Below are 260,835 nucleotides of genomic sequence, written 5' to 3'. Positions count from 1 at the left end.
ATCATAGATTCAAATCGCTATTATTGGTTTGTATTACAAGGGGGTAAGCACAGTAGATGGAACAGTGAAACAAACGCATGTGCGGTACGTGATGAGCGTTAACTTAAACCAACACTACTAGTTATCGGTGTTTCATTTAAAGTGCATGTACTGACATGTATACCGCCTTCCATATGATGTTTGTGGGCAACTCTCATCTTTGGTCCAACACTTGGTCTTAACATGTCATGATTCTCTACACTTTTAAAAGAGTTGTGGAGTAGCCTAGTGTTTCATCTGTTCACTCATCACGCCGAAGACCTAGGTTCCATTCCCCACATGGGTACAATGTGTGAAGCCCATTTCTGGTGTCCCCGCCGTGACATTGCTGGAATATTGCTAAAAGCGGCGTAGCATTAAATCACATTCTAAACTGCATTGTGTATTCATATCGTACGAAACCATCGGCATCAAACAGTTTTGAAGACAGTGGTTTGAGAAAGAACATACATTTGAGCAGTAATTATTTCTTCATAGGATAAGACACGAGGCCAAACTAAATACATGTTGATTATTTACTTTGGCAACTACATAAAGGCACACTTGCACGACCTTGCAACCGCATTATAAATTATGAACTTCGACAAATGTGCACGTGAATGTTCCAGCGTTCGAAACTAATGTCGGTCCTTAGTCCCGAATTCGACTGAAAACCACTCGGACCCACGGCTTTCATTTTCTGCAGGTCCTTATTGTGGACAGCTTTTTCATCCCCATTGCCATATTAAAATATAGGGCCTACATATTCTGATCAGGACCCACAACTTTTTATGGTTCTGGGTACTTAAGGCCTGCAGCTTTTCAGATACTGTTCCGTACATTTTCGTCCCCGCCTCTTGCTGTACATATTAGTTGATATGCGTACAACTGTTATAACGTTATGCAATTAGTGGCCCCTTTGTGTTCGTTATAACCGTAGTTTACTAGTGCTGTATTTACTCTTGATTCGATTTACGGTTCGATCCATAACCAGTATGATATATAGATACCGAAAACTAGTACATGTATTACCGTAGATAAGCCAAGGCCTTGATCCATAAAATCAGTATCAAAATGATATGTTTCGTGGACAAGCTCACCCGCCAACCTTCGTTCATGTTCTCGTCCTGATCAGTAATCTGAGTGAGTTAAAATTTATAGGCACACTGGCAATATTTCAGCAATATCGTGACTTCAAAAGTTATAAATTCATAATAAACGCAATTACATAATAAAAATCAATCAACGAAGGGCAGTAAAAACTAGATTATCACAGACAGAGAATTAAAAATAGAATGTGAACAAAATTTGATGGACAATATAATATAAAAAAAACGGGCTGGAGATCACCAGCAACTAGGGGGTAGGTCACCATATTAGGGCCCATAGGGACTTAAACTACCTTTGCTACCTGCATGGACCCTAGCTGGTTTTGCACCATCCCTTCGGCCAGCCATAGGTTAAAAACACGTACACATATTCTACGTTTTCAGTCATCGGAAATAGAGGCACTTATCCATAGTGAATTACGCTGGTTAATATTCTAAATATCTGCACATTTGTTTGCAATCTAGTTTACTAATTGTACTCAAAGTGTCATTCAAGAATGTTTATATTAACTGCGGTTATACCGTGTATCCCACTGGCACTTATAAATAACTTCGGTCCACATTAATCACAGCAATCAGTGTTTCACAATCATATTGTGTCATATTATGTCGTGGAATTCATTGCCCGATGGAGCTGTTAACGCTATTTCCGTGAGGCAGTTTAAAACCATGATAAATCCAACAGAAACTGACAACTACTTTGATTTAAATTTTGGGACTACATTTTGTCAAATCATCCATTGTCGCCTCAAGCTCGGCTGTAGTGATCTGAACGCAGACAGATATAATCGACATATATCAGAAACAGCTAAGTGTTCATGTGGTCATTATAACGAAGACGTCATTCACTACCTTTTTACATGTCGGAACTATCAAAATTTAAGAACAACGGTGTATTTTTATATTCAAGGATACGATGTGAAAACTACCTTATACGGTAACGGCGCACTGGATAACTCAACAAATTGTGACATTCTCAGCTCATTACACCAGTTCATTTCTAAAAGTAAGCGCTTCGAGTGATTATCACCTCTACACATAAATGTATATTCAATGCAAGACAAGATTAATATAACTTGATTTTCTGCGGCAGCTCTTTTCGTTGCTAGGCACAACCAACACCATAACCAAATATTTATTATTCAATCATTTTTCTGAGTGTAATTTTGTCTCAGTATTATTCTTTTCTTGTCGGACTATTTGAATTATGTATCCAGCTATATTGGAACCGTGTACTGGAGCGGCGTTTATATAAGCCACTTGGCTTGTTCGCCTATCCAGGTTTCTGCATTGACGGAATAAAAATATGTTTAAACCATATTGTGTCTACTCGCGCCTCGAAATTAAATGAAGTGTAGTTGATAGAAAATGGATACGTATATAAATTTTGTTTCGCTAAAAGTCATATCTGTTGCAGCTTGACGACAAACTGTTTACGCAGTGGAAATAGCGAGATCGCACGAAACCTCATCTGTGACAGGTAAAATTATTCCATGCATAAAAACTATCCGGCATAACCTCAAAGTGCTGCCGCATAACCTTAGTTATTGTTATAAATATTTGACATTTATAGAGCAATACCTGTAATTAAAATGACACAATGCTAGAGTTTATTTCTCTTTGCAAAATAATAGTTTTAGATACTACATTTTCCCGATCACTGCATTAGAATTTGTCTCGTTATATTATTGGGTATGTTTTAACTTAATCACCGGTAGATGGACGGGAAACGTGCGCACAACTAATTGCTACATATGTTATATAGTTGGGATTACACTTTCTCAGTAAAGTACAAATTCTAGTACTTTTTGGGGTTAGTCCCATCCGGGAATCGAACCCATACCCTCAGAGTCAGGCATCAAATCGCCAGCACGATTTGAGTCTTCAGGCCTTGCAGTCAGACGAGAACATCTACATGGATGGAATATTTACTGCCTGCCCTGCACTGTGGAATCAAGTCTACATCATACATTCGAGACGTGGAACCACAACATATCCTCTCATCTCGCCTTACTTCAATCAGCTGTTTTTGTGTTCACTTTGTACAGATAAATCTTACCGACTTTCACTGCTATATTTCAGCTATTTTATGCATTGAGTGGTTTTCACACTCAACTTAAACATAATTAATCATCTTAATAGCAGTTTTAAGCTTGTCAGAATATGTTTCACTGATTTTAAAAATCCAGTCGAGAGGCAGACGCCATTTTGTTTACATGTCATATAGTCGGTGGCGATCTTAAACATAAAATAAAATGATGTTTTTTACATTTAACATGGCGGTAAGATAAATACGTTGTATGCTTCTCCCTCGGGTAATATGGTCTGACGTACGCCTTTTTGTAGCATCGTCATCCCTCGCCTACCGGCTCGGGTGACACTGCTTACAAAGAGGCGTACATCAGACCGTATTACCCTCGAGAGAAGCATACAACTTATATTATTCCTACCTTCATGTAAAATACTTTAATTTCATTGGCCAATGACGCTTTATGCAACTTATAATATACAATGTGTGTGCACGTCTTTCAGTCCCCAATGTGTGTGTGTCTTTATATTTTTATTCTTATGGTATTTTTATTACTTTGAGTGTGTGTATGTATGTGTTTCAGCGTGAGTGACAATATTTACCGTGTCACTATAATGACAACCCTTCAACCCTTTGAATATCCAGTTTAGAAATCATCTACATGTCGACTAACATGATCGTGTGTGTGTGTGTGAGTGTGTGTGTGTGTATGTGTGTGAGAGGCTCACTGACTTGATTGACTTATGTCATTGTAATCGTCAAGATCGATGTTCATGATGTCAATCATTAGATTTTTCAGTCCAGATTCGATTATTTACAGTCCACTGTCACATGGCTGCAATAGTGATGAGTGTGGCGTTAAACACACAAACAACCAAACTGTGAACGCACGCCCACCATTACTTCAAATGAGGGACACATTATCGTGGACATGAAGCAATGGTGCTACGTCCTCTCTTGATCGAGTTAACGTATGAGCCATTACCTGCCAGTCTCAAATGTCCCGGCAACAGCCATATGCATCAAGCGATAACCACAACTTAAAACAACGCTTCATGGTTTTATTATCTTCAGGTGATCAGGGAGATCGCTTTGTCTCAGGTCTACTGGAGTAAATCCTGAAAAGTAATACGTCTAAAATTAATCTTCAACTTAATACACAAAATTCTAGGTTCAATTCATATAACTGTGATATGATTACCCGGTCAACCTTGAATGTAAGATAAGTTGCACAAACTGCTACAGTTCCAATATTTTAGGTGCAGTCGTACAAGCGAATATAAAACCTGTGTATTACTTACAGAGAGTTGCCCATAATCCGTTACTCGGTTGGCTGTCGAATACTATGAATACTGTTGTCTGGAAACAAAACAAAAGGTTCCATACTTGTGATGTTTTTAATTGCCACTACAACATTTCAAAATATTAACTCCATTTGTGAACTCCTGTAATGTTATTAACGCCATATAACTTCGTCTTGCTCCTTTGCTACGATTGTGTTTATTGGATCGTTTGGGTGTGACCTATCGTCATGGGCTTCCTACTACATGGAGCAGAAACGCGATGAAATAACAGTAATACAGTTAAAAGAAGCATCAAACCAAAGACAGTCACAGTAATTGTTTGTGGGGACAGCCACATGTAGCTTCTTCAAAGCAATGGAAAGGTGTACATTCTCAAGGCCAATATCGTGTAGGGACGATCCATGAATGTCAGCGTTCATAATGTACATAATATAGCACAGTATTACCTGCTTTGTCAACTGCATCAACAGCCTCATAGACATCTCTTGCGCTAACAAGGTCTTCGTTCTCTAACTGGTCATCGTCCCCCTCTTTATCCTCTACGGCTGCAATATGGTATGTCCAAAAGATTACAACTGTTATTACATCATCGATTAAGCCAATTGCCACTCTTCCAGTTGTTTCTATTCATCCTGCCTTCAGTCTTTCTGTCAGAAATATGATTGTGGATTCGAATCCCCGTTCGCCCCGAGTTTTGTTTCATGTTTGTCAGCAGCATGTCTGTGCCCGGCTGAGGTTAATGGGGCTGTTGTGTTATGGTAGTGTAAGGTCGTGTCATAAAGGATCATCTGAGGTGTTTTGACATAATGCCTAATGGTTTTAACTGTATTCATAAATGACTGGATTTAAAACCTGCCCAGGTTTGAAAACCTATTGTTTCCTAGTGACTGCTAGTATTGTTCTCTATCAGTAAGCTGACAATGACAGTATATCTCATTACGACCATAGATCCTGACCACCAGTTCAAGGTTCTTTCAAACACTTGAAAGTTCAAGTATTGTCTCCTTACATGGATTATTTTATCACAAAGTGACACAATGAGGCCTTCGTACTAATTACCCACAATTTAGAAAACATATAATCCGCCCCACCCTATAACCGTTGAACTTTGTTTTTATCCTTTTCCTCTTTTATAACATAAAACTATCGAGCCATCAAGACAAGAGTTGTCTTTCTCCTAACTAATACATATCAGCAGATTACCTCTCTTGCCTAGAGGATCCCAGTTATGTTGAAAGTTCGTTTGCACTCCAGGACATTTAGACAAGTGCCCCGCTGCACTCTTGATGCACAATGTCGTACTTCTCCAGAACATCCAGTAGAACGGGCTGGAGCGGGTGTGGAGCTTATCAGAATTGATCGCCAGAAGGCAGACCAGCAAAGCCGCAACCAGTATCAGCTTCATTACGTCTCACAACAGAATCTATTGACGAGACGATTTATGCAACTATGTATCTGTGATTGGGTGTAGCTGCAGTTAAAGCATGTCCTAACAAAACCCAAATGATTCCACTTTGGTTGCCTTTGTCACTCTTATGTGTCTATTTGTGACATATGTCCAGTTTTTTGCCGCTACTTTAATTACACGGTCGTATTTTCATTTATCTTCTCAATATTTTCAAGTTTTCTGTAAACTCACGATCTCGACTTCTTCTTCTACATAGATGTAAGTATGCTTTACGTAGATGATAATTGCTACACAATGGCACTGATAGACTTCCATAGATAACACAATGGGACTCGCAGTAGCTCAGTTAGTACTCAGTGGAAACAGTCTATAGGTTTCTATACCGTCAATTCTGCCATACATAACTACTCAATAACACACGGGTTCATCGACAACTTACTTTACACCTGCTGGCCAACACATGGACGTCCACATTAAATGAAAGTAATAAGTTGTAAAGTACAAACACCCCGAGAATAAAAGACTACGTTCTGACGTGTTCCTTGTTCGTCTGATAGTTAGTGATCTGATATAAGACATAGATATACCACTGTTGACAACATGTTTATATTACAAAGTATGATACAAAGATATTTGAATTCAAAAGGAGGAGATTCTAGGCCCTGTTTGGAGATTTTGCGAAAGCGTTTCATTCTGTTCAACAAAACAAACTTTGAGTAAACTTTTGTCTAATATGTATGAGAATATGAAGGCATGTGTTAAAATAACCAAGAATACGAGTTACAACTTGGTATAAGGCAATTATGTATACTTAGTCCACTCATGTTTTCATTATTCATCAATGAGCTTGCTGTTCAAATCGAAACTAATTTTTCTTGGACAATGGATAAACAAGCTGTCTCCCTGTCCAACCCATGCATATCCAAGACCAAGTTGGAACAATGCATTTTTAATTAACATAGCCCAGTTGTGTTTATTTCTAGCCTCACGTGCATTTTCAACCAAATACAGTAAAATTTTATAGGATTTTAAGGGATAGCGGTGAGGACGCATTGAGATGACTTTCAACCAATATAAAATAGAACGTTTCAGTGCCAAGATATAGATTGGGTATCTTCCGCATTCACCTAATACAATATCACTAGTTGTTTATCTGCGGATGCCCAGAAAACGTTTATATGCTTGCAACTGTAATGCTTTCAATGCTTTTTATACCTTTGAATACCCCATACTCAGAACCATACAATAGAATTGGCAGTATTTTAGTGTCAAAGATTTTAAAATATAGTTCATATGAGAGAATTTCAAACTTAGACAAACTACGCTGAACAGTTATGAGAGCCTTCTTAGCTTTAAGAGTCAGACTGTTTATGGATGCCTGCCAAGTGAGACTTTTAGTAGATAGCATACCAAGGTAATTGTATAATGATGAATTGCTTTAATTGGAGCAAGTTTGTAGATCCAATTTTCCTTTCTAGAAAGTCTGACTCCATGTTTAAATACAACAATACTTGTCTTGTTTAAATTTACTTGGAGACAACATGTTTCGTAGGAATTCTCTAACATATCAATTTGCTTTTGGAGTCAAATTACCGTATCAGAAAACAGAACAACGTCATCAGCAAATTAAAGAAGGAACAGCTCGAGTAAGCCCGGGAATAACTGAACGCTGAAGTGGACGTGATTTTATTGACCAATTCATTAATGAAAAATGAGAACAGAAAAGGACTGATAACACAACCTTGCCGTACTTCTAGGGGACATTCAAATACTTCTGCGTTTACGTTATTCGATGAACGTACACATGCTTTCACGTTTTCATACACAGACAACACTTCATCCATTTTTGAACCAAGTCCGTTCCTTTTAAATAGATACCAGAGCTTTGTCTATTGACAGATTCGAAGGCTTTAGAAAAATCAATAAAACAAGCATAGACTTTTCCACCCTTTTTGAGATGTATTTACTGATAAGGGCCTGTAAGGTAAAGATATTACCAATGGTAGAGTATCCTGATCTGAAACCAGCTTGTTCCTCTTTGATTGTATTGCAGCACTCAGCCCAGGATACAAGTCTATTGTTTAAGATATTAGTATATAGTTTGCCAAATACACCGAGAAGTGATATGGAACGGTAATTTGCAGGTATAGGTTTATCTCCATTTTTATAAAATGGGATAATAATAGCTTTGGACCAGGACAAAGGGAACTCTCCTTTATCATAAAGAGAATTGAATAAAATTTCCAGAAAAGGTAGGAGAAAATTTGCTGAAAATTGAAACATTTCGCCAATTATGTAATCATCCCCAGACGCTTTATTTGCCTTGAGCTTGGTAATACTGGCGTATATTTCACCTATACTAATTGGTGAATCAAACATTTCATCAGTCGCTTGCAAGTCACATTGACTCAGCATGATGTAATCCTCGAACGGTGGATCATTGATGGGGTGGGTCATTCTGGATTTCAGCAAAAAGGTCCCGAAAATAGCTAAACCAAGTCTCTGGACATGTTATTCGATGATGAAACCTTACCGGTTAAGCGTTTCAATGTTTGCAAGAACGATTTAGGTTCACCATTCAATTCAATTGACTGCTTATGGTTGCACTTGGCCGTCTTACAGGCTGATTTGTATGCATGTCTACAGAATATCGTCTGTGTAATTTATGCAACTCTCATGCTGTGGGAGATGGACTCAAATGCGAAGCTTTATTACTGTATAGACAAACATATTTACCTTCTTACCTGAACCCAATAACCTTGTGGTAAGTCGTCAAACTGTTCTCGTCTAAACAAACGCGCAATCTTAAAAATCTTGCTACCTACATTAATGTAATATTTAAGTCTACAAAGATACATTAACCTTTGGTTCTTTTTCGCTTTTATCTGACATCTTGTCATGAATATATTTATATCACTATAGTAATATTGTATTCTCATGTACCACCATTGGTGGTGTTTTGAGTAATAAATTGAATTGAATTGAATTGTTCATAAGTGGCTAGAGACGCCTCATCTTTGCGTTTACGAAATATGTTCAAGAAATAACAGCGCTGCTGTTTAAAAGATTGACACATTTTGTATCAAACTGGAAAATGTTCATATTCGTATTCTTTGTTTAAACAACATTTTATGTGTGAAAAATATTTAACAGTTGTAAATATAAGGAAATTAAGAGGGTCGTTATCGCAGTTAGAGAGAGACATATAGCACACACATCCGAAGCGTCTTAATTGGATGGGGATCATTCAATTCTCATCATTCCAGAATCATCGAATCCAGGAACTGCTCCGAATATTATTCTTGATTTGTCAGCACCATATATGTACTCACTGGGTTTGCCAAGGTAGTGAATGTCAAAGACTCCGGGACATTTAGACAAGTTGCTCGCTTCACTCTTGATGCAAACTGTCGTACTTCTCCAGAACATCCAGTAAAACGGGCTGGAGCGGGTGTGGAGCCCATCATCGTTGATCGCCAGAAGGCAGACAAGCAAAGCCACAACCAGTATCAGCTTCATTACGTCTCACAACAGAATCTATTGACGAGACGATTTGTGCATCTATGTATCTGTGATTGGGTGTAGCTGCAGTGAGTGAGTTAAAATTTTACATCGCATCGGCAATATTACAGCCATATAGCGATGAAAACAAGGTAATCAATTTAAATAGCTGTCGACAAAGGACAGTAAAACCAACTAGACCATCACAGGTGTATACTTAAAACTAGTGATTAAATCTAAAATAACTATAGAGGACTATACAATATAAAAACAGGCTATTGATCGCCAACAACTGGAGGTAGATCACCATACTAGGGTCCAACGGGACCTGCAGTGCCTTTCTTTTGCTACTTATTACATGTATAAAATAAGTATATGTTTGTTCACCACGTTTATTTACAGATGCCCCATGGATGAAGAATAAAGTTGAAACATAGTTGAAATATCAAATGTTTTGACGGAACTAACCTCGGTCCGTTTCTGATCTTGTAAGATTTCAATTAAATCCTTTGTGTTTTTGAGAACCCACACACTATTGATTCCGCACATCTCATACACCTTCTGTGAATATAGAGAAAGTCCTTCCTTGTGTTGCTGGACCCAGCAACTTATCTCTCTTTGTGCGGTTTTTGTATGCAGCTTTGGAATCCAGTCATGGTCATGTCTTCAGGTTTCAGAGTCAAACCTTGATTTGGCAGATTTCTTCATAACTTATACATTGTATTTTGCATTATTTGATATGTCACGTATACCAAACTCTTTCATCAAACAGTCTATGTAATGGTTATGATGGTTGTGTTACTTAAGGTTTGGTAAGTGGGTGCAACTACAAACATTTCTTGCAGGGAAGTCGGAATGCAGGAATAACAGCTGGCTGGGACACACAGGGTTTATTCTAATTCTGTTTCCTCATTTTTCAGTCAGTGCATTCTACATTTGACAGCATCAACCCACTCTGAAAGACATTCTGCAGGTTCCTATTCTCTTTTGGCCCAAATTTGGCATATGCTTCAACAGCATCAATAATGATTTTAAAATGGGTAGAAGGCAGTTTACGATATTTAGGTCCGAACAACACTTGAGAAATCACCTTTGACGTCCTACAGGTTCGTAGCAAAACAATGTGTTTGGGCAACACCCATTTACAATAATCGATGTATTTGTTTTTGTAAATAAACATAAAATATGGGGAAAATATTCAAAATATAAACTTGTCTACATGGAACTTAATTAAGCGCCCCCAATATATTTCACCATAGTAATGTAGCTTTCGGTCGTTGATATTTTACTGATGCTTATGTTTAGATTTCAGCTAATAGGAAAGATGGTTTCAGTTTGACAAGATTTGACAAAACGCAACCCACATGTACGTGAAGTACGCTACCCACTCATATCATGAGGTGTAAACGTTGCGAATATACCATCCGTTTTGTCGACACACGTTACCATGGCGTGAGAAAGACCAAAGACTGAGCTGGCAGATAATGGGTATGGATGCAGCGTTATCAGTAATACATTATATTTTTAACCAAGCAATTTAATAGCTGTCATACCATACATCTGGTCCATGGTAGGAGGAGCTTTAAGCTTATTTCAATCACACAACACCTCCGGGAACACCTCACTCTCCTATCAGAGTTTGCATCGATACCGCACCTGATATTTACTGGTTTCAATTTTTCTAAAAACGACACCACTGCACAAAGTGCCAAAATCCATTTGTGTTTAAACACAATGCCTAGGCCTGCAAAAGGTGTTTGATGTTTACCATATGGTATTAAAAGGATGTGTCCGTTTTCAAACGTATGGAATACTACTGCGTCGTAATAGAGATATGTTCGATATATGGAGATTATTACACGAGCAAGTGTATCATACTACTTATACGAAACGAGTGTGAAATTTTGTATTGCCCGAGCGAGAGCGATGTGTGTGTGTGTGTGTGTGTGTGTGTGTGTGTGTGTGTGTGTGTGTGTGTGTGTGTGTGTGTCAGAATAGTTCCTTCGTTAGCTTATAGCAAACACCTGGTGTTATCAGCGAGTTTCAGTGATCCATTCGTGTAATATACATAACTATTTTGTTTCTACACCCTGTGCATTATTCCGTCGGATAATCGAAAATGATTAATTTCTGATTTTGACGTTATTGGTTTTATAAATGTTAGATGCTTGTTGTGAGTCTCCATATTATAAACCCGTGAAGATCCGGGTTAGAATTGGTCTTCAGCATCCCATGCTTGTAGATCTGTGGTCGGATGGTCAGGCTCGCTGACTTGGTTGACACAAGTCGTCATAGCCCGATTGAGTAGATCGATGCTCATGATGTTGATCACTTGGTTATCTGATTCAGAGTCATATATAGCTGTCATATAGCTGGAATATTGCTCAGTGTGGCGTTAGACAACAAAGAAACGTTAACCTTGCTTGTAAAAGAGAATGTTTATAGTGAAAAGATATTAGATAAACAACATTCTCCTTCAAGATCATATGGTCATGCTAAAACTATAAGACAAAAAGCCATGAGTAGAGTCAACTCCTCGTATAACAAGTTTATAAAAACCGTTGTTGTGGAATCAAGTGAAACTGATAAATTACACAACATACGTGTCTCGTCGTGTTGTGTCAAGGCGGGCTGCAACAATATCGAAGAGAGCATAAACTATGACTGCGCACACACGACATAAGTCAATTAGTGTGTGCTTTGTAATCTTATGATCAAAATTCAAAATTTATACTAAAGTGGAATCTGTCAAATCCGGAATTTGTAATCCGATTTTCTCCATAGTCCGGACTACTCTGAGTCCCTGAAAAATTGTTCTTAATTTATCCTTAAAGCTTGCTTTATAATCGTTAATAATTGTTTTAATCTCAGCATTTTGCCAATGAAAGTTTTGCCAGTCTTGTAAACGCCTAACACTAGCTTTCCTCTCACACTAGTCGACCTGTTATAACTTAGAAAGTGTTCAAAGCAATACTTAACCAAACCATAAACTTAATTTTGAAATAAATATACCAAGTGAAAAGCCGACGTGGTATGGCACGATAGCGATGAGTCGATAAATACTATCCTATACAGAATCTTGTACGTAGCCACGGTTGCGAGGCACAGCTTGCGTCTCCTGGTTCCGCCATGACAGCATCGTGTTATAAGTATGGCCATTTATATATCTTCATCAAACAATAACGGTTGTACTTCAATTTCAGATGAAATGGAAACTGAAAGCTTGAAACATTAATTAAAGGCACAATGTCACACCACACTTCTCTAGTGAGTGAATGAGTAATATATATTCAGTGTAAGACAAATTTATATAACGTGATTTTCTGCGGCAGCCCATTTCGATGCTAGGCATAACCAACACGACAACGAACATATTTGTTACTCAAACATATATCTGTTATTGTATTTTCTATTGTTGTCAAATTATTTCATTTATGTATCCAGCTATTTGAACAATGTACTGGAGCGGCGGTTATATATGCCAATATGCTTGTTCGCCTATCCTGCAGGTTTCTGCTTTGGCGAAATATAAATATGTATACACCACGTTCATTATTGAGCGTTTCTAATATTGAAATAGCACTTTAGTTATCCTTGATGTCATAGGTCAAGCTGATGTAACGCACTTTGTACAGATAATTAAAGCTATTGTTTCATGCACCGGTAAATTTACTTAATGACCATTGTATAGGCAGCCAGACTGTAATAACACAATTACCATTGTGTCACGGTTTTGTGACACCAGCTCTTAATGACTAATACGACATCCGGACTAGAGCTGTAAAAACAAAGTGAAATAAACTAAGTAATAATAAAGTAAAAGTTGTTAAGCGGATCTCATAATCGTGTCACGTGTCTACCCCTCCAAAAACTCATTTCGGTTTGTCCAAACAGTTACAGTTGGTAACAAAACCTCTTCTAAGACAAAGTATATGTTTTGGCCAATCGCAAAAGAATTCCAGCATTGATCATTGATGTTTCGACTTTAGTTAGACTATAAATAGAGGTCAGTGAATTCCAATCAACACAATGTCGAAACATTTCTTTGACAGATCATTTGACTGTCGGAATTCTCCATTCTATTTTAGGTAAGCTCTCTTGTACAACTCTATTCATTATAGATAATGTCATGACTGAAGTGTATTATATATGAATCGAAAGTGGCAATATCATGCATATAGTGTAATTGCATGCACATTGTCATGCATAATATATAAAGGATATTTATATAGCGCACATATCCATGCAACTAGTGCATCCTCAAGGCGCTGGTTTTTGTTCCCTCGATCATTGGATGTCAATCTCAACGGCACATCTTATTATCAATCTCAACTCCTTTGGGAACATACAACTCTTGCAGCCACTAGGCGCACCGAGTTATTGCGGCTTCATCCTTACGAGGTACCCATTCACAGCTGGGTGGACTGGAACACATAGTCACAGTACTTTGTCCAAGTTTACTGCACGTTGCCGTACCCGCAACTGGATGTTTGCAAGCATTCATGTGGCCACCATCTGGTCACATACCAACGGATTTGTGGACTCTTTTAAGTTCACAGGGTTGTGTACTGTACACTAGGGGTTGTGACAACACTGAAAGAGTCTGCACACAAAGTTGACTCCAAGGTTTTTACACCCTGTCACAGGTGGGCTCGATCCCGGCACCTCAACCTCGCTGGATCAGTAGCTTGGCGTTATCTCAGTCGTTGTTGAATATGTAAGTGAATTAGATGTGCTGTTATGGTTAGTTGTGCCTATATTGGACCCAGGTATGGACACATTAAATGTACAGTACATCATTAATATGCTGATAGTGAACTAATATATATAATTGGTTCAATGGCAAATATCGTTTAATCGATATATATTACGACAGCTGAGATGAGCAAATATAATCTATATATGATTTATATAAGAACTGCTGGGGTATAATTGAGATATGTGTTAAAATGATTATTATGCGATGTTAGGTTGAAAGAAGGAATATGATTACTGCTGTGCTTACAAGCTCTACCGTTTGAGATGCTGATTCCCCATCGACATATGTACATAAGCTTATTGTTTGAAGATCGTTCATGCATAGGTATGCTTGTATAACACACTTGATCCCACAATAGATATTTAAACATCTCTGAGAATGATCATTGACTTACGGTATTCTCCCTTCTATTTTAAGGATTATAACTTGTTATCCCATAACAAGCCGGGTAACAAAGTGACAAATGTTATATTCCGAGTACACTTTCTCATAACTTCTTTGAGTGGCATGTTTAGAATCCGATTAAGGACAAACTTTATGGATGAACAACTTCTTTATTCGCATCATACGAAGGAAGAAGTTGTTCATCCATAATGTTCGTCCTTATCTGCACTTTCTCGGTACAGTAAATGTTCTAGTACTGTTGTTAGGCTGAGTTCCATCCGGATTTCGGACCCTCACACTCAGAATCAGGCACCTGATCGCCAGTACACAAAGTCAGCGATCTAACCCACTCAGCCAGCGCTCGTTAAATCGCTGACTTGAACTTTTAATTGCTGAGGGCATGTGGGGGTCTATGGGAAGACTCTTTTTCTCATTTTGTCTACAATTGTCTGTTTCGGCCCGAATAGGCTACTGGGGTCATTTACGCAGAAACTGATTTTCAAATTCAGCATGTAGGGGTGGTGATCGCATAGTGGTCAAACACAGCTAAATGCGTATATATATATATATATATATCAGCAATCGAAATGAAATCAGTTTTGTTCATAAACATTTTAATAAATATCATTGTTCAATACATATATTAGCCACATAAAGAAACTGTGCATTGTCAAAATATTATCCCAGTTGATAAGTACGATAACAATGTCAAAGGTACATATAAACTTTAATGGAGGGATCATGAGACCATAACAAGTCGGGGAATTTCAATTGAAAAGTCAATCACAATGACGTCACGAGTCCACAAGCGAGACAGGGGTCAAACGACCATGTCACAAGCTCAATAACGGGTATGCACACCATCGGCATTGAGAACAGCAGTGCATAGACGACGCATAGAGCCTATCAAACGTGCTAGGAAGGCCTGTGGGGTGTCACGCCAGATTCTCTCAAGTTCTGTTGCAAGGTCAAGGACGTTATCTGGCGGATGAGGAAGACGGCGTAGACGTCGATCCATCTCGTCCCAAACATGCTCTATCGGGGAGAGATCCGGTGAATCAAGGCAGTAAGTCAATGTTGTGGTGTTGCAATAAATCCATAGCAACCCTTGCAGTATGAGGGCGGGCATTGTCCTGTTGGAATGTTAATCCAGGGCCATGACGTTGCAGAAAAGGAAATGCCACAGGTCGAAGAATCTGATCCCTGTAGCCCACAGCAGTTAAGTTGCCCTGAACAATCACCAAAGGAGTTCTTTGGCGTGCTGTTATTCCACCCGAAATCATCACGGAACCACCACCAAAGCGATTCCTCTCCAAGACACAGGCCTGTGCATAACGTTCTCCTACGCGTCTTATAGGCACGTTGACGTCCATCACTATGGGAAATGTTAAACCTGGACTCATCTGTAAAAACAACATTTCTCCACCAAAACAAGGATCTGCGGACATGATTTCGGCACAACATTCGGCGAGCTTGTCGATGACGTTGTGTCAGGATAGGCCGTATGGTGGGACGTCGTGGTCTGATCCCGTGATGACGTAAACGTTGTCGAACTGTGTTGGGGTGGATACGGCGAAGTCCTGGGATGGTTCGGGCAGTCATCACTGCAGTCTGAAACCTGTGGCGAAGATGGGTCACCCTTATCCATATGTCCTGTCTTGGCGTTGTTACACGTGGACGTCCAGAACATAGCCGATCGATGACGTCATTTGTGTTCTGGTAGCGTCTCACCAGTGCAGAAATGGTGTTCCGGTGGCAGTGGAAATGTGCAGCCACTTGTCGTTGAGACATTCCCCCACGGACCATCCCAATGGCCTCATGACGTTGTGCAGACGTGAGCCTTGGCATGCTATGCGTTTCAATAGCCGTTTAATTTTTGAACGATCGCAAGGCAGGGGTTGAGCTTTCCAAAGTGACAGTATTGTGTGGCATTCATTTGCTCTGTTTCTCTTTCCCGGAATGCACGTGCAACAACGTATTGCACGTCTCAAGGACGAACCCACTGACGTCACGGAACGTGGCACGTGCATGCATGTTGGATACATGTCACTAATCTCTGAGTTTAAATCCTTATGTGTCTACACAGGTTTGATAAATTTAGATTTTAAATTTTTGTATGCACAGTTTCTTTATGTGCCTAGTATATTTTACTATTAATATAATTTGACAAAGTGGTTGTAGTTTCTGTGGAACTATTATTGTATTTATATATTTCTTCCGTATACACTGAAGTTGTGGTTGCATTTAGGTGTAAATATGACCCACTTATTTAGTCATGAAGATCGCAAAGTTGTAAGTACTACATGTATCATCGTATGTTGTATAACTGTTCCAGATGTGACTCATAATCCTCACTTGGTGGTACGTTTATATGTACCCAACCTACTGTTTTATTAATTAAGAAAACTTGGACTCACCCCTGAAATCCCACTCTTCTCAGTTCCATTACAAATATGGATCCCTTGGGCCAGATGAGTAGACTTATCTGGTCAAACCATATTCTCTTAATCAACCGCGTGTTGACGACGTCGACGTCGTCGTATACATCTGCAACACTGCATGTTTACAATAGTGCACGCTTCCACCAAGTCATTAGCTCTGAATTCATGCTGTTGTTTAAACAACCAACACATACCTTCTAATCAAATATCACAATCCCATTTGTTATGCAACTTTAACGATATCTCGTATTTGTTTAGTCGATAATCGACCACATCAAGTCAGTTAGTCTGTCATACCAACCAAGAAAGCCCATACCTAGAAAATGTGGCAAGTCTAGATTTCCACAGTTTCTGAAAATGAAGAAATTCTCTGGGCTCCTTTTTATTCTGTTTATAATTGTAATTTAAGAACTTTTATTTTCTGTAAAATATGTTAATTTCAGAGTCTAGCTGTCAGTCTTCAAGTCAGTAAACTGCTTCACAAATGTGATATGCTTGTTATAAATTTATCAGAATGTTTGAGAGCTGTAACAAACGGAAGAAATAAGTTCAGATTCATTAGCGCTTGTAAGAACATGCGTGAACATGCAATGAGGCTGTACTTACTTGATTATTTCATTTTCCGATTTTGTTTTCAATTTTCAGGTTCAGAATTGCCAGCCTTGGACCAAAGGAGTGTCATAGAATGCACGTGTATAACTAATTCGAAATTAGTTTCTCGGACTCAGTACATTGAATGGTTTGAAGTCTTGATGAAAACCGGATGATCAAAACACAGTAATATCTTCCGATGTCGTCGTAGAAGAAGGTCCCGAACCTGATACAGAGTACTGGACAGTGATCGAACGCTTAAAGGTCATGTAACAGCATTTATGTTGTTACCTGTTTTGACATAGCCGGGTTTAATTTTTTCTCCAATATTCAGTTTGTCAAATTCAACTTTTCCGATATTAGAGTGAAATTCATGATTAGCCATGTGGCTGGGGGATTGTTTTGTGAGATGTTGTGGAGCCTTGAATGGCATCCCAGCTCGGATCCTTTGCATTCTGCTTCTACTCACACAAGGAGGGATTCTGGATTATTTCCTGGCCAAACATCAGACCCAAGCCAGCTGGGCATGGATAGCGTTCGACCTTGTCAACGTCGGCCTCTTCATCGCCTCCTTCGTCATATCACGACGACACCTTGCACTACAGAAAGCCGGTGACGAGCAAAGTAAAGCGGTCACAATTGGTTGGTTGGCATGGCTTGTGTACTCGGTAAGCCTAGTAGCAAGGATGGCCATAGCTTTCAACAAATTCTCCTTTAAGTTAAGCGAAGACACATTCTTTGGCCCCAATACATTAAAGACGTCCCTAGCCTTGGCATCGTGTGTATTCGTCTTGCTGTTGACGTCTCACCATGACGCTCCTCCTGCTAGCGAACGCAGGCGATTGATTGAAGAACTAACTGGAACCGTTGTCTTCGACGTCTTGGACACCGTGGATGTCTTAGAGGTGATGTTCGACAAGTCATCAAGGGACATGTTCCTCCCGGGACTTCAGGAAGCTGTTTTAGTGGTGGCAGGTCTCAATCTCATTATTCCAACAGTGCCCCTGATCACACTCAGCCTCACCAACTTTGGGCACAAGAAGATGCCGAAACGTCTTGTGGCGCTACACAAGCTGCTTGTAGTGCTGGTGGTAAATGTTCCCAATCTGATTGTTCGGTTAGTTCTCTGGCATGGCTTCAGTGTTGGAATCTCCCCCTTTATGCTCAAAAACCTCATCCTCATCTGCATTGTCATGTTCGAGTTTTACGAGCACAAGAAGATGAAATATGATGAACACGCCGAGGCGATTGAAATGAGAAAGAAAGATTTGCTGCTCACTGCCAATCCAGCTGCGGTCAATGGACAAAGTGATATAACAGAATTCTCGATGCAAGAACGAATATAAATCTAATATGGCATAACACATGACTGTATGAAATCGACGTGAAGAATCCTTTCCAATACCAGTGCCATTATGTCCTTCGTACATCGAATGACACAAGACGCTGGCAGCCACAATCGTGAACATCTCGTGCTAGTCCGTGTCAAGCCGAATGTAGGTTACGGAACAAGGCGAGTAGTGACGAATGTCACAGTCAGTCAAGTATTAGTGATGTAATCTGCTTGTCATATGACTTAGTGGCTATAGGGGTCCAGGGTTTTTTATCGCAACAGTATTTAGATATAACTGACCATGTATAGATTTAGGTTTTATATTTGTTTTCAGAGGTAGATTTACAATGGCTTCGATCTTTACGCATTTCCGGTGATTAGTCTGATTTGCATATATGCTTCACAACTATCTGGTGCAATCACTGCATATGTACAGGGTTGTACTTATATGGCAGTGAGAAATATCATACAATTCATAAACCATAAATTCTACATGTTTTGTTTGTTTCATTTATTGGACAAAGTATGACCACCACATTAAACCGTATTACCTTCCACCATTACTTCCGTGTTACACCTGTGCCAATTATAAGATGCTTTTTCATGTGTTTTGTTGTTGTTGTTTCGTGGGTTTGTTTTAGCTTACGAATTGTAGCCCTACAAAAGCAGGCCAACAATCATCCTTTCATTCTTCTTTTTATTATATCACGAAAAGCGTGGAATATATAGTGGAGGACCAATATTTACACTTTCTACAACGTTTACATTTCGAAACAAATTGTATCAATTGTATACATTTAAGAGCAATTGAAAGCATTTTCACTTTCTGAAGTACAATCGCACGAATAGATGTCACGGAAACTAACCGAAGCATTATCTGATTTTTACATGAAATCGATCTGATTTTAACTCGAAAATGGTCTGATCTTCACATAAAACGATCTGATTTCAGCGAGGTAGATCCTGAAGCCTAGTATGAAGAATATTTTTCCGTCACCTTTTCTTGGCCGAGACGTCACGCAGATATTTATGTAACATGCGTATGTTATGTTATGTTATACAGTGGAAACTCGATTTAATTTTAAGTGACTCGTCAAAATTGTTTACTTATCAGGTATTTTACTTATCCAAACTTATCGAAACCTGCAAATGACAACCATTTGCATGTATATGTATACAGCAGAATAACAGACAACATTTGTAAGTAATATGGCATGTCTTATTCCATAAAATGTCATTGAGTTAAGTAATACATTTATAATACAAAGTAATAAAACTGAAACAGAATGAAACAAAATATTTCCAATAGATTTCCAAAATATGTTATATTTAGAAACATGTATATTTCAGATATATTTTTATTCACAAGGAAATAGATTTAGCTTTTGACAATCTATGTATATGTAGAGAGAGGTGTAGACTGAAACTCTGAATAAACTTCAGGTTGTAGTATGGATTGTGTTTATTGTCTTTACGTGACTGCATGTGACGTCTCACTCAACACACACACACACACACACACACACACACACACACACACACACACACACACACACACACACACACACACACACACACACACACACACACACACACACACACACACCACATACACACACACAGAGAAAGAGAAGTACATTCAAACACTTTTCTTGGTGTGACGCGGCACTCGTCAATATTCCAGCTATATGACGGCTGTCTGTATATAAACGAGTCTGGACCAGACAATCTAGTGATCAACATCATGAGCATCTATATACGCAGCTGAGATTCGATGGCATGTGTGAGCGAAGCCAGTTGGCCTAACCATCCACTCCTGTTAGTCACCTGGGTTGCTGAAGACACTTTCGTGTTCTGCGTGTTCAACAAGTGACGGATAGACAGAATGAACAGTCAGACAGGTCACACAATGTCATCATTGCAACCATCTGTTTTATTTCATCACCTTTGGGCGGTGGGGGTAGCCTTGTGGTTCGATACAGGTACAATGTGTGAAACCTATTTCTGGTGTCCACCGCCATGATAATGCTGGGATATTGCTAAAAGCGTATTCACGCACCTGTTAGTCATCATCAGTGAGAATCATGGATTCGAACGCATGTTTAACGCGGAGTTTCATCCAACAAAGTGCAGAGCATAGTCTGCATGACTTTGATTGTACAGTGGGTTATGTTCTTCACGTTTATATCTCGATACGTCAAAATAACTGTTGTACATAATGATGTTGTACATAAATTTCACTTGAAAAATCTCATTTATAGCTTGTCCAGGGAAGGAGACTATTTGTCCAAGCTTACATGAAAAAGGGTAATGTCATTACTATTAAAATCAGTAATGATAAACGGCTTATCACAAGCAGGCTATTCTTGACGTCACAGACGTTACATGTACAGATGGTGTATCCAAAGTATTTGACTTGATGCCCACGAACAACATACGAATGGGTAAGACAAACAAAATATGTATCACAATCATCAAGACGGTGCACGCTGCGTTTAAAAGAAGCAATGATAAGGTACATCGAAATAATACCAAATATAAAAAACCCACAACTGTACAAGAAGAACATCTTACCAACCCAAAGGTGATAAAGATAAATAGGCTTCATATATACCACCAGTGTACATGTGTGTACGGTGTCAAACTTGTACTTTCACATACTAGTATATAGAAACTGTTCCACATTTGGAGGACAAGGATTGCTTGACGAACCGGTGAATATAGACGATAATGTCATACTTCATATATCATTATCTGAATCAAAATTGGGTAATACCTAAATTCTCCCTGAAATAAATAAATAAAGAGTCTAGAAATATATGGCAATTTGGAGCATTGGATATTTTTGTCCATCAGGTGTGTCGGTTTGTTCACGCTACCTGAACAGCACATCACGGAATCAACTATATGGTTTCTAATTCCTTCAATGACACTGGATGTAAGTGCCAATTCGATAAACTGCGCTTTAATTATCCTACAGGCCGGTAGCACTATTTGTGAAAGATCCTGCACTCAAAGAACGTAATAACCCACCACCCACCCCCGAGTCACATACATTACCTCTAATGAAGAACTGTCAATTCGAACTGACGATATCATTACATTTCAAACAAAACAAAGGCGGTATGTTGGATTGATGTCATAAAGTGATTGACTCTTTCCTAAACACACCGCCAATCAATATAAACGTTGCAATAACGCCTGAGTAAGAGCTCTTTTCCTTTTAACGTTTAATCATTTGAGACATTTCCCTCACATCACTTCCTCGTTGACAAATAGATTTGCAGTCAGGTATCACATTACATTATCGATAGACGCTGTAGGACGAGAGAGAGGCGAAATCTCCCAGCTGTAAGCAGCCATAATTGACAGAGTTAACATCAGTAGAAATCGAGCTCAAACCATGCTCTCTCCCTGTTGCAGTGAAAACGATGGTGTTATCTAAAAACGACCGTAGAGCAAGAGCGATGCGATATATTTTACTATAAAGGTACGGTGGAGCCTTACTTTACTTACTCTGTTCATTAATGTTCATTAACTATTATGCACGTGACACACGTAGTAAAGGTGGGTCTCGACAATGATCGGTGACCGTCAGAATGGAGCTAGTATACGAAAACGAACAATCCTGTATAACAACACGAGTTGTCCCTCGGCGGTCTTCTGAACAGCTTATGGAAGAGTTTGGTTCCTGACCTTGCAGTTGTGTGATATGTGATCCGTATCAGTTTTTGGGAAGCATTCCTGCTGTGTCACCTATCCAATGTTATGAATACACAATGCCATTTAGAAAGTGGTCAAATGGTGACAGTTCACAGTTTATGACTAAATATTATATATTTGTATATATTTCTGTGTCTGTATAGTTTGTATATACTTGCTACACATTTCACTTTCATTGTCCTTTCTTTTTGATTGGTGCTGTCATATATGGAATAATTGTACGATTAAACAGGCGATTTTACTGGACAATTTACATTTAGACGCCTTAAGAACTATAAGCGGTGCGGTTCGTGGCACCAGTCACGATAAAATATACAGGGAAACTAATTATAGCACACTGAAAGAAAGACGACATCGCTCTAAACTCATAACTTTCTATAAAATGTATCATCGTCTGACTCCTGATTATCTGAACGATCTTAGCTTGTACCAGGTAGAGTATTTCAACAAAGTAACTATAATCTTAGAGATAGTACTTCCATTCAAACGATTAATTGTAGAACGCAAAGATATTCTCAATCATTTCTACCGAGCGCGATTATGTCGTGGAATTTATTGCTCGATGAAGCTGTTAACGCTAATTCCCTGAATCAATTTAAAACCATGATAACACAACAGAAACTCACAACTACTTTGATTTGAATTTTGGAACTAGATTTTGTCAAATCATTCATTGTCGCCTCAAACTCGGCTGTAGTGATCTAAACGCAGACATATATAATCGACATATATCGGACACACGCAGGTGCTCATGTGGTTATTATAACGAAGACGTTATTCACTACCTTTTTACATGTCGGAACTATCAAAATTTAAGAACAAGTGTGCATTTTTATATTCAAGGATACGATGTTACGATTACTGTATACGTTAACGGCGCATTGAATAACTCAACTAATAGTGATATTTTTAACTCATTACACTAGTTCATTGGTAAAAGTAACCACTTCCAGTGATTATCGATCCCCTCAACATATATATTCAGTGTAAGACAAATTTTTTATAACGTGATTTTCTGCGGCAGCCCATTTCGTTGCTAGGCATAACCAACACGACAACGAACATATTTGTTACTCAATCATATATCTGTTATTGTATTTTTCTTTTGTTGTCAAATTATTTCATTTATGTATCCAGCTATTTGAACAATGTACTGGAGCGGCGGTTATATATGCCAATAGGCTTGTTCGCCTATCCAGGTTTCTGCTTTGGCGAAATATAAATATGTTTAAACCACGTTCATTATTGAGAGTTTCTAATATTGAAATAGCACTTTAGTTATCCTTCATGTCATGGGTCAAGCTGATGTAACGCACTTTGTACAGATAATTAACATCAACCATATACTTCAAACTCAAGCTATTGTTTCATGCACCAGTAAATTACTTAATGACCATTGTATAGGCAGCCAGACTGTAATAACACAATTACCATTGTGTCACGGTTTTATGACACCAGCTCTTAAAACTAATATGACATCCGGACTAGAGCTGTAAAAACAAAGTGAAATAAACTAAGTAATAATAAATTAAAAGTAGTTAAGCGGATCTAATAATCGTGTCACGTGTCTACCCCTCCAAAAACTCATTTCGGTTTGTCCAAACAGTTACAGTTGGTAACAATACCTCTTCTAAGACAAAGTATATGTTTTGGCCAATTCCAGCATTGATCATTGATGTTTCGACTTTAGTTAGACTATAAAAAGAGGTCAGTGAATTCCTATCAACTCACTTGACCTCACAATAAATATCGGAACATTTCTTTGACAGATCATTTGACTGACGGAATTCTCCATTCTATTTTAGGTAAGCTCTCTTGTACAACTCTATTCATTATACCAGATAATGTCATGACTGAAGTGTATTATATATGAATCGAAATCGGCAATATCATGCATACAGTGTAATTGCATGCACATTGTCATGCATAATATATATAGGATATTTACATAGCGCACATATCCACGCAACTAGTGCATGCTCAAGGCGCTGGTATTTTTTCCCTCGATCACTGGATGTCAATCTCAATGGCACATCGTATTATCAATCTCAACTCCCTGAGGAGTATACAACTCTTGCTGCTACTAGGCGCACCGAGTTATTGTGTCTTTCTCATCCCAACGAGGTATCTATTCACAACTGGGTGGACTGGGACACATAGTCACAGTATTTTGTCCAAGTTCACTGCACGTTGCTGTACCCACAACTAGGTGTTTGCACGTTTTCATGTGGCCACCATCTGGTCATCTAACAACGGATTTGTGGATTCTTTAATTGCACAGGGTTGTGTACTGTACACTAGGGGTTGTGACAACACGGAAAGAGTCTGCACACAAAGTTGACTCCAAGGTTTTTTATACCCGGTCACAGATGGGCTCGATCCCGGCACCTCAACCTCGCTAGATCAGTAGCTTGGCGTTATCTCAGTCGTTGTTGAATATGTAAGTGAATTAGATGTGCTGTCATGGTTAGTTGTGCCTATATTGGACCCATGCATGGACACATTAAATGTACAGTACATCATTAATATGCTGATAGTGAACTAATATATATAATTGGTTCAATGGCAAATATCGTTTAATCGATATATATTACGACAGCTGAGATGAGCAAATATAATCTATATATGATTTATATAAGAACTGCTGGGGTATAATTGCGATATGTGTTAAAATGATTATTATGCGATGTTAGGTTGAAAGAAGAAATATGATTATTGCTGTGCTTACAAGCTCTACCGTTTGAGATGCTGATTCCATATCGACATATGTACATAAGCTTATTGTTTGAAGATCTTTTATGAATAGGTATGCATGTATAACACACTTGATCCCACAATAGATATTTAAACATCTCTGTGAATGATCATTGACTTACGGAATTCTCCCTTCTATTTTAAGGATTATAACTTGTTATCCCATAACAAGCCGGGTAACAAATGTGACAAATGTTATATTTGGAGTACACTTTCTTTGAGTGGCATGTTTAGAATCAGATAAGGACAAACTTTATGGATGAACAACTTCTTTATTCGCATCATACGAAGGAAGAAGTTGTTCATCCATTATGTTTGTCCTTATCTACACTTTCTCGGTAAGACCGCCTCCGTGGTGTAGTGGTTAGAGCGTCCGCCCGGAGAGCGGAAGGTCGCGGGTTCGATCCCCGACCGCGTCAAACCAAAATACGTTAAAATATGATACTTGTTGGTCCCTACCTGGCGCTCAGCATTAATGGGTACAACAAAGACTGGTCGGCTCGGAGTCAGTATAATGTGTCTGAGTGGGGTATTCATGCTTCACTGCGGCATGGTATCTCAGTGGGCTAGAACTATAAAACCCGCTTGAGTCTGGACTAATACAAGCAGCCGCACATAAACATACACACGCACGCACGTCATCATATGAGCGAAATATTCTCAAGCACGACGTTAAACCCAATTTCACCTCACCTCACCTCACTTTCTCGGTACAGCACATATTCTAGTACTGTTGTTAGGCTGAGTTCCATCCGGGTTTCGGACCCTCACACTCAGAATCAGGCACCTGATCGCCAGCACACAAAGTCAGCGATCTAACCCACTCAGCCACAGGGCGTTAAATCGCTGACTTGAACTTTTTAATTGCTGAGGGCATGTGGGGATCTATGAGAAGAATCTTTTTCTCATTTTGTCTACAATTGTCTGTTTCGGCCCGAATAGGCTACTGGGGTCATTTACGTCGAAACTGTCACGCCGATGTCACGCCAGATTATCTCAAGTTCTGTTGCAAGGTCAAGGACGTTATCTGGCGGATGAGGAAGACGGCGTAGATGTCGATCCATCTCGTCCCAAACATGCTCTATCGGGGAGAGATCCGGTGAATTTGCAGGCCAAAGCAGTTAGTCAACGTTGTGGTGTTGCAAGAAATCCATAGCAACCCTTGCCGTATGAGGGCGGGCATTGTCCTGTTGGAATGTTAACCCAGGGCCATGACGTTGCAGAAAAGGAATTGCCACAGGTCGAAGAATCTGATCCCTGTAGCCCACAGCAGTTAAGTTGCCCTGAACAATCACCAAAGGAGTTCTTTGGCGTGCTGTTATTCCACCCCAAATCATCAAGGAACCACCACCAAAGCGATTCCTCTCCAAGACACAGGCCTGTGCATAACGTTCTCCCACGCGTCTATAGGCACGTTGACGTCCATCACTATGGGAAATGTTAAACCTGGACTCATCTGTAAAAACAACATTTCTCCACCAAAGCAAGGATCTGCGGACATGATTTCGGCACAACATTCGGCGAGCTTGTCGATGACGTTGTGTCAGGATAGGCCGTATGGCGGGACGTCGTGGTCTGATCCCGTGATGACGTAAACGTTGTCGAACTGTGTTGGGGTGGATACGGCGAAGTCCTGGGATGGTTCGGACAGTCATCACTGCAGTCTGAAACCTGTTGCGAAGATGGGTCACCCTTATCCATATGTCCTGTCTTGGCGTTGTTACACGTGGACGTCCAGAACGTAGCCGATCGATGACGTCATTTGTGTTCTGGTAGCGTCTCACCAGTGCAGAAATGGTTTTCCGGTGGCAGTGGAAATATGCAGCCACTTGTCGTTGAGACATACCCCCACGGACCATCCCAATGGCCTCATGACGTTTTGCAGACGTGAGCCTTGGCATGCTATGCGGTTCAATAGACGTTTAATTTTTTGAACGATCGCAAAGCAGGGGTTGAGCTTTCCAAAGTGACAGTATTGTGTGGCATTCATTTGCTCTGTTTCTCTTTCCTGGAATGCACGTGCAACAACGTATTGCACGTTTCAAGGACGAACCCACTGACGTCACGGAACGTGGCACGTGCATGCATGTTGGATACATGTCACTAATCTCTGAGTTTAAATCCTTATGTGTCTACACAGGTTTGATAAATTTAGATTTTAAATTTTTGTATGCACAGTTCCTTTATGTGCCTAGTATATTTTACTATTAATGTAATTTGACAAAGTAGTTGTAGTTTCTGTCGAACTATTATTGTATTTATATATTTCTTCCGTATACACTGAAGTTGTGGTTGCATTTAGGTGTAAATATGACCCACTTATTTATTCATGAAGATCACGAAGTTGTAAGTACTACATGTATCATCGTATGTTGTATAACTGTTCCAGATGTGACTCATAATCCTCACTTGGTGGTACGTTTATATGTACCCAACCTACTGTTTTATTAATAAAGAAAACTTGGACTCACCCCTGAAATCCCACTCTTCTCAGTTCCATTACAAATATGGATCCCTTGGCCAGATGAGTAGACTTATCTGGTCAAACCATATTCTCTTAATCAACCACGTGTTGACGACGTCGACGTCGTCGTATACATCTGCAACACTGCATGTTTACAATAGTGCACGCTTCCACCAAGTCATTAGCTCTGAATTCATGCTGTTGTTTAAACAACCAACACATACCTTCTAATCAAATATCACAATCCCATTTGTTATGCAACTTTAACGATATCTCGTATTTGTTTAGTCGATAATCGACCACATCAAGTCAGTTAGTCTGTCATACCAACTAAGAAAGCCCATGCAAGTCTAGAAAATGTGGCAAGTCTAGATTTCCACAGTTTCTGTAAATGAAGAAAGTCTGTGGGCTCCTTTTTATTCTGTTTATAATTGTAATTTAAGAGCTTTTATTTTCTGTAAAATATGTTAATTTCAGAGTCTAGCTGTCAGTCTACAAGTCAGTAAACCGCTTCACAAATGTGATATGCTTGTTATAAATTTATCAGAATGTTTGAGAGCTGTAACAAACGGAAGAAATAAGTTCAGATTCATTAGAGCTTGTAAGAACATGCGTGAACATGCAATGAGGATGTTCTTACTTGATTATTTCATTTCTCTTCATCGCCTCCTTCGTCATATCACGACGACACCTTGCACTACAGAAAGCCGGTGACGAGCAAAGTAAAGCGGTCACAATTGGTTGGTTGGCATGGCTTGTGTACTCGGTAAGCCTAGTAGCAAGGATGGCCATAGCTTTCAACAAATTCTCCTTTAAGTTAAGCGAAGACACATTCTTTGGCCCCAGTACATTAAAGACGTCTCTAGCCTTGGCGTCGTGTGTATTCGTTTTGCTGTTGACGTCTCACCATGACGCTCCTCCTGCTAGCGAACGCAGGCGATTGATTGAAGAACTAACTGGAACCGTTGTCTTCGACGTGTTGGACACTGTGGATGTCTTAGAGGTGATGTTCGACAAGTCATCAAGGGACATGTTCCTCCCAGGACTTCAGGAAGCTGTTTTAGTGGTGGCGGGTCTCAATCTCATTATTCCAACAGTGCCCTTGATCACGCTCAGCCTCACCAACTTTGGATACAAGAAGATGCCGAAACGTCTTGTAGCGCTACATAAGTTACTTGTGGTGCTGGTGGTGAATGTTCCCAATCTGCTTGTTCGGTTAGTTCTCTGGCATGGCTTCAGTGTAGGAATCTCCCCCTTTATGCTCAAAAACCTCATCCTCATATGCATTGTCATGTTCGAGTTTTACGAGCACAAGAAGATGAAATATGACGAACACGCTGGAGCGATTGAAATGAGAAAGAAAGATTCGCTGCTCACTGCCAATCCTTCTGCGGTCAATGGACAAAGTGATATAACAGAATTCTCGATGCAAGAACGAATATAAATCTAATATGGCATAACACATGAATGTACGAAGTCGCCGTGAAGAATCCTATCCAATACCAGTGCCATTATGTATTTCGTACACCGAATGACACAAGACTCTGGCAGCCACATTCGTGAACATCTCGTGCTAGTCCGTGTCAAGCCGAATGTAGGTTACGGAACAAGGCGAGTAGTGACGAATGTCACAGTCAGTCAAGTATTAGTGATGTAATCTGCTTGTCATATGACTTAGTAACTATTTCTAGGGGTCCAGGGTATTTATCGCAACAGTATTTAGATATAACTTACCATGTATAGATTTAGGTTTTATATTTGTTTTCAGAGGTAGATTTACAATGGCTTCGATCTTTACGCATTTCCGGTGATTAGTCTGATTTGCATATCTGCTTCACAACAATCTGGTGCAATCACTGCATATGTACAAGTGTACTTTTATGGCAGTTAGAAATATCATACAATTCATAAACCATACATTCTACATGTTTTGTTTGTTTCATTTATGGGACAAAGTATGACCACCACATTAAACCGTATTACCTTCCACCATTACTTCCGTGTTACACGTGTGCCAATTATAAGATGCTCTTTCATGCGTTTTGTTGTTGTTGTTTTGTGGGTTTGTTTTAGCTTAAGAATTGTAGCCCTACAAAAGCAGGCCAACAATCATCCTTTCATTCTTCTTTTTATTATATCACGAAAAGCGTGGAATATATAGTGGAGGGCCAATATTTACACTTTCTACAACGTTTACATTTCGAAACAAATTGTATCAATTGTATACATTTAAGAGCAATTGAAAGCATTTTCACTTTCTGAAGTACAGTCGCATGAATGGATGTCACGGAAACTAACCAAAGCATTATCTGATTTTTACATGAAATCGATCTGAAACTCGAAAATGGTCTGATCTTCACATAAAACGATCTGATTTCAGCGAGGTAGATCCTGAAGCCTAGTATGAAGAATATTTTTCCGTCACCTTTTCTTGGCCGAGACGTCACGTAGATATTTATGCAACATGCGTATGTTATGTTATGTTGTACAGTGGAAACTCGATTTAATTTTAAGTGACTCGTCAAAATTGTTTACTTATCAGGTATTTTACTTATCCAAACTTATCGAAACCTGCAAATGACAACCATTTGCATGTATAGGTATACAGCAGAATAACAGACAACATTTGTAAGTAATATAACATGTCTTATTCCATAAAATTTCATTGAGTTAAGTAATACATTTATAATACAAAGTAATAAAAATGAAACGGAATCAAACAAAATATTTCGAATAGATTTCCAAAATATGTTATATTTAGAAACATGTATATTGCAGATATATTTTTATTCACAAGGAAATAGATTTAGCTTTTGCCAATCTATGTATATGTAGAGAGAGGTGTAGACTGAAACTCTGAATAAACTTCAGGTTGCAGTATGGATTGTGTTTATTGTCTTTACGTGACTGCATGTGACGTCTCACTCAACACACACGCACACACACACACACCATACACACAGAGAAAGAGAAGAGAAGTACATTCAAACACTTTTCTTTGTGTGACGCGGCATTCATCAATATTCCAGCTATATGGCGGCTGTCTGTATATAAACGAGTCTGGACCAGACAATCTAGTGATCAACATCATGAGCATCTATATACGCAGCTGAGATTCCATGGTATGTGTGAGCGAAGCCAGTTGGCCTAACCATCCACTCCTGTTAGTCACCTGGGTTGCTGAAGACCAATTCTAACCCATATCTTCATGGGTACACACTTTCGTGTTCTGCGTGTTCAACAAGTGACGGATAGACAGAACGAACAGTCAGACAGGTCACACAATGTCATCATTGCAACCATCTGTTTTATTTCATCGACTTTGGGCGGTGGGGGTAGCCTTGTGGTTCGATACAGGTACAATGTGTGAAACCTATTTCTGGTGTCCACCGCCATGATAATGCTGGGATATTGCTAAAAGCGTATTCACGCACCTGTTAGTCATCATCAGTGAGAATCATGGATTCGAACCCACGTTTAACGCAGAGTTTCATCCAGTAAAGTGCAGAGCATAGTCCGCATGACTTTGACTGTACAGTGGGTTATGTTCTTCACGTTTATATCTTGATACGTCAAAATAACTGTTGTACATAATGATGTTGTACATATATTTTCACTTGAAAAATCTCATTTATAGCTTGTCCAGGGAAGGAGACTATTTGTCCAAGCTTACATGAAAAAGGGTAATGTCATTACTATTAAAATCAGTAATGATAAACGGATTATCACAAGCAGGCTATTCTTGACGTCACAGACGTTACATGTACAGATGGTGTATCCAAAGTATTTGACTTGATGCCCACGAACAACATACGAATGGGTAAGACAAACAAAATATGTATCACAATCATCAAGACGGTGCTCGCTGCGTTTAAAAGAAGGTACATCAAAATAATACCAAATATAAAAAAACCCACAACTGTACAAGAAGAACATCTTACCAACCCAAAGGTGATAAAGATAAATAGGCTTCATATATACCACCAGTGTACATGTGTGTACGGTGTCAAACTTGTACTTTCACATACTAGTATATAGAAACTGTTCCACATTTGGAGGACAAGGATTGCTTGACGAACCGGTGAATATAGACGATAATGTCATACCTTATATATCATTATCTGAATCAAAATTGGGTAATACCTAAATTCTCCCTGAAATAAATAAATCAAAAGTCTAGAAATATATGGCAATTTGGAGCACTGGCTATTTGTCCATCAGGTGTGTCGGTTTGTTCACGCTACCTGAACAGCACATCACGGAATCAACTATATGGTTTTTCTAATTCCTTCAATGACACTGGATGTAAGTGCCAATTCGATAAACTGCGTTTTAATTATCCTACAGGGCGGTAGCACTATTTGTGAAAGATCCTGCACTCAAAGAACGTAATAACCCACCACCCACCCCCGAGCCACATACATTACCTCTAATGAAGAACTTTCACAATTGACAGAGTTAACATCAGTAGAAATCGAGCTCAAACCTTGCTCTCTCCCTGTTGCAGTGCCAACGATGGTGTTATCTGAAAACGACCGTGTAACAAGGGCTATGCAATATATTTTACTATAAAGGTACTGTGGAGCCTTACTTTACTTACTCTGTAATGAATGTTCATTAACTATTACGCACGTGAAACGTGAAACACTTAGTAAAGGTGGGTCTCGACAATGATCGGTGACCGTCAGAATGGAGCTAGTATACGAAAACGAACAATCCTGTATAACAAGACGAGTTGTCCCTCGGCGGTCTTCTGAACAGCTTATGGAAGAGTTTGGTTCCTGACCTTGCAGTTGTATGATATATGATCCGTATCAGTTTTTGGGAAGCATTCCTGCTGTGTCACCTATCCAATGTTATGAATACACAATGCCATTTAGAAAGTGGTCAAATTGTGACAATTCACAGTTTGTGACTAAATATTATATATTTGTATATATTTCTGTATCTGTATAGTTTGTATATACTTGCCACACATTTCACTTTCATTGTCATATCTTTTTGATTACTGCTGTCATATATGGGATAATTGTACGATTGAACAGGCGATTTTACTGGAAAATTTACATTTAGACGCCTTAAGAACTATAAGCGGTGCGGTTCGTGGCACCAGTCACGATAAAATATACAGGGAAACTAATTATAGCACACTGAAAGAAAGACGACATCGCTCTAAACTCATAACTTTCTACAAAATGTATCATCGTCTGCCTCCTGATTATCTGAACGATCTTGTACCAGGTAGAGAATTTCAACAAAGTAACTATAATCTTAGAGATAGTACTTCCATTCAAACGATTAATTGTAGAACGCAAAGATATTCTCAATCATTTTTACCGAGCGCGATTATGTCGTGGAATGTATTACCCGATGATGCTGTTAACGCTAATTCCCTGAATCAATTTAAAACCATGATAAACACAACAGAAACTCACAATTACTTTGATTTGAATTTTGGAACTAGATTTTGTCAAATCATTCATTGTCGCCTCAAGCTCGGCTGCAGTGATCTAAACGCAGACAGATATAATAGACATATATCGGACACACGCAGGTGGTCATGTGGTTATTATAACGAAGACGTCATTTACTACCTTTTTACATGTCGTAACTATCAAAATTTAAGAACAAGTGTGCATTTTTATATTCAAGGATACGATGTTACAACTACTGTATACGGTAACAGCCTATTGAATAACTCAACTAATAGTGGCATTCTTAACTCATTACACCATTTCATTTGTAAAAGTAACCGCTTCCAATGATTATCCCCTCAACATATATATTCAGTGTAAGACAAATTTTATATAACGTGACTTTCTGCGGCAGCCCATTTCGTTGCTAGGCATAACCAACACGACAACGAACATATTTGTTACTCAAACATATATCTGTTATTGTATTTTTCTTTTGTTGTCAAATTATTTCATTTATGTATCCAGCTATTTGAACAATGTACTGGAGCGGCGGTTATATATGCCACTAGGCTTGTTCGCCTATCCAGGTTTCTGCTTTGGCGAAATAAAAATATGTTTACACCACGTTCATTATTGAGCGTTTCTAATATTGAAATAGCACTTTAGTTATCCTGTATTACTGTAACAGCATCCTTTCGGGCCTCAGTTCTGAAGTTGATAAGCTTCAGAAGATCCAAAATACTTCCGCCCGCATCATCAGCAAGACTTCTAAACGTTCCCATATAACACCAGTGTTGAAAGAACTGCATTGGCTACCAGTTAGGGCCAGAATTGACTTTAAGATCCTCTGTCTGACGTACAAGTGCCTCCATGGTTTGGCTCCCTCCTACTTGTCTGAACTCCTACATCCGTATGTCCCCGCACGCAACTTGCGCTCAAACACACAAAACCGACTGGTCATCCCATCCTACAAACTGAAATCCTTCGGACACCGATCATTCTCTTACTCCGCGCCTGTGCTCTGGAACTCTCTCCCATGTGCCCTTAAAAGCTCTGCCACAATTGACATTTTTAAGTCCAGACTTAAAACCCACCTTTTCTCAGTATATTATGTATAACTTCATCTGTAAATACTCCAGTGTAAATATTCTGTAGCGCTTTGAGCATGCCTTAGGGTGTGGAAGGGGCGCATTATAAATATGCATTTATTATTATTATTATTATTATTATCCTTGATGTCATAGGTCAAGCTGATGTAACGCACTTTGTACAGATAATTAACATCAACCATATACTTCAAACTCAAGCTATTGTTTCATGGACCAGTAAATTACTTAATGACCATTGTATAGGCAGCCAGACTGTAATAACACAATTACCATTGTGTCACGGTTTTGTGACACCAGCTCATAAAAATAATTTGACATCCGGACTAGAGCTGTAAAAACAAAGTGAAATAAACTAAGTAATAATAAATTAAAAGTAGTTAAGCGGATCTCATAATCGTGTCACGTGTCTACCCCTCCAAAAAACTCATTTCGGTTTGTCCAAACAGTTACAGTTGGTAACAAAACCTCTTCTAAGACAAAGTATATGTTTTGGCCAATCGCAAAAGAATTCCAGCATTGATCATTGATGTTTCGACTTTAGTTAGACTATAAAAAGAGGTCAGTGATTTCCTATCAACACACTTGACCTCACGATAAATGTCGAAACATTTCTTTGACATGCTCAAGGCGCTGGTATTTTTTCCCTCGATCATTGGATGTCAATCTCAACGGCACATCGTATTATCAATCTCAACTCCCTGAGGAGTATACAACTCTTGCTGCCACTAGGCGCACCGAGTTATTGTGGCTTTCTCATCCTAACGAGGTACCCATTCACAGCTGGGTGGACACATAGTCACAGTACTTTGTCCAACTTCACTGCACGTTGCTGTACCCGCAACTGGGTGTTTGCACGTATTCATGTGACCACCATCTGGTCATATATCAACGGTTTCGAGTGCACAGGATTGGGTACTGTACACTAGGGGTTGTGACAACACGGAAAGAGTCTGCACACAAAGTTGACTCCAAGGTTTTTACACCCGGTCACAGACGGGATCGATCCCGGCACCTCAACCTCGCTAGATCAGTAGCTTGGCGTTATCTCAGTCGTTATTGAATATGTAAGAGAATTAGATGTGCTGTCATGGTTAGTTGTGCCTATGTTGCACCCATGCATGGACACATTAAATGTACAGTACATCATTAATATGCTGATAGTGAACTAATATATATATATAATTGGTTCAATGGCAAATATCGTTTTATCGATTTACATTACGACAGCCGAGGTGAGCAAATATAATCTATATTTGATTTATATGAGACAGCTTGGGTATAATATCGATATTTTTTACAATGATTATTATGCGAAGTTAGGTTGAAAGAAGAAATATGATTATTGCTGTGCTTACAAGCTCTACCGTTTGAGATACTGATTCACCATCAACACATGTACATAAGCTTATTGTTTGAAGATCTTTTATGCATAGGTATATATAACACACTTGATCCCACAATAGATATTTAAACCTCTCTGTGGATGATCATTGACTTACGGAATTCTCCCTTCTATTTTAAGGATTATAACTTGTTATCCCATAACAAGCCAGGTAACAAATGTTACAAATGTTATATTTCGAGTACACTTTCTCATAACTTCTTTGAGTGGCATGTTTAGAATCCGATTAAGGACAAACTTTATGGATGAACAACTTCTTTATTCGCATCATACGAAGGAAGAAGTTGTTCATCCATAATGTTCGTCCTTATCTGCACTTTCTCGGTACAGTAAATGTTCTAGTACTGTTGTTAGGCTGAGTTCCATCCGGGTTTCGGACCCTCACACTCAGAATCAGGCACCTGATCGCCAGTACACAAAGTCAGCGATCCAACCCACTCAGCCAGCGCTCGTTAAATCGCTGACTTGAACTTTTTAATTGCTGAGGGCATGTGGGGGTCTATGGGAAGACTCTTTTTCTCATTTTGTCTACAATTGTCTGTTTCGGCCCGAATAGGCTACTGGGGTCATTTACGCAGAAACTGATTTTCAAATTCAGCATGTAGGGGTGGTGATCGCATAGTGGTCAAAAACAGCTAAATGATTATATATATATATGCGTATATATATATATCAGCAATCGAAATGAAATCAGTTTTGTTCATAAACATTTTAATAAATATCATTGTTCAATACATATATTAGCCACATAAAGAAACTGTGCATTGTCAAAATATTATCCCAGTTGATAAGTACGATAACAATGTCAAAGGTACATATAAACTTTAATGGAGGGATCATGAGACCATAACAAGTCGGGGAATTTCAATTGAAAAGTCAATCACAATGACGTCACGAGTCCACAAGCGAGACAGGGGTCAAACGACCATGTCACAAGCTCAATAACGGGTATGCACACCATCGGCATTGAGAACAGCAGTGCATCGACGACGCATAGAGCCTATCAAACGTGCTAGGAAGGCCTGTGGGATGTCACGCCAGATTCTCTTGTTCTGTTGCAAGGTCAAGGACGTTATCTGGCGGATGAGGAAGACTGCGTTGACGTCGATCCATCTCGTCCCAAACATGCTCTATCGGGGAGAGATCCGGTGAATCAAGGCAGTAAGTCAACGTTGTGGTGTTGCAAGAAATCCATAGCAACCCTTGCAGTATGAGGGCTGGCATTGTCCTGTTGGAATGTTAATCCAGGGCCATGACGTTGCAGAAAAGGAAATGCCACAGGTCGAAGAATCTGATCCCTGTAGCCCACAGCAGTTAAGTTGCCCTGAACAATCACCAAAGGAGTTCTTTGGTGTGGTGTTATTCCACCCCAAATCATCACGGAACCACCACCAAAGCGATTCCTCTCCAAGACACAGGCCTGTGCATAACGTTCTCCTACGCGTCTTATAGGCACGTTGACGTCCATCACTATGGGAAATGTTAAACCTGGACTCATCTGTAAAAACAACATTTCTCCACCAAGACAAGGATCTGCGGACATAATTTCGGCACCACATTCGGCGAGCTTGTCGATGACGTTGTGTCAGGATAGGCCGTATGGCGGGACGTCGTGGTCTGATCCCGTGATGACGTAAACGTTGTCGAACTGTGTTGGGGTGGATACGGCGAAGTCCTGGGATGGTTCGGACAGTCATCACTGCAGTCTGAAACCTGTTGCGAAGATGGGTCACCCTTATCCATATGTCCTGTCTTGGCGTTGTTACACGTGGACGTCCAGAACATAGCCGATCGATGACGTCATTTGTGTTCTGGTAGCGTCTCACCAGTGCAGAAATGGTTTTCCAGTGGCAGTGGAAATATGCAGACATTCCCCCAATGGCCTCATGACGTTGTGCAGACGTAAGCCTTGGCATGCTATGCGTTTCAATAGCCGTTTAATTTTTTGAACGATCGCAAGGCAGGGGTTGAGCTTTCCAAAGTGACAGTATTGTGTGGCATTCATTTGCTCTGTTTCTCTTTCCTGGAATGCACGTGCAACAACGTATTGTACGTCTCAAGGACGAACCCACTGACGTCACGGAACGTGGCACGTGCATGCATGTTGGATACATGTCACTAATCTCTGAGTTTAAATCCTTATGTGTCTACACAGGTTTGATCAATTTAGATTTTAAATTTTTGTATGCACAGTTCCTTTATGTGCCTAGTATATTTTACTATTAATGTAATTTGACAAAGTAGTTGTAGTTTCTGTCGAACTATTATTGTATTTATATATTTCTTCCGTATACACTGAAGTTGTGGTTGCATTTAGGTGTAAATATGACCCACTTATTTATCATGAAGATCACGAAGTTGTAAGTACTACATGTATCATCGTATGTTGTATAATTGTTCCCTTGGTGGTACGTTTATATGTACCCAACCTACTGTTTTATTAATTAAGAAAACTTGGACTCACCCCTGAAATCCCACTCTCTCAGTTCCATTACAAATATGGATCCCCTGGCCAGATGAGTAGACTTATCTGGTCAAAACATATTCTCTTAATCAACCACGTGTTGACGACGTCGACGTCGTCGTATACATCTGCAACACTGCATGTTTACAATAGTGCACGCTTCCACCAAGTCATTAGCTCTGAATTCATGCTGTTGTTTAAACAACCAACACATACCTTCTAATCAAATATCACAATCCCATTTGTTATGCAACTTTAACGATATCTCGTATTTGTTTAGTCGATAATCGACCACATGAAGTCAGTTAGTCTGTCATACCAACCAAGAAAGCCCATGCCTAGAAAATGTGGCAAGTCTAGATTTCCACAGTTTCTGAAAATGAAGAAAGTCTGTGGGCTCCTTTTTTATTCTGTTTATAATTGTAATTTAAGAACTGTAAAATATGTTAATTTCAGAGTCTAGCTGTCAGTCTACAAGTCAGTAAACTGCTTCACAAATGTGATATGCTTGTTATAAATTTATCAGAATGTTTGAGAGCTGTAACAAACGGAAGAAATAAGTTCAGATTCATTAGAGCTTGTAAGAACATGCGTGAACATGCAATGAGGATGTACTTACTTGATTATTTCATTTTCCGATTTTGTTTTCAATTTTCAGGTTCAGAATTGCCAGCCTTGGACCAAAGGAGTGTCATAGAATGCACGTGTATAACTAATTCGAAATTAGTTTCTCGGACTCAGTACATTGAATGGTTTGAAGTCTTGATGAAAACCGGATGATCAAAACACAGTACTATCTTCCGATGTCTTCGTAGAAGAAGGTCCCGAACCTGATACAGAGTACTGGAAAGCGATCGAACGCTTAAAGGTCATGTAACAGCATTTATGTTGTTATCTGTTTTGACATAGCCCGTGTTTAATTTTTCCTCCAATATTCAGTTTGTCAAATTCAACTTTTCCGATATTAGAGTGAAATTCATGATTAGCCATGTGGCTGGGGGATTGTTTTGCGAGATGTTGTGGAGCCTTGAATGGCATCCCAGCTCGGATCCTTTGCATTCTGCTTCTACTCACACAAGGAGGTATTCTGGATTATTTCCTGGCCAAGCATCAGACACAAGCCAGCTGGGCATGGATAGCGTTCGACCTTGTCAACGTCGGCCTCTTCATCGCCTCCTTCGTCATATCACGACGACACCTTGCACTACAGAAAGCCGGTGACGAGCAAAGTAAAGCGGTCACAATTGGTTGGTTGGCATGGCTTGTGTACTCGGTAAGCCTAGTAGCAAGGATGGCCATAGCTTTCAACAAATTCTCCTTTAAGTTAAGCGAAGACACATTCTTTGGCCCCAATACATTAAAGACGTCTCTAGCCTTGGCATCGTGTGTATTCGTTTTGCTGTTGACGTCTCACCATGACGCTCCTCCTGCTAGTGAACGCAGGCGATTGATTGAAGAACTAACTGGAACCGTTGTCTTCGACGTGTTGGACACCGTGGATGTGTTAGAGGTGATGTTCGACAAGTCATCAAGGGACATGTTCCTCCCGGGACTTCAGGAAGCTGTTTTAGCGGTGGCAGGTCTCAATCTCTTTATTCCAACAGTGCCCCTGATCACACTCAGCCTCACCAACTTTGGGCACAAGAAGATGCCGAAACGTCTTGTGGCGCTACACAAGTTACTTGTGGTGCTTGTGGTGAATGTTCCCAATCTGATTGTTCGGTTAGTTCTCTGGCATGGCTTCAGTGTTGGAATCTCTCCCTTTATACTCAAAAACCTCATCCTCATCTGCATTGTCATGTACGAGTTTTACGAACACAAGAAGATGAAATATGATGAACACGCCGAGGCGATTGAAATGAGAAAGAAAGATTTGCTGCTCACTGCCAATCCAGCTGCGGTCAATGGACAAAGTGATATAACAGAATTCTCGATGCAAGAACGAATATAAATCTAATATGGCATAACACATGACTGTTTGAAGTCGCCGTGAAGAATCCTATCCAATACCAGTGCCATTATGTATTTCGTACACCGAATGACACAAGACTCTGGCAGCCACATTCGTGAACATCTCGTGCTAGTCCGTGTCAAGCCGAATGTAGGTTACGGAACAAGGCGAGTAGTGACGAATGTCACAGTCAGTCAAGTATTAGTGATGTAATCTGCTTGTCATATGGCTTAGTGGCTATTTCTAGGGGTCCAGGGTATTTATCGCAACAGTATTTAGATATAACTTACCATGTGTAGATTTAGGTTTTATATTTGTTTTCAGAGGTAGATTTACAATGGCTTCGATCTTTACGCATTTCCGGTGATTAGTCTGATTTGCATATCTGCTTCACAACTATCTGGTGCAATCACTGCATATGTACAAGTGTACTTTTATGGCAGTTAGAAATATCATACAATTCATAAACCATAAATTCTACATGTTTTGTTTGTTTCATTTATGAGACAAAGTATGATCACCACATTAAACCAGTATTACCTTCCACCATTACTTCCGTGTTACATGTGTGCCAGTTATAAAATGCTTTTTCATGTGTATTGTTGTTGTTGTTTGGTGGGTTTGTTTTAGCTTACGAATTGTAGCCCTACAAAAGCAGGCCAACAATCATCCTTTCATTCTTCTTTTTATTATATCACGAAAAGCGTGGAATATATAGTGGAGGACCAATATTTACACTTTCTACATTTCGAAACAAATTGTATCAATTGTATACATTTAAGAGCAATTGAAAGCATTTTCACTTTCTGAACTACAATCGCATGAATGGATGTCACGGAAACTAACCGAAGCATTATCTGATCTTTACATGAAATCGATCTGATTTTAACTCGAAAATGGTCTGATCTTCACATAAAACGATCTGATTTCAGCGAGGTAGATCCTGAAGCCTAGTATGAAGAATATTTTTCCGTCACCTTTTCTTGGCCGTGACGTCACATAGATATTTATGTAACATGCGTATGTTATGTTATGTTATACAGTGGAAACTCGATTTAATTTGAAGTGACTCGTCAAAATTGTTTACTTATCAGGTATTTTACTTATCCAAACTTATCAAAACCTGCAAATGACAACCATATGCATGTATATGTATACAACAGAATAACAGACAACATTTGTAAGTAATATGACATGTTTTATTCCATAAAATTTCATTGAGTTAAGTAATACATTTATAATACAAAGTAATAAAAAATGAATCAGAATCAAACAAAATATTTCCAATAGATTTCCAAAATATGTTATATTTAGAAACATGTATCTTTCAGATATATGTTTTTTTACAAGGAAATAGATGTAGCTTTTGCCAATCTATGTATATGTAGAGAGAGGTGTAGACTGAAACTGTTGTAGTATGGATTGTGTTTATTGTCTTTACGTGACTGCATGTGACGTCTCACTCAACACACACGCACACACACACACACAGAAAGAGAAGTACATTCAAACACTTTTCTTTGTGTGACGCAGCACTGATCAATATTCCAGCTATATGACGGCTGTCTGTATATAAACGAGTCTGGACCAGACAATCCAGTGATCAACATCATGAGCATCTATATACGCAGTTGAGATTCCACGGCATGTGTGAGCGAAGCCAGTTGGCCTAACCATTCACTCCTGTTAGTCACCTGGGTTGCTGAAGACCAATTCTGACCAATATATTCACGGGTACGCACTTTCGTGTTCTGCGTGTTCAACAAGTGACGGGTGGACAGAATGAACAGTCAGACAGGTCACACAATGTCATCATTGCAACCATCTGTTTTATTTCATCCCCATTGGGCGGTGGGGTAGCCTTGTGGTTTGATCCAGGTACAATGTGTGAGACCTATTTCTGGTGTCCACCGCCATGATAATACTGGGATATTGCTAAAAGCGTATTCACGCACCTGTTAGTCATCATCAATGAGAATCATGGATTCGAACCCACGTTTAACACGGAGTTTCATCCAACAAAGTGTAGAGCATAGTCCGCATCGCTTTGATTGTACAGTGGGTTATGTTCTTCACGTTTATATCTCGATACGTCAATATAACGGTTCTACATAATGATGTACATAAATTATCACTTGAAAAATCTCATTTATAGCTTGTCCAGGGAAGGAGATTATTTGTCCAAGCTTACATGAAAAAGGGTAATGTCCTTACTATCAAAATCAGTAATGATACACGACTTATCACAAGCAGGCTATTATTGACGTCACAGACGTTACATGTACAGATGGTGTATCCAAAGTATTTGACTTGATGCCCACGAATAACATACGAATGGGTAAGACAAACAAAATATGTATCACAATCATCAAGACGGTGCACGCTGCGTTTAAACAATGCTTCAGCGTGGAAAAACAGCTGATTGAGAGAGTATTCATTTCGAGTGTTCCTCGGACTATTTAAAAACATCACTTGAAAAGGGTTTTGCAGAATAACTGAAACTTAAATAATGGTAACAAGAAGAATTCTGTCATATTTCATTGTATCTCCGATATAATGTCGTGATATTTACCTTTCCAATGAAACAGTTCTCTCGCCTAAAACAAAAATTCCACTTCCGATTATTTCATTTGCATACCTATGTCATTGAGGTGTGACAAACGTGTTTTTATTATTAACTGAAGTCACATATAAAAGCTTAAGTAAAATGATAGACCACAATGGCAGTCCCCAGTAAAGCTGAAGCCGTCGGATCCTCGTAGCTACCACGACTATGACATTGAAACTTCATGTCCCATATAATCACGCCGCGGTTGATAAAGAGTGAGTGAGAGAGTTTAGTTTGACGCCGCTTTTAGCAATATTCCAGCAATACCACAGCGGGGGACACCAGAAATAAAGAGAAGAGTATGCATTTAAGCCGCCTTTGGCAGTATTTCAACAATATAACGGCGTGGAAAACTGGAAATCCCCGCCCTGATATTGCTGGAATATTGCTAAAAGCTGCCTAAACCCACTCACTCACACTGGCGCTGTACAAATGTGTTTCCCTTCGGTTTGGTTATCCTGCTAATCGAAAATACTCTGTTTTGTTAAATATACTCATGCCAATAATGGTTGTCACCCCCCTCCCCACCCCAACCCCACAAACACCTCACACACACACCCCACACACCCTCTCCAATTAAAAAAAATGAAGGGGGTGACAACCATTATTGGCATGAGTATATGTTGGGATAGTCAATGTTATAATGATGTAAATCGGAAACGTAGTTTTATGATTATATATGGATATAGAAAATGATTATTCACTCAGAGCGTGTTATGAATTTCGTGCAAACACGCATTTCATGCTGGCGTATGTTATAATGTCCAGGTGAACATGGTCGGGGTACAATTCCACATTTACAGTCAGAGTGTCTGTATGTTTCAGTACATTTCAGTGACAAGAACCAGGCTGGAATTTGTTCTGATTGTTTTAATCCCTTTTGCAGGTGTGTTTTTTCTTCTTTGCTTTTTTTTATTTATCTTTAACATGTTTGTCACATCAGAAAAGGCTACGTGCAAATGGCATGATGGAAGTTCGAACAAAACAGAGCATTGTTCCGCGAGCTCTTATTGTTCCACAGTCAGTAATAGTTGCAATAGTTGCAACACCTTTTTATTGAATATCCCTTATTTTGTTTCATAGTATGTGTTGTTAAACTGAAAGGCCGTATTTATTTTTATATGCAGTTTATAAGCCTCTCGTTTTCTCTCGTTAATTTCGTCTATTGAGTGCATAGTAAGACAACTGGACCAACACAGACTGTAATTAAGTTTGCATACGCTGATAATGTCATTGTGTTACCTACCGTTTTGTTTATTCGTTTTGTTTGTTTGGCCCAACAAGGAACTCACCGTTATCCTTCATTCTCCGGCGTTTTAATGTCGCTTTGCAAATGATAAATGTGTCAACCTGCCCCAATCTGCCATACAGACGCCTCTCTAAGCACGGCTCCAGCTAGGCTCCATGCAGGTAGCAAACGTAATGTAAGTCTCCATGGTCCTAGTATGGTGATCTTCCTTCAGATGCTGGCGATCTATAGCTGTGTTTTATTTTGTATTGTCTTCTATAATTACACTGTCTTACTTTTACATGCTAGTTTTATGTTCATATCTGTGATGCACTAGTATTTTTACTGTCTATCGTCGACAGGTTTAACTCTTCACAATGTTTTCACTTTTGTATTGTATAAATTGTTTTTGTCACGATATGGCTGAGATATTGCCGATGTGACGTTTAATATTAACTCACTCACTCACTCTAAGCACGGCACTCGCCATGCGCTTCAGTTTCCTACTTTTTAATAGCTCCGCTTTGTTTTTGGTGAACGAGATATCTCAAATTTATCCATCAAAGAAATAAGCAGTGGGCAAATGGCATGGTATCCAAAATAATACTAAAACAATAAGCTTCAATATCGGTTAGACCCGCAAAAATCCGGGTTAGAATTGATCTTCAGTAACCCATACTTGTCCGAAAAGGCGATCGGGTGGTCAGGCTCTCTGACTTGGCAGACACATCATCGTATCCCAATTGCGTAGATCGATGTTCATGCTGTTGATCACTGGATTGTCTCGTCTAGACTCGATTATTTACAGACCGCTGCCATATAGCTGGAATATTGCTGAGTGCGGCGTAAAACAACAAACGAAAAACCTAAACTTTCACGGCAGCTAATGAGTCCTAGGTGGCACTGTTGCAGCCACGTTGAAGCCATAGACAAGTGCCCCCCCTTCTTAATGCTGAACATAACCCTTCCTCCTCAAAACAAGTTCATTTAATAGGGCATTTATTAGAAGTTTTTTCAACAAAAAAACTACTTATACTCGAGTTAATGCTTGATTTATAAAGCAAAAACAAAAACAAAATCATCAAGTTTGATTAAGCTTTAATAAAAACTTTTAATCCTCACAAAATAAAAATGTAAATAATATTTGGCATGAATGAAACAAGGCAATATCCGAAGATTTCCGAGTGTATGTCAAGATACCGGTTTTCGATCAGCGTATCGCAATACGTATCGTTTTCATGTCTGAACCGGTAAATACCGGTAAACCGGTTATATTGCGCAGCCCTAGCATTTATGATGCTTAACGTACGTCGTGGACACCTTTGTGGACCCCAGAACTAATGTCATTCGTGACCAACTATTGTTATTCCGTGACGCCGTGTACGGAAATGATCTTTAGTCCGGTGCACGGTTGCACAAAACGATCTTAGCGCTACGTCTGTTGCAGTGGGAGTTAAGATCCTTTTGGCATTACCATCACAAACATCAGTGGACGGTACAGGCGCCACATGCCAGCCTGCAAGTTGATAGAGGCGCCCTGTCAATGTAAATCGCGTGGATGCTGCGAGGCTTCCTGGCTTCAGTTTCAGGCTGCTACTGTGGTGCATCATTTAACTTGAGCATTTATCCGCCACATCAGCTTATAACATAGATGACATGTATGTCATACCCAATAGCCCGAGTATGCAAATTAGATAATCGGAAGTGGAATCAGTTTGTGAGAGCACTGTTTGATTCGAAAGATAAATCAATGAAACCATATCGGAGACATAGAATCGTTGTTGTTGTTACCGTTGTTAAAGTTTCAGCTATTCTTTAAAACTCTGATCAACTATCGTTTTTAAGTAATCCGAGGAACGTTTTCTTCCACAGCGATTGAATATGTTAATATGGTGTTAACAGCTTGTACATTTTGGTTCACACGGCAATGGGGGCGGTGGGGTAGCCTAATGGTTAAAGCGTCGGCTCGTCACGCTGACGACTCGGGTTCGAATTCCTACATGGGCACAATGTGTGAAGACCATTTATGGTGTCCCCCGCCGTGGTATTGCTGGAATATTGCTAAAAGCGGCGTAAAACTAAACTCACTCACTCACTCACTCACACGGCAATGTCTACGTACGATATATAAGTAAGATTTCATGAAGTTTCTGCTGTTAATGGTGATGCATTAATTTCTTAAAAAGGATTCATTAATGGGAAAATGATCAGTAGAATTCATCACGAGTGTTTTTGTGTGGGATATCAAATATTAGTTGCAACTGGGCTGATCTTCTCTATTAATACAGCTTTCTACCCACGGATTATGTTCTTTATGAAAGCAAACTTTATATCCTGTCCATCAGTGTAGCTTCCTTGTTCGTTAAAGTATGAACATGTATGTCCATTAATTTAGCTACGCTGTCTGAACCGTATGAACTTGTATGATACTGTGTACTGGTGTACTGAAATAAAAAATAGATTATTATTTTTAAAAATCGGAAATACTGATAAACTTTAGCCTCTCTTGATTTTTCCCATATTACAAACAGTCTAACGTATTCAACCTTAATCAGCTGCCTTTCCACACCTAAGCATTGTTTATATACCAAGCTTGCACTATCTTGATTAGTATATGTATTATGTTTTGTATTACCAGGTCCAGGTGTATGATGTTTAAATTTCAGTAAATATACATAATCCCTGACGGAACCAGAAAATATACATATTTACTGATTATACATATTTACTGATGATACATATTTACTGATTATACATATTTACTGATGATACATATTTACTGATTATACATATTATTTACTGATTATACATATTTACTGATTATACATATTTACTGATTATACATATTATTTACTGATTATACATATTTACTGATTATACATATTTACTGATTATACATATTAACTGATTGTACATATTTACTGTAACATATATACGTCAAGCAATCGGTATACCGTTACATAAACCTGAGTGATGTAGTGTACAATCAGACGTCATGCGGTCTATAGCATCTCACTTTGCTGGATGAAACTCCGTGTTAGATGTGGGTTCGAATCCATGATTATCATTGATGATGACTAACAGGTGAGTGCGTTTTAGCAATATCCCCTCAATATCATGGCGGTGGATACCAGAAATAGGTCTCACACATTGTACCTGGATCGAACCACAAGGCAACCCCACCGCCCAAAGGTGATGAAATAAAACAGATGGTTGCAATGATGACATTGTGTGACCTGTCTGACTGCAGGAACCTTGCCGTGAGGATGTGTAACGCTGTTCCACTAAACTCTCTGTGTGTGTGTGTGTGTGTGTGTGTGTGTGTGTGTGTGTGTGTGTGTGTGTGTGTGTGTGTGTGTGTGTGTGTGTGTGTGTGTGTGTGTGTGTGTGTGTGTGTGTGTGTGTGTGTGTGTGTGTGTGTGTGTGTGTGTATGTATGTATGCTGCCTCGAGACAGTCTGAATATTACTGAGTGAGGCTTGAAAAAATAGTCACCCACTATTTTATCAGATTCAGTATGTGATCCAGCCACTTAAAGACAACAAACACAATCAATACGACAACCTGTATTTGGTCATAACACCGACATGGCCCTGGTATTGAATTGGATTCTTCATGGCGATTTCATACAGTAACGTGTTATGCCATTTTAGAATCTAATTCGTTCTTGCATCGAGAATTCTGTTATATCACTTTGTTCATTGACCGCAGCAGGATTGGTAGTGAGCAGCAAATTTTTGTTTCTCATTTCAATCGCCTCGGCATGTTTCTCATATTTCATCTCCTTGTGCTCGTAAAACTCGTACAGGACGATGCTGATGAGGATGAGGTTTTTGAGTATAAAGGGGGAGATTCCAACACTGAAGCCATGCCAGAGAACTAACCGAACGATCAGATTGGGAACATTCACCACAAGCACCACAAGTAACTTGTGTAGCGCCACAAGACGTTTCGGCATCTTCTTGTATCCAAAGTTGGTTAGGCTGAGTGTGATAAGGGGCACTGTTGGAATAATGAGATTTAGACCCGCTACCGCTAAAACAGCTTCCTGAAGTCCTGGGAGGAGCATGTCCCTTGATGACTTGTCGAACATCACCTCTAAGACATCCACGGTGTCCAACACGTCGAAGACAACGGTTCCAGTAAGCTGTTCAATATATCGCTTGCGTTCGCTACTAGGAGGAGCGTCATGGTGAGACGTCAACAGCAAGACGAATACACATGATGCCAAGGCTAGAGACGTATTTAATGTATTGGGGCCAAAGAATGTGTCTTCGCTTAACCTAAAGGAGAATTTGTTGAAAGCTATGGTCATCCTTGCTACTAGGCTTACCGAGTACACAAGCCATGCAAACCAACCAATTGTGACCGCTTTAGTTTGCTCGTTCCCGGCTTTTTGTAGAGCACGGTGTCGTCGTGATATGATGAAGGAGGCAATGAAGATACCGACGTTGACAAGGTCGAACGCTATCCATGCCCAGCTGGCTTGTGTCTGATATTTGGCCAGGTAATAATCCAGAATACCTCCTTGGGCGAGTAGGAGCAGAATGCACATGATCCGAGCTGGGATGCCATTCAAGGCTCCACAACATCTCACAAAACAATCCCCCAGCCACATGGCAAATCCTGAATTTCACACGAATATCGGGAAAGTTGAGTTTGACAAACTGAATATGGAAAAAAAAATTAAACACGGGCTATGTCAAAACAAATAACAACATAAATCCTGTTACATGACCTTTTCAGTACTCTGTATCAAGCTCTGCGTTCTGGACCCTCTTGTACTAAGGCATCGGAAGATTTGACAGTGTTTTGATCATCCGGTTTTCATCAAGATTTCAAACCATTCACTGTATTGAGTCCTAGAAACTAATTTCGAATTAGTTATGCACTTTAGTTATATCCGTGCGAATTGTTGTTACATTTTTTTTTTAAAAACCTAGAACTTTTGGCGGCCGTCCATCAGAGACTGTGCATTCTAGGACATTCCTGTGGTTCAATCTAGCCGAATGGATACAGGTCACAGGCTGGTAATTCTAAACCTGATAAAACGAAATACAATGGTAAAATGAATCAAGTAAATACATTCCCAATGCATGTTCACGCCATCTTTACACTCACTAATCAATCGTTCAGTTAATTCAGAGCTAGTTACTTGGTGGAAGCATGCACTGTTGTAAACATGCAATGTTACAGATGTATACGACCGACGTCGTCAGCATCCTGCTGCTTGGTGTCGATGGATCACGTGGACGATTAAGAGAATATTGATTGACCAGGTAAGTCTACCTATCTGGCCCAAGGGATCCCTATTTTAGTCGAACACGTAGCACCAAGTGAGGATTAGGAGTCACATCTAGAACATTTCTACAAAATACGACGATGAGTGTAATACGTACAGCAATCGTAATGAATAGACAAGTGGGTCATCTCTAAACAAACATGCAGCCACACCTTCAGTGTATACGGAAGACATCTATAAGTGCGGTAATGATTATACGGAAACTTTGAACATCACCACGACTTCGTTCGTCAAATTATATTGATAGTAAAATATGTATTTTGTTAAGAACAAAATTGGTTTCAATTTGATTGCTGATTTACAGCTTTAAACGTTTGTGACTGCTATGCGATCACCGCCCCAATTGCGCAGATCGCTGCTCATGCTGTTGATCACTGGATTGTGTTGTCCAGACTCGAATATTTAGAGACCGCCGCCATATAGCTGGAATATTGCTTAGTGCGGCGAAAAACTAAACTCACTCACTCACTCAGTAAACCTGCTGACTAATGTCATGCATTTATAAAACTAGAACCACTTATCAAATCTATTAAATGTCAAGAACTACAACAACAAATGTGACATCTTATGAGCCTTTGTTGAATAAACAATACATGTACCTTGTACAATTACCCATACTGTGTGACTGAGTTTTGGTTTTACGCCGCTTTTAGCAATATTCCAGCAACATAATGGCGGGGGACACCAGAAATGGGCTTCACACATTGTACCCATGTGGGGGTTCGAACCCGGGTCTTCAGCGTGACGAGCCAACGCTTTAACCACTAGGCTACCGCACCGCCCCACAATTACCCATAAGTCCCACAGACGTATCAGAAGTAATATAAGTAGAAAACTGTAATTTAGAGAGCTACTCATACTTGGAAGACAAAGACAGTACTTGTTTGAATGCATTTATCACTCAGTAATTCAAGTATTACATGTTTCACTATTGTTTTGCCTCGTGTGCTGTATTCTTCTGTTTTCACAGAAATATATAAAACGGAACCCGTAAAATAAGCACCGTAGACTATTGTGCTTTGGGACTCTCTTTTATTATTGTGACATATTTTTTAAAGCATTTGATGAATTTAAGAGTTCCATTACAAATACATATTAACAACAACCAAATAACGGGAATGTGCAAAACACATTTACCAGAACCTAAGTGTCACAGACAATTGAAGACAAAATGAGAATATGAATGAACCTCCCATAAACCCAACACGATCTCAGTCGTTATTTAAAAGTCCAAGTCAGAGATCTAACCAACGGTGGCTGAGTGGGTTAGATCGCTGATTTGTGTGCTGACTGAACATATTCTCAGCGTGAGGGGTTCGAATCCCGGATGGGGTTCAACCTAACAAAAGTACTAGAATCTGTACTGTACTGAGAAGGTGTAATAGACAATACAACTAATGTTACATTTGACTTTCTGGATGACATTGTGTATTTATAACATTGGATAAGTCTCACAGCAGGAATGCGTCCTCCAAACAGGTAAGAATTATATATCAAACAACCGCAAAGACCACCGAATACAACACATGCTGTTTCACATGCTTGTTCTTTTTTCATATTGGCGCCGTACAGACGGTCACCGCTCAATGTCGAGATCCACGTTTACTAAGCGTTTCACATTCATGTGCTTAATATGTAATGAAAATTAATCACACAGTAAGTAAGGCTGCACCTTACCTTCATGGTAAAATATATCACATAGCCCTTGATACACGGTCGTTTTCAGTTGACACCAGGGTTGGCAATGCACCGAGGAGACTGCAATGTTTGAGCACGATTTCTACTGCTGTTAACTCTGTCAGTTGTGGCTGCTTACAGCAGGGAGATTTCGCGTCCACCGTTTATGGAGAATGTAACGTGATACCTGGCTGCTATGGGATGGCGTGGTTGGTATTTGTTTTTATGGTTTGTTTTTGTATGTTTTTATAATGTTAGCACTAGTTGGTCACGTGGGATTATAAGCGACCTAAAAGGCCAGTTTTGATAAATAAAAATATACCTAAGGCTTTGAAGGTTCGAGCGTTATTTAGTAAGTGTTTGTAATGTTAGGTGCGTGTTTGTGTCCAGTGAACTCTGGTCGTTTGTGCAGTGTTCTGGGACGTGATCGGGCGTTTCTCTTTCGCTGCAGTGTGTGCCTTTGTCTGTTTGGCGTCTTAGGTAGATCTGTTTGTAATTTGGTTAGCGCCCTGTCTATATATATATCATGGTAGTTTTGTAGTGTTTAGTTAGTAGATTTTGAGTGTTGTTACTATGCCCCATTAATTCTGCAGATTGTCTGTCTGGGAGTTGGTATGATTTAGTTTGTCTTAAGGGTTGTGATGTGTGGGTGCCGAAACCTGTGCGTTTTGTACCCGGGTCAAAGGATCCATCTGTGTAAATGTGGCACCAATTCATTTGCTCAACACGAAAGAGTTTACCCGTGAAGATCCCTGGTACAATTAGGCTTCACCAACCCAGGCGACTAAGGGGATTGGATGGTCAGGCCCACTGCTTTGGCTCACACATGTCATGTCGAATACCAACTGCGTAGATCGATGGTCATGATATTGATCACTGGGCTGTCTGGTCCAGACTCGATTAATTACAGACCGCCGCAAATAGCTGAAATATTACTGAGTACGGCGTTAAACAACAAACAAACGTGTGTGTCTCTGTGTGAATGCTCGTATGTGTGTCCGTGTGTGGGAGGCGCGTAAAACAACCTTCACCCACTATCATATCGAATTCAGCAGACACATCAAGTGAGTGAGTGAGTTACAATTTACCGTCACATCGGCAATATTGCAGCCATATCGTGACGAGGATTTGAATAATAAACAAAGTCGCAATAATTTAAGTCAAATTTTAAAACCCTGTCAACGACGGACAGTAAAACAACTAGAGGATCACATATATAGATATAAAACTAGTATGAAAAACTGAAAACTTTAAACGATATAAGACAATACAATATAAAAACAGGCTATATATTGCCAACAACCAAAGGTAGATCACCATACTAGGGACCATGGGGAACAATACATTTGCTTCCTGCATGGACCCTAGCTGGATTTACAGCATCCCTTCAGCCGTTAGCAATTCAGTCAAAAGACACATAAAGACAATAACCACGATCGTTATTGTACTTTATTAATGACACCGCCATGTACAAGTCTCAGTCCATCTCTCTCTACACTCGAATAGACTGGGGAAAGCTTAATTTATTTCCTTGTGAGTAAAAATATATGTAAAACACGTGTTTCTAAATATAATATAACGTAACATAACATACGCATGGTCAACAAGCAAATGTGGGCAATATCTTGAACATTTTGTGTCTTTCGTAAGACAGAATTAAAGCCAACGTTACTATATGGCTGAAATATTGCCGAGGTGACGTTAAATTTGAACTCACTCACTCACTGTAAATGAAATGAAAAATGAACAGGATCATTGTTTCCACCATGCTTTTGTTGTGCTAAAATCCATAATACAAAACAAACCCACAACACGAAAAAACAAACATATATATGTTGGACTCAGGGGCCGTATTTATCAAACAACTAAGTTTTGACTTAAGAAAAAACTTAAGTTTCTTAAAACTGACTTAGCCCAGTCAAAAACATAAGTTGGTATTCACAAGCGGGCTAAGTCTGTAACTTCGCTAAGTCCGCCGACAAAAACTAAGTCAATTTCGCCGAACGCGATCACGTGATCACTAGGGACTATCCCGGTTATTTTTAGCCTGCCAGTGGAACTCTTTTTACTGAGACTCGAGGATGTTTTTCTGTCTCTCAGTGAGAGACAGAAAAACATCCTCGTGGGAAATTCCCGGACAGCGCAGACAGACGATACACGAACAGCATCCGACATAACCCGCTTGTTGTCAAGATACGAGAGTCGTGTGTTGAGCCAGGCCAACGTGTTACGATGTGGATGATCCGGTCGTCGCTGTCAATCACTATCTGTGTATTAATACTGTGGTAGTGATGCCTGTTCATTCTCATTAACTGATTAATTCATTATCATTAACTAATACCCAACAGCTTTCTGATATTTGAAAATTTTCCGGACTCCATCAAAAAAGTTCTTTAAGAAACTATCATTAAAATATCGACACAGTTCACTATTTGTTAGGAGGGAGGAGTGCAGAGAAAGGGACAGCCAGGTGTGCGAGAAAGGATGGAGACGGCACAGCACAGGCTAATGAATCAATAACTTGGTGGGCACTCGTGCACATGCTTCTCTAACACTCGTCCCGTTCCGTAACCTACATTCGGCTTGACCCGGAATATCTCGAGTTGTTCACGAATGTGACTGCGAGCGTCTTGTGTCATTCGGAGATTTCCCCCTCGTTTCAATATGCAAGACAAATTCTTTCTATTCGACATTTTTTCAAGCATGTCATAGATGGTTTTACGGCGCCTTTAGCAATATTCCAGCAATATCACGGCGGGAACAACAAAAATTGGCTTCACATATTGTGCCCATGTGGGGATTCGAACATACTGTGCCCATGTGGGGATTCGAACATACTGTGCCCATGTGGGGATTCGAACCCGGGTTTTCGGCGTGACGAGCGGACGCTTTAACCACTAAGCTACCCCACCGTCCCACACATCTCTAAAAATACATACATTAGACTAAGTGCATTTCTCTCAATAACACTAACTATTAGCCCTCAGGAAAGCTACCTTATAATTCATTCCCCAGAAATTGCGTATTCAAGTTGCAATATTACATTGGAAAGTTCAAATGAATTAATGGAACGTTGCATTAAATCGACTCTCTCGTCCTCTACCGGCCGAGCATTATTTCAAGCGAAACCCATAGAGTTGTGTCCCTTGGATCTCTCTTTACGAATTCCTACGCACTCCGCGTGATTGAAACCAGTTCGGCAAACACCGACAACACCGCGTGCGACAGTTTTCGATGTACGAAGCAATTGTTTACATTCCATATATGGCAAGTATTATCTGTTTGGAAGTTGTTCGCCTCGAAGTTTCAAGTATCGATTTCAGGCAAGCCGTAAGGGATAATAAGTCTTTTATTGCATCAACAGGAAGCCAGGGAGACTCTATATGTTGTAGAGTATCCCTGAGGAAGCTAAAGAGAGTGCATATGCCCCCAATATATAAAATATAGGTCAAAATATTGTCGAAAATGTGTGACATAGTGCCTTTAATTACCAAACATATGTCACATGCTTACGTAGCCAAGTATTTGTTTCCATCAGTTTTCTAACCATAACTTTCATCAGAGGATAGATTGCCAGGTCAAGTAAGCTTATGTTAAGTTCCACTTGTTACTCGGAGTGAGTGAGTGAGTATGATTTTACGCCGCTTTTAGAAATATTCCGGAAATATCAAGGCGGGCGACACCAGATATGGGCTCCACACATTGACATATAACTTGGGGGTTTGGGTTCAACATGTAAAACTTCCAACACAATACCTAAACATGTTCAAACCTAAACATTTTAAAAGTATGGGACACAGGAAGTGTTGTGATATGTAGTGAAAATGAAAAAACTACGGACACAGTCCTTTACATTTTCAGACATGTCGACATTATGGGACACAAAAGGTGTTGCGATTTGGGATGAACTCGAAAATCTTCGGACATAATCCAATCATACTCAGACCTAAACATCTTAAGAGTATGGACACGGAAAGTGTTGGGGTTTCGGGTGAACATAATAATAATAATTTCTTAATTAATTAATGATTAATTAATTAATATATTCATTTATATAGCGCCATGTGACTAGTTTCTAAATGGACGCTGTAATCAGAATCTGATTATTATTACCCCGGATAACTCAAGGGGCAGGGCAGAAGTCCTAGAAACTGTCAGGAGTCAATCTGCCAAACACGGTCACCCATGCAAGGACTTTCCAAGGTCGACGTTGCTTAACTTCAACTGAATCGTGGCCTGAGCTCTACGCACAGGACCACACGCCGCCATAACCTGTAAACCCTCGCACACAGTCCTATACATTTTCAGACCTAGACATAAAAGTATGGGACACAGAGAGCCTTGTAAATTCTGATGAAAATGTAAACAGTCTCAAACATGTTGAAACCTAAACATGTCGAAAAATATTGGACACGGAAAGTGCTGGGGTTTGGGTTGAAAAATATACAACCTCGAACGCAATCTTAAACATATTCAGAGCTAAACATGTCGATTTTATGGAAAACCTTAAAGACAATCCTAAAAATGTCAATAGTATGGGGCATAGAAAGTGTTGGGGTTTTGTTGAACATGTAAAATTTCGAACACAATCCTACTGAACACGGAAAGGGCTGAAGCCTTTGTCTACACACATTTTTCACATTGTTAGTTTGGCAAAATCAGTATTGTTGTGGACTAGTACAAGCAATCACACACTATATCGCACACACATACGCGCGCACGTGCACACACACATGCACACACAGAACAAAAAACACCCCTGAAAATCTGGTTTGGAATTCGATTCGAATAGAATTCTGCTGAAAGCCAAACACCGTGACAAACACATTGTCTCCATCTTGGAAATAAAGACAACGTTAAGTTAAATACAACAATAGAAAACACCTCAGTGGTATAACTGTTTGTAAAACGCGACTGACTGACTTACTGAGTTTGGTTTTACGCCGCTATTAGCAGTATTCCAGCAACATTACGGTGGGGGACACCAGAAATGGGCTTCACACATTGTACCCATGTCGGGAATCGAACCTGGGTCTTCGGCGTGACAGGCCAACGCTTTAACCACAGGGCTACCCCACCGCCCTGTAAAACGCGGAGTTGAGCGAACATTTTTTACACTGCTTTAAGCAATATTCCAGCAATATCACGGCTGGGGACACAAGAAATGGGCTTCACGCGTTGTGCCCATGTGGGGAATCGAACCCGGGCTTTCAGCGTGACCAGCGGACGCTTTAACCACTAGGTTATCCCAACGCCCCAACGCGAAGACGAACATAATCAAAAGGGCACCGATCGATTAATGTTTCCAGCCAACAGCCAAATTACGAAACCTAGCTGCAAACTGGTCAGCCCCTGCTCCCTCGACCGTGATGGACACGGGGACTTGGCTACTGTCCACCTTGGCAGAATTTCTTCAACCTAAACAGTGGGACATTAGGAAGGATGGATCATCAGATGCCGTCATTTGAAAATATCCCCGGTAGTTCTTGTCTGATTGTAATAAAATATCCCAGCACTGTTGGCTTTTTCAGATTTTCAAATGTTTGGATCTGATCCAATTTGATCCTATTTTTGTGGGGATTTTTACCTCAATACTTATATCATGTAAAAATAGTATGTCTATTATCTGTGCTAAGATGTCAAAAACACAAATTTGATGTATTTGAATCCGTAAACTAAACAACCCCACTGCTAAAAATATCTAATATATTACTTAGGTACACAGGTATATACAGTTTTTAACTAAGTACAGAGCAAATGCTTATACGTAGTTCTTATGCAACAATGAAGTCCCGTTCGTATCCTCAAAACGGTGTCGTGCCGGGAAGGCTAAAATGTATGTTTCGGATTTCCCGGGAGAGCTAATTTCCAAAGGGGTAGGGGAGTACCGCCAAAGCTAAAGATACGGTGCCGGGAAGCATAATCCATGTCGGGAGTAGAAACATTAAATTTCTTTTCAAAACATGGTTATAGTATTCGATTCGTATAGCAAGCAAAGCTTCTGATGTTTTGTTTCGTTTAAGAAAATGTTTCAACAGAGTTTGGCATACTTATTTAACTGACATGATGTAACGGGACATGATTATTTTTTGCCCTGAATAATTGCAAATTAAGACATACTTGTGTTTTCTAAAAAAAAAATGAATGATGACATATCGTGTTTGTTCTTTGACAAGAACATACCTAGAATATATAATGTGACGTGCAATGATTGTTTGTTCTTTTGTACTTACCGGGTATTTATACAGACCGCTGGAATAGGGTTGATGGCGGAGATTAACACCAAACAAATGATGTATGCAGCCCGATTACTACAGCAAACACGATCTAAGGGAGATAACCAATGTCATTTCACCCATCAGTAAATCGTCGCCCTAAAACTATAAAACCAACCAACCCTTCAGTAAACATTAACAGTACAGGGGGAGATGGTGTCACATCAAGATTGTTATGTTCATATGGGACGCAATGATGACACGATTATGAGGGTATTCCTTTTTCTAACTGATTAGTTTTTGATAAATGTGCAGGCCTATTTGCTTTTCAAAAATGAAATGTCACCACATGACTGAAATATTGTTGAGGTGACGCTAATTTTTAAATTTTCACCCACTCGCTCAGACATGAAACACTGTTTTAATTAAGCTTCAAGCAAAAAGTATACTTCTATGTTTGATGGTGCTTAAAAGAAATCAAACAAGAATTGGTGATGCAAAGGGAATTATAAAAATCAAGGATTAAAATCTATTTCAAATGTAATTACGTAGTCACAATGCTTGTTTCCTCAAGGATATATATAGCTGTCGCCAGGTCGCAGAACATACAATAGCAATAAATGTGAGAGAGAAGTGTTTAACGCTCCTTTCAGCATTATTCAAGTCATCACGGCTCGGATTACCAAGTAGATGCTCATGATGCTGATCACCGGATTGTCTGTTCTAAATCCAATTATTTACAGACTGCCGCCATATAGCTGGAATACAGCTGGGGTTGATGTTAAACAAAAGGCAAACACAAAAACCAAACCTCAGAAAACTGGTTACAGTCTGATAATAATTCCTAACTGTAAAATATGCAAGTAGGTATTCTTCCTACCTCTTCAATGTTATACTCCAACGAAAATCAAGTGGCCTAATGCTATAAATGTGTGCGACGTTACACAACCAACCAATCAATTAAATATGGGCTTTACACACTGCAATCATAATGACCCGTGAAGTTCCGGGTTAGAATGAATCCTCAGTAAACCATGCTTGTCGTAATAGGCGACTAATGGGATCGGGTGGTCAGGCTCACTGGCTTGGTTGACATATGTCATCGGTTCCCAATTGCGCAGATCGATGCTCATGCTGTTGATAACTGGATTGTCTGGTCCAGACTGATTATTTACAGACCGCTACTACATAACTGTATATTGCTGAGTGCAAGCGTAAAACTGAACTCACTCACTCACTGCAATCATATAGCAGGAAAATTGGTCCCTTATATCTCTCCAAACAAATTAGGCTACCACTGAAGCATCCTGATGCCCCAGTTCCTTCACCAGAAATGGACTTCACACAGTGTACCCATGTGGGAATTGAACCCGGGTCTTCGGCGTGACGAGCGAACGCTTAAACCACAAGGCTACCCCACCGCCAGCTGATTATATAAACAAATGTCTTATCAGATTTGAACTGTTGTATATTTCACGCAGGTGTTCGCCAGCATTGTCACGTGATGTCATAGTAACGCTTTAAACCAATCGGAACACACTTCCGGTGCACGAGTTTTTAATGCGCGTTAATTCATACTCAAGGAAGCAGACGTGTACAAAACAACAAGGTGACGCATATTCTACAACACGGGTGGATTAATTCAACAAACGGGTAAGATTTCATTTATAACATAGACGAATATTTTCTTTGACAGTCTATGCTTATACTGTTTACACGTTACAATGAACCTCTCACTAATTGAGGAAATATTCATTTGGAAACACTTTCAGCGTGATTCTTGCCCTGTTGACGGGACATTGGAAACAACGATAAGTTTAAGAATATGTCAATTATCAATTTGCGGCCGTGACGTGTACAATAACCATGATGTATGGTAATATTGTATGTGTAAATGAGAGTTATACGTCGCTTTAAACAATACGAAAGAGATGTAACAAATGTTATATTTGGGATTACAGTTTCTCAGTAAAGTACAGATTCTAGTGCTTTTTGGGGGTGAGTCCCATCAGGGATTCGAACCTACAACCTCAGAGTCAGGCACAGGGGCTTGTATCGCTGAAAATAATACGTCCTGGGTCCTACAAGCGTACACTGATATCCATATACATATAAAGAGTGAGTGAGAGAGTGAGTTTCGTTTTACGCCGCTTTTAGCAATATTCCATATCAGTGTACGGGCTTCACACATTGTACGTATTATCGAACCCAGCAATACAACGAGCCAACGCTTTAACCAATAGGCTACCCCACCGCACCTAATCGGACCTTCTTTATATGTATATGGAAGTTAGCTTGTAGGACGTATTATTTTCAACCCAAGCTCAGCCACCGCTGAGAACGTGTAATCCCAAATATAACAGATGTTACATTAGACCACTTTCTAAATGGCATTGTGTATTCATACAAATCAGCTGTTTTCATTAACAATCATATCATCGCGATACTAATGTAAATACAAACAGCACATGCGTACACGTGAAGAACATTGTTGTATATCGTAACAAACACTGGTAAATCTACTGACATCCCTTTGATAATGGGGTGTGTGAGTAAGTTTAGTTTTGCGCTGCACTCAGCAATATTCCAGCAAAATGGCGACTGTAAATAATCGAGTCTGGACCAGACAATCCAGTGATCAACATCATGAGCATCGATCTGCGCAATTGGGAACCGATGACATGTGTCAACCAAGCCAGCGAGCCTGACCACCCGATCCCGTTAGTCGCCTCTTACGACAAGTATGGGTTGCTGAAGATTCATTCAAACCCGGACCTTCACGGGTTCTTTGATAATGGAACAGAGTTACACGTGGGGTGGAAGTGGTGGGGTGGAGGTGGTCGGGTAAACTAGTGGTTAAGGCATTCGCTCATCACGCCCCCCGGTTCGATTCCCCACATGGTACAATGTGTGAAACCCATTTATGGTGTCCCCCGCAGTGATATTGCTTTAATATTGTAAATGCGGCGTAAAACCAAACTCACTCACTCCACGTGTAGTTAGTATTATCACACATCGTGTCGCATCACTGCCTTGTCCACATAAAGTGTTCCTAAAACGCAACAACAGAACAGCAGTGTAGTTAATACGTTCGCTAATGCTGTGTTTGATTTCGATATTATGTGGGTTCTTCGTGTGAAATCCGTATGGACAACTACGGAAGATGTACTTATATTAAAAGCGAATTCACTCCATGATACAAAAAAGTTCAATATTACGAACCGCGCCGATACGATGTGCAGTTTGTCAGAGCTTGTTATAGGTACTGATCCGTTGGAAAGGTCTGTAGAAACAGGAAAAGGGTCTTTTTGTCAGTTTGGCAATGGAGAATGTAAAGGTGTGACAAGTATCCTAATTTAAACTATCAAATAGCATTTTATAAATGATTCCCATAATTACTGACCCGTGAATATCCGGGCTAGGATTGATCTTCAGTGACCCATGCTTGTCGTAAGAGGCGACTAACGGGATTTGGTTGACACATGTCATCGTATTCCATTTGCGTAGATCAATGCTCATGATGTTGATCACTGGATTGTCTGGTCTAGACTCGATTATTTACAGACCGCCGCCATATAGCTGAAATGTTGCTGAGTGCGGCGTAAAACTAAACTCACTCACATAATAACTGCCTCACGGTTAGGCTTATATGTCCCTGAGATACACATGTGAGGGTTGGCCTGGTGTCGCTTTTCCCCTTCATAGTCATGAGACAGTAGAACTTCCTACACATACGGTCATACCATATGACAATTTATTGTAGTCTCAGAGCCCGAATCCCTAAAAAATACATAATTTGACATGCAAGGATCACAAAACACATAACGACAATAAAAACGTTGTAAACAAATTATACATGTACATGCATTGGGAGAATTAATATTAATTAATTAATACCGAATCGAATTATTACCCCTTGTACATATTATTTCACTTTTGTTTGTTTGTTGTTTAACGCGGAACTCAACAACATTCCATCTATCTGGCGCTCTGTAAATTATTGAGTCTGGACCAGACAATCCAGAGACCACCATGAGAAAGCATGAGCATCGATCTATGCAGTTGGGATACGATGACTTGTGTCAACCATATCACCGAGCCTGACCACCCGATCCCGTTAGTCGCCTCTTACGACTAGCATGGGTTGCTGAAGACTAACCCGGTAGTGAGTGCAGAAATGAGACAGTTCTCTTAAAATAACTATGCCTTCTTCAGTTTTCAGTTTGATGTGTGCTTTTGTTGTGCAAGATGAGAATGTAATTCATGCAGACAATTTCGTAAATACTCTCCCCTGTGAAATTCGTAGATTTTCATTCACAACGCTCTATGATATAGTTTTGGATTAATTCATAGAAATCGATATCACTGACTATCAAATTATAACCTTTCTATAATTGGTTTTGGCAATGCAGTCAGATAATATTATGAAGCTATTTTCACTTTTATTCGGTTGTGATGAGTATAAACCAGACACCATGCTTTCGCAACATTGTTACAGTGTGAAATGTCCTGTCAGGGCCCAAAGGCGACAATACTGTGAATATCAGAGTGTGGATACGCTTTTCGTTTATTGACAAAAGTTTATAATCAATCCATTTATTTCTTAAGAGGAGTTGCAAGTGCACCTAGATGACCGAGGTGCCTGGACATGGGTTACACACTGAAAATGTCCGTGGTCACGTGGGCTCCATTCCGAGAAAGCCATGTTATGTTGGACTTTCCCTCTGAAGAACGTGGTCAGTAGATATAGGGGGTGTATTTTGCTGGTTAGAATATTCCGAGTAGCTGAGAAAGTATAACCCTCCGCATGCATGGTGAAGTGTTGGAAAGAGTTGCAGGTGCTGTCCACACCCAATGATACCCCAGTTACCGTAGAAAGGCAGTTGTAGTGTCAGCTGAGGTCGTCTGTAAGACTGATTGGATGTTTTCATATAATAGCTCGTGCCTGTTAGCTCAACAGTCATGTAGTGACAGTGAAACATCGTCTACTTCAGCTCTGTGACCTGCAGTATCGTGTTTGACGCAGAACTTCAGTCTCTGCACAGATCTTACTGGTTGGTCGGCAAAAATGCATGGAACTCATCTGGTGGTTTATCCCCATCTTGGCAGACAAGCATGGGTCTCATTTGGTGGTTTATCACCATCTTGGCAGACAAGCATGGGTCTCATCTGGTGGTTTATCCCCATCTTGGCAGACAAGCATAGTTCTCATCTGGTGGTTTATCACCATCTTGGCAGACAAGCATAGTTCTCATCTGGTGGTTTATCACCATCTTGGCAGACAAGCATGGGTTTCCTGGCGGTTTATCCCCTTCTTCGCAGACAAGCATGGGTCTCATCTGGTGGTTTATCCCTATCTTGGCAGACAAGCATGGTCTGGTGGTTTATCACCATCTTGGCAGACAAGCATAGTTCTCATCTGGTGGTTTATCACCATCTTGGCAGACAAGCATGGGTTTCCTGGCGGTTTATCCCCTTCTTCGCAGACAAGCATGGGTCTCATCTGGTGGTTTATCCCTATCTTGGCAGACAAGCATAGTTCTCATCTGGTGGTTTATCACCATCTTGGCAGACAAGCATGGGTCTCATCTGGCGGTTTATCCCCTTCTTCGCAGACAAGCATGGGTCTCATCTGGTGGTTTATCCCTATCTTGGCAGACAAGCACGGGTCTCATCTGGTGGTTTATCCCCATCTTGGCAGACATGCATGGGTCTCATCTAGTGGTTTCTCCCCATCTTTGCAGACAAGCATGGGTCTCATCCCATCTAGGTGGTTTATGTATTGGTTTATCCCCATCTTGGCAGACAAGCATAGGGTCTCATCTGGTGGTTTATCCCCATCTTGGCAGACAAGCATGGGTCTCATCTGGTGGTTTATCCTATCTTGGCAGACAAGCATGGGTCTCATCTGGTGGTTTATCCCCATCTTGGCAGACAAGCATGGGTCTCATCTGGTGGTTCATCCCCATCTTGGCAGACAAGCATGGGTCTCATCTGGTGGTTTATCCCAATCTTGGCAGAGACAAGCCTTGGCAGACAAGCATGGGTCTCTTCTGAGTGGTGGTTCATCCCCAATCTTGGCAGACAAGCATGGGTCTCATCTGGTGGTTTCTGGTGGTTTATCCCCATCTTGGCAGACAAGCATGGGTCTCATCTGGTGGTTTATCCCCATCTTGGCAGACAAGCATGGGTCTCATCTGGTGGTTTATCCCCATCTTGGCAGACAAGCATGGGTCTCATCTGGTGGTTTATCCCCATCTTGGCAGACAAGCATGTGGTTTATCCCTCTCATCTGGTGGTTTTATCCCCATCTTGGCAGACATGCATGGGTCTCAGCTAGTGGTTTATCTCCATCTTGGCAGAGAAGCATGGGTCTCATCTGGTGGTTTATCCCCATCTTGGCAGACAAGCATGGGTCTCATCTGCTGGTTTATCCCCATCTTGGACAGACGGTCTCATCTTCTGGTGCATGGATCTCATCTGGTGGTTTTTCCCCATCTTGGCAGACAAGCATGGGTCTCATCTGGTGGTTTTATCCCCATCTTGGGAGACAAGCATGGGTCTCATCTGGTGGTGTTTATCCATCTTGGCATACATACACGGGTCTCATGTAGTGGTTCATGCCGATCTTGGCAGACATACACAGATCTCACATGGTGGTTTATCCCCATCTTGTTTGATGCAACATATATCAACAGAACCTGGACAAGACACTCCACTGATCGGTACTGTGAGAAACAATAACATACAATCAAGCAAGTCACCATGCCTGACATCGATTTGTCATTCAGCTCGATAAAATTCATGTGTGATGAGGTAAGATGGTTGCGTCAAGATTCACTTACACAGTGACCTTAAGGCATGTGTGAGACTGAACAAGACCTGAGATAGATTTATAGAGCAGGCCAGGCGAGACACTGTCGTACATCGATATCCCATTCAGCCACAGAATACCCACTCTGAGCCGACCAGTAACTGTTAAAAGCTCATAACAAGAATTACCATCTTTTAACTTGCAGGGGATTGAACCACAAACCTTTCGTTCTCCAGGCAGGTGCTCTATCAGCAACACCAGGGGAGTGGTGACAATTAGATAGACATGTGACCAGGAACTATACTTGTCCACTGTTCTAAACTAGCTTTTTGCAAAATATTCCATACTGTTTAAAGGTACTGTTTAGTTATGAACTGGTGTATTGTAAAACATATGCATAACATTGAAAAGATTATTGTCATTAGTTCAGTAAATGATTAAAATCTGTGAAAATTGGCGAATTCTTAACAAAACTTTACACCAAAACGAATCTGTTCACATGCACGACATTTGCTCATGCCTTTCGCAATTTGAAGCATCATCCTTGTGCAATTCATCTGCATAAGGTTTTCAGTTGGTTCCCCCAAGTTGGTGGAGAAATTCATCTTCGATGTCACCACATACATATACATAACATATAGTGAGTGCTTTAAGTGAGTCTAAACTTTTGATGGGTAGTATAGATTAGTCCAAGTCTCAGGTAACCTAACAACAATCACTTACTCGCCCATGTCCCAAGAGGCAAATAACACAATTTGATGGTCAGGCCCGCTGCCTCGGTTGATGCATGTCATCACATCCCAATTGGGTAGATCTAAACCAATAACTGGTCCAGACTGTTTTGGGAATTGGTTATTATCTCATAATTGATGATTGCTTCATTACAACCGATCAATCATCGAAAATAATTGGTTAGCGTCATTTATCACATTTTCCTGGTTATGTTTGTTAATGCACAGAAATAGAGAAACAAACGTACTTCTTTCTTCTTTTTTTTTCAAATTTCACATCCTTAAATGATGGTTAGTATGTTCTATAAGATAAATTCAATCATGACTTGGAACGAGCTAGCTTGTAGTGCTTATGAAATGTAACAGACATAACCAACCTTGTGAAAAATATTGTAAATGCAAACATGTGTTCCATAACTTCCAAAGTTGTTTGTGTTCGATTATGAGAAAACATGATCGATTGCTTGGTTGTTTAGTCATTGCGACCAATCTTCGATCATTTCAATTAATCGGACCACCACTAGTCCAGACTGTATAATTTTCCGACCACTGTCCCAGTGCTGAAGCACTGTAGAGTGCAGTGTTAAAAAGAAACACAAAACAAAACATTAGCTGGCTCACCTCATTCTAATACAATGACAAAGAACACAAAATGGATTTCAGTCATATATTTTGCACATAATGTAAATCTGTGTAAATACAAGTATGGAGTTTACACACAGCGAAATTCAACCTGACAGTGTTGGGATGACCTGAGAAACAACCAGATATTCCTGTGCATAGATACTCACTGAAGTGACAGTCGGCTGGGACTCCACTAGAGAGGCTGTCAAGACATGACGATAGACTCACCTTACACATACTTCAAATATTACAACACTGGAGTCAAAGGGAAAAGCATCAAAGAACTGAGATCAAAATTAAGATTAAAATGGTTTTAGTTAGACTACATTTCATAGTCATTCAAGAGGTGTTGACAAAAGAGGGCATAAATATGGGCAGTTGAGTAGCTAAGTCATTTCAAGTTCACAATAAGTCCTCATCATCCTTGATTATCATATAATCAAATCTCCATCCCATTGTGATATACTAAAGAACCCAAGGCATAATCAGATATGTCATTACAATTATTATTGTTATTATTATAGGATATTTATATAGGGCACATATCCAGGCAACTAGTGCATGCTCAAGGCGCTGGCATTTTTCCCCTCGATGTCAATCTCAACGGCACATCGTATTATCAATCTCAACTCCCTGGGGAGTATACAACTCTTGCAGCCACTAGGCGCACCGAGTTATTGAAGCTTTCTCATTCTAACAAGGTAAAAAAAATTAGAACAATATTAATCAGATTTATGTATCATGATAAGAAATATGACATCCCCAATCAAAAGAGTGAGTTTAGTTTTACGACGCTTTTAGCAATATTCCAGCAATATCATGGTGGGGGACACCAGAAATGGGCTTCACACATTGTACCCATGTGGTGAATGTAACTCGGGTCTTCAGCGTGACAAACGAACGCTACTATAGGCAGACAAGTGTGACGTCACGGCAGAGGTAGCATAATTTGTGAACAAATTCTCACTGCCACTGTATCCTCCATCATCCATCATCCTCCATTATATTATCATAAATATCCTGAACCCATTTGCTGCAATAGTTGTATTTGGGGTCTAATTAGAATAGAGTAAAAGTCAACCAATCAAATTACAATCATGTGCCAGAAAGTGGAATCGGAATAACATGGTCACCCAATCAAAATGCAATCATGTGCCAGAAAGTGGAATTACAATAACATGGTCGACCAATCAAAAACCAATCGTGCCAGAAAGTGGAAATAGAATAACATGATCAACCAATCAGTGAGTGAGTATGGTTTTACGCCGCTTTTAGCAATATTCCAGCAATATCATGGTGGGGGACACCAGAAATGGGCTTCACACATTGTACCCATGTGGGGAATCGAACCCTGGTCAACCAATCAAAATGCAATCATGTGACAGAAAGTAAAGTAAGCTGGGGTTAATGCTGTTTAGCACTATTCAAGCAACCTCAAGGCAGGGGACACCAGAAATGGACTTCACACACTGTAACCATGTTGGAAATTAAACTGGTGCCTTTGGCATGAAAAGCGAAATGCTTTAACCACTGAGCTACCTTGCCACCCCTCATGTGCCAGAGAACTTGTGTGTTAAGTTAACATCAAAATGGAGACATGACTTCCAAAATGGATCAATGTTATGGAATAGGTCCAGATCTTATTTACTGACAGAGAATACAGGGATAATAACTGTATAATCCTCTGTGTGCCACAATAATGCCCTGCGTGGTTAGACAAATTTTAAATTATCCAATATCATGCTTGATAGTTTGCTTTTACAAATCTCTTTAGCTTGCTTTGTAGCTTTGTATGGATATAAAATACACAAGAAACTGGAGGAGGGAAATGGAACCATTTTACAAAATGAGCAGGATGTGAGGACTGTAAAATAGATTGTTGGTATCAGGAGTATACACATGGATCACCCACCCATGGATCACCCACCCTCGGCCACCCACCATGGATCACACACCATGGGCCCACCCACCCCTGGTGTTTGTGAGGTACACAAGAAATGGGCTTCACACATTATACCCATGTGGGGAATTGAACCTGGGTCTTTGGTGAGATGAGGGAATGCTTTAATCACACTAGGCTACCCCACTGCCCCCGTAAGCATCAGACTACATCCAGACAACACACGGCTCCATTTAAGGAAATGAAACCCACCGACACATGGTGCAACCTTAGGCAACACTAACTTCCTGTTAAACCTGAGTGTGATGCTTTTTCCAGCATGTCAGAAGCAGATATGTTTTAAATCCATTTTGTGGCATCAATATTAGCAACTAAGTAATGTGGAACACACAGATGCTTTGAGTTTGATCATTCATTGATCAATATTCAATAAACAAACAAAAAAACTGTGGTAGCCCAACATCATTAACAGAAACCATCAGAACAAAGAACGTACAGACAATAATGGGAAGAAATATACCTAAAAAACCACTCAATTTTTTCAGATTCCTACAGTTAATCTGTCTTTACACAAGTAGTATACAGTTGATAATCAGACGGGGATTTTACCTTGAGTCCTGTTTTTGAGGGTCCCTGGGACTCTTAAATTTCAGGGGTTGGACAACAAAATGGGGCACCAGACAATTAAATATTATTATTATTAATAGTGTTATTGTCTTGTGTATCATGATCATCACATTATTTGTTACAGGAATTGAATAGCAAATGACACCATACAGACTAATAACCCAGCTAGTAGCAAACTCTTTGGTAACTTTTTGTTACTTGATTGGAATTTGTACAAAAAGTATTTGGACTTGTGCGTCCCTGTGGATGTGCTAATAAATTTTGTTGCATCCATTGTCAATTTTATGTGTATAGGATGCAGGAATTCGCATCCTGTAAATCCCTGTTAAGATTAATGACATTTTGTTTTAGTTCTATAGGATCAACACACACCTTTCCATTTGCCAGTTGTCTTAAATGACAAAGGTCCATGATTAAACAGTGCACATACTTTGTATCTTCCAATTGTCAACCAGTTTCACGTTTCTGTGGGTTTAGGGTGTTTTTTTGTTTGACCTGAAATGACATGATTATTTTTTAAAAACATATTTTGTCAAACATATTAGGAGATTAAAAATCTCTAGTTTAAAATGTGGTGGGCCCCGTGACCAAGTTGGAAAATTAAAGTTACTTGCCCTTGGTCTAACATCCACAAAGAACAGAAGATGTAGTGAGGTGAAAATAAATTTTTTAAACTAATTTGTCAGGGGCCATAGTAAATCTCCATCCATTAATCAACATCCTAAGCTATTTCAACTTAGAAAAAAATATGTAATACTGTTTCCATCATCCTACACAAAATAGGGAGGTTATTGCAATACAATATTGTTCAACTTGTGTGACAAAAACAATGATTGTTTATATGCTGCTATAAAGAGACATCAAATTTAAGAAATATTCCAACACCACAATAATAATCAAAACAGTATTAATATTTGGAAGCTGAAAATACACAATATTAAAAACAAATAATTATGAAGGAAGTGCCCATAAATGCAACCGTTTATCAATACTTTCACCGTCTTGACAATCCTGATTAGGAATTGATATGTGCCAATATTTCTCCATGTTCTATTTCACACAGGTACTATCAACTAACATATTCAGAACAAATGGAGCGTTGAAAGTAAAGTATTCGTAAGTTTACACACAAATATCTATAAAGCAACTTTGGTGACTTGTTTCTCTTGTGCAGCAACCATACATAATGGAGCCAATATGATACATTATGTGCCACTGAGCTTCAATATGACACGTGTGATATATAGTTGCAACATATCACAAAAAAGGACACATACTGACAGTATATCATGTAGACACAATGTGATACAAAGTCACAGAAAATGTTTGTGATACTAAGACACATCTGATACACAATGTGCCACTAAGCCTCAATATCATATACATGTATGTGATACTTAGTTACAGTATAACACATTGTGTGGTTCAGTCACATATCATATACATGGTGATAACAAATCACATGATTCATAGTCACATGACACTAAATGTGATATTAAGTCACATATCATTGAAAAATGTGATCAAATGAAACAATGTGATAATAAGTCACACAAGTTACATAATGTTACGCTGCATCACATATGATACATACAGTCACTTAAGATACATATAGTGATACTGAGTCTAAAAATAATGAATCATGTGAGAAGTCACAATACTAAATGAGATTGGGCTCAATATGTGATACTTTGTTGATTTATAACACATAGGTGCAATATGACACATTGTCACACGAGACAGGATATAAGACATTTCTATGTCAAGTTGATACATAATTTGGTGCTAATTAGGTCACATGGTCTGTTTCCTAGACACAAAGTAAAGTAAAAAAATGAAGCACAACATGAAACAATTTCACAAAAGACTCCATACAGCAATCTTAAGTTTTGAGCCATTCATTTCAGGGCAAATTTGGTTGGATATGAGCAAACAGTGACGTATTCTACATTCTTTATTTTCCACATAAATAAATACATCTTTGTACAAGCCATGTAAATCACTATCATGTCATTATCATTTTGTTGTGCGTACCATTAACATGGATTGCACGAGTGGTCTCACTAAAATGACAATAAACTGTTTTGATACTGTTTAAGGTCTAAGAGTATAAAACAACTGGTTGTCATGTTGTCAGTTGCAAGAGCAGATAGCCACAGTTGTTTAAAAGGAACAAAGAGTGTCTCTTCAAATGACCTGAAACATCAATACAGGAACACAAGTTAATGTGGCCATTGCCAAGGCCTTGGTATTTTATATCTTAAGCAGCCTACACCAATTTTAAAACTTGAATTTCATAATTTTATCAAGCATGATTTTTTATCAAAAGTTAGTTCATGACTCCAATGCTAAGTAAAAAGGGAACACAAAAATAATCCTACTTTTGATTCAACCCACAGATGAGTTAACGATTCAGCACAAATAATGATGCACACAATACCTTTGACTGCGAGATAAACAAGTCAGGCTTCATAAACACTTCAAACAGGTCAAAATTTGAAACCATCTCTTCAAGGACAAATATGAAATCTAAATTCTCATATAATTACTGCTTTACATTTTACTTCAAAATATGGTGTCCGACTGACCAGTTGCATGCATCTTTTCCGAAAAACTAAATTGAAACCAAATCAGAACTGATCAAATTAAACAAGGAAAATTAGTTACTTTACAGCCAATAAAATATTTAAATTCAGTGAGTGAGTGAGTGGTTATGGTATTACCCATGTGGGGAATTTAACTCGGGCCTTCAGCAAGATGAGCGCATGCTTTAACCATTAAGCTACCCCACCACCCTATTTATATTCAGAGGGACACAGGACCTCTTTAGCAAATAAGAGAAAATCAAGTTGCAGATTGACACAAAAAGTTATGAAATTAGTCTAAACTCATAGGATCTTCATATAATCACAGGTTACTAGAGTGTATCACAGAACGGTTCAGTTGGGACAAACGTAACATAACAAAACAGCACTATCAACAGGTAGGGGATCCTGATAAGACCGAGTGAGCACATCGCACTATGGAGGTGAATGTGGACATTGGAAGTAACACATAACCCTGCAGTAAGTCTGAGAAAAAAACATTAGACAACAGGGGAGCTTGAAAAACAAAGTAGAACTATTAACATGGAAAATGTTGTCTGACTTATTTCACACCTTTAACAAAAACTGGGAAAATGTCTGAATATACGCTTGCTGAAAGTGTAGTGAGTGAGTGAGTGAGTATGGTTGGTTGGTTTGTTTGTTGTTTAACGCCGCCCTCACCAATATTCCAGCTATATGGCGGTGATCTGTACATAATCGGGTCTGGACCAGACAATCCAGTGATCAACAGCATCAGCATCGACCTACACAATTAGGATATGATGACATATGTCAACCAGGTCAGTTGGCCTGACCACCTTTCCTGTTCGTCGCCTCTTATGACAAGCATAGGTTACTAAAAACACTAAATTTTGACATGGATTTTCATGGGTCAGTGAGTATGATTTTAGCAATAATCCAGCAATATCCTATTGGGTGATACCAGAAACGCATTTCACATGCAGGAGTGGAAGAATACAACATCCTCAAAAAACTTTGTGATTATTCACTTTCAGCTATCATCTCTCATATACAAGTGAGTATCCTCTTAACATACTAGTTGCCATGGTAACCCAGACAAAAGGGACATAACAGAAGTTTACTCACATTTTGTCTTGTAGGCATAACAACACGAACATGAGAGACTTAGTGGGGAACTTAGTGGGGGAGTTAGTGGGCTCTTCTTGTAGTCATATTAACCATACCCAGCATTTGTTACTTACATGATGTCCTTCAAAGTTAACTTTGTTGTCATGGTAACCAGGCATCAGGATGTGATGATGACTTAACTCACAGACCAGGCCCCGATTTCTCGAAACAAACTTAAGTCTGGGTTTTGACTTAAGTTCGAGTTTTTACTCAAATTTGAGAAAATGCAGGAACATGCATTTCACAGAATGAACTGAAATCGGTATTAAACTCAAACTATAGAAGATAATTTGAGTTTGGTGGATAGATTAGTTTAGTTGTTTGGGCTTTTATAATTAAAAAATGCAGTTGAGTTAAAAATTCAGCTGTTCCAAATTGTGAACTCAGTTTGAGATTTGAGTAAAAACTTAAGTTTGTTTCGAGAAATGGGGGCCTGGCCTTTGTTGGACTGTACTTGCAACAAACACTCACTCTATATTTCTATGACTAGCTGTTTGAGTCTCCTGATCAGGTATCGCGTTACTATATCTGGAAACTATGTCTTAAAGTTGGTCTACTTCAAAATACATCTTTATACTACAAAATCTAATTCTGTTCACAAGTTTAATATATGATTCATGTCAGTCTAGTACTAAAAATAATTCTGTAGCAAGTCTTAAAAATGGAAATACAAGTCCATGATCAGATCCTAAATAACAAAAGAAAAGAAACCGTTACACAAGTTCAGACTTAATGCCAAGTTACATCTCTGAACATGTCCAGATACAAATGGAATCGTTCTCTATCACATGGGCTAGCACCTGCATGTTCACTGTCAACATTCCAAGCACCCTGCTCACTTCATGTCAGTGAGGTAGCTGACAAACTGTGTAGGGATAAGGTTCAGTGGTATCCATGCAACAGATGGTATTCTGCTTACAATGTGTGACCCACAATCCTTTGCAACAGACCTATCCAATACCTGAAAAACTACACCATTTGATACAGGCCTTTATTACACATTGATGGATGACAAAGTAGACAAAAGTTTATGGAAAATAACTTACACTGAAAAGAAAGTGTTATCCATTTGATAGAAAAACTGAGTGAAGGCTGGTGTTAATTATCAACAGGATGAGCGGCGGCAAACTGGGGTTTAACAAGTAGAGAAAAGCTCTTGTGAAACAATTTCTTTATCACATTGAAAGGTTCCCTCTCAAAACTTCTCCATGCCAAAACTTCTTCATCCCAAAATTTCAGCAGAAAGTTCAGGGAGAAAAATGAGATTACCTGTTTATCACAATGAAAAGAGGTTGTTACTCATAAAACTATCATCTACATTGAGTTAACAAACAGAAAATCCTGATACGAACTATTGTCGGGATGGGAGATGCAGTTCAGCAAAGATGCAGTTCAGCACTGCTTTAAACAACAGTATACGGAGCTTTGGAAAGTACAACCATTTATCCACATCCAAGCCAATACCTGAAATGGTCTTCACACATTGTACCCATGTGGGGAATCAAACCTAGGTCTTTGGCATGATAAGCGAACACTCTAACCATTAGGATACCCCACCGCCCCTACACAGCATGAAGTGAATTGTATGAATATTGACAATGTAACACATCAGGTTGCCAGTACATTATTGAGCATATGCATATATTCCTAGTTAACAAAGTCGGTAAACAGTGGAAGACTGGCACTTTCGAGCTGTGCAGGAACCTATACAGGGTTCTGTCTCTTGATACCACAAGTCCAACGGGTACAGAATGTCTGCTCACAAAGTTTCACTTGACAGGGGCATCTCAAAACCTGTTGGATCAATAACAGACAACCAAACATCAAACAAAACAACAATCAAACTGTATTCAAAACTAAGGCGGTACTTGGGCTCTATTATGTTGGCTATTAGAATCCAGGGTCTGCTTAAACTTTTGACATTAAGACTAAGACTTCTTGACATCCATGCTTGATTTTCAAAACTGCAACGAGTTGATGGCCAGTTGATACTAAACACCAAATACATATTTGGGTTGCTTTTTGTTCGTTGAAACACGTTCAGGTTAAAAATGTGTGACAAGACAAAGCCTATACAGACAACTTTTTAAGAAAATCAGTGATTGGGAAACGTAACAAAAACATTAAAAACAGAAACATTGATTTGGTCTTACAAGCTAAACTCATTTCAACTCGTTTGTTTTTGTGCAAAACAAAAACAATTTATTATAACAAAAACAAAAGAATGCTAAAATATTTTACAAACACCCTGATAGAATATTATCTCGGAAGTCACAAACAGTGAAACTAATTACTCTACCTTCCACAACTGATTTCATTGTTTGTTTGATTAATATAGCAGTGTGAACCAGATAATCCAATGATTGACATCATCAAGATCAATGTACACAACTGATATAGGATGTCAGGTATCAAACACATCAGTGAGTCTTTCTATCCTATCCATTTTGTCAGCATGGTTTGCAGTAGATCGATCTATTCTTACCCAGATCTTCACAAGGTCTTATTTCTGAGGAAATCGTTACCATGGAAATCAGTCAAGTAAGGAAACAAAACAATTCATGGCAGTAAAGTGGCACAAATATAAATATGTTGTATGATTCAGAGGGCATAATAAAAATATCACATCACTATGAACTGTAAGTACACAGACGTTCCTGTACAAAACGGGTTTATTTGGTTATTGAAGGTTTATAGCAGTGTATTGTTGGGTCTGAATATTATCCTACCATTATCCAGAGTCAACCCAGTAGCAGATTAGCAGAATCAATTTCTTCTAATACCAAACAAATCCTTGACTCTCCTATAAATCAATCACTCTGCCCTGAACAAAGGCCAAGCTCACTCCCTGCAAGTTTAGTCAGAATAAATTAGCCAATAAGAACACGACATGCCAGTCCCTGACCAATCAAATGCTACCACGCGTCATCAGAATCACTACTTGAATCACTATCTAACATAATATCTAACAGGAGGTGTGACAAGAACTCCTCTTCTAGGATCCATAAATTGTGCCTCATGTCCCTCTCCTCGAAGAAGTCCCACAAGCTGATCCGCCTAACAATGTCCGTCTCGCCATCTGCGTTCCTCCGCCTCCGGACCTTCCGGGGCTGGGGTTCCGCTATCCGCCCGTCTGGATATGCATGAAGGTAAAAGCACTTTTCATTGAAGGGACACTCGCCTCTTCCCTGATCGAAATACCGACATGGTTTTGAACTGAAAGGAAACAGCTTTGTTTAGTACTGGTTCATCATCTTGGATAATAGTGCATTGGTATTCCTAACATTAGCTTTGAGTGTGGTTAGATTGGTCTCAGGATTTCATCATATGTTTTTCCATCCCCAAGTTGTTCATGCCTTTCACACACTGTCTGAATACTTTTATGAATCTGGAAAATGGACAACTAAAAAAGAAAATGAAAAGTGGAAGGTGACTGAATGTGCTTGATTCCCCAAATGATGTGCCTGAATGCAACTGGTTATTCAGCACATTTACATGCAATACAAGACAAGTAACAGTCAATTTGGGTATAAAAGGATTCATTCCAGAGCAAATGAACTACACTCTTGAAGTTGAAAATGCAATGACTTTTCAATACATTTATCTATAATTGCTATTGACCTGGTCCCTGTCCCACAAAGTGATCGTAACTCCCATACTTTAACATAAACTTACGACAGTGGCAGCGCTAATGATGCTGCATACAAATGATCGCAATGTTACAAAAATCTATGGAATTCCTTGAACAATGTCATTGGGAAACCCCCAGTTATTTTCCTTCCATCCAAAAGAGTTCACTGCTTTAACTAAGATTTGTGTGGAAAGATAACATTGGGATAGTTTTATGACATACTCAGGAAAAGCACAATCTTTGGTTTTTTCTCATAAGTCGCCAAGCACAGACAGCTTCAGTAACAGGTCATCTGGTTATTACTGTTTTACAAAGTGACAACTTTCATAGACCCATGTTGATACCTATGATAAACACTTGATTCTCTCAAGATTCCCTGACTCTCAAGATTCCCTGACTCTCAAGATACTCTGACTCTCAAGATTCTCTGACTCACAGGATTCTCTGACTCTCAAGATTCTGTCAAGATTCTCTGTCTCTCAAGATTCCCTGACTCTCAAGATTCTCTGACTCACAAGATACTCTGACTCTCAAGATTCCCTGACTCTCAAGATACTCTGACTCTCAAGATTCTCTGACTCACAGGATTCTCTGACCCTCAAGATTCCCTGACTCTCAATATACTCTGACTCTCAAGATTCTCTGACTCACAGGATTCTCTGTCAAGATTCTCTGTCTCTCAAGATTCCCTGACTCTCAAGATACTCTGACTCTCAAGATTTTCTGACTCACAGGATTCTCTGACTCTCAAGATTCCCTGACTCTCAAGATACTCTGACTCTCAAGATTCTCTGACTCACAGGATTCTGTCAAGATTCTCTGTCTCTCAAGATACTCTGACTCTCAAGATTCTCTGACTCTCAAGATTCTCTGACTCACAGGATACTCTGACTCTCAAGATTCTCTGACTCACAGGATACTCTGACTCTCAAGATTCTCTGACTCACAGGATTCCCTGACTCTCAAGATACTCTGACTCTCAAGATACTCTGACTCTCAAGATTCTCTGACTCACAAGATACTCTGACTCTCAAGATTCTCTGACTCTCAAGATTCCCTGACTCGCAAGATTCTCTGACTCTCAAGATTCTGACTCACAGGATACTCTGACTCTCAAGATTCTCTGACTCACAGGATTCTCTGACTCTCAAGATTCCCTGACTCTCAAGATACTCTGACTCTCAAGATTCCCTGACTCACAGGATTCTGTCAAGATTCTCTGTCTCTCAAGATTCTGACTCTCAAGATTCTCTGACTCTCAAGATTCTGACTCACAGGATACTCTGACTTTCAAGATTCTCTGACTCACAAGATACTCTGACTCTCAAGATTCTCTGACTCACAAGATACTCTGACTCTCAAGATTCCCTGACTCTCAAGATACTCTGACTCTCAAGATTCTCTGACTCAAGATTCTCTGACTCACAGGATTCTCTGTCAAGATTCTGACTCTCAAGATTCTCTGACTCTCAAGATTCTCTTACTCTCAAGATTCTGTTAAGATTCTCTGACTCTCAAGATTCTCTGACTCAAGATTCTCTGTCTCTCAAGATTCTCTGACTCAAGATACTCTGTCTCTCAAGATTCTCTGACTCAAGATTCTCTGTCTCTCAAGATATTCTGACTCTCAAGATACTCTCACTCTCAAGATTCTCTGTCTCTCAAGATTCCCTGACTCTCAAGATACTCTGACTCTCAAGATTCTCTGTCAAGATACTCTGTCTCTCAAGATTCTCTGACTCAAGATTCTCTGTCTCTCAAGATACTCTGACTCTCAAGATTTTCTGTCTCTCAAGATTCTCTTGGAGAAAAGGTCAAAGAAAAAGCACCAGACAAGCGATGATCCACGCAGTTGGTGCATGATGACATCCAGGCTGTCATCCAATCAGAACCACCCTTTCCACCTTTCGTCAACTTTTACAACAAGCATTACATACAGGGGAGAATAATTCAACGGCCAACATAGCAAGATGTTTGATGGGTCAGTGATTAACATGGCAGCAATAAACACTTACAGTAAACTACAGTTACTCAATGTGAACTCAAAGTGTCCCTGATTTAAGTTTGTCATAACTGCAGTTCGGTAAACGCATAAACATATACAGCAAGTGACACGACCAAACAGTTTGTTATATCAACATGTTCATCAATAAACATAGTTTGCTGTATTCAAAATCATTAAGGCCATGGACATGTTCCAAGAAGACTAAAATTTCTACAACCATTTTCATGCCTACAGCACATACTTTGTGCTAAATTCAAAATATCAAGCTCTCGTTAAACAAGGTCTCTTAATAAATGCAAGGGCTACTGTCGTCCTACAGTACCTTAATGCTCCCTTATAACCTTCAATTAGTTTCTCTTTGTCTTCTTTGGTCTCGTACCAGTACTGGCTGGGTGTCACAAAGTCGGACTGAAGCCGACACTCAGGACATGCTCTGAAACACAACAAATGTACCACGTTTTACACCATCGACTGTCACAACAAACTCTGCTGAATCCGGCCGTACTGTGGAAGATTCAGAATATACACTGATGGAAGCGAATATGGGAACACATGAAAGTACAAGTGTTGGTATATCCTCTTTCTTTGCATACTTTGATATATACTGTGAGTGAAAATCTGTGCATAATTAAGGAGCACTTGTGCTTTCATGACTTTCCTTATATGTTTCCATCAGTACATTTAGTATAACTTAAAGAAACACTCACTGTACAGGCATACAGTGTGTGCAATAAATGTGCACATGAAAACTTTGTCTTCGTGATTGAAAAGCTAAGTCACAGAAGTAACTTCTTTGATTGGCATTCTAGAAGTTGGGTAGATGAAGAATGAGGACTATTTTTATGGATATACAACTTCTTTATTCTATATAGGCGATGTTTCGACATAGATTCTGACCAAGACATTAGAATCTATGTGGAAACGTCGCCTATATGGAATAAAGAAGTTGTATATCCATTAAAAATAGTCCTCATTCTTCACAAAAGTAACTGTCTAGTTGTGAAGCTCCAGATTCCACACACTGTTTTGTTGTTGTTTTTATAATGCCACACTCATCAATATTCCAGCTATTTAACGGCATTCTGTAAATAATCGAGTCTGGGCCAGGCATTCCAGGGAAAGACATCATGAACATTGATATAACTGGGATACAATGACATGTGTCAAGCAAGCTAGTGTGTCTGTCCACACAATCCTGTTAGTTGCCTTTTGTGACAAGCATGGGTTGTTCAATATCATTTCTAACTAAGGTCTTCATGTGTATCATCCCCACTATGTACACAAATGACTAAAAAATACTAGAATCTGTGAGTGAGTTTAGTTTTATGCCGCACTCAGCAATATTCCAGCTATATGGCAACAGTCTGTAAATAATCCAGTCTGCACCAGACAATCCAGTGATCAACAGCTTGAGCATCGATCTACACAATTGCAATACGATGACATATGTCAACCAAGTCAGCGAGCCTGACGACCCGATCCTGTTAATCGCCTCTTACGACAAACATGTGTTACTGAAGACAAATTCTAACCCAAATCTTCACAGATACTAGAATCTGTAAAAATTATTCCTACCTGATTATTTTATTTTCAAATTGCTTGGCACACCTCCACTTGCGTATACAGGAGAGACAGAAGCAGTGGTTGCAGCCGGGCAGAATCCCGAAGCGCCGCTCGCTGACTGGATTCTTCTCCACCACCACATCCATACATATACCGCAGGCCTTGTCTTTACTGCGAGCAATAGCGAAGGACAACTCCATGTCCTTTTCATGGCGCGCGCTCTATACATTCCTGTAAAATGAGACACCATCTTAGTGGATCAACATCTTTAACTACCAAAATCAGTATTTACAACATAGGCACACTAATCCTGATGCAACATACTGGAAGCGACTTTTTCAGTTGATCAGTTGTCAACTACAACCCAAAATGTGCCTCTTCATCAGGGTGCCTATTATTTTGTTATATCATAACAATGAATGAGATCTAACGCCTCTCTAAGCAGTATTCCAGTTATATCCAAGCATATCAGCCTACGGGTGAGGTGAGGTGAAATGGGGTTTAACGTCGCACTTAAGAATATTTCGGTCATATGTGTATGTGTGGCTGCTTGTACCAGCCCAGACTTCAGCTGGTTTCACAGTGCTAGCTCACTGAGATACCATGCCACAGTTAAGCATGAATACCCCACTCAGACACATTATACTGACTTTGAGCCGACCAATCCTTGTTGTACCCATCTACTATGGGAAGAACGCCCCCACTTCATCCACCCCACCCCCACCCCATAGGTCTCAGACACTTTGGTGTAGTGTGAGTGAGTGAGTGTTAGTTTTATGCTGCTTTCGCAATATTCAGTCAATATCACAATAGAGGACACCAGAAATGGGAACGCTTTAACCACTAAGCTAACCCACTGCCCCAACTTTGCTGTTACCCACAGACTTTGGGCTGACAAACCTAGAAACATACTCTGGGCTGACAAACCCATGATCATGGGGTCTTGACATGAGTTTGGGCCATACCCAAAGGACTGAACTGTGCACAACAAATTACTGCGTCTTGGCAAGCCTTGCCCTTCTCATATCATCATAGTATGGGCTAGGGCTGTTAAGATTCACTCAAATATTCGATGAATCCAATGCTATCCCTTCATGAATTCAATTCGTTATTTGCAGTCACAAGAAACGAATATTACTGATTTGTGTAAAAAGGAGTGTTTGTATTGTCCTTGATAGGCATTTAGAAGTTTGACGAACATGAATACATAACCAGTTTATGGATAACTACGTACTTTCTATTTTACCGGAGAAATGTCGTATAAAGAATACAAAAGAAGTTGTGATCCATAAAACGTCATGTATTCAGAAGTGTTTTTACTTGAATTTAGGTGTGTGTTTTTTTATTAAAGCAAGATACGCAAAATGGAATATATGGATAAGTGAGTCTGTTAGTGGGCGGCCTGCACCACCATGTCAAGCAGCACTCCCCAGGGCCTTACCTTCCTGTGCTGTTCCTGCTGGTCGGGTTCGTCAGGGTGAAGGACAGCAAGGCCACAAAGGTCACAGATATTGCCATGGAGGTACTCGCAGTTGTCACCATACCAACACTCTCCGTGGGCAGCAAATGGGCACAGCATCTTCGAGTTATCTGTTGCTTCATACGCACCATCATCATCTGCAGCTGGGGTCTCTTCTTCCTCGGGCTTGCCGACCTTGGCTGCTTTGGCATAGGAGCTTGGAACTGGAACAAGGTGGCATTTGCGATCTGTTTATAATGTACACTTGCGTGGTGCGGATGCATGTTTTGTGTCGATAATTGCTTAGTGGAGCCTTTACCGGCTGTGAAGAGATTATGCCCTTTTACTTTTAGCATAGTTTGATTGGTTGGTTTGTTGTTTAATGCCACACTCAGCAATATTCCAGCTATATGGGGGTGGTCTGTAAATAATCAAGTCTGGACCAGACAATCCAGTGATTATCAGTATGGGCATCAATCTACGCAATTGGAATACGAAGACGATGTGTAAACCAAGGTAGCGAGCCTGACAACCCAATCCTGTTAGTCGCCTCTTACGACAAGGGTTGTCGTAAGCAAGGGTTGTTGAAGACCAATTCTAAATCTGATCTTTATGGGTCCCTTTTTTCATAGCCTACGCTTGCATTGTCAAGCCTGTGCTAGTCTGTTCTTGGACTGTGTAGCATGACTGCTACCATTTGCCAGTGTATGTTTTGTGTATCCTGTAACATACCTGCTAGGTGTAATTATGATGTACTAGCTTTGTGAAATCTACACTTATTTAGTCTATAACTTGCAGTTTTGCATAGCCAATGCATGCTTTGTGTAGCCTATGCTTGTCTTATGTGGCATGGCGTACTCTGTGTAGCTTACAATATGTGAAGTCATTGCTTGCTTAGCCCTTGCTTAGCCCATGCTCTGCATGCTTTGCCTATGTGAAGGGTTTGCTTGCTTAGTGTAGCCCATAAAATGCTTCCTTTCAGCAGCTTTTTGTAAGCATAGGGTAGCAACTATTGTTTATGGTCAAGGGGAGATAACTATGACAGCGGAAGTGATAATGAATGTAATGGTGCGGTCCCAGTGGCGACCTCGCAAACTACTCAACCTGTCTCGACCTGGGGGGTATCTCGACCTCACAACGACCTCACGACTTCAAAACGACGTCGTAAGGACCTTTAAGACCTTAGTTCGATTTTACTTCGACTTCTGTCGACCTATATCGACTCAGGTCGGCCAAGTTGAGAAGACATGTACTCCACCAGCTAGATCTTTATATCGACCTAATTTCAAATTAATTTCGCCCTAAGTCGACCGGCCCGACCTCTACGCGACCTGTGTTCAACCGGAGAGTGACTGGTTCTAGAGGGAAATTACATTTTTCTGCCAAGTAGACCCTTGGTTTCCAAACTGTATAAATTACAGGGTGCATTTTCACCAGGTACCCATTCAATTAGAGGAGTGCAAAGTAGTAACATCACCATCAGGAACCTTTACGTAAACATGGTGAGCCCCAAGAAGCGAAGACTGCTTACCATTTGGGTGCAGATAGCCTAGCACCTGCTTACACTGGTGGATGACCTGGAGAATGCCAACCCTCCTCCAAAGCCAAAGCCTCAGCCGTAGGCACATCAATCCCATCCTTGACGCCTTCAAAGCTGAGTATCGGTCAGATGAGTGGGATCAGAGCAGATGGAATACTGTCGCCCATGCTTTCAAGGAAAGGTGGCAATTTCTATATTGCACCGGTGCTTTTGACGGCAAGCACATACCCATCAAGAAGCCTCCCAAAAGCATGTCCCTCTTCTACTACTACAAGTACTTCTTCTCTATTGTCTTGCTGGCACTCGCGGATGCCGATTACAAGTTCCCATGGGTCAACGTCAGGGCCAAGGGATCAGCATCAGACGCTGATGGTCTTCAACCATTCACGAAATCGGATGGAGGGCGATGGTCTTGTATTCCCTGTATGGTGTGCCATACTTCATCATCGGCGACGATTCCTTTCCACTCCGCCCCCTGGATGATGAAGTCATTTTCCATGCATCAGATAGACCCCGATCAGCAGATCTTCAACTGCAGGTAATTATTCTTTTCCATAAATACCTAAATCAAATTATAACTTAGTATCTTTTGGTGTATGCAATATTATATCAAAGGTTTTGAATTTTTAATGCATTTGACCTAAAAATGTTTAATTTGTGACTTTTGCAGACTGTTTCGGGCCATACGAGTGGTGGAGAATACCTTCGGGATTCTGGCTATGAGGTTCCAGATCCTCCTCGGCTCCCTAAATAGCACTGCAGACAGAGCTGAACAGATAACCCTGGACTGCGTCACTTTACACAACATGCTGAGAACGAGGAACCGGAACAGTCAGATGAACCTCATAGACAAGGGGAATGAGGACTGTTCACTCACCCCAGGCGAGTGGCGCACCTGCACACAGCTGCTTGATGGGGATAACCGGTGTGCGAGGAACGTTACCGCACTACCACTAGATGGCGCCAACCAAAGGAAATATTTGAAGGACTATTTCATGGGCACAGGAGCTGTTCGTTGGCAAGAGAAGATGATATCCAAATGACTTTAAAGTGTACTCTTTTATTTAGGACTACTTCATTTACAAAGGAACTTTTGTTTGTTTTTTATTTACACTATTTACAATTGGTAAATGCGTGAAAAAATAAAATGAAAACTAACTATATACATGATGAACAAAACAAATTGTATTACAATCGTACAAGATGTATTTACATTAACACTTAGCAATGGATGGAAAATACCAAAAAAAATCAGATGAAAAAAGCTGTTAAATCTTTTATTGGAAACTCATTTACATAATCTGAAGGTAACATTTCACGTCAGTATAAAGGGCTCATGACAATATATGAGTATCAAGTTCTACTTCTCAGTTTCACTGTCTTTGCTGAGAGTCCTGAACATGTGACTGATCCTCTGAGGTGCGTGTAGAGTCCAAGAGACCGCTTGGCAGGTACAGAAATATACCTGCTGCAGCACTGGAGTCTAAGCTGGGGAAGATACCAGCCTGTTCCGCTGCTTTGTTGGAGAGAGTGGTGTGCTCAGAGTGGACCTCTGGGTGGCAGCAGGTTGGTGTGGAGATGATGTGCTACCACTGGCTGCCGTTTGGCTTTTATGAAGCAATTTGGAAGATGGCGACCATTTATGCGGTCGGCGCGGACTCGATTAGTTTGAGTTGAGGTCGAGATAGGTTGACTTCAGGTCGAGTCCAGTCCAGTTCGAGTAGGTCGACTCAAGGTCAAGTCGAGGCCGAGTACAGATCGACTCTAAGACGAACACAGATCGGCATGTCAGGCCAGCTCGACCTTCAACTCAACCTTTTTTCGACCTACCTAGACCTATTCTCGACCCCATCTCGCACCGAAGGTAGAGGAGGAAGTCGGGGACATTTTTTGACATGTCAAAATATTTTCAAAAACTTGTTGACCTGACTCGATCTGATTCAACCTTACTCGTTCTTCAACTCAACCAGGTCGACCCCCAACTTGACCTTCAGGTCGAGAAGGTCGAGTAGCGTAAGGTCGGCACTGGGACTGCACCATAAGGGACCATTCATAATTTGTGGCTAGGGTTTTTATGTAGAAGCATGTACAATATGAATGACCCTCCCAAAATTTATGTACAAAATCAATGACCCCCCCCTCCTCTTCCCATAATTTCTAAGCATACTTTTAAACATATTTTTATGTACAAAATTGCTGACCCCCCTCTAGTATGTGTGTACAAAATTGCTGACACCCCCTCCCCCCAACAAAATGTAACCCCCTAACCATAAATTATGAACGTTCCCTAAACGCTATCAGTGGGGGGGAATTCTAATATTGTTATCTCCTTCATGCAGCAACGTGAACAGAACTTAAGTTGGTTTTATAGTGTTAGCCTACCTGAGAAGATCTGGATTAGAATTGGTCTTCAGCAACCTATGCTTGTTCTAAGAGGCGACTAACATGATCGGGTGGTCAGGAAAGCACACTTGATGGACACATGTCATCGTATCCCAATTGTGTAGATTGATGCTCATGCTGTTAATCACTGGATTATCTGGTCCAGATCTGATTATTTACAGACCGAGTGAGTGAGTGAGTTTAGTTTTACGCTGCTTTAGCAATATTCCAGCAATATCACAGCTGGAGACACCAGAAATGGGATTCACACATTGTGCCCATGTGGGCAATCAAACCCGGGTCATTGGTGTGACAATCGATGTTTCAACCACTAGGCCACCCCCATTTTCAACATGCGCAGCCAACTCCGACACAGGACACTGACTCTGACCCAACGGGTCCTTATTTCATCCCCTATATTTCAAGTGCGAAGTATTTTGGTTCGACCCAGATGATGATTAAACCACTGACTTCCCAATATCCTGGCAAAGCCTCTATCAACCAAACCAAGGTGAGAGTCTCGTAAATCTAGGATAGGCAAACAGACTATCGGTCAGTTGCCCTAGATGAATTCAGCTGGGGTTGAACCTCACCTGCACCCTCATAGGGCTGTCCTGGGACAAATTCTTTAGCCTTGACCCACTCCTCTGCTGGCTTCCCCAGGGAGGATAAGGTCACCTGAGGCTGAGGACTTGGCGCCACGCCCTTCTTTAGGGACACCATGTTACTCTTGAAGTCGGCGTTACAACAGCTGCTGAATGGCGGGGGCTTGTGTGACTGTGAGTTGCTTACAGCTGACTTGGGATTTACGTCATTTGATGAGATCTTGTTGGAAGGTTGGTGTTTTGAGACATCTTTTTGTGGTTTTACGTGGTCATATCTGAAAAAGTCATACGTCGTTTCAAGTACAAACTACAAACTATGATTACCATAGCAACACATGCCTGGTATCACATGATTTGAAATACTAATGAATACACACCACAATAGATTGCAGCTTCACAATGTTGGTACATTTTTTTCAAACATTTTCATCAAAGTTTACATGAGTGACATTTCTGGTGTTGAAACATAAGCAACTACTTACTGACTGACTGAGTGTGGTTTTACGCCGCTTTTTTATAAACCGCTTTTAGCAATATTCCTGCAACATCACGGCGGGGGTAAACTTAAGATAAACATACTGTACTGCCAAAGTAGAGCTGCTTTTAACAGATAGTTTGTTCAAAGTAATTCTGATAAATCATCTACTCTTTGCTACTTAGGTGTGGCCAAGAGCTGTATCGTCATAACAACGGCAAATCTGGGGTCCTGGTGATTTTAAGGGACACAACTGAGTGAGTGAGCAATTTTAGTTTTACACTGCACTCAGCAATATTCCAGCTATGTGGCAGCAATCTGTAAATAATGGAGTCTGGACCAGACAAACCAGTGATCAACAGCATGAGCATCGATCTATGCAATTGATGACACTTAATTGATGTCTACTTAATCAGCGAGCCTGACCACCCGATCCCGTTAGTCACCTTTTGTGACAGGCATGGGTTGCTAAAGACCAGTTCTAACCTGGATCTTCAAGGGTTGGCTAGCACTATAAAATCAGCTTATGTGCAGCCACAGAGACCTGAATGCACATCACATGTGTCAACCAAATCAGCGAGTCGGACCACCAGATCCCGTTAGTCGCCTCTCATGACACAACTCAGCATAGCAAAGCTGAATAAGGTTGATAAAGACCAAGTGAAGATTAAACAACCAACATAAAACCCAGTTTGTTTTAAGGCTCATACAAAACATGAGGAACTCAAAATAGCCATCCAATCTAATTTCACCACTGAGAATGAAACATTTGGGGAGAAGTTACCTATAAAAGAGATGGCAGTCTGAAAGAAGCTAAAGGAAGCAAACAGAACCAGGATATTTACCACACCTGCATGGAGATATAATACACTGGTTTATACAGGATATTCCTCATTGTAGTTTGTTATATGGTTTTCTGCTCACCTGCATTTGTCTCCATATGTGCAGTTGCCCTTGAGATAGAAGCGGCATACCATGGAGGCTTGGGCGGAACGGTCATGGGAGTAGCGGCAACTATCGCCTTCACGACACACACCATGGAGATAGTACCTAGTCAAAACAAACATCTCAATCACTGCCAATCACATAGATGCATGCACACTGTCATGAACAAAAATTCAAATTTTGATGATTGGTTCTGACATTTTCTGCAGACATGGGCTCAATATTGGCCTCTGAGTATATCCTTCTATGTGCTCGACTAATGTGGATTATTATGAAACCTATGTTAACATAATACAATAAGATATAGTTATAGTTATAACAAATTCAAAGTGAACACTAGTTTTAGTTTTATGTAACCAAGTTTTGTTAAAACTAAGCATTTTGACAAAATGTACAGCCAGTGGTTAGGATCAAACACAGAAATGTTTGTTATATCCATCAGTTTGTTATAAACTAGTTCATTATAAACATAGTTTACTGTATTTGTAATGATACCCATGACAACACCCCCCAAATAATCTAAAAATAAAAGCTGAATGCAAAGTAAAATATTATTAAACAGCTACTCATGAAAATGTCCCAGTTCTATTGTTCATAAAGATAGGAAAAAGAATATTTTGAAACATGGATTTTACAAGCCCTTGTATCATAGAAGAAATATGTTGAATAAATAAAAACAATTAATTCTCTTCATCATGCTTATGATGAATATTTCTTCAGTATGCGTAACACGCTATGTATTACAATACATGTTTCCCCTAACAATCATACAAGGTCTATTATTCTGATGAAGGAGTAAGAATACACGCTGAAATGTCATGTTCCTCATATCATAGAGGCTGACATCCATAAATTTTCATCCTTTATATTGGGGCTGTGACGATGCATCGAACTATCGATGGATTGCAATTGTTGAGTCTCAGATAGCAATTTATAGATGGTAGAAAAAAAACACTATCAACGCATCGATAGTATTTGTGACTATTGATAATTTAGTGATTGTCTTCCATTGAGAAATGCACAGCACAAAATACAGGATGTACCAGATTCGTTCACATTGTTTTTTTAGTTTTCCACCCGTTACCTCTTAAACAAACATGACTGTTTACTTGATCTGGGTTTCAAGTGTCTTGTCAGTTATTTAAAGGGACAGAAACTACTTCAGCCTGTTTTTATTTCATACAAACTATACATTCATTGGGGAAATGACTTCAAATGAGACAATTCAAGGAGAAAAACCTTTTTCAATAGTATTGCAATATAATTTGGTTGCAATAGACTATCACTATCACAATAGTTAAAAATGTTTCCCCCTCAATAGTTACCCCTACTTTATATGTACCACTTTATCATCGATCTCACCTCACTTAGTCACACATATAGTTCTATATGTAAGACTACTAAGAGGCATTGCATTTCTTCCAAATTTGTATTGGTCTGGAAAGGGTGCAAATTAACACCTTTTGATTTATATCAGTAACTATATTGATTATCTCTATTACACTGAGACAATATCTAGATTTCATACAGGGCTTTAGTTTATTCATCAAATCCTAGGTTCAAACTGTAACGGATCTCCAGATCATTGGAAATCTCCCTTTAATGGTTTTCACTTTCAATAACATGACTGAGATCCTGGCAATTCTGTAAAACTATTTGTCAATTGGGGTTGACAATTCATAGAAATTAATAAAAAAATATCAACACAATCAATTTCCAAAGTAAAGTATAAAAAAAATAACTTGTCTGCAAAAATAATATGTGCATGTCAACATACACAACCAAAAATTAATATTAGTGAATCGCAATAGTATATGAATGGAGACTTGGTACTTGTGTTTAGCTGGCTCGGATGCTATACTGGCAATCGTATCCCACAAAGTACTCAACGGATATGAACAAATACAGTTTCCCTACCTATCTTTAGCTAATCAGCTGATCGGGCAGTTGTCCCGGACTCGCGGCTTTTCGCGAGTTCATTGCAAACAAATGTGAACCATTTCTTTCAGTGCGTGACTTCAAAATAGTATGGTCTTATTATAATATCTCTGATAAATGCAATATGCCTATGGTGTTGCCACATTCATTGCACCCTGGTGATGAAAACATGAAATTATTTTTAGACCAGATCCAATGGTTCAAGCAAAGGGCACGCGGCTCAATAACAATTTCTCAGTGAAAGAAAGCCCTTTCCCTGAATTAACACAAAAAGTCGTGTTCTATATATGAACATGACATTGGCACATGATTGCCTTCCCCTTCAAAAGTTTCACCTGCAAAATATGTCTTTGCTCCAGACGGGTGTTTCAGGCTGGCTATCGCAACCTTCCGCCATGTTTTCAACTCGATTATCCATACATGCACCTGCTATGTATCTTTCATGTCTAGGTTGTCTGTATATCTGAGCTTGCGATGACACAATATTAGGTAATTGCGCATATATCTGCAAATCGTATACAGCATGATAACACTACATTAATGCATTATATTTATTTTCAGGTTTATGTTGATCCTTCAGCCTAATTAACACCTTCTATGTGTACGAAACTGCAATAGGTTAAGATACTATTGCATGAAAACTAATAAACGCAGATTGCATCAACTAGACACTCAGGCGAACTCTTCTTCAGACAGGGTTTTCGTGTATCGCCCAGAATCGAATATGTTTGACAGTAGTGAAACTCTAAGAATATTTATTCGGTGAGTATATGAAAAGCAACATTTTAATTTTGTTAATCATTTTTATGTCTGACGCTCTTGTTTTATTGTAAAGCATTCAAGTGTAAATGAAATTACGTCTTTATGTAACTGAAAGAATTCGATCGTTTCTGTTTGATAGTCACTCATTCTTGCATCAGTTTGTAAAAGATAATCTGTTGCTGGGTAATTTTAAAGAAAACTATTTTGGTTCATTAAAGGCTGGGATAAGGAATGAAGTTACAATCACAAGTGATAAATCATGACTGACATGTAGTAAATTTGTGCCTATGGAAGAACATTAATTGATTTTCAAAGATTTCTAAGATAGCTTTCAGCAGCTGGGTATAATGCAAGAATTAGATTTTAAAGATTTAAATCAAACAACATGTTGAACGATTCAACCATTTTGAAGTATTCTTGGAGTGCTGTACTGTTCATGTTTGGATACATTATTTCCTACATAAGATGTTTTCAGTTAGAAATTAAACATATGATAAAATCAACTCACAGTGAAAAAGGTACATAGTATGGGCAGTTATAACTATCACTTCATGCATGTTGTTAAAACGTCCTTCAAACTTTTTATTCGTGACAAGAATTAAACAAATGATCTCCCAGCATTGAATTACAGAAAATATTTGCAAGCAATACTTGCTGTATCTAAATCTCCAATTAATCTGTACCTTTAATTTAATAACCTGTATTAGAGATGAAACGATCTTAAAACTCGTTATTCAGTTCTTTTTCTTTAATACATTTAGGAACAAACTTAGATTGTTCAAAACAATTGTACTAATGTTTATATCAACCAACAGATACATATCTCCTAGGTAATATTTTGATAAAATTGTATTTTTATATCTGTTTCGACCACGAATCTAATACGGTACGGGGGCGGTGGGGTAGCTTAGTGGTTAAGGCGTTTGCTGGTCGCGCTGAAGACCCGGGTTCGATTCCCCACATTGGTACAATGTGTGAAGCCCATTTCTGGTTTCCCCCGCCGTGATATTGCTGGAATATTGCTAAAAGCGGCGTAAAACCCAACTCACTCAATAATACGATACAACGGATAAAAGATAACTTAGATTGCATACTTTTTCACAACGTAAGGCAAATAGTATGTGACAAAAATGAATAGGAACATAGAAACATATCATTATGTGTGAGTGAGTGAGTTTAGTTTTACGCCGCTTTTAGCAGTATTCTAGCAATATCACGGCGGGGACACCAGAAATGGGCTTCACACATTGTACCCATGTGGGGAATCGAACCCGGGTTTTCGGCGTGACGAGCAAATGCTTTAACCACTAGGCTACCCCACCGCCCCCATTATGTAAGAAATATATTTTCAAGTACTATTCTAACAATGTATTTATAATACCTACCAGCAAAATTATCCCAATGTATCAATTTTATGAATCATTCACTCATTTGTTATCAATACATGTTTCCATATAATTCCAATATTACACAAAACATGGATTCTTGTTCTTTTCATTTATAACCCGCATATATGTTGGTGGTACATTGTTCCTTGGGTTGTGATATTTAGCATACATGTCTCGTTATCACTGAACGTTTATTAATTGTCACTTGAGGCTCAACTAAAATTTGTAATTTTGACACTGAATACATTTTCTGCCCCAGGGGCGAGTGTTCTTTTCTTCATCGTCTTATAACCACATGTGTGCTAATGGCTAACATGAACATATTTAGTAATAAATCAAGTAAAGGTTGGTGAAAGAGTGCACTTCAATTTCAACACGTCGGATTTCTAGGATGTGTACCATAATATTGTACTCGGGTTTGAGTCAAATGACTTTCACTCGTCACTAGGTCCATTATATATACTCTTTGGACCAGTCCAGCTAAGACAGTGTTATATTTCTAATTTTCGCGACAGTTAAGAAAACGACGAAAGATTGTGGTGTATGTACAACAGACTCCCCTAAAACTGAATAGCAACAGAGCTAGTCGGCAAGATAATATTACTTCCAAAAACATGTTATTTTTAGCGCGGAAACTCAAAACAATGTTATCTAATATTAGCAAACAATCTCTCCAACATGCGTTCAAGGTCGCTATGGAATAACAGGAAGCCATCTGTGGAAACGTAAGTATTATGTTGTAATGGTGTTATGATTTGGTGTCTTTTTTCAGCTTATTCACGGTTTGATAGGTCAACAGCTGGTCATTTACAAATTACATCGGTCATCATCTGGAAATAAATCGACAAAGAGCGGATATGTGTTCTGATTTGGCCATGGGTAATTTTTGTGATTATGATTAGGTCACTCAGCGAAACTTGAACATCCCCTCGTTATAATACATAAATGATATGCCATATGACAACACAGGGATTGAATAAGTAGAACCCATAGCCATGAAGATTCGTGAAAGAATTGGTCTTCAGCATTCCGTCAGCAGTGCTGACAAGAGGAGTGGTCAAGCTCGTTGACTTGGTTGATCGTATCTCAGTTAAATAGACTGATGCTCAATTTCAATCACTAGATTGTCTTATCCAGAGTCAGTTCAGTTATTTACAGAATGCTGTCATTAAGCTATCTAGAAGATTGTTCAGGCTTGAACAACAAGCAAACCAAGTTGAAGCCAATTACTGAATCAGTGCTTCGTATCAGTGTGATCTAGTATTTACATTTTGCATCGTATTATGGGTCAAATATCAAGGGCCGGTTTGGGTCAAATATCAGTGGCCGGTTCGGGGTTAATCACGTCATATGTAAGATACAGAAGAAAACTCTTTTCCTTAATTAACAAATAATATTGTCTTAGGTGAGACTATTTCTGTATCATCAACATGGCACTAGGAGAAATGAATACTACAAGAAGCTACAAAATTCAGACAGAATAATGTTTGAAATATAAAGTTTATGATCTTGTATTACAAGGGAGTATGCATATCAAATGAAACACCGAGAACGACAAGGGTTGTTCTAAGTTAACACTCTTCATGTACCGCACATGTGTTTGTTTCACTGTTCCAACTACAGCGCTTACCCCCTTGTAATACAAACCAGTAATATCGATTTGAATCTATGATCGTTTGTTAAACAACTTTTATCCTAAGTTGAATAAAATTCTGAGATTTAAATGTTCAATTGGCAAGGTAAAATTATGAGGATTCGCAATCTTAATTTCACTTTATTTGATTTACTTTTTTGCTTAAAGGGGAAGTGTACACGAATAAATCACATTTATTCTTATGTGAATCAAAGTGAACTGTTTTAATTAGTTAATACCAATGTTTGAAAATATACACTCATTTTTCTTACAATGTAAGTATAACCCTCAAAATAAGTGCTGAAATGTTATGCCAATATGAGGTATTTGTTTGCCGAGCTAAACAGGCCAGAGTTACCGCCCTTTGATTATGACGTAATTGGTGCCACTTGATTTTAAACTGGTCTCCTGTCTAGTCCCAAATCAAAAGATAACAATACTGATATTAATCACGTAAAAAAAAAGTTTGTGAAAATACTGAAGAAGCATAAGAACAGAAAATGTAAGCAGCAGGACGGATTGATCGTGGTGTATTTTCATTCATAAACTTCGCCTCAATGAAAATACCAAATATGTATAACAATGTTGACGTCCGTATGACATCACTATCGGGAAGCGACTTTTTCAAAATGGCGTGTTCACTGACATGAGTACGCCGGAGTTTTCGAGGAAATTTTCGTTGTTTCAAGCAAACGTGACATGTAAGTAGTCCAAAATTCTGTCAGTCTGCTGTTTGTTATTTTCTTTTGTTTTATTGTGACCAAGGGAAACAGTCATAAATTAAGAGAAGTACCGTCATCGTTGTGCGTGAGTTTGCGTCAGTTATGGCGTCATGCTTTCAAAAACTATAATATGTTGTGACGAATCTAGAAAATCATTGGAATACACCTATTTTATTTAACTATCGCTTGCTACGATACCTTTCCCACGCATGTTCTAAAACTAATGAGCAATTGTATGCAACAAGTAGGCGAACGGATACACAGTGTAAAATCTGAGACTGGCTTTGTATACATTTCAAACAAGTATTCTTTCACAGCGCGGCATCTTATATCCTCGATATATTTCGTTAGATTTCACTGAAACACTTCGTCTTTGTATTGGTGACAGAGTCACTTTGGGAGTTTATTTTGAACTGTATGAGGAATTCAGGGATTCATGTAAGGAAGATGGTGTTGAATTATACAATTGATTTTATGGACGAAACATAACCGACATAGACATGTGACGTGATTTTATAAACACTATGTAATATAGGTGAAAATTCACTTTGACGTTTGCGTATTTTCCAAAACATTCTCAGCGATTCTCGGTTCATCGATAATGTTTCAGAACGAGCATTGGTGATTCGATCATACAACAACAAAACTATCGCTGATCACAATGATCACGCTCTTTCTCCCAGTAAAATTTGACATTTGAATTAAGACATACCATAAATTACGCAAAAACGCAGTGAATGGTGATTTAGTAATGTGTCAAAACTGGCGAGATTTACGATGCATGTAATTTTCAGTAAATTTTATCTACAATGAGCCGGATGATATCATAGAAAACGAATTTCAAACAGTGTTCAAAACTGCAAATTGCATTTATCTGCGTGATGTATTTGGATATGTACTATCGATATCAAAGTGAAGGTGCGATGAATCGTGCGATTTATGTAAGAACTTTAGTAACAAACGTAGAATGCCGCACATTCACTGATGGCAAGCAAGATGTAGTGCATAAACGCTTTTAGGTTTCATGAAAAAGATACTGTTGGAAAGGCGACCGACTCAGGTTGAATATGTTATACAATTTGGTTACGTGGTAACACTTTTAGTACAATGTATACTGCAACGTCATTACAGTGTAGAACTGACCACATAGTCAGCTGACGGCCAAGCAACAGGTGGATTAAAACAGTAGCCTGCGCATCGAGACACAAGAACCACACCTATACCTGCACCACGTGAAATGGGTCTAATTAGGTCTGACGACGTCATTCGTTTATCGTTTGGGCACCAATGACGTCATTTCCAAGGGACATAAGCCATAGTGTGTTTATTGTGGATATAGAACTCTTGGTAAATGTTGAAAATATGAATTGATATAACGCAAATAATAAATTAGTTACTTCTGATATATGTACGGGTTTGGATATAAAACTACTTGATAAATACTTTTTATGATGAAAAAGTGCAAGACAAAAAGGTTAATTTTCGTGTACACTTGCCATTTAAAGTGAAATTCATCGGTACGCTTTCACTGCAAACAGACTATACATCCGTTTTATAACAGTGTATACACACATTACCAGTATATATTTTCTGTTGTATATACTATTAAGTCATCATAAACCATAAACAAGAATAGATCAATAGATCAACATTCGTTGGTTTCACATTAATTTTCGACTCGGCTGTGCGCATGCGTGCGTAGAGCGTGTAAAAATATCCACTGGTCAATTCCGGTTTGGTCATATTAGCGATATTGTAAACACGCTCTAAATAAATGCTGTATACAAATTATTTACGCGTGACAACTGTTCATAGTTGAGTACATACATCCATTTGCCTATGCTTTTCAATAATTGATATCCTATTTTGGTGGCATTGCATCAGAGATGTGCTTTTTTACTTGTGAGAAGGGGATGTGTAGGAAGGATGGTGGACGGGTGGTGGTGAGATGTGTTTATACAAGAGCTTGTTAACAAACGTTAAGCTATTTATTTAACTAATTCCGGTCCCTTCCATTCATAAATGAATTGAGATTAGTTAAATTCGACATAAAACCATATATTTGTTTTGATTTTTGATTTTTCTTAAGAGTGCGTTTACACTATTGGTAAAGCTTACGACCAAACCGGAAGTTGGCCTGAGGATATTTTTACACGCTCTGCGCATGCGCACAGCGAGTCTAAAATTAATGTGAAACCAACTAATGTGCTGGTAATACCCTAGTCTACCAAAACAGATGATGATAGGTCATTTCAACATGCTGGTTCACTGGTATGGAACAATCTGTCACAAATGGAGAAGCAGAAAATCTCACAAACATTGAAGCAACACTCAAGGCCTGTCTTTTCAAACATGTCAAAGGTGTTTTGACCATATCAATCCTGGTGTTAGCAAATATAAGCAGTTGTTAGGAAAATGAGCTATTGAAATCCTTGATTTGATTTGATAACACATGAACAAGTTTGATAACTTTATATAGTTCTAGACATTTTGCTCAATCTTTTTATTTTTAAATCTCAGGTTCCAATATTACAACAAGGATTAAAAAGCTGAACTGAATGTTGTGTTCATTGTCACCCTTAAATCGTGTGATGTATGATTTCATGACATACTATAGGGGTGAAACAGTATACTGCAGTATTTGTAGAACCACAGTATCTTGTCTTCGGTTAGGTACACGGTAATGCTGTAAATGAATTCTGTATCTTCGGTTTTCGTATTATCATTTTATTAACCATTTTAAACCTTTTCTAAAAGCCTAGAAATTGAATCATTTTGTCAAAATCTATGCATTTCTTTGCTAGATTCAATTTCTGCATTATGATCTCATATACCGAACCGAAACTGACAGAACCGAAGGCCTTGTACCGCAATACGTACTGTACAGTGGTAAGAGCATACCATTTCACCCCTCCTTATTTTATCTTGTGGGAAATTGGCATAGACAGTAAGTGCAATTTTGTGACTATCACTTTATCATAACAAGTTGGAGCAAATGTCATTCAAGTTAACTAGTTGTGGAAAAAGACGTGAGAGTGTAAAGCATTTTATTGGGTTGATCATGTAATCATAATATCAAGATTAAGTTTGATTAGCCTCAGCTGAGTTGAGACCACTGTTGTCATGTCTTAAAACAGAAATCTGATTTTCCTCTTTCCTATGATTCATGGCATGTCTCCTGAAATGAAATGTTAATCAACACTGAAATTTGGAAAATATGAACTTATAAATATGCCTATACTCAAACATGATAAAATGATAGCTTTTCCCCAATGCCCAGACACTGAAATTACTGAAGTTTTTAATCCACGATAAATCCCTGGAAACACATGCTCCAGTCTGGTAATTGACAACCATGTAATCAATAACATGTCAGAGGTCACTAGGTCATAGTGACATTTATTGAGAAAGCAGGAAGTTGAGAAAAAGCCACAAGGAAGCAGTTGTACAGGGACCAGTTGTCTTCCAGGTCAGAATCTGTGAACCTCTAAACATCACTGCCATGTGTGCTGCATGTGTTTGTTGGGTCAATATGGGATCATGTGCTGTGACCTTTGTGTGAGTAATGCTGTCACAATTTTGCTGTTGGCTGTCGAATAAGGGCCAGACATTGTTTTACAGCTTTTCTGAGGCAAGTAAACCGTTCTTATCTCTTATCTCTGTTAATCTACATGTCCAGGTTAGAAGCAGGTTGCCTTTTAGTACTTCTCCTAGCATGTTAAATTTAAGTTGAAAGTAACAATAACTTTTCAAAGTATCCCTGTTTTGCACAGGGGCGGTGGGGTAGGCTAGTGGGTAAGGTGTTCGCTCGTCACACTGAAGACCCGGGTTCAATTCCCCACATGGGTACAATGTGTAAAACCCATTTCTGGTGTCCCCTGCCATGATATTGCTGGAATATTGCTAAAAGCGACGTAAGGCTAAACTCACTCACTCACTCACTCTTTTGCACAATTTGCTTGAACCACTCACTTCGAAATCTGTTTATTTGTTGTTTATTGCTGCACTCAGCAATATTCCTGCTCCAAATAAATCTGTAAAAACTCAAGTCAACAATCTAAGCACTGATATCATGTGCGTTGTATACACAGGATTCAATGACCACTCAGCAAGCTCTAAAGTGGTCTCTTTTGATAGGTAAGTTGCTGGAGATTCCTGTATGTACTCTCTACCCTTCTACAACAAGAAATGCATTGATTACAAGAAATGCATTGATTATATATGCAATATGTGAACATCCGAAATAAAGGTAAAATACTTCCTGTATAATTACTTTATTCAATTATCATGCTCAGTGTTCACGAATGCTGTTTCAAAGTAACAGGACATAGGGTCCTGTAAGTTTCAGATGTCTGTCTGACCCATTGAAAATTCACAGGACCCATAGAATAAAATTAAACACACATTTCAGATTTAACATTCTTATAATTGGCATTGAAATTATTAACAAGCGTAATATTTATAAACAGCAAACAAGTGTCACATGTCACATATAACAACTTCGGTCAAAGTCATTGTGAAATATACAGTCGGACATTGGGACCGGCGGATGGTAGACTTCTATCGGACCATTGGCGAATCTGCCGGATTTGTCAGAGGGTCAGACGCTATTCGTAAACACTGCATGCTTGCTTTAGGTTAGATATTTCACATTTCTCAAAATAAAGAATATGAAAAGCAACACGAGTTGAGCGTTCCTCTTTACTCGGCCGTCTGAGTGACCCAGTGACTACATGGTTCTGTTGAAGAGCTCTATTTACATTTTGGCACACCTGGTTAGTATTACCCTTCAAGAAGTCCTCACTTCAAGACAAGATCTAAAGTTTTTAAAGTTGCATTTAATATAATAAATGAAACATTCCTTGAAGATCACTCCCATGACCTCACTGCTTTCAGAGGTCAGTAAAGCTATGTGCTTATGTAACACAGTGTTTCTTTGAGTGGCAATACAATATTACCTCGTTTATCATCTTGCCATCTTGTGATCTTGCTGTGGTCTGACCCTCAACAGGGCTTCAGAGACTCTCTTCAACCATTGAATATATCTCTTACATGTTCTTATTCCCTTTGGAGGGGACTTGGGGTAGCATTGTGGTTAAATCGTTCGCTCGGCATGTCGAAGACCTGGATTTGATTCTCCAAATGGGTACAATGTGTGAAGCCCATTTCTGGTGTCCCCCGCTGGGATATTGCTGCAATATTTCTTAAAGCGGCGTAAAACTAGACTCACTCACTATTCTCTTTGGGGTTGGCAGTGGGTTAGTGCGTTCGCTCGTCACACTGAAGATACGTGTTTGATTCCCCACATGGGTACAATGTGTTAAGCTGTCATGTTGCTGGAATAGGCCTGAAAAAATATGTTGACTTGAATTCTGGTGATGACCCTATTTTTTTTAAGCAGTATGAATGAAATAAGCTTTCAGATACCATTGTTTTCTTCAGGCACCAACAGACATCTGTCAGTCATTCTGATAGAGAAAGTCGACATGATGGCCGCAAGTTTGCTTGAATAAACAATTACACATTGATAAATGTGTTGTTAGTTTGTACTTTGCTTCTAAAAGAATTTTTTTTTAAAATATCCTACCTACCATCCCTAAATTTTAAAGAGGTGTAATGGGAACACAACATTTTTCTTATTTGGCCTAATTGCTAAAAGCAGTGTAAAACTGAACTCACTCACTCACTTATTCCCTTTGTTTATTCATAGCTGGAGGGGCGGTGGGGTAGCCTAATGGTTAAAGCGTTGGCTCGTCACGCTGAAGATCCGGGTTCGAATCCCCACATACAATGTGTGAAGCCCATTTCTGGTGTCCCCCGCCGTGATGTTGCTGGAATATTGCTAAAAGCGTCGTAAAACCAAACTCAGTCAGTCAGTCAGTCATAGCTGGAATATTGCTGAGTGCGGCATAAAACTAAACTCACTCACTTTAAGGAAGTCAGTATTTTTAATCATGTTTATGCTGTCTTTTTTTAATTAGTTGGGTAATTTGTAACCTGTCTTCTTGACCTTGTTCCGCTTTAAATGCTGTTTCAGATAACCTCTAGTGTACAACTGGCCATGTAATGACCCCAGTCTGCAACACATCACATCAACTCCCAACCAGCATCTCATGTCAGAGTGACAATACCTGGTACGTGATACGTAGCACTTTCTGTAGTCATGTAACTCACATGTACTTGATGCCTGCACAAGATCAGTTGTTTATATACCAAGATCTGTACAGAGATACAGATATGTAAACTGGAGGGCTACATGGGTAATTACTCATAGTGTCATTGTGTAGGGGTGAAGTTTTTAGGGGGGTTGTTTTTGTGCATGTTTGTATGCAAAGATGTAATTTATCTAAATTTGTGCCAGACTTGATTATTTATACGTTACCATGATCATGAGCACATTCACTGTTCTCCATGGAGGACAAATGCCCAGCAGCCCTTTCTGGTCAACAGATATGACTTCATGGATCAACTATCCAGTCTCAGTCACTGGATTGTCGGGTTCAGACGTGATTATGTAGTGTCAACTTTCACGTTTCTCAAATATTGCTGCATAATCATAATAAATATCAGTGTTTATATCATGATATACATTGACATAATCATGATAAATATCAGTGTTTATATCATGATATACATTGACATAATCACGATAAATATCAGTGGTTATATCATGATATACAATTACATAATCATGATAAATATCAGTGGTTATATCATGATATACATTGACATAATCATGATAAATATCAGTGGTTATATCATGATATACATTGACATAATCATGATAAATATCAGTGGTTATATCATGATATACATTGACATAATCATGATAAATATCAGTGGTTATATCATGATATACATTGACATAATCATGATAAATATCAGTGTTTATATCATGATATAAATTGACATAATGATAAATATCAGTGGTTATATCATGATATACATTGACATAATCATGATAAATATCAGTGGTTATATCATGATATACATTGACATAATCATGATAAATATCAGTGGTTATATCATGATATACATTGACATAATCATGATAAATGTCAGTGGTTATATCATGATATAAATTGACATAATGATAAATATCAGTGTTTATATCATGATATAAATTGACATAATCATGATAAATATCAGTGGTTATATCATGATATACATTGACATAATCACGATAAATATCAGTGGTTATATCATGATATACAATTACATAATCATGATAAATATCAGTGGTTATATCATGATATACATGGACATAATCATGATAAATATCAGTGGTTATATCATGATATACATTAACATAATCATGATAAATATCAGTGGTTATATCATGATATACATTGACATCATAAATATCAGTGGTTATATCATGATATACATTGACATAATCATGATAAATATCAGTGGTTATATCATGATATACATTGACATAATCATGATAAATATCAGTGTTTATATCATGATATAAATTGACATAATGATAAATATCAGTGGTTATATCATGATATATATGACATAATCATGATAAATATCAGTGGTCATATCATGATATACATTGACATAATCATGTAAATAAACACTGATAAATAACAGTGTTTAATAAGGGTGTAACGATGCATCAAACTATCGATTGATCCCGATTGTGAGCCCCCCAATAGTACTTTATCGATAGGTGTATGAAATGACGATCCAATGACTATCGCTTTCGTTTGTTTTATAAATAATGGTAACTTGAAAACATGTTCTGTCCTACAGTCCCACCCCCGATTGGGATTAATCTCTATTTGCTGTAAGCGACAGCATTTTGCAGTGATAACAGCGGCATGTAGAGTTACACAACCCCCTCGCGACAGTATTTCTCAGATTCTGCCTTGCCCATGTTGTATGAGACTGTTAAAACTGAGGTCAGGAATGACCTTTCCTGTGCTGAGAATGTTTCACTCACAACTGATGGATGGACTAGCAGATTCTTAAATCTGCACATGTGGACAGACTCTCAGTGGCGGATCCATAGCGGGGGTTCAAAACACACACACACACACCCACTTTTTGAAAATGACTTAAGATCACATTGACGATTTTTTGGCATTGGCAGAGCCAATGGGGGGGTTCAGGGGGTTCGACCCCCCTGAACCCTCTCTTTTCAAAATTCCTGGATCCGCCCATGGACTCTTGTTTCTAAAGAAGAATTGGAAAGTTGGAAACCAAGATAAAAAATAAACTATTATCTGCCTTCATCACACTATTTGAGTAAAATCAGAGTTAATGTGAAATATTGCCATTTGCCAATTATGTTAACCTATCTTTCAACTTGAGTCACCAAGTTATCTGCTGACAGGTTTATTTGTGAGATTTCTTGATACTTTTAGTGACAAAAGATTATTGTCTTCTTTAAATCTGTTGAGTCTGTTGACTGTTCAGTGCATTGGATATATTTTTTCATCTTCATGTTGTTAAAACTAAAACATATCTACCTGCGAACTGTTTAATTTTCAACCATTACACACAGTAAGTGTTTTCTATTGAAACTGAAAGGTGACCATTTGTCTAAAATGTGACCGAGCCACAGAGCCAGTATTTATTCTTTATTTTTTTCTATGTTGTTTTACATACAAAGTTGCAGGGATCAAAGAGTCTGCAAACCACAGTTTTGTAATAAATAGTATTAAATCCTATGTGAATGTGTTGGCTTGTTGTAGAATGTTTTAATAACTAAGTCATGTTCATGAAGAAGTCATCATGACAACTTGACCAATACTGACCTGAAAGTTGTAAGGAACTGAAGGCATTTTATGGTTTAAGTAGTTTAATGTAGAAGAAGTTGGTAGAAAATGGCAATATATCTGAAATTTGAATTTTGTCTGGACAATCGCAATAGTTATCGCAATAGTAGCATGCAATAGTCTATCGACATCTCAATAGTAGCATGCAATAGTCTATCGACATCGCAATAGTAGCATGCAATAGTCTATCGACATCGCAATAGTAGCATGCAATAGTCTATCGACATCGCAATAGTAGCATGCAATAGTCTATCGACATCGCAATAGTAGCATGCAATAGTCTATCGACATAGCAATAGTAGCATGCAATAGACTATCAACATCGCAATAGTAGCTTGCAATAGTCTATCAACATCGCAATAGTAGCATGCAATAGTCTATCAACATCGCAATAATAGTAGCAATGTAGCATGCAATAGTCTATCGACATCGCTAATAGTAGCATGCAATAGTCTATCGACATCGCAATAGTAGCATGCAATAGTCTATCGACATCGCAATAGTAGCGTGCAATAGACTATCGACATCGCAATAGTAGCATGCAATAGACTATCAACATCGCAATAGTAGCATGCAATAGTCTATCGACATCGCAATAGTAGCATGCAATAGTCTATCGACATCGCAATAGTAGCATGCAATAGTCTATCGACATCGCAATAGTAGCATGCAATAGTCTATCGACATGGCAATAGTAGCATGCAATAGACTATCGACATCGCAATAGTAGCATGCAATAGACTATCGACATTGCGATAGTAGCGTGCAATAGACTATCGACATCGCAATAGTAGCATGCAATAGACTATCAACATCGCAATAGTAGCATGCAATAGTCTATCGACATAGCAATAGTAGCATACAATAGACTATCAACATCGCAATAGTAGCTTGCAATAGTCTATCGACATCGCAATAGTAGCATGCAATAGACTATCAACATCGCAATAGTAGCATGCAATAGTCTATCGACATCGCAATAGTAGCATGCAATAGACTATCAACATCGCAATAGTAGCATGCAATAGTCTATCGACATCGCAATAGTAGCATGCAATAGTCTATCGACATCGCAATAGTAGCATACAATAGACTATCAACATCGCAATAGTAGCATGCAATAGTCTATCGACATCGCAATAGTAGCATGCAATAGACTATCAACATCGCAATAGTAGCATGCAATAGTCTATCGACATCGCAATAGTAGCATGCAATAGACTATCAACATCGCAATAGTAGCATGCAATAGTCTATCGACATAGCAATAGTAGCATACAATAGACTATCAACATCGCAATAGTAGCATGCAATACTCTATCGACATCGCAATAGTAGCATGCAATAGTCTATCGACATCGCAATAGTAGCATGCAATAGTCTATCGACATCGCAATAGTAGCATGCAATAGTCTATCGACATCGCAATAGTAGCATGCAATAGTCTATCGACATCGCAATAGTAGCTTGCAATAGTCTATCGACATCGCAATAGTAGCATGCAATAGACTATCGACATCGCAATAGTAGCATGCAATAGTCTATCGACATAGCAATAGTAGCATGCAATAGACTATCGACATCGCAATAGTAGCTTGCAATAGACTATCGACATCACAATAGTAGCATGCAATAGTCTATCGACATCGCAATAGTAGCATGCAATAGTCTATCGACATCGCAATAGTAGCATGCAATAGACTGTCGACATCGCAATAGTAGCTTGCAATAGACTATCGACATCGCAATAGTAGCATGCAATAGACTATCAACATCGCAATAGTAGCATGCAATAGTCTATCGACATAGCAATAGTAGCATACAATAGACTATCAACATCGCAATAGAAGCATGCAATACTCTATCGACATCGCAATAGTAGCATGCAATAGTCTATCGACATCGCAATAGTAGCATGCAATAGTCTATCGACATCGCAATAGTAGCATGCAATAGTCTATCGACATCGCAATAGTAGCTTGCAATAGTCTATCGACATCGCAATAGTAGCATGCAATAGACTATCGACATCGCAATGGTAGCATGCAATAGTCTATCGACATAGCAATAGTAGCATGCAATAGACTATCGACATCGCAATAGTAGCTTGCAATAGACTATCGACATCACAATAGTAGCATGCAATAGTCTATCGACATCGCAATAGTAGCATGCAATAGTCTATCGACATCGCAATAGTAGCATGCAATAGACTATCGACATCGCAATAGTAGCTTGCAATAGACTATCGACATCGCAATAGTAGCATGCAATAGACTATCGACATCGCAATAGTAGCTTGCAATAGACTATCAACATCGCAATAGTAGCATGCAATAGTCTATCGACATCGCAATAGTAGCATAGTAGCATGCAATAGTCTATCGACATCGCAATAGTAGCATGCAATAGTCTATCGACATCGCAATAGTAGCTTGCAATAGTCTATCGACATCGCAATAGTAGCATGCAATAGTCTATCGACATCGCAATAGTAGCATGCAATAGACTATCGACATCGCAATAGTAGCTTGCAATAGACTATCGACATCGCAATAGTAGCATGCAATAGACTATCGACATCGCAATAGTAGCTTGCAATAGACTATCAACATCGCAATAGTAGCTTGCAATAGTCTATCGACATCGCAATAGTAGCATGCAATAGACTATCAACATCGCAATAGTAGCTTGCAATAGTCTATCGACATCGCAATAGTAGCATGCAATAGACTATCGACATAGCAATAGTAGCTTGCAATAGTTTATCGACATCGCAATAGTGGCATGCAATAGTCTATCGATATCTCAATAGTTCCATAGACCTCAATAGTCACCCCTAGTGTTTTATATCATGATGTACACTGGCATAATCATAATAAATATCAGTGTTTATATCATGATATACACTGGCATAATCAGGATAATCAGAAAATCATAGCCATGACAACCCATCTTTTTAGTTTATGGGTATTTTTGTCTTAATGTATTCAAAAGTTTGAAATATTTTTAGTGTGACTACAATGTCTTTCAAGCAGAATTTTATTATATGGTACATTTGAATATCCCCAGAGTGATACTTGTGTAGTAACGCAACATCCCAATATTCAGATTATACAGTCAAACACTGGTGTGTTGAAACTGATAGGACCTATGTAAATACTTCGAGTAATCCCAGGTTCTGCACTAATGCAAACTGATGACTAAAGAAGGAATACACAGGATGAAGCCTTCACTTCAAAACAACCGCAGGATCTACATATCAGTTCAATGAAACAATGTTTGGTTGTACATTTAATTTTGTCTATATTTAGACATTGTTAAACGTAAAAATTTTATAAATCTGTTTCTAAAAATTTTCAACCCATTCATATAGATTTGTTTTTATGGAGGAAGTTTGCCTATTAACCTTGTTACACTTTACTTTATGACAAAGGTCATTCCGGTAACTAAAGTACTGTCGGAAATAGAAAAAAAACTGTTTTTAGGCTGTTACTTTGTATCCCTAAAATTGACAAATTTAGCATAGCATATATCGAAATAACCCACATCGGCCTAACTGGGCATTCAGTGGGATGCGTAATAGTATATCCAGAAAATCTTGTTTACTCGTAAAATCGGGCAAAACGTAGATTAAATATGAATAGCTGTTCAAAACAATAGATCGGACTATAGATGACACTTAAGACGCTCAGCCAGGTATGACGACAGGCCGTCGACTCACACCTGGCATGAAATGCTCGTCCTGCCTACAAGCACAAGGGGTCATCTCAAAGATATTTTATGCTTTTCATGTGTGTTGAATATGTCTCATTTATTGATCATAAAGTTTATGTTGAGATACGTAAAAGCCATCGTATTAAATGTCTCAAAATATATAGGTGGCATGACCACCCGAAGATTGACAGGACTGGATATTATTGTAAATTGTTATGACATGCTGTTTAATTCCCCTAAAGGATTATCTTATCTCAGCTTATATCTCTATCCCCCAGCCCGACCCCAATCACTGTCTGTGACAGCCGTCCTGGATTTGCTTTTGAGACGACCCCTCCTACCTGTTTCTTTTTATAGTGATAGTGAGACTCCATGGCAGCGACATCCTTCATAGTTTCAGTATTAAAGTTATTATTTTTTACGTCAGCTATCCTTTATAATGAAGCTAAGTTAAATTTCAAAATGGACATTTAAGAATTGTCATTTGTAATATAATCTCATCGCACACTAATTTGCATAAAGCCATGGCCTGTTCAGAATAAGTCGATTTGGACTTTTGAAAAAAACCCGCATTTCTCATTTCTGCACTAATCTCCTCAGTAAAGTCCTTTTTCTACATTTCCTATCTCCCTACCACTGAGACTGTAGTTAGGCCGAACTTAGTTTAACAGATATTTCACACTTACACATATTAACTACATAAATTGTAGATATCAATGTGAAAAAAACAGTTTTTTCTATTTCTGACAGTACTTTAGCAGTTATATGTTGAATTGAAATACATCATACTCCATTTCAGATACATAATGGCACCAGACTGGCGATAAGCCCTTCAAGAGATTTTTAACCTACAGAGCTGCAGCAAGATCTGACTTGACACCACCATGGATCTGAGTCCCTATAAGCGTTGTGATGCCTGTTATCTGATCCCCACACGTGTCCTGTGTATTGGGCTCGTTATTCTACAGGGTGCTATACTCGACTACTACCTGATCCATCACAACAACAGCTACTGGTACGCCTGGATTGCAGGAGATGTAGCACTGGTCGTTGTGTTCATCATGGCATTCCTCATATCATACCGTCATCTCCAACTTGTTAGAAGTACGTCAAACGAACAGGCTCCAGTTCGGGCAGGAAGTCTCCCTCTAGCTTTTTTTCGCCTGGTCAGTGTACTCGATCATTCTTGCAGTTCGAGTTGGAATAATATTTAAAAACTTTGCTTGGAAGCTTGATGAAAAGGATTTCTTTGGTCCAAATACTCTCAAGATCACTGTTGCTCTTTCAGCAATAGTTTTCGTAATGCTGTTGTTATCTCATCATGATGCACCTCCGAAAAGTGAACGGCAGAAACACATTGACATTCTTACACAGACAGTTGTGTTTGATATTTTAGATTCTGTTGACATGCTGGATGTGTTCTTTGAAAAGGAAAATGTGGATGCTCTGAAAGTTCTTCCAGGACTTAACTGGGGGATCATCTGCATTGCGTGTGCTAACCTCATCATCCCGACTCTCCCTCTAATGGGACTAAGTCGGATACACTTCGGGTACAAGTTCCTTCCAGAAACACTGGAGACGTTACACAAGATGCTGCTGTTGATTGTCATCAACACGCCTCTGTTTACGCTGCGTCTCATCCTCTGGCATCGACTGGATCAAGACGTGTCCACTTTCATCATGAAGAACTTCCTGGTCATGAGTCTGGTGATCTACGACTTCTACAATAAAGGTCGATTCCGGCGAATGCGTGGTGTTACGGAAGAGACGGATGGTGTGAAGGAAAGGGAGATGGAAGAGATAATGTTGAGAGATCATAATGCAAGCTTTGATAAGAGCCTTCAAACATGAAGATGAAGGTTGTCATCAGGTGAAGGTCATCAAAAGGTGAAGGTCATCAACAGGGAAATAGTAAACCCAAGGGCAAGAGTGGTGACGTCTCACTCTCTTGATGCAATGGGTGAATGTTATTGATGGGTGAAGGACAGACATCTCAGAGGCAAGGGTCATGACATCTCACCTGTTTGATTCATTGGGTGAAGGTCATCACAAGGGCAAAGGTCAATACAAGAGCAAGGTCAATACAAGAGCATCATGACATTGCTCTCTTTTACTTCTACTGCAGCTATGATGGGACAAAATTGCAATTGACAGTTGAAACAGTATCATTCTGTTCATTGAATTTAAATACTTTGTTTACAATATGAATTTGACAATCATAATATTACATAGTAATTGTCTTTCAAAAAGACCTCAAGTTTTTTAAATTGAATTTCAGTATGCACAACCTGTGTATAGAATTCCCCACAACAGCGCTGACACTTTGCAAACTAACCAGCCATCTGGTGGATTGTCAACTTAGTAAGTTTACTTGTTCAAGTATTATCAATCAAATTCCATCTCTGAATCAAGTGCAGGTATCCATGAATGAGGCATTTCTGCCTGAATCAAAATACACGGAAATGACTGAATAATATGTTTAACATTTACATTTAATTTAATTCTTACATTGAATTAAAACTAGAATGATTTGGAAAGTTAGGGAATACAATAATAGCTTGACCATTTGGTGTGCATCTTTTTAAAACTGTCAGTGAAATAGATTTCTCAAGCTGTCAGATATTTTTAACACCAGCATTACCAGTCATCATCATGTATTTTAAATATTCATTTTCATAGTTTTCTCGAACATACTCAGCTCTTGTCACCATTGTATTAATGTGAAGTATTTGTCATTTGTTAATGTTGTGTGATGTGTTGAAATAGTACTTTGTAACCATGGTAACATTAGCATCATGATTCATTGTCTGCAGTGGCCTGAAAAGCTGTGGAATCGTGTTTTTTAAAATTGTTATTAGATGTTTTCCATGAATGAAAGGAACATTGCATCAACTAGTGGTGGTCCGATTAATTGAAATAATCGAAGATTGGTCGTAGTGACTAAACGACCAAGCAATCGATCATGTTTTCTCATAATCGAACACATACAATTCTGGAACACTTGTTTTCATTAACAGTAATTTTCACTAGGTTGGTTTTGTCTGTTACATTTCATAAGCACTACAAGCTCGTTCCAAGTCATGATTGAATTTATCTTAAAGACTCTAAGAAATCCATGTTCCTAACATACTAGTCATCCTTTAAAGACGTGAAATTTTGCCAAAAAACCCCCAAAGAACTACATGGTTTTTTCCGTATTTTTTTGTGTATTAACAAATTTCATAAATGGCGCTAACCAATTATTTTCGATGATTGATCGGTTGTAATGAAACAATCATCAATTATGAGATTTTAACCAATTCCCAACACTAGTATCAACCAACAGGTCTGGGATGAGGCCATAACAAATATATTGATCACCCATGGTTTTCATGTACCATGTTTACCTGAGACTGAGATGCAAATCATCTATTATCATTGTTCCAAATTGTTTAAATTTATGCCTCCTAATATCTGAGAGGTATTAAACATTACACAACACTGTATGGAGCTTGAATCACAGAGAATCCTTTATAGCTGTACATCCACCACAATGCTGTAGTAGGGTATATGGAAATTGATCTAAAGATCATTGACCAATGAATTTGGTATTTTTCGTGTTACGTAAGATAGTACATGGTTTCAGTTTATTCACAAATATTTGTGCCTGAAATACATGATGTATTCTATACCGAAATAGACAAGATGAAGCACCGGTCTTCACAATTAACTTCAGTCCATTTGTCCCAGAATAGAAATTTCAGGAAGGACAGGGTTTTACACAACACAGATATGTACATTCAATATGCACAAATGTAAAAATTGATCCAGAAAATACATATCCCGGGGGATGCACTAATATATAAGGGACCAAGTTCTTAATAAGAAATATTAAGTTCCTGTAATTGTAGAAGAAATATTACAGTGTTGGACACAGCACCACTATTACAGGATTCTCACATTTTCTGTAAGGACCTTTGAATTTAGTAAGTAGGATCCTTTGGACCCCTAACTCTAGGTGAATGTAAAACCTGGTGAAGGTCAAGGTCACTGGTGTTATTTCCTTGTGGACTAACACTTTGTCTTAAAATATATTGGGTCAGGTCATTAGTTGTATACAAGTGGAAATATAATGTTTCACTGAACTGGCATACTTAGCTTTCTAGTTTGTCTAGTCATTGCTAGTTAATATATGTATGTAGTAAGTGAGTGAGTTAATGTCTGTATGTTGTGTTATCTGTTTCCGCTGAGTCCATTTAGTGTGTCCATATATCCTGAAATCCAGTGACAGCTCCACGTCATGGTCAGACATTAGGGCTGGATAATAAGAATGAGTAACATGACAGAAGGTTTGATGGCTACTATATGAAAGCAGGTACTACAACTCCTGGATCCACCCTGCACGGACACAGAACGTAGGTCCTGGCTGCTGTTATTCAGCTGCATGTTGCTGACTGCCTTGTCACTCACTCACTCTCACTTTTTCACACTCATTCATTCACTCACTCAGTTCAGACATTGTCACTTACTCATGCTTTCACTCACGCTCACTTTTCACTCTCACTCACTCACTTGCATCATACATTGTCACTCACTCATGCTTTCACTCACTCACTCTCACTCATGTTGATCATCATCCCAGTGTTTTTAAACTACCTGACATTGTGCTTGCTTTATAATTGTTTTACAGAAGTATTGGTGATTGTTAGCAGATAAAGTATTTTTTTTGTACAAAACCACTTTAGTGACTGATTGTGTATCTGAAAGTATTCTGTGAAGAATGCAGTATTTAGTTTCTCAGGTTATGTATAGAGTCAACATAAGCATCATCCTTTCACTCACTATCATTACACTTGTGCCTCCATACCTGTGACTAGCAACAGTATATAGAAATAATCAGTAAGTTTCTTTTCTTTGACTGGTATTCCGGTGTCCCCTGCCGTGATATTGCTGGAATATTGCTAAAATCGGCATAAAACCACACTCACTCACTCTTTGACTGGTAAGAAGCTTTTAAACTCTGTAAGCTGTACATTTTTTTTGCCATCTCTCTATTTCTACATGTTACTTTATGAAGGAATGTTTTGGCCAGTTCCACAAAGTATTTGAGAAAATCTTTTGAGATATTCCAGTTATATGGCGGCGGTCTGTAAATAATCGAGTGTGGAGCAGACAATCCAGTGATAAACAGCATGAGCATCGATCTACGCAATTTGGATATGATGACGTGTCAACCAAGTCAGCGAGCCTGACCGCCCGATCTCTTGAGTCGCCTCTTACGACAAGCATATGGTGCTGAAGATCAATTCTAACCCAGATCTTCACGGGTATATTAGTGAATAGTGGGATTTCTAATAACATCAACTCCTAGCACTGGATCTAGTGGATTGCTATTGGTACAGCTGTACTCGTTATGTTTGGGTTTGGGATATCCCTGTTTTGAGCAGTGAGTCAATTCTGTCCAGTACAACCTCTATATCTCCAGGGCTACATCCCATCAACACTTCACTAACCCCAGCATCCATTCCAGTAGTTCAGTCTCAAATCATCTGCCCTTAATGTGCATTGGCCAATATGATTGGCTACTCAAGTATTCCTATCATATGGGTAACTTTGAAAAAATAAAAGAACACTTGAAGGGATTCATGGGTTATTATATGCTTACTGGAATTTGAGCCCTGGAGATATTGAGGATGGTCTCACTGTGGATGTTGAACAATTTAAACAGTCACTAAGATCGTAAAGTTTGTCTCTTGACATCTTTATTCATGAAGAATGTAGGCGTCCGGCCCATGTTCATACATAAATGTGGTCAGTCAGCATATACTGTATATGACAATGTATAGAGAGAGAGAGAAAAAGAGAAAATAATAATTAATCAGCAGGTTATTCTGAAACAGTTTGCATAATAGATATACATGGCCAACTTTCTAAGGACATTAACATCAGCTGATCCCCAAAGCATGTTAAATTTATCATGCGTAGGGTATGAATCATTAATATAGTAGGTATATACCTCTCACACACTGTTTTATACCGAACACAAACCATCAAAAAATGAAACCCACCCCCAACGGACAAAACAGGGATCTTTATCTTATAATGTCTGATTTTGACAATTGATCAGCAGATACTTGTATGGGTAAGGGACGTAACTCTGCTCAGCAGATACCCTTCTATGTAATATCTTTATGAAGAAATATTTGCTACATCCAGATTTTTTTGTATACAGTATATATAGACTGCTTCTTTCTTTGTTACGTCCATACCAGCCTGGAGGTCAAAGATGGCCAAGATGTCAAGGGCAGCACAATTTGCTGTGCCCTTTGCGGAAGCCACAGACCTATAACTGTGGAGTCAGATTCTGGCTGGGTCCATTTTGTGTCTAGGTGCCCATGGGTTTCACTGCAGTGTTAAACATCTTAGACGTGCAGCATTTTGAGCTTATGTGCTATAGGCGGACACACTGTTACATAATTGGAATCGTGTTTAGAGTAGTTTTAGAGCAATATACCCCACTCCAATGGCAAGTTTGTTTTGATATTGAAAATATTGTAAAAACCATGGTGTTTAGAGTGGTTTTAGAGCAATATACCCCACTCCAATGGCAAGTTTGTTTTGATATTGAAAATATTGTAAAAACCATGGTGTTTAGAGTGGTTTTAGAGCAATATACCCCACTCAAATGGCAAGTTTATTTTGATATTGAAAATATTTTTAAAACCATGGTTTTTATATTTTTAAGTTTCATTTTTAAATTGATGTCCTTTTTGAAGAAATGTACGGTACCTACTTGTAGTCATGTTATACCCTTGATAACCAGCAAATACCATATGAAATGTTATCATATATTTTTGAGGTCCTATATACAAATGAAACTATGCATGTACTTACCTCTGCCCAGAACCATTATCATATACTGTTGTTTTAATAGATCTGTCACTAAAGTCGAGTTTGGTGATGCTATGTTTTAACTGTTCAGCAAAACATGAGTTATAATAGTGATTTTAATGTCCACTGCTTGACTATCATATGAATCTTATTTCTGTAGTTTGGAGGTTACATCAGTCTCTTGTTGAAGAGAAATGCTTTCATTACATATTGATTTTAAGTGTTTAAATGCGTTTCTGACATGTCTCAAGAATGTGCTCAATTTATATAACTGACATTCTGTATTTTCCTGAACTATTTTAATGATGACATGTTTGTACAGAAAGTTATCTTTTTATTAGTTTCTGAAATCAAATAAATGAAATTTCATTATTAGCGGTAATATTTTGGCAGCATTTTCTTGGCAGATATGTAAGTACAACATGTTAGCACATGGTCAGTATATACAAGAACAAATTGATGCTCCATATTGCAATGTTGCATAAACCTGAATATTCATATCTGTTATATTTCTGTTTCATGTGCCATGTTATTTTGTAAAGAAAATCCTTTACAATATATATAGATGGATCCCAGGACTTTATCTGTAAAACGAACAGTTGTGAAAACAAAGCTTCTCCGTATGTTCTGGCAACAGTATATTTATATCCGGATTAAGTATCAGCACCCATTCTCTGTGTTTTATAGAGCACAGGCAATTACATGTACTTTTGTTCCACAAACTGCCATTTTTTATTTGAAGCAAGTGTTTGTTGTTTTAGACCTGTCATGACCCAATATACACGTTTAACGAAGCACAAGGGTTTCATGCCATGTATGAAGTGTATGCTTTACTTTATCAGCTCATAAATGAACTCCACCTGACCAAAATACTGGCCACCAATTACAGTATTTGCCTGTGTGTGTGCCGTGTGTTCCAGTCATGTTAATGCATTAAATGTACCAAGCAAGGTATCCAAGAAACACCTGTTTCATTCATCTGTGAAAGTCCACTGCATCATATCTCAGTTGTCTAACATTCCCTCGATATCTTTGTGTCATTTTGCGACCTGTGTCAATTAACATTGTGCTGTAAATGGTCCTAAAACAAATTACACATCTTTTTTGAATCACCTATGTTTGACTCAGAACCAGGACACACTGAATGTCTTCCCTCTTGTAAAAGTATTGAATAAATGAGAAAGTATATCCTAGATAAAAAAGAATGCATGTGAGCAGAACCTAGATGAAATCAATCATTGATAAAAGGATGACCCAGTCATCAAACGCTGCAGTTCACAATGGAGAGTTGCATCCCTTGAGCTGCCAGAAACCTGTGACTGGGTTCAAATCCTGGTCACCTGATTGCGTGTCTAAGTTAGTCAGCACCATGCATGGGGTTGTAAAATGTCGCAAACATCTGAGACATGCAGCACTTCTGGCCTCCCTCCAACATTCGGCTGAAAAAAACCTTCCCTGTTTGGATGAGTTTAAATAGGAAACACGTATATTACAACTCAGACAGAATGTTCTTGAACTTCCAACCACTTGGCAAGCATGTTGGCTCCATGTATATTTCAGCATGTTCAACATTAGCGCCTCACAGACACACTACTCAAAAGAAGTTCAGAAAACACCTGATTGTTTTGCTACTACAGTTAATCTTTCCTGTCACTGCTGAGTGCAGCATTACTGGCAGACAGGAACCAAGCAATGAATACAGTTACCTGTTTCTAAACTTATTTGAGATGTGTTTTTTACGTCAGTATAGTACATGTACACTGCCATTTTCTTTTACTGCAAGGTATAGACCTGTAGCATGTCTACGTTGGATACTCTTACAATTCCTGTTTCGGGCCATGTTTAATGTTATTTGATATAAACATTTTAATAATGATCTCTTTGTGTAACGAATGGCACTTTTCTCATTCATTGTTCATGTCAGACTGGATTGTTTTGAAAAACCTGTAACACATGCTTCTGGTTTGGTAAGGATTACTTTTGTGTTAATTTATGTACTATTAATTGATGTTGATTACAGGTTAGTTTGACTGATGCTGCCATAACCACTTATAATTTTTGGTGGTATTACTGTATATTCATTATCATAGGGCATGTGAGCTGTTGATAGATTTATCAGTTTGACCATTCCCTCATTACGCTGAAGATCTGGGTTCTCATTCCCTAGATGGGTATAGTTTGTGAAGCCCATTTCTGGAGAATTGCTTTAAGTAGTGTAAAATTCAACTCACTCTTTTGTTACCTGTCTACCCAGTAGCTTGCAATAAAAATTTCTTTACACCAGTGACCAGTGTATTTGTTGTTAAATCTGTGGTGGCTGGGTTATTTAGTTGATTATGTGTCCTCTTGACAGCATGGGACGTGGTATAAAGTATCAGTCATTTGTTTGTGTGGTTCACAGTGAATTAATCCCAGGTGTCTGACAATCCTGGGGTCCTCCTGTTCTTCCCTAGAAAACTCACATGGGGGACAACCCGGGGGTCCAGTTCTGCCCTAGAATATCCACATGGGGGGCAACCCGGGGGTCAAGTTCTGCCCTGGAATATCCACATCAGAACAACCCGGGGGTCCAGTTCTGCCCTGGAATATCCACATCAGAACAACCCGGGGGTCCAGTTCTGCCCTGAAATATCCACATGAGGGAGCAACTCGGGGGTCAAGTTCTGCCCTAGAATATCCACATGGGGGGTAACCCGGGGGTCAAGTTCTGCCCTAGAATATCCACATGGGGGGTAACCCGGGGGTCCAGTTCTGCCCTGGAATATCCACATCAGAACAACCCGGGGGTCCAGTTCTGCCCTAAAATATCCACATGAGGGAGCAACCCGGGGGTCAAGTTCTGCCCTAGAATATCCACATGGGGGGTAACCCGGGGGTCAAGTTCTGCCCTAGAATATCCATATGGGGGGTAACCCGGGGGTCCAGTTCTACCCTGGAATATCCACATGGGAACAACCCGGGTGTCCAGTTCTGCCCTAAAATACAAACATGGGGGACAACCCGGGGGTCCTCTTCTGCCCTAGGATACCCACATGGAGAACAACACTGGGGTCCTCTCCTGCCCTGGAATATCCACTTGAGAACAACCCTGGGGTCGTCTTCTGCCCTAGAATACCCACATGGAGAACAACCCTGGGATCGTCTTCTGCCCTAGAATGTCCACACGGATAACAACCCTGGAGTCCTCTTCTGCCGTAGAATGCACACATGGAAAACAACCCTGTGGTCCTCTTCTGCCCAAGAATACCCACATGGAGAACAACACTGGGGTCGTCTTCTGCCCAAGAATACCCACATGGAGAACAACACTGGGGTCCTCTTCTGCCCAAGAATACCCTCATGGAGAACAACACTGGGGTCGTCTTCTGCCCAAGAATACCCACTTGGAGAACAACACTGGGGTCCTCTTCTGCCCTAGAATACCCACATGGAGAACAACCCTGGGGTCGTCTTCTGCCCTAGAATGTCCACACGGAGAACAACCCTGGGGTCGTCTTCTGCCCTAGAATGTCCACGCGGAGAACAACCCTGGAGTCCTCTTCTTACCCAAGAATATCCACGTGGCTGACAACCCTGGGGTCATGTTCTGCCATAGAATACCCACATAGGGGACAACACTTGGGTTCTCTTCTGGTCTAGAATACCCACATGGGGGACAACCCCGGGGTCCTCTGCCCCATAACAGCACAGGATAATACAGGGCTGGCTGACAACAAGTATACCCCATGCTGTTTTGTTGTGATATTTGTCTCTCCAAATATTGGACTCCCATCAGTGTGTCCACCTACGCCTGATCCGTTTATATAACTACATGGCAGTACAGTTACAGCCATGCAGCATCTCAGAGGCAATCGTCACTTGTCCTGCCTTGCCGCTGTCCGTGGGTCAAGTCCCTCTCAGAATTCAACGTATATGCTGACTGTTAGGTACATGTATGGACAGCTAGACTAACAACTAGTCTCTGAAATGAACATATCTTACAGATAAAATAGTTCATAATAAAAAAAATATATAATGAAAAGGAGCCCTAAGACTTCCTTCATTTTCTAGACTAGACTACTACATTCTAGGGTTTTCTTGGATATATTTGTTTCAGGGTCTGTATGACTAATGGCTAGCCTGCAGTATCCAGCATCTCATCCACAATGTTAAGCTTCCGTGGCCATACCGAACTGCACATGTCTGTGCTGATGGTCATGATAATACTAGTCAAGCTGCTGTTAATTCATGTGTCTTGACAGCACTGTAAAGATTTAGATATACTACTTTAACTTAACTCGGAGAATATACAAACATATATAAACCCTCTGTTAATAACCATATCCCACCACAGTGCCTAAGATACTTGCCGCAGATCTGGACTGACTTCCCTGAAGCCTTTCCCAACAATCTTGTTTTCAACAAAAAGAGGTTGTAGTTATAGAACAACTGCAACATAATTTTAAAGATATTCCTGTTCATGTGTTGTTTTCACTTTTTGATTGTAAAATAAAACCAATATTGCTGTTCAGGCAGAGGTCCACATGGGTACATTGTGTGAAACCCATTTCTGGTGTCCCCCGCCGTGATGTTGCTGGAATATTGCTAAAAGCGGCGTAAAACCAAACTCGGTCAGTCAGTCAGGCAGAGGTGCGGGGATTTCAAGAAAGAAGGTGTTGTTGAAAAATAATTTTTGTAAATTTGTTTTAGGGGTTGGTAATTATACATCAGGTAATGCAGCATAAGCTGAATGCGGACGATATGGTATGAATGTAGATTATCATCTTAAATGTGTTACATTTTTGTGTAAACTATTAAGAATTTCTAATGATCGTTATCCTAAACAATGTTGTAATTATGTACTTAGATTAGATTCTATTGGTAGGATTACTTGGGTTTCAAAAATACGTATTCTTTTAAATGAGTATGGATTTTGTTATGTTTGGCTTTCGCAAGACATTGGAAATGTGTCATTATTTTTATCATTATTTAAGCAGAGGTTAGTTGATTGTTCAAACCAAAATATCAGTAGCAGTATCATGGATTCAGTCTTGTACATTATATCATCATTACGGTTGATAATCACATTTTAACCGGTATGTAACGCTACGAAACGTATTTTACCTTTATGGAATAATTTTACAAATGATTGTATATTCACAAAGTTAATAACTTCTAATGACATGGTACTTTTATTGAATTGTGCTAAATTTATCAAATCATCTCTAAAATGTCGATCTTCTGTAAATTGACAACTCAATTGTCTGCCTATTACCATTATGCATAGTATCATTTGTATTGCTTTTTTTACGTGGGCCGATGGCCTACTAACTGAAATCAGCTTCATTCATTCATTCAGGTCATAGTCACCTACTGCAAATGGTGCACCATTTCCATTGCCTGATTCTGACTTGTGACTTGACACCATCCGACATTAAGCCTGACGTGACCTTGATATGACACATGTGTTGGCTGCTATGAGATGATTACATGTAGTTTGACGGTGTAACAGGGACATCGGACTAATATTTGTGGTAGTTGTTGGACGTCCGATTTGTTTGATGACAACCCTGGGGTTTGTTTGATGACTATCTAAGGCTAAAGTGTCCATCACGTCAAATCTGTTAATACAAGTGAATCCACATCTATTCTCAAGACAATCCCGGATTCAGCAACACATGCTCTTCAAAGGTCCCAGGACAGCTTGTATATTCCACCTCATTCTTCCTGCAGGGCAGCGCTAAGTTCGTTGGGAGTGGACAAACACACTGTCCAAGGATATCTCAGATATGTCCGATGTGGGACAACTGAGGCCTGTGTGTTGGCTATAGTAAGATGGCTGTGTTCACTCAAAAGTACTCAGTGACAATACGATCCCTGTGTGCTCTTGTGGTCTCATCCTGAAGAACAAAACGACGTCCATGTCGGCGCCCAAATGGTACCACATGTGCCTCCACATGTAACACGTCTGCAAATAACAGTTAAAGGTGTTCTATCAGCACACGCCATGGAAACGCCCATTCCGTCTACGCCACACTTTGTTGCGTCGTGTCAAGGTTGTTGGCGTGTTTGCACGAAATGCATATCAAGTGGCTAACATGTACCTCTAATTCTCATCAGATTCGTAGCATTTTTAGTCAACCCGTACCCAACTATAGATGACTCCTACGTACAGGTGGAGGACTCACCCTAATTTGCTATTATTATTTGGTGGTACGATTCACGAAAATCAGTAAAAAATGATTTGTGATTAAAAATGCTTGGCAGTACAATACTTTATCATGAATTTACAATGTGTCAAAATGTTCTCTAACTTGTTCAGGCTCCCTGGAATTCCGATCGGAACTCTCTGCTGGAGCACATGGACAGATCTGGATACCAGATAATACAGCACTCTGAGGAGCCATTCGGATGGGTTCCAACAGTGGATAATCTTTATAGACTTCAAATTCAATGTATCTCAATAGACTTGCAGCCCCGTCAGGCCGAGGTGAACGTACCAAAATACAGAGTTTTTGTGGTTATTTGTAAACGTTTTATGTTCGGTTGAGTTTAAGAATTAGAACATAAGTAGTGAAATACAATGAAATTTACACAAGAAGCAATACAGGAGCACGTAACCCGAATGTGATATGTTGATCAATGTGAAAGAATTCTGTACAAAACGCGAAAATGGCAAATATGCCAAAAGCACACTTACCTCCGTGAGAAAGGGGAAGAAAAGTTTCTATGTTACTTCGTAATACCACAACAGATGTACACAGCGAAACCCTATTCCGTTAAAGTTCATTAAGTAATAAAGACTATTAAATGTCACATAACATGACCACATACGATGAGATAATTCCCTAGAATACCCACATGGGGACAACATGTCACATAACATGACCACATACGATGAGATCATTCCCTAGAATACCCACATGGGGGACAACATGTCACATAACATGACCACATATGATGAGATCATTCCCTAGAATACCCACATGGGGGACAACCCTGAGGTCCTCTTCTGCCCTGGAATATCCACATGAGAACAACCCTGGGGTCCTCTCCTGCTCTAGAATACCCACATGGGGGACAACATGTCACATAACATGACCACATACGATGAGATCATTCACAAAAGTTCACTTGTCATCGGTCCCAAAACGAAGTTACTGGCACTATCTTGGTCAGGAAACGTTAAAGCATTAGCGGTCCGGTATTGACACCGAACTCCACAACGAAGAGTCATAGGCGAAACACACTGCCTTTCCAGATCCCACAATACGTTCTTGGAATGGAGCTTCGTAGTAAGAGGAGAAGAGTCCGCACACGGGTAGAATGTCATGGGCAAACATGTCGTTCGTCTGAGGATCAACAGACCATGTCGAACTATGTTGTCCGAGGTATGTTGAGGAACAACTTCATCTGGACTGTGATGGTAACCCATATATAGGGCCTTAGATCTTCATCAAATTTTGTGAGCTTGTTTCTCTTGGCAAGTTATTAAAGGAATGGGGTGTCATTTTACCTGTAAATAATTTGTTCCGTAATTTCTTTACATCGCAAAAGTGCGTCATATAAATGGGACGATATGCACAGATGGGTACAGGGTTATTTCCCAATGTTGGGTAGGTACATTCACACGCGCGATAAAATGGCAGCACCAGTGTAAGCATTCTCTTGGAGAAAGTGAAGAGCCTTGATTAAATAGTAGGTATTATGTGGTAAAAATATAATGATTGATTATATTTGCTTGAATAAATAGTAATTTTTACTCAGAGTACATCACAACAGTTTTTAGAAGTTGTGAACTACCTGTTGTTTTTAATGTTTCTTAAACTCTGGGACATAATTGGATGAAGACGAATGCTTGGTGAGAGTGTCACCAAGTTTGTTGGTGGTGTCAGCTCTATCAGTTAACAAATTATTACCGTCCTTCAAATGGTGAACGGTAGATTTTGAACCTTTGCCCATATTTCCCTGTACAGTGTTCCAGATTTTTTAAATCGGTGTGGGTGAATTTATTTTGGAAACACAATTTCTCAAAGAATGACGCTTATTCTGTTTCATTGCTCGTCTAGCCTTGGCACTTAAGAGTTTAACTGTATTCAAATTTTGCGCGGTTGTATGTCGTCGAAACTACTTTTTGGCTTTCTTCCTAAACGTTCTGCATGTTTGCATTCATTATTGAACCATGGTTTACGAATATATGAAGTTGCAGAGGACTGTGGAATTGTTTTGTCAGCAATGTTGTTAAGTATATCCGAAAATGGCTGTATAAGATCCTCACTGTTGATGAAAAAGTCATGTGACAAGCGTTCAATACACAGAGTCTTATATAATGACCAATCAGCCTTGTTGACTGTCCTTCTTGGTAAATGAGGATCATCACCAGGGTTGAGTGTTTTAAGAATGGTTGGGAAGTGATCATTCCCACATAGGTCATCATGGCCCAGTCATTCAAATTCATTATACAAGGCTGAATCGGTGAGTGCCAGATCGAGGGCAGAGTATGTTCCAGTAGCTGGATGTAGAATAGTGTTTGATTCATCGTTAAATTTACAAAGGTATTCTCTGAAATAGATTCCTCAAGGATTTTACCTCTATTGTTAGTATGGACACTTCCCACAAGCGGGTTGTGTCCGTTTAGATCACCCATGATGATACATGCTTTTGGAAGTACAGATCCTAACCAATTACCAAATATAAGTACACTAATCTGCATGATGTCTCATTTTTGGGACGGTATTTTAGCGAAAATTGAGTATGGAAAAATGCAAACCATTTTCATATTATTTTTCTACTTGAATAACGAAACATTTAAACACATTCTATGAACTTACATAGTTAAAATGTGGACCAAGAAAAAAATCATCTGACCTCACACTTCGCCGAATTGGCAGGGGAGCTGCCTTGTCACTGGAGGTCGCCATGCTTAAAGGGACGTGACTTTACAAGTAATGTGAATGGTTCAACCACTAAACAATTTACTCAGCTTCGTTTACTTCCCTACTGCAAGTTTCTATCTTGAACAATAAGAGAGAAATGCTTTTTTGAAATACCCGTCCCCAAAAAGGGACAAATGGGTTAAATGCGACCACAGGAACCATACTGTCTTGTGGCGTATGGAGTGTGTAATGACTGTGCCCGGTGTATAGTGGTCGTCGTCACCTGAAGTATGGAGTCAGATGATTGATGGTTGAGGGGTCCGCCGACAGTGAAGGAAATGACTTCTGTCCCAACAGAACGTGGGCCGGTTATGGAGCTGCAACACTTGAGAAAAAGTGTTAAGCCACACAAAAACATGTGTGACATGAAGCGAATGTAAACAGTGTATTAAGGTATGGAGACATATGTCAGCAAGGAGTGCAACGGCCTCTTCTGGACACAACGCTATGGAGGTATGTATTACATACTATATCAGCTTATTAAGATAAAGTGCGATACTAATGGACAATATCGAAGTATAAGATGACTCATCGTCCAATTCATACTTGTCAGACGCATAACATGGAACTGATCTGGAGATACACGTATGTAACTTATAGAAGGCATGGACGTGTTCTGTAATCGTCGACAAGATCCTAAACAATTAAGATACAACATTATAGAAGGAACAACATATAGGGAATGAAGTGAAACACTGATGAAAATCGATCCTAGCAAGTAATATTGAAGAGCAGCCACTGGAGAATAATGTAATGTAGATAACTACCGCTGTCCATAATATATGAGATACGCATCGAATACAAGTAGTATCTCTGTAGCAATGTATTACAATACTGTTGTAAGAATGAGTATTAATATACGACTGAATATTCCTCTGGCGATTCCGTAGTTATGATACAGATAAAACATGATGGTATTTCATATGACTGACTGACTGAGTTTGGTTTTACGCCGCTTTTAGCAATATTCCAGCAACATCACGGCGGGGGACACCAGAAATGGGCTTCACACAATGTACCCATGTGGGGATTCGAACCCGGGTCTTCTATTTCATATGAAAAAGAATACAATATTAATACAATTTTAGAGTATCTATCAGATAGTAGCACCGGTGAAATTCTAAAGTATTACGTCGTCTCAACTGCTCAATGTGGCCTGCTGACAAGTGTTCATAAGGCTGACAAATGACGTATAGAAATAGCAAAAAAGGACAAAGAAAATGCTGCCTTTGTCTACACATGCCAGATGGCACGACCGGGCGGTTAAAGTAGCTTCAATATGATGGGCAGGGTGCTGCCTCCAATATGGATTATGTCAGAGGTAAGGGGGAAACTACTCCACAATGTTGGAAGACCATGAATTACTTTGTCTAGTAGGAAGAAAAACCTTTTACCAACCGATATTAATCTTCCCAGAAATATGTAGAATATGTAGTAAATTTGCAAATAGAAACACTCAAAATGTAAGTGAGTGTGAGTGAGTGAGTGAGTGAGTGAGTGAGTTTTGATTTACAATCACATCGACAATATTTCATCCATATCGTGACTAAAACAAGTTTCAAATTGGCCATAAATACATGTAAATTATATATAAAACCTGTCATCGAAGGACAGTAAAACCAACTAGAACATCACAGTATCAAGAAATAAAACTAGCACCTCTCTCTAAAATTGGATTTCAAACAAGGACAATGCAATATAAAAATTGGCTCTAGGTCGCCAACAACTGAAGGTAGATCACCATACTAGGGACTCAAAATGTAAGTAGTAGCAAAGGAATTCCCGTTGAATATGAAAATTGGTCAGAGGATTCTAGCTGATAATGTCAAGTTTCGGGGGAATTGTGAGACCATAATTTTACGACAAAGAGAATTGGTGGACGGGAATATTTCAAACAACCAGTAATTAAATTATCATACGCCTTTTCACACGCTGGGAAATAAGGTGTAAACCAACTCGAAATTTCTTGATCTTAACTCAGATGTTCACTTTATCATCAAGTAATAAATGTGGAATTTAAAACCATAATGTTCTAAGAGAAGCTGTAACAGTTTTGAGAGATTTTAATGTGGACGAATTGTAAAATTCCGATAAGAGTAAAAGATTAGGTGAGTATAATTTTGAAGTTGTTGTCTTTTTCTGACAATAATGAAGCCTCATGGCTATGTTGAATTCATCAAGTTTCAAAGCAATGTGACAAGGAATTTTAATATACAAATCTGACAAGCTAGGCGCCTCTCAATGCGACTTTGCAATTTAATATAATAGTTGTATGCCTCTTAGAAGAATAACGCTCGATTTCGATAACCATCGACCGAAGTCCATTTAATCTCAATTCAATATCACACAATTCCTGGTGCTTCTTGATTAATAAAACATGTTTGAAAACCCTGAGTAGCAATTCCATATACTGATCAAATAATCAGGTAAATTCATAACCTGAGTGACATGTGAACTTGATTGATTAATTGGTAAACCAAAAGAATTAATTCGCTATACATCGAGGAGAGCTGAATGATTTTGGATAGGAACAATAAGCGAAAATAAAATGGACTCTGCAGTGCGAGAACAGTGAACAGTACGTTCACGATAATAATATCTTGGACCCTTATGAGCAACGATCACGATATGGCTGCGATATTGCCGATGTGACGTTAAATATTAACTCACTCACTCACTCACTATGAGCAACGACATACAACTAATATACCACAATGAGACGTTTTTGAAACATATTTAAAGTTTTCTTTACTTCCTTAACTGGGAACTAAGATGGACTCAAACGGTGATTAACTAACTGTTAACCTACCAAATACATTTCATCAATTTCTTGTGGAATAGTTGTTAGGAATGTAAAGCGATCAAACAAACTTTTCAAAGAAATGAAATATTTTCTCAACAGCTTATATCTGTTTAATGTCTCTATGATTCGTTACAAAACCAGAGCGGATGAAATACACATTTGTTTTAGATATAGATATGCATGAAGACATCTGAACATGCACATGAAAAGCACGAGAAGTATTTTAGTCCGTCAACCTCACTTTTGGAAAACGGTTTTTGCAAGTTACGAAGGTATCCAACTTTAATTTGCTCAGTTAATAATGATATCTGACGGCCTAATTGGGTGTTGAATTTCGAATTCTTTTGTCAACTATTAAAGATTTTACTTAAGGAAGTATCACATGAAGTTTCTGACAACATCAACATTTCCACAAGGAAGTACTGGCAAGAACTGGAATAGCTATCAACAATGTCGCAATGTGTATATATAAACTCTGTCAAAAAAAGAAACGCAACCCCTGTCCTCAGATATGAAAAATTCGTTTGAATGAAGTTATTGCTTCCAAACTAAATTTTATTCGAATGTATTGAAATGATACACGTAATTAATGAAGATTACCATCCAAACAACTGCATTTGTACGCATAAGTGTATTTTATTGCTTATTCCGTCACAACGCATGAAATGACCCTCATGGTGACTTCGCACAAAAAAAACACATGCAAATCATGAAAATGGCAGTTAATGTAGGGGTGTATAAAAGCCCATGTGCTTCCGTATTATATTCATTCATTTGTCGCCGAAAAGCTGTGTTAAAAATGCCACGATTGAGTGCTGCCGACCGAAATATCGCCATTGGTCGTGTTCAAGCCGGAGAAAGTTTTGGAACTGTTGCACGGCACCTAAATGTTCACAAAACAACGATATCCCGACTTTGGAGCCGCTACAACAACTTCAATTTGACCAACGATCGCCCGAGAAGTGGAAGGCCAAGAATCACGACCCCCCTTCAAGATCGGTACATCCGGGTCCATCACCTGCGTAATCGGCATGCCCTACCAACCGTGACTGCCACACAAATACCTGGTTTGAGGAGAGTGTCAGCTCAAACGATTAGGAACCGTCTGAAAGAAGCGGGTTTACGTGCCTGTAGACCAGTTGTTGGACCTGTACTACGCCCCCTACATCGACGCCGACGACTCAGGTGGTGCAACAACGTAAGGATACGGACTTTACAAAACTGGAGGCGAATCTGGCTTTCTGATGAATCACGTTTTCTTTTGCAACGTCACGACGGAAGACAGCGTCTGTATAGGAGACGTCATAAACGTTTTGCGCCCATCTGCGTCCGACAGGTGGACAGATTTGGCGGAGAAAGCGTCATGGTTTGGGGAACCATCTCATACAACCAGAAATCAGACTTGGTGATCGTTCCAGGGAACCTGACAGCCCAACGTTACATCAACCACGTGTTAGAGCTTCACCTTCTCCCGATTATTGACCAACAGACACAGATTTTTCAACGGGACAACGCCCGGCCTCATACTGCACGTGCAACAATGAACTTTCTGCAGAATTCCAACGTCAATGTCTTGCCATGACCCTCTAAATCACCAGACCTCAACCCTATTGAACACCTGTGGGATACTCTGGATCGACGCGTACGTCAACGTCAGCCGCCGCCACAGACGCTGCAACAGCTCGCCGTTGCACTGCAGGAGGAGTGGAGAGCCATTCCCCAGGAAAGAATCCGGCGTCTTATCCGTTCTTGTCCAAGGAGATGCCGTGCAGTGATTGCAGCGCGTGGTGCTCATACGAGATACTGAGAAAGACGCCCCCCCTGGTGACAAACTGGTGTCTGTGAGATGACTTTTGAAATGACAATTTTAAACATGCCCATCTGGGTTATTATTCTGCCAAATTTCAGACTTCTGTCTTAAATAATAAAAATGCCGTGTCGTCCTAAAACTTCAGATCAAAATCTCTAAAATACAGGGGTTGCGTTTCTTTTTTGACAGAGTTTATATATAATTTTGATCGTAACAAATTGGTATCATATTTTTCAGGTGGGTAACATCGTGATTGTGTTAGGACATGTTGAGAAGGGACCGTATCAACAAACTATTGTTCATTTTAGACAGATTGTTTTACTTAGCCATTTGTATTCAAAGGTAAAGGCAAGCAATTAATATAATTATCAAACATCATCATATTACAAAGTTTAATATAATTTTAGAAATTCAACACCTAATTAGGTCGTCAGATATCATTATTAACTGAGCCAATTAAGTTTGGATACCTTCTGTTTATTAAACGTAAAACCGTGTTCCAAAAGTTAGGCTGACGGACTATCGTTACATACAACTATAATTGTTTGACACACACGGCTCTAGTCTTTTTACATCTTCGACTGGAGCAGTGCCAAAAAGTGAACTACTAATTAATCCAATAAATGAAAGAATTGCTCGTTCTGTACGAGAATCGTTATGAAAAACATCAATGTGCGGAATTAATATTCCAATGTCATTAGTTACCACTCTCCAATACCCGAGGAACTCTTGCTTTATATACCATCTATCACACCCACTGAATAACAATGTAATGAGGACCAAAGGTTTTGGTAATTTGCTCTATCGCGCATTCCTGATAAATCTGTCATTTTGTATTGGAATACATGCATTCACCTGTTTGAAAAATGTCGAAAATGTAATAATTTTGTATACACAGAATAAATTTGATTTCGAATGCCACGAGCGCCATACTGGTCGAAGGAGTCTCCTAAATGCCAACATTCAAAGAATGCGATCATGAACATAAACATAAATTTTTAAATTAAGTTAGATATGTCTCATCAACATTTTGTACGAAAGGTTTCCATGCATTGTGAAATCGAACAATGATGGGAATTCATCACGAGTCTGTTCTTGCAAGTAGAAACCGACTGCTTTTGAAAAATATGATACCAATTTGTTACAATCAAAATTATATAAATTCAGAAACTAAGTAACTAAGCGTTAGTCTGGACAGGGCAGGGCAAGCTCTTTACCAAACGTTCTGCTGATTTTGCTAGTGCTGACGGTATCTTTTTAAGGTGCTCGAGCACCTTGTCGTATGTCCCGATACAATATTTCTGATTCTTTAAAGTTACATCATTCCATCATGAAGTTGTAGCCATATCACGAGGTTTATACGGTCTGATGTAGGCGTCAGGCTCAGGGTACACTGAAACACAGAGGGTACATCAGACCGTATACCCCGGGGGGTACACTGCAACACAGAGGGTACATCAGACCGTATACCCCGGGGGGTACACTGCAACACAGAGGGTACATCAGACCGTATACCCCGAGGGGTACACTGCAACACAGAGGGTACATCAGACCGTATACCCCGAGGGGTACACTGCAACACAGAGGGTACATCAGACCGTATACCCCGAGGGGGTACACTGCAACACAGAGGGTACATCAGACCGTATACCCCGAGGGGTACACTGCAACACAGAGGGTACATCAGACCGTATACCCCGGGGGTACACTGCAACACAGAGGGTACATCAGACCGTATACCCCGAGGGGTACACTGCAACACAGAGGGTACATCAGACCGTATACCCCGAGGGGTACACTGCAACACAGAGGGTACATCAGACCGTATACCCCGAGGGGTACACTGCAACACAGACCGGGTACATCACCCCACAGGGGACCGTACATCAGACCGTATACCCCGAGGGGTACACTGCAACACAGAGGGTACATCAGACCGTGCCCCGAACACTGCAACACAGGGGGTACATCAGACCGTATACCCCGAGGGGTACACTGCAACACAGAGGGTACATCAGACCGTATACCACTGCAACACAGAGGGTACATCAGAGGGTACATCAGACCGTATACCCCGGGGGGGGTACACTGCAACACAGAGGGTACATCAGACCAACACTGAGAGGGTATAACACTGAGGGATAAGGCTGCATCAGACCGTATACCCAGAGGGGTTAATTAGGCAATTCAAATGCACAACACAGAGGGTACATTAACAATAACAGTTCGCAATCAAGACCATAACGTGTAAGGTAAGGTAAGGTTTCATGTCGTACCTCGTGATTGGAGAATTACTGTAAACTACCCATCGGTGATTCACTGTTCACTAATACTTTACGAGTCTTAATTTGGATTCTGTTATTCCCATTTATTATGTTCTGTGTTCCCTTGATCCTTGATATCCTTTGATTAATTACCAAGCAGTGATAGCATCCATTCTTTCTTGAAATAATCGCAATTCTCAATAATGGTTTTGTTATACGGGTCTTTGTTAGAAGATGCATTTTAAACCTTATAACACTATTATAACTTCTTATCCCATAGGGCAGTGGGGTAGCCTAGTGGTCAAAGCGTTGGCTCGTCACGCCGAAGACCCGGGTTCGAATCCCCACATGGGTACAAGGTGTGAAGCCCATTTCTGGTGTCCCCCGCCGTGATGTTGCTGGAATATTGTCCCCCGCCGTGATGTTGCTGGAATATTGCTAAAAGCGGCGTAAAACCAAACTCAGTAAGTCAGTCTTATCCCGTAACAAACCGGGTAACAAAAATTAACAAATGTTAAATTTTCGATTAAACTTTCTCCGTAAAATATAGATTCTAGTGCCTTTTTAGGTTGAGTCCCATTTGGGTCACAGTGATGAGAGTGAGTGAGTGAGTTTAGTTTTACGCCGCACTCAGCAATATTACTGGTGTCCCCCGCCGTGATATTGCTGGAATATTGCTAAAAGCGGCGTAAAACTAAACTCACTCACTATTATTAATAAGCCTGTGGGACTTATGGGTAAATTTGATTTGATGAGTCGTTCTAATTTTATCAGTGCATTGCATTAGTCAGCCATTGTGAGTTGTTGGTTGTTATTTTAACGCCGCATTCAGCTATATCCGGCTATATGGCGGCGGTCTGTAAATTATCGAGTATAGACCAGACAATTCAGTTATCAGCAGCATGAACATCGATCTACGCAATTGGGAACCGATGACTTGTGTCAACCAAGTCAGCGAGCCTGATCCCGTTAGTCGCCTCTTACGACAAGCATGGGTTACTGAAGATGAATATTCACGGGTCACCAGATAGGTAGACTTACCTGGTCAATCAATATTCTCTTAATCATCCACGTGATCTATCCACACCAAACAGCAGGATGCCGACGACATCGTCGTATACATCTGCAACATTGCATGTTTACAACAGTTCATGCTTTCACCAAGTCATTAGCTCTGAATTCATGCCGTTGTTGGAACAGTCAACACATACCTTCTAATCAAAATAACAATCCCATTTGTTATGCAAATTTAACGGTATCTCGTACTTTGTGAGTCTATAGTCGCCACATCAAGTCATTAAACCGCTTCGCAAATGTGATAGACTTGTGATCAATTGATCAGAATGTTTGGGAGCTGTAACCTAGTTATACAGTATTGAAAACATGCAACGGAAGAACGGTATTTAGATTCATTAGTGCATGTAAAGATGGCGTGAATATGCATTGGCAATGTAATTACTTGATTCATTTTCCCATTTCATTTTATGTTGTCAGGTTTAGAAGTACAAGCCTGTCACCTGTAACCATCCAGCTATAAAATTGAACCACAGGAATGTCCTAGAATGCACGGTCTCTGATGGACGCCCGCCAAACGCTTTAGTTTTTAAAAAAAAGGTGACCTGGCGTCAAGAAGCTGCAGAAACTACAACAACGGATATAATTCAAGTGTAAAACTAATTCGTAATTAGTGTCTTGGACTAACTACAGTAAATGGTTTGAAATCTTGATGAAAACCGGATGATTGAAACACGGTCATATCTTCCGATGTGTTGGTAGAAGAAGGTTCATAACGCAGAACATGGTACAGAGTAAAAGACAGTGCTAACTGGCTTGCTGGCAAGTGATGGAACGTTCCAAGGACATGCAACAGGTTTATGCCGTTATATGTGTTAACATGACCCGTGTTTGAATTTCAGTCAAACTCAACTTTACCGATACTCGTGTGAAATTCAGGATTAGACATGTGGCTCGGGGATTGTATTGTGAGATGTTGTGGAGCCTTGAATGGCATCCCAGCTCGGATCCTTTGCATTCTGCTTCTACTCACACAAGGAGGTATTCTGGATTATTTCCTGGCCAAACATCAGACCCAAGCCAGCTGGGCATGGATAGCATTCGACCTTGTCAACGTCGGCCTCTTCATCGCCTCCTTCATCATATCACGAAGACACCTTGCACTACAGAAAGCTGGGGACGAGCAAACTAAAGCGGTCACAATTGGTTGGTTGGCATGGCTTGTTTACTCGGTAAGCCTAGTAGCAAGGATGGCCATAGCTTTCAACAAATTCTCCTTTAGGTTAAGTGAAAACGGATTCTTCGGCCCAAATACATTACAGACGTCGCTAGCCTTGGCGTCATGTGTCTTCATTTTGTTGTTGACGTCTCACCATGACGCGCCTCCTGCAAGCGAACGCAGGCGATACATTGATGAGCTTACTGGAACCGTTGTCTTCGACGTCTTGGACACTGTGGATGTCTTAGAGGTGATGTTCGACAAGACATCTAGGGACATGTTCCTGCCAGGACTTCAGCAAACTGTTTTAGCGGTGGCAGGTCTCAATCTCATTATTCCAACAGTGCCCCTGATCACGCTCAGCTTGACCAACTTTGGATACAAAAAGATGCCGAAACGTCTTGTAGCGCTACACAAGTTACTTGTGGTGCTGGTGGTGAATGTTCCCAATCTGCTTGTTCGGTTAGTTCTCTGGCATGGCTTTAGTGTTGGAATCTCTCCCTTTATGCTCAAAAACCTCATCAGCATCTGTATCGTCATGTACGAGTTTTACGAGCACAAGAAGATGAAATATGACGAACATGCAGAGACGAGTGAAATGGGAAGCAAATGTTTGCGGGACACTGTCAATCCTGCTGATGTAAATGGACAAAGTGGAATAACAGAGTTCTCGATGCAAGAACGTATTTGATTCTAATATGGCACAACACATTACTATTTGAAATCGCCGTGAAGAATCCGATTCAATATCAGTTCCATAATGCTTGTCCTGTTGCTTTGCCTTTGTGTTAAAGGATTACTGAACACTGAAGAAAGTGTGAAGCTGGCTGTGAATAGGCTCTCAGGATTTCACCTGTCGCAATATTTTTTGTAGAAAATATTCGCTAGTGTATATCTACAGGAAGGATCTGTTTTCGAGGTCTGTTTTCTTGGCACTCTTTATTGTCTCATTTTAAGCCTGTCACTGTCACGGGCCAAATTTTGGAAAGCGTGTTCCAGAGTCTTTGAGAGATAACACTATGTGAATGTAATGCTCAATTATACCGTGTGATATGTCTTCAAAAGTCCTACATACATCTTGCTTCGACCACACCCCCGTTTTGTGCGAATATATCTTCAGCCATTTGTGTCAAGATCGTTTAGTTGAGGATCAAAATGGGGTTTCAATTGACTTGCAGAAATAACAATAAAGAATTGGTAGGTGTCCTGAGTGGTGCTCGATAGGATAATCATCCATGATTATGTTTACATTAAGTTTAAATCGATTGTATTCGATGGTAGCGTAGCGATCGGCAAAGCAGTCGGGTAGGGTGCACCGAAGTGTCCGGCCTTGTCATAATGTATTATACTGAGAAGCATTTCGAGTCGGGGGTCATCTCAAATTTTTGTATATAATTTATAAAACCTTTAATCCTCGCAAAGACACGAGGGCCTGTGATGGGATGTGAGAGGTGTCATTTGAGACCATCTTTCACATCCCATTCAACAGATTTTATTATGTATACTGACTGACTGAGTGAGTTTGGTTTTACGCCGCTTTTAGCAATATTCCAGCAACATCACGGCGGGGGACACCAGAAATGGGCTTCACACATTGTACCCATGTGGGGATTCGAACCCGGGTCTTCGGCGTGACGAGCCAACGCTTTGACCACTAGGCTACCCCACCGCCCCTTATTATGTATAATGTTCAATATATATTATATCTATATTTGATAAATATGTCACAAACAAGTTTTTCTTGAGAAAGTATCCTGTAACATGAACAAAATTATTTCCTTTTGTGTATTTGTCCAGAAACTGTGTGTTTACATCGTTTATATGGATACAAGTACATACATCGAAACCCTATGGGTAGGGAACGATGTGTCGCGGCATTTTGTAAACATATATAGTTATGTTTCTACCTATTACAGTCGCAGTAGCATATCTATAGTATTATGAAAAGCACAGTGAAAGGTTTTACCAGTGTGCCCTGAATTAGGAATAATAGAGAGCGTTTGTTTAGAAACATGAGAAAAGTTTGTTTATGATGCACATTAATTTGTGGCAGTGATCACGGGCCTCTTGCAGTGCATCGATTATCGTCCAATTGTACAAGTATTCAGTCAATCGATTGTTTTATGATGTAACATCTTACCTCGTTTTTTCAATGACTATGATGACGTAATTTCGCATTGTTCACAGTAATATGACAGGTAATATACATATCCCAGTTATGGGAAAGCTTCCGTTTACCTGAGACGTTTCCTGACGTAGACCTTCCGTTTACCTGAGACGTTTCCTGACGTAGACCTTCCATTTACCTGAGACGTTTCCTGACGTAGACCTTCTATTTACCTGAGACGTTTCCTGACGTAGACCTTCCATTTACCTGAGACGTTTCCTGACGTAGACCTTCTATTTAGCTGAGACGTTTACTGACGTAGACCTTCTATTTAGCTGAGGCGATTCCTGACGTTGACCTTCTATTTAGCTGAGAGATTTCCTGACGTAGACCTTCCATTTAGCTAAGACGTTTCCTGACGTAGACCTTCCGTTTACCTGAGACGTTTCCTGACGTAGACCTTCCATTTACCTGAGACGTTTCCTGACGTAGACCTTCTATTTAGCTGAGACGATTCCTGACGTAGACCTTCCATTTAGCTAAGACGTTTCCTGACGTAGACCTTCCGTTTACCTGAGACGTTTCCTGACGTAGACCTTCCATTTACCTGAGACGTTTCCTGACGTAGACTTCTTCCCTGACGTAGACCTTCCAGTTACCTGAGACGTTTACTGACGTAGACCTTCTATTTAGCTGAGACGATTCCTGACGTTGACCTTCTATTTAGCTGAGAGGTTTCCTGATGTAGACCTTCCATTGAGCTGAGACGTTTCCTGATGTAGACCTTCCATTTAGCTAACACGTTTCCTGAGACGTACAGGATACTGAAATGGGAATGTTTTTGACTGTTTTTACAGTACTAGCTGTATCTTGATGGACAATAATTCTGAAATCAGGGCATGGCGTGTATTAAGTCAGTATTATCTTCCACCTAGACTTCCGTGTTGCATGTATGCCAATTATAGCTGCCCTGGTTCACACGAAATGCTGGGAACCGGACCAGATGTTTTTGTTGTGTTTTTTTTTTGTCGTTTTGTGGGTTTGTTTTGGTTTAAGAAGTCTAGCACCACAAGAGCAGCCCAACATGGCGGAAACAATGACCCAATTCATTCTGCATTTCATTTACAGATGTGGTATGAAAGGATCCATTATTTTAGAGTGGAAAATATAGGGGCGAACCAACATTTACACTTTCTAAAACGTTTACATTACGATACAAATTGTATCAATTGTATCGATTTAAGAGCAATGAAAAGCGTTTTCACATTCTGAACTACAATCGCATGAATGGATGTCACGTAAACTAACCGAAGCATTATCTGATTTTAGCATAAAATCGATATGATTTTAACACGAAAAAGGTCTGATCTGCACGTAAAACGATTGATTTTAGCGAGGTAGATCCTGAAGCCTAGTATGAAGAATACTTACTTTTTCCGTCACCTTTTGTTGGCCTACATCATGAATCATGCTTACTTCCATATTTTTATTCACAAGGAAATAGATTTAGCTTCCCCAATCTATTTGTATGTTGAAAGAGATGTAGACTGAGGCTATAAATAAAATACGGGTTGTAGTATGGATTGTCTTTATTGTCTTTATGTGACTGCATGTGACGCCTGACTCAGCACACACACACGCGCGCGCACACACACAGACAGACAGACAGACAGATACTTACATTCAAACATAAAGGCACACACTTTTCTTTGTGTCTGTGTGTGTGTGTGTGTGTGTGTGTGTGTGTGTGTGTGTGTGTGTGTGTGTGTGTGTGTGTGTGTGTTTAACGCCTCACTTAGCAATATTCCAGCTATGTCCGGCGGTCTGTAAATAGTTTGGACCAGACAACCCAGTGATCAACATCATGAGCATGACATGTGTCAGCCAATGTAGTTGGTTGACCATCCAGTGCTGTTAGTCGCCTGGGTTGCTGGAGACCAATTCTAACCCAGATCTTCAACGGGACACACTTTCGTGTTCTTCGTGTTAATTAAGTGAAGAGTAGATAGAATGGAGCAGCGTTACACATCCTCACGGCAAGGTTCCTGCAGTCAGACAGGTCACACAATGTCATCATTGCAACCATCTGTTTTATCACCTTTGGGTGGTGGGCTGGTCGTGTGGTTTGATCCAGGTACAATGTGTGAAACATATTTGTGGTTTCCACCGCCGGGATATTGCTAGGATATTGCTAAAAGCGTACTCACTCACCTGTTAGTCATTATCAAGGAGAACCCTGGATTCGAACCCACTTTTAATACTGAGTTTCATCCCGCAAAGCGAGATGCTGTAGACCGCATGGCGATTGTACACTGGGATATGTTACTGATGTTTATATCACAATACGTCAATATAACTGTTCCTCCACGTACATGAATTATCACGTGAAAAATCCCATTTATAGCTTGTCAAGGGAAGGAGACCATTTGTCCAAGCTTACATAACTATACCTATTAAAAGGGTAATATCATTATTGTTTAAATCCAAAATGATAAACAACATATGACAATCAGACTATTATTGACGTCACAGACGTTATATGTACAGACGGTGTATCCTAAGTATTTAGGTGCACCCCGGGATTTTGAACAATGTTTTAGTGTGGGAGAATTCATTCAGTTGTATTTAATATGGGAAATATGAAGTTAGTCTTTTTTATCGCAACGGCAAATACTAATTCAGAACGGAGGTTGATATTTCCCATGTTGAAATACACTCTTGACGAAATCTACTTTTCACATTAATGTTTCATTTTTAAGAATGAAATGCATCAAAATCAACATAAGAAACTTTCCGAAATCTTCGGTATATATCGTATGATTGCCGTGTGAACCAAAATATACAACCTGTTAACTCCTTTCTGACATATTCATTCGTGAGAGGGAACGGTTCCTCGGAGTATTTATAAACAACACTTGGAAACGGTTTTGCAGAATAACTGAAATATTAACGGTTACAACAACAGTTCTGTCTCGTTTGATTTATCTTTGGTATAATTTAGTTGATATTTACCTTTCGAATCAAACAGTTGTCTCACATAAAACAAAAATCTCACTTCCGGTTATCTAATTTGCATACTTGTGTCATTGAGGTATGACAAACATGTTTTGATGCTGCAACCTGAAGTCACGTATAAATGCTTAAGTAAAATGATAGACCAGAATAGCAGTCCTCAATAATGCTGAATGTATCGAATCCCTGCTGCTACCACCACTAGGACATCACTAGGACATTGAAACTGCATGTCCCATATAACCAAGACGTGGTGGATACAGTGAGTGGGTATGATTTTAAGCCGCTTTTAGCAGTATTTCAACAATATCAAGGCGTGGAAAACTCACCGCCGTGACATTGCTAGAGTATTGGTAAAAGCGGCATAAAACTAAACTCACTCACTCTGGCGCTGTACAAATGGTTCTCCGTTCCTTTTGGTTCTCCTGGAAGGTAGACGAAAATATTCTGTACTACTTATGTAGGGGATGAATTAAATTGGGAACCTAATAGTATGATTGTATAGGGATTATTCATTCACAACGCGTTAGGAATTACGTGCAAACACGCCATTATCGTGCAGGCGAAAGTCTCCCCTTTACAGCCAGACACCAATCACTTGCAACTTATGTAAAGATCGGCAGTATGTATGAGTAAATACACAATATGGCATTTAAGAAAGTGGTTCTCCTGGAAGGTAGACGTAATTACTCTATAGTATTACATATTTAGGAGATGTTCAGTTTTATAATAATATAAATTGGGAACCTAATTCTATGGATTTAGAAAATGATTATTCATTCACAACGTGTTCACATCTATTCTCACGAAATGTGCACCTATTGATAACTGGAACTGCTGAAACATGGAAGTCAGATGTCAAGGGTTAAAACGAACATCGCCAGTCTTGATTGGGTCCCCAAATTCCACTTTGTAATCTACGTGACACCATCAGTATAACATCTGCAGAACAGAAATCCCAATTATACCTTGAAGCAAATTGTGACATGGTCCTTTTGACAACAGATACTAAGGCCTTGTTTAGAACTAGTTGTAGTAAGTAAGTAATTTAAATGTCTTGCAATATCTACCAAAATAATACCACAATAACAAAGCCGCTACAGATCATAACTTTGTAATGAAAGTGACTGTCATTGTAATCTACGTTACTGAATTGTAATCTACGTTACTGAAATCAGCGTAATCTAATATGCATAAATTGATCATCAAACTTACCATACATACGTCTTTTTAATTAGGAGATAAACGTCCGAGTTTGGAAATTAGATGAATGTTACGCCGAATTGATAGTCTCTAAATTTCATTTGAAGCCGAACGCGAACAATACGTTTATCTCTATTCTACCATAACCGATTTAATATCGAACTTCCTCGTCCTGCGGAAGACACAGCGTAATCCGGCATGGGACGAGAGGCGAATTGAACTCGTCTGTGAAGGGAGTGGTAGGTGCCGTTCGTATTTTTGTTAACATTGCAACATAAAAAATATTCTGTCCAAAGAAAACAAACTACTGTTTATTCAATGCAATAATATAACACCTAAGAGCTTGGTTTTTATAATTATAACTCCACACGACCGAAACCAGCCTATTGTTTTGTGTGCCGCGTTACTGTACCCCCCTGGCCTCACTATAATGGAATCGTCTGACTTACTTATTTTCTTGGAAGTACACAGTTCCGCAACAGTTTGAAATGGCGGACGAGCAAGTGTTTACATTTTGCGAAAGGTTGAAATTCGAAGTGACAGTGAAAAATACTTGACTGACTGTCGAACCCAACTCTGCAGAATCGAAGAATACATCCTTTTCAGATTGACCTATGACCTGTAACTCATCAAAGATTGTTGATGTTTATGGCCGGCGAGTGTCGATCATGATTTCACGTACCTGCCTCCACCCCGGGCATGCGACAAAAGAGTGACAGTGCTGCTGCTTAGTGAACATGCGACTAACTTGGGATTCCTTGGAACATTGTTCTCATCATTTGGGACTGGATTGTGGCCAAGCTTTCAAAGTGTACGAACATAGCAGTGACAGCTTTGCGGGGAAGGTGGCAGAGGGCGGAATTCTCGAGGTTCAATTTTTGACATTTTGAACGATGCAACGGGACATGGAGTATGAGTGGCCTAAATATGTGTTTCGCCTGACCGTTATCTTGCGAATTTCTCATTCTAAACGGAAACAAATATACCATTTACCAGGTAGGTAAATGTTTACGAACGTTTTGCCGCACAAATAGGGATAGATTAGGATGTATTTTTAATTTGTTACAAGGTTTTCTGATTTAAATGTTAGATTTTGTTTGTTTATGTTTGGGGCTGTGTATTGTAATTGAGTTTATATTTTTATAATAGAGGGTAATAATTATGATAGTGAGGTTCCCTAATAATTGTGGAGTAGAAATCGTATAATTGTATTTTTCAAGTTTTAATAAATGTTTCATCAGCATTTCCATCACTTCGATCTGTTGTGTTGATATTAGTCATGTTGGTGGCCAAGCTGAAGTAGTGCGGCAGTGTTGTATACGTGCGCAGTGAAGCGCCGTGAAATCAGACGCATTTTCAATCCAAATCGATACCGTCTGATTATATTGATTGACCAATCAAATTCGAGCATCCATGGTAGAATTAAGTGTTAGTAGAAATATATTCCACATAATTATAGTGTGATAAACAACAACACTTGGCCAGTATACAACTTGAATACAAATATTGAAATCTACGTTACAGTAACACTACCATATAGAAATTTAGAAAAATTACTGGTGAAATGTTGCTATACTATTTTACACCACTAGGGTGTGTTATGTCCATTGTTCTGGCAGGTTGATTTTCTGCGTATCAACCTTCTATCTGCACGCCTGCAGAGGTTGATATGTGGATAACAACTGGGTATGTTATTTGGCAGCTGGACTGTCTAACCTGGGGAAGTAGATAAGTCAGACTCAGGGTCGGCTTCGCCTCTGTCATTGACTTATCTCCCCTTTCACGGAAAAATTATCGAGATTGATAAGACATCGGTAATTTTTCATCGGTATTTGAAAATTTTCTGCGTACAACTTCTATCTGCACGTGCAAGGTTGATATGTGGATAACAACTGGGTATGGGCAGCTGAATACGGGGTCGATACCGTCCAGGTGCCAATCTAAAATAAAATTACATGAACAAGATTGTTTTAAAATACATTTATTTTAATTTATTTAATTGTGAAATGTACAACGCAGTTTTCGATGAGAATCTGGTGCCTGGTTTGTGCTGCCGCCAGCGTAACGATGGAGCTAGAGGTTGCAGCGATGGTCTTGGTGTGTCCCTGGCCTGGCCTTGATACGGTCTCTGTTGACTCTCCAATCACTCCCAGTTGCTCGTCATTCAGTATGGCGTTTACTGTGGCTTTCTGGTCCTCACTGGTTCTGGTGTAACTGCGCACACCTGTTTGAAAGGAAATTGCATCAAATTAGTATATGTAACGTATGTAGTAAGTCTCAACATTACGACTTTAGTTTTAAACAAACGAACATGCTCCGCTTAAATGATTGTTTTACTCAAAAGTAAATACACACCTGTGACGCTCCTGTGTCCAGTTCGTTCCATTATCAATGGTTCGCTAACCCCAGCCTGGTACAGTCGGGTTGCCGTGGTAACCCTAAGTGAGTGGTTCGTCTTGTAGCTCTTTACACCAGCCTTGTGTCACATTTCAGGGACAATCTTCTGTAGCGTGTTGTGACCCAGTGGTTGTCGGCTGTACCTGAAACATGGGAGAATTTGTAATTTATAGACTCTGGCCAATCCAATACTGAACATTGGGTGTATTGCATGTTTTTAATAGATACTTTTTATTTTATGTTTATTTCTAACAATAAATCTGCTATTCATTGACATGAAAGTGCTTTTAAATCAGACGGCTGTAATATAATGTTACGTCTCCATGTAAACAAGAGCTTGTACACAAATGTAGGTTCATGTATAGGATGAAGTGTATACACTAGTTTGAACGAATGGTCTGGTTTGAATGAAATATTTTTCATTTCGCTGATCAAAAATATTTATTTTAACAATATCTTGATGAATATTTGGATATGAATGCATCTCTGACATTGTCACATTAAAACCCGAAGTTGTAAACTCACGAAACACTTACCAACACTTATCTGTCGGAGACTGAAGAGCTTGAAGATACAAAGCGTCATCATGGCCGTCTGGAGGACACAGTGATAAGTACTTCTTAAACAGACGAACATGACATCGGGCAGGATTACTACCTGTGTAATGTTCGATCTCTTTAGGGGTAACTCTTCTATGCTTCAGGCCCCCTTGCACAGTTTTAGAGTAATCTTCCCGGTAACACAAGTACTCGTGTCCTTCAGGACTCGTCTTCAGGGATATTTGTGAGTTTTTGTGCTTTAGCTTTCTTTGTTCGTGGCCACTACGAAGTCCAAAATGTTTGCCATTCAGGTAAAGCAAGGTGTTCACCAGTACTCGCGGGTTCCGGTCTCCAAGTTGACCACTCCTCCATAGCAGCTCCTCCTCGTCAGCACTGATAGCTTCAGCTTTCTTAACGCTTTGTCCCAACCCCTTACGTGTCAGTCTTTTCATCTCTCCGTCAAGAACCTGGCGGAATTCTTCGAACACATCAGACTGGAGAAATTCAACATTTCGTTTAGAAACAGTCTTTATGTATGATTGTATACCCATAACTATTTGAAAGAGTGAATTTGGGGGGTATTCACAGCCATCTTTTTTTCTAACTTCCAGAACAAACTTTGACATGAAATAAGCTAGCTCGTCAAGTCCCATATCTTCCAAAACAGTAACCGGTTTTCGTCCTCCCCCCCTCCGATTATTTACGGCGATAGCCCAGGCAGTAAACGTGTTGTACGCCCATTTATCCCGTCGCTGGGTGTTAGTAGGCACAGAATCCAACGCACGTTTCTCAATGTCACCATCATTAGCTTCATAAAAACGTTCTGCAGTTTTACCTTCTTGAACTTCTTTTTCAATAATTTGAGAGGCTTCAAACAATTCAAAATAGCTATCATTATAAATAAGGCTTGCCTCCGCTTCTTGTGACGCCCGACAAAGCTCGTCGTCTGCTGAATTCATGTTGCACAATGATTTCTCTTCCCAAAACCAAGTGTACGCGTAACCTTGGCGGTCAGGAAACGCCCGTGCAACAAGCGATGGACGAGTCCATTCGGCGCCCACGTGGTGTAAGTAGGTTAGCACCCCCCCTCTGCGGGTGATATGGATTCAACGCTCTCGCCTGACGGCTCGAGCGTTGAAATCCATATCACCCTTGAGGAGGGTGCTAACGTATACACACAGTCAAAACAAAAGATACTGTAATAGGCGCCTCCGCTGAGGGAGGTCACCCAGTGACAGTAAGGTTCATATATCAAGGTTCGATGTTGTTATTTAACGCTCTCCGTTGTTGACTTTGCGTTGTGTATTTTTAATTAGATGTTAATCTGGTACCTGGAGAGCGGAACCTTTCATGGACCTTATTTCAGGTTCTATGGTTGTTCAAGTCATTGTAAAAGATTCTTCACAAAATAAGAACAAAGTTCAGATTTCACCAAATAAATACAGTTTATTAATTAATAAAAACAAACTAAGCCAAACTTAACAAAATAAATAGAAGCCAGCATGACACACACTCACAACTAGCAGTCTATAAGACCCAAAGAAAAAGAAAGTCCTAACTAATTAATTCCTACATACAAAGCCTACTCTAATCCTATCGTTTCCCCCAACCCACTAAATGTTCTCCTACTCTACATGCAAAATAATACTATATAAAACCTAGGGAAAGGAGGAAGACCTCCCGACTTACTGTTCGGTCAGGATGTCCTGAAGCAAGCGACTTCTCTGAGCATTACAGGCCCTTAAATACCCCGCGCGCTAACCTTTGACCCGGGAGAAGTAGCCTAACTCCCATTGGCCCGCAATGGAGTCAGCCGACCAATCACGACAGCTCTACCATACCGCACTCGGAATGCAAACAGAATACACACCGGGCCACGGCAATCCGAGCACGGCATGGCAGCGCATGCCGTGACTGTCAACTGTCCGGGAAAGGAATAATTCCAACGGAATTTTACAGCCAAACGAAGGTAAAAAGCGGAATTTTATTAACTACAAGCAACCTCTGGAGAAATCACTTACTCCCGGAAACTGCTACCTAAAACTTCTCACTAAATATATATATATTACAACCCCCAATAATGTGAAAAGAAAATAACTTCTATTCCCAACAAAACCCCATTTTCCTACAATACAAAAGTGATTAACAGTTTCTTCGTTTCATTCATTATTCAAAGTACAGACAGTCCAGCATTCTCTTCCAACAAAGGTTAGGGGCGGTGGGGTAGCCTAGTGGTTAAAGCGTTGGCTCGTCACGTCGAAGACCCGGGTTCGATTCCCCACATGGGCACAATGTGTTAAGCCCATTTCTGGTGTCCCCCGCCGTGATATTGCTGGAATATTGCTAAAAGCAGCGTAAAACTAAACTCAGTCAGTCAGTCAGTCCAACAGAGGTTACTCCTGTCATATCTTCCTACGTAACCTCTGTTCTAATACGGCCCTTTCATGGTGTGAGCGTTCAAGACTCGCGATTGGAGGCAATCAGATTTAGTTGTGCAATCAGCGACGTTGTTTCAAAAGTGATCATTCGCAAGGCCTCGGTAATTTCCGTATGCTTCGAGAAAACTAAACCTCTTCCCCTGCGCGATGCGCAAACGTGTTTTCTAGACAGAACTCAGTCATGTTATGGCGGATCAGTGGCGTCTCCATCGCCCACGTTGACAACGGGACAAGCTAGCCATTAAACGTCTTGTGTGTAACATCAACACAAGTCCCCGGTAGATGGGGCCCCACATTTGCTTGTGTTATTCAAATTGAATCTAAGTCGATGTAACACGTGTTCTGATTGGATAGGAAGAAGGGGAGATAATTCGTGTTGCGATCTTTTGCCGCTAGGGGATTTTACGATTGGCCGTATTAGAACAGAGGTTCGTAGGAAGATATGGCAAGTAACCTCTGTGGGAAAAGAATGACAGTACAGAAAAACAGTGAGAATCCATCCAAACTGTAATGACGTTACGTGTTTAGTTTGATGTAGAATATCAACAATGATACCGTAGATAAGCCAGTTGTAAGCAAATAATCATTTATTGTTCAGAAGAATTCATCTCATAACTTTAAATCCATAAAAAAGTCTCTTACCTGAGTAGACCTGGTAGCGTGTGATGAACTGTAAAATGTCACTGGACAATCGTTCACGTTTCAATCACACCACTGAACAAAGCGTCTGTCATGCCATATGCTTTTGGCTCTTGGATGACTGCGCCAATATTACTTCTTGAACCAGTGGATGGTCAGTGCCAAAGGTACATAACTTTTGTGTGCACATCGCGAACACAGTTATGCTCCTTTGGAAATGAGGTCATGTAGATTACATAACGTGGATTACACAGACGTCCTTTAGCACCCACCAAACGTTTAAAGTGTAAAGGAAGCGCATCACCTTCACTTGGTTATTACTACTGAATAGGTCCATTTAGTGGCTGTGAGATTGATATTGTATTGTCCCTATATAAGACTGTAAATAAGGCATACTATGTAATAAATACATACAATTTTTAAAATAATTAGGTCATTTGCATGTGGGAACGTGGATTACACTTTTATGGAGACTTCATATTAAACACACATTCTAACCATTACACCATATAAAGAAATGTTCTGGGTATGGGCGAAAGGAACAATACCTTATGTCGAAATGTAATCTGTTTTGTTCATACTAGATGAATATTTACAGTGAAATATTCACTCAAATTGTTGTAGATCTAATTTGGTGATCTTGACTAACTTGTTACCCTGAGTCACACACATGAATAAAAGATCATTAACAAATTCTATGTTTCGGATAATTAATTTATGACTACGGGGGGTGATGATGATTTTTATGGAGAAGCATGTACAATGTGAATGACCCCCCACCCTTCCCATAATTTCTAAGCATAATTTTAAACATATTTTAATGTACCAAATTGATTACCCCTCCTAGCTGCCCAGAACAAAATGGGTGACCCCCTTAAAATCATCATTTCCCCACCCCCACCCCCCCCCCACCCTTTAGCCACGAATTATGAACGGTCCCTAATATGATCATGAAATGAACAGGTGAAATCAGTAAAAATGTTGTTGATGTTTTTAATGGGGAGACACGTAAAATTACAAATGGTGCACATTTCGTGAGAATAGGTGTATAAATTTCGTGGTAACACGCCAATTATGTACATTCCACATCTACAGTGAGTGTCTGTGTGTATAAGTACATTTCAGTAAAGAACAGACTGGAATTTACTCTAATCTTGTTTTAAACTCAGTTTCACGTGTGCTGTTGTTTTAACATGCGGCGCCTGTCAAGTCAGAAACGGCCACGAGCAATTAGCATGACTGAACTTCACTGCGTCGCCAGCTCTTATCTTTCCACAGTCAGTAATCGTTGCAATAGTTGCAACAGCTTTTCATTTGAATATCCCTTATTTTGTGTCATAGTATATATTGTTAAACTGAATGGCCATATATTTCATGCAGTGTATGGGCCTCTCGTTTACTCTCGTTAATTTCGCCTGTTAAGTGTATAGTAAATTAGATAACTGGGTATTAACAGACAGTGGTTAAAGTCTGACATCTGAGATTTAATGTAGAGGTCACCATTTGCATACGCTGATAATTTCACTATGTTACCTTCCGTTTTGTTTATTCGTTTTGCTTGTTTGGCCCAAAGGGGAGCTCCTCGTTATCCTTCATTTCCCGGTGATTTAATGGCGTCGCTTTGAAAATGATAACTATGATTGTCTCAACCTGCCCCAGCCTGCCATACAGCGGACTCTCTGAGCACAACATTCTCCTTGGGCTTAAGTTTCCGGCGTTTTCATAGCTCCGCTTTGGCTTTGGTAAACGGGATATCTCAAACGTATCCATCAGAGAGACAAGCAGTGAGCAGATGACATGGTATCCAATGAAATCCGATAAAATATTAGTTTATTCAAAAGAAATACAAAATAACACAAAAACAACAAGCTTCAATATCAGCTAAATTTATGTTAGCAGATTCAGAATGAAACTGTAATCAAGTGATGGTAGATTGTCAGCGGATTCCTGATGTTTATGTACGTAGTTTTAGATTACCAGTAAAATTCACATTGATGCTAAACACAACATGGCATAGCCTTAACCCACTGTTAATATCACAGATAGTGTTTCCATGCAATTTTACCAGACGTTTCCAGCACTTCAACTGAAGATATACTCAGATAAGTGAACAAAATCAAAAGAAGCAATGATAAGGTACATCGTAATATAGTATGACCAGAAATTATTGAGAATTTTAGGAATATGTTTAATTGGATTTCTAGTATAAACAATCTTGACCAGCTATCAAGTGCTTGGTTTCATTCAAGAGAGACAACTCCGTTAATCCTTTTTCTTTAGTTTCTGAAGAGTTATCCCCCTTTGTTTACTTGCTAGCAGACGACATTTTCAGTGATCCTCAGTATGGATGATTTAGAGAAGAGAAAGTTGATTTCAGAGTATTATAACAAGGACAGCAGATCAGCTAAAGTGATTTCAAGTAGAACAGGCATCCCTTTGTCCACTGTTTATCGTGTTTTGAAAAAATATTGCAAATGGATATGACACGAAGCACCAGGGAGGCGCAGGTAGGCCCAGAAAATTGACTGTCGATGACAGGAGGCGGCTTGGTATTCTCGTTTCTAAAAACAAACGAAGGAGTTTAGAAAACTTAAGGCTGGATATGATTGATAGAGGAACTGTGGCTGTCTGTAAGGAGACAATTAGAACTGAGCTGCATGCAATGGGTTGGCAGAAAAGTCGAGGAGTTCCATCACCGATCATGAAACCTGAAGAAAAGGAGCAAAGGTTGAACTGGTGCTTACAGCATAGAAATCTTAACTGGGACAGTGTGATTTTCTCAGATAAAAGTTCTGTGTGGCTGTTTCCTAATACACTGAAATTCTGCACCAAACAAACTGAAAAAACCTTTGTAGCAGCGCCCAAAGTACAGTCCGAAATTTAACGTGTGGGGTGGCATATCCCCTCTGTGTATTCGAAGGGAATATGAACAGTGGGCGATACACAGATATTCTCGAGGGACATTCACTTCCATCTGCTCACGTGTTCTATGGATATTTTTTGGATTTTCCAGCAGGACAACGACCCAAAACATCGTTCAAAGCATTCACAGGCCTGGTTTCGGACCCAAAATATGACATTATTAGATTGGCCAAGCTGTAGCCCTGACCTAAATCCAATAGAAAATGTTTGGGGACTTATGAAGGATAGTGTCAATAAGAAAAATCTGACAAATATTGCTGAAATGAAGGAAGAGGTGGTCAGATATTGGGACAGCATGGACCACGACTTTCTAACTTCTTTGCTCAGTAGTATGCCCCGCCGCATTGAAACCTGCATTGCTGCCAATGGTGACTTGACAAAATACTCACTGTTCACCTGTCTTTGAATCTGGAGTTATGTTCTGCTAATATTCACATTTAATACGTGAGTAATGAGTGAATTTTTTTTTTAAAAGTACAATCTTTAAATTCTCAATAATGTCTGGTTGTACTGTACCACAATTTGGATATTGAAATGTTGTATGTTCACACTGGATACCGTGTCATCAAGTCACTTATGATGGGTTTCACATGCTACATAATCCTAAGAATCCTGAGTGAGACTGACTGAGACTAAATACCATCTTGAGTCTCGTAGATTCACATACATCCTCGAAGTGGCTACCTTTTTGACTGAGCCACATCAAGCAGCTTGATGAGGATTACTCCTCCCCGTGACCCACGTGGACTCCACCCACTTGTCAGACACCAGCTTCCTGGCCTTACTAGCTGGGATGGCTCTGGGGCGGGTTAGGTCCTCATTAATGAACATCTTAAGAGCGTTGGGCTTCCTCACTTGTTTGAGTTTGGACCTGACTTTGAGTAATGACCTCTTAGTAGCATTGCTTACAAATCTAACTAAGATCGGTCTTGGAGGGGTTGTTACTGTGGTGGGTCGCCTCGGCACACTGTGACTGATGTCTATGTCCCGTGGACTTATGTCCACTCCGCAGGACTTGCTGAGACTGACCACTAGGTCGTCAGTGCTCTCACCTTCGACCACAGGAATCCCCGATATACGGAGATTGTTTCTCCGAGAGTATTGCTCACTCCTGTCTAGGCGATATGTTAGATCCCGAATCACTTGATCTTTTTCTGTCAACTTATTGTTAAGGGTGGAGGGAGTATCTTTGAGTTGAATATGCTGAGCTGAGAGTTTGTCTATCTCTTCACGCAACATGGGTCTAATTATCTCAGACAAAGTACCACACAGAACGGACATGACTTCCTTAGAATGAAGTGTTTCTGATAACTTCTCGAGGAATACCTCCGAGGGGTAATCGTCAGAACTTTCTTTATCACTCATGTTCGGAGATGGACCAAGGTTTACCGAATCTGAATTAAGTGAGCACTGTCGTTTCGGTTCTATGTCTAATTCCGTTTCGGATGGTGACAAAACGTCTTGACGATTTCGTTTGACATGTGATATACATATCCCAGTTATGGAAAGGCTTTTCTGGATCATTCCAAAACGAGTCCCGTTTTACGAAGCGACCTTAAATTGCTGCTATACTGAATGTAACAAACAACTCAATGTTCAGGTGATTGCACAAGCCTCCCTTTCCTTCTCCCTCCAACCTACAACTGTACTCTGAGTTAATTACTTAATCGTTGACTACAGGTCAGCGTCATATCTCTGTATGACTGTTGAAGGTGACGTGAAACACCTAACACACCCATCATCGATTAGACGTCATTATCAGTAACTTTCCAGAAAGCCGGGTTTCCGAACTAACTGTGACTGTGGAATCGAGATTGCACGGTATATTGTATCATAGCAGTTTCTTGATGTTTTTGTGGGTACTGAAATGGGAAGGTTTTAAACTGATTTTACAGTACTTCCAGCTGTATCGCGACGGACGATAATTCTGTTATCAGGCCATGTCGTGTATTAAGCCAGTATTATCTTCCACCATTACTTCCGTGTTACATGTGTGCCAATTATAACTGCCGTCACATATGGGTTCACACGAAATGTTTGTGTGTTTGTTGTGTAACGCCGCAATCAGCAACATTCCAGCTTCTTCCGTCAGTCTGTAAATATCGAGTCCTGACCAGACAGCCAAGTGATCAACATGATGAGCATCGATCTACGCAGTTAAGACACGATGACATTGTCAACCAAAGCAGTGGTCCAGTCCCATTAGTCCCCTGCGTTTGATAAAGACTAATTCTAACTCAGATCTTCACCGGTACACAATCTATGGTATATATCGTATGATTGCCGTGTGAACCAAAACATACAACCTGTTAATTCATTTTTGACATATCCATTCGTGAGAGGGAACGGTTCCTCGGACTATTTATAAACAATACTTGGAAAGGGTTTTGCAGAATAACTGAAACTTTAATAACAGTAATAACCGAAAAAAATTGGTCTCATTTGATCGCATCTCCGGTATAATATCGTTGATATTTACCTTTCGAATCAAACAGTCGTCTCACATAAACAAAAATCTCCCTTCCAGTTATCTAATTTGCATACTTGTGTCATTGAGGTATGACAAACATGTTTTATGCAACAAATATTAAATATTTAGGGGATATTCAATTTTATAATGATATAAATTGGGAAGCTTGTATATGGAATTAGAATATAGGTTTAAAATTTTGAGCATTGGATAGTTGTCAATTTCTACTCAATCAGGTGTGTCGTTTGTTCACGCTACCTGAACAGCACATCATGGAATCAACTATGGATTCTAAATGTGTTGGATGTAAGTGTCAATTCGATAAATAATGCAACAGGACGGTAGCGCTATTTGTGAAAGATCTCGCACTCAAACAACGTGATAACCGGCCACCATTAAGTCACATCCATTACCTCTAATGGAGAATCGTCCATTCAAACTGACGATATCATTACATTCAAACAAAACAAAGGCAGTATATTGGATCGATGTCATAAAGTGACGTCTCTTTTCTAAACACACCAGAATCAATACAAACGTTCGATTACACCTGAGAAGGGGTTATTTTCATTTTAACTTTTAATCATTTGAGACATTTAGCTGACAAATAGAATTACGGCTTGTATCACAGTACATACACTACCAACAACACAAAGTGGTGCTCCAGAGTAAACTGGGCATCAACTCGACACACTAACTCAAACTCAAACTCTTTATTCTCTACAAACCGCCCACGGCGGTACATGAGATAAACGTATATACATTTACATAATATACAAGACAGTAGCTTACACGATAGCAAGATATAAGATAATTACAATATTTCATTTTTTATATGCATTAAATACATGGTTCAGTAATTTAGAAAGGCCTTTAAGGTCGCTTATGCTGGTAGTAGACAAGAGTTTCTTAAAGATGGACACATTTGGAAATTCTAGGTATTTAGTGTTCAGAGACTGACGTCGGAATTGGAGAAAAGCTTCACATCTAAACAAGTAGTGAAACTCGTCCCCAACAGCGTTTGATTCACAAAGTGGACATTGTCTGTCTTCACGTGGAATGCCCAACACTACAAACACTCCTAACCCACTTAGAAAACACTCAAACCTTCAAAGCCTCAGATACATTTCTTATCAAAACTGGGCTCTTAGGCTGCTTATAATCCCACATAACAACTAGTGCTAACATAAAAAACAACCAAAAACAACAACAGAAGGCCAGAGAGAGGCGACATCTCCCTGTTGTAAGCAGCCACAACTGAAAGGGTTAACAGCAGTAGAAATCGTCCTCAAACCTTGCTGTCTCCCGTTGTATTGCCAACCCTGGTGTCATCCGAAAACGACCCTGTATCGAGGGCTATGCGATATATTTTATCATAAAGGTAAGCTTAAGGTGCAGCCTTACTTTACTTATTGTGTGATTTATGTTCAATTTCTATTACGCACATGAACGTGAAACACTTAGTAAACGTGGATCTCGATATTGATCGGCGATCGTAATTGCGGTGTCAATATGGAAAAGAACAATCATGTGAAAAAGCACGCGTTGTATTCGGTGGTTTTGTGAACAGTTCAGGGAAGAATTTGGTTTAAATACCTTGCAGCTTAGTGATGTGTACTAAGTATCAGTTTGGAGGAATCATTCCTGCTCTGTGACTTATCCAAATCTATGAACACACAATAACATTTAGAAAGTGGTCAAATGAAACTTATGTTATATTTGGGATAACACTTTCTCATTAAATTACTGATTATAGTACTATTGATATGTGATAGTACATCCGGGATTCGAGCCCACACTCTCAGAGTCAGGCACCTAATCAGGCACCGTACAGTCATCGATCTAACCCACTCAGCCATCGCAGGTTAGATCGCTGACTTTGTATGTCGGCATAACCTACCATGTTACCATAACGTAAAACAACGTCCCCACGATGTAACATACAACGTTACCATAACGTAAAACAACGTTGCCACGATGTAACATACAACGTTAGCATAACGTAAAACAACGTTGCCACGATGTAATATACGTTACCATAAGGTGAAACAACGTTACCACGATGTAACATACAACGTTACCATTAGGTGAAACAACGTTGCCATGATGTAATATACAACGTTACCATAAGGTGAAACAACGTTACCACGATGTAACATACAACTTTACCATAAGGTGAAACAACATTACCACGATATAATATACAACGTGACCATAAGGTGAAACAACGTTACCACGATGTAACATACAACGTTACCATAACGTAAAACAACGTTGCCACGATGTAACATACAACGTTACCATAAGGTGAAACAACGTTGCCACGATGTAATATACAACGTTACCATAAGGTGAAACAACGTTACGACGATGTAATATACAACGTTACCATAAGGTGAAACAACGTTATCACGATGTAATATACAACGTTACCATAAGGTGAAACAACGTTACACCGATGTAATATACAACGTTACCATAAGGTGAAACAACGTTACCACGATGTAATATACAGCGTTACCATAAGGTGAAACAACGTTACCATAACGTAAAACAACATTACCACGATGTAATATACAATGTTACCATAAGGTGAAACAACATTACCACGATGTAATATACAACGTTACCATAAGGTGAGACAACGTTACCACGATGTAATATACAACGTTACCATAAGGTGAAACAACGTTACCACGATGTAATATACAACGTTACCATAAGGTGAAACAACGTTACCACGATGTAATATACAACGTTACCATAAGGTGAGACAACGTTACCACGATGTAATATACAACGTTACCACAAGGTGAAACAACGTTACCACGATGTAATATACAACGTTACCATAAGGTGAAACAACGTTACCATAACGTAAAACAACGTTACCACGATGTAACATACAACGTTACCATAAGGTGAAACAACGTTACCATAACGTAAAACAACATTACCACGATGTAATATACAACGTTACCATAAGGTGAAACAACATTACCACGATGTAATATACAACGTTACCATAAGGTGAGACAACGTTACCACGATGTAATATACAACGTTAACATAACGTAAATCAACGTTACCACGATGTAATATACAACCTTACTATTTATAACGTAAAACAACGTCACCACGATGTAATATACAACGTTACCTCGAAGTAAAAAACAAATTTGCCACATAAAACATAACGTTACAAACCAACTAACGTTAACCCATAGCGTCGTAAAACATTAATTTCACTCCACAACTACCTGGACGTAATATCATAACGCTGTGACAAAGTGAAATTGTCAGCGCTGTTACCATTTTAGATATAAGAATTTACACACAAACTTCTGTCTTCCTAATGTTCGAAATTTTAGATGTCACATGTTAGTTTTATGTCCTAGTCCTGGAACTAGTAAACGAATAATGCATTAAACCAAGTACTGTCTTTGTCTTCTAAATACATGTATGTCTAGCTCTCTAAATTACATTTTTAGGTCTCCTTGCCTCTAGGCAGGAGACCTATTGTAATCGTTCGGATTATTATTATTATGTTTTACAGATTAAAGATAGTATGCAGCAGAGAGGGTTCGAGTGATCCTGGCACAGTCAGGCCGGTAAGGCTCATCATCAGCTCAGGGCCCTCGCCCCCTCTACACGCAGCCCAGACAGCGAATGGGACTTCTCCCAGGAAATACTGCATAGTCGAACCCACCAAGAACTTTCCGGAGAATATGAAGGCTCCCCAACACTGCAGCCTTCTGCATTACCCAGAGTGTCAGAAGGGCTGTGCTCCCAGTGGAGAACCCGGGCACTCTCCTGATCTGCGCCAAGAGATCAGGAGGTACCAAACCTAGGGCACCGAGAACAATGGGGAGCCTGACGCCAGTGTACTTGTGATGCAAGCAAGACATTTCAAAGGCGAGGTCCGCATATTTATCATGCTTTTCCTGAATCTTGCCAAACACATTGGTGTCAAAAAGGGAAAGAAAATTCAATGATATAAATAAATTCATTGGCTTTGTCAAAAAGGACAAGATCAGGTTTGTTGGCAGGAATTCTTCTGAGGCTGTATATGGGCCTATTCCACAGAAGTTTGAAAGTATCATTTTCCATGACGCCCTGGACATGTTCAGGGTCGTACCATGGATGGACCTCGGGCTCAAAGCCACAGGCATGTCGGAGACGGTAGTAAAAGCAACGAGCCATGCCATCATGTCGTTTAAGATATGCTGTTAATTATGTTTTACAGATTAAAGATAGTATGCAGCAGAGAGGGTTCGGGTGATCCTGGCACAGTCAGGCCGGTAAGGCTCATCATCAGCTCAGGGCCCTTGCCCCCTCTACACGCAGCCCAGACAGCGAATGGAACTTCTCCCAGGAAACGCTGCCTAGTCGAACCCACCAAGAACGTTCCGGAGAATATGAAGGCTCCCCAACACTGCAGCCTTCTGCATTACCCAGAGTGTCAGAAGAGCTGTGCTCCAGGGGAGAACCCGGACACTCTCCTGATCTGCGCCAAGAGATCAGGAGGTACCAAACCTAGGGCACCGAGAACAATGGGGAGCGAGACATTTCAAAGGCGAGGTCTGCATATTTATCATACTTTTCCTGAATCTTGCTAATCACATTGGTGTCAAAAAGGGAAAGAAAATTCAATGATATAAATAAATTCATTGGCTTTATCAAAAAGGACAAGATCAGGTTTGTTGGCAGGAATTCTTCTGAGGCTGTATATGGGCCTATTCCACAGAAGTTTGAAAGCATCATTTTCCATGACGCCCTGGACATAATCATGGTCGTACCATGGATGGACCTCGGAGTCAAAGCCACAGGCATGTCGGAGACGGTAGTAAAAGCAACGAGCCATGCCATCATGTCGTTTAAGATATGCTGTCTGTGCCAAGGAAGGGCATCCACTGACAAGGTGTTGGACAGTCTCTGTGAATTCATTGCAAAGTCGACATTTCATATTGATATTTTCTTTAACAATCACATTTAGGCGTTTGCGAGTGGGAAGTGACTGGTCCTGAGCAGCAAAAAGGAAGCCCTCAGTTTCACATTTAAGACCAGCCGACTTCATCCAGGCGAAGGAGTCGGTGGGATTGCTATTCTGTTCAACACACTGCATGTACACACGATGCAATGGCTTCTCAGAAAGCTTCTCCACAAAAGACCGACTCTGGGCAGACTTGGTGAAGGACTTCACCTGGTTTACTCCCATCACTGTACCGTCCAGCAGTACATCGCCATCAACAAAATCAACCTCAAATCTCAGATTCTGTCCAACAACCTTGGCACGCTTAAAATAGCTGTGGAATTCCTTGCTTTCATCATGTGTCTTCACATGCATTACTAGAGGATCATCCGATAAATATATATGTGCAAAAGTACACAATAAAATTCTATCATGAAGAGCCTCCACATTAATCAAACCCCGACCTCCAGAATTGATTGGCATGTATAAACGGTTAAGAGAGGAACGAGGGTGGTGGGCTCTGTTATCAGACATGATCCTTCTGGTCAGACGGTCAAGACTCTGGATGTCTTGTTTTGTCCAATCAACTACTCCAAACGAATAGGAAAGGACTGGCACAGCAAAAGTATTGGTGGCTTTGACCTTGTTTCGAGCATTTAGCTCTGAGCTCCAGATTTTCTTTAAACGAGATTTATACTCGGCCCGAAGTTTTTCTTGAATCTGGGCATTCTGGAGCTGGTCTCGAACTTGCATTCCAAGATAGGTGTAGGCCTGATCTTCCACAAGATGCTCAATAACTCCTCCCCCTTGTAACTTGACCGATCCATCATTACTTACCTTGCCACGTTTCAAATGAAGAGTATTACATTTGTCGAGTCCAAATGTCATGCCAATATCATTAGAAAAGGACTCGACAATTATTATTATTATTATTATTTATTCCGCCGATTTTTTACCAAACATAACTCCTAAACCAATGCTCCGAATCGCTTACAAAAAATCACACAGATGTGCACCGAGGTGTAGATATTCCCCTTAAAAATCTCTAGGCTCTAGGCCCAATAACAAAGGGGAGATACTTCAAAATTAATTCCAAAATGTCAAAGTTTGACAGCAAATATCTCAAGAACTAAATGTTCCAACACTTCCAAATCTCTTGTACAGATGCACAATCGAATTCCTAACAATTTTGCCTGGACGGGTCAAGTCGCTAAAACGTACCGTTTGGCAGTTATTTTTGTTTTCAGTTTTTGGCCATGTTTTTCAGCAGTTTTCTGAGTAGTTTGCTCCCACAAAAAGTATGGTAGATGAAGTCTTGGTGATTCCAGAACACTAATTGTTTTGACTGTAGACCCAAGAACAACTGAGATACAGCCTTTTAAAGAGGGAACTATTTCTATTTCTTCTCCGGAACTTCTTAAAAGAAACATGACCCCCCGCGACCCCGGCTGTATTTGGAAGATCCGTTCGCCTGTCAACAACGTGTTCTGGCTCCGTTTTGGACGATGATTTCTAGCCCTCAGATAAAATAGATAGAACTAAAGCCAAGGAGCCCCCATCGTTGCCTGCAACTATATTTCTTGATGTAATGTTTCTGATAAGTCAGTGGGACTTATGGGTAATTGTACAGAAAATACCTTTTCACACATAGGCTCATGGCATGTCACATTTGATGTAGTAGTTCTTGAAAGTTTATAAACATGATTAGTTGTTCTTGGTTTTTTTAAACCCTAATGCATGATTATTAGTCAGCAGGTTTACTGCCATTATTGGAGGCAGACAGAGCTGATTCATCACACGCATAATCCGTCCTAACCACGTTTCTGCCTGAGTAGGCTACTGAGCTCATATACACAGAAAATTCTCAAATTCTGTTTGCAGATGCGCTGATCACATAGCAGTCAGAAACGTTTAAAGCTGTAAATCAGCAATCGAATTGAAAGCAATTTTGTTCATAAACAAAATACGTATTTTACTTTCAATATAATTTGACAAACAAGGTGTTTGCAGTCGTGGTGATGTTAAAAGTTGCCGTATAATTATTATCGCACTTATTGATTTCCTCCGTGTACACTGAAGTGGCTGCATTTATGTGGAGAGTTGACCCACGTGTTTATTCATTACGATTGTTGTACGTATTACACGCATCATCGTATTTTGTAGAAATGTTCTAGATGTGACTCATAATCCTCACTTGGTGGTACGTTTATATGAAACCAACCTAATGTATCCATTCAGAAAACTGGAACTCACCCATGAAATCCCACTCTCCTCAGTTCCATTACCAGGATGGTTCCCTTGGGCCAGATAGGTAGACTTACCTGGTCAATCAATATTCTCTTAATCAACCACGTGATCTATCCTCTCCAAGCACACAGGATGCTGACGACGTCTTCGGATACATCTGCAACATTGCATGTTTACAACAGTGCAGGCTTCCACCAAGTCATTAGCTCTGAATTTATGCCGTTGTTGGAACAGCCAACACACGCCTTCCAGTCAAATATCACAATCCCATTTGTTATGCAAATTTAACGGTATCTCGTATTTTGTTGGTCGATAATCGACCACATCAAGTCATTAAATCGCTTCGCAAATGTGATATGCTTGTGATTAATTAAACAGAATGCTTCGGAGCTATAAAAAAGATATACAGTGTCGGAAACATGAAACGGAAGAAAGGTATTTAGATTCATTAGTGCATGTAAAGATGGCGTGAACATGCATTGGAAATGTATGTACTTGATTCAGTTTCCCATGTTATTTTATTTTTTCAGGTTTAGAATTCCAAGCCCGTGACCTGCATCCATCCCACTCGATTGACGGTGGTCAATTATACACCGACGTCCATTAGGGACACTCTCACTTTGATCCATCATCCACGTCGGACATTCATCAACAACCATTTGGTATTTGTCTGGTACTGGCGAAAGGTTATCTGTGGATTGTCTGTGAACGTCCACAGTCACTCTCGTTGGAGGTATAATTGTGTTGGGTATCGAAGACAGCGGCACTTGGCCACACTTGTGAGCTCAGTTGGTGACTTTGAAGTGATTGATTAGCATTGGCGTGTGTGCTTAGTGTTTGGACACAAGAGGTGGCATTTGTGAATATGACCAGGTCAGCCTGGTGCAACGAGCACCGGGAAGTCAGCGGAACGATTGGATATTGTCGACAAATTACGGAAGGAAGCAATGGAGGTATTCGGATGAAACAATAAATGTCATATAAAGGTGAACAGCTGGTATATGCTTCTTTCAACAAAGGTTATTCAATGTATCACGAAAATAGAAGACATCAGAAGTGTTGCGCTCAGTGGAACCAAAGTGTACACCGCGTGATGTAAAGAGAACTGCCAAGACAGAAATTGTTGCATATAGCTTTTTATGATAAGTTTCATAAAAATTCCAGCTGCTGGATCATATTGAGATAAATAGTTACCTGTTGTGACACGCATGCTTACAGGCACAGTACCGTCCACGTGACCACAGGAATGTCCTACATGCACAGCCTCTGATGGTCGGGCGCCAAACGTTCTAGGTTTTTTAAAAAGGGTAACCGCGCTTCAAGAGGCTGCATAAACTACATCAACTCGCACGGATATAGTTCAAGTGTATAACTAATTGGAAATTGGACTCACAACGGTGAATAGTTTTGAAGTCTTGATGAAAACACGGTCACATCATCCGGTGTCTTTTAGAAGAAAGTTCAGAACACAGAACGTGACACAGAGTGAACGACAGTGCTAACTGGCTTGCTGGCAAGGATTTATGTCATTATCTGGGTTAACATAGTCTGTGATTGAATTTCTTTCTCACATATTCAGTCGGTCAAACTCAACTTTCCTGATATTAGTGTGAAATTCAGGATTTGCCATGTGGCTGGGGGATTGTCTTGTGAGATGTTGTGGAGCCTTGAATGGCATCCCAGCTCGGATCCTTTGCATTCTGCTTCTACTCGCCCAAGGAGGTATTCTGGATTATTACCTGGCCAAACATCAGACCCAATTCAGCTGGGCATGGTTAGCGTTCGACCTGGTCAACGTCGGTATCTTCATCGCCTCCTTCATCATATCACGACTACGCCTTTCTCTACAGGAAGCTGGGAACGAGCAAACTAAAGCGGTCACAATTGGTTGGTTGGCATGGCTTGTGTACTCGGTAAGCCTAGTAGCAAGGATGGCCATAGCTTTCAACAAATTCTCCTTGAGATTAAACGAAGAAACATTCTTTGGCCCCAATACATTAAAGACGTCGCTAGCCTTGGCGTCATGTGTATTCATCTTTTTGTTGATGTCTCACCATGACGCTCCTCCTGCTAGCGAACGCAGGCGATATATTGAAGACCTTACTGGAACCGTTGTGTTCGACGTGTTGGACACCGTGGATGTCTTAGAGGTGATGTTCGACAAGACATCAAGGGACATGTTCCTGCCAGGACTTCAGCAAACTGTTTTAGCGGTGGCAGGTCTCAATCTCATTATTCCAACAGTGCCCTTGATCACGCTCAGCCTCACCAACTTTGGATACAAGAAGATGTCGAAACGTCTTGTGGCGCTACACAAGTTACTTGTGGTGCTGGTGGTGAATGTTCCCAATCTGATTGTTCGGTTAGTTCTCTGGCATGGCTTCAGTGTTGGAATCTCTCCCTTTATGCTAAAAAACCTCATCCTCATATGCATTGTCATGTTCGAGTTTTACGAGCACAAGAGGATGCAATATGACGAACACGCTGGGGCGATTGAAGCGAGAAAGAAAGGGGTGCGGGGCACTGTCAACCCTGTTGCTGTAAATGGACAAAGCAGCATAACAGAGTTCTCGATGCAAGCACGTATCTAAATATAAGTTATCATAACACATTGCTAATTGAAATCGCCGTGAAGAATCCTAATCAATACCAGTGCAGTAATTGAAGGAAGTGTGAATTTAAGTGTGAATAGGATTTCGCCTGTCGCAATATTTCTTTGTAGAAGATGATCGCTTGTGCATACCAACAGGAAGGATTATATTATCACGGACATGCACACCTTTTGTATGACCTGACGCAGGTACTTGCAGGGTTTCGAGTTCTGTTTTCTTGGCTCTCTTTCTTGTCCAGTTTTAAGCCAGTCACTGTAACTGTCAGGCGTGCCAAATTTTGAATAAGACTTGTTCCAGAGTCTTTGAATTTGAATGCCATGCTCGAATATACTGTGTGATATGCCTCCAAAAGTGCTTCTACAACATGTGAGGGCTGCATGCTGTACTTGGGCCATTCACGTTCAGTAATCCTATAGTTTTGTTGAAAATATTTGCTGAATGAGTTTGAGAAAACTTTATTTCTTGTACCCTACCATCCCCGACTGTATGAATGTATGACATGCTTGAAAAAATGTCGAATGGAAAGAATTTGTCCTGCATATTGAAACGAGGGGGAAATCTCCGAATGACACAAGACGCTCGCAGTCACATTTGTGAACAACTCGAGATATTCCGGGTCAAGCCGAATGTAGGTTACGAAACGGGACGAGTGGTGACGAATGTCACCAGTCAGTCAGTCAATCAAGTATAAGTGATATAATCTGCTTGTCTTTGTGGCTTGTCGTTTTACTCCACGTAGAGGCTATGTTGGCGAATGACATGGGTCCAGGGTATTTATAGCAATAGTATACAAATATAACTGACCATGTAGAAATGTATGTTTTATGTCTTGTTTTCGGAGGTAAATCTATAATGGTTTCGATCTTTGTATCTGGTGATAAGTCTGATTTACGTATCTACTTCACAACTATCCCTCATGCAATCATTGCATATGTGTAGGACTCGGATCCATGGCAGGCCTCAAATCCGTGGCAGATTTCCAAATCCATGGCAGACTTTCAAATCCATGGCTAGTTGCCGTACCTACCCTAATCTGTGGCGGATTTCCTACTCATCGTCATTAGAACATTTCAGCTCTGTAGAATAGGGGTTTATGGCATTTCATTTATGTGTTTCTAACTTACTGATACCCCTGGGCCTAGATTTTCGAAGCTCTGTTAGCCCTAAGATGGTCTTTCGATATTGCTAATGTTTTTACGACTATCATAGAAGTAAGAGAGCTTCGAAAACTTAGGCCATGCTAATTATTGAATACGTTTGCTTTCCTTTAAATATTCAACGATACATGAAGAAAGACAAAAGAGTGAATATCGTGTAAAAACATTTATTTATCATACATCTAAATCTGTCCATCATGGATCTGATGTCTGTTCGACTGGAACCTATGGGAGGTTTGAGTGTCCGTCACATCGTACACTCGGCCACAGTTAGAGTTCTTAGATGCGGTGACAGTACCCGGTCTCCAAAAGCCGCTGGTAAAAATACCGACGCCCTTGTTCATCGCGGGGTTTGGTCTAAAATAGACCGCCTGTCCATCCCGCGGGTAGAACTCATCTTCCGTCACGAGCTTGTCTGCAAACTGCTCCAGCGGGAAGGCTTGGAGTGTAGCACGGTGACGCGCACGGTACATGTCCGTGACGTCGCACATCGCCGGTCTTTGTTCGATTTCCTATGGTCCAGTGCGTGGTTTTTAACAATGATTTATACCATTTCTTCTTTGGTGTAACATCGCCGATGCGGGGGGTCTAAATCGACACTTTTCTTAAAAATTACTTGTGATGTTTCGTCAAAGAAATAATTCTCAAGGATTCCTTACCATTCTTTCGCTGGCTGCAAACGAGAGGATCATGCAAATCTTCACACTTCCCCATTTCGGATTCAGCGTTTTCAGTTTTGTAATCTCCCGCATTTTTTCCATGTCATTCCAAAATGTTTCTGCGTTGAGATCTATTGATACGGGTTTCTTATTCTTTGTAGGTAGCTCCACAATTACAAAACCATCATTTTCTATGGTTTCCATTTTCTTAGCTTTGAAGATTTTCCTGAGATTACTATCGCCACGAACGGCTAGTGTCGCATAACGTCGGGAACCGTTAGCTATTAGGTTCATTCTCCGCTAAACTTGCACATTAACATCATCTGACGTATTTGTGAAGTTATAAACATATTTACACGATCTTTTAACATTCTGTTACATTGGAACTACAACAAAGGTGGACATAAATAAAAACATATCACAATCACTTCGTAGGAAGGGTACAAGAAACGTCTGTTAATCCCACACAATGCTGTTATGTGATGTTTCGTTTGTCTTCGACAGTGTGTATTTCAGTCAGTACACCTTTTGTTGATCAATTTGTCTATTTACAGCTGTCTGAAATGTTCTAATTTGCCACAGTATTCTAATAAATATTTATGTGTAGCCCTGAACATCATATTTTGTGTTGTATTTTGTTTTTTTATACCAAATTATGTGTCTTGAAATATGTCACCAGATACGTTACGCACTTTCAAGCGTTCATCAAACTCCTCTTAACAGCAACAGGACAATTAATTCTGTAGCTATTGGTAGGTCAAAACAACAGCTACATGTCCTCAAAGACAAAATTACTTCACTTTTTTTACGAAAGTAACAATCATGCTAAGATCTTTTGAAATATCGTTTGTCACTTTAGATTTTGACCAGATACGTTACCAAGTAATCGATTATAAGTCCCCTCAACTGACTGTTCCAGGTGAAAAGACAACATGAGCTACTCCCCGTAGACCTTCGCTCAATTGAGAGCTACTCCCCGTAGACCTTCGCCCAATTGAGAGCACAACATTTTACGTGACTGCCCTGAATAGTTTAAAATTAAGTTAACCAGATACGTTACAACCAGATACGTTACCATGTTTGAAAAAGTAACTACTGCGCCTGCCTACATTCAGGAGTATTTTGATTGGATGATAACATCGTCTGCTAGTCCACTTCCGGGTGTCATGAGAGCAGAAGAAGCAGTCCTGTCATCATTTGGTATGTATCCACTTAAATCGCAATTTTTTTCAATGAATCATTGAATTTTATCATAAGTAAGGTCAACAAAACACCTTTTTTTTGAAAGTTTTGGGTTAATTTGTGAATGTAATTTGATGTATTTTCTTAGTAAACAATCAATGTTTGTATAGCAGTCGGTTGAAGGGAATCTGACGGTAACGTATCTGGTTTTATTGGTCACGTATCTGGTAAATGCTGTAACGTATTTGGTTGAGTTAGAATAACGTAAAAAGTATAGAGTTTCATATCAAACTGATAAATACCATAATGCAATACGACACAGTAAGTATTTCAATCACACTGACATAGGTACATATGATGGTTATTACAAATTTGAAGGTAACGTATTTAGTTTTTCACAGTAACGTATCTGGTAAAATAAAAATTAAAACTTTAATGTGAACATTCTATTAATTCCAAATGATTTCACTATCAATAAAAAATAATTACGTTTTGGATGTGCTGAAAATACTTAGACATAGTTATAGTAACACAGTAATGAGAAAAGAATGGTAACGTATCTGGTTTTTATGGTAACGTATCTGGTTTTTATGGAATTATGGTTGATTGAATCAAATGAAAAGCTATCAATCAGCCAGAATTACATAGGCATCTTAATATATCTTGTAGTATTATATTGCAGTGCCATAATGGGCAAGACACGTGCTGAAATTCAGCGTGCCTACAGAGAAAGAAAAAGGCTAAATGATGCTGACTTTTTAGAAAAAGAGAGACTAAGGCAAGTTAAATATAGAGTTCCTGTCGCAATGTTGTCAAGATCAAAGTTGAAAAGACGAAGACTTATTGATAAAGAATACTCTTCAAAGTACAGACAGAAAAAAAGCAATGCAAGGAACGCAATGAAAGGCAAGTTGAAGTTGAAGTTGTTGAAACATCGACCTCGAATGATACTTTGAATTCAAGTGCAACTCAGTTGGATGAAGTTTCAAGTTCATCCGATCCGCAACCATCAACAAGTTCACAGACAAGATCACAGATGAACCGATTGCTGGTTCAACTTCCCTTTCCTACCAAGCGTAAGTCGTCTACACGCAGATCTAAATCATTGGCGAAGTCAAGGCACGAAGTGTTGAGATTGAAATCACTGTTGAAAAAGAATCAACAAAAATCATGGCGCTTTCAAAAACGATTTGAACGATTGAAAAAAACAAGGAAAATAGAAGCTGCTTCCAGAAGCACACTAGAACTCACTCCAAAATCTAAAGCTATAAATGATATCAGGAAGTCTGGAATAAGTCCCAGATCTGTGCTTAGGTCTGTTGTGCGACAACTGAAGATTGGTAATGCCCTCATTTCCGAAATAAAGAATGCTCATGACGAAAACACTAATCAGAGACATCGATCGTCAATAAACACTGTGGTGAGTGGTCGCATTGTGAAGAAGTACAGATGCATTAGATATCTCACAAAAGTGACTGGTATAACAAGACATGAATTCAATGCATCAGGAAACAGAAAAACACTTAATGTTACAAAGAGAAAACGACTCTCAAAACTGAAATTGGATCTTGAAACAAAAGTGACAGAATTCTTAGCGAAAGACGAAATCAGCAGAGCTATGCCTGGCAAAAGAGATTTCAAGAAATGCAATGGCGAAAGAAAACAAACCAGAATCCTGAACGACTATTTGAGTATCATTCATGAAAGATTCCGAGCAGAAAACCCAGAAACAAGTATTTCATTTTCTACATTTTGCAAAATTCGCCCAAAACACATCGAGGTGACATCCCTTTTATAAAGAAACAAATGCCTTTGTACTAAACATCAAAATATGGCGTTAAAGCTCAAATGTTTAACAAGTACCCTAGGGATAGGCATATCTCCAAACCCTGAAGTTGTAGGCAGAAATGTTTCTGAGGAACAAATGAAAGTATTGCTTTCTTCTGTTCGGGATGATATTGAAATAGAATATGAAGAGTGGAAAAGTGTTGATATTCAAGGGAAAAAGAAAATGAGAATTGTGAAGATCTGTAAACCCACAGAAGAATTTATCAAGATGATGCTTGAACATTTCAAACTTTTCTTGGAACACATTGATCGTGTTGCAAAACAATATCAATCTCTGCATGATTTAAAAGAAAACCTGCCTGAAGAACACATCATAGTCCAAATGGACTTCGCAGAAAACTTTCTGTGCCAGTGAAATGATGAAATCCAGTCTGCATATTGGAATGCAACAGCTGCAACGATTCACCCAGTTGTGATATACCACAAATCAGAAGGAGGGGTCGAGCACACAAATCTTGCCTTTGTGTCAGATGTAAATCACCACAACCCTTCGGCTGTTCTTGCCATATTACAGAAGTTGATGTCATTTATCAAAAGCAAGTTCAGCAACACTCAAATGATCCACTATTGGACAGACAGCCCCTCCTCACAATACCGAAACCGGTATATGTTCACAATCATTTCAAAACATTTGGAAATGTTTGGAATGAAAGCAAGATGGAACTTCTTTGAAGCCGGTCACGGCAAAGGACCTTGTGACGGCATCGGTGGTACTTGCAAACGTATGGCAGCTCAGGCCATAAAACAGGGCAAAGCAACCATCCAAGACGGAAAGGACTTTTATGAATGGGCTTCAGAAAACGAAAAGTCAATAAAGTATCACTTTTACTCTCAACAGGATTATGAAAAAGCATCAGCTATCATTGACAATATGAGAACCAAACCTGTGAAAGGAACAATGAAGATACATGCAATCCATGCAATGGGAATGGGCAGAATCAGTGTCCGAGAGACTTCTTGCTATTGTGTTGGATGTCTGTTCATGTCAAATCCATGTCAAGGGTGGTCCAACAGAACTCTGATAGAACCAGATCCAAGAACATCAGAACCAGAAGCAAACACAACAGAACAAGAACTGATAACAGCAGAACAAGAACTGATAACAGCAGAACAAGAACTGATAACAGCAGGACAGGAATCAAGAACATCAGAACCAGGAACGACAACAGCAGAACAAGAACCAAAAACAGCAGAGCAAGAACTAGTGCCTGCACAACGTTTAGCTGAAAGCTTCATACCCAAAGTTGGAGAGTTTGTAGCAGCGTCTTCTGAAAGTCAGTGGTATATCGGAAAAGTCCTTGATGTAGACGAAGAAGATTCGGATGTCTTTATCACGTTCATGTCAAAGGGGGGGGTGTGAGGGGTAAAGTGCAATTCCAGTGGCCTTCAAAACAAGATGAAATCAACATTCCTTTGGATGATATCATTGCTTCTATCTCTAACCCATTGCCTGTAGGAAGGTCTGAAAGATACTACACCCTGACAAGCAAGGAGTTCGATTATGTCAATCAAATGTTCACAGATAACTGAATGAACCAGATACGTTACATTCAGATTGAGGACTTTATGGTTCGTCCATTAAGATCAAAATAGTCTTAACTTCCTTTGTTGTTACAGGTCCACGACAAGGAGTTGTTTTCTAGATATTTGTTTCGATGTTAGTGTTTTTAATGCTAGAAATGCTTTGCTCATTACCAGGTACGTTACCATATTCGATAACAATGTTGATTATGCAAGGGCATCAGTTAGAACGATATGCATTGACATTTTAAGAAAGTTGTGATAACAAAAGACATAACTGTGATTTTAATTTAATTGTTCGTTGATTCACTTGCTTGTTCTTCATAAAAGGGATATCATTTACTTTCACCAGATACGTTACCTTTTTCATATAATTTTGTATCGTAGAACAATATCTACACAATGTACTTATTTTACTCGAGACAATATTCATGTTACTAAAAACTCTGTTGCACTTCAAATTGTTGTGTAAAGATAACAATATAATGTTCAGTTTTGGACTAAACAATAGTTTCAGACATGACTAGTGTATTTATATAAACTCTTTTTGTGTACTTGAAACAGTGAGAACATATTGTTTCATAATATCGCGCTAGATTCTAACTAAATTTGTCTTTAGGCATATAAACTAGACTATACAGTTTTAAAGAAAACTTGACAACAACATCTTAATGTCTGTTTCACATTTTCAAGAAGCTATGTTTAAAAATCACTAGGTAACGTATCTGGTTGGTCTCAAAAGGGAGAGGTAATCTTTGTAACATTGTAACTTTGAACATATCAAACCTAGAGATCATTTATTTTGGTTTTATGACCTTCACATATCAAAGTTTGAGTTTGTGTAATAAAAACGGATATATTCCAAAAACATTTTTTGTTCATTTTTAATCTCAAATGTGCAAGTTTAGTGGAGATTGAACCATTAAGACATCATCGCGCGATTACGTCATGTAACAATCAAACAATCAAACCTGCCACTGATTAGGAAACTCGACATAGATTAGAGAATCATCAAAAATGCAAATTCAACTTATAAAGTTGAAAATAACGCGATGAAAAAAACCGCGCGAAATCGTAGTTCAAACGATTCACAAATTTTCCCCCAGCGCTTGGGGGAATTTAAGTGGTTTCAACAGCGGGGCTGCGCTCATAGCACATGCGCAGTGAAATAGGTTGGCGCAGCCTGGAAGTGGGTTGTCCGGTGAATACTCGGTGAAGGCTTTGGTGTGAGCTATTTTTCTAATGTTTTGTTGATATTTCACAGGCGCGAGCTTTTTATATGTTATGACAGTAGATTACCGATTTAACTGTTTATATATTTTCATTTGTCTATTTCACCACACGTTCTTCTTACCGAGTCACTTTCTCAGTTTGATACTTAAAAGCAATGTCATTATTTAACGCTGACAGAATTTCTAACTGTGATATAGATATGTCGTTGTCACAGACAAAACTCAATGTCTGTTTTATTGACACCTATGTGTTTGCCTGCTCGTCGGCTAATGACAATATTCAATACACAACTTCGATCACTGACCACATGCAATTTGAACTTAACACCTATCAGGATATACACCATAAACCACAAAACGCATTGATTTATGGCCCGAGTTCGGTCTCTGTCACATTATGTAATTACACAGACAGGCAGGTGTGATACTTGTACACATGACATGTAATGATGTCTGTTGATTGCAAAATGTTATACACACAAAATGAGCATGTATTTACAAAACCCAACATCTCTATATATATACACACACAATGAGCCGTGGGGTCATCTGCAAATGAACCAGCCGTTACACTTGAGTGCACACCCACCCGCTCTGACTGGGTTCGGTATCCCGGCTGCTTCGTTTCTTGGGAAGTAAACCCAAGTACAAAATATTGCACTTTTGATTTGCAATTGTACTCTTATAATTTTTCATAACCAGCAATGTATATTATATGTCATGAATAAGTGATAATTTTGTTTTAATTATGTTTGATTTTTTGGTTGCATGTGACCTTTAAGTCATTACAAAAACTTAAGTCAGTTAAAAAACTTAGTTTTCTTGTTTTTTCGACTTAAGTTTCGTGGTAAAACTTAAGTCATTTTTATCAACAGACTTAGACTTACGTTTTGCCATTTTTTTACTTAACTATTAAGACTCACCTTGCTAGGCTTAAATCAACTGACTTAAGTCATGTGAAACAAAATGGCTGCCACACGTAATCCAAGAGTATTTAATGAAAGAAGAGAAATTCTGCATACATTAGATGATAATGAGCTGTTACAAAGGTACAGATTTGACAGAAACAGTAGTGTTTACATCTGTGATTTACTAGAACACGAACTAAGTCCCGTAACGCATCGGAGTTGTGCAGAGTCCTGCGTTACCAAAGTGCTCGTCACTTTGCGTTATCTTGCCACTGGCAAATTTCAGATGTGCAATGGCGATGACCATGGACTGAGCCAACCCACCATCTCAAGAGTCATCGAACAAACGCTTCAATCACTCACAAGTCAGCGTATGGTCCGTAGATTTGTCACCTTTCCCACGCAAGCCCAAGATAAAAGACGACACCAGCGTCGATTTTATTACACTGCCATCTTCCCCGGTGTAGTAGGTGTCATTCATGGCACTCAGATTTATATTCAGGCCCCATCAGTTAATGAGAATGAATTCATTAACAGGCATCACTACCACAGTATTAATACACAGATAGTGATTGACAGCGACGACCGGATCATCCACATCATAACACGTTGGCCTGGCTCAACACACGACTCTCGTATCTTGACAACAAGCGGGTTATGTCGTTTGCTGTTCGTGTATCGTCCGGGAATTTCCCACGAGGATGTTTTTCTGTCTCTCAGTAAAAAGAGTTCCTCTTGCAGGCTAAAAATAACCGGGATGGTCCCTAGTGATCACGTGATCGCGTTCGGCGAAATCGACTTAGTTTTTGTCGGCGGACTTAGCTAAATTACAAACTTAGCCCGTTTGTGAATACCAACTTATGTTTTTGACTTGGCTAAGTCAGTTTTAAGAAACTTAAGTTTTTGCTTAAGTCAAAACTTAGTTGTTTGATAAATACGGCCCCTGAGTCCTACATATATATGTTTGTTTTTTCGTTTTGTGGGTTTGTTTTGTATTACGGATTTTAGCCCAACAAAAGCATGGCGGAAACAATGATCCTATTCATTCTTCATTTCATTTACAGTGAGTAAGTGAGTTAAAATTTAACGTCACCTCGGCAATATTTCAGCCATATAGTAACTTTGGCTTTAATTCTGTCTTACGAAAGACACCAAATGTACAAGATATTGCCCTCATGCTTGTTGACCATGCGTATGTTATGTTACGTTATATTATATTTAGAAACACGTGTTTTACATATATTTTTACTCACAAGGAAATAGATTAAGCTTTCCCCAGTCTATTTGTGTGTAGAGAGAGATGGACTGAAACTTGTACATGGCAGTGTCATTAATAAAATACAGCAACGATCGTGTTTATTGTCTTTATGTGTCTTTTGACTGAATAGCTAACGACTGAAGGGATGGTGTAAATCCAGCTAAGGTCCATGCAGGAAGCAAATGTACTGTAAGTCCCCATGGCCCCTAGTATGGTGATCTACCTTCGGTTGTTGGCAATATATAGCCTGTTTTTATATTGTACTGTCTTCTATAGTTAAAAGTTTTTAGTTTTTCATACTAGTTTTATATCTATATCTGTGATCCTCTAGTTATTTTACTGTCCGTCGTTGACAGAGTTTTAAAATTTGACTTAAATTATTGCGACTTTGTTTATTATTCAAATCCTCGTCACGCTATTGCTGCAATGTTGCAAATGTGACGGTAAATTGTACCTCACTCACTTTATGTGTCTGCTGAATTCGATATGATAGTGGGTGAATGTTGTTTTACTCGCCTCACACACACGCACACACATACGAGCATTCAAACAGAGACACACACGTTTGTTTGTTGTTTAATGCCGTATTCATCAATATTTCAGCTATTTGCGGCGGTCTGTAATTAATCGAGTCTGGACCAGACAGCCCAGTGATCAATTTCATGAGCATCGATATACGCAGTTGGTATTCGACATGACATGTGTGAGCCAAAGCAGTGGGCCTGACCATCCAATCCCCTTAGTCGCCTGGGTTGCTGAAGACCAATTTACCAGGGATCTTCACGGGTACACTCTTTCGTGTTGAGCAAATGAATTGGTGCCACATTTACACAGATGGATCCTTTGACCCGGGTACAAAACGCACAGGTTTCGGCACCCACACATCACAACCCTTAAAACAAACTAAATCATACCTACTCCCAGACAGACAATCTGCAGAATTAATGGGGCATAGTAACAACACTCCAAATCTACTAAATAAACACTACAAAAATACCATGATGTATATATATATACCGGTCGCTAACCAAATTACAAAGAGATCTACCTAAGACGTCAAACAGACAAAGGCACATACTGCAGCGAAACAGAAACGCCAGATCACGTCCCAAAACATTGCACACACAGAGTTCACTTGACACAAACACGCACCTAACATTACAAACACTTACTAAATAACGCTCGAACCTTCAAAGCCTTAGGTATATTTCTTGTCAAAATTGGCCTTTTAGGTCGCTTATAATCCCACGTAACCAACTAGTGCTAACATTATAAAAACATACAAAAACAAACCATAAAAACAAGTACCAGCCACGCTATCCCATAGCAGCCAGGTATCACGTTACATTCTCCATAAACGGTGGAGGCGAAATCTCCCTCCTGTAAGCAGCCACAGCTGACAGAGTTAACAGCAGTAGAAATCGTGCTCAATCATTGCAGTCTCCTCGTTGCATTGCCAACCCTGGCGTCATCTGTGTATCAAGGGCTATGCGATATATTTTACCATGAAGGTAAGGTGCAGCCTTACTTACTGTGTGATTAATGTTCATTACATATTACGTACATGAATGTGAAACGCTTAGTAAACGTGGATCTCGACATTGAGCGGTGACCGTCTGTACGGCACCAGTATGGAAAAAGAACAAGCATGTGAAACAGCATGTGTTGTATTCCGTGCTCTTTGCAGTTGTTTGATATATCTTTCTTATCAGTTTGGAGGACGCATTCCTGCTGTGTGACTTATCCAATGTTATAAACACACAATGCCATCCAGTCAAATGTAACATTAGTTGGTTGTATTTTCCATTACACTTTCTCAGTAAAGTACAGATTCTAGTACTTTTGTTAGGTTGAGCCCCATCCGGGATTTGAACCCTCACGCTGAGAATAAGTTCAGTAAGCACACAAAGTCAGCGATCTTACCCACTCAGCCACCGTGGGTTAGATCTCCGAGTTTGACTTTTAAATAACGACTGAGATCGTGTTGGGTTTATGGGAGGTTCATTCATATTCTCATTTTGTCTTCAATTGTCTGTGACACTTAGGTTCTGGTAAATGTGTTTTGCACATTCCCGTTATTTGGTTGTTGTTAATATGTATTTGTAATGGAACTCTTAAATTCATTAAGTGAATTTGAAAATATGTCACAATAATGAAAGAGAGTCCCAAAGCACAATAGTCTACGGTGCTTATTTTACGGGTTCCGTTTTATATATTTCTGTGAAAACAGAAGAATACAGCACACGAGGCAAAACAATAGTGAAACATGTAATACTTGAATTACTGAGTGATAAATGCATTCGAACAAGTACTGTCTTTGTCTTCCAAGTATGAGTAGCTCTCTAAATTACAGTTTTCTACTTATATTACTTCTGATACGTCTGTGGGACTTTGTACAACGTACATGTATTTTTTATTCAACAAAGGCTCATAACATTTGGTGTTGTAGTTCTTGACATTTAATAGATTTGATAAGTGGTTCAAGTTTTATTAATGCATGACATTAGTCAGCAGGTTTACTGAGTGAGTGAGTTTAGTTTTTCGCCGCACTAAGCAATATTCCAGCTATATGGCGGCGGTCTGTAAATAATCGAGTCTGGACCAGACAATCCAGTGATCAACAGCATGAGCAGCGATCTGCGCAATTGGGAACCGATGACATGTGTCAACCAAGTCAGCGAGCCTGACCACCCGATCCAGTTAGTCGCCTCTTATGACAAGCATGGGTTACTGAAGATCAATTCTAATTTGGATCTTCACGGGTCAGCAGATTTACTACCATTATGAGAGGCAGACAGTGATTCATCACACGCACAAAACGTCCTGACCACGGCCTGAGTAGGCTACTGAGTTCATATACACCAAAAATGTTTCTTAAATTCTGCATATAGGGGCGGTGATGCATAGCAGTCAGAAACGTTTAAAGCTGTAAATCAGCAATCAAATTGAAACCAATTTTGTTCATAACAAGATACATATTTTACTATCAATATAATTTGACGAACGAAGTCGTGGTGACGTTCAAAGTTTCCGTATAATCATTACCGCACTTATAGATGTCTTCCGTATACACTGAAGGTGTGGCTGCATGTTTGTTTAGAGATGATCCACTTGTCTATTCATTACGATTGCTGTACGTATTGCACTCATCGTCGTATTTTGTAGAAATGTTCTAGATGTGACTCCTTATCCTCACTTGGTGCTACGTAGGCGACTAAAATATGGATCCCTTGGGCCAGATAGGTAGGCTTACCTGGTCAATCAATATTCTCTTAACCACCCACGTGATCTATCGACTCCAAGCAGCAGGATGCTGCCAACGTCGTCGTATACATCTGCAACAATGCATGTTTACAACAGTGCACGCTTCCGCCAAGTCATTAGCTCTGAATTCACTGAACGATTGATTAGTGAGTGTAAAGATGGCGTGAACATGCATTGGGAATGTATTCACTTGATTCATTTTACCATTTTATTTCGTTTTATCAGGTTTAGAATTACCAGCCTGTGACCTGTATCCATCCAGCTAGATTGAACCACAGGAATGTCCTAGAATATACAGCCTCTGATGGACGGCCGCCAAAAGTTCTAGGGTTTTGTTTAAAACAAGGTAACAACAATTCGCACGGATATAATTAAAGTGCATAACTAATTCGAAATTAGTTTCTCAGACTCAATACAGTGAATGGTTTGAAATCTTGATGAAAACCGGATGATCAAAACACTGTTAAATCGTCCGATACCTTAGTACAAGAGGGTCCAAAACGCAGAGCTTGATACAGAGTACTGGAAAAGTCATGTAACAGGATTTATGTTGTTATCTGATTTGACATAGCCCGTTGTTTAATTTTTTTTTCCCATATTCAGTTTGTCAAACTCAACTTTCCCGATATTCGTGTGAAATTCAGGATTAGACATGTGGCTGGGGGATTGTTTTGTGCGATGTTGTGGAGCCTTGAATGGCATCCCAGCTCGGATCATGTGCATTCTGCTTCTACTCGCCCAAGGAGGGATTCTGGATTATTTCCTGGCCAAACATCAGACCCCAGCCAGCTGGGCATGGATAGCGTTTGACCTTGTCAACGTCGGTATCTTCATTGCCTCCTTCATCATATCACGACAACACCTTGCTCTACAAAAAGCCGGTGACGAGCAAACAAAGGCGGTCACAATTGGTTGGTTGGCATGGCTTGTGTACTCGGTAAGCCTAGTAGCAAGGATGGCCATAGCTTTCAACAAATTCTCCTTTAGGTTAAGCGAGAAAGGATTCTTTGGCCCCAATACATTAAAGACGTCTCTAGCCTTGGCGTCATGTGTATTCGTCTTGCTGTTGACGTCTCACCATGACGCTCCTCCTGCTAGCGAACGCAAGCGATATATTGAAGAGCTTACTGGAACCGTTGTCTTCGACGTCTTGGACACTGTGGATGTCTTAGAGGTGATGTTCGACAAGTCATCAAGGGACATGTTCCTCCCGGGACTTCAGGAAGCTGTTTTAGCGGTGGCAGGTCTCAATCTCATTATTCCAACAGTGCCCCTGATCACACTCAGCCTCACCAACTTTGGGCACAAGAAGATGCCGAAACGTCTTGTAGCGCTACACAAGTTACTTGTGGTGCTGGTGGTGAATGTTCCCAATCTGATTGTTCGGTTAGTTCTCTGGCATGGCTTCAGTGTTGGAATCTCTCCCTTTATACTCAAAAACCTTATCCTCATCTGCATCGTCCTGTACGAGTTTTACGACCACAAGGAGATGAAATATGAGAAACATGCCGAGGTGATTGAAATGAGAAACAAAGATTTGCTGCTCGCTGCCAATCCTGCTTCGGTCAATGGACAAAGTGATATAACAGAATTCTCGATGCAAGAACGAATTAGATTCTAATATGGCAGAACACGTTACTGTAGAATGAAGAATCCAATTCAATACAAGGGCCATGTCGGTGTTATGACCAAATACAGGTTGTTGTATTGATTGTGTTTGTTGTCTTTAAGTGGCTGGATCACATACTGAATCTGATAAAATAGTGGGTGAATATTGTTTTAAGCCTCACTCAGTAATATTCAGACTGTCTCGAGGCAGCATACACACACACACACACACGCACGCACGCACGCGCGCACGCACGCGCATCTTCACGGCCAGGTTCATGCAGTCAGACAGGTCACACAATGTCATCATTGCAACCATCTGTTTTATTTCATCACCTTTGGGCGGTGGGATAGCCTTGTGGTTCGATCCAGGTACAATGTGTGAGACCTATTTCTGGTGTCCACCGCCATGATATTGAGGGGATGTTGCTAAAACGCACTCACCTGTTAGTCATCATCAGTGATAATCATGGATTCGAACCCACATCTAATACGGAGTTTCATCCAGCAAAGTGAGATGCTATAGAATCCGTGGGTAGAAAGCTGTATAGAGAAGATCAGCCCCGTTGCAACAAATATTTGATATCCCACACAAAAACACTCGTGATGAATTCTACTGATCATTTTCCCATTAATGAATCCTTTTTAAGAAATTAGTGCATCATCATTAACAGCAGAAACTTCATGAAATCTTACTTATTTATCGTACGTAGACATTGCCGTGTGAGTGAGTGAGTTATGCCACTTTTAGCAATATTCCAGCAATATCACGGCGGGGGACACCATAAATGGTCTTCACACATTGTGCCCATGTGGGGATTCGAACCCGGGTCGTCAGCGTGACGAGCCGACGCTTTTACCATTAGGCTACCCCACCGCCCCCATTGCCGTGTGAACCAAAATGTACCAACTGTTAACGCCTTATTAACATATTCAATCGCTGTGGAAGAAAACGTTCCTCGGATTACTTGCAAACGATAGTTGATCAGAGTTTTGAAGAATAGCTGAAACTTTAACAACGGTAACAACAACAACAACGATTCTATGTCTCCGATATGGTTTCATTGATTTATCTTTCGAATCAAACAGTGCTCTCACAAACTGATTCCACTTCCGATTATCTAATTTGCATACTCAGGCTATTGGGTATGACATACATGTCTTCTATGTTATAAGCTCATGTGGCGGATAAATGTTTAAGTTAAATGATGCACCACAGTAGCAGCCTGAAACTGAAGCCAGGAAGCCTCACAGCATCCACGAGTATGACATTGACAGGGCGCGTCTATCAACTTGCAGGCTGGCCTGTAGCGCCTGAACCGTCCACTTATGTTTGTGATGGTAATGCCAAAATGATCTTAACTCCCACTGCGACAGACGTAGCGCTAAGACCGTTTTGTGCAACCGTGCACCGGACTAAAGATCATTTCCGTAAACGGCGTCACGGAATAACAATAGTTGGTCACGAATAACATTAGTTCTGGGTCCACAAAGGTGTCAACGGCGTAGGTGAAGCATCATAAATGCCCTATTAAATGAACTTGTTTTGAGGAGGAAGGGTTATGTTCAGCATTAAGAAGGGGGGCACTTGTCTATGGCTTCAACGTGGCTTCAACACTGCCATCTAGGACTCATTAGCTGCCGTGAAAGTTTGGGTTTTTCGTTTGTTGTTTTACGCCGCACTCAGCAATATTCCAGCTTTATGGCAGCGGTCTGTAAATAATCGAGTGTAGACCAGACAATCCAGTGATCAACTGCATGAACATCGATCTACGCAATTGGGATACGATGACGTGTCTGCCAAGTCAGCGAGCCTGACCACCCGATCGCCTTTTAGGACAAGCATTGGTTACTGAAGATCAATTCTAACCCGGATCTTCAGGGGTCTAACCGATATTGAAGCTTATTGTTTTAGTATTATTTTGTATTTGTTTTTTTCTTTTGAATGAACTAAATATTTCAACGGATTTCACTGGATACCATGCCATTGCCCACTGCTTATTTCTTTGATGGATAAGTTTGAGATATCTCGTTTACCAAAAACAAAGCGGAGCTTATAAAAACTAGGAAACTGAAGCGCATGGCGAGTGCCGTGCTTAGAGTGAGTGAGTTAATAGTTAACGTCACATCGGCAATATCTCAGCCATATCGTGACAAAAACAATTTATACAATACAAAAATGAAAACATTATGAAGAGTTAAACCTGTAGACGATGGACAGTAAAAATACTAGTGCATCACAGATATGAACATAAAACTAGCATGTATAACTAAGACAGTGTAATTAAAGAAGACAATACAATATAAAACACAGCTATAGATCGCCAGCATCTGAAGGAAGATCACAATACTAGGAACCATGGGGACTTACATTACGTTTGCTACCTGCATGGAGCCTAGCTGGAGCCGTGCTTAGAGAGGCGGCTGTATTGCAGATTGGGGCAGGTTGGGATATCACATTTATCATTTGCAAGGCGACATTGAAACGCCGGAGAATGAGGGATAACGGTGATTTCATTGTTGGGCCACACAAACAAAACGAATAAACAAAACGGTAGGTAACACAATGACATTATCAGCTTATGCAAACTTAATTACAGTCTGTTTAGGTCTAGTTGTCTTACTATGCACTCAATAGACGATATTAACGAGAGAATACGAGAGGCTTATAAACTGCATATAAAAATAAATACGGCCTTTCAGTTTAACAAGACATACTATGAAACAAAATAAGGGATATTCAGTAAAAAGGTGTTGCAACTATTGCAACTATTATTGACTGTGGAACGATAAGAGCTTGCGGAACAATGCTCTGTTTTGTTCCAACTTCCATCATGTCATTTGCACGTAGCCTTTTCTGATGTGACAAACATGTTAAAGATAAAAAATAAATTTTAAAAAAGCAAAGAAAAAACCGGAGACACGTGTAAAAGGGTTTAAAACAATCAGAACAAATTCCAGCCTGGTTCTTGTCACTGAAATGTACTGAAACATACAGACACACTGACTGTAAATGTGGAATGTACCCCGACCATGTTCACCTGGACATAATAACATACGCCAGCATGAAATGCGTGTTTGCACGATATTCATAGCACGCTCTGAGTGAATAATCATTTTCGAAATCCATATACAATCATAAAACTAGGTTCCCGATTTACATCATTATGAAATTGAATATCCCAACATATTTAACAAAACAGAGTATTTTCGATTAGCAGGATAACCAAACCGAAGGGAAAAACATTTGTACAGCGCCAGTGTGAGTGAGTGGGTTAAGACAGCTTTTAGCAATATTCAAGCAATATCAGGGCGGAGATTTCCAGTTTTCCACGCCGTGATATTGTTGAAATACTGCCAAATGCGGCTTAAATGCATACTCTTCTCTATATTTCTGGTGTCCCCCGCTGTGATATTGCTGGAATATTGCTAAAAGCGGCGTCAAACTAAACTCACTCACTCACTCACTCTTTATCCACCGCGGCGAGATTATATGGGACATGAAGTTTCAATGTCATAGTCGTGGTAGCCACGAGGATCCGACGGCTTCAGTTTTACTGAGAGCTGCCATTGTGGTCTATCATTTTACTTAAGCTTTTATATGTGACTTCAGTTAATAGCATAAAAACACGTTTGTCATACCTCAATGACATAGGTATGCAAATGAGATAATCGGAAGTGGGATTTTTGTTTTAGGCGAGAGAACTGTTTCATTGGAAAGGTAAATATCACGACATTATATCAGAGATACAATGAAATATGACAGAATTCTTGTTGTTACCTTTATTTAAGTTTCAGTTATTCTGCAAACCCTTTTTTTAAATAGTCCGGGGAACAATCGAAATGAATACTCTCTCAATCAGCTGTTTTTCCACGCTGAAGCATTGCTTTAAACGCAGCGTGCACCGTCTTGATGATTGTGATACATATTTTGTTTGTCTTACCCATTCGTATGGTGTTCGTGGGCATCAAGTCAAATACTTTGGATACACCATCTGTACATGTAACGTCTGTGACGTCAAGAATAGCCTGCTTAATTGTGATAATCCGTTTATCATTACTGATTTTAATAGTAATGACATTACCCTTTTTCATGTAAGCTTGGACAAATTATCTCCTTCCCTGGACAAGCTATAAATGAGATTTTTCAAGTGATAATTTATGTACATCATTATGTACAACCGTTATATTGAGGTATCAAGATATAAACGTGAAGAACATAACCCACTGTACAATCAAAGTCATGCGGACTGTGCTCTGCACTTTGCTGGATGAAACTCCGTGTAAAACGTGGGTTCGAGTCCATGAGTCTCACTGATGATGACTAACTGGTGCGTTAATACGCTTTTAGCAATATCCCAGTATTATCATGGCGGTGGACACCAGAAATAGGTTTCACACATAATACCTGAATCGAACCACAAGTCTACCCCCACCGCCCAAAGGTGATGAAATAAAACAAGTGGTTGCAATGATGACATTGTGTGAAGTGTCTGACTGTTCGTTCTGTCTACCCGGCACTTGTTGAGCACGCAGAACACGAAAGTGTGTACCCGTGAAGATATGGGTAAGAATTGGTCTTCAGCAACCCAGGTGACTAATAGGAGTGGATTGTTAGGCCAACTGGCTTCGCTCACACATGCCATGGAATCTCAGCTGCGTATATAGATGCTCATGATGTTGATCTCTGGATTGTCTGGTCCAGACTCGTTTATATACAGACAGCCGTCATATAGCTGGAATATTGATGAGTGCCGCGTTAAACAACAAGTGTTTGAATGTACTTCTCTTTCTCCCTCTCTCTCTCTCTCTCTCTCTCTCTCTCTCTCTCTCTCTCTCTCTCTCTGTGTGTGTGTGTGTGTGTGTGTGTGTGTGTGTTGAGTGAGACGTCACATGCAGTCACGTAAAGACAATAAACACAATCCATACTACAACCTGAAGTTTATTCAGAGTTTCAGTCTACACCTCTCTCTACATATACATAGATAGCAAAAGCTAAATCTATTTCCTTGTGAATAAAATATATCTGAAATATAGATGTTTCTAAATATAACATATTTTGGAAATCTATTGGAAATATTTTGTTTGATTCCGTTTCATTTTTATTACTTTGTATTATAAATGTATTACTTAACTCAATGAAATTTTATAGAATAAAACATGTTATATTACTTACAAATGTTGTCTGTTATTCTGCTGTATACATATACATGCAAATGGTTGTCATTTGCAGGTTTCGATAAGTTTGGATAAGTAAAATACCTGATAAGTAAACAATTTTGGCGAGTCACGTAAAATTAAATCGAGTTTCCACTGTATAACATTACATAACATACGCATGTTACATAAATATCTACGTGACGTCTCGGCCAAGAAAAGGTGACAGAAAAATATTCTTCATACTAGGCTTCAGGATCTACCTCGCTGAAATCAGATCGTTTTATGTGAAGATCAGACCATTTTCGAGTTAAAATCAGATCGATTTCATGTACAAATCAGATAATGCTTTGGTTAGTTTCCGTGACATCCATTCATGAGATTGTACTTCAGAAAGTGAAAATGCTTTCAATTGCTCTTAAATGTATACAATTGATACAATTTGTTTCGAAATGTAAACGTTGTAGAAAGTGTAAATATTGGTCCTCCATTATATATTCCACGCTTTTCGTGATATAATAAAAAGAAGAATGAAAGGATGATTGTTGGCCTGCTTTTGTAGGGCTACAATTCGTAAGCTAAAACAAACCCACAAAACAACAACAACAAAACGCATGAAAGAGCATCTTATAATTGGCACACGTGTAACACGGAAGTAATGGTGGAAGGTAATACGGTTAAATGTGGTGGTCATACTTTGTCCCATTAATGAAACAAACAAAACATGTAGAATTTATGGTTTATGAATTGTATGATATTTCTAACTGCCATAAAAGTACAGTTGCACATATGCAGTGATTGCACCAGATAGTTGTGAAGCAGATATGCAAATCAGACTAATCACCATTGTAAATCTACCTCTGAAAACAAATATAAAACCTAAATCTACACATGGTAAGTTATATCTAAATACTGTTGCGATAAATACCCTGGACCCCTAGATATAGCCACTAAGTCATATGACAAGCAGATTACATCACTAATACTTGACTGACTGTGACATTCGTCACTACTCGCCTTGTTCCGTAACCTACATTCGGCTTGACACGGACTAGCACGAGATGTTCACGAATGTGGCTGCCAGCGTCTTGTGTCATTCGGTGTACGAAAGACATAATGGCACTGGTATTGGATAGGATTCTTCACGGCGACTTCATACAGTCATGTGTTATGCCATATTAGATTTATATTCGTTCTTGCATCGAGAATTCTGTTATATCACTTTGTCTATTTACAGCAGCAGGATTGGCAGTGAGCAGCGAATCTTTCTTTCTCATTTCAATCGCCTCAGCGTGTTTCTCATATTTCATCTTCTTGTGCTCGTAAAACTCGAACATGACAATGCATATGAGGATGAGGTTTTTGAGCATAAAGGGGGGAGATTCCAACACTGAAGCCATGCCAGAGAACTAACCTTACAATCAGATTGGGAACATTCACCACCAGCACCACAAGTAACTTGTGTAGCGCTACAAGACGTTTCGGCATCTTCTTGTACCCAAATTTGGTTAGGTTGAGTGTGATAAGGGGCACTGTTGGAATAATGAGATTGAGACCCGCCACCACTAAAACAGCTTCCTGAAGTCCCGGGAGGAACATGTCCCTTGTCCCCAAGACGTCGAAGACAACGGTTCCAGTTAGCTCTTCAATGTATCGCCTGCGTTCGCTAGCAGCAGGAGCGTCATGGTGAGATGTCAACAGCAAGACGAATACACACGACGCACAGGCTAGAGACGTCTTTAATGTATTGGGGCCAAAGAATGTGTCTTCGCTTAACTTAAAGGAGAATTTGTTGAAAGCTATGGCCATCCTTGCTACTAGGCTTACCGAGTACACAAGCCATGCCAACCAACCCAGTGTGAATGCTTTAGTTTTCTCATCACCGGCTTTCTGTAGTGCAAGGTGTCGTCGTGATATGACGAAGGAGGCGATGAAGAGGCCGACGTTGACAAGATCGAACGCTATCCATGCCCACGTCTGATGTTTGGCCAGGAAATAATCCAGAATACCTCCTTGTGTGAGTAGAAGCAGAATGCAAAGGATCCGAGCTGGGATGCCATTCAAGGCTCCACAACATCTCGCAAAACAATCCCCCCAGCCACATGGCTAATCATGAATTTCACTCTAATATCGGAAAAGTTGAGTTTGACAAACTGAATATTGGAGAAAAAAATAAACACGGACTATGTCAAATCAGATAACAACATAAATGCTGTTACATGACCTTTAAGCGTTCGATCGCTTTCCAGTACTCTGTATCAGGTTCGGGACCTTCTTCTACGAAGACATCGGAAGATAGTACTGTGTTTTGATCATCCGGTTTTCATCAAGACTTCAAACCATTCAATGTACTGAGTCCGAGAAACTAATTTCGAATTAGTTATACACGTACATTCTATGATATTCCTTTGGTCCAAGGCTGGCAATTCTGAACCTGAAAATTGAAAACAAAATCGGAAAATGAAATAATCAAGTAAGTACAGCCTCATTGCATGTTCACGCATGTTCTTACACGCGCTAATGAATCTGAACTTATTTCTTCCGTTTGTTACAGCTCTCAAACATTCTGATAAATTTATAACAAGCATATCACATTTGTGAAGCAGTTTACTGACTTGTAGACTGACAGCTAGACTCTGAAATGAACATATTTTACAGAAAATAAAAGTTCTTAAATTACAATTATAAACAGAATAAAAAGGAGCCCAGAGACTTTCTTCATTTTCAGAAACTGTGGAAATCTAGACTTGCCACATTTTCTAGACTTGCATGGGCTTTCTTAGTTGGTATGACAGACTAACTGACTTGATGTGGTCGATTATCGACTAAACAAATACGAGATATCGTTAAAGTTGCATAACAAATGGGATTGTGATATTTGATTAGAAGGTATGTGTTGGTTGTTTAAACAACAGCATGAATTCAGAGCTAATGACTTGGTGGAAGCGTGCACTATTGTAAATATGCAGTGTTGCAGATCTATACGACGACGTCGACGTCGAACGCACGTGGTTGATTAAGAGAATATGTTTTGACCAGGTAAGTCTTCTCATCTGGTCCAAGGGATCCATATTTGTAATGGAACTGAGAAGAGTGGGATTTCAGGGGTGAGTCCAAGTTTTCTTAATTAATAAAACAGAAGATTGAGTACATATAAACGTACCACCAAGGGAGGATTATGAGTCAAATCTGGAACAGTTATACAACATACGATGATACATGTAGTACTTACAACTTCGTGATCTTCATGATAAATAAGTCATATTTACACCTAAATGCAACCACAACTTCAGTGTATACGGAAGAAATATATAAATACAATAATAGTTCCACAGAAACTACAACCACTTTGTCAAATTATATTAATAGTAAAATATACTAGGCTCATAAAGAAACTGTGCATACAAAAATTTAAAGTCTAAATTTATCAAACCTGTGTAAACACATAAGGATTTAAACTCAGAGATTAGTGACATGTATCCAACATGCATGCACGTGCCACGTTCCGTGACGTCAGTGGGTTCGTCCTTGAGACGTGCAATACGCTGTTGCACGTGCATTCCGGGAAAGAGAAACAGAGCAAATGAATGCCACACAATACTGTCACTTTGGAAAGCTCAACCCCTGCCTTGCGATCGTTCAAAAAATTAAACGGCTATTGAAACGCATAGCATGCCAAGGCTCACGTCTTCACAACGTCATGAGGCCATTGGGATGGTCCGTGGGGGAATGTCTGCACATTTCCACTGCCACCGGAACACCATTTCTGCACTGGTGAGACGCTACCAGAACACAAATGACGTCATCGATCGGCTATGTTCTGGACGTCCACGTGTAACAACGCCAAGACAGGACATATGGATAAGGGTGACCCATCTTCGCCACAGGTTTCAGACTGCAGTGATGACTGCCCGAACCATCCCAGAACTTCGCCGTATCCACCCCAACACAGGTCGACAACGTTTACGTCATCACGGGATCACACCACGACGTCCCGCCATACGGCCTATCCTGACACAACGTCATCGACAAGCTCGCCGAATGTGGTGCCGAAATCATGTCCGCAGATCCTTGTTTTGGTGGAGAAATGTTGTTTTTTACAGATGAGTCCAGGTTTAACATTTCCCATAGTGATGGACGTCAACGTGCCTATAGACGCGTAGGAGAACGTTATGCACAGGCCTGTGTCTTGGAGAGGAATCGCTTTGGTGGTGGTTCCGTGATGATTTCGGGTGGAATAACAGCACGCCAAAGAACTCCTTTGGTGATTGTTCAGGGCAACTTAACTGCTGTGGGCTACAGGGATCAGATTCTTCGACCTGTGGCATTTCCTTTTCTGCAACGTCATGGCCCTGGGTTAACATTCCAACAGGACAATGCCCGCCCTCATACGGCAAGGGTTGCTATGGATTTCTTGCAACACCACAACGTTGACTTACTGCCTTGATTCACCGGATCTCTCCCCGATAGAGCATGTTTGGGACGAGATGGATCGACGTCTACGCCGTCTTCCTCATCCGCCAGATAACGTCCTTGACCTTGCAACAGAACTTGAGAGAATCTGGCGTGACATCCCGCAAACCTTCCATGCACGTTTGATAGGCTCTATGCGTCGTCGATGCACTGCTTTTCTCAATGCCGATGGTGGACACACCCGTTATTGAGCTTGTGACATGGTCGTTTGACCCCCGTCCTGCTTGTGGACTCGTGACGTCATTGTGATTGACTTTTCAATTGAAATTCTCCCGACTTGTTATGGTCTCATGATCCCTCCATTAAAGTTTATATGTACCTTTGACATTGTTATCGTACTTATCAACTGGGATAATATTTTGACAATGCACAGTTTCTTTATGTGGCTAGTATATGTATTGAACAATGATATTTATTAAAATGTTTATGAACAAAACTGATTTCATTTCGATTGCTGATATATATATACGCATATATATATATACGCATTTAGCTGTTTTTGACTACTATGCGATCACCACCCCTAAATGCTGAATTTGAAAATCAGTTTCGGCTTAAATGACCCCAGTAGCCTATTCGGGCCGAAACAGACAATTGTAGACAAAATGAGAAAAAGAGTCTTCCCATAGACCCCCACATGCCCTCAGCAATTAAAAAGTTCAAGTCAGCGATTTAACGACGATGGCTGAGGGGGTTAGGTCGCTGACTTTGTGTGCTGTCGATCAGGTGCCTGATTCTGAGTGTGAGGGTCCGAAACCCGGATGGAACTCAGCCTAACAACAGTACTAGAATATGTGCAGTACCGAGAAAGTGTAGATAAGGACAAACATTATGGATGAACAACTTCTTCCTTCGTATGATGCGAATAAAGACGTTGTTCATCCATAGAGTTTGTCCTTATCTGATTCTAAACATGCCACTCAAAGAAGTTATGAAAAAAGTGTACTCGAAATATAATATTTGTCACATTTGTTACCCGGCTTGTTATGGGATAACAAGTTATAATCCTTAAAATAGAAGGGAGAATTCCGTAAGTCAATGATCATCCACAGAGAGGTTTAAATATCTATTGTGGGATCAAGTGTGTTATACATGTATATATATGTATATAAAATCTTCAAACAATAAGCTTATGTACATATTTCGATGGGGAATCAGCATCTCAAACGGTAGAGCTTGTAAGCACAGCAATAATAATCATATTTCTTCTATCAACCTAACATCGCATAATAATCATTTTAACACATATCGCAATTATACCCCAGCAGTTCTCATATAAATCATATATAGATTATATTTGCTCATCTCAGCTGTCGTAATATAAATCGATAAAACGATATTTGCCTTTGAACCAATTATATATATTAGTTCACTATCAGCATGTTAATGGTTTAAACATATTTATTCTGATACATTGTTCAGAAGCTGGATCGGCAAACAAGCAAAACGCTTATATTAATGCCTCTCCAGACAAAACAACATTTATGCGACTTACATTTCATAACAATATTACAAAAATACATGGTATCATAAATAACAATAAGCATACAATATACATGAATATGAACATCCACACAGCCACAAATACAGCATATTAATGATGTACAGTACATTTAATGGGTCCATGCATGGGTGCAACATAGGCACAACTTACAATGACAGCATATCTAATTCACTTACATATTCAATAACGACTGAGATAACGCCAAGCTACTGATCCAGCGAGGTTAAGGTGCCGGGATCGAGCCAATCTGTGACCGGGTGTAAAAAACCTTGGAGTCAACTTTGTGTGCAGACTCTTTCCGTGTTGTCACAGCCCCTAGTGTACAGTACCCAATACTGTGCACGTAAAAGAATCCACGAATCCGTTGGTATATGACCAGATGGTGGTCACATGAATGCTTGCAAACATCGAGTTGCGGGTACAGCAACGTGCAGTAAACTTGGACAAAGTACTGTGACTACGTGTTCCAGTCCACCCAGCTGTGAATGGGTACCTCGTAAGGATGAAGCCGCAATAACTCGGTGCGCTTAGTGGCTGCAAGAGTTGTATACTCCCAAGGGAGTTGAGATTGATAATAAGATGTGCCGTTGAGATTGACATCCAATGATCGAGGGAAAAAATACCAGTGCCTAAACCATGTACTAGTTGCGTGGATATGTGCACTATATAAATAGCCTATATATATTATGCATGACAATGTGCATGCAATTACACTATATGCATGATATTGCCGATTTCGATTCATATATAATACACTTCAGTCATGACATTATCTATAATGAATAGAGTTGTACAAGAGAGCTTACCTAAAATAGAATGGAGAATTCCGACAGTCAAATGATCTGTCAAAGAAATGTTTCGACATTGTGTTGATTGGAATTCACTGACCTCTTTTTATAGTCTAACTAAAGTCGAAACATCAATGATCAATGCTGGAATTCTTTTGCGATTGGCCAAAACATATACTTTGTCTTAGAAGAGGTATTGTTACCAACTGTAACTGTTTGGACAAACCGAAATGAGTTTTTGGAGGGGTAGACACGTGACACGATTATGAGATCCGCTTAACAACTTTTACTTTATTATTACTTAGTTTATTTCACTTTGTTTTTACAGCTCTAGTCCGGATGTCGTATTAGTTTTAAGAGCTGGTGTCATAAAACCGTGACACAATGGTAATTGTGTTATTACAGTCTGGCTGCCTATACAATGGTCATTAAGTACATTTACTGGTGCATGAAACAATAGCTTGAGTTTGAAGTATATGGTTGATGTTAATTATCTGTACAAAGTGCGTTACATCAGCTTGACCTATGACATCAAGGATAACTAAAGTGCTATTTCAATATTAGAAACGCTCAATAATGAACGTGGTGTAAACATATTTTTATTTCGCCAAAGCAGAAACCTGCAGGATAGGCGAACAAGCATAGTGGCATATATAACCGCCGCTCCAGTACATTGTTCAAATAGCTGGATACATAAATGAAATAATTTGACAACAATAGAAAATACAATAACAGATATATGTTTGAGTAACAAATATGTTCGTTGTCGTGTTGGTTATGCCTAGCAACGAAATGGGCTGCCGCAGAAAATCACGTTATATAAATTTGTCTTACACTGAATATATATGTTGAGGGGATAATCACTGGAAGCGGTTACTTTTACAAATGAACTGGTGTAATGAGTTAAGAATATCACTATTAGTTGAGTTATTCAATGCGCCGTTACCCTATACAGTAGTTGTAACATCGTATCCTTGAATATAAAAATGCACACTTGTTCTTAAATTTTGATAGTTCCGACATGTAAAAAGGTAGTGAATAACGTCTTCGTTATAATAACCACATGAGCACCTGGGTGTGTCCGATATATGTCTATTATGTCTGTCTGCGTTTAGATCACTACAGGCGAGCTTGAGGCGACAATGAATGATTTGACAAAATCTAGTTCCAAAATTCAAATCAAAGTAATTGTGAGTTTCTGTTGGGTTTATCATGGTTTTAAATTGATTCAGGGAATTAGCGTTAACAGCTTCATCGGGCAATAAATTCCACGACATAATCGCGCTCGGTAAAAATGATTGAGAATATCTTTGCGTTCTACAATTAATAGTTTGAATGGAAGTACTATCTCTAAGATTATAGTTGCTTTGTTGAAATACTCTACCTGGTACAAGATCGTTCAGATAATCAGGAGGCAAAAGATGATACATTTTATAGAAAGTTATGAGTTTAGAGCGATGTCGTCTTTCTTTCAGTGTGCTATAATTAGTTTCCCTGTATATTTTATCGTGACTAGTGCCACGGACCGCACCGCAGTCTAGGGCACCAGTCTAAATGCGTCTAAATGTAAGGCGTCTAAATGTAAATTTCGAAGTAAAATCGCCTGTTCAATCGTACAATGATCCCATATATGACAGCAGTAATAAAAAAGAAATGACAATGAAAGTGAAGTGTGTGGCAAGTATATACAAACTATACAGATACAGAAATATATACAAATATATAATATTTAGTCACAAACTGTGAACTGTCACAATGTGACCACTTTCTAAATAGCATTGTATATTAATCACATTGGATAAGTCACACAGCAGGAATGCTTCCCCAAAACTGATACGGATCACATTTCACACAACTGCAAAGTCAGGAACCAAACTCTTCCATAAGCTGTTCAGAAGACCGCCGAGGGACAACTCGTGTTGTTATACAGGATTGTTCGTTTTCGTATACTAGCTCCTCTCTGACGGTCACCGATCATTGTCGAGACCCACCTTTACTAAGTGTTTCACGTGCCTAATAGTTAATGAACATTAATTACAGAGTAAGTAAAGTAAGGCTCCACCGTACCTTTATAGTAAAATATATCGCATCGCTCTTGTTACACGGTCGTTTTCAGATAACACCATCGTTTTCACTGCAACAGGGAGACAGCAAGGGTTGAGCTCGATTTCTACTGATGTTAACTCTGTCAATTGTGGCTGCTTACAGCTGGGAGATTTCGCCTCTCTCTCTCCTACACCGTCTATGGAGAGTGCAAATCTATTTGTCAACGAGGAATTGATGTGAGGGAAATGTCTTAATGATTAAAAGTTAAAAGGAAAAGAGCTCTTACTCGGGCGTTATTGTACGTTTATATTGATTGGCGGTGTGTTTAGGAATGAGTCAATCACTTTTTGATATCAATCCAACATACCGCCTTTGTTTTGTTTGAAATGTAATGATATCGTCAGTTTGAATTGACAGTTCTTCATTAGAGGTAAGGTATGTGACTCGGGGGTGGGTGGTGGGTTATTAAGTTCTTTGAGTGCAGGATCTTTCACAAATAGTGCTACCGTCCTGTAGGATAATTAAAGCGCAGTTTATCGAATTGGCACTTACATCAAGTGTCATTGAAGGAACAATATAGTTGATCACGTTATGTGCTGTTCAGGTAGCGTGAACAAACCGACACACCTGATGGACAAATATCCAATGCTCCAAATTGCCATATATTTCTAGATGTTTTATTTATTTATTTCAGGGAGAATTTAGGTATTACCCAATTTTGATTCAGATAATGATATATGAAGTATGACATTATCGTCTATATACACCGGTTCGTCAAGCAACCCTTGTCCTCCAAATGTGGAACAGTTTCTATATACTAGTATGTGAAAGTACAAGTTTGACACCGTACACACATGTACACTGGTGGTATATATGAAGCCTATTTATCTTTATCACCTTTGGGTTGGTAAGATGTTCTTCTTGTACAGTTGTGGACTTTTTTTATATTTGGTATTATTTCGATGTACCTTATCATTGCTTCTTTTGATTTTGTTCACGTATCTGTGTATATCTTATTTGAAGTGCTGGAAACTGGTAAAATGGCATGAAAATACTACATCTGTTTCTGTGATATTAACAGTGGGTTACCGTTATGTCGTATTGTGTAAGTATCAATGTGAATTGTACAGGTAATCTAAAAATACGAACATAAACATCAGGAATCCGCTGACAATCTACCATCACTTTATTACAATTTCATTCTGAATCTGCTAACATAAATATTATATTGAAGCTTATTTTCTGTGTGTGTTTTATTGTATTTGTTTTTTTCTTTTGAATTGAATAAATATTTCAACGGATTTCACCGGATACCATGTCATTTGTCCACAGCTTATCTCTCTGATGGACCACGTTTACTAAAATACAAGCGCAGCTATGAAAACGCAGGCAGCTGAAACCCAGGGAGAATGCCGTGCTCAGAGAGTCCGCTCTATGACTGTTAGGCAGGTTGAGATATCACATTTATTATTTCCAACGCGATGCCATTGAATCCTCGGGTAATAAATGACAACGGGGAGTTTCCTGTTGGGCCAAACAAACAAAACGGACGGTAACACAATGACATTATCAGTGTATGCAAATGGTGACCTCTACATTAAATCTCAAATGTCAGACTTTAACTACTGTCTGTTTATAGCCAGTTGTCTAATTTACTGTGCACTTAACAGGGGAATTTCACGAGAGTAAACGAGAGGCATAAAAACTGCATGTAAAACACAAAATACGCTCTTTCAGTTTAACAACATATACATGAACAATGATACAGAACAAGAAAAGCCTTGAAAAAAGGCAACGTAGGAGGCTGCTGAGTAAATTAAGAAATTTATTGAGACCATGGATAATCTACAACCTATAGTCTCCCTGGTGAGACGGACGTGAGATGATAAAGCTGATTTCAAGAGCACCACAGTGACCATGCCTCCGTCTATTATAGAGTTGCTTCTAACAGTGATCGGTACTCGCATAGCAAATACGGTACTCTCATCACCGGTATATGACATTTCATATCAAAGGTCTTTGTCATGTCTAACCATGTCTTAGCTAAGAGCACCTATATAGGCCGCAATGGAGGAAATCCTTTGTCGCACTTTTCGCGCACCCGTTACGATTATTGCACACGGAAAACTCACATGAATGACTTCTCTGTACGCCATATTTTAGTTATCAAAGTATCCAGTGGTTGATATTTGCAAGCCATCAAACATCTCAGTTGATTTCTAGCATCTCAGCGGGGTCATTTTAAATCACGTGACCTGTGAAGTGTCGGGGATCTCCCCCCCCTAAAACAGTAACGCACGTGAGCGCCATGTAACTCATGTATGGGAGCGCTGTGTATCTGGGAATACCTAATGGGTATTACTAAAATGGAATGGATTTTCCGATTCTGCAATCGAAATTATGCACTGAAGTTGTACAAGTGTGCTCTATTACGTGTAAAACTGTTAAATTGAAAGTATATGAATTTATTAACGTTTTTGATCAGCAAACACACAGAATGTGTTTCAATCAGAGATTTATAGAAAACCCGAGAGAGAAATGTCACCTGAGAGAAAATTCAGCCTGATTATAAGGTTGGAGGCGTTTGTGCCTACAACCAATAAGGGATATTCAATATAAAGGTGTTGTAACTATTTCAGCTATTACTGACTGTAGAACCATATTAGTGCTCGCGACACACTGGCGTTCCACCATGACAATTGCACGTAGCTGTTTCTGGCTTGACAGACGCCGGATGTAAAAACATAAACACACGTGTAACTGAGTTTAAAACAATATCAGAGTAAATTCCTGCCTGGTTTGTATCACTGAAATGTACTGAAACACACAGGCACGTTGACTGTAATTGTGGAATTTCGAGTGAGTGAGTGAGTGAGTGAGTGACAATCTCGTTAATGGAGTTGTTTCTGTTTACTTTATCACGATGGTTTAACTGAGCTCCGGGACGTGGTTTAGTTAGTTCCTGTTCTCACGGCTTCGCGATAATGTTGTCTCTGCCTACGTCGTTGCGGGCTCAACATGACAACAGCTGCTTGACTTGAACTCGATGACTCTTGAAGCGTACACCCGTCAACCGCTCTTCTAAACACCTGCAACTTTCTTACCTCGCCAACATCTACACGGCATCACCACCTCGTTGCCACTGCATAAATGTTTCATGAACTAAACACTACCCAGAACCACACAGTCTTTGACAAGTATAACAAGTATAGCAAGTATAACAAGTATAAATATATAAAACATTTCTTCGGTACTTCTGTCACATTGCATTTCTTCAATACTTTGTTCACACACTCTTTGACAAGTTTACAAAGATTTCACCACATGCAAACAATTGTTCCATACTTTGGTCACAAACTCTAGACATATCATTTAATTACTGAAATACTACTTTTGGTTTACATCATCCACTGAGTTAGTTTACATCTCTGGTGGATACAAATATCCAGCAGCGTCAAAGAACTCCAGAGACATCTGTGGTAGGGCTGGTAGCGTATGTCGACGATGTCGGTACATGCATATGGCGCTGGAGACGCTTGGGTACGACGGCATATGGGGCACAAGCAGCAGATCCTGACTTCCTACAGTAGTTGGCCATAAGTGAGTCATCATGAGTGAAATTCCCATAGACTTGCATGTTAATTAACCCTTGCAACAATAATTTTCATAAATTTAGTTTCGGTTGAATTGCTTTGAATACTAGATAACCAGCTGGGAAATCATTTCAGCAACATACACATAATTTCCATTCAATTTTCCGATGATTATTAAGAAAATTGCTATTAAACAACATATACTAGATATACCAATCAGGTTTAACATGGCAGTCTATGGGATAGATTAAAAGTTGTATAACTAATCAACGGAAAGATGAAAGAAAATTATGTACACGTAGCTGAAGTTGATTTCCAAGATGTTTGCAAAACATCAAAATAAAATGACTTCTACTAAGTTTATGAAAATTAGTCTTGCAACAGTTAATTAACATGTAAGTCTATGGACATTTCACAAATGATGACTCATTTATGGCTAACTACTGTATTTCGTCCTGTTGGTACTGGAGCTTCATTGTCAGGACTTGGACAACCAGAAATTTTGCATTTGCAGGACGTGGATATTTTTATTCTCATAAATCATACAAAACGATATAGAGAACATACATATATTTTGATAAATACAAAGTGCCATTATGGCTTATATGCATATGAATATAATATAAATGTATAACTAAAACAGGGATAATACAATTTTCGTTAAACTTGACAGTTTCTGTACCAAAGGTTGATAGTCAGATTCAGGGAAACAAATTTATCAATATGGGGGTTATTACAAAAATAGCTAGGGAGTATACTTTTTCTTACATCATCTAGAGCTCTGCATGATAAGATAATATGAAATTCGTCACATATAACATGGTGGTTACAAATTGTACATATTCTATTTTCTGTGTCTACATTATACCATCTGCCGGTTTCAATCGGTAATCTGTGATTGCATGTTCGCAGTTTTGTTAACCGAACACATTGTTTCAACGGGGAGGCTGATTAAATAAGGTTCTAAGTTGGGAGTATGCTTATATAAAGGAGTAATATTTACCTTTGGATGAAATTTGATGGTCATCATTCCATGATTTCTTAAACTGATCTATAAGCGTGTATCTAACATAGTTTTTCAGCCAGGATGAGGAAGGAAAACTTTGGGACTGCCAAATATAAGATAACCCAACATTTTGGAGTATACTTTTCACTACATTTAAAAGATCAAATTGAATACCCAATTACATTATACACTATATGAGGTAACGTATGTATTGATGTAATGACTTTACACCAGTGACTTATTATTCTTGTTTTAATCATTATTTCAATAGGATATCTACCGAGTTCCCCATAAAACCATAAAATTTGGAGTAGATTGTCTTACCTTAAGTATATACTTACAAAATTTCAGATGCGTTCTTTTTTCTGGACTTTTTAACGTCCCGAGAATACCGGTACTGGAGTACTCTCCTCTCCTGATGTTTTTTCTATTTTTCTTCATTTCAGATAGGTATACAAAGACAGGGAGTACACAACTCCATGTTAGGGCTGGTTACATATTGGCAACAAAGAGTTACAAATTTTCAAAGTAAGAAAATATAGTTACTAGTATACAACTCAGAGAGTGCACGACTCCAGCAGCAAACTTCATGGGTTACAGGCATGCTCGAGCTAGTTATACATCAGCAACAAAGATTTACTAATTTCGAAGTGTGAAAACATAGGTACACAAAGTCAGGGAGTGTCCCACTCCAGCAACAGACTCTCTGGGTTACAGGCATGTAAGAGCTGGTTATACATCAGCAACAAAGAGTTCAAATTTTCAAAGTGTGATAATATAGGTTTACAAAATCAGGGAGTACACTACTCCAGTTGCAAACTCCATGGGTAAGGCACTTGGAGCTGGTTATACATTGGCAACAACAAGTTACAAATGTTCAGAGTGTGAAAGTATAGGTACAAAAGTCGGGGAGTACATGACTCCAGAGACAAGCTCATGGGTTACCTGCATGTTGAGTAATTAATATTATTATCATTATCCTTCTTGTTCTTCTTCTTCTTCTTCTTCTTCTTCTTCTTCTTCTTCTTCTTCTTCTTCTTATTATTATTATTATTATTATTATTATTATTATTATTATTATTATTGGATATGTATATGATGTTAAAACCTGGTTATCATTGACAACAAAGAGTTACTAATTTCAAAGTTTGAAAGGATGGGTATAGAAAGACAGCGTGCAAACCTCCAGCAGCAAACTCATGGGTCGTAGGCATGTTGGAGCTGATTATTTATTGGCCCAGAGACTTGCAGATTTTCAAAGTTCGAAATAAAGCTATTAGGCCATTTTTTTGTGAAGTTTGTTAATCCTGTTGTTTTTGTTAGCTATGTATTTTTCGACAAATACAATATTATGTATTATTTTCAGAAATCCTGACATTTGCAGCCGTCTGTTGTTTATACTTGAGACATATATGAATCGTTTCCCAGCGAGAATAATGTTGTTAATAAAATCATAGCCAGTGTTAAGTACCAACAGGATTGTGAAATCTGAGAGTACAATGTCAATGCTAAAAGTGTTTTTAATAACGTCCCGAGAATACCGGCACTGGAGTACTCTCCTCTCCTGATGTTACTGATGAACTTCACTGCACCTTGATCCTGAGGTCCGTGGTTGTGTGCAGTTGCCAGTGATTGTCATTCTGCCTAAGCAGCCCTACACGACGCACAGCCAATGAATACAGTGTTCCTTTGTTGAGTTCTTGTTGTGTAGATGACCTTGAAACAAAACTTGTCGTGTGTCTCGCCTTGATGTCACATACTCTACTTTAAGTAAACCTGCCATAATGACGAATGAGTGACGATTCTTCCATCTCAGGTCAATGTATATAGTTATTCTTAAACAATCTACAACATGAGTAGACTCAAAGTTTAAGAGTACGTTCTAAGAACATATTCAAAACAATCGGTATGCAGAGTAGACGTACTGAATTATGTTTGACTATCACCTTGTATCTCACACAAGAAAAAAGCTGACGAGTCTATTGTATCGTAGGGAGCATGACCCTTGTTGTTCTTTTTTTTTTTTTTACGATGTTTTTAAATGTACAAAGTATGAGTTGAGACTTCGAAATAAACAATCTGTCTGTCTGTCTTTAATTAATCCGTTCGGTTCCGTATGACAAGGGGCCGTATGAGAAATGGGCGTATGACTAACGGGATACAACCTGATGACCAGTGACAACATTATGCACTGCAAGAAGGCAGTGATCACTGCCACAAACTACTTTGCATGTCACATAATCCAAATTTTCAACGTTTCTCATGTTTCTAATCAAACGGTATCTATTATTTCTAATTTAGGGAACACTGGTAAAACCTTTCACAGTGCTTTGCATAATTTTATAGTTATGCTACTGCGATTGTAATAGGTAGAAACGTAACTACATATATTTACAAAATCCTCCGCTCAGGGTTTCAGTGTCTGCACTTGGATCCGTACAACCAATGTAAACACCGGACAGATACGCAAAAGGAAATATTATTTTATGTTACAGGATATTTTCTCAAGGAAAAATCGTATGTGGCACAGTTAGCTGATATAAAAATATATCTATGGAGATAGATGATAAAATCTGTGGAAAGATGTGGCAAACTACATCTCTTACATCCAATCTGTGGAGTGGTACCAGGTAGGATCTTATAGTACATTGGATTGGACAGGACAGGACAAAGATGAGGTATAATGCCATTCCGATATTTGCCCATATAACTGACCCCCAATGCTGATTGGTCTATGGAAGCAACGCAACGTCACATTGTGTCATTGTTGAGGCCAATAAAACATGACGTCACCCAATCTTATGACGTCACAGAGTTGTAACATTACGTCAACTTAACAATAGGCTGACACCATTGTTTCTCTCAAGGCGTGACATTTTCATAACGTTTTCATTTTCTTTTTAAAATAACATGCCATGTATGATGGCCTATTCGAAAATAGAAATTAATCAAATATTGTACTTGTGACAGTCACTGGTGTCAGGTATGTTAGTCATAACATATTCAAATAGGTTGTTGCATGTGGCAACAAGCTCACATGGTGGTCATGCTTATAAATGGAACAAATAATACATGTAGCATTTACGGTTTATGAATTATACTTTATTTCTCATTGTCATAAAAGTACCCCCTGATACATATGCAGTTATTGCATCAGATAGTTGTGAAGCAGATACGGAAATAAGATTTATCACTGGATATGCTTAATAATCGAAGCCATTGTAAATCTACGTCTGAAAACAAATATATAATTACCATAAATTTTCACATGGTCAGTTGTGTCTGCATACTATTGCACTAAATACCCTGGACCAATGTCATTCACCAACATAGCCTCGTACTGAGTCCAAGTCGAGTAACCCGATGCTAAACTTAGCCTCTAAGTCAGAGATTAAATCACAAATACTTGACTGACTGTGACATTCGTCACTACTCGACCCGTTCCGTAACCTACGTTCGGCTTGACCCGGAATGTGACTGCGAGCGTCTTGTGCCACTCGGAGTATTCCCCTTTCTCAATACGCGGGACGTTTTACTTGTTCCAAGTATGTCATACCTTCATACTCGGGGACTGTATTCCCCTTGTCTCAATACGCACGGGCTAAATTACAGAATCCAGCCCTCCTAAACACATGTGTGTATATGCACTTTTGGATATCACACGGTTAATCGATATATCGTTAGTTTTCTCTCAAAGACTTTGCCAAGTTTTTCTTCATTTCACAGTACAAGCTTCATGAGACAATAAAGTGCCAAGAAAACAGAACTCGATAGCCAGAGTAAGTAAAAGTCAGCTCGCACAAAAGACTGTATGTCTGTGATAATATAATCCTCCAAGTAGATATATGTCAGGGTAGAAATAGCGATCGAGTCTCTACCAGTAGAGATTGAGATCGGAGTCTCTACTCGTAGTATCCTACTAGTAGAGATTGCATCAGAGTCTCTATTCTACAATCGGAGATACCAACAATTCTAATTCAAATGATAGACACCTCCGATTGATCTGTGGGCAAACAACAAAAACATGTTCTCTGCTGAACTATAATATGCATTTTATTCAGATATAACACTGTTTCCAGTGTTAGCAGTTGATGAATAGAGCATAGGAGCTTACATAGTGCAATACGGTAAACTGGCACAGTGATTAGCAATAAATAATCCTAAGATTTAATTTCACTTTTAAGAGATTTATATAACCGAAGTTTGGAATAACTTGATATACTTTCAAAGAAACACTGGTTATCAATGGCAACACACCTTTCCTTAAAACTTGAAATAAAACTGTTAATACAGCCTACATCTTGAGTCACCCATACATAACTAAACAACAAATTTTTAACATTTAATGCCCAAATTTTCCTTCCAGCTTCTGCCAAACTATACTGACTGACTGACTGACTGAGTTTAGTTTTACGCTGCTTTGAGCAATATTCCAGCAATATCACGGCGGGGGGACACCAGAAATGGGCTTAACACATTGTGCCCACGTGGGGAATCGAACCCGGGTCTTCGGCGTGACGAGCCAACGCTTTAACCACTAGGCTACCCCACCGCCCGCCAAACTATACTGAAACTTGTAAGCTTTGTTTAAAATAACACTAGCAAACATCTTCTGAGAGTATATTCACACTCAACTCACCACTTACTTCAATGTTCAATAATCCTTAAAAATAAAGGCAAAGCAACAGGACTGCATTACGGCACTGATAGTGAATCGGATTCTTCACGGCGATTTGAAATAGTAATGTGTTATGCCATGTTATATTTAAATACGTTCTTGCATTGAGAATTCGGTTCTGCCACTTTGTCTATTTACAGCAGCAGCATTGGCAGTGTCATGTAAACCATTGTTTCCCGTTTCAATCGCCTCGGCGTGTTCGTCATATTATATTGAGACCTGCCACCGCTAAAACAGTTTGCTGAAGTCCCGGGATGAACATGTCCCTTGATGTTTTGTCGAACATCACCTCTAAGACATCCACGGTGTCCAAGACGTCGAAGACAACGGTTCCAGTTAGTTCTTCAATGTATCGCCTGCGTTCGCTAGCAGGAGGAGCGTCATGGTGAGACGTCAACAGCAAGACGAATACACACGACGCCAAGGCTAGGGACGTCTTTAACGTATTGGGGCCAAAGAATGTGTCTTCGCTCAAGTTAAACGAGAATTTGTTGAAAGCTATGGTCATCCTTGCTACTATACTTACCGAGTACACAAGCCATGCCAACCAACCCAGTGTGAATGCTTTAGTTTTCTCATCACCGCCTTTTGTAGTACAAGGTGTCGTCGTGATATGATGAAGGAGGCAATGAAGATACCGACGTTGACAAGGTCGAACGCTATCCATGCCCAGCTGGCTTGGGTCTGATGTTTGGCCAGAAAGTAACCAGAATCCCTCCTTGGGTGAGTAGAAGCAAAATGCAAAAGACCCGAGCTGGGATGCCATTCAGGGATCCACAACATCTCACAAAACAATCCCCCAGCCACATGTCTAATCCTAAATTTCACACGAATATCAGGAAAGTTGAGTTAGCACTGTCAGTCACTCTGTATCACGTTCTTCGTTCTGAACGTTCTTCTACGAAGACATCGGAAGTTATGACCGTGTCTTGATCATCCGATTTTCATCTAGACTTCAAACCAATCAGTGGAGTCCGAGAAACTAATTTCGAATTGAATTCTATCCGTTGTTGTTGTTTATGCCGCCTCTTCAAGCGAGGTTACCTTTTACAAAAACCTGGAACGTTTGGCGGCCGTCCATCAGAGACTTTGCATTCTAGGACATTCCTGTGAAATACACAATGCCATTTTAGAAAGTGGTCAAATGTAACATATGTTATATTTGGGATTACACTTTCTCTGTGAAGTACAGATTCTAGTACTTTTTGGGTTGTTGCCTGACTCTGAGGGTGTGGGTTCGAATCCTGGAAGTACTAGAATCTGTACTTTACAAAGAAAGTGTAATCCCAAATATAACATATGTGACATCCCTGTGGTGCTATCTAGCTGGGTGGATACAGGTCACAGGCTGGTACTTCTAAACCTGACAAAATAAAATAATAAATAACATTTTCGAAGCGGTTTAATGACTTGATGTGATCGATTGTCGACTCAACAAATACGAGATACCGTTAGTTAAAGTTTCATAAGAAATGGGATTGTGATATTTAATTAGAAGGTGTGTGTTGACGGTTTAAACAGCAGCATGAATTCAGAGCTGATGACTTGGTGAAAGCATGCACTGTTGTAAACATGCAGTGTTGCAGATGTATACGACGACGAGGTCAGCATTCTGCTGCTTGGAGTGGATAGATCACGTGGATGATTAAGAGAATATTGATTGACCAGGTAAGTCTACCTATCTGGCCCAAGGGATCCATACTAGTAATGGAACTGAGGAGACGGATGAGTACAAGTTTTCTAAATTAATAAAACAGTAGGTTGGGTACATATTTACGTACCACCAAGAAGTATAATGAGTCCCATCTAGAACATTTATACCAAATATAATGGTGCGTGTAATACGACAAATTCGTGATCTTAATGAATAAAAAAATATCTACACATAAATACAGCCACACCTTCAGTGTATATTGAAAATATCAATAAGAGCGATAATAATTATACGGAAACGTTTTACATCACCACGACTGCAAACACTTCGTTTGTCAAATTATATTAATAGTAAAATATATATTTTGTTTATGAACAATATTGGTTTTAGCTGTTTTTGACTACTATGCAATCACTACCCCTACGTGCTGAAGTGAGAAACATTTCGGTGTATATGAGCTTAATAGACTAGTCAGGCCGAATCGTGGTCAGTACTCTTTGTGCTTGTGATGAATAAGCCTTTAAGCACTGTCTGTTTCTCCTAATGGCTGTAACCGTGGATCCGGATTAGAATTGGTCTCCGGCAACCGATGAATATTACATTGCAATTTTGCAATAAGAAGTCAATTGAAACCTAGCTTCGACTTCTGACAAAGTCGACTGACGGGATCGGGTGGTCAGGTTCGCTGACTTGGTTGACACATGTCATCGTATCCCAAATGCGTAGATTTATACTCATGATGTTGATCACTGGATTGGCTGGTCCAGACTCGATTATTTACAGACCACCGCCATATAGCTGGAATACATACATACATACATACATACTAACATATAGCGCCGATATCCAGCTCATCTCAGCTGCTCAAAGGCGCTTAGTTTTTCCCTCGTTCATTGGATGTCAATCTCAACGGCTGAGTGCGGCGTTACATAATCCCAACCAGCCAACTCTTAATGGCTGTACTGATAAAACTAGAACAAATTATCAAATCTAGGACATTTCGAGAACTACCAAGCCAAATGTGTCATGTTATGAACCGTTGCTGAAAAAAGAAACACATGTACTTTGTACAATTACCCATTTGTAATAATAATAATAAATACTACAAGTGGAAAAAAATGTAACTTATGTAGCAAGGCAAAAACAGTACTCGTTCGAATGCATTTTTCGCTCATTTATTCAAATATCACCATTGTTCGCATAATCCTGTGAAATAAGCACGGTAGACTGTTTACCCCATGGAGCTGAGTAGGTCAGATCGCTGACTTTGTGTGCTGTTTCTCCCTATTCTCAGCGTGACGGTTCGAATCGCGGATGAGACTCAACCTAACCTAGAATCTGTACTTCATGGAGAAAGTGCATTCGAAAATATAACATTTGTTATATACATTTTGTTACCCGTCCTGTTATGGGATAACATGGTATAATATTTAAAATAGAAGGGAGAATGCCGTAAGTCAAGTATCATTCAAGGATATTTATTGTAAAGTCAGGTGTGTTATACATACATACACATTCATAAAGGATCTTCAAACAATATGCTTTTGTACAAAGGGAGTTAGCATCCTAACCGGTAGAGGTTGTAAGCATAGCAATTATAATATTTCTTCTTTCAACCTAACATCAAATAATAATCATTCGGGAACCTTTCATACAAATCCTGTTAACACCTATCGCAATTATACCTCACCTGTCGTAATATAAATAGATAAATCGATATTTGCTGTTGAACCAATTATATACATTAGTTTACTACATGCATATTAATGATGTAAAGTACATTTAATGTGTCCATACATGAGTGTTGTATAGTCACAAACTAACCATGACAGCACAACTATTTCACTTAACCCGTGAAGGTCCGGTTTAGAATGACCTTCAGTAACCCATGCTTGTCTTTAGGGCGATTAATGGGATTGGGTGGTCAGGCTCGCTGGCTTTGTCGATACATGTAATCGGTTCCCAATTGCGCAGATCGATGCTCATGCTGTTGATCACTGGATTGTCCGGTCCAGATTCGATTATATTCAGACCGCCGCCATATAGCTGAACTCACTCACTCACTCTAATTCACTTACATATTCAATAACGGCTGAGATATTATGCATGGAAAAGTTCATGCAAAAATACACTATATATATATATATATATATATATATATGATATTGCCACTTTCTATTCATACGTAATACATTTAAGTCATGACATTATCGGCATAATTAATAGAGTTGTACGAAAGAACTTACCTTAAAATAGAATGTAGAATTCCGTAATGCAATGGTGAGTCAAGGAGATGTTTATACAATATTTATTGTGAGGTCAAGTGTGTTGCTCACTGACCTCTTTTTATAGTCTCACAAAACTCGAAACATCACTAATCAATACTGGAATTCATTTGCGATTGGCCAAAACACATAACAGGTCTTTTGATCTCGAATGGTTGGTTGACATAGATCAGGTGTTTGGACAAACCGAAATGAGTTTTTAGAGGTTTAGTCACGTGACCGTGACACGATAATCAGGTTAATTACTTTTACTTTATTATTACTTAGTTTATTTCACTTTGTTTTTACAGCTCGAGTCCGGATGTTAAATTAGTTTTTAGTGGTCAATGGTAATTGTGTTATTACAGAGTCTGCCTATACAATAGGCATTAAGTAATTTACTGGTGCATGAAACAATAGATTGAGTTTTAAGTATGCACTTTCAATGGTATGTTTTTTTTGGGGGGGGTTTCTTTGTTTTTTTCCCCATTTTATTTATTCACAAGAGTGGGTACATTCATAATACACAAAGATCATACAGGATTGAACATTTTTTATAGTTAATGATACAACAATTGATGCTGTAAGCAATAGCATCTGTTAGCTCATGGGTTCATTTGGTTGGTTGTTCATTGTAGCAACATATCTTTCAACTTGGAAGATATGTTTCAAGGTAGTAATGAAGCGTTTTAAAAGACAACGATTCATTTCTAATACAGCTTATATAGATGTCTTGTTTTCAGCCATGAGAAGGAACGGTTTATTGTTGATGTTAATTATCTTCACCCAGGACACGAAGGATAGCTAAAGTGATATTTCAACACTAGCAACGCTCAAGAAATTTTTAACTCTTAGCAGTACCTTTTATCGTGCAAGGACTGAATTTTGGTTTCATTATAAAGTTTGTTATGACTCGTGCCACGATTACGGCACCACATATAGTTCTCAGAGCATTAAGATGCACGTTTGCTAATGTACGCGATTGCTCAGACTTACAGTTATCCCAAATATGAGAACAATAGTCAAATATTGGCACGATATAGGACTTATACATAATATCCAACGTTTTAGAACTCCTCAGAAAGCTGATAACAGGGCGAACTTTACGTACAATATCGTTAGTGTGATCATTCCATGTACAGTCGCGTTGGAGTGTTAATCCTAGATGTTTATGACTTTTGGCATATTTTATGATTGTTCCGTCCATGAATAGGTTCGGTTGTAGAGACGGTTTCCATTTACGTGAGAACTGAGTAGTTTCGGTTTTATTTGGGTGAAATGTAACCTGCCTCTCACTGTCAATATCACATACAATAGGATTAATGTATATCAGAAAAAGAAGCGGTCCAAGGACAGAGCCCTGAGGTACTCCAGCTAGTACAGTTTTCTTGTCAGATTTATAGCCGTTAATTGTGACCCGTTGTACTTTATTTTCTAAATAACTGTCAAAATATTTTAATAGTTCGCCTTGGATACCATACGTTTTCAGTTTACAAATAATTACTCTATGCCAGACCTTATCAAAGGCTTTACTTATATCGCAGAAGACTGTTCTAACTTCTTTTCCTTCGTCAAGAGCTTTGGCTATGAATTATACAAAAAGGTTTGTTGTGGAATCTCCTGGCTTGAATCTTGATTGTAAATTTGTCAGTATGCTGTAGAAGAAGAAGACGAAGAAGTATATTCAGTATTTGAGGCCACATGGCCAAGAGTACAAACATATAAGAACAATATTGTGCGGATGGACAGCAAAAAAACAATGTAATTAGTTCATTTTCTTACAGGCAAGTTACGCTTTAGAAAAAATGCTATTGACTTCAATAGATGTGCATTTGTTGTTGTTAAAAGTTGTTTAAATTTTAATCTTGATGGAAACGTATGGTAATAACTAGGTAAGTACAGTTTTCTTTGTACAGAATAGAATGGACACACAAGTAAAAAATGAAATTCATCCTGTGTAACATTAAAATCACATTTGTCACATATCAATACATTGGAATTTATATTATTTGTTAACGTTGAACATTTAACTTAGGGCTTAAACAGCGGAATTTGCATAAAATGCGTATAAGGTCCTTGTTATGACAAAGTTCCAATATGTATTTTTTCAGGTTCGAGGGCGGACTTGATTGTTCCATAGTCTTTTAGAAAAGATGATGTTATCCTAGAGTGCCAATTTTGAATTTCAATATCTTGACATCTTTGTCTAAATTCACTTAAAAACGTTTCTATATTCCCACATTCCTGCGTAATCCAAACGTAAGAAAATCCAGTTCGGAATAAAAGTAGACCCACATGCGTAACCCAGTTGCAGCTGCCACTATCGTCTTGCAACTTTAACATTTCATAACATGATTTGGGATGTCGATTATTGTCCATATGTAATATTCTGCACCAATATTTGATACATTAACCCCATTTTGAGCAAAAACGATACAATGTATCAAGTTATTGTAAACCAATAACAGTGTCATCAAGTAAGGTAACATCATTTGCAAAAAGCAGTAACAGAATATCATTTAAACCATCTTTGACAAATATTCCTCTTCATCCACAAGCTCGTTGATAAAAAAGTATAAACAGAGCTGGGCTAAGCATGCAACCTTGCTTTACCCCAGATGATGTGTTAAAGATTTCAGATCTCTTATTTCCGACTTTAACACAAGCTGATACCTTGTCATACATATCTTTCAGCAACTTGAACATTTTACCATGGACACCTTTGGTGAGAAGTACATATAAAAGCTTATTTCTATTTACAAAATCAAAGGTTTTTCTAAAGTCAATAAAAGCTGCATAAAATCGATGTTTGTGTTTTTGATATTTTTGGCATAGAGATTGAAGGACAAATATGTTATCGACTGTTGAATAGTCAGCTCTAAACCCTGCTTGACACTCATGTAAAATCTCATGCAATTCCATCCTGATACGAATTCTGGAGTCAAGGATAGAAGTGAAAATTTTACCCATCACATTCAACAATGATATGCCATGATAATTATTCGGGTCATGCTTATTACCTTTCTTACACAATGGTATAATCATACCGATGTTCCAATTGTCTGGAAATACACCGGTGTTTAATACAGCGTTAAACAGCAATTCTAAGTATGGAATAATGAAATTTGCCTTTTTTAAAAACTCAGGTGGTATTCCATCAGTGCCCGGTGATTTTCCGGTCTTAAGGGATTTGATAGCCTGTTCTATTTCATTGTTAGTTATTGAATTGGGTCTGATAAGAAGTCTTCATTGTCACAGTCTGAACAGTCATGACTTAATATATATACGCGAGCGGTTTCATCAAAACCTTCGTCATTTACATTGGTTGCAGGATTAAGTAATTCCTTGAAATATGTAACCCATTTACAAATGGGGATACAGTTGTTCCCTCCCGAACCAGTTGTAAGGGATTTTAACTTAGACCAAAACGTCTTACAATCACCATCTGCGGCTGCTGCACGTATTTCATCAGCAATCATGTTATTAAATCTTCGAGATTTATCCCGGCATACACTTTTGAAATTCCTCTTTGCATCAATATAGCAATTGAGAGTTTCTCTGGACCGACACCTCCGAAACGTGTTTAAGTGAAAGAATTTTTTTCTCTTAGCACGCTCACAGTCTTGGTCAAACCACTTAGGTTGTACAGGCTTTTGTTTAGCTACTTTAGGCACGTCAGTTACACGTAGATGGCTTCCTACATGCTGCATTAGTTCTACCAGCCTGTCCGCTGCAGCATTGATATTTACGTTTACCAAATTGTTGAAAGTCATCAACAATATTAGATGCTACGTCAGACGTTATGTTGACATCAAATTGATAGTCCTTGCTCTTACATGCCTTGAATTTGTCAATTTGATAACACTCTATGCTTCTTTCATTATCGTTGATATCGGCTTCTATCCCTGCAACAACACCGAGGTTTATAGTGCATGGTAATGGTAGGTGATCCGAGTCTGGTAGAGAATGCACAAACATGTCTAGAATAGCACTAAAACAGTTTGTTGAAGCCAGTATGTAGTCTACAAGACTCGATCCATTATGAGTAATACAAGTAATGGAACCCCTCTCGTCCCCTTGCTTTCTACCATTTACAATGTGTATGCCCCACAGCTTGCACAGTTCTAGGAGAGCGAGACCAAACTTATTAGTTACACTGTCTTCAGTTGTTCTAGGTTCGTTGAAATAATCGGGTAAATAGAAACCTGATAAAGGGAGATAATCAGTGTCATTATCATTTTCAATCAAATAATCGTCATTTGAACCAACCCGAGCGTTATAAGCTCCGAAGAGTACTATAGGTATGTCTTCATTATAGTTTGCTCTAATGGATATCAGTTTTGAGTCTAGTTCATCAATATCGTTTGAACCAGTGTCATTGTAGAGCGGGGAACCTTCAGGGAGAATGTAGAGAAAACCAATAATGCCAATATTATTAATATTGAAAAATACACAATTTTGCCAAGTAGAAAAGATTCTCATGTATAAATGGCTGAAAGTGCTTCTTATATAGATGGCAACTCCGCCAGAATATCATCCGAAATTGCCCAATCTTCTCGCAGCAGAGGTATGGCAAACATATCCAGTAAAGAGCGATTCAGTTTCGCTCATATCATGTTTCATGGTTTCTACTAAGCCAAAGATGTCAAATTGTTCACAAAACCGCATGAATGAATTGTCATGTAGGTGGGAATGGATACCCTGAACATTCCAGACACAAATGTTCTGGATCAGGTTGGATGTTGTAGCTTTATCTTCTAACATTGGTGATGCATCCGGTTCCAGTGGATGGGCACGGCCGTCTTCCAACGCTGAAACTGACTGTTATCTCTTAGGAAGTTGAATACATATTTAAATACACATTTCTTTCGACTTTCGATAAACAAGATGTGAGTGCAACAATACAGTAGTGTGAACATTCATGTACGCTATCTTTCTTGTGAATAGGTATTTCCTATGCTTCTTTCCACGAACAGGGAAAAATAGACTGGCTGAGCAATATGTTGAATAATTTCGTAAGTATAGATGATAGACTATTTGCGGTGTATCTTAGTACTTTATTTCCTATTCTATCCGGACCGGTCGATTTTGATGTGTCCAGTGGCATTAAAATATATCTGACGTCATCGCGGGTTAGAGTGATGTTAGTTAATATTGAGTTAAAGGAACCTTGGTATCGGGCAAATCTCGATTTGGACCTACAATAGTCGACTGAGCGATAAAGTGATTGTTTAAAACATTGGCGATTTCTTCGGGGTCATTATAGATTGTATCGTTAAAGATAATTGTCCCAAATTGATTGTCATTGTTGCGTGATTTTATGAACGCTTTAGTCAATCGCCACCACGTTTTGGTACCCAGCGAAGTATTAACAGAAGCTTCAAATTTAGAGACGGGTATTATTTGTTCAGCAGTTCTGATAGCAGAAGTAGCTTTATTTCTTGCTGATCTGAAATTAGCCCACTTCAATGGATGGTTACATAGCTTTGCAATTTTATGTAAACGATTACGTTTCCGAATCAATGAACGTATTTGACCCGTCATCCAAAGCGGATCTGCAGGTGTAATAGTGACAGTCTTATTTGGTATATGTTGCATTTGATCGCAGATTTTCGTTATTGCGGATGTTAAAACGGTTGCAATCTTATCTATATTATTGGAAGAAAATAAAATACCACCATCAATATCATCGACACTCCTGTTCATACTTTCTGTATCAGCTAACGAATAGTTGTAAACTTTCCTCTTATAGGAAGGGTAATTGATTCTCTGATGGTCATAAAAATATCGGACAATGGTCACTGCAGATAAGGTCAAGAACTCCCGATTCATTTACAGCTTTGATAATCGAGACAAAAATCAAATCTATTAGGGTACTTGAATGTGGTGTAGTTCTAGTTGGTTCTGATATAATCTGTTTAAGGTCATACATCAATTGAAGGTTATCTATTTTTGTTCGATTTTCCTGAAACACGTCTATATTAAAGCATGTTCATATATTATACATGTTCAGGTCGACGGCGTTACCGACAGATTCCTCAATCAGATCCCAATACCCCGCGCTCTTATCTGCTCGATAGACGGATCCGATTAGGTAAGAACGATATTTACCCTTTATCGTCACCCACACTGCCTCAAGCCCGGGAGTGTCAAGGTTGTCCATATGTTTGGCATGTAGATTACTTTTGACATAGATTGCGAAACCGCCACCACGAGTTTGCCTATCTTTCCTGACTGATAGGTGGTATCCAGGTATTGATATATCAACACTGCTGATGTCTGCATGCAACATAGTTTCTGTAAGACATATAACGTCATAAAATCGAAATTCTGCGTAAAATAAATCAATTTTGTCTTTCAGACTGCGTACGTTCACATGTATTATTTTAAGGTCTCTGAAATAATTCGCTGGTGATAAATATGAAGCCTATTTATCTTTATCGCCTTTGGATTGGTAAAATGTTCTCCTTGTACAGTTGTGAACATTTGGATATTTGGTTTTATTTCAATGTCATAGTTGATTCCGTGATGTGCTGTTCAGGTAGCGTGAATGGTGTTCGGTAAAACAATCCTCGATAACAATGTACCGGTGAAAAAGTCCTCAATTTGCCAAGGTCAAAAAGTAGTCCGGAGAAAGAGTCCCCTTTTAATTTTCTAACAAGAAATGTATAGAAAACAATGCTTTTTATTTTTTATTTGTCTCACATACAACAAATGCAAAGGTCTTATGACATGATGACGTATTGAAATGTTGATCTCAATATAACGCTGATGAGTATCCAATCCGAGATTACCCCCCCCTTAACAACAATTTCGTTTTCGTTTCCACATGACTTTTACAATAAGATAACACATCTCACAAATGAAAATCAAGAACTCAAAGAGAATGTGTTAAACTTGAAGATAAGTTGGATTTCCGTGAGGCTCATTCTAGGAGAAACAATGTAATGTTTCATGGATTGACTGACAAGGTTAATGAAGCATGGGAAGATTGTGAAAAATGTATGAGGGATTTTATGAGTAACACTGGAAATAAATGAGGCATGCCATATTGAAATTGAGAAAGGCCACAGGCTTTACGCCAAGTCAGGAACTCGACCAGTTATAGTTAAACTGGCTTCTTTCAAGGACAAGTCTGCATTACTCAACACAGCCCGTAAAGTTCTGAAAGGTGATAAGGTCCACAGGGCATCGGAACATTTCACAGAAAGAGTACGTAAAATCAGATCCAAGCTGTCTCCATTCATGCAAAAATTCCGTGATGATAAGTCTGTCGTCTTTCTCAGTTACGGCAAACTGATAGTAGACGGTGCTGCGTATGTCTATGATGACGTCATCGAGGATATTCGCAAGGCGTCACCCCACTCACAAGAATAGGACAACGGCCGTGGCCTAGACGATTCATATGTGTCACACCCACAAGAAACTGTTCATTCAACATTGACTCTATGTTCATGGAATATACACAGACTTAAATCAAAACTACCTGATAATGGCTTTGTGGTGTGTTTTTTGTTGTTGTTGTTGTTGTTGTTGTTGTTTGTTTTGTTTTTTATGAACTTAGACATTTGCTGTCTAATTGAGACAATGACATTCAATGCTGAGAATTTATTGTGTGATTATCTTGATAGTTATTATTTCCATATTAATGCTAAACGTTATACAAATCGGGGTAGGTTTTCAGGTGGATTGGTTGTTTGCATTAGACATGGATATAGTCATTTGTTTACTAGAGTGCATGAGCAGTGGAATAACTGTGTTTTCTTTCAGGTGAATATACCTCACCAAATGTACAAGCTGTTCCTTGGTTGTATATACATCCAGCCTGAAGGATCATCGTTATACCACCGTCTGGAAGAAAATGGAATACAAAATGTTGAAGGAAAACTGCTACAGATAGTAAGTGATTTTGGAGAAGAGTGTAAGTTTATATTAGCTGGTGATTTCAATACACGGACAGGCAATGATTTTGATTGTATTATAAATGACAGTGAGGATCATCTACCTTTTGTTGATAACTATGGGACAGATACATTCAACTTACCTAGGAACAACTGTGAAACTGACGTGTATACTCCCAAGGGAGTTGAGATTGATAATACGATGTGCCGTTGAGATTGACATCCAATGATCGAGGGGAAAATACCAGCGCATTGAGCATGCACCAGATGCGTGGATATGTGCGCTATATAAATATACTATAATAATAATAATGCATATGGGAGATGTTTACTTGTTTTGTGCAAGATATTTAACGTACATACAATGGTGAATTTACATGTATATCACACCAAGGCACAAGCACTGTAGATTACCTTTTTGTCTCCACTGATTTGTTTCAACATGTAACTGACTTGCAAGTATTGTCCCACTGTGTTCGTCGATCATTCGGATATCTAGCCTCTTCTCTCTATGTCATCTATTGATACATTTACACTTCCGTCTCCAAGATACCGACTACCTGATAGTGAGATACCTGGTTTTAAACAATTACTAAGGAGAATGTTACGTGTTTTCATTTAGGAAGAATTCTTCTCATTACTAGATTCCGACACAAGCAGTGCAGTTCGTCTGCTAAGCTCCTGGTGAGGTACTCATATTGAAATCCAACAGGTTTAAATCAAAATGTAATCAACAAGCACCGTGGTTCAATCATGACTGTGAAAGTTTAAAGACAAAGACGTACAAACAGTTGAATCTCTATCGAAGATACAAATGTGACGTGAACTTAAGTAAAAATCTGAATGCCAAGTCTGACTTTATGAGGTGTTACAAAATGAAGAAACAGATATATAATGAGAAGTAACTAGAGACATGGAAGATGTAGTGAAAATCAAAGATTGCAGGAAGTTCTTGGATACTGTTAAACGCTTCCAGAGAGGTGGTGAAGTTGGTTGTATTATAAAACTTTAAGTTTGGTTTGATTATTTCAAGAAACTGTTGAATCCGGAAGAGGAGGATACTGACATCACTGAATTTGATCACGTTGTACAGGACTTTGTAAATAATGATACATGTGAATTCTGCGATGAAATACCTTTTAACACATACTTTCTGTCTGATGAAATTACAGAAACTGAAGTTGTGGATTCTATTAATTGTCTAAAGAATATAAAAGCAATTGGCGAGGACGGTATTCTACCGGATTCCTGAAAGTTGACTTACAGCTGATAGTATCTTATCTGCTGCCATTATTCAACAATATTCTGGACACAGGAAACTTCCCGGGACCATGGGTGGTCGGGACTATTCTACCTCTACATCAATGTGGAAACAAGACGGAGCCGAATAAATATCGTGGGATTTCCTTCCTGGATGTACTTGGTAAAGTGTTGGCAACAATTCTGGAAAAGAGATTACGAGTTAATTAGTGATTGAATGAGTTAATATTTAGTGTCACGTCGGCAATGTCTCAGCCATATCGTGACGAAAACAATTTATACAATAAAGATGTAAACACTTATAAGAGTAAAACCTGTCGACGATGGACAGTACAAATACTAGATTATCACAGATATGAATATTAAACGAGCATGTAAAACAAACATTTTAATTAAAGACGACAATACAATATAAAACATAGGCTATAGATCGCCAACAACAGAAGGTAGATCACCATAGTAAGGACCATGGGGACTTTGCTACCTGCATGGACCCTAGCTGGACTTGCACCATCCCTTCAGCTGCTGGCGATTGTGGGAAAATTTAGCCACACTTTAAAATAACAAAAACACTATGTTTTTAATATCACGATACTTTAACCCCCTTTCATTATGCAGCCACTTACAATCGTAGTTGCTACTGTATAATACCATTTATAAAATATCATTTATCTGTTTACAAAACATATAGGTCAAAATTTATCTAGTAATTTTATTTCCTTTAAAAACAATCATTAAATGATAATTAACATTACAAAAAAGATCGTTGATTATTTTGACATTGAAATCCCACAAGCCTTACTTGCACGTTTGATAGGCTCTATGCGTCGTCGATGCACTGCTGTTCTCAATGCCGTTGGTGGACATACCCGTTATTGAGCTTGTGACATGGTCGTTTGACCCCTGTCCCGCTTGTGGACTCGTGGCATCATTGTGATTTACTTTTTAATTGAAATTCTCCCGACTTGTTATGGTGTCATGATCCCTCCATTAAAGTTTATATGTACCTTTGACATTGTTATCGTACTTATCAACTGAGATAATATTTTGACAATGCACAGTTTCTTTATGTGGCTGGTATAAATTAAGTCCATTCTTGTTCATATTTCTTATCAACTAACTTGTGCGTGATATGTATTCTACATGAGGACATGGAATGTTTCTTCCCTCGTTTATAGAAGATATTATGCTACTATTGTTTGCTGACGACATTGTTACATTCTCGTATACTGTGGGACTACAGAGACAGCTTAACTGTATAACAGAGAATTGTGCTGAATGGGGACAGGTGATTAACATGGACAAAACTGACATTTTCGTATTTAGGAAAGGTGGAATTGTTTAAAAGAATGAATTAAGTATTGGCTTCGTCTTCTGAGACAAGACACACAGAGATCTAGATATCCACACAATGGTTATTTAATGTTGAAACAACTTGACGAGGATGGAAGACTCACCTGGGCGTCTTATGTACGAAGCTTCTTGTTTGTAACTGGATATTCCTATGTATGACTGGCTCAAGATGTTGGTGATCCGAAACAGTTTCTTTACATTTTCAAGCAGCGCCTAATTGGTATATATTTACAAGAGTGGCATTACTCAATCAATAATTCATCTTTTCTTGAGCACTATAAACACGTGAAGTCATCCCTTCTACAACGGGAAATATATATAACATCGCTTAAGGATGGAGAACTGAGAAGAGGTTTCTGTAAAATGAGAATATCACTCACTATTTTATAACAGGAAAGGTGTGAGAATGTTGTTAATCACTTAGATACAATTTGTCCTCATTGTTATTGTGGTATGGAGGATGTGTTTCATGTATTATTTGTTTGTAGTAGGTATTCATCTCTAAGGAGTAGATTTTTGACAAACAATTCTATTATTGCTACTCAAAGTATGATAGATTTGTTAAATAGTACAAATAAGAACGTTACTTAATCTGTTGCATTATATCTGAAAAATGTATTTAATACCAGGTCCCACACGTGACCAAATGGTATGATGACGTGTAGTTGTACAATAGGCCCTGTGTCCAAAGTACTGAATAAATTCCTTGAATAAAAAAAAATGTTGATATAAAAAGTTGACATAAAAATCATACGAAATGAGTACAGTAAACATTAAAACGTACATAATGCACCACATGATGAGATGAGATAGTCTAGGCCGACTGTTATTTATGAAGTTGGATGATCACTGCAACATCGTGTAAAAATTCGGGGATGTACTTCCTTCCATTGGCAATGTCACTCCACAGTTTGTGCAGACGTTTCGGCATCTTCAGGAAGACAGTTTTGGTTTTCTTCACATGGACATTTCCAACGGTGTCCTGGGCACGTTTTCCGGTTCTCCACGATGTTGTTGAAATACTGCTAAAACGGCTTAAAATCAGATTCACCCACTTTATCCACAACTTGACGTTTCAATGTCAGAGTCGTGGAAGCTGCCAGACATCGGTGACTTCAGCTTTATTGAGGACTGCTATTATGGTTTATCATTCTGTTTAGGCATTTATACGTGACTTCAAGTTCTAACATAAAAACACACGGGACATACCCCAATGACATAAGTATGCAAATTTAATAACCTGAAGGGGGATTTTTGTTTCAAGTGAGAGCACGGTTTGATTCGAAAGGTAAATATCAACGAAATCATACCGGAGATAAAATGAAATGAGACAGAATACTTCTTGTTGTTGTTACCGTTATTAAAGTTTCAGTTATTCTGCCAAAACCTTTCCAAGTATTGTTTATAAATAGTCAGAGGAACCGTTCCCTCTCAGCGAATGAATATGTCAGAAAGTAGTCAACAGGTTGTATGTTTTGGTTCACACAGCAATCATACGATATGTACCTAAGGTTTCGGGAAATCTGAAACATAACATTGAATGCTAAGTGGATTTCATCAAGGGTGCATTCAAATAATGAAAATATCACTCTCATCCAGTTCTGAATCGGTATTTGCCTAGCCTTTGCTGTGAATTCACTTCACATTTCCCATATAAAAAACCGATCGTAATCAAAACTCTTTTTTCTGATGCATTGTTTATAATCCCAGCGTGCACCATCTTAATGATTGTGATACATATTATGTTTTGTCTTATACCCAGGTGTATGTTGTTTGTCGGCAAATGCTTAGGATACTCCGTCTGTACAGATAACGCATGTGACGTCAATAACAGCCTGCTTGTTATTAGTTGTTTATCAGTATTGATTTTAATGGAAATGATATTACCCCTTTTCAAGGTATAATCATGTAAGCTTGGATAAATGGGATTTTTCATGGGATAATTTATGCACGTTAAGCAACCGTTATATTGACCATATATTAACGATCTATGATCTGTACATTGCTGAATGAAACGTGGGTTCGAATCCACGATTCTCCCTGAGAACAGGTGAGTGAGAACGCTTGTAGCAATATTCCAGCAATATCATGGCGGTGGACAACAAAAATAGCTTTCACACATTGTACCTGGATCGAACCACAAGTCTACCCCACCGCCCCAAGATGATAATAGAAAGGGTGGTTGCAATGATGACATTGTGTGACCTGTCTGCGTGAACCTTGCCGTGAGGATGTGTAACGCTGTTCCATTCTGTCTACCCTTCACTTGTTGAACACGAAGAACACGAAAGTGTGTACCCGAAACACGAAAGATCTGGGTTAGAATTGATCTTCATCAACCCAGGCGACCAACAGGTTAGAAATGGTTAGACCAACTGCCTCTGCTGACACATGTCATCGTATCTCAAGTGCCTAGATCGATGCTCATGATGTTGATCACTGGCTTGTGTGGTTCAAACTCGATTATTTACAGACCACCGGAAAAAGCTAGAATATTGCTGAGTGCCTGTCTCTGTTTAAATGTAGGTATGTCAGTCCCTGTGTGTGTGTGTGTGTGTGTGTGTGCGTGCGTGCTGACTGAGACGTCACAAGCAGTCGCATAAAGACAATAAACACAGTCCACACCACAACCTGTATTTTATTCAGATCCTCAGTCCATCTCTTTCTACATACAATTAGATTAGGGAAGGCTAAATATGGTTGAGTGCGGCGTTAAAGAACACACACATAACAAAAATGTGTCTGTCCATGTTTGAATGCACGTGTGTGTGTGTTGTTGTTGTTGTTGTGTCTGTGTCTGTCTCTCTGTGTGTCTGTCTGTCTATGTGTCTGTCTTTCTCTCTGTGTGTCTCTGTCTGTGTGCGTGTGTGTGTGTGCGCTGAATGCGACAATAAACACGATCCATACTACAAACTGTATATTATTCATAACACCGCCATGTAAAAGTCTCTCTCTCTTTACGAACACATACATTGGGCAAAGCTAAATCAATTTCATTGTGAGTAAAAATATGTATGTCAGATACATGATCCTAAATATGACATAACATAACATACGCATGTTACATAAAACATAAGGACAGTATCTAGAACATTTTGTGACGTTCGTAACACGTGACGACTGGGCCAATAAAAGGTGGCGGAAAAAGCACATATTCATCACCTGCTGAAGGAACGTCGTGTTGTAAATATTATGAAGAAGTTGTACATCCATATCATATGTTGTTATGTCTCGCATGTTGGTCGTAACATATTTACTATTGGTTATGATTACACATGATTTGTTGTTACATATTGCAACAAGGTCACGTGGTGGTCATGTAGGATTTATGGTTTATGAATTTTATGATATTTCTAATTGTCATGAAAGTAAAGGCCTATACATATGCAGTGATTGCAACAGATAGTTCAAATCAGACTTATCACTGGATATGCGCAAAGATCGAAACTATCATAGATTTACCTCCGAAAACAAATACATGACGAACATATATACATGGTCAGTTATATCTGAATACTATTGCGAGAAATACCCTGGACTCAAGTCATTCGCCAACATCGCCCCGTAGTGAGTCCGACTCGAGTAACCCAATGCTAAAATTAGCCACTAAGTCATATGACAAGCAGATTATATCACTACTACTTGACAGACTGTGACATTCGCCACTACTCGACCCGTTCCGTAACCTACATTCGGCTTGACCCGGAGTAACATAGTTGTTCATGAATTGACTGCGAGCGTCTTGTGCCATTCGGCATACATGTATTCCCTCTTGTTTCAATATGCAGGACAAATATTTCAATTCGACATTTTTTCAAGCATGTCATACCTTCATACAGTCGGGGTGGTGGGCTACAAGGAATAAAGTTTTCTCTAACGCATTCAGAAAAATAATTTTAACAAAACTAAAGGATTAATGAACTCGAATGGCCAAAGTACAGAATCCAGTCCACCTAAACACATGTATAAGCACTTTTGGAGACATATCACACGGTATAATCGAGGATTACATTCACATAGTGTTATCTCTCAAAGACTCTGGAACACGTTTTTCAAAATTTGGCCCGCCTGACAGTGACAGGCTGAAAATGGGACAATAAAGAGAGCCATGGAAACAGAACTCGAAAACCAGTGAAAGCAAGTACCTAAGTGAGCTCGTACATAAAGTCTGTATGTCCGTGATAATATAAACCTTCCTGTAGATATATACTAGCAAACATTTTCTGAGAGCCTATTTACACTCACCTTCCAACTTCTTTCAATGTTCAATAATCCTTTAACGTAAAGCTTGTATGGATTGTTTCGTCACGATATGGCTGAGATATTGCCGATGTGACGTTAAATAGTAACTCACTCACTCACTCACTTTAACGTAAAGGCAAAGCAACAGGACAGCCATTGCGGCACTGGTGTGAAATCGGATGCTTCACTGCGATTTCAAATAGTAATGTTTTATGCCATATTAGATTTAAATACGTTCTTGCATCGAGAAGGTTGTTAAGCCACTTTGTCCATTTACAGCAGCAGGACTGGCAGTGCCCCGTGAACCTTTCTTTCTTACTTCAATCGCTCCAGCGTGTTCGTCATATTTCACCCTCTTGTGCTCGTAAAACTCGTACAGGACGATGGATATGAGGATGAGGTTTTTGAGCATAAAGGGAGAGATTCCCACACTGAAGCCATGCCAGAGAACTAACCGAACAATCAGATTGGGAACATTCACCACCAGCACCACAAGTAACTTGTGTAGCGCCACAAGACGTTTCGGCATCTTCTTGTATCCAAAGTTGGTTAGGTTGAGTGTGATAAGGGGCACTGTTGGAATAATGAGATTGAGACCTGCCACCAGTAAAATACTTTGCTGAAGTCCTGGGAGGAGCATGTCCCTTGATGACTTGTCGAACATCACCTCTAAGACATCCACGGTGTCCAACACGTCGAAGACAACGGTTCCAGTAAGGTCTTCAATGTATCGCCTGCGTTCACTAGCAGGAGCAGCGTCATGGTGAGACGTCAACAGCAAGACGAATACACACGACGCCAAGGCTAGCGACGTCTTTAATGTATTGGGACCGAAGAATGAGTCCTCGCTTAACTTAAACGAGAATTTGTTGAAAGCTATGGCCATCCTTGCTACTAGGCTTACCGAGTACACAAGCCATGCCAACCAACCCAGTGTGACCGCTGTATTTTGCTCGTCTTTGACTTTCTGCAGTGCAAGGTGTCGTCGTGATATGACGAAGGAGGCGATGAAGAGACCGACGTTGACAAGGTCGAACGCAATCCATGCCCAGCTGGCTTGGGTCTGATGTTTGGCCAGGAAATAATCCAGAATCCCTCCTTGGGCGAGTAGAAGCAGAATGCAAAAGATCCGAGCTGGGATGCCATTCAAGGCTCCACAACATCTCACAAAACAATCCCCCCAGCCACATGGCAAATCCTGAATTTCACACGAATATCGGGAAAGTTGAGTTTGACAAACTGAATATGTGAGAAGAAATTCAATCACAGGCTATGTTAACATAGATAATGACATAAATCCTGTTGCATGTCCCTGGAACGTTCCATCACTTGCAGGCAGTGCTTTTCATGTTGCATTCTGAACCTTCTTCTACGCAGACATCGGAACGTATGACCGTGTTTTGATTATGCAGTTTTCATCAAGACTTCAGAACCACTTGACTGTAGAGTCCGAGGAACTAAGTTCTACTTGGTTACACGCTTCAGTTATATCCGTGTGGATTCTTCTAGTTGTTGTAGCCTCTTGAAGTGTGGTTACCTTTTTAAAAACCTAGAACTTTTGGCGGTCTACCATCAGAGACTGTGTATTCTGTAACATTCCTGTAGTCCAATCTGGCTGGATGGACACAAGCTGGTAATTGTAAACCTGGAAAATAAAATGAAATGGGAAAATAGATCCGGTATATTCATTTTCAAGTAAAAACATTCCCAATGTATGTTCACGTCACCTTTTCATTCACTAAACGTGGTCAGAACCCTTTGCACTTGTTGTGAATCAACAATTGAACACTGTCTGCCTCTCATAATGGCTGTATGGTGGTCTACCTTCAGTTGTTGGCGATTTATAGCCTGTATTTATATTGTATCGCCTTGTATAGTTCGAATATTTTATATTGAATTACTAGTTTTAAAATTATATCTGTGGTATACTTGTTGTTTTACCGTCCTTCGATTCCATAATTCAAGTATTATATGTTCCACTATTTTGCCTCGTATGCTGTCTTCTCCTGTTTCACCGAAATATATCAAACGGAACCCCGTAAAATAAGCACGGTAGACCATTTATGCCTTGGGAATCTCTCTCATCACTGTGACATATTTTCTAATACATTTTGTGAATTTAAGAGTTCCATTAAAATTCATATTAACAACTACTAAAATAACGGGAATGTGCAAAACACATTTACCAAAACGTAAGTGTCACAGAGAATATGAATGAGCCTCCCATAAACCCAACACGATCTCAGTCGTGATTTAAAAGTCCAAGTCAGAGATCTAACCCACGGTGGCTGAGTGGGTTAGATCGCTGATTTGTGTGTTGACTGGCCGTATTCTGAGCGTGAGGGTTCGAATCCCGGATGGGGCTCAACCTAACAAAAGTACTAGAATCTGTTCTTTACTGAGAAAATGTAATGGAAAATACAACACATGTTACATTTGTCACAATATATAAATATGTATGTCTTTTCCCAGTCATGATTAGGTACATTTGTAACTTACTACACCAAAATCCTACTTTGAACATGCTGAAGAGTCATGACACGTCAGTCCATGCCGTTTGTAGTGGTGGCCTTTTGCTCATACGTTCACTTGGTTGCTTTTTCATTTGACAACCCAACATTCAACTTTGAAGATATGTTTCAATGTGCTGGTTTTGGTGGAATTGGGTTTAACGTCGTGCTTGAGAATATTTCGCTCATATGACGACGTGCATGCGTGTGTATGTGTATGTGCGGCTGCTTGTACTAGCCCAAACTTAAGCTGGTTTTATAGTGCTAGCTCACTGTGATACCATGCCGCAGTGAAGCATGAATACCCCACTCAGACACATTATACTGACTCCGAGCCGACCAGTCCTTGTTGTACCCATTAATGCCGAGCGCCAGGCAGGGACCAACAAATACCATATTTTAACGTCTTTTGGTATGACGCAGTAGGGGATCGAACCCGCGACCTTCCGCACTCCGGGCGGACGCTCTAACCACTACACCACGGAGGCGGGTTTAAAAAGACAAAGATTCATTTCTAATACAGCTTTTATATACATATATATGTCTATTTTCAACTGTTTATGGTTGATGTTAATTCTCTTGACCCAGGACACGAACGATAACTAAAGTGATATTTCAACACTAGTAACGCTTTAGAATGAAAGTGAAATGTGTGGCAACTATATATCAACTGTCACAATTTGACCACTTTCTAAATGGCATTGTGTATTTATAACATTGGATAAGTCACACAGCAGAACTGCGTCCCCCAAGCTGATAAGAATCACATATCACATAACTGCAAGGTTAGAAACCAAATTGTTCCATTAACTGTTCAGAAGACCACCGAATTGCATATCAAACAACTGTAAGGTTAGAAACCAAACTCTTCCATAAGCTGTTCAGAAGACCACCGAAGGACAGCGCGTGTCGTTTCAAATGATCGTTCTTTTTCATACTGACGGTCGCAACCCAATGTCGAGATCCACGATTAGTAAGCGTTTCACTGCACGTTCATGTGCGTAATAATCAATGACCATTAATCACACAGTAAGTAAAGTAAGGCTGCACCTTACCTTTATGGTAAAAGATATCGCATAACCCTTGATACACGGTCTTTTTCAGATGACACCAGGGTTGGCAATACAACGGGGAGACAGCAAGGTTTGAGCACGATGTCTACCTTCTACCTGTTAACCCTTCCAGTTGTGGCTGTTACAGCACGGAGATTTCCCCTCTCTGGTATGCAATGCGATAACAGGTTGCTGTGGGATAGTTTGGTTGGTATTTGTTCTGTCTGTTTTTGTTTTGCTTTTGTATGTTTTTTAATGTTAGCACTGGTTGGTTATGTGGGATTATAAGCGACCTAAAAGGCCAGTTTTGATAGTTAATATACCAAAGGCTTTAAAGGTTTGGGTGTTATTTAGTGGGTTAGGATTGTTTGTGGTGTTAGGTGTGTTCAGTTTATGCCCAGTTAACTCTGGAGCACCATTTTGTGTATTTGGTAGAGTGGTGGGGCGTGTTCGGGCAGTTTCTGTTTCGTTGCAGTGTATGCATTTGTCTGTTTGGTGTGGTCTTTTATTCCATTTTATGTTGATTGGAATTTAATGTTGTGTGACCTGTTTGTAATTTGGTTATCGCCCTGTGAATATTTTGTTATTGATGGTAATTGTTTTCGTTGGTTTTTTTCACTGTTTTTTGGGGGGGAGAGTAAATGGTTTAGTTTAGAATTTGAATTTTGGTATTTAATTTGCCACTTTAGCAAGATTTTGTGTTTTGACAGGGTTTTTGTTTTGATTTTAGATAAGGGTATGTTGGCTGTTTGGTTGACGTGTTCGTTGCCAAACACACCGATATGGGCAGGGATCCAGATGAACTCAACCTGTGAGACTAAGATGTGTAGATCCTGAGTGGCCTTTAGTTTATTGTTTAGGTATCTTGTGTATTTTAGTGTTACATGTGTTATATTTGGGATTACACTTTCTTAGTTATCTACAGATTCTAGTACTTTTTGGGTTGAGTCCCATCCGGGATTCGAACCCACACCCTCAGAGTCAGGCACCTAATCGCCAGCACACAAAGTCAGACGCCTAGACCGCTCAGCCACCGCGGCTTCCACAAGAATCTGTACTTTACTAAGAAAGTGTAATCCCAAATATAACATATGTTACATTTGACCACTTTCTAAAATGGCATTGTGTATTTCATATTTTAGTGTTGTTTGACAAGGGGTCATTAAAAGTGCTATTAATATGCCATTAATTCTGCCGTGAAAATTAATGGGCTGTCTGGGAGTCTCTATGATTCAGTTAATGTCTTAAGGGTTGTGGAGCGCAATAGTGCCGTGGTAAAGCGTCTGCTTATCACGCTGAAGGCCCGGGTTCGATTCCCGGTGGAAGCACGTAGGTTCGGCTCCCATTTGCGTAGTATCCTTGGACAAGATACTTAGATCCACAATGTCTCAGTTCACCCAGCTGTAAAATGCGTACCCTTGAGGATGTGCTGGCAATGTGAGTATTTAGTTCATTGCGCCTGACAGGCAGAGCTTTATGCTCTCCAGGGAGTTGAACAAATATCGGGAAGTACGATAGTACATGTTATATAATGTTTTGACAAAAGATGTAGGAATAGGGTCAAGTTGGCAAGATTTGCATGGGGAATGTTAAATGACGGAAATAACTTCATCTGGGAGCCTAAAGTACATATATGTCATTGTTGTTCTCTCACTCAAAAACGCATTGTCAAACTTTCTGGACTCGTTGTCTCACAACTCCGTATCAACAGTCTTGATGTCTCTCTCCTGATGTCACCCGTGAAGGTCCGGGTTAGAATATTGATCTTGCAATTGCTTGTCGTAAGAGGCGACTAACGGGATCGGGTGGTCAGGCTCGCTGACTTGGTTGACACATGCCATCGGTTCCGAATCGCGCAGATCGATGCTCAATGCTGTTGATCACTGGATTGTCTGGTCCAGACTCGATTATTTACAGACCGCCGCCATATAGCTGGAATATTGCTGAGTGCGGCGTGAAACTAAACTCACTCACTCACTCATTCACATGACGGTCGCCACTCAATATCAAGAACAACGTTTACTAAGCGTTTCACGTTCAAGTGCGTAATATTTAATGAACATTAATCACACAGTAAGTAAGGTAAGGCTGCACCTTACCTTTATGGTAAAATATATCGCATAGCCCTTGTTACACGGTCGTTGTCAGATGACACCAGGGTTGGCAATACAACGGGGAGACAGCAAGGTTTGAGCACGATTTCTACTGCTGTTAACTCTGTCAGCTCTGGCTGCTTACAGCAGGGACATGTCGCCATTCCCTGGTCCTACCTTGTCTATGGAGAATGTAATGTGATACATGGCTGCAATTCTGTTGGTCAACGAGGAGGTGATGTGAGGGAAATGTCTCAAATGATTCAAGTTAAAATGAAAAGAACACTTACTTAGGCGTTATTGTACGTTTTGTATTGATTGATGGTGTATTTCAGACAGGCAATCACTTTAGCGTAACCAACATTTTTTATCAATCCAACATACCGCCTTTGTTTTGTTTGAAATGTAATGATATCGTCAGTTTAATGATATCGTCAGTTTGAATTGACAGTTCTTCATCAGATTTAATGGAAGTGACTCGGGCGTGGAGTAGCGGGGGACCTTTCAAATAAAGTGCTACAGTTCTGTGGGATAATAAAATTGTATTCACACTTTAAGCCTCTGCCAATAACGGAACACATTCAGAAACCATAGTTAATATCGTCCGTGGCTGTTAAGATATATTTTTAGAAGTAAATTGTTCATCAACTTCAGAGAGATATTATTTGTTACCCAATTTGGATTCAGAAAGTGATATGTAGACATGAAGCTATCGTCTACATACACAGGTTTGTCAAGCAACCGTTGTCCTCCTAATGTGGAACAAGCAAACACTATCTGTGATATTAACAGTGGGTTAACGTTATGTCATGTTATGTTTAGTATCAGTGCGGATTTTATATTTCATTTAAAAAATACGTTCTTAAACTTTAGGAATCTCGCGATAGCATGCTAGTGTTTCATTACTGTTTTATTCTAAATGTAACAATATAGATTTAACGGATATTGAGGTTTTTAATTTTTGTGCTATTTTGTATTCTATTTTTTTTTTTTTATTGAACTATGTACACTCTTCAAACAAGGAAACGCATCTAGGCCAAAAATAAGGAAATCTATTAAACGTACTTCAGTGGACATAAGTTGATTAAGCTTGAACATAGATGAAGGAAATTCGACACACAGATGAACATATTGATTGTTGTCATTGTCAACATTAATTCAGGTCACTCACTGCACGTGTGGACACACGGGGGTGTTCAGGTCACTCACTGCACGTGTGGACACACGGGGGTGTTCAGGTCACTCACTGCACGTGTGGACACACGGGGGTGTTCAGGTCACTCACTGCACGTGTGGACACACGGGGGTGTTCAGGTCACTCACTGCACGTGTGGACACGCGGGGGTGTTCAGGTCACTCACTGCACGTGTGGACACACGGGGGCGTTCAGGTCACTCACTGTACGTGTGGACACACGGGGGTGTTCAGGTCAGTACCTGATGACACCACCCCTTGCAGCCGTCACTCCTCGACGCAGCCATGGAAGGGATTCCACAAGTCCTCGGACTTTGCTAGGGAATTCTTCTCCATTCCTCCAGCAACGCCTGGGCAAGTTCTGCAAGTGTCTGAGAACGATGGTGACGTTTACGAACGCATCGATCAATTCGTCCAACCGTTGTCGTGTTGAAACAGCTCCCTCCAGTGGTTAAAAAGTGGGAGGAGGTGATGTCGCAGGATTTAGTCAATGTAGCGATTTGCTGTAAGATTGCCTTGAACCACCACTAATTCTGATCTACCTGTGTAGGGCATGGCTCTCCACTATATGACGCTTTCAAATCAGTCCACATGTCGAACGCAGTTCGGCGCAAAACGTTCGTGTCGATGTCGATAGACACGTTGTCTCCCATCCCGCCGTTGTAGGAGGAAACGCGATTCATCGCTTGACCGAACACATTACCCGCTTCCTCAGGTACCCTGCTGTACCATTGGACATGTCGTTGTCGGTGCAGTCGTGTCAGGATAGGTCCAACTTTTGGTCCATATGCTCGAATTCCCACTTCTCTCAGACGATTTCTGAACCGTCTGATGGTTTCAAATACAAGGCACCTGTCCTGCAGTGTCCGTTGCTGTAGAATATCAGTGACGTAGGTGAAACACCCGGATGAATCGGTCCTGAGCAGGAATGGTCACTCTTGGTTTTCCACTTTTGGGACGATCTTGGGTTGAATTGAAGCAGGTTTATCGATGCCATAATCGAGATATGGTGCTGCTTCCAAACGTCCAATGGCGATATTTCGATCAGTACCATTCGATCTTGGCATTTATCATCTTTGTCTACGTCGTAAATTTCGTAATGAAATGATAAATTTGGTTTGACCTTTTATAGTCAATGTCTCTATTCACGTGCATTATGTGGAAAACTTTCTCTCCCTGCACTTCTCATGCATCGTTTTCAATTTTTATAACAAACATTTACAAACACAGTTTGGGATTCGTTTGCTCGGAATACACAACAACCACAACATGATTAACGGGATTCAAACATAGGAATTGTCCTAATGACGTTTGCTGTCAAAATATACCGACATGAAAGCGCCTATGCATTTCTGTTCTTTTAAGAGTGTAGTTCGACGAAATGCAGTGTTCTCCTCTGTCTTGTCAGGGCGGAAGTGATGTCATTGCCTACTCTCTAATGGATAGGTCTGCGATACCACGTTTACATTAAACAAAGCGGATCTATGAAAACGCAGGAAACTGAAGCGCATGGAGAATGATGTGCTGAGCGTCCGTTGTGTGGCAGATTGGAGCAGGTTGAGATATCACATTTATCATTTTCAAAGCGACGCCATTAAAACGCCAGAGAATTAAAGATAACGAGAAGTTCCCCATGGGACCAAACATAACGGTTGGTAACAAAGTGACATTATCAGCTTATCGAAATGGTGACCGACCGCTGGAAGGAATGTCAACTGTCAATTTAATATGCACTTTACAGGCGAAATTAACGAGAGTTAACTAGAGGCCCATATACTGCATGTAAAATACGGCCTTTGAGTTTAACAACATATACTATGTCACAAATAAGGGATATTCAATCGAAAGGTGTGGCAACTATTGCAAATATTACTGACTGCGGAAGGAGATAAGAGCTCCGACACAATGAAGTGTCTTGTTGCAACTTCCATCTACCCGTGAAGGTCCGGGTTAGAATATTGATCTTCAGTAACCCATGCTTGACGTAAGAGGCGACTAACGGGATCGGGTAGTCAGGCTCCCTGACTTGGTTGACACATGTCATCGGTTCCCAATTGCGCAGGTCGATGCTCATGCTGTTGATCACCGCCACATAGCTGGAATATTGCGTGGCGTAAAACTAAACTCACTCACTGACACATCATGCCATATCCACGAAGACGTTCCTGACGTGACAGACGCCGCGTGTTAAAACAAAAACGCACGTGTAACTGAGTTTAAAACAATATCAGAATAAATTCCAGCCTGGTTTTTATCACTGACATGTACTGAAACATACGGACACACTGACTGTAAATGTAGAATTTCATCCCGTCCATGTTCACCTGAACATCATAACATACGTCTGCACGAAACTGACGTGTTTGCACGAAATTCATCACACTTTCTGAATGAATAATCATTTTGGAAATCCTAATGCAATCATACAACTTGGTTCCCAATTTATATCATTATGAAACTGAATATCCCCAACATATTCAATAATACGGGTTATTTTCGTTTACCTTCAAAGAGAACCAAATGAATGAAGAACCATTTGTACAGCGCCGGTGGGAGTAAGTTTAGCTTTACGCAGATTTTAGCAATATTCACGAAATATTTTCCACGCCATGATGTTGTTGAAATACTGCTAAAAGCGGCTTAAAATCATACTCACTCACTTTACCCACCAGGGCGTGATTATATGGGATATGCAGTTTCAATTTTATAGTCGTGGTAGCTGCGAGGTGGCTTCAGCTTTACTGAGGACAGCTTTTGTGGTTATCATCATTTATACGTCACTTCAGGTTGTAGCATAAAAACATGTTTGTCATACCTCCATGACATAAGTATGCAAGTTAGATAACCGCAAGTGCGATGTTTTTCAGGACGAAATTATACCGAAGATAAAATGAAATCAGACAGAATACTTGTTGTTATTGTTGTTGTTGTTGTTGTTGTTGTTGTTACTGTTAATAAAGTTTCAGTTATTCTGCAAAAACCTTTTTCAAATATTGTTTATAATTAGTCCCAGGAATCGTTCCCTCTCAGCGAATGAATTTGTCAAAAGGAGTTAACAGGTTGTATGTTTTGGTTCACACAGCAATCAAAGATATATACCTAAGATGTCGGGAAGTTTCTTATGTTGATTTTGATGCCTTTCTTTCTTAAAAATTGAAACATTAATGTGGAAAATGATAAGTAGATTTCGTCAAGAGTGTATTTCGACATGAAAAAATGTCAACCTCCTTCCGTTCTTAAAATGTTTCTAAATCCAAAACTAATTGTATACATTTCTGCCGTAAATACAAACCGCATAAAGACCCTGAAGTATCTCTAAATGACACACCCATCAAAGTTGTGAAGGAGGCCAAGTTCTTGGGTATTATTTTTGACTCACACTTAACGTTTCTACCACATACAAATCCCTTAAAACTAAATGCCTGAAGGCACTTGACTTGTTGAAAGTCGTTTCCAATTCTAAGTGGGGAGGGGATCAAGCTACCCTCCTACATCTATATCGATCACTGGTCCGTTCCAAACTTGATTATGGTTCCATCGTTTATGGTGGAGCCTGCAAAAGCCACCTAAAACTATTAGATTCTGTCCACTACCAAGGTCTAAGACTTTGTCCTGGGCCCTTTAGAACCTCTCCTGTTGATAGTCTCTACGTCGAGGCCGATGAACCATCTCTTACACAACGCCGTATAAAATTATCCTTGCAGTATGTAATCAAAACTATAATCTAGTGGGTCAAATCCTGCATTTAACTGTGTTTTTAATCCTCTTTATGAGGATCTATACAATAAAAAGTCTTCTCTTGTTCCGCCTCTTGGACTAAGTCAAACCTTTCCTTTCTGCTGCTGGCATTGAGCTAGAAAATATCTCTCCTTCCCGTTTGCTTTCTTCTCCTCCTTGGCAATTGGTTAGGCCACACGTTGACCTAACGTTAACCACCTTTAAAAAGTCAGAAACTAATGAATTACAGTATAAACAAGAATTTAGTCAGTTAAGAAATAAATATAATACATACAAATCCTTATTTACAGATGGGACAAGGACGGTGGCGCAGTAGCTTGTGCCACTGTCATTGGATCCAAAACAATATCTTTTAGATTACCTGACAACAGCTCTATTTTCACAGCAGAAGCTAACGCAATATTAACAGCCTTAAAATATATAAATAAAACCCCTAAATATCAACAATACATAATCTTTTCCGATTCTCTTTCTTGCCTTCAGGCTATCAAAAATCCTCTTTGCAAACATCCACTTTTAATCGAAATTCTTGAATTATATAATAATCTTTCTACTGGCCAATACGACATCGTCTTCTGTTGGTTACCCAGCCACGTTGGCATTTCCGGGAACACAATGGCCGATTTTGCTGCCAAGACAGCACTCAACAAATCTGTGACACCACTTCTTATTCCATACTCTGTTACAAACCTATCATTAGAACTTACATCCGTGATCTGATACAAAAGAAGTGGGACACCCAAGTCGGTATCAATAAATTACATGCACTAAAACCAACTGTCGGTTACACCTACTTGGGTTGTCAGTCCAGATTTGAAGAGAACATCATACGACGATGTCGTATTGGCCACACAAGATATACTCATGAATACCTATTGAAAGGTGAGGATCCTCCCTTTTGTATCCTTTGTGATGAAAGAATCACGGTCAATCATGTCCTGCTTGACTGTGTTGAATATTCCATCACAAGGGATATCTATTTCAAATCACGAACTATGAAGTATCTTTTTAATAATATAGGTTCTCATTTAATTATTGCATTTTAAAAGAATTAGATTTGTTAACTGATTTGTAAATATATAATTATTTTTTTGATTGGAAGTTTAAATATTAACTAAGATTGTTAGTGGCTCTACCCTCAAGGGGGTTTGAAGTATTGTAAAATTATTGTCCTCCTTCAAAGTCAATTTAAACTTACCAAGATTTTTAAACGTAGTATTCTTGTTATCTTAATTTTGGCTAACATTTCTTACAATCGCCAGCAGCTGAAGGAATGGTGTAAATCCAACTAGGGTCCATGCAGGTAGCAAAGGTACGGTAAGTCCCCATGGTCCCTAGTGTGGTGATCTACCTTCAGTTGTTGGCGATCTACAGCCCATTTTTTACATTGTATTGTCTAAAAATAATTTTCTACTTTTAAAGATATATGCTAGCTAGTTTTAACTCAATCTGTGATAATCTAGTGGTTTTACTGTCCTTCGTTGACAGGGTTTTACATATTATATCTATGTATTATGAATTTAGAACTAGTTTTAGTCACGATAATATGGCTGAAATATTGTCGATGTGATTTTAAATCTTCACTCACTCACTCACTCCGTTCTGAATCAGTATCTACCAAGCCTTTGCGATAACTAAGACTAGCTTCATATTTCCCATATCACAAAGCCACAACTGAATGAATTCTCAAACACTAAAACATTGTTAATATACCCGGGATGCACCATTTTGACGGTTGTGATACATATTTTGTTTTGTCTTACTCAGGTGTATGTTGGTTATAGGCATCAAGTCAAACACTCCGGATACACCGTCTGTACATATAACGCCTGTCACGTCAACAACAGCCTGCTTGTCATGAAGTGTTTATCATTATTCATTTAAATAATAATGATATCACGCTTTTTCAAGGTGTAATTACGCAAGCTTGGTCAAATGGTCTGCTTCCTTTGACAAGCTATGAATGGGAGTTTTGATGTGATAATTTATGTACGTCAAGCAACCGTTATATTGACGTATCGTGATATAAACGTGAGTGGTATATCCCAGTGTACAATCGGAAGTCATGCGGTCTATAGCATCTCGGTTTGCTGGATGAAACTCTGTGTTAAACATGGGTTGGAATCCAGGGTTCTCCTTGATGATGACTAACAGTGAGTGCGTTTTAGCAATATCCCGTCAATATCCCGGCGGTGGACACCAGAAATAGGTCTCACACAATGTACCTGGATCGAATCACAAGGCTACCCCACCGCCCAAAGGGGATGAAATAAAACAGATGGTTGCAATGATGACATTGTGTGACCTGTCCAACTGCAGGAACCTGGCCGTGAGGATGTGTAACGCTGCTCCATTCTGTCTACCCGTCACTTTTTGAACACGTAGAACACGAAAGTGTGTACCCGTGAAGATCTCGGTTAGAATTGGTCTCCAGCAACCCAGGCGACTAACGGGATTGGTCAGGCTCACTGCCGTGGCTGACACATGTCATTGTATGTCGACTGCATAGATCCATGCTCATGCTGTTTATCACTGGGTTGTCTGGTCCAGACTCGATTATTTACAGACCGCCGGAAATCCCTGGAATATTGCTGAGTGTGGCGTTACACACGAGTGTGTGCAGTGTGAGACATCACATGCAGTCACATAAAGACAATAAACACAATCATACTACAACCTGTAATTTATTCATTGTCTCAGTCCATCTGTATCTATATACAAAAGGATTGGTTAAAGCTATAAGTCTATTTCCTTGTGAGTAAAAATATATATGTAAGATACATGATTCTAAATATAACATAACATAAGCATGTTACATAAAACATGAGGGCAGTATCTTGAACATTTTGTGACGTTCGTAACACGTGACGTGTAACAAATAGTGGCGCAAAAAGTAAATAATCTGCGTAATAGGCTACAGGATGTACCTCGCTAAAATCAAATAATTTTCGTGTGAAGATCAGACCATTTTAGTGATAAAATCAGATCGATTTCATGCATAATGCTTCGGTTAGTTTATGTGACATCCATTCATGCGATTGTAGTTCAGAATGTGAAAACGCTTTCCATTGCTCCTAAATCGATACAGTTGATAATATTTGTTTTATGTAAACGTTTTAGAAAGTGTAAATATTGGTACACAACTATATTTGCCACTCATTCCATGAAATAATTTATCCTTTATATATCACATCTGTAAATGTAATGAAGAATAAATAGGATCATTGTTTCCGCCATGCTGGCCTGCTTTTGTGGGGCTAGACTTAGTAAACCAAACGAAACCCACAAAACGATAAGAAAACACAAGAAAAACATCTGGTCTGGTTTCCAGCATTTCGTGTGAACCACGGCAGTTATAACTGGCACACATGTAACACGGAGGTCTAGATGGAAGATAATACTGGCTTAATACACGCCATGCCCTGATGACAGAATTATCGTCCGTCAAGATACAGCTGGAAATACTGTAAAAACAATCAAAAAACCTTCTTAGTTCAGTACCCACTAAGGTCACGTCTCAGCTAAACGGAAGATCTACGTTGTTACAGACGATGAGTTAATGACATAAGCTACGGTCAGTCTGGAGGTTGGACACTGGTTCTGGGCGATATTCATGCAACATGAGAAACATGCAATATCACATAACTAAACTTTTCTAATGTTTCTAAACAAACGCTAGTATTCCTAATTCAGGGCACACTGTGCTTTGCATACTCCTTGCATAATTCGATAGATATGCTACTGCGACTGATATCGGGAAAAACGGTACTATCTATGTTTACAAAATACCCCGACATATCGCACCCTATCCACAGGGTTTCGATGTCTGTACTTGGATCCGTATAACCGATGTAAACACAGGACAAATACACAAAAGGAAATATTTTTCCCCCGTTATGGAATATTTTCTCAAGGAAACATTGTATGTGACATATCTTAATGATATAAATATATATGTATTGAACATGAAATAGATGATAAAATCTGTTGAATGGGATGTGAAAGATGTGGCAAATCAGATCTCTCACATCCCATCTGTGGAGAGGTACCAGGTAGATCGCATAGAACGTTGGGTTGGACAGGACATAAGGGCAGAAAGATGAGGTATAATGCCATTCCGATATTTGCCCATATAACTGATCCCCAATGCTGATTGGTGTGTGGAAGCAACGCAACGTCACATTGTGTCATTGTTGAGACCAATAAAACATGACGTCACTCATTTTATTACGTCACATAGTTATAACATGACGTCATGACGTCAACTTAACAATAGGATGACAACATTGTTTCTCTCAGAGGCGTAACGTTTTCATAACGTTTATTTTTTTCATTTTCGTTTTACAATAACATGCCATGTATGATGGCGTACTCGAAAAACGACGTTAATTAAATATCTCACCTTGAAGAACTGGACAGTCGCTCGTGTCAGGTATGTTAGTCGTAAGATCTTGAAATAGGTTGCCTCATGTGGCAACAAGCTCATGTGGTGGTCATACTTTGCACCATAAATGAAACAAATAAAACCTGTAGGATTTATGGTTAATGGATTTTATGATATATCTAATTGCCATAAAAGTAAAACCCAGCAGTGATTGCATCAGATAGTTGTGAAGCAGAAAATCAAATCAGACTTATAACTGGATATGCGCAAAGATCGAAACTATCTTAGATTTACCTCCGAAAACAAATACATGACAAAAATATATACATGGTCAGTTATATCTGAATACTATTGCGAGAAATACCCTGGACCGATGTCATTCGCCAACATCGCCTCGTACTGAGTCCAAGTCGAGTAACACGATGCTAAAATTAGCCACTAAGTCATATGACAAGCAGATTATATCACTAATATTTGACAGATTGTGACATTCTGGTATCTGGCACTGGTATTCAATAGGATTCTTCACGGCGATTTCAATGAGCAATGTGAAATGATATATTAGATTTAAATACGTTCTTGCATCGAGAATTCTGTTAAGCCACTTTGTCCATTTACAGCAGCAGGATTAGCAGTGCCCCGTAAACCTTTCTTTCTCATTTCAATCTCCTCGGCGTGTTCGTCATATTTCATCTTCTTGTGTTCGTAAAACTCGTACATGACGATGCAGATGAGGATGAGGTTTTTGAGCATAAAGGGAGAGATTCCTACACTGAAGCCATGCCAGAGAACTAACCGAACAAGCAGATTGGGAACATTCACCACCAGTACCACAAGTAACTTGTGTAGCGCCACAAGACGTTTCGGCATCTTCTTGTATCCGAAGTTGGTTAGGCTGAGTGTGATCAAGGGCACTGTTGGAATAATGAGATTGAGACCTGCCACCGCTAAAACAGTTTGCTGAAGTCCTGGCAGGAACATGTCCCTTGATGTCTTGTCGAACATCACCTCTAAGACATCCACGGTGTCCAACACGTCGAAGACAACGGTTCCAGTAAGGTCTTCAATGTATCGCCTGCGTTCGCTAGCGGCAGGAGCGTCATGATGGGACATCAACAGCAAGATGAAGACACACGACGCCAAGGCTAGCGACGTCTTTAATGTATTGGGGCCAAAGAATGTGTCTTCGCTTAACCTAAAGGAGAATTTGTTGAACGCTATGGCCATCCTTGCTACTAGGCTTACCGAGTACACAAGCCATGCCAACCAACCAATTGTGACCGCTTTACTTTGCTCGTCCCCAGCTTTCTGTAGTGCAAGGTGTCGTCGTGATATGACGAAGGAGGCGATGAAGAGGCCGACGTTGACAAGGTCGAATGCTATCCATGCCCAGCTGGCTTGGGTCTGATGTTTGGCCAAGAAATAATCCAGAATCCCTCCTTGGGCGAGTAGAAGCAGAATGCAAAAGATCCGAGCTGGGATGCCATTCAAGGCTCCACAACATCTCACAAAACAATCCCCCAGCCACATGGCAAATCCTGAATTTCACACGACTATCGGGAAAGTTGAGTTTGACAAAACTGAATGTGTGAGAAGGATATTCTATCACAGGCTATGTTGACACAGATAATGACATTAGACTGTTAGACGTCCTTGGAACGTTCCATCACTTGACAGCAAGCCAGTTAGCTCTGTATCACGCCCTGCGTTCTGAACCTTCTGCTACGAAGACATCGGAAAATAAGACCGCGTTTTGATCATCCGCTTTTCATCAAGGCTTCAAAACGATTCAGTCCGAGAAACTAATTTCGAGTTAGTTATACGCTTGAATTATATCCGTGCGAATTGATGTAGTTGATACAGATGAAGCGAGGTTACCCTTTTTAAAAACCTAGAACGTTTGGCGCCCGAGCATCAGAGACTGTGCAGTGTAGGACAATCCTGTGGTCACGTTGAAGGTACTGTGCCTGTAAGCATGTGTCACAGCAGGTAACTATTTATCTCAATATGATCAAGCACCTGGAATCTTATTAAAAAATATATTATAAAAAGCTACATGCAAAATTTCTGTCTTGACAGTTGTCTTTATGTGAACATCACCCGGTGTACACTTTGGAACCACTGAGCGCAACACTTCTGCTGTCTCCTATTTTCGTAATATATTGAATGACCTCCGTTGAAAGAAGCGTATACCAATCGTTCACCTATATACGACATCCAATGTCTCACCTGAATCCCTCCAATGCTTCTTTCCGAAATCTGTCGACAATATCCAATCGTTCCGCTGACTTTCCAGTGCTTGACTTCAGCTTGTGCTTGAATGATTAAACGTTAAACTAGGCTGACCTGGGCATATTCACAGATGTCACCTCTTGTGTCCAGACACTTAGCACACGCCAATGCTAATCAATTTCTTCAAAGTCGCATACTGAGTTCAATGGCGTGGCCAGGTGCCGCTGTCGATATGGATACCCAACACAATAATATCTCCAACGAGAGTGACTGTGGACGTTCAGAGACAATTCACAGATAACGTTTCGCCAACACCAGACAAATACCGAATGGTTGTTGATGAATGTCCGTCGTGTATGATGGATCGAAGTGAGAGTGTCCCTAATGGACGTCGGTGTATAATTGACCACCGTCCAATCGAGTGGGACGGATGCAGGTCACGGGCTGGCAATTCTAAACCTGAAAAAATAAAAATTAATTAAGTACATACATTTCCAATGCATGTTCACGCCATCTTTACATGTACTAATGAATCTAAATACCTTTCTTCCGTTTCATGTTTCCAATACTGTGAAACTTTGTTATAGCTCCCAAACATTCTGATTAATTTATCACAAGCATATCACATTTGCGAAGCGGTTTAATGACTTGATGTGATCGATTAGCCACTCAAAAATACGAGATACCGTTAGTTAAAGTTGCATAACAAATGGGATTGTGATATTTGATTAGAAGGTGGGTGTTGACTGTTCCAACAACGGCATGAATTCAGAGCTACTGACTTGGTGAAAGCATGCACTGTTGTAAACATGCAAGGTTGCAGATGTATACGACGATGTCGTCGGCATCCTGCTGCTTGGAGTGGATAGATCACGTGGTTGAGTAAGAGAATATTGATTGACCAGGTAATTCTACCTATCTGCCCCAAGGGATTTATACTGGTAACAGAACTGAGGTGAGTGGGATTTCAGGGGTGAGTACAAGTTTCCTGAATTAATAAAACAGTAGGTTGGGTATAAATAGAAGTACCACAAGTGAGGATTATGAGTCACATCTAGAACATTTCTACAAAATACGATGATGCGTGTCATACGTACAGCAATCGTAATGAATAAACACGTGGGTCATCTCTAAACAAAAATGCAGCCACACCGTCCATGTATACGGAGGAAATCTATAAGTGCGATAAGAATTATACGGAAACGTTTTACATCATTACGACTGCAAACACTTCGTTCGTCAAGTTATATTGTTTCAGAACATTGGTTTCAATTCGATTGCTGATTTACAGCTTTAAATGTTTCTGACTGCTACTCGATCACCGCCCCTACAAACCCAATTTGAAACTTTGCTCAGTAGCCTACTCAGGCCGAAACGTGATCAGGACGCTTTGTGCGTGTGATGACTCAGCATTTAACCACTGTCTGCCTCTCATAATGGCTGTAAACATGTTTTCTAATGTCATGCATTAGGGTTTAAATAAAGCTAGAACAACTAATCAAAGTTATTAAATTTCAAGAACTACTACACCAAATGTGACATGCTATGAGCCTTTGTTTATAAAGGAGGAATGCATGCACTTTCTGTACAATTACCCATAAGTCCCGTATCTTAAACCTTACATGTAGAAAAATGTAACTTAGAGAGCTAGACATACTTAGAAGACAAAGACAGTACTTGGTTTAATGCATTATTCGTTTACTAGTTCCAGGACTAGAACATAAAACTAATATGTGATCTCCAACATTTGGAACATTAGGAATACAGAAGTTTGTGTGTAAATTCTTTTATCTAAAAGGGTAACAACAGCGCTGACAAGTTCACGTTGTCACAACGTTAGGTAGTTTAAATTGTGGCCTCAAAATAATGTTGTTACAACGTTGTGGGTTAGCGTAAATCGGTTTGTAAATTTTGTTTTGTACTTGATAGTAAATTTGTTTTCTACTTCGAGGTAAAGGTGTATATTACATCGTGGTAAGTTTTTTTTACATTATGGGAACATCGTTTTTACTTCCTGGTAATGTATATTACATCGTGGTAATGTTGTTTTACATTATGGTTACATTGTGTATTACATCGTGGTACCGTTATTTTACGTTATGGTAACGTTGCATATTACTTCGTGGTAATGCTGTTTTACATTATGGTAACATTGTATATTACATCGTGGCAACGTTGTTTTACGTTATGGTAACATCGTTTTTACTTCCTGGTAATGTATATTACATCGCGCGGTAATGTTGTTTTACATTATGGTAACATTGTGTATTACATCGTGGTACCGTTATTTTACGTTACGGTAACGTTACATATTACATTGTGGTAATGTTGTTTTACATCGTGGCAAACGTTGTTTTACGTTATGGTAACGTTGTTTTACCTTATGGTAACATGGTAGGTTATGCCGACATACAAAGTCAGCGATCTAACCAGCGATGGCTGAGTGGGTTAGATCGTTGACTGTGCGGTGCCTGATTAGGTGCCTGACTCTGAGAGTGTGGGTTCGAATCCCGGATGTACTATCACATATCAAAAGTACTAGAATCAGTACTTTACTGAGAATGTGTTATCCCAAATATAACATAATTTTCATTTGACCACTTTCTAAATGTTATTGTGTGCTCATAGATTTGGAAAAGTCACACAGCAGGAATGATTCCTCCAAACTGATACTTAGTACACATCACTAAGCTGCAAGGTATTTAAACCAAATTCTTCCCTGAACTGTTCAGAAAACCACCGAATACAACGCGTGCTGTTTCACATGATTGTTCTCTTTCTATTTTGGCACCGTACAGACGGTCGCCGCTCAATGGCGAAATCCACGTTTACAAAGCGTTTCATTTTCATGGGCGTAATATTTAAAGTAAAGTAAGGCTGCACCTTACCTTATGGTAAAATATATCGCATAACTCTTGATACACGGTCGTTTTCAGATGACGCCAGGGTTGGCAATACAACGGGGAGACAGCAAGGTTTGAGCACGATTTCTACTGCTGCTAACTCAGCAGGGACATGTCGCCTTTCCCTGGTCCTACCTCGTCTATGGAGAATACCTGGCTGCAATTCTGTTGGTCAACGAGGAGGTGATGTGAGGGACATGTCTCAAATGATAAAAAGGTTAACATGAAAAGGGCACTTACCTAGGCGTTATTGTACGTTTTGTATTGATTGGTGGTGTATTTTGTACAGAGGCAATCATTTTAGCGTAGACATCAATCCAACATACCGCCTTTGTTTAGTTTGAAATGTAATTATATCGTCAGTTTGAATTGACAGTTCTTCATTAGAGGTAATGGAATTAACTCGGGCGTGGGGTAGCGGGGAGATCACATTCTTGGAGTGACGGTTCTTTCAAATATAGTGCTACAGTCCTGTAGGGTAATAGAATTGTATTGGCGTGTATATCCTGTGCCAATGAAGGAATTAGAAACCATAGTTGATTCCATGATGTGCTGTTCAGGTCAAGTGAACAAACCGACAGACCTGGTTAAGCAGAAATGGACAACTAGCCAATGTTCCAAATTGCCGTGTATTTGTAGACGTTTATTGTTCATTAATTTCAGAAAGATTTTATTTGTTACCAGGTTTGGATTCGGAAAGTGATATGTAGATAAACTATCGTCTACATATACAGGTTTGTCTAGCTACAGTTGTCGTCCAAATGTGGAACAGGATCTATGTATCTGAAATTTCAAGGTCAAGTCAAAACATTGATTACACAACAGTCTCGTTTCCTGCTGACTGGGTTTCGTCCTATTGCGCAACTTAGTACAATAATCAGTACAGAATTTTTAGACCAATTCATTTAACTGGATACATAAATATTAATCAGTGTTTTTTGGTACATCTAAGCACTTGTATATTGCAACACTACGCTCCTTCTAATCCTTACAAACACGTCGTGCAGCGGGCTCTGTCGTACAGCGTGCTCTGACAGACGGAAATCTGGAAATCGTGGAAATCTCAAAACGAGGCTCTGCCGCTAGAAAAGTTTGACTGTCTGGTACGGACTTGATATTAAATCAATCACAATGTGTGTTACAAAACTACATTGAATAAGCGCAAAAAATTCATAACAGGTGTAACCAGTGAGCCAGATGAGTTGTGAATCATTTTACGACCTCATCAAATAGGGTCAGTCTGTGACGTCTTTGTTAAGGTCGTGCTGCCTACACCTCGCCATAACATATAGAAATACGATGTTATTAAAGTTTAAAATTAACTTGTAACTACCATTTTCTTATGAAACAAGGAATTGGAATGCAGTGTAATCATAGTTGTTTGTGGTGTCTCTTTTCAAAATTCGGATCGGCTGAAAAGTAGGTCATTGTCTGAATAGGTTAATGAGACTTATGTTTCGGTTTGAATGGTTGGCTGTTTAACGTCGCACTCAGCCATAGTGCAGCTATATGGCGGGGCGGTCTGTAAATTATCCAGGCTGGATCAGACAAGGCAGTGATTAACTGCATGAGCATCGATCTACGCAATTGGGATACGATGACATTCAAGTTTAATGTAGTAACACCGTCGAAACACTGGTGATATATATGTAGACGTCTAACTTTATCACCCTTGTGTTGATTAAATGTTTATTTAATGTTGTACAGTTGTGAGATGTTGGATGATTTTGTCATTCATTTTACTCATATATTTTCACTTATCTGTGCCAGTATTTCTTCAGTTGAAGTGCTGGAAACGTCAAGTAAACATGCACGAAAACACTATCTGTGATATTACCAGCGGGTTAACGCTATGTCATGTTGTGTTTATTATCAATGCAGATTTTATAGTTAAAAACATTACGTTCATAAACGTTAGAAATCCCCGACAATCTGTTATCACTTCATTACAGTTTCATTCTAAATGTGAAAATATAAATTTAACGGATATTGAAACTTATTATGTATTCTGTTATTTTTATTTAATTTTTTAATAAACTATATATTTCAACGAATTTCAAGGGATACTATGTCAGTGTGTTCTCCTCTTCCTTCTGGGGGATGTCATTGCCCACAGCTTGTCTCTGATGGATAAGTTTGAGATATCGCGTTTACCTTAAACAAATCGGAGCTATGAAACGCAGGAAACTGATGGGCAGGGAGAATGCCGTGCTAGACCTCTGTGTGTCAGGTTCGGGCAGGTTGAGATATCACATTTATCATTTTCAAAGCGACGCCATTAAAACACCGGAGAATGAAGAATAACGAGGTGTTCCCAGTGCACCAAACAAGACACACAAACAACACGGATGGTAACAAAGTGACATTATCACCTTATGCAAATGGTGACCAGTGCAATGAATGTCAACAACTGCCTGTTTCTACCCAGTTGTATAATTTACTATGCACTTAACAGGCGAAATTAACGAGAGTAAACGAGAGGCCTATAAACTGCATGTAAAACACTAACTAAAACACTAAATTGCGTTCCATCATGCCAATTGCAGGAAGCCGTTCCTGACTTGACAGATGCCGCATGTAAAAACATAAACACACGTGTAACTGAGTTTAAAACAATATCAGAACATATTCCAGTCTGTTTTTTTATCACTGACATGAACTGAAACATACAGACACACTGACTGTTAATTTGGAATGTTACCCCGACCATGTACAGCTTTACATCATGACATACGCATGTACGACATTGGCATGTTTGCACGAAATTCATAACACGTTGTGAATGAATAATCATTTTCTAAATTCGTATACCATCATACAACTTGGTTCACAAATTGCATAACATTAAATGGAACAGCCCAATTTTTACCATCCTGAAGAACCAAAATGAAAGGGGAACCATTTGTACAGCAAGAGTGAGTGAGTGCTTGACTTTAATTTTACACCACGTTTAGCAATATTCCATCAATATCACAGCAGGGGACACCAAAAATATGGCTTCCCATATTCTACCCATGTGGGGAATCGAACCCGGGGTTTCGGCGTAACAAGCTAACGCTATAACTACAAGGCTACTCCATCGCCCCTTGCAGCACCAGTACATAACTGACTTCCGATATGGTCTGGGAAAAAACGGTTTTTGGCTTTCATTTAATCAATTTAAAACAAAGTAACATATTTATGTTGTTCAAACATTCAATAGTCACCCTTTGTCCCCATACCGCTCCTTGACATTATTGTTAAATTCTTCCGAGAAAGGTTAGTGTACAGGGGAGACCATCGTGCAAAAATTACACCTTCAATTTTCATCTGAGTCCAAATTTACTATTTCCGATGCAAGCTATAGCATGCAAATAAGGCGCGCGCACACACACGTACGCACGCACACGCACGCACGCGCGCGCGCACACACACACACACACACACACACACACCATTGTTAATATTGCCAAAACGGCTTAAAATTAAGCGCACTCAGTTTATCCACCACGGCGGGGTTATTTGGGCATGAGGTCTTGGAGGCTTCATGATTGGAAAAAATATAATCAAGCGACGTATTGTTTTAAAAGTAGAGCTAGTTTACTTGAATATTTAACCGCTTGAGACGGCACATCACATGCCCTTTCAACCATGACACAACAGACCTCGAAAGCTTTGGTGTCAGCAAACATTTTGCAAGATAACGACATGGACTGAATCCAGAGTGTCGAGTGGGTTGTTGGCCTGGATTACCGAATCAGCGACAACAGCCTTCAAACATAACAATGTGTATTACACAGAGGCGACTAACGGGATCGGGTGGTCAGACTCACTGATATGGTTGACACATGTCATCGTATCCCAATTGCCTAAATCGATGCGCATGATGGTGATCACTGGATTGTCTGGTATAGATTGGATTATTTACAGACCACCGCCATATAGCTGGAATTCTAACCCATATCTTCGCGGGTCAGCATTGTTATGAAGTAGAAATGCATCCCTTAAACAATAGATAATTACAACAATTTCATTATTTAGATTTGCGGGTATTCTTATTATTACCTCAGTGTACATCAATAATATTTGTGGAAAGTAAGGAAGAGAGAATGTCGCTAGAAATCAATAGAGATATGTGCATTTGCTCATTGTTTCGAGTGATCATAAAACACGTAAAACTATCAAGAAGAGTAATAAAGCAATGATTCAGTTATGTCCGGTATTACCATACACATGAGACCATTGTCAGGTATATTTTTTAAGGAATCGATGTATTGGAACCATTTATAAAGATACCTTTAAATCGAGTAGAGAGTGCGGGCTTTCCAATGGACCGAGGTGAATCGCCGTCACTCAGTTTTGTGTTGAAGTTGTAGTAAGATTTATTTATTTGTTTGTTTGTTTGTTTGTTTGTTTGTTTGTTTGTTTGTTTGTTTGTTTGTTTGTTTATTTATTTATTTATTTAGAGCTTTTGAATAGGTCCCTATAAAAAGATGACACTTGGACACTGCCGAGGTTTGCAGGTTATTTTTAATCATTATCATATAATAGAAAAGGGTACATTAGCGTGTCAAATACGAAATAACTTCCTCGACAAACCCCGACTGTGGTGATGTACGCTCGTATGTCAATAAGTGGGACAGCGCCGACGGTTGTGGCGACGTCCGTCGTTGAGGACACATTCACAGATAATGATCAATGTACAAACACAAAGTGTCATATGTTTTTCACTTGTGACATTTCCGGCAACAAATCTGTACATTTATTATCCATGAAGACAGGTAGACAGACATTTAACGTTTACCAGAAGCTATAGGAGTCATTTATCATTCTGAAAAACACACGGCTTCTCTTCGTCCTTCGTCTCTTGGACCAGTCCTCGTTGTACCCATTAATGCCGAGCGCCAGGCAGGGACCAACAAGTACCATATTTTAACGTCTTTTGGTATGACGCGGTCGGGGATCGAACCCGCGACCTTCCGCTCTCCGGGCGGACGCTCTAACCACTACACCACGGAGGCGGTCTTCATCTACCGAATTATGACTTGGTGTATCTTAAATATATAACATTCAGCTATTAACATATGCATAAGACCGGAGAGTACAGTATACCTAACTGGTATCAGATCACCCCCAGCCCAATATAAAAGACCGTCAGCTATGTTTACATAACACAGTTGTCAAGAGTAAGTCCTTCCCTGTGAATCGACGCAATCAATGCCCCAAGCTGTCGTATTTACACAGTCAATTTACTCCTCTCTGTATTCAAATATCGCTTTATATAATGTTCTGCGACACAGCCGTTGACACGACCTCCATTAAATGTCGTGAGACATGCTGCTTGTCACGACATCCGTATTTTGATGTGTTTTGCATCTCTAAACACGAACAGCACAAGAGCCAAACAATATAAACATTTTTTTACACAAATTGTGTATCTGATATATTAAATTTTGTCACTGATATCACCCGGTAATAGTCTTTAAATGAATTTATGGTGTACATCGAGTCACTTGGCTTCGGAAACAATTGTGTAATATATGTAGATGAATAAAGATCAAGCTGACCTAGTTTTTATGAGCGTGTAAGGATACTTCTTTCATCACATCAGGGCATTATGTCTACAGTGCGGACTCTTAATTATGAGAAAGAATATTGGTTTTTCTATAAATGTAAATAGCTTACACTCGTTGAAGGATAGATATTCGGTAGTATTTAAAAAGATCTTCGAGTGAGTGAGTGAGTTTGGTTTTACGACGTATTTAGCAACATTCCAGCAGCATCACGGCGGGGGACACCAGAAATGGGCTTCACACACTGTACCCATGTGGGGAATCGAACCTGGATCTTCGGCGTGACGAGCCAACGCTTTAACCACTGGGCTACCCCACCGCCCCATAAGGTCATCGAAGGTCCTTAGGGACGGTGGGGTGGCCTAGTGGTTAAAGCGTTCGCTCACGCTGAGTACCCTACATGTGTGAAGCCGCTGTGATATTGTTAAAAGCGGGGTAAAACTAAACTCACTCACTCTAAGGTTCCCCGTTTGGGCCGTGCTCCTCGTGTAAAATGGTGCTGTTAAAAATTGCAATGCACGTGAAGCATGATATCCTACACTAACGCTGTGTCTCTGAATATGTAGAATTAACGAAGACAGCGAATTTCATTTATATTGAAGAGGAGATCCAGCTTTGATGTTCAGAAAATGAAAAAAAAAATAGACTTGCTCTCTGCCTGTGGTGGTGTGTGGTCCTGTGCACAGATCTCAGGTCAGTCGTACTACGAAACACATGTGAGCCATGTGGTCTCACCCAAGGCAAGTGAGTTCGTTCAAAAATGCCTCTGTTCACCCAGCAGAAAATGGGTACCCGGTGGGATAAGTCCTGTGACTAATAGCCTTCCGGTGCCTCACAGGCAGCTTGGGTTATCCGGGGTAATAATTATCAGATTGTGATTTTAGCCCCTTTGAACACCGTATGGTGGAAACCAGGCGCTATACAAATCCATTATTATCAGTATTGTCATTTAGGGCTGGTGCATTGCAGAAAGGGCTGTGGAAGGGAGAGTAATGTGGTTCAGCGACTGTGAGAGAGACTGCATGATTTACGTGCACATAACGGTATTAAAACAGTGGCATGGCCGACCAAGGTTGTCAGTCAGCAGTGAAATACCCGACAACATGGCACCCGTGGCTGAAGAACGGGGGAGCAACTGGTACAGCGCAGCTAGGGGCACGTGTACAAAAACGACGTTGTTGATGCAGCGTTCAATGATAACTGACAGACCTGCACACATGCCTGGGAAAACTACGTCACAACCTCAATTGAGAACCGTTATCTCCACACAGTGTACCCACGTGACGAGATTCCTCTCAGGGTAACTGATTGCTAATGGCTTATAGTTTCGTAGTACAACATTTGCGCAAGCATGTGGTTTGTGTTTGGTATTTTTTCTTCTTTTTTTATTTGTTTGTTTATATTATGCTGAAAATTCATCGGGAGAGTTTCTTGTGGTGGCAGATTATAAAATTGTTTGGTTAATTAACACAATATTCATCTGTATGGCGGCGGTCTGTAAATAATCGTGTCTTGATCACCCGATCCCGTGAGTTACAAGCATGAGTTGATGAATTCCAATTCTAACCCGGATCGTCGCGGGTCTCTATTCATAAAGCGTCATGCAGTACGCCTCATAAGGGTGTCTTGTACGGCTGGGTGAAATCTTTGTATATACCTGTATACCTTTATTATAATGACATAATGACATACCAATGGCTGACAGAGTCTGTTTTTACTGTAAATTAAATAATATGAAGTGTATTGAAGATGAAACACATGTCCTTTTTGATTGTCAATTATATAGTGATGCTAGAAACAGCTTTATTACTCCAGTTTTGTATGATAATGTTAGCAAACATAACTTAAAACACTTACTTAACAGTAAAGATAAAAATATTATCATAAATGTTTGTATATTTTTTTAAATGTATACATAAAACTAGAGCTGCAACTGTGAAAACATAAACCTGTCACTTTTATGTGCGCTTATTTCAACCAATTTATTTTGTATTATGGGCCTTTGGCCTTTATACTGAAATAATATCTGTCTGTCTGTCTGTATACCTTTACCTGGCAGAGTTACCTACTGGCCTACATCATCACAGGATTGAAATTACATCGTCACAATTATTACGTGTATTGATGAAAAGCAATAAGTATCCCAAACTGTACGTTGATATTTCACTAAGAGTGTGAAAACACGCTAACTCAGTTTTCTACTACAGACACATGATGCCAGATCTACCCTCAGCCCACCTTATAAATGTCGGTATCGTTATCAGATTAAGACGATCCATAAAACATGAAATATTTGTCTTTTATTGACGAATGACGTTTAGTCATTTTAGTGACCTACTGACGTTGATATTTCCTGAAGATACTATCTGCACAATCAACTGTGAGGGACCTGAAACTATTCACGTCTCCGGGACAAACAGTGAGATACGATTTGTTATCGGTCCATCATTAAAATGCTTGAGGTGTCACCCGTATTTTACCAGGGGCGGAAGATTCATAATTCTCGCCCGCGATTGTGACTTTCGTTTTGTATTTCCGTAACTTAGAGTCCGTTTTAAAATGCATTTTTAAACTTGTAAAATCTGTTATCTAACAAAGATGATAGTAGCGATGAGTGTAAAATTAACTTTCACGAGATGTGAATTCCACTTTGTCGCACCGATAGTACACATCCGAGCAAATAAAGTAGATATTTGTTAAATGGATTTCATAGAAACAATTATGAACCTTACTTAAGAATGTAGAAAGAATCTCAGAAAAAAATACTGCATAGTGTATCCAATAACAAATGTATATTTTGGGATCAACTATCAATACACACACACACACGCACACAGACACACGCACACACACGAGAGAGAGCACATACACACATATACATACACATACATACACATATCCAATAACAAATGTATATTTTGGGATCAACTATCAATACACACACACACATACATACATACATACATACATACATACATACATACATACATACACACATACATACATACATACACACATACATACATACATACACACATACACACACACATACATACATACATACATTCATGCACGCACGCACACACATACATACATTCATGCACGCACGCACGCACGCACGCACACGCACACATACATACATACAAGTTTTGTGACTTTAAACAGTGACAATCAACGTTCTGCTCAACATGTATTATATTCTTGATCAAAAATTAGACTAGAGTCAGTTGTTTACTTACCACACAGCAAACATACTCCGGCGAAACGTACATATCCTACACTGTACACACTTAAATACCTGCTTGGCTTTTCACAAATCTTCTTTCAAGGAAATGTGCACCTAGAGTTTATAGGATTTCATTGAGCGTGAATCCACGCGAGACTGACCACAACCCTGTGCCTGTTTGTTTAGATAGCTGCTCCTACCTGGAAGTGACCACGATATATGTGCAGTCCTACCTGGAAGTGGCCACGATATATGTGCAGTCAGATCCTTGGTTTCCGCGGTGATAAAATAACACAAATGTGTAGGTTTTTACTTTTCAGAATTTTCTGGAATTGCTTCACGTAGAAGTTGAACGTAGAAGAACGTTTCTATTCAAATGAGCGATTATTGCTTGCAAATGATGATATTTTAATTCTCGCGCTGCTTCAGACATTTTCGAACTTTCTTGAAGGTTTTCATCATGATCACAGCCCACATGTAACATGTGTAGAATTCACAACCCACGTGTAACATGTGTAGAATTCACAACCCACGTGTAACATGTGTAGAATTCACAATCCACGTGTAACATGTGTAGAATTCACAACCCACGTGTAACATGTGTAGAATTCACAATCCACGTGTAACATGTGTAGAATTCACAATCCACGTGTAACATGTGTAGAATTCACAATCCACGTGTAACATGTGTAGAATTCACAATCCGCGTGAAACATGTGTAGAATTCACAATCCGCGTGTAACATGTGTAGAATTCACAACCCACATGTAACATGTGTAGAATTCACAACCCACATGTAACATGTGTTCAAAACACAACCCACATGTACCATATGTTGAATTCACAACCCACATGTAACATATGTTGGATTCACAGCCCACATGTAAGATGTGTAGAATTCACAATCCACATGTAACATGTGTAGAATTCACAATCCACATGTAACATGTGTAGAATTGACAGCGCACATGTAACATGTGTAGAATTGACAGCGCACATGTTACATGTATAGAATTCACAGCCCTTGTGTAACAGATGTTGAATTGACAATCCACGTGTAACATGTGTAGAATTAACAGTGCACGTGTAACATATGCTGAATGGACAATCCACGTCTAACATGTGTAGAATTCACAGCGCACATGTAACATATGTTGAATTCACAACCCACATGTAACATATGTTGAATTCACAATCCACGTGTAACATGTGTAGAATTCACAGCGCACATGTAACATGTGCAGAATTCACAACCACATGTAACATATGTTCAATTCACAACCCACATGTAACATATGTTCAATTCACAACCCACGTGTAACGTCTGTTGAATTCACAACCCACATGTAACATGTGTTGAATTCACTACCCACTTGTAACATTTGAATCACAGCCCACATGTAACATATGTTGAATTCACAACCCACATGTAACATTTGTTGAATTCACAGCCCACATGTAACATATGTTGAATTCACAACCCACAACCAACATTTGTTGAATTCACAACCAACGTTTAACATTTGTTCAATTCACAACCCACATGTAACATATGTTGAATTCAAAACCCACATGTAACATTTGTTGAATTCACAACCCACATGTAACATTTGTTGAATTCACAACCCACATGTAACATCTGTTGAATTCACAACCCACGTGTAACATTGTTGAATTCACAACCCACGTGTAACATTTGTTGAATTCACAACCCACATGTAACGTCTGTTGAATTCACAACCCACGTGTAACGTTGTTGAATTCACAACCCACGTGTAACGTCTGTTGAATTCACAACCCACGTGTAACGTCTGTTGAATTCACAACCCACATGTAACATATGTTGAATTCACTACCCACTTGTAACATTTGAATCACAACCCACATGTAACATATGTTGAATTCACAACCCACGTGTAACATTTGTTGAATTCACAACCCACAACCAACATTTGTTGAATTCACAACCAACGTTTAACATTTGTTCAATTCACAACCCACTTGTAACATATGTTGAATTCACAACCCACATGTAACATTTGTTGAATTCACAACCCACAAGTAACATTTGTTGAATTCACTATGCAGGTATTATACATTTACCACTTTAAATCTAGAGTCGTGACGAACCAGGATTCGAACTCACAATCCCATGTTACTGGCGAACCGAAGTAGAATTGGTAAGTACTTGGCGACAGGGCAACCCATGAGTGGATAAGTGAGTAGCGTTTTACGCCGATCGTAACAATATTCCTGCACTATCTCGACCGGCAAGTCCGTGTATCCTCGTTCTATCAATAAACTAGCAATATGTAGGCACGAGACACCAAGGTTGGGCTTCCCATGCCACTCCCATGCAAGTAATTGAACCCGAGGTTTCCTCATGACGAGTGAGTTTTTACGCCGCACTCAGCAATATTCCAGCTATATGGCGGCGGTCTGTAATTAATTGAGTCTGGACCAGCCAATCCAGTGATCAACAGCATGAGCATCGATCCACGCAATTGGGATACGATGACATGAGTCAACCAAATCAGCGAGTCTGGCCACCCGATCCCGTTAGTCGCCTCTTACGACAAACAAGGGTTGCAGAAGATCAATTCTAACCCTGGATATTGATGGGTTTCGGCATGATGAACAAACACCACTTCCTAACATCTGACCTTCGTCAGTTTGGTATTTATTGAAATACAGATCAAACCTCAAAGCAAACCCAACTTGTTCTATTTCCAAGTCAATGTAAAACTGTCAGGTATTGCGGTAAAAGTAAACAAACAGTATACACATTTATAACGTGTCTGGTTTCGCGGTTTCAACCACTCAGGATCAAGGAATGATGTTTTTGTGAATCTATGTTTTTAAAAGCGGTTACATCCTGATAACAGATGGTGTGGAACGTGACATTCCTCCACGCTGACAACTACAAACAACATTCATATAAAAATATGCATCCCAAAGAAATGTCCGTTGAATATATTCATGACGTTACATTCAGTGATTAAGTTTGTGTTCAGGTACCTGCAGCAATAATCCAGCACAAATATGACAGACCAGTACGACCATCAGTGTAGCAGCAACTTGTGTATAAATGCAACCCAGCCATTCGTGACGAGCGATCGTTTATACCGTGCTTGCCCCTACTGTTTAACACAGACTATACATATAGTGTACATTTACGCATGTGCCAGCAATGGCAACTGCAATGAAAGCTTCGTGAAGGACAAAGGACACTATACTTCATGCCTGCTTTTATTGCGGAGATAATGGAGATGCTATTTAGCTATTAGCGTGTAGTATATCTCGATTCCATTATGAATAGTGAATATGATTTCAAATATGTGTGGAAGAGGTCGTAAATAGATTAGTTGTTACATGTTAATTTCTGCCCGACTCAAGGCCAAACTCTCTCTCACAAATACACACTCACACTCTCTCTCCCTCCGACACACACATTCTCTCTGTTACACACAAACACACACAGCTTATATTTTCCCTTCTTCTCTCTCTCCCTCTCTCTCTGTCTCTCTCTCATTCTCTCTGTCTCTCTCACACACACACACACACACCTGTATTTTCACTCACTCACTCTCTCACACATAAAATCACACACTCTCTCTATCTCTGATACATACGCCCTCTCTGACACACACAGCTATATATTCACTCACTCACAATCCCACTCTCACACACAAAGCTCTCTCTGACACACCCAGCTTTATATTCATTCACTCACTATCAAACACACTCTCTCTCAGTGGAAAACTGATTACTTAACGTGAATGTTTTTGTCGATGAAATCTTTACGGAATGCAAAGCCCACATGGAAATGCACGAACAGGATTGTAATATAATTTCCATACATCACATAATGATTGCTGCACTAGTCTCATAAACTTGGTATTACGATTAGATAATTTACAATTATGTGCAAAATACACTCACCCAACACGAATGTTCTGAGGCCTTCCCAGTATAGTACTGTGTGCTGTTCCTGACATGCTCAGACAGGATGTTCCCTGCTATGTTCTGTAGACAAGCATTGCTGCAGTTCATATAGCACTGCATGTGTGTGATCAATCGGACGGTTCACTTCAACATACGTGTTCGTTTGGAAATATCCACTATTTAAGAATAGCATCATGTGATAGAGATTATTAACCAAGTGTATTTTAGTATGGGGACAAGTTAGCAATAAGCATCTTGTAACACGAGAGATGTACTAATTTATTAAATAATTTGAATTGACATTTTTTTGCATTTGAGATGTTAGTTGGGTGTAGATCAGTTTGTCTCCGTAAATAATATCTTGACCAGACATTCCAGTGACTGGCATCATGAAAATCGTTCTACACAATTGGGATACGTCACGCATTATGCTTCAAGCAAGTCAGCGAACCTGACCACAGGATCCCGTTAGTCGCCTCTTACATGCACTTTTTGCCAATTCCAACCTTGATTTTCACGGGATAATATTTTAAATGAAATAAGGTCATATTTAGTGAATATAACAAAATATGTGAAACGGTAGTGTTTAAAAATGTAATCCGTTTGAACTTTTAAGGTTTTAACGAACATCTTTGTTTGACAGTTACTGAAATGCCTGCGGTGTGTGCTGCAAGACGGAAGAAGTGACATGACAAGCACGTTTCGTGTAACACGGAACAGTTGAGGTGAGCGTGATTTAATGTAATCCTACACCTTGCTACTGGAATCTCGACAACTTTTTATCAAGGAATTAGTCACTGTGGGAGAATATACCAAATCACGTCTTCGTCATGACTGAGTGACTGAGTGAGTTTGGTTTTACGCCGCTTTTAGCAACATTCCAGCAACATCACGGCGGGGGACACCAGAAATAGGCTTTACACATTGTACCCCTGTGGGGACTCGAACCCAGGTCTCGGCGTGACGAGCCAACGCTTTAACCACTGGGCTACCCCCACCGCCCTCTTCGTCATGAAGCAAGCGGGACATGGAAAGTGAGAGAAAAGAAAAGTAGGCAGTGGTGTGACACTGCTACAAAGAGGCGTACATCAGACCGCATTACCCTCGAGATAAGAATACAACTTATAATGTAGGCGCGAGAAAAAGAGCAATGGGAGTGAATGGAGTGAGAGAAAGGAGAAATGTAGGGGCGAGAGAAAGAGAAATAGGAGTGAAAGAAAGGAGAAATGTTGGCGCGAGAGAAAGAGCAATAGGAGTGAAAGGAGTGAGAGAAAGGAGAAATATTGACGCGGGAGAAAGAGAATAGGAGTGAGAGAAAGGAGAAATGTTGGCGCGAGAAAAAGAGCAATAGGAGTGAAAGGAGTGAGAGAAAGGAGAAATATTGACGCGGGAGAAAGAGCACAAAGAGGCGTACATCAGACCGCATTACCCTCGAGATAAGAATACAACTTATAATGAGGGCGAGAGAGAGGAATAGGAGAGAAAGGAGAAATGTAGGGCGAGGGAAAGAGAAATAGGAGAAAGAGAGAAAGGAGACATGTTGGCGCGAGAGAAAGAGAATAGGAGGAGAGAAAGGAGAAATGTTGTTGCGGGAGAAAGAGAAATAGGAGGAGAGAAAGGAGAAATGTTGGCGCGAGAGAAAGAGAATAGGAGGAGAGAAAGGAGAAAATGTTGGCGAGGAAAAGAGAGAGAATAGGAGTGAGAGAAAGGAGAAATGACATGTGGCGCGAGAAAGAGAAAGGAGGAGGAGAGAAAGGAGACATGTTGGCGCGAGAGAAAGAGCACTAGGAGTGAGAGAAAGGAGAAATGTTGGCGCGAGAGAAAGAGCAATGGGAGTGAATGGAGTGAGAGAAAGGAGAAATGTTGGCGCGAGAGAAAGAGAAATAGGAGTGAAAGGAGTGAGAGAAAGGAGACATGTTGGTGCGAGAGAAAGAGAATAGGAGTGAGAGAAAGGAGACATGTTGTTGCGGGAGAAAGAGAAATAGGAGTGAGAGAAAGGAGAAGTGTTGGCGCGAGAGAAAGAGAAATAGGAGTGAATAGAGTGAGAGAAAGGAGAAATGTTGGCGCGAGAGAAAGAGAAATAGGAGTGAGAGAAAGGAGAAATGTTGGCGCGAGAGGAAGAGCAATAGGAGTGAGAGAAAGGAGAAATGTTGGCGCGAGAGAAAGAGAAATAGGAGTGAGAGAAAGGAGACATGTTGGCGCGAGAGAAAGAGCACTAGGAGTGAGAGAAAGGAGAAATGTTGGCGCGAGAGAAAGAGCAATGGGAGTGAATGGAATGAGAGAAAGGAGAAATGTTGGCGCGAGAAAGAGAAATAGAGTGAGGGAGAGAAAAGGAGACATGTTGGCGCGGAGAGAGAGAGAATAGGAGTGAGAGAAAGGAGACATGTTGTTGCGGGAGAAAGAGAAATAGGAGTGAGAGAAAGGAGAAGTGTTGGCGCGAGAGAAAGAGAAATAGGAGTGAATAGAGTGAGAGAAAGGAGAAATATTGGCGCGAGAGAAAGAGAAATAGGAGTGAGAGAAAGGAGAAATGTTGGCGCGAGAGGAAGAGAAATAGGAGTGAATGGAGCGAGAGAAAGGAGAAATGTTGGCGCGAGAGAAAGAGAAATAGGAGTGAGAGAAAGGAGAAATGTTGGCGCGAGAGAAAGAGCAATAGGAGAGAATGGAGTGAGAGAAAGGAGAAATATTGGCGCGAGAGAAAGAGAATAGGAGTGAGAGAAAGGAGACATGTTGGTGCGGAGAGAAAGAAAGGGAGGAGAGAAAGGAGATGTTGGTGAGAGAAAGAGAAATAGGAGAAAGAAAGGAGACATGTTGGCGCGAGAGAATAGGAGTGAGAGAAAGGAGAAATGTTGGTGCGAGAGAAAGAAATAGGAGTGAATGGAGTGAGAGAGAGGAGAAATGTTGGCGCGAGAGAAAGAGAAATAGGAGTGAGAGAAAGGAGAAATGTTGGTGCGAGAGAAAGAGAAATAGGAGTGAATGGAGTGAGAGAGAGGAGAAATGTTGGCGCGAGAGAAAGAGAAATAGGAGTGAAAGAAAGGAGAAATGTTGGCGCGAGAGAAAGAGCACTAGGAGTGAAAGGAGTGAGAGAAAGAAGAAATATTGACGCGGGAGAAAGAGAATAGGAGTGAGAGAAAGGAGAAAAGAATAGGAATGGGTATGGCGCGAGAGAAAGAGAAAGAGGAATGAGAGAAAGGAGAAATGGAGGCGCGAGAGAAAAATAAGGAGAAAGTGAATGGAGTTAGGAAAAAGTTAGTGAAAAAGAATGGGGCTAGTAAAAGTGGAAGGAGAGTGAGTGGAATGAAGAGAATGAAGAAATATAGGCGCGAGATAAAGAGAAATAAGGAGAAAGTGACTGGAGTGAGAGAAAGGAGAAATGTAGGCGTGAGAGACGCAAAAATAAGGAGTAAGTGGAAGGAGTGAGAAAGAATGGAGAACTACAGTTTATTCTCGTAACTGAACTGGATTCAGGTAGGTTGCATGCTTTACCGCCTTGTTTTCTCTGACAGGGTCATTAACCACCAACCTGAGCATACAATGCAATAATGTCAGATACAGCTTTCAATTGGCCCCTTTGCCAGCAGTTTATGTTTGACACACTTATGTCAGCTGTTGACAGGCAGTCAGACACACTTATGTCAGCTGTTACCCCCATGACTGGATTGTGATCCCACTCATGAAATAACATAACAATGCAGGGACATAACTTTGGGATGGCAAACTCTAAAACTTCACTGAGTGAGTGAAATTAGTTTTACGACGCACTCAACAATAGTCCAGCTATATGGCGGCGGTCTGTAAACAGTCGAGTCTGGACCAGACAATCCAGTGATCAACAACATGAGCATCGATCTACGCTATTGGAGTTAGGTCGAGAGACACAAATAGTATATTCATCGAAACCAACGTACTCGAATGAATTAAATCGACAAAAACTATGTATTGACGAATTAAACTACCAAGAGGAAGTGAAGGCGAATAAGAGACAGGGGAAAAAGAGTGGGAGAAAGAGCAAGTGAAAAAGCGGAAATTCCGACAATGAATAAAAGACAGGAGAATCGAAAATTTGCTGTTGCAGGAGTAATATGACAGAAAGAGAACTTGCGCTTAGTGAGTGAGTGAGTGAATAGGTGAATGAATGAGTGAGTGAGTGAGTATGGTGGGCTTACACTAAGTTTGTATATATATAAGAGATTGGCGTTTAGGTTTACGCCGCTTTTAGCAATATACCAGGTATATCCAGATTCGCAGTTGGTACTGGATGTTTGCTAGATGTTTAATTCTGGAATAAATACATCAGCTACATTTAATTGATAATGTATTTATGAGCAACCGCTATCAAAGTGATCGCACTTCATTTCTCCCACATTAAGACTTAACTGACCAACACCCTTGATGAGGTATCCAAACTACAACGAGAGACACGACGTCGTGGCTTCCCGCTTGAACGTGGGAAACAATTTTCGTTCGGAGTGAGTGAGTTGGGTTTCACGCCACTTTTAGCAAGATTCCAGCAAGATTCCATCCAATATCATGGCGAGTGACACCAGAAATGTGCCTCACACGATGTACACAGTAGGGAATCGAACCAGGGGCTTCCGCGTGACGAACGAAAGCTTTAACCTTTGGGCTACCCCACCGCCCCATTTTCAGTTCAGAACAATACTTATCTGATACAAACAAGTAAGTTAACGTGGTCAACAGGAAGCGATGAGTATGGTTTTTGTTGTTGTTGTGATTGTTGTTTTGGGTTTTGTTTAATTTTTAATTTTTTTTAATTTTTTAATATTTTTTTATGCTTTCTTCCAGCAATATCACTGCTGGAGACATCAGGAATGGGCTTCACACACTGTGCCATGTTGGGGAATCGAAGCCGGGCTTCGGCTTAACGGGCGAACGCTTTAACCACAAGGCTACCCCACCGCTCCTTCAAGAGGAATCAACATCTATCTCACAACAGTAAAATTTAAAACCGGTTGAAGTTTGTTCCAGTTTTTGTTTTGTGTTTAGAAACCTTCTTCAGGTATAGCCACCGCAAGTGAGTGTGTTCGTACTTATCAACATTGCAACTAGATGTGCAAGCAAGCTACGGCATTCCACGTTGTCACTATTGACATTGAATAATACGTACCAGGTCGAGCTGCGCAGCACGACAGCGAAACAAATAAACAGTGTAGCGGAGATTGGTTAGGTTTTAAAGTGAATGTTGTGATCGTGCTGATTATAACAGATTCTGACAACTGATGTATAACAGATAAACTGGTGGCTGTAATTCGAGATGCACCTTTTCAAAATGAGGAGAATAAACTAATATAGAACCTGTACAATAGAACGCTTCTGTTCGGCAATTGCATGTAGTATTCAGTGTTTAATATAACTCACACTTACAATTATCACGCTAAAACATATTCACATATGACATATGAAATTTTACAAGTTGAGCAAGTTTAGTTTTACGCCGCTTTTAACAATATTCCAAGAATATCATAGCTGTGGACACCAGAAATGGGCTTCAGACATTGTACCAAGGTCTTCGGCACGACGAGTGAACACTTTAACCACTAACGTTAGGGTTACACTCTGTAAAAAATTAAACCACGGTAAAAAATTAAGGCCTCCCAAGCAATGGCAGCCATTGTATCCAAGAGCAGCATGAACCCCGTGGATGCAGGCCAGCTTTGTGCCCCAAGAAGAAGAAGATTTTGTGTTTGTTTGTTTGCTGGGGGCATACATCGAGTCCTTGCGTCAGTAAGAAGGCCAGAATCAGCTGCAGAGCGGGAATCCAAGAGAACGCAACGGGCCGCATCTCGCCGGCCCTGTAAACCGAATCGGCTACCATACAACCTAGCTTGCCATGAGAACCGGGACAAAACGGGCAGCAAGGGTGAAACAACCGTGACAAAACGCCAAACAAATGTGGCCGAACGTGACAAAACTTGAAAGGACCGTGAGATGTTGGGGAATACACATGGCTGCGGTCCCACTACGGACCCACTACAAGTTTTGTTACGGCCTATTACGTGTTGTCACCTTTTGTTGCGTTCCCCCGTTGTACTACGGCCTACTAAAGTACTGTCGGAAATGGAAAAAAAACTGTTTTAGGCTGTTACTCTGTATCCCTAAAATTTACACAATTGCAATTAGCATAGGTCGAAATAACCAACATCGGTCTAACTAGGCGTTCAGTGCGATGCGTAATAGGATATCCACAAAAAGCATGTTTACTCGTAAAATCGGGCAAAACTGAGAAAAAAACCGAATAGCTGCTGAAAACAATAGATCAGACTATAGATGGCAAGTAGGTCGCTCGGCCAGGTATGACGACGGACCATCGACTCACCTGGCATGAAATGCACGTGCTGCCTACATCTCAAAGATATTTGATGCCTTTTCTTGTGTTGAATATGTCGCATCTATTGATTAACATCTTACGTATATTTCTTTCATGAAGTTTATGTTCAGATATGTAAAAGAGTATGATACCCGTAGAAAAGCATAATCAGTCATCGTATTAAATGTCTCAAAATATATAGGTGGCATGACGACCCGAAGATCGACAGGACTGGATATTATTTGTAAATTGTTATGGCATGCCGTTTACTTCCCCAGTTTAATTCCCCTGAAGGATCATCTTATCTTAGGCGATATCTCCATACCCCAGCCAGACCCCAAACCACCGTCTCCGACACCCGTCCTTGGTTTGCTTTTGAGACGGCCCCTCCTACCTGTTTCTTTTTATAGCGATAGTGAGACTCCATGGTAGCTACATCCTTAATAGTTTCAGTATTAAAGTTATTATTTGTTTACGTTAGCTATCGTTTATAATGAAGGTAAGTCTAGTTTTAAAATGGGTATTTAAAAAGTGTCCTTTGTAATACAATATCATAGCCCTCTAAACTGCATAAAGCAATGGTCTGTTCCATTGCAGAACCGCATTTCTCATTTCTGCACTAATCTCTCCTCAGTAAAGTCCAATTTCTACGTTTCCTATCTCCCTACCACTGAGACTATAGTTAGGCCGAACTTAGTTTAACAAATATTTCACACTTTCACATATTATCTACATAAACTGTAGATGTAAATGTCAAATAACAGGGTTTTTTTCTATTTCCGACAGTACTTTAGGTTTTTCATTAGTACCGTGACTGCCGTGGCAAATTTTTGAACAGTTTAAAAATCTGGCACGGCAATCACGGACTGTCACGTTTGCTCATTCAGTGCCCCCACGTTGTCTCACGTCAATCCCGTTTTGTTCCCATTTCACGACATTTCGGCGAAACCGGGCTGCCGTGGCTGCCGGGTATGGTGGCTGATTAGGACCATCGCTTTCTCGCCTTAAAATTCAGAGGCGAGAAAGCGATATCACGAGACGAGAAATCGTGTTATCGCTTCCTCGTCTCATGTTATCGCTTTCTCGTCTCGTGATATCGCTTTCTCGCTTTCTCGCCTCCGAATTTTAAGGCGAGAAAGCGATGACCCTAATCAGCCACCATACATAATAACCTACTACACCACCCCTTACAAATTAGAACAAGATTAACAACTTTCTTGACATTCAGGTGTTTCATGATTTGTTAGAGCTTTAGTACTAAACCCAAACGTCGCATTTCTTAGGATAAAGAGTTTGTATAGTGGTAGACTTATCGCCTTTGTTAATCGCTCTAACCTCTTTCTTTTCGGATGAATGCCAAGCGTTACTGCAAAAATATGAAGATATTACACGCACCTACACAATAAGCATTGCCATGACAACCACAGTGACACCATTCTGCTACGGGAGTGTATTTACTTTAACTTGTGCAAATTTATTCTGGGGCTTCTGGTGCTGATGACAAATGGGTTTCCCTTTTATTTTGGTTGAAGGGGGTAACTGTGGAAATGCAGATATCCCGAAATCCGTTTATCTGGACATAATGTGAAAAAACATGCGAGGCTCGACTGTAGTTTACAGCTGGCAGTGCTATTTTGGGCAGGCTTGGGGGGGGGGGCGAGGAAGAAGATGTGTGGGTGGAAAAGTAATTTCTGGGGCAGATTAGTTTTCGCTTCATCGCACCTGAGAACCATCAAAACCAAACTGGAGGTACACAAATGTAATTGGATTCCTTATAAAATGAGGCTTAAATTGACATGAATATCTCTGAAACAAATAATGTGTCATATTTGAAACCCGTCCCTGTGAAATAATGGACTCAACCAAGGTGTCGCGGACGCCTTTTTTCAAAATGGAAAAATGAAAAACGTGCTGCACGCGAGCGATTTTGGCATACGTCTTGGGAGGTTGGTTTTCAGTGGGAATCTACCAATCGTTCTTAACATAAAGCAGAGGCCATATTATATGGTCTCTGCATATAGCCAGTTCCGAGGTCTGATGACTTTGGCAGTGGGATAACTGCTAACTGACTTCTTTAAGCTTCACGATCAGCCATGGACATATTACAGATAACAGATACAATTGTTTTGTAGATGGGCGGATTTGGGGTTTACGCTACTTTTATCAATATTCCAGCAATATCACGGCGGGGGACACCAGAAATGGGCTTCCCACATTGTACCCATGTGGGGAATCGAACCCGGGTTTTCGGCGTAACAAACGAACGCTTTAACCACTAGGCTACCTCATTGCTGTAGGACTATGATGTTGTTTTGCTGAAAGGAGCTATTTGACGTACTATTCTAGAATGTAAAGCATAGATGGAATATGATACATATATATGAAAGGCATTAGAGCACGAACTATATGTGAGGGGAGAGTTGGACCCAAACTTCGAAATTCTATTTCTTATTAACAAAATAACGTTCTCTCTTTTACTCTCTCTGTGTCTCTCTCGCGAAAACGTCCAACGGTACCGCACTGTACAGTCCCTGCCATGACTTTATACAAGACTTGTGGGATGAGGCTGGGCGTGTACAACGGCGTCATCATGAACCACACACACTGCAACAGCATCCCCGTACAAACCGCGGGTTCTCCCCAACATGAAATCTTGTCTCACTTCATGCCGGGCAACATCTGACTATGAGAGTGGATACAGATATATAAATATTTCAAACCTTGACCTTTTTTCATATACGTTAACACGTATCCCATTGACATCTTTGTAATAATCCCTAATCGAGTATTCATAGTGAGTGAGTAAAAGTTTACTCCGCTTTTAGAAATATTCCACCAATGTCGTTGCATGGGACACGGGAAATGGGTTTCACTGTACCCTTGTGGGGAATCGAACCCTCGAACGCTTTAACCTCAAGGCTAACCCACCGACCTAAGTACTCAGTGCATATCTGTTTCTTATTGTGCAGTACAAGGGATTCTATCACATGTTAGATCTGTGGATTTAGGTATTGTGTGGGGACATTCCAAAGCATTCATCAGGATCACTTCAGGGTCGAGCCTGAGTTGTAAAACAACTCTCACTTTATTTCCGTTCCCTTATTTCTTTCTGTCAGTATATATCTGCTGCATAAATGGCTCCTGAAACGGTGTCCTCCCATTACGCCGACAGCCAGTTCGCAGACACTTTAAAACAACATTTACGGTTCAGTGAACAGATTATCTACTACCTGTTACCTACACATTATAATGGAATAGTCCAAGTAAAAACACCGGAACAAACTGAAGCTATGTTATTTATTTTGAAAGATGGACGAAAAGACAGTAATTTGAATTTTTATTGCTGCTATATAAAAAGCGTAATTTCATAAACATTTAACCTTCTAGTCTAACGGGAGTCGACATCATCATATTGAAAACATTAGCTTAGCTATTAGAAATTGCGACACTGTTGTATCATATAAATCAAATAAAGACAAATGTGAACCTAAATATTATTCATATGGAATAAAGAAGTTATATGTCTTGCACACAATATTAAGATATATGACGAGTGCACGATTTATTTAGAATAAATATTTAAAATATGACGCATCATGTGAATGTGGCCATGGATGTGAGAATGTTTTTCATTACGTCCTTGAATGTCCATTGTATACTACTCAAAGACATAAACTGTTACAATCTTTAGAAAGTATTGTTAACATTAGAACACTGATTTGTATTAATCGTATCTTACATGACAATGCAGGTGTCTCATTTACTGCAAATCAGAATGTTTTCAAATATGTACATATCTATATCTCTCCAACAAAACGTTTTCTCAGTTAACTTCTGTTGTACATATGCTATTATTGGGAGGGGTCTTTTCTATCAATGAACACAATCAAACCTCTCAGTGACAAAACTGTTTTTATATTCGATAGTAATTGATAGTAAAATCAATTTTGAGAAGAGAAATTATTTATCATTTAATCACAACAAAGTTCTATTTACCCACAATGAAACTTCTCAGTAACGAACCTGTTTCAGGCTCACCCTACTCTACTCACTAGACAGTGGACTGTTCCATTATACCCATAGGTGTTACCCTAATTAATCATCTAGTTCAGTGTCTGTCAATTGGGAGATAACCCCTGAAACAACCCTTAGAGATACCCAAGGGTATTAACTTCACTCTCTACAACAATCGATGTGAAGCGGTCATATCCACGACGAACGTCATGTATATTTGATGTAAGCACCAGTAAATAGATCAAACAGGCAATTAGTGGATTGTTTTTATTCAATGACCATTAGGGACCGATGGTAAGACATAGCGTGCAAGGTATCTTTGATTGGTATCCACAGTACTCGTTGCCAACAGCATCCTAACCAAACAGCATCACAGTCTTGTAACAATGGATGCCTAACCTACTTTTTCACAGTAAGTAAAAGGCAATCAGAAAATATCTTCACAAAATAGGAAACAATGAAGCTCATAAACAACAAGGGACGGATACGATGACATGTTTAAACCACGTCAGCGAGCCTGACCACCCGATCCCCTTAGTCGCCTCGTACGCCAAGCATGGTACGCTGGAGTTGGTTCGAACCCGGATCTTCACGGTGTAGCGACATCTGCAGGAGAATGGATACCCTATCCTCTAGGACTGGCTAAAAGGATGATAATCAGAAATATCGTCGATGGGAAGAATTATTAACGATTACCGATATAATAATGTGTGCTCGATAAATACCGAACATTAATTATTGTGATGAAATTATGGTTTTATAATCTTGACCAGGTACCACCAGTCTGTCTATAGATTGGGCGATGGTCTAATCTGCCAGTTTGAGGGGTGATTCGAGGACCGACAGGAGACGTGTTTGACGAACACCTTGCACACGACAGATCGTGAACCGTGACCAGTACCTCCATATATTTAATAATTCAACTTTACGAAACCCCTTTGTCCTCTACATGGGAGAAGTGGTTCGGAAAGGGATCTGTCATTCCTCCTGCGACTGAACAATTGCCCTTTCAGACAGAGAGCTTGTATCACCGGGGCTGTAGACGATTTCATGTACTACATTGGATTGACAAAGGGTTGAGTTTGTTCGGTAGAGAACACGATGTAACATAGACACACCCACACACCCACACACCCACCCCGCACACCTCCATTATCCCAAAGACGGATGCGCATTGCGCCATGTTCCTCCACTTTTCCAGTTCTCAACGAGTTTGCCATTAACTGGACTCACATTATACTGATGTACGAAAGCAAGTACATATCTAGTGCTTTCGAACTGTTCTCTAAAAGGCAACGTACATATTTGGAAAAGTGTTTTACTGTGACTTAGAAGGTTTTTTTGTGTGCAAATTGTAATAAAGTGGCTGCAGCAACATACCAAATTTCACGGGAAAACATACAGTATCACATTAACCGCCTCCGTGGTGTAGTGGTTAGAGCATCCGCCCGGAGAGCGGAAGGTTGTGGGTTCGATCCCCGGCGGCGTCATACAAAAAGACGTTAAGATAAGGTACTTGTTGGTCCTTGTCTAGCGCTCGGCATTAATGGGTACAGCAAGGACTGGTCGCCTCGGAGTCAGTATAATGTGTCAGAGTGGGGTATTCATACTTAGATGCGGCATGGTATCTCAGTGAGCTAGCACTATAAAAACAGCTTAAGTCTGGCAAGTACAAGAAGCCACACATACACGCATGCACGCCACCATATGAACGGAATATTCTTAAGTACGACGTTAAGCCCCAATTCACCTCACCTCGCCTTATGTATCACTCATTACAGCCGTACCCTTACAAAGGATACCATGGAAGACCTGTATACAATGAGAAGGGATACAGTTACACTGGTGGTTTTAAGGATAATGTCAGAAACCTACCAGTAATAATAAAACTTGTTGTTTAATATTATTTATTTTACCCCAAGAACGTACAGAACACCCGATTGTATCAGAGGAACGAAAGTCAAACGAAAGAATGGAGTAGAGTGCATTTGCACCAACAGTCTTGTCCAGACAGAACCCAGTTTGAGCTGAAGTGTACTCTAACTTGAGAATACGAACGATTGTTAACAAAGACATGCGGGGACTCAAACAGATTGAAATGTAAAGTGAAAGAGCTGTTGACAGTTCTGTGTGTACACATGTAACACGTGGCACCGTCAAAGACGCCATTTTGAAAAGTACCGTATTAACCCTACATAACACTGAAGTAAAAATAGGCGAAATATGGTTTTGCATACTTTCCAATTGATTTTGAAAAATAATTTCTAATTAATGAATTAATCGAAGTTTGCAATATCACCACTAACTAAGGAATTCCAATTCATATATAAAGAATTATATGGGGCTCAACTTCAATCGCGTTCTCAGTCTGAGTTGGGTCAATACCTAATGTCAAAAGTTCAAAGAATTGCATCTTAACACAGAAGCACTATTACAATTCCTAATCTTTTGTTGATCTGCCCCTTGCGTGTCAGACTGGTTCTCTGTCGTCAAGAAAAGGCGGCTTAACTTACAGAGCTCCACACTGCGCCCATGTGCACAATATGCCAGTTGTACGTTAGGGCGTCCAGGTATATATATACACTACTTGGGTAAGGTACATTTACACTGACTGCCTTCACTTACCTCCTTGTAGGTAACATTCGGCGAGTCCTTTATACTAAAGCTACTTGTTTGTCTGTGTGAAGGTGGTGTGTTAGTCATTAGTTTTTATATGCGTGATCTGTATTTACACAGACTGAACGACATAATGCATTACTCATTCGTTCTTGCCACAACCCCACACAGACTTGACGCCCACCCACAGTGACCCCCTCTCTCTCTCCCTCCCCTCTCTCTCTCTCTCTCTCCTCTCTCCCTCTCTCTCTCTCTCTGTGTCTCTCTCTGTCTCTCCTCTCTCTCTCCTCTCCTCTCTCTCTCTCTCCTCTCTCTCCCTCTCTCTCTCTCTCTCCCTCTCTCTCTCTCTCTCTCTCTCTCTCTCTCTCTCTCTCTCTCTCTCTCCCTCTCTCTCTCTCTCTCTCTCTCTGTCTCTCCCCCTCTCTCTCCCTCTCTCTCTCTCTCTCTCTCTCTCTCTCTCTCTCTCTCACACACACACACACACACACACACACACATCCCTACTTGTATTATCCTCTTACTTGCCAATCAATAACAGTATTACAACTACTGAACAACATATTTTTTCTAATATACTAAAAGGTGTGGGCCTTTTTTTCAAATTGGACTGACAATCGGACAATTGGGTATTTGTTCTCTCTCTCTCTCCCCACCCCCCGACTCCAACCAATCTCTCTCCCACCCCACCTCTCTCCCAGTCACAGACCCTCAGGCTGTCAAGTAGGGTCAAGCACTCCCCTAATCGATCTGACTTACACCCAACACGCTCCACCTCGATGAACTATGATAACGCAGTGATTCAACCCACCCTGTCGCCTAGACTTACGTTTAGTCTCTGAATATATATAATGTTGATAGTAACAAA

The 260,835-nt window shown here is 39.6% G+C and overlaps 13 protein-coding genes and 1 long non-coding RNA gene across 17 annotated transcripts; 6 read left to right on the top strand and 8 right to left on the bottom strand.

Moving 5' to 3' along the window:
* Window positions 1–4,206: 4,206 nt before the first annotated feature.
* On the bottom strand, window positions 4,207–9,437 carry LOC124254686. Of its 3 annotated transcripts, none has more exons than XR_006892524.1 (5): window positions 9,201–9,437; window positions 5,664–5,883; window positions 4,907–5,005; window positions 4,458–4,515; window positions 4,207–4,274 (listed from the first exon to the last, which is right to left on the bottom strand). XR_006892524.1 is itself a non-coding variant. In XM_046688532.1 (5 exons), the coding sequence occupies exons 2-4, from the start codon at window positions 5,863–5,865 to the stop codon at window positions 4,478–4,480; spliced, it is 339 nt and encodes a 112-aa protein (XP_046544488.1). In that variant the 5' UTR covers window positions 5,866–5,883; window positions 8,605–8,647; the 3' UTR covers window positions 4,207–4,274; window positions 4,458–4,477. The 3 variants fall into 3 exon arrangements, 2 of the variants coding, with proteins under 2 accessions (XP_046544488.1, XP_046544489.1); XM_046688532.1 differs by lacking the exon at window positions 9,201–9,437 and adding an exon at window positions 8,605–8,647; XM_046688533.1 differs by lacking the exon at window positions 9,201–9,437 and adding an exon at window positions 8,613–8,637.
* Window positions 9,438–17,899: 8,462 nt separating this feature from the next.
* LOC124254698 lies at window positions 17,900–29,262 on the top strand. Its single transcript, XM_046688544.1, has 3 exons — window positions 17,900–18,874; window positions 21,734–21,741; window positions 28,448–29,262. The coding sequence occupies exons 1-3, from the start codon at window positions 17,928–17,930 to the stop codon at window positions 29,260–29,262; spliced, it is 1,770 nt and encodes a 589-aa protein (XP_046544500.1). The 5' UTR covers window positions 17,900–17,927.
* A 9,936-nt stretch (window positions 29,263–39,198) lies between these two features.
* LOC124254696 (transmembrane protein 121B-like) lies at window positions 39,199–40,201 on the top strand. Its single transcript, XM_046688543.1, has one exon. It carries the CDS (start codon window positions 39,199–39,201, stop codon window positions 40,159–40,161), a length of 963 nt encoding a protein of 320 aa, XP_046544499.1. The 3' UTR covers window positions 40,162–40,201.
* Window positions 40,202–47,571: 7,370 nt separating this feature from the next.
* Window positions 47,572–48,614, bottom strand: LOC124254695. Its single transcript, XM_046688542.1, has one exon. It carries the CDS (start codon window positions 48,612–48,614, stop codon window positions 47,646–47,648), a length of 969 nt encoding a protein of 322 aa, XP_046544498.1. The 3' UTR covers window positions 47,572–47,645.
* A 23,447-nt stretch (window positions 48,615–72,061) lies between these two features.
* On the bottom strand, window positions 72,062–88,568 carry LOC124254733 (probable E3 ubiquitin-protein ligase makorin-1). The gene is made up of 8 exons (XM_046688575.1): window positions 88,499–88,568; window positions 86,205–86,330; window positions 84,794–85,080; window positions 80,261–80,502; window positions 79,712–79,719; window positions 78,832–79,038; window positions 77,579–77,689; window positions 72,062–74,836 (listed from the first exon to the last, which is right to left on the bottom strand). The coding sequence occupies exons 1-8, from the start codon at window positions 88,558–88,560 to the stop codon at window positions 74,536–74,538; spliced, it is 1,344 nt and encodes a 447-aa protein (XP_046544531.1). The 5' UTR covers window positions 88,561–88,568; the 3' UTR covers window positions 72,062–74,535.
* Window positions 88,569–90,946: 2,378 nt separating this feature from the next.
* On the top strand, window positions 90,947–108,114 carry LOC124254731. The gene is given in 4 exon segments (XM_046688573.1): window positions 90,947–91,038; window positions 98,706–98,802; window positions 105,977–106,331; window positions 106,333–108,114. Coding segments are annotated over 2 exon segments (966 nt in total). The 5' UTR covers window positions 90,947–91,038; window positions 98,706–98,802; window positions 105,977–106,061; the 3' UTR covers window positions 107,029–108,114.
* LOC124254732 lies at window positions 96,353–110,291 on the bottom strand. The gene is made up of 3 exons (XR_006892538.1): window positions 110,149–110,291; window positions 98,821–98,823; window positions 96,353–96,363 (listed from the first exon to the last, which is right to left on the bottom strand). It is a non-coding gene; the product is annotated as an uncharacterized LOC124254732 (long non-coding RNA).
* A 19,492-nt stretch (window positions 110,292–129,783) lies between these two features.
* LOC124254694 (transmembrane protein 121B-like) lies at window positions 129,784–130,763 on the top strand. The gene has a single exon (XM_046688541.1). It carries the CDS (start codon window positions 129,801–129,803, stop codon window positions 130,761–130,763), a length of 963 nt encoding a protein of 320 aa, XP_046544497.1. The 5' UTR covers window positions 129,784–129,800.
* An 8,113-nt stretch (window positions 130,764–138,876) lies between these two features.
* Window positions 138,877–140,289, bottom strand: LOC124254693 (zinc finger MYM-type protein 2-like). Its single transcript, XM_046688540.1, has 2 exons — window positions 139,328–140,289; window positions 138,877–138,934 (listed from the first exon to the last, which is right to left on the bottom strand). The coding sequence occupies exons 1-2, from the start codon at window positions 140,287–140,289 to the stop codon at window positions 138,877–138,879; spliced, it is 1,020 nt and encodes a 339-aa protein (XP_046544496.1).
* A 15,936-nt stretch (window positions 140,290–156,225) lies between these two features.
* LOC124254721 (transmembrane protein 121B-like) lies at window positions 156,226–158,893 on the top strand. Its single transcript, XM_046688566.1, has 2 exons — window positions 156,226–158,143; window positions 158,182–158,893. Exon 1 carries the CDS (start codon window positions 156,647–156,649, stop codon window positions 157,607–157,609), a length of 963 nt encoding a protein of 320 aa, XP_046544522.1. The 5' UTR covers window positions 156,226–156,646; the 3' UTR covers window positions 157,610–158,143; window positions 158,182–158,893.
* A 12,356-nt stretch (window positions 158,894–171,249) lies between these two features.
* LOC124254692 (transmembrane protein 121B-like) lies at window positions 171,250–172,280 on the top strand. The gene has a single exon (XM_046688539.1). The coding sequence runs from the start codon at window positions 171,312–171,314 to the stop codon at window positions 172,278–172,280; it is 969 nt and encodes a 322-aa protein (XP_046544495.1). The 5' UTR covers window positions 171,250–171,311.
* Window positions 172,281–178,723: 6,443 nt separating this feature from the next.
* Window positions 178,724–188,391, bottom strand: LOC124254691. Its single transcript, XM_046688538.1, has 2 exons — window positions 188,368–188,391; window positions 178,724–179,530 (listed from the first exon to the last, which is right to left on the bottom strand). Exons 1-2 carry the CDS (start codon window positions 188,389–188,391, stop codon window positions 178,724–178,726), a joined length of 831 nt encoding a protein of 276 aa, XP_046544494.1.
* Window positions 188,392–212,619: 24,228 nt separating this feature from the next.
* LOC124254713 (transmembrane protein 121B-like) lies at window positions 212,620–231,500 on the bottom strand. 2 transcript variants are annotated; one of them, XR_006892525.1, is made up of 2 exons: window positions 229,666–231,500; window positions 212,620–214,353 (listed from the first exon to the last, which is right to left on the bottom strand). XR_006892525.1 is itself a non-coding variant. In XM_046688560.1 (2 exons), the coding sequence occupies exon 2, from the start codon at window positions 230,685–230,687 to the stop codon at window positions 229,725–229,727; it is 963 nt and encodes a 320-aa protein (XP_046544516.1). In that variant the 5' UTR covers window positions 230,688–231,124; window positions 231,387–231,500; the 3' UTR covers window positions 227,439–229,724. The 2 variants fall into 2 exon arrangements, 1 of the variants encoding a protein (XP_046544516.1); XM_046688560.1 differs by lacking the exon at window positions 212,620–214,353 and having other exon boundaries at window positions 227,439–231,124; window positions 231,387–231,500.
* Window positions 214,333–221,774, bottom strand: LOC124254690 (transmembrane protein 121B-like). Its single transcript, XM_046688537.1, has 2 exons — window positions 221,739–221,774; window positions 214,333–215,456 (listed from the first exon to the last, which is right to left on the bottom strand). Exons 1-2 carry the CDS (start codon window positions 221,772–221,774, stop codon window positions 214,413–214,415), a joined length of 1,080 nt encoding a protein of 359 aa, XP_046544493.1. The 3' UTR covers window positions 214,333–214,412.
* Window positions 231,501–260,835: the final 29,335 nt, after the last annotated feature.

This window comes from Haliotis rubra, unplaced genomic scaffold (genome assembly GCF_003918875.1).
Source record: "Haliotis rubra isolate DU_JTF1 unplaced genomic scaffold, ASM391887v1 Scf58, whole genome shotgun sequence".
Classification (NCBI taxonomy): domain Eukaryota; kingdom Metazoa; phylum Mollusca; class Gastropoda; order Lepetellida; family Haliotidae; genus Haliotis; species Haliotis rubra.
The sequence above is the reverse complement of the archived record's forward strand: the minus strand, read 5'-3'. Positions and strand labels throughout refer to the sequence as shown.

Excerpts from the sequence above, each read along its gene's own strand:
- LOC124254694 (XM_046688541.1), top strand. The coding sequence starts at position 129,801 with ATGTGGCTCGGGGATTGTATTGTGAGATGTTGTGGAGCCTTGAATGGC.
- LOC124254692 (XM_046688539.1), top strand. The coding sequence starts at position 171,312 with ATGTGGCTGGGGGATTGTTTTGTGCGATGTTGTGGAGCCTTGAATGGC.
- LOC124254733 (XM_046688575.1), bottom strand. The coding sequence starts at position 88,560 with ATGGCGGAAGGTTGCGATAGCCAGCCTGAAACACCCGTCTGGAGCAAA. Across the intron at positions 86,331-88,498 it reads AGCAAAGACATATTTTGCAG|GTACTATCTCCATGGTGTGT; the intron begins GTGAAACTTTTG and ends TGTTTTGACTAG. Across the intron at positions 74,837-77,578 it reads GGTTATAAGGGAGCATTAAG|TTCAAAACCATGTCGGTATT; the intron begins GTACTGTAGGAC and ends GTTTCCTTTCAG.
- LOC124254713 (XM_046688560.1), bottom strand. The coding sequence starts at position 230,687 with ATGTGGCTGGGGGATTGTTTTGTGAGATGTTGTGGAGCCTTGAATGGC.
- LOC124254695 (XM_046688542.1), bottom strand. The coding sequence starts at position 48,614 with ATGTGGCTGGGGGATTGTTTTGTGAGATGTTGTGGAGCCTTGAATGGC.
- LOC124254693 (XM_046688540.1), bottom strand. The coding sequence starts at position 140,289 with ATGAATTCAGCAGACGACGAGCTTTGTCGGGCGTCACAAGAAGCGGAG. Across the intron at positions 138,935-139,327 it reads TCTCCGACAGATAAGTGTTG|GTACAGCCGACAACCACTGG; the intron begins GTAAGTGTTTCG and ends CCCATGTTTCAG.
- LOC124254691 (XM_046688538.1), bottom strand. The coding sequence starts at position 188,391 with ATGGCGTACAGAGAAGTCATTCAT. Across the intron at positions 179,531-188,367 it reads CGTACAGAGAAGTCATTCAT|CCATGTGGCTGGGGGGATTG; the intron begins GTGAGTTTTCCG and ends ATTCATGATTAG.
- LOC124254721 (XM_046688566.1), top strand. The coding sequence starts at position 156,647 with ATGTGGCTGGGGGATTGTCTTGTGAGATGTTGTGGAGCCTTGAATGGC.
- LOC124254698 (XM_046688544.1), top strand. The coding sequence starts at position 17,928 with ATGTGGCTGGGGGATTGTTTTGTGAGATGTTGTGGAGCCTTGAATGGC.
- LOC124254690 (XM_046688537.1), bottom strand. The coding sequence starts at position 221,774 with ATGTCCAATGGTACAGCAGGGTACCTGAGGAAGCGG. Across the intron at positions 215,457-221,738 it reads CAGGGTACCTGAGGAAGCGG|CCTGTGATTGAATTTCTTCT; the intron begins GTAATGTGTTCG and ends ATGTTAACATAG.
- LOC124254696 (XM_046688543.1), top strand. The coding sequence starts at position 39,199 with ATGTGGCTGGGGGATTGTTTTGCGAGATGTTGTGGAGCCTTGAATGGC.
- LOC124254686 (XM_046688532.1), bottom strand. The coding sequence starts at position 5,865 with ATGAAGCTGATACTGGTTGCGGCTTTGCTGGTCTGCCTTCTGGCGATC. Across the intron at positions 5,006-5,663 it reads GGATCCTCTAGGCAAGAGAG|CCGTAGAGGATAAAGAGGGG; the intron begins GTAATCTGCTGA and ends ACCATATTGCAG. Across the intron at positions 4,516-4,906 it reads TGATGCAGTTGACAAAGCAG|ACAACAGTATTCATAGTATT; the intron begins GTAATACTGTGC and ends TTTTGTTTCCAG.